Source organism: Orcinus orca, chromosome 9, assembly GCF_937001465.1.
Source record: "Orcinus orca chromosome 9, mOrcOrc1.1, whole genome shotgun sequence".
In the NCBI taxonomy this organism is placed as follows: Eukaryota; Metazoa; Chordata; class Mammalia; order Artiodactyla; family Delphinidae; genus Orcinus; species Orcinus orca.
Window position 1 is genome coordinate 1,251,225 of NC_064567.1, and position 209,525 is coordinate 1,460,749.

Consider the following 209,525-nt stretch of genomic DNA (forward strand, 5'->3'; position numbering starts at 1 on the left):
CGCTAAGTGCTGGGGCCGGCTGGGCACGGCCACCCGCTGTCCTGATGGAGCCGCTGGCTGGTGGGATCACCCAGAGAAACAGGGCGACTCACGGCCAGGTCAGGCGGGGCCCACCTGTCACGGTGTTAGTCGCACAGACCTGTTGTTGGGCCGCAGCTGCCCCCGGGGACCCCACCCGCTGGAGCCTGTGCGCCGTCACGCACCGGAAGGGCAGGAAAGCCACCCTGGCTGGACTGGTGGGGCTGGATAGCGCAGGGCAGCAGGCTCATTACCACGTGGGCAAAGGGTTCTGGTCCGGCCCGGAGGCTCAGAATCTGAACATCTGTACAGACATTAACTTAACATTCGCCCTGCCTAGCAAAAGCTAACTGCGCAGGAAAACCCATCCATGTGACAGATAATGAGCGAGCACCCACTGTGCGCTAGGCTTTACTTTAGGAGCTTGGTAATGGAACTCACGTTCTAGGGGGTGGGGAGAAAAAACATCAATGAGTGAAATCCATGCTGGATCAGACAGAGTTAGTGCCATGGAGAGAGGTGTAAGTCAGGGAGCAGACAAGTCACCACTTTTAACACGGTGGGAAGGGAAAGTGACACTGGGCAAAGGGGCACCAGAAGGAAGCGAGGGGGCAGGTCAGCTGAGCGTCTGTGGGTAGAGCCTTCCCAGGGGAGGAGTGTGTGCAAAGGCCCCGAGGCCGGGGAGGAAATCAAGGCAGCCAGTGGAGCCCATTAGGAGGAGGGCGGGCGCTGGGTGCCGAATCCTCAGAGCTCCCGCTCTTCCTGAGCTGGAGACCCTGGCAAGTTCTGCCAGAGGAGTGGCAGGGGCTGACGTGGGGCCAGGGACTTCCTTTGGCTCTGAGTTAAGAAGAGACCAAAGGTTAGTGAGGTCGGGGGTGGGAGACACTTGGAGGCCACCCCGCAGGTCCAGGCAACCCCGAGGTGATGGCTTGGGACGTGCAGGTGGCCGAGAAAGTGGCCAGGAGTTGTCAGCCTTGGCCGTGTCCTCAGGAGGGCTGGCAGGGGTGCAGCGTGGGGTGCAGAGGTGGATGGGGGGTGCAGGGCAGTTCCTGCTGCAGCCACAAGCCCGTGGGCCGCACTCAGCTCCTGGAAGACGAGTCCCAGGGGCAGAGGCGCCTGGGTGCCTGCGGCTGCAGGTAAACCCGGCCCTGCGCACCCTGCAGGGGGCCGAGACACTTCAGCTGGGGGCAAGGCTCTGCCCCAGCGGCAGAGGGTCAGGACTTCCCAGCAGAGGGATCGGTTCCCAGGGCTGGAATGCTGTGTGGCTCCGCCTGGCAAGTTCTTTGCCTCTGACCGGAGGTTTGGAGGTTACCTAATTGTTTTCCAATAATTACCTGGGAAGGGTTGCCTGGGACGCTTTCAAGACACAGACTTATGAGCCCAGCGCCATAGGGAAAGGGTCATCTTCAGGCAGCTTTGGGGAACATGGACGTGGCGTGGCCTCCTCATCTCAAGGAGGGTCATCAGGACATCTACTCCAGGCCATGTGGCCACGGTGGAGCCTGAATGAGGCGGCCCCAACTTCCCACGAGCAGGCCCACCTTCCACGCTTCTCCGGTTTTCAGACGGCGTGGTAGCCTCTGCCTCTTAGAAATACACGTGTAGTGGGGGGACGGTCGACCCCCTGGTTATGTCCACGGCCCAGTCCCTAGAACCACGAGTTGACTTTACTTGAAAGGAGGTCTCTGCAGATGTAACTCAGCTGAGGGCCTGGAGGTGAGGTCATTGTGGGTTATGGGGGCGGATGCCAGTAGACAAACGTCCTCATAGGAGAAACACAGAGGGAGGTGGGACGCCGACAGAGGCGGTGGCGTGTCCAGGACGGCAGGGCTGGGAGCACGGGGCCGGGAGGGGCAGGGCGCGGGTGCCGCCCCACCCCAGGGCCTCTGACGCTCGATTTCAGACTTACGGCCTCCAGAGCCGCGAGAGCCACAGGCAGCTAACGATGTCACACAACGTGAGTGCCTTTAGCCAGGCCCTCCCCCGGCTCCGGCTCTCACAGGTCCCTCTGGTTCCTGGTTCCTCGGCCAGACGGCACTGGCCAGCACCTCGTGCTGCATCGGAGCCGAAGCTGCTGTAGGACGTCCCCAGCTGGCGCGCCGTCCTGATGCCGCCATCCTGAGCCAGGCCCGGCCCCTGCACTGAGCGCCGTGCTTGGACCGCCCGCCCGACCTCGCATGCCCTCCGCAAGCGAAGTCCTCCCTGTGGCTCTGGCCTCTGGGGGAGGCTCGGCAGGCCCAGGAGGCCAGGGTGGGCGCCGGTCCCTGAACTGCAGCGCAGGGGAAGGTGAGCAGATCCTCAGCTCACCAAGTTTCCAAGGCGAAGAAGGCACCTCGGGAACGACACAGCGAGTCATCAGCCTACACACCCAAGCCGACGGCCGGGCAGCAGGCGATGGAGGAGGGGCCCAGCCGCAGAGGCGCGTGACAGGCACCAGGCACAACTACCCTTCACAGCGAGAGTTGGGGAGGGGAGAGGAGAGCACTGAAGGGTGACTTTTCTGCCCGTCTCCGCAGAGGAAAAAGGAATGACGTGGCCTACGGGCAACAACGTTACGATCATTCTAAAAATTATGTTAGTTTATTTTTTGGCTGCCTCAGGTCTTAGTCGCGGTGCGCGGGATCCTCGTTGTGGTGTGCGCGCCGTCTCTCTAGTTGCGGCGCACAGGCTCAGTAGTTGTGGCGCACAGGCTTAGTTGCTGCGTGGCGTGTGGGATCTTAGTTTTCCCCACCAGGGATCGAACCGGTGTCCCCTGCATTGCAAGACGGATTCTTAACCCCTGGACCGCCGGGGGAAGTCCCGACGATGTTATTATTAAGGCACGAATGTCAAAATGTGACATTTGCAACCTGTGACATCAAACCACCTAAGTTAAAATAAGGTTCTAGTGGGTTTATAATATGTTGATATCAAAAGCTTGTTCACAACTCTCATCAAACGGGTATAACATCCCTGTGAAGCCAAAGTACAGGTTCCACCACTCTCCGAAAACAGAGCATCTGAGGAAACCCTTCCTGAGCCGAAAAGGCATGCGGCCAAGAAGCAGTTACCTGAGGACCCGTCCTGCTCGTGGACGCACAAAGTCAATCGAGATGAAGCACAGGTGCTCACCGATACGGCTCACAGCTGTAGCAGCTTGATGCTGAGATGCTGAGTGTGGTTCCGGGAAGGAGCTTGGCGGGCCACTCTCACTGCTGTGGTGGGCGCTGCCTCTGTAACGCTTGCTGCAAAACACGCTGAGCTGAATGAGATTTTCCCTTTTCACCTTTTTTTTTTTTTTTTTGGTAAAAGTGCCAATCCTCTTCAGATTTCTTTTGGCTAGCAAAACCAGGTACTGAAGTGAGTCCTTCTTAATGGGGGAGACCTGCATCTAGATTATCCCCATTTCACAGATGTGTAAGCTGAGGCACGAAGTACTCAGGCTAAGAACTCACAGTTTCCTGGAAGCAGAGACCTCTGGGTGGTCCGAGATGCTCTGAGGCCACAGGAGCCCCCGTTGGACCTTGCCTCCCTCCTCTCAGCTCTCGCCCAACTTCCCACCTGGACCTGCTGGTCACCCGGCCTCTGGTTGTCCACTCCGGCCACCACTGTGGTGTCACAAAGAAGCCTTTGGAAGCCAAGGTCGGGCTCAGTGACACCCTTTGTTTGGGGAGTGGGGGTGATGCCCCTAAAACAAATCCCAGGGGAGATCTGCTGACCTGTGTGGCGCAGACGTGGCTGTTACTTGGGGCACAGATTACTAAGCTATTATATGTAACACTTTCAGACCGGAAAGCAGACGAGTTTGCAAGAGGCAACTGTAGGAATTCAGCTAAATATTAGTGTGGCTATAGCTCATTTAGGCTAGCTCAAATAAAATTTCTATTTTATTTGCATTAATATGCACCTCTAGCTGTTTACCTTTCTTAAATATCAAATTACTTTCTTTCTTAAATATTAAATTACTTCCACCTCTGCACTCCGCTCTTCAGGAAGCTTGCCCCTGGCAGAGCCCGGCCTGGGCTCCAAGCCCACGAGCATCACAGGTCTGTGCGGGTCACACTGTGATCAGCACGACTGTCTGCCTCTGACTGACAAGACCGCAGGCCTGGTCCGCCCGGGGCCACCTCACTGGGCCCCCGCGGTACCCAGGGCCGAGCCACGCAGATGCACACCTGCCCCCGCCCCCAAGAGCCACGGAAACAACACATCGCCAGTATCAGAATGGCCCCAGGGCGGCGTGAGCACCGCGGTGTGATACCACTGCCCTAATCAGCTTTCCTGGGACACCAGGCAGAAGTCTATTCACAGACACAGCCTGTGAGAAATGTCTGCAGCCTCTCCCATGGTGTGAGCACAAAACTACCAGCGCCAAGCAGAGCAGAACAGAACCAGGAACGGCAAACGAGACGATGGAGAAAGGAGAACCTTCCTGAAGTATAATTTCCTCAGTAATGAGACCTGGCAAGGTGAGGGTCACTCCTGGAGGACCTGGCTCTCACCAGAGCACGTGCGGGAAGGGCTGTTACAGGTCAACCTTCTCGAAGCCTTGCTCAGCGCATTTCAGACGGCAGGCGTTACTGCCTAGTATACCTCCTCTGAAGCATAGGTGGCTGTACCCTGTATGAACTGATGACATTTAAACAAGCCTGATAAAACTAATGTTCAGAAGTTGTGGTTTCACTAGGGCAGAATAGAACTAATTACAATGATTTGGGGTACGACTCCAACATGGACTTGGGAAAAAATTTAATGCAAATATTTAGCCACTGGAACATACAAATAAATATGCTCAGAATAGCTGAGGAAAAGAACCCAAATAAGAGTAACTGCCCAGTTCTCTTCAGTCCCAGATATTCCGCTTCCAAAATACTGATGATAAAATATACACAGCAACTAATAAGTAAAGAAGCTACAGAACATTCAACACAAAACGACCTAAAATAAAAATAAAACCAAGGACAAACCCTAATTATTTTATTTCTGTATATCAAGACTACAAACAGCATTTAAACACTTAATTTATTCTTCAAATTAAGAAATTATACATTTTGCTTCGATAACGGTCACGGTCTTGAAAGTGTCATTCAGTTCTCCCACATTTAGAAGTATATTGCTAATTCTGGCCAGTTCAACACGACAGCTCAGAGCTCCAGTGGCAGCGAAACACCAGCCGTGGGAGAGAAGTCGCGCACGGTCCAGAGTCCTCCGCGGCCCCAGCATCTGTGTCCACAGGTGATGCTCTGAAATGCTCTCCGCTTTTGGAGACTTGTGGAGACTGAAACCACCCAGGTCCTGATAAAGTGCCGAATCCCGAGAGGATCACCCAGGCCCCAGGCGCCTGGGCCGCCTGCCCCTCCTACACAGCAGCACCGATGGGGGGGCAGAGGGTGCGGGAGCGCGGCATCCCCGCACATCCAGGAGGACCGGCCCGCGGAGCCCGGGCCGCAGTGCAAAGGCGCAGGACCACTTTGGTTCAAGTGACTTGAGACGGCGCTGCAGGGTCTCCTCTCCCCGAGCCCTCATGGGTCACACACGCTGCAGGGACTGGACCGGGACCCCCTCCCCTGAAAGCTCTCCAGGCACAAGGTGGAGACAGAAATGGAAACGGAAGGAAGTTCCCGCCTCACACACACCCCCACACAGTAACGTCCGAACCATCAAGATGCAGGTCAGCGGCAGGCCGGAAACAAGCATGCTAGTCCCGTTTTGGGGAAATGGCTTAAAAAACACAAATAAAATATTACCATTGTTATCTACTTTCCAAACCTAACCACTCTGGGAAAAGGCAGCAGGGGGGGAAAAAAAAAAGCCTTTAGTTTTACCAATTAGGCCTGTAAACAATTCAACCACACAAGAAGCAGTGGCCCCCAGAGCGAGCCTCTCCGCCCTCAGGCCTGTCTCTCTGCAGACCCAGAGCTAGGCCGAGCCACAAGCAGCGGCTCTGCCAGGAGCCCGGGCCACGCTCGGTTCCACCAGCAAAGCCAAAGCTTCATCTTTGGTTAATTTCACTGAGTTGCCACCAGTCTTAAAACTGTGCTCTTCTTGGCAAAATTACTAAGTTAGCCACGTGGCACATAACATTTGTTATTTTAAGTTATTTGAAAAGCAACGCCCATCTAAATACGAGAGCACAACTTAATAAATCATTTAAAAATGCAGGAAGAGGGGTGGCGGGGGAGGGACCCAGGAGAGCCAGGGGTCCAGCCTGGGCGCCCTGCTGGCCGGAGGTGCCGCGCAGAGGCCCTGGCCTTCGCCGTCAAGGGTGGGCCGCGGCCGCGCCGGTTCAGCTCAGCTCAGCTCGAAGCCCGCGGCGCACTCGATGGCGTAGAGCAGCTTGCTCCGCAGCAGTGCCTCGTCCTGGAACTCGGGGAGCTTCAGCAGGTTCATGCAGGTGCTGGCCGTGGGCAGCCGCTCCAGGTCGGAGCCCCCGTTGTGAATGCAGAACGCGGGGTACAGCTCCTGGAAGACAGCGGGTGTGCAGGAGAAGGTTAACAAGCATGGCCTGAAACGAGCTTTCCAGACTCGTACACAAAAGCTGCCGCCCCTAGTCACCTTTCCCCAAAAGGACACTCGCTCTTGCACTGCGCTCAAGACTCAGCTCTAAATTTCTACCAAATCCTGTACCCTGGGCTCCACGCATAAAAAGGGATAAAGAATAGCATTAATTCGTGGGAGACATAGCCTTGTCAGTGAGCAGGGTCTCTATAAAGCTTTTATTTTTTCAGTCTTTTAAAAATGTGTTTAAAATTCAGAAAGGTACAAGGGTGAAGAGCTGAAGATATAAACCTCTGCTTATACCAAACCACAGGAAGGGCAAAGCCCGTCTTCTCCAAATGAACCACACTGTGTGGATCAGGCTCAGGGGCCACGTGGATGCAGCAACAGTGAACGTAAAACAATTTCAATCCAGGAGAGAAAAAGGCAATCTCTAAATATCGAAAGCAAAATGAAACAAATAAACCTATTTATTGGTGGCTTAATCACACAGAGAGGAATATTTCCAGTGTTTTAGAATTGCAAAGAAATCTTACAACGGTTTTGTCACAGCAAATTATTGGTATTGTTCTAAAACCACTGTAGTATGATGTATAACTGTTATGTAAGTATTTTTTATGGCTATTAATTTTTAATTAATTAATTTTTGGGGCTGTGTTGGGTCTTTGTTGCTGTGCGTGGGCTTTCTCTAGTTGCGGTGAGCAGGGGCTACTCTTCGTTGCGGTGCGCGGGCTTCTCATTGCGGTGGCTTCTCTTGTTGTGGAGCACGGGCTCTAGGTGCGTGGGCTTCAGCAGTTGTGGCATGCGGCTCCAGTAGCTGTGGCTCGCGGGCTCTAGAGCGCAGGCTCAGTAGTTGTGGCGCACGGGCTTAGCTGCTCCGTGGCATGTGGGATCTCCCCGGACCAGGGCTCAAACCCGTGTCCCCTGCACTGGCAGGCAGATTCTTAACCACTGTGCCACCGGGAAGCCCCACTGTTATGTAAGTATTAGAGACAACTATAACTTAGAGCAGGGCCCTAGAACTTATCAGAGGAAGCAAATGAACTAACAGGAGCCACGGTTTTCATAGGCAGAGAGACCCCAATATAAAAATCAAAGGGGTAGAAACCTTATACGCCTGAATTTCAATTTGAAATAGCAGTTTGAACTTGTGATGAATTTTTCTCTTGGGGACAAAAGAACTCCCATTTCCTAGCTCTGTCCACTGAAAAGGCCTGGACACAATGACCACCTGTGACAATGAACAGATCAAGTGCCTGGGTTTTGGTCTCTACCAACCTATTCTCGAAGAAAGGAAACAGAGCTTCTTGGGAAAACATCCGATTCCAGACGTGGGCCAGGAAATGTACGTGACAAGTGTTACTATCTTCTCATACCAGAAAGCAAGAAAGCGACGCAAAGCAACCTGGGACCCTGGAGCCCACCTGGAGGCCCTCGCCCGCCCACGGATGGGGCACTATCAAAGAGCGACTGCAATGGACTGAAACACATCAAATGTGAAAAGTTCATAATGATAAGAAAGGAACCAAAATGTACTTCAGAAGATGCCAGTTATCCCCCTCAATGTTCTGATAACTTGTAAATGAGGAATAATCAAGAGTTCCTTGATTATTGTATCCTGGCTGTACAAACAGTCCTCAGGGTAACCAAAGAGCTGATGAGAAAATATAAAGTTTTTCGTAATAGAGAAATCGGCTAAGAAAGGAAGAAACGATACAACTGGAAGATGGCTGCTTTCAAGCACAGCAAAGAATGGATCTAGGCGGCGACTGCAGCTCTGTGACCGCTCAGCCCCTCAGACGCCCAGATGCGGAAAGCCAGGACGCTGGAAACAGACAGAGCCGTGCTGCAGAGACGACTCAAGACCACGAGGTCTGATGCTGGAGCCAGAGGACGTGAGCATCACGACAGCGTCTGTGCAGCCTTACTGCCAAAGGGAACATTCACATCTAGAATCCGGTGAAACCTCTAGCGACCAGTTTACAAGACACGCTAAGAAGCAACCCAGCTCCCCCACTGACTGGACCACAGGCAGAGTTGAGGAGGGCGGGGCCTGCAGGCCAGAAAAGGCTAGAGAGACGCCCGGGCAGACGCAGCGTCTGGACTGCAGCTTGTCCGCAGCACCAGCACGGATGGCGTCGGGCATCCGCTGTCATTTGTTAGACATAATAATGACGTTCTGGCTATTTTTTTCAGCTATAGTGCAAAAATGCCCCCAGCCGCCCAGTTCCCACCCCATGAGCAGCAATGTTGTGGGTGTCTTGAGGACCTTCCACAGAGACAAGAGTGTTTTCTCCCTCGTCCACCTAACAAGCATAAGGCGCTAGCACATTATAGACGCCGTCTGCCCCTCGACGGTTTTCCATCTGATAATGCGTCTCTGTGGCCTTCCCACACCAAGCTGGTCTCCCCAGCTTCTCTGTAGCTGCACGGGGCCCAGTGGAAAAGTTTCCACTTTTTCCAAACAATGATGCAATAAGTAACCATGTCCTCAAGTCATTTTACATTGGGCAAAAGTATCTGCAGGCTGAACTCCTAGACACTGTTCCAGACTGAACACGCCAGGTTCTTTGATGGTTACAGATAACCAGTGACTCTCTCTGTGATACATGAACATCATTAGATACAAGATGTGATGTATACATTCCCTTCCAGCAGGAGCACAATGCAGTGGGGACTGTCTTTACCCAGACAGCCTCAGTCTGCTAGCTCTTGGGCCTGTGTGCTCTCGCCTTTCCACTGCTGCAGGGTTTCAGAAGCCTGGCTAGTTAAACTTCTCTGCCAAATGTACACAGAAAACGGTGACAGAAGAGCAAAACGGCAGCCCAGCTGGTGCCTGGGGAGGAGTGAGAACCAGGACGGTGGGCCTGGTCGGCGCCCGTTACACTAGCACGCTCCCTCCTTAGAGCTGTGACAGGAGCGCAAACGCTTCAAATGCCACTGCAGAGGCGAGTCTACTCAGTGGTCTCTGCGGACACTGGCTCCAAATCCTCCTCTTGTGGGTGTAACCTGGTAACTCTGTGGGGACAGCCTGGCAGGAAGCAGCAGGAACTCACACACATTCACATCCTTCACCACGGCCTCTACTTCTAGGAGCGGATCCTAATAATCAGAGATGCAGACGATTTAGGTACAAGGATGCTGACGGCACTATTAGGAAGGAACAGTTGTAAACAACTAATAAAAAAAATAGTACGTAAATTGTGGTAGACTCACATGATGGGACATTATGAAGTTTATTAAAAATATTTCAAAGACTATTTAATATGTGGAAAAATGATCCTGATGTAATGTTGAGTGAAAAAAGCAGCCTGTAAAACTGAACATGATACAGCTTAAGTTATATTTTAAAATCATATCTATCTGCATAAACACATGCCCATATATATAGATAGATAGATAGATAGATAGATACAAACACACATTCACGTACAAACACGATAATGGTTAGAATGGGAGTAATTATAGGTATTTTGTTTCTTCTTTATAAACCACAACTTCCAATTTTCTATAATGAAAACATTAATTTTGTTACAAGGAAAAAAAAGCATAGCATAAAAAATAATTACCTACTAACCACTGTAGAGGAAAAGAAAGAACAAAACAGGAGTGCAGCTCCTGCCCTGACTGGGACCCCGAGCACGTGGCACATCAGCCCACGACAGGTGCCCAAACGGCCGAAACTGCATTTCAGCTGGATCTTGTTTCATCTACATGTTGAATTTAGCACATAGTTTATGACGTGGGCAAAACCGAGCAGCAAGGGCACAGTCACGAATTGCTGACTCCAGAGACTTACATGCTTCTTATCATCAGTCTTCACGTGGTTCTCTACTGGCAAACAAAAACTTCATTTAAACAATCCCTGTGGGGGCTTCCCTGGTGGCGCAGTGGTTAAGAATCCATCTGCCAATGCAGGGGACACGGGTTCGAGCCCTGGTCTGGGAAGATCCCACATGCCGCAGAGCAACTAAGCCCGTGAGCCACAACTACGGAGCCTGCGTGCCACAAATACTGAAGCCCACGTGCCACATCTACTGAAGCCCGCACGCCTAGAGCCCGTGCTCTGCAACAAGAGAAGCCACCGCAATGAGAAGCCCGCGCACCGCAACGAAGAGTAGCCCCCACTCGCCGCAACTAGAGAAAGCCCGTGCGCAGCAACGAAGATCCAATGCAGGCGGAAAAAACCAAAGAAACAAAAACTGTGGCATGTTAATATGTGCTAAAACCCACTGTCTTTACCCCTAATTATAGTTTATGTGCCACTTTATTTTTAAAATAAATTTATTAATTTAATTAATTTATTTTTGGTTGCGTTGGGTCTTCGTTGCTGCACGCGGGCTTTCTCTAGTTGCCATGAGCGGGGGCTACTCTTCGTTGCGGTGCGTGGGCTTCTCATTGCGGTCGGTGGCTTCTCTTGTTGCAGAGTGTGGGCTCTAGGTGCGCGGGCTTCAGTAGTTGTGGCACGTGGGCTCAGGAGTTGTGGCTTGCAGGCTCTAGAGCACAGGCTCAGTAGTTGTGGTGCACAGGCTTAGTTGCTCCGCGGCACGTGGGATCTTCCCGGACCAGGCCTTGAACCCAGGTCCCCTTCATTGGCAGGTGGATTCTTAACCACTGCACCACCAGGGAAGCCCCTGTGTGCCACTTTAAATGTCTCATAAAAAAGTTAGAAACGGAACCAAAAGAGAAACAGAAATAACATTTATTACATTGATTATTTAGCATTCTGAGTACATTGAGGGCAACAATTTTCTCAAATGCTTGAATATACTAAAATAAAAACATCACACTTTTGAAACAGAAAAGGGTCTCTGAAGGCAGGGTCAATAAGTACTGGGTAAATGGATAAATGATTGGTAAATGGAAAGTGTGAAATATATTTTGCAGTTAAATGACACATTTTACTGTTTCTATCATAATGCTAGTTGAATTTCCTATTTGGTGTCTCAAAGTTTAAAAAAATATGAAGTTCTTTGTTGAAATCTGAGTCAAGGGTACCATTCTGTGCATAACTGAACAGAGCACAACGGGAATTTGCGTTAATTCAGAGTGAGAGAAATCATCAATTTATTATGTGGCCTGATGGCAACTTAACAATTTTCTACAGCACTTTAATGATTTTTTTTGTCTGTAACAATCACATTCCTTAAACATATTAAACTTGAATTAGCTTTAGCAGATGTTACTCTTCTCCAGTAACCTGGCAATAAGGAGTTTCTTTCAAATCTGAATCCTGTCAGCCCTTTCAGCGCACATGAGCTGACTGAAAAGCATAAATATTATGGTGATTTCTCCAAATCTGGAGTCTAATGACAACCACAAAAGCATTTGAAAACTCTTAAATAAATTTCGCATTTAAAATGTTTTAGATCATTGAAAAAAATGTGGAACAGGAAGACTGTCTCATGGCTTCCAAAATATTATTTTTCATGGTATAATGGTAACTCAGTTGATTATATGGGATCATCAACAGAGAACCAGAGAATTTTCACTATGATTCTACTTGGGATTTTGAAAGTTAATATAAGTCCCTCAACTTTTCCTGTCCTCCAAACCTGTAATACGTCTACTGGCTCTTCCACTGGCTGCCAGAATGTCTAGAACCTTCCAGCAAAACTCCTAATTTTTACTGAAGCAAAAACCACGGGCTTTAACTAATTAACCAGGAGCTGGCAGAAATCTCTAGGTCTTCCACTCAATTTTTTGATGGAGTAGGTCCCTCCAAACTTCCCTTCTTGAAACTAGATGCTTAGTTTTCTTACTTCTAGGTTTGGTGTGGTTTTGAAACTGGAAGAAACTGTAAGCTTTGTCTCTCATAATAAATTTTACTGACAAAATTACCTAATCATATTAGAATCTTATTATATAAGAATTTAATTCATATGACTGTTCAGATGGACAATACTAACTGTTCCGGCGGGAAACCTTCCATATTAGCGCCATTTATTCGCGCCACTGCACTTTCCATCTGCCTTCTTCCTGCTCTTTAGATCCTACATGGCCAGGTTTCCAGACTTCACTACAAGCCCAAGAGGAACCAAAAAGCGGAGACATGTTTCTTTCACGTTGTTGCCCAATTTTCATAGAGCCATAGAGGCCAACTTTCATATCTGGTTCTGCAGGCCAGGGCTTAAACCCACGAAGCAGATCCATCTATTTCTTTGGGAGAAGGGGGGATTATACACCAAGCTAGCAGCTTCACTAAATCTTCCTGAATCACTTTGTTTAGGTGTGTCACTTGTACACAGTTTTTTTCTGACTCAGTCTGAGTGTTCTTCTTCTAATAAATGAGTTTATTCTGTGCACGTTCCCTGTCGCGGCAGTTCAGCTTGCTCTCAGTTCTGTTTTCTGTTCTATGACTGTCCACGTTAACTTTGTTTTCTATTATCTGGTAAATAGAGTTGGTTTGGTTGTCTTGTTCTGCATGCTTATTTCTCCGTCTGAGAGTTTGGAAGACAGAGAAGGGATTTTAGTTCTGCTACATCAGTGAATAATATTATTCAGTAATTGTTTATATTCATTGCCCCTGAAATAGTCAGTGACTCACCTCCTACGAAAAACAGAATCACTGCACTTATGCCACACCCCTTTCCCCATTTCTCTACTTTACTGCTCTAGTTCTGATGGCACTTTTGGGGATGCTGTATTAAGCTACTGATGTCAATTTATAAAACACCTTAACTGAGGTGTAATTTACATACTGTAATATTTGCCCACTTAAATGTACAATTTAAATCCAACTTCAGAGCTTCCCTGGTGGTGCAGTGGTTAAGAATCCTCCTGCCAATGCAGGGGACACGGATTCGAGCCCTGGTCTGGGAAGATCCCACATGCCGCGGAGCAACTAAGCCCGTACACCACAACTACTGAGCCTGCGCTCCACAGCCCGTGAGCCACAGCTACTGAAGCCCGCGAGCCACAACTACTGAAGCCTGCACACCTAGAGCCCATGCTCCGCAACAAGAGAAGCCACCGCAGTGAGAAGCCCGCGCACCGCCAACGAAGAGTAGCCCCCGCTCGCCGCAACTAGAGAAAGCCCGCGCACAGCAACAGAGACCCAATGCAGCCAAAAATAAATTTATATATTAAAAAAATGAATCCAACTTCAGAATGTTGCCATTTTCCCCCAAAGTTCCCCATTTCCACCCCTTTAAAGCCATTTCATGTAAAAGGAATCACACAGTCTGTAGTCTATTGTCTGAGTCCTTTCACTCAGCACAATGTTTTCAATGCTCACACACGTGGTAGTCCGTATCAGCAATCCATTCTTTTTAATTTCTGAATCTATCCCGTTGCCCAGAGAGACTACATTCTGTTTATCCATGACCAGTTTATGGACATTTGGACTGTTTCAGTTTTTGGTCATTATCAGTAATACTGCTCTGAGCGATCCCGTGAGAACTGTGTGAACACACGTGAGTCCACTCGTTCCCAGGAGTGGAACTGCTCCACTGTACTGAGGGACATTCTCGGATAACGTGCCAGGACCCGCTGAAAATGTTCAACAAAGACTGGAGGAAACCGGCCAGTAAACAGTGTGCAGCCTCGGACTGGACTGCAGACCAGGGAAGTCGAGTCCACGGAGGACGGCGGGACGGCTGGGCCGCTGCAGGTGCTCTGGACACCGAGGGGCAGGTAGAAACAGGAGGGCTGAGCCCCCTCCTTGAGTGGACTCAGGGGGTCTGGGCGAGGCCGGAGAATGTTTTCACTCCAACAAGGTCTCAGGTGGTGCTGAAGCTGCTGGTCTCAGGACCACACTCTGAAGCAGAGGCTCAGAGAAGCTCAGTACGTCACTGGGCAGTCCTTACTTTTGATTACTTAACTGTGTCTGTGTAAGAGAGCACTGAGGTGGTAGGAAAAATGTGTAAGAAACATGTCTTCAACTTTCACTCCCAAATGATTCAGAAAGAAATATATGTATATCATAGAGAGAATGATAAAACAAATGTGGCAAAATGTTAACGATGGGTCAAAGTGGGTTAATAAGTTCTTTGTTCAATTCTTGCAACTTTTCTATACATTTTAAATAATTTCAAAGTAAGAAGTTGAAGAAAAGAACAACCAATACATAACTCAGTGTCCAATGCAAGGTTATTGGAAAGGGAATGCCAATCCATTAGGTTTCACAAGCAGACGCATATACAATGCTACCTAACTTGATACTATTTTATGTTATATATACCACTGTGTGCCTCTTTGAACTATTAAATATAGCTTTATTTCTTTTACTATTAATAAGAAAAACATAAATTGTCCCATGACCAATTTTATTTTATCTTTTTTTTTTTAAAGGTTTTTTTGATGCGGACCATTTTTTAAAGTCTTTATTGAATTTGTTACAACATTGCTTGTTTTACGCTTTGGTTTTTTGGCCGCGAGGCATGTGGGATCTTAGCTCCCCAACCAGGGATCAAGCAAGCAGGGGCTACTCTTCGCTGCGGTGCGCGGGCTTCTCACTGCGGTGGCTTCTCTTGTTGCAGAGCGTGGGCTCTAGGCTCACGGGCTTGGCTGCTATGCGGCATGTGGGATCTTCCTGGACCAGGGCTCGAACCTGTGTCCCTTGCATTGGCAGGCAGATTCTAAAACCACTGCACCACCAGGGAAGCCCTATTTTATCTTTTTTATAAATTTATTATTTTTGGCTGCGTTGGGTCTTTGTTGCTGCGCGTGGCCTTTCTTTAGTTGTGGCGAGCAGGGGCTACTCTTCACCGCGGTGCGTGGGCTTCTCATTGTGGTGGCTTCTCTTGTTGCTGAGCACGGGCTCTAGGCACACAGGCTCAGTAGCTGTGGCTCGCGGGCTCTAGAGCGCAGGCTCAGTAATTGTGGCGCACGGGCTTAGTTGCTCCGCGGCATGTGGGATCTTCCCGGACCAGGGCTCAAACCCATATCCCCTGCACTGGCAGGCAGATTCTTAACCACTGCGCCACCAGGGAAGCCCCCCATGACCAATTTTAATTGCTAAAAATATTAAGCCAGTTTATAGGAGATCAACATGAATTACCAGAAACGACACAGTAAGGCCAGGTAACATGAAATAAGTAACAGTGAGCAACTAGGAAAAAATATACTACTGCTCACGCCATCATTCTTCCCAAACACCCGCCGTCAACATTCGTAGCCTGTGTTTTCTTCAGTTCGGAAGTGAAACCAGCCTGAGCCGCACGGACGCGTGATACTAATCACATCACAGTGCGCCCGCCCGGCTGCAGCAGCTCTTCGCTTTTAACCCCCAACACACTGACAACCCTCACAGCAATAGGTCGACGCTGTGAACGCAGGGGAAAAAAACCCAAATAAAACCAGCACCAGGATACACAGATAATAACCAATCCTTCAGTGATGGAGCTGAAATACTCAGTTAATGAGGCTAAAAACATAGTACCGAAATAATAAACCGGGTGTTTTGACACACTGTCAACGCTATTCTCTGAAAACAATGTGTGCGCACTACTTCGTTCAGCCCCACCTGCTACCCCGCTGGCTTTCTTAGTTACAAGCTGGTGTTTAAAGTCCCGGCGAGCTTGCGTACCTTAAACCCCAGGAGAGGGGGGCGGGAACAGCTTGTCACGAACTTGAGCAGTTTGCGCTTTTCCTCATCCGTGAAGCCTTCCACGACTCTCCAGAAGACTCTGATCACGGGGTGATCAGCAGAATAACCGCCTATGACAAAAGGAACAGACGTCTGTATTAAAAACGAGGTAAGTGCAGAAGCAAGATTCTCCTAAAGGCACCAGAGGAACAAACTTTTAAGAGTGATTCCTTTTCGCCGTGCCTGTCCAGTGATGAACAGTCTTTTCTTCTTTCAGCTCACGGCTGAAAGCCAACTCTAGAGAAACACCTTTATTCTGTCCTGGTAGATGACGGGCAAGTACACAGCAGGGAGAGAAGCTTCAGAAGGTAGAGTACCAAAGGCCAGAATGAGGAACAAACACCCTGCAGCTACAAGATGAACCCTAGCAGCAAAAGATGCTGCAAAGGGGTCTGAGTTTTAAGAACTCTGCTAGGGGTCAACAATCAGCCTCTGTTGAGTAGCAAACCCTAAATAACAAAGGATTTACATGATGGTCACACATCTAGAAATAGCGGAAACACTGGGATTTTTATTTTTAATAGAGCTAGTTACTTTGCCAACACATCTTAGTATCTAAATTTGTTTTATCACCCATCCTTCCGACAACAAGGTAGAGACCGTGGTTACCAACCCACCCCAGCACTCAATTAGACCACTGTTCTGAAGTGGGATATCTGCTACCTACAGCTTTTAATCTAGTTAAGTGCTTCCTAAAACGGAAATAATTGCTATATGTTGTTCCCTCATTGTTAATATACTACAGAAATACCATCAATAAAATATCTTAAGTGCATTAATTGGCACCGAAATGAACATGGTAATATTTTAAAGCTATTTACTAGAATAGGAATAGCTAGGATCATTAAAGGCATACGCTTTCAGTGAAGACAGGATAACACAAAGAGGCCAAGACCACTTCCTTGGCAAGGAAAGCCTGGATTGATTTCATTCTTTTCAACAGAAGACTTGACAGTGAGGACAGTGTGACCTTAGGTATTACCTGCCTTTACAGAAATATTAGAGTTCAAATTTAGAGCAATACAAATTAATTACAGAAAGGGGAGACACAGGCACACATTTATATACATATAAATATACACACATGGATATACGTAATTTACTTTAGTAAATTTAGAGTTCTGAAACCATCACCACAATCCAGTTTTAAAACATATCCATTCCTCAAAAGACCCCCATGTCCACCCCATAGACAACCATGATCTGGTCTGTCTCTCAGTGTGCGCTTAAAGATGTTTCACTGAACGAAATTACACTCACGATACTGTGCAACTTTCACTACGATCCACTTCCAAAACCTTTTCAAAATTTACCTTGGAGGAAAGGTTGGGAAACAGCACTCCACAGAACAGAGGAGTCTGGATAGGTTTCTTTTTAAAATTGTCGTAAAACATGTAACATAAAATTCACCATTTAAACCATTTTCAGGTGTTTAATCCAAGGGTGTTAATTACATTCACATTGTTGTGCAACCATCGCTGCCGTTTCCAACCCAAACGTTTTCATCACCCCAAGCAGACACTCCTACAACCACTAAGCAGTAACTTCCTGTGCCCCTCCCCAGCCCCTGGTAACCTCTCATCTGCTTGCAGTGACTAGGAACTTGCCACCTCCAGGTGCCTCACAGAAGTGGAATCATACAGTATCTGTCTTTTGTGTCTGGCTTATCTCACTTAGCATCTTTCCAGGATTCATCCACGTTGCAGCGTGCATTTGAACGTCATTCCTTTTTAAGACTTCATAATATTCCCATTGTATGTCTACAACACATTCGTTTATCCATCACCTGTAGGTGGACACTGGGGTTGTTTCCACCTTTTGGCTCCTGTGAACAATGTTGCATGAACACAGGTGTTTCAGTCCTTGCCTCCAATCCCTCTGGATATAGACCTAGGCGTAGAATTGCTGGATTATTATTTTTTTTAATATTTATTTATTTGTTTGGCTGCGTCGGGTTTTAGTTGCAGCACGTGGGATCTTCACTGCGACACGTGGGATCTTTTAGTGTGGTGCACGGGCTCTGGAGTGTGCGGGCTTAGTAGCTGCGCCACGCAGACTCTCTAGCTGTGGTGTGAGGCATGTGGGATCTTAGTTCCCCGACCACGGATTGAACCCACGTCTCCTGCATCGGAAGGCGGATTCTTTTTTTTTTTTTTTTTTTTCCAGTACGCGGGCCTCTCGCTGTTGTGGCCTCTCCCGTCGCAGAGCACAGGCTCCGGACGCGCAGGCTCAGCGGCCATGGCTCACGGGCCCAGCCGCTCCGCAGCATGTGGGATCTTCCCGGACCGGGGCACGGACCCGTGTCCCCTGCATCGGCAGGTGGACTCTCAACCACTGCGCCACCAGGGAAGCCCGGAAGGCGGATGCTTAACCACGGGATCACCAGGGAAGTCCTGAATTGCTGGATTACATAGTAATTCTATGTTGAGCTTTTTGGGGAACCACCAAACCATTTTCCATGTTGGCTACTTTACATTCCCACAAGCAGTGAATGAGGTTCCAATTTCTCCACATCCCTGCCAACACTTGTTATTTTCTGTGTGTGTGTGTGTGTGTGTGTGTGTGTGTGTGTGTGTGTGTGTAAGGAGAGCCATCCTAAGAGATGTGAATACATCTCCCTCTGGGCTGGTTTCCATCTCCGTAGTGGTTAGTGACGCTGAGCCTCTTTCTGAGCGTACTGGCTATGTGTAATATCTTCTTTGGCGAAATGTCTATTCAAGCACTCTGCCCGTCGTTGAACCGGCTTGTCTTCTTGTTGAGTTCTAAGGGTTCTTTACACATTCTGGATACCAGACCCTCATCAGACATATGCTTTGCAAATACCTTCTCCCATTCTGAAGGCTGTCTTCTCACTTTCTTAATAACGTTCTTGGATGCACAAAGCCTGTAATTTTGATCAGGTCCAATTTATTTACTTTTTTCTGTGCTCCTGCTTTCGGTGTCGTATCTAAGAACCCGCTGCCGAATCCAAGGCCATGAAGATTTATCCCGGTTCTCCTAAGAGTTTATGGTTTTAGGTATTACATTAAAGTTCTTGATCCATTTTGAGTTAATTTTTGCATATGGTGTGTGTGGGGGGTACAGCCTCATTCTTTTGCAAAAATCCAGTTGTTCCACAATTAACTTTTTATATAACTGTAAACTTTTCCAAAGAGGTTCTACCATTTTAACACTGCCACCAGGCAAGAGGGTTCAAATTTCTTCACATACTAACACTTAGCATTGTCTTCTTTGAGAACAGTCATTCTAGTGGGTATGTAGTGGTATCTCATCAGAATTTAATTTGCATTTCCCTAATAATTAATGGTGTTAAAACAACTGTTCATGTGCTTATTTGCTTACCAGACATTCTTATATAACTTCTTAAATGAAACACTTTATTTTCTGCCCATGTTCTAAAATTCAGTTGTTTATATTATTGAGTTGCAAAACTTCTTTATATACTGTGGACATAAGCCATTATTAGATATATTACTTGGAAATATTTTCTCTTAACCTCTGGCTTGTTTTTTCACTTTTTTAATGGTATCTTTTGAAGCGCAACATCTTTAATTTTGAGAAAGTCCAAATTTCTATCAATTTCTTTTTTCTGGATCATGCTTTTGCTGTACAGCTAAACACTCTGCCTAGTCCAGAAGTCACGAAGGTTTTCTCCTATATGTTCTTTTAGAAGTTTTACAGTTTCGGCTTCTACCTACAGGTCTCTGATCCTGTTGAATTCATTTCTGCGTATGGTGTGAGGTCAGGGTCTAAATTCATTCTTTTCCTCGTACCACTGAACTGTCAAAGATCATTAGCTGTAAACCTAAGGATTTGTTTCTGGCTCCCAACTACGTTCCACTGACCGATATGTCTATCCCTGTGCCAGTCCCACAACGTCTTAGCTACTGTGGTTTACAGTAAGCTTCGAATCAGGGTGATGATCCTTCAGCTTTGTTTCTATGTTTCGGCTGCTTTAGGTCCTTCACATTTCCATATAAATTTTAAAACCAGTCTGCTGATGTTTACCAAAAACCCTGAAAATACCAGAATAACAGACTATGGTTAAGGAAAACAAACCGAAATAATAGTGGTTGTTTTAAGGATGATTTTTTTTTCCTTTCCACTGCTCCCAAGTATATAAAATAAAGTTTATGGGACTTCCCTGGTGGTCCAGTGCTTAAGACTCCACATTCCCACTGCACGGGGCACGGGTTTGATCCCTGGTTGGGGAACTAAGATCCTGCATGACACGCGGCACAGCCAAAAGAAAAAAAAAAAACAAAAAAACCTCACAAACGCCCAAAGAGTACACCAGTCCAACTCGGAACAACCTAGTTATGCTTTTGTTACTTCGTTAATGACTAATGTTGTCGAGCATCTTTCTGCGTGCTTACTGGCCATTTATATGTCTTCTTTTTGGTTTTTCATTTTCTTGAAGAGTAAAAACTTTTAAGTTTAATTTAATCAAAAGTAAATATTTTGATGAGGTTCAGTTTTTAGGTTTTTCTGTTTTTTGGTCTAGCACTATTTTTCAAAGCAGACTGGAGGCAACCCAGTGGCCATAAGAAGAGGCTTAATAAGGTAAGTTGTGAAGAGAAAAAAGCAGGCTGCAGAATAGTATATACAAACAAGGAAAATAAGAATGAAATTTGTATTTATATGTAAATATGTAAAGACACCAAGAACAGTGGTTACTCCTGGTGGGGACGGGCAGGGGAGGAATGGGATGGTGAGAAATGAGACAGGAAGAGGAGTTCACTGTAACCCCATACAGCCTGGGTTTTAAATCATGAATGAATTACCCATGTAAAAAAGGATGTTAGAAATTACTTTGGAAATATGACCACCTGTAACATTTTCAGGGATGGATAACTAGTGGTGATAACATACCTGAATAGTTTGTAAAGGATTTTAAGTCCTCCAGACTTATGGGAACTTGTGCACCAGAAATTAATACCTGAAAAAAAAAAGTTCAGGTTATAAAACTGGAGGCGGATTTTAAGAAGGCCTTTCACATCAGGAAACACCCATGTCCCCAGGTGCAGGAAGTGGACCTGGATCTCCTGCTGGTCGAACATCCGCAGCCACTCCAGGCTCACCACGTTGGCCAGGCCCTGCCGGAACGCCAGGCAGTGCTGGCGGATCTGCCTGTTCAGCCGATAGTCGGCCACCAGGTGGATGTACGCAATCCGGTTGGCACTGCTCACCGGGATATCTTTTCCACCGAATTTTAGTTCAACCACCTGTGAATATGAAAATAAGAGTCAAAAACTTCTCAAAGTATAGGGTAAAACAAGAGTAAGAACAACTGTTTCAAGGGAACTTGACTGTGTTGCTCTGTACACGACAATCTTAGTGAGAACCAGCACATGTGGCCTCACAGATGGAAGAGTCCTCTGATGGGACCCTCCAAAGCTTGGCATCCTATTCTGTCTTTAAGATCGTTAACCACCTCGGCTTTCTCCAAAGAACCAAGGAATGATGCTACAATGTAATCATGGCAATTCCATTAGAAAAATAATAATGAGAAATCACACAGGGCAATAAAAAAATTAATTAAACAAAAAAGAAATCACAAAGTGCAAATATATGAACCGAATGATCAGCACGAGTCAGAAGGGATTCATTTTGGAGAAAACGCAGCTTAAGGAATTAAGGTTGTAGTAAAATGAGTATTCTTACTTGCACATATAGGTAGCATATATTTCTCTGTTTCCATATTACTACCATAAAGTACTTTGAATATGATATTAAGGGTAGTGGTAATCACTAGAAATCACTCCATTTCTCATGTATCTGCAAGCATTAGAAAGAACTTCTTTATCACTGTGTAATGACACTCAGAAAATCGCAGGGTCAGGAACCCCTGGGAAGCATCCCTGGAGCGTTGGGGGGAATGAGCCGCAGCGGAGGTGGGGAGCCCAGACTCGGGTGCCCCGCACCTCACTTCACTGTGTGCCACAGAGAAGTCACCCGGCCCTGAACTCCGTGACACGGTGACACTTGCTTTGTCCATCCTGGAATTGTGACTATGTAAACTCACATAAGCAAAGCTGACTAGACAAAACTCCACAGACAGCTACAAATATGTAAGCCTAATTTACCAGAGTAGACTTCGGAATCCTCGTTTACTAGTGCTTAAACAAAAGAAATGCATTCTCAATGCGTGTGGATGAGGTAATGTATGCCAAGTATAAAGAAATATAAATACATCCGAAATAGTGAACAAAGACATTCCAGAGTGGAGGAGCTATTCAGTAAGGGACTGCTGCCAGTGGAAACTGGGTAACATTCAAAACAGGCTCAATACGCCCAGTAAGTAGAGGGCAAACTTGGGGGGTAAAGGCAGAGGAATGCTTAGATTATGGACCATGGGAAAATGACTGATACCCTCCCCCCGCCGTGATTTCCTTCACAGCCTTTAGGCTCTTGGTAGTTATTATATTCCAAGTGCAACAAGGACACCCCCCTCCCTCGGGGTGATGCCATTTTACCCCAATTGTTTTATCACTTTACAGAAAGGGCTGTTTTAAGAGCTGGTGATGGCTTTACTTAAATTATCCTCTGTCTGATGGTTACACAACCATCTAGTGCTATCAAAGCTGTGCAGCTGTATCAGATGACGCTTCACTGCTCACTAATCCGCGTTCTCAGGGCTGGAAACGCCAGGTCCCCAGGTCCGAGGAGGGGCTCTGGGGCGAGGCCGCGCTGTCTCTTGTGCAGCTCTCCCGACAGGCCTCCTGTCACCCGAGCCACAGGAGCGGCGGTTCTGTTTCCACACCTAAGACACCACCCCGCTTCCTTTAAGTGGATTAAAAGCAGATAATAAATGATGATGTACTGTGTGCTCTGGAAGAAAAAGGACCCGTGAAGGTATCGTTTAAAGAGCTTCCAAAGCCCCCGTTACCTAAGTAATCAGACAGCACTGACATTTCTAGTAACTTTAAAGTGGTTACGCTGGTAATTTAAGCTCCTCTCTCAGGCTACACCTAAAAAGCTATGTATGTTTAAATCACGACAAATCTGTCCTCAGAGTTCCGTTTTGAGGGGCATATTTAAATCTTTAAACATGGAATCTTTAAAGCAAGAGCTCTCCTCTCTGCCGCCCTGGACGTCTACACCTTACGGCCCTTGGGAGTGCACAGGCACCGCACCCTCTGCCCCCGCCCCCCGCAGCCGTCACTCACGCACAGGGGCTCATTTCATCCTCACGGCAGCTTATCCCCTTCTGAAGATGAGCACGGGGTCTGTAACTCGCCCAAGGTCACACAGCAAAGCAGCATAACCAGGGCTTTAGCCAGGCTCGCATGATTCAAGTTCAGTGCTCGTCTACAGAGCAGACGATTATTTATGGATCCATCGTAAACCCTGAGCATTTCCTCAAGGGAGACACATGCATAAGTTAGTAATCTAAAATCTCAGGTTCACTTCTGAGTAGGCTAACAAGCAGCCACACTGATTACACTAAAGAAAAAACTGGAGAGCAACACGTTATTTTAAGAGGGAAGATTCATTAACATAACCTGCCAGCATAATGAAGCATTTGCATATTACATATCTTTAGATCGTGATGTTTTATAAACCTAAACCTCTATATGAGAACTAGGTTTTTACATATATTTCTACAGAAATCCATACGATCCCTCCCCAAATTAGGTACTTTACCAGTGACTTTAATTTTTCCAATTAGACTCTTTAGTATAATTATTCTTACGCATTATCATCTATAATCTCTCTACTCAGTGGGAATTTCTATGAATAATTGGAACATCCTGACTTCACAATTCTGCTTTTAACAGATTCCAGTATTATCAGTGGCGCTTTAATGGAACGCTTACATATGCGACATCTCACCATTACCGTCTATTTCAGAAGGAAAATGGGAAATACCCCCATCAGCAAAGGCCTCGGCGACGGCCCCAAAGCTTTTATTTCGTTTCTTCTAAGTCGTGCCACTAGGTGGAGCGAGGCAACAGCAGCATCGCTGTCTGCTTGTTGATATTTCCTTCGGACAATAATAAATCCCATCTCTAAAAAAACATCTCAGTTTTGCAGTGCTGAAATTTCAGCTCTATGAGATGGAAGAAGAGGTCAAAACAAAACAAGCAAATGAAATCTGGTTCTCAGTCCCTCAACCTTTTATCTCACAGCATCGATGCCAGTTCTCAAAGATGCCTAGGCGACCAAGCAGGAGGAACGAGGAGGTCTCAGGAAGCACTATTTCCTTTATTCCTGTTCAGGATTTAGTCACCTATTTCTGAAACAGGGAACTTTTTTTTTTTTATCGTACGCGGGCCTCTCACCGTTGTGGCCTCTCCCGTTGCAGAGCACAGACTCTGGATGCGCAGGCTCAGCGGCCATGGCGCACGGGCCCAGCCGCTCCGCGGCCTGTGGGATCTTCCCGGACCGGGGCACGAACCCGTGTCCCCTGCATCGGCAGGCGGACTCTCAACCACCGCGCCACCAGGGAAGCCCTTGTGTACGCTTTTTGCTTCAGTTTTGGAAGACATCACGATGGAGAATAAACCACAGAACAGTTTTGTAGTCAAGGGGGGAAGCCAATGAAAAGACACTAAGTCTTAGTTTTCCTGAGGGACTCCCGGTACTACAGCACAGCGCTGTGCACTATGTGTAGCACCACAGTGAAGCGGCACTTCACACCCGCTAGGAGGGCTATTATTTAAAAAGAGAGAAAAGGAAGCGGAAAACAACAAGTGCAGACAAGTATGTGGAAAAATCGGAACCCTTGTGCACTGCTGGCAGGAATGTAACATCATGTGAAAACAGTACAGAGGGTCCTCAAAAAGTTAAACCCAGAACTGCCATGTGACCCAACAATTCCACTTTTAGGTATACACCCAAAACAACTGAAAACAGGGACCCCAAAAGATATTTATACAGCAACAGCCATGGCATCGTTATTCACGATAGCTGAAACAACTGTAATGTCTATCAACAGATGGATAAACAAACGTGACACACCTAACAATAGCATGTTCATCAGTCTGGAAAAGAAGAAACTCTGGAATGTCCTGCCTGCCCCACCCCTTGTCCGACTCAAATAAAATCTACTTAGTCCAAGACACTGACCCACAGAACGTAATTTTACAAATGAAAATTACGGTCAAACTGCTCTCGTTAAAAGCTTTTTCACTGCCTAACCAAACTGTGGTTCCTCTGAATCCTGGAACCACCTGACCCAGAGAATACCCAGGACCCGCCCTGACTCACAGAACCAGAACCTCAGCTTCCGCTGACAGGAGGCGCAAGTGTCTTCTTATTAGTTTTCCTACCAGCTCCGAAACGCACCTGTTAGGCTCTCTTACCCCGAAACACCCCCAAATCAGCTAAATGAAACACCGGCTCTCTTCCTGAGCGTACGTTTAGCCTTCCTAAAGCCCAAGGCCCTAAAAGGTTCTCCATGGACGACAGGATAAAGCCCAGACTTCTTGGCTCTGTCTACCTACTCTCCTCCAAGCCTGTGAAACTTCAGCCACTTCCAAATCCATCTGTTTACCTACGTGGTGATCCCTCATCACCCACCCAGAGCCTCTTCCGGGCAGCCCTCCCTGATCTACTCGGATGGGAGCACTCCTTTTGAGCTACTACTAACTACAGATCTCACAACGCAGATCATATCTGCCTCCAGTTAGAATGAGTGTGCGCTTACAGTTAAAGGCAATCTCCTCCGCACAGCCCACTGGCCGGCGCACAGAGCGCCACCAACCCCTCCTGAACGATGAAGGAGGGAAGAACAGGCATGGAGGCAAGCAGGCGACACCACAGGAAACACTCGAAGCCGCGTCGATCCAGACGGGGTCAGCGCTGCGCCACAGGGCTCAGTCACCCGTGGGGTCAGTGCGTGGTCCACGCGGCCTGGACTGGACACTACGGACCTGCTGGACACACAGATACTTCTAAGCTGGCAAAGCCGACAACCTTGGAAAGCCTGGACTAGAAACCAAGGAGTAACAGAAGCTTAGAGAAGCAAGTACAAAGTTTAAAGATAACAATACTTTCATAGTTAAAGTCCAACTACCAGATTCAGAAAAGATTACCAATCTACGTAAGAACAGCAGAAAAGATGCATCTCTCCTGCGAAAGAGACAACTTCTATGAAAACCAAATGTAAGTCAGAAAAGCACGGTTGGTTACTCTTTTTTTTAAGAGTTGGAATGTTTTTAATCTGACTGAAAATATAAATATACATGTAGTAAGACAATATTAAAGTTTCAAATAGACATCAGGTCACGACTACTCTTAAACATTTGATTTTTATTCTATCGTTTCTCCTAGTATGTTAGTGTATCTCATTAACATATTACATGACCATCACAATCCATCCTCATTAGAATGTTAAATGAAACTGTAACATAATATAGTTATATTTGATGTACACAGTTCACTTAAACTCTTACCAAATAAAGCGTTCATATTAAATGGCAGAACGGAGAAAAGACTTCCGAAAATGGGAATACTGGTGATGGAGTATAACTAATAGGAAAAGAGAAATTAATTGATACGGAGAAATATAAAGTGAAAATGCTACATGGAACTATTTTAAACAGGGAGAAAAAATTACGTTTTATCCTTCAGTTAGTCAAAATTGCTCTACAATCTTAAATCTTAACCTTTAGGGTCACTCAATATCTTCCTTATTTTATCCAGAATTAACTGGATATTATTATTATTGCACAAGGCAGCAAGAGGCACTTAAAAGTAACCGGAAACACGAAGACCCAATCAGCATTATAGTAACAGTTGGTTACTTCAAAAATCCAATGAGATATTAACAAATATGACTTCCAAAGTGCTCAAGCAATTCGATTCGCCTGTGTGCATCTTTTAAAGGTCTGCAGACTGTGGGATCACGTGCGCGCGTGTTCAAGTAGACAGAATTGTACGATGACCCCCACGCCCACCTCCAGCACCAGCTTCAGCAAGCTCCACCTTGCGGCCATCTAGGCCACCTGTGCCTTCACCTACTGGCCCGGTTCTCACGACATCCGAAGCAAATCCTGGGTGTTAAATCGTTCAGTACGTATGGTGTACATGAGTGTTCATAGCAGTATTACTCCTAAGAGCCAAAAAGTGGAAATACCCCGAACACTTATCAGCTGGTGAAGGATATGTGCTACATCCACATATACATCATCACATACATCAATCGGCCAGAAAAGAGAGTGAAGTACACCTGCAGCACCCAGTGAACGAAGCTAGGCACCAGAGGCCACACACCCTAAGGTTCCAGGTGTGAAAAACACCCAGAAGAGACAAGTGCACAGCGACAGGAAGTGGGCCAGTGCTCGCCTAGACTGAGGACGGGCAGGACGTGCTACTGGGCACACGGTGTCTCCGTGGTGATAACAGTGTCCTAAACGTGGATGCTGGAGCTGGTCGTACTAACCCACCTTGTACGGGCTACAGGGTGGAATTCATGGTACACGGATCGTATCTCAATAAAGCAGCTATTCAAAACCTTAGCTTGACTCTCTAGTATGTTATTTACTTTTCTCAAGGATAAAAACAACAGAAGCACGCAGGTGGACAGTGAAGGCCTGCGGCCCGCGTTAGGAGCTGCCGAGGGCCACTCAGCTGGATGAGGACACAGGAGCACTGCCCGCCCCCGAGGCTCCAGAAGTGAGGCGAGAGGCGAGTGACCGTCACAGGAGGACGGCTGCTGTGCCTGGCAGCCTGGCACCACGAGGGGTGGCGAGGGCCGCGCTCACCACCACAACTCCCCCAGCTCTGCTTTCAGCCCCGGGACTCTTCCAAGGAAGATGCGCACAAGCTCATACCGCGGAACGCAAACGTCTGCACACCAGAGCCCCGACTCACCTGTGCCTCTCCGAGGTCGTTGTTCACCACAGTGAAGTTCAACCCCAGCTCCTCCACGTCACCTTCGTAGCTCTTGAGAAACAGCAAATTCTTATACACTTCGGGGTCTAAGGACGCCAGGTGGTGGATGTCCACGTCCGCGCTGGTTCCAAGCAGCTTGGACAGGAAAAAGCCAGCGAAGGGCAATTCCACCAGCATATTTTCATAGAGAGCCTTCAAATGAGAGCAAAGACCACTGATTAGCATTTCATAAGAACTCTTTTTTCATACTTCCTAAAAATGAGAAAACGTATGTCCAATTTGATATTTAACAGAATCCTAAGAGAGCAGACGATTCTCCTCCATGAGGAGGACGGTGGAAGCTAGTATTTGGTGAGCGTTTACCACGTGCCAGGCCACAGTTTAAGCATTCAATGCATACATTCACTACGTAGAAACTTCTAGAACAGACTACCGAAGAATTTGGGGGCTGAAACGCCAATGGGAGTTTTTAAGAGCCACAGCCTTCATGCTGCAAGAGCCTGCCAGGTGCTTTCTGTGAAGTGTTCTGCAGGTGCATCAGTCTCCTAGGGCTGCTGTAACAAAGCACCACAGACCGGGTGGCTTCAAACAACAGAAACTCATCGTCTCCCCGTCTGAAGGCCTGAAATCGAGGTGGCAGCAGGGCCACGCTCTCTGGGCGGGCGCTAGGGGAGGGTCCTTCCTGCCTCTTCCAGCTCCAGCGTTGCCGGCACCTTGCTGGGCCCTGGCCTGTTGCTGTGCCCCTCCAGCCTCTGCCTCTGGACGTGCTGGTCTCCCCTTGTGTGTGTGTCCCTCTCCTTTCTCTTATGAAGATGCCAGTCACTGGATTCTGGGACCCACTCTACCCAATATGACCTCACCTGAGCTTGCCTATATATGCAAAGACCCATCTTTCCGAATGTCGCATCACAGGTACAGGGTATTAGGAGTTGAGCACATCTTTGGGGGGGGTCACAATTCCACCCACAACGGCAGGCCAGACCACGTCGGTGGCCACCCCTCCACTCTGCCCTTTAGCACAAAAGGAGCACAATGTGTGCCAAGGTTGGGTTTCAGGTAATTTCCAATGTCAAGAAATCTTCTTCTTCTTTAGATTTTTTTTTCACCATCAAATGGGGGAAAAAAAAAAAGCATTCTTAGCTTGGTGACCATACAAACATAGGTGGCAAGCTACAGGCCCACAGGCTGTAGTTTGCCAACACATATTGTAAAATGAAGAGATCGGGCCTTAGAACTCGGGAGATCGTCCAGTATTGAGTTAGCAGGCAGCAAAACTGGTGTCAAAACCCAGATCCCCTGATGCCCAGATCAGTGTTTTCCCTGTAAGTTACTGTCTACCTTTACGTCTAAGGATGGCAATGTGTAATGATTTTGGCAACTATTTATATTAAGGTATAATTTACATAAAGTGAAATGTACAACACGCCAGTACTTGCTCACAGCTGTGTAACGACCGTTCAGATCACAACAGAGAACATTTACACCCCCTCCCCCAACCTAGCGCCCCCTCAGTCCTCAGTCAACACCCTCCCTCCCTCAAGCTAACCCTCACTCTACTGTCACCACAGATAGGTTTTGCCAGTTCTGGAGCTTCATAATTGGGGCTATACAGTATGTGTCCTTTCATATCTGTCTTCTCACAACATACTGTTTTTGAGATTCACCTATGTTACCGTTGTTAACAGCTCTACCTAGTCACATGACGATGGACAGGTGAGTGGTCTCCAGTCTCGGCTAGGATCATAGAGCTGCTATATCAGTCACTGGCCTGCCTTTCTGTGGGTCTGTGCTCTGACTTCTCTTTATTATATACCTGAGCAGGCTGGGTGACAGTGGAAGTACTGGAGCACAAGGAAGGTTTAACTATATTAGACACTGACATGCTGTCTTCCAAAACACAATTTCTTTTCGCCATGACCAGCAATGCAGGAAGGTTCTAACTGGTCTACATTCTCACCAACTATCAGTACTGTCACTCTTAAGGTTTGGTTATTCCGGTTGGTGCAACGGGGTAATCTAATCTCATTGTGGTTTTAAAGTACATTTCCCTGATGACCAGTGTGGATTACACTAAGTGTTAGTATCACTATATTAATCTCCAGAGATTCTCCAGCAAAGGAGGGTAGGAAATACAATCATATAAAGTTTTCCAACATAATGTCCGGGTTCTCCTGGCACGATAAGTACCCCTGTGGCCCGAGGCTGTAAAATGCGACAAGGCATCAGGAACGCGCTGTAGTTCTCAGAAGCGTTCTTATTCTATTGTAGCAGATGACTTAGAAGCCCCAACAAGTCTTTCTTGTCAACAATGTTCTAATGAAAATAGTTACCGCTTATCGAATGCTTGCTACGTAACAGGCGTTCTGCTAAGCAGGCAGCATCAGTGACCGCATTTCCATTTGGCCCCTGGAAAATCCGACTGACTGTAAGGAAGTGATTCTTACGTGCAAGTCAAGGGGAAATCCGGATTTCCCCCACAAAGGCCTTTTTTGTTACCATACATCTGATCTGCAGAGACACGGATCCTCTGAGAAGCTCCCATGACTGTAGTCAGCCCCGCTCTCAGGGGAGAAGGGGTGTCAGTCCCTCGCTTGGTAAATGCAGAGCTGGAAGCGTCGCCTTGAGCACGGGGGATCAGGGACCTTTCTCTGTTTGCAGGGCCGTCTGTGACCCCAGAAGGACAGACAGGGTGTGAGGGTTGGACTAACTCTGCCTTAGCGACCCCTACCATCAGCTATGCCGTGTGACACACTCAGATCTTCTTTAAACCACTGTGTGAGGATTCAGTGCTATGATGCTACGCATGCAACTAAAATAAAGCAAAATTTAATCTAAGGGGTGATCTCTCAGCCATGAAATTAACTTCAGAAGTCACTCTTCCAAGAGGCCACCCACCTGGCCACACCCACACACGCTAAAGGCTAAGCACAGGGTTTAGTGAGACAGACCTGTGTGACGTAACTAATGCCAGAGTGAGCTGGCACTGCCCCTCCCACCTTCCCCACATTAAAGATGGCAGCCTTGTGCCACTGTGCACCGTGGGAGGGACCCTTCCATGGTCACAGCTTCCAGCACTACTGCACTACTGAACCCTCTATCTCAGGGGTCCCCAACCCCCGGGCTGCAGACTGGTACCGGTCCGGGGCCTGTTAGGAACCGGGCCGCGCAGCAGGAGGTGAGTGGCGCGTGGGCGAGCGAGCGAAGCTGCACCTGCCGCTCCCCACATCGCTCACATTATTGCCTGAACCATACCCTCCTCCCCGCCGCCCCGTGGAAAAACTGTCTTCCACGAAACTGGTCCCTAGCGCCAAAAAGGTTGGGGACCGCTGTTCTGTCTCATACTTGGGTGGCAGTCTATAATCACTGACCCTTACGCACTCATATGCATGCTTCCCCCTTTCCCCCTAAACGTCCAGAGAAAGCTCAGATACCCCCCGAGACCCACATTTTAAACTCTCACCCACTAATATGACTGCAGGAAGCTAGAAAACAGCTATGAAACATCCTCCCAGAAGTAAACACCCAGAGTGCACTGGCTTCGGTTCAGAAGCTACTGGCCGGCACCATGAGCCACACTCCCGAGGGACGTCACCGCGTCACCACGTCTCAGGAGGCCAGGCTCCCCATCTTCCCCCAGTGGAGACCACAGATGCTCTGTGCCAGGGAAACTGGACTGTTATGTCCCTGTGCTCTTATTTGATTTGAAGACTAATGATGACCCAATTAATTTTGAAAAGATGGCATAAAGGGACTTCTTAATTAGAGAATGAGTAATAAAATGGCAACTGGCACTTAAGTCATCTACTGATAATGTAAAGACTGAGCTGTTTGGAGAAGCCACGGTTTGCTTCAAGTTAAGAATGGCTAATACTATTAACCTGAAGCACTTATAAACCCCATTACTTCTAAATGAATGATGCCTTCAAAGCCAAGGAGAGCATTCTGCAGAAGACGACGTGATTGATCCCAGGTGTTGAAGAAAAGCCTCATTTGTACAGTGGACTGTAAACTCAAGGTGTAAATCATCCGATGTTCAATATATAAGGTCATTGTTTGCCATTTCTGCATTAGTAACAATAAACCTGTGAAGTTTGTTAAATCTATCAGAGCTACCTGAATTTTAAACAGAAATTCCACTGTGACTCATAAAATGTAAATGCATAGGTATAATTTTTTACACGAGGCAGGTTTAAACCTTTAGAGCATTTAATATACAAGCACTAATAAATGATAGCACTAAAAACTATGATTGCATCAGCTAAATGGGTTATAAATTAAATTTCCATAATGTATGCAACTGAGATACAAATGTAAGCATAAATCAAGGTATTTTCTAAACACAGGTTAATTATACAACTTCAAAACTGCCAATTTCTTATGCAAAATAATCCACTTAGCGTTTTTCATACTGGCCTTAATTCTCAGTCAGCTGCACCACACTTGTTCCTAGAAGCATATCAATAACTACTTGTCATGAAAAAATAGCAATAGGTATATTGAAAAAAACCCTATAACGCATTTTTCAACTGTCTTTTATGAGTGTTTATAGCTAGAAATTGTGCCAAAATGATTTGAAATAAAAAGGATTAATTACGGTAGAAGCCTTTTAATATAAGTAAGTGCAGTCGCAATGCAATTAATGCAAATCATGGCCCTACCGGGAGAGTCAATGGGAGCCGCATCTCAGGCCGTTTGTTTGTGGCCAAATAACTCCAGTAATTTACTACATTAAGAATCAATAAAAAAAAATAATGCTTTTCAAATGCATCTCTATCAATCTTCAGGTAGTTCTAAAGTGAACATTTATAACTTAATCTAAAAACTATATCAGAGATGTCTTGTTTTAAAGCCACTCTAATTGAGCAAGGAGATAATTTTAATTATTTCAGATCATGCTAGCTTTGGAGTTTGAAAAATAAAAGGTATGTAAAATAAGAATGTAAGCTGATAGCAGTATGCTATTTAATTTAGTAGCTAGGCTTCAGAATTAATAACTGAGAGTTGAAAAACATGGTCTCTGGGGCTACTATTGATTTTTATGATAAGCTCCTGCAGGGCAGGAAACACATCTGATCTTCAGTGCAAGTCTATGTACAACATACAGTGCCTAGTCATTTAGCAGATTTATTAAATGCCAACTGTGTGCTAGGGACCGCTGATCTGTAGGATGGAATTCTGCATCCATGAATTTGTTTGCAAAAAACCATTTATTCTCTTTTGAGACATTTCAGGTTATGCAAAACTATGTGTATGGGGCTTCATTTCAAACCCTTCCACACCGCTTACTCCTGTACCCCTCTGTCCACACCGCTGCCTGACCCTCAGCGACACGGCACACGTTGTGTGTCGGGTCTCACCTGCGCCATTGCCACCCAGGGGGACGAGGTGTCCCACCAGCCCTGGAAGCGAAGGAGAGGTTTTTACTTGTTCATGGCAACTGATAACCCTCACGGAGGGTTCGACAGCTTTATTTTCAAAAACAGCTCTTTCACTCCTGAAATCCTGTGAGGATGCTAGACGGGTAGGGGATGAGAGTTCACGCCTCAATCCTGTTTTCCTCACTGGGTATCCAGAAACCCACCCACGGTGTGACAGCGACTCTGTCCAGCGACTGCCGCCCCCCAGGCCCCTCCCCCCAGCTCAGGCTCCACAGAGGCTGCTCTGCTCCTCCCACTGGGCCCACCAGAAGGTCTCCAGACGATAAAGCACTCACGTCTCCACAGCCAAAGTGACAAAACCCACACTCCCATTTCTACCCACAAGAAGTAAATATTGGGACTTCCCTGGCGGTCCAGTGGTTAAGACTCTGCGCTTCCACTGCAGGAGGCACGGGTTCGACCCCTGATCAGGGAACTAGAGTCCAGTATGCCGCACGGCGCGGCCAAAAGAAAAAAAGAAGTAAATATCTGGGAGTTCTAGAGCAGCTGTTATATTCCTGCTCCTGGAAAGACACTCGTTAAGGTACCCCATACAACCAAGAACTTTTCTCCGTAATTAAAAGAAAACATTTTGCAGGTTTAAAAATTCTACTTTCACCACCAGGATAATAAAATATTAGACTTTTGAACTGTGAGGATCCTGGTGTCCCTCAAAGGTAGGAGGCGTCACTGCCAGGTACTGAGGACCCTTGCTAACTAACGAGGGTGATGATATCTGTGACATGCCCCACCCACGAACCCACCTCACACTGACCTCCCCCTCCCCTAATCCCTCTGACATTAAGGCTCTACCAAACTACCATATTACAGCACTACTTTTTAGTAACAGCTTTGCTGAGATACAATCCACGTACCGGACGATTCACCCATTTCAAGCGAACAATCCAGTGGTTCAGATATTCAGAGTTGAGCAACCACCACCGCGATTGGTTTTTGAACATTTCACACCCCCAGCCCCGGGCAGTCAAAGGTCTGCTTTCCATCTCTCAGAGTCCCTAGGCGTCCCGAGCGGGGACGCGCCCGTCTGGGCACCAGGCTGTGCACTGCCGCCCAGGAGCCCTGCCAGCTCAGCCTTGCTCCAAAGTACCGACCCTCCCCTCCCCTCCCTCCCTCCCTCCCTCCCCACCGCCAGGGCAGCAGCTCTGCCTCCTTGCCCTTGAAGCCACGGCTCACGTCTCCCTCCGGCAGCCACCCCTTAGAAGACTGGGGGTTGCTGCCTGCCGGCCCCCCTTCCCAGCCCCTCCCCAGCTGTGGGACAGGCTGCAGCCCAGCCCCCCAAGTGGAAAGCGCCCCCCACCCAGGGCAAAAGCACGCAGGCACCTGCCTGGCCAGCGACCCTGGTGGCCCGGCTGCCACCCATCCCCGCGAGACGCCCTTCAACCCCCGCGACTTTCCGGGCGCGGCGGGCAGGCCCCCGGGCCCCTGCGGGTTGCAGTTTGGGCTGTGCAGTATCGTGCTGCTATAAACACTCCAGCTCGTGTGTTTTGCCGAGTATACGCACTATTTCTGTAGGGATACAGGCTCCAGGACACCATAAGGTAGGTACTTCTGGAAGACACGGCTTCCATTTTCTCGACCCGTGTGCAGAGGCTCTGGCCTCCACCACTCCAGGAAAGCTGCTTGTCCACACTGCTGGCAGAAATGGTCACCTCTCGGTCCTTATCTACCTGACCTACGGGTAGCACCTGACCCGACGTGTCATTCTCTCTCCCTTGAAACAGTCTTCATTTGGCTTCCAGATAAACCCTTCCAAAAGAACACTTTCCTGGTTTTCTCCTGACCTTTCTGGCTGCTTCTTCTGAACTTGTGTTGCTAAATTCTCCTTCACTCCCTGAACTCTAAGTCTCGGAAAGGCCTTTTCTGTAGCCACACCCACTCCTGGGTGACATCACCCAGTCCTTGGGTTCCTGCTGCCACTTGGGCTACTTCTTTTTATTTATTTACTTATTTATTTTTGGCTGTGTTGGGTCTGTTGCTTCGCGCGGGCTTTCTCTAGTTGCGGTGCGCGGGCTTCTCATTGCGGTGACTTCTCTTGTTGCGGAGCACGGGCTCTAGGCACACGGGCTTCAGTAGTTGTGGCGTGTGGGCTCAGTAGTTGTGGCACACGGGCTTAGCTGCTCCGCGGCAGGTGGGATCTTCCTGAACCAAGGCTCGAACCCGTGTCCCCTGCATTGGCAGGTGGATTCTTATCCACCGCGCCACCAGGGATGCCCTGGGCTACTAACAGCAGAGGCCAGGAGGCCTGTTAAACTTAACTCTTATGCTATCGCTCCTCTGCTCAGATCCCTGCTGCTGGAACCAGGACTCCCAGCCTGGTCTGTCTCACTCACGGAGGAGAACACCAACCTACTGCTATCTCCCAAACAAAGTTATCCCAATTTTAGAAACAAGAGCAGCAATATACATCTTCACTTGGCTACCTTTTCATAAAGGAAATTTACTCATTTTAAGTGTTTAGAAGGATTTAAATGGGCCGAATTTATTTTTAGATAATTATTGCCCTTATTGCACAAATAAAGGCAGGGAAAGACATGCAATACACTTTACGCAGCACCAGCAGGAGTCTGTGTTCCTAATTTTCCTGGTGAGAATCTAACATGGCTTAGAAAAAGGAAAATGGCCCCAGTGTTAATAGTGACCCATGTTAAACTAGTGTTTGGGAGTGCTTAAAAAAATATGAGAAGGGATATCTCAATAGTAAGCAAGATCTACTTTACGTGGGAGCAGAAAGAATTTTGGTGAGTATCTCAGAATGGCTAAAACTACAATAATATTTTTGGTACTGGAATCAACTGAATTCTGGAATACACCTGCCATTTTTACTGTAAACTATTTTAATTTCATGTTTAATTTTTTTTTTTTTGCGGTACGCGGGCCTCTCACTGCTGTGGCCTCTCCCGTTGCGGAGCACAGGCTCCGGACACGCATGCTCAGCGGCCATGGCTCATGGGCCCAGCCGCTCCGCGGCATGTGGGATCCTCCCGGACCGGGGCACGAACCCGCGTCCCCTGCATCGGCAGGCAGACCCTCAACCACTGCGCCACCGGGGAAGCCCTCATGTTTAATTTTGAAGAAATAAACTTACATAGAAAACTATGACCTTAACTAGCAAAAAGAAGAATCATCTCCAGATTTGGGAGTGCTTTGTTTTTAATGGAAAAGAATACAAATTGTGATTAGAATGCTGTAAAAGCAGGTACAATTCTCAGAAGGGATAAGGTTCAAACAAAATAATCATTTGTAAATTATAAGTTGTTCATATTTATAAATTATGATCTTTGATTTTTCTGTTTCCAAAAAAAGCTGAAGGTCAACAAGAGCAAACTCGTGATGAATCGTCCCCTGTGGTTAACAGGGAGATTCAGAGAAAGCTTGCTTCTGAAATTTGCTGACATCAAAGGAAAAAAAGTCTTAACATTGTTTGGAAGGCCTGTGCTAAGCACAGAATGCCCAACTATTTACTGAACGTTATGTTTAAGAAGACCTAAGGGGAAGATATATTAACTTTAGGCTCAGAGCACTCAGTCTGATGACAATCGGATGCTGACCCTTAATGAGTCTGAGAGTTCAAAACAAGATATTACAAAAGAGAAGCTTTGCCATTTAAGGACCAAAGTAACTTAGATGACTACTACTCACCTCAATCAACAGTTTTAAAGCCTCTGCAAATCTGTGAGCATTTTATAAAAGGACTCTAACGAATAGAAAAATAAATTCTCCCAGCTCTCAAAAATCTCAGGATAAACTGTTAACTGCCAATATTATACTCTATGATACAGTAAGTGCTGAATTCTACTCAATACAAAATTATAAACTATGCTGAAGTTTCACCATCTGCTAATTAAAAATTTGAAATATATGATCAAGATATTATCAAATAATTTGATTTACAGGCATTCTGTTTCAATTAAATCAATATTCTGAAGCAAGAAAAAAAGAGCTAGTTCCAAATAGAATTCAAATACGATGAAAGATTTCCTTCAATAAATATTCTGAACTTAATCGGCTTAAATGGACGTAGGTGCTTCTGTTAAAAAAAAAAAAGTTCAAGATGACATTACCACATCCTTGAGCTGTTTATTTATTCCCTGTCTAGAGCCTGATTTACAGGCGATAAAATGCAATCACAACCCACACCAAAGCAGGAATCATCTGCTAATGGAACTTTTAATGGAGAAGTGACCAGTGACATGAGGTAATTCTTCCTATGTAGGAGTGCTCCTGAAGACCTCTCTGCACTTCATCACAGTAAACAATCACTAACATATGCATTAAAGAAAATTTAAATACATTATGACCCAATAAATATCATAATCAATCAATATACAATTTTCTTCTCTTAAAGATTTAATGTTCAGATACCACACTATTAGTGCTATACTATTACACTCACTTAGATCTGGACAATTTTTAACATGTTGGTACAAAGTTTAACCATTTGTGATCAGATATGTTTTAGAAACTACTGCTCCCTTAGGAATTTCCATGCAGAAAATTATATGAGTAAAATCCTTAAAGTGAGGAACTAAATTAAGTACGATCCTCAAATAACTATAGTTTTGTTACTGGTTTTGTCTAAACTTCATTATTTTAAAGAGCTCTGAGATAGAATTTATACAAACTTCATTTTTAGGAGAAAGGTTTAGATGCCAAATTTTTCTCCCTGGAATCTGGTTTAAAGAGGTAACATATTCCAGGGCTTCCCTGGTGGTGCAGTGGTTATTCATCCACCTGCCAACGCAGGGGACACGGGTTCGAGCTCTGGTCTGGGAAGATCCCACATGTCGCGAAGCAACTAAGCCCGTGCACCACAACTACTGAGCCTGTGCTCTAGAGCCCACGAGCCACAACTACTGAAGCCCGCATGCCTAGAGCCCGTGCTCTGCAACAAGAGAAGCCACCACGATGAGAAGCCCGAGCACCGCAACGAAGAGTAGCCCCTGCTAGCCGCAACTAGAGAAAGCCCGTGCGCAGCGACAGAGACCCAACGCAGCCAAAAATAAATAAATAAAATAAAAAAAGAAAATATTCCAGAGTACAGCAGTAAGAGCGATCTGTTATCCCCTCTGAATCTACAGCACTTTCCAAGACTGTGTCGTCAGGACAATTCTCAATGCGAGCAGCACGTCACTGACCAGCGACGCACAGAGCTACCAGTGAGCCAGAAAGCTTCCGCGAGCCAGGATCATCTCGTCCTTATCTTGCCTCTACATGAATCAAGATTGGACAATTCATACACTCAGGAAGGAAAAATAATATAGAACGGTAATAAGATTTAATTTATGCAAATAAAATTACTCTGCTGTCTGTCACTGCACTGTGTAAGAACCACTGAATTTAGGGAGTATTTCAGGTTAGGCTATCAAAATAAAGGCTCATCTTCACAGAAAGAACGACAGCTCATCCTTTCAAAGATTTTCGTGCAATGGGTTATGAAACTGACATCCTTGGGAAGAAGCTGAGACTGAGTCGAAAGGGACCACTGACAGGGAGGGATACTATCTCCCTGAGAACTGACACCAAGGACAGCACACAGCTCCAGGTGGGAGAGACACATTATGCCTTAAAATGAATTAAGGCGAGAAAATGATCTGTTTGAAATTTATGCTAAGGAATCTAACATCAGGTCAATGTCTGAAATTTGTCACTGAAATAAGGGGAGCCTGAAGAAAACATACTGTTAAAATGGTGAGGTCAGGCTGAAGCCCATTACTAAAGTTGAAGAACGCTTAAAGTCTGTATTATTAAAATAGCGACATTTGGAATCTGAACAAATAAATAATAACTGGGCCTATAATGATGCATCTCAAAGAGATACAAATAAAGGAGCATGATTTTTTTTTTTTTAAGGAGCATGATTTTTATATCCAGGACATACCGATTCTCACTACCCCGCTGCTTTGTTAGGCCTGGGGTTCCATTACCATTTGTCATTAACACACACACACACGCACAACACAAAACTTACTACAGAGCTACAGTAATCAAAAGTGTCACACTAGCATAAGGCTAGACATAGAGATCAATGAAATAGAATCAAGAGTTCAGAAATAAACCCTTACATTTGTGGTCAGCTGACTCTCAACAAGAGTGCCAAGACAGTCTTTTCAACAAATGGTGCTGGGACAGCTGGACATCCATACGAAAAAGAATATAGAGGAAACTCTTAACTCACACCATCTACAGAAATAAACTCGAAGCAGCCGCATAGCACAGGGAGATCAGCTCAGTGCTCTGTGACCACCTAGAGGGGTGGGACAGGGAGGGTGGGAGGGAGGGAGATGCAAGAGGGAAGAGATATGGGGACATATGTATAACAGATTCACTTTGTTATAAAGCAGAAACTAACACACCATTGTAAAGCAATTATACTCCAATAAAGATGTTAAAAAAAAAAAAGAATCAAAGACAAATATAAGAGCTAAAACTACAAAACTCTTAGAAGAACATTCAGGTATATATATATATATATTTTTTTTTTTTGGGGGGGGGGGTACGCAGGCCTCTCACTGTTGTGGCCTCTCCCGCTGCGGAGCACAGGCTCCGGACGCGCAGGCTCAGCAGCCATGGCTCACGGGCCCAGCCGCTCCGCGGCATGTGGGATCCTCCAGGACCAGGGCATGAACCCATATCCCCTGCATCGGCAGGTGGACTCTCAACCACTGCGCCACCAGGGAAGCCCTCAGGTATATATTTTTGTGACCCTGGATTAGGCAATGGTTTCTTAGATAAGGCAACAAAAGAAAAACAAAATTAAAAACTTTTGTGCTTCTAAGGAGAACATCAAGAAAATGAAAGACAACCCAAAGAAAAGGAGATAATATTTGCAGACCACGTACCTAATAAGGGACTTGAAACTAGAATATATAAAGGACTTAATAAAAGGCAAACAACTCAGTTTAGGAAATGGGCCTGAATAGACATTTCTCCACAGAAGACAAGAAGCACACGAAAAGATGTTCAACATCATTAATCATCAGGGAAATGCAAATCAAAACCATAATGACACACCACTTCACACCCACCGGGACGGGTGTTACAAAAAAAAGACAGACAATAGTAAGTGTTGGCAAGGATGTGGAGAAAATGGAACTCGCATACATTGCTGGTGGGATTGTAAAAGGGTGCGGACATTTTGATATAGTCACCATATGACCCAACACTTCCACTCCTAGGTATGTATTTCTCTTGGCAAGAGAAATGAAAATATACTGTCCATGAGTGTCCACAGCAGCATTACTCATAAGAGCCAATAGCAGAAACAACCCAACGATCCATCAAATGGCGAACTGATAAACTACAGCACGTATTCACAGGAGACAAAGAAGGAACGAAGTGCTGATATACGCTACAGTATGGAGGAGCCCTGAAAACATTACGCTGAGGCAAAGAAATCAGTCACAGAAGGCCACATATTGTGTGAGTCCATTTATATGAAATGTCCAGAACACGCAGATCACAGAGACAGGAAGTAGGTTAGTGGTGGCCCAGGGCTGATAGGACTGGAGCAGAATGGGGAACAACTGCTAATGAACATGGGGTTTCCTTTTTTAGGATCTGTTCTGAAATTACAGTGGAGATGGCTGCACAACTCAGTGAACGTACTAAAGCCCACTGAACTGTACTCTTTCAAAGGCTGGATTTTACGGAATGTGAATTGTACTTCAAAAAAACTGTTACTTCAAAATAAGTCACAAGAGCGTCACCTACTCTGCAGGCATCAATTTTTAATTAAGGTGCTTCTCAAATGGGCAACTCCATACACTAAGCTTCAAGGGAAGGTCTGTTTAACATAATACGTACCACAGAGAACAGAACTACAAATAAAGGAATTTAATTGTAAAGTTGAAAATGATTATAGTTCTGATTAGTTTTTATAGAAAATGATTACGTAGCAACATTAGTCTCTTACTTACTTATTCAAAGACGGTAAAGCTGCTGAGTAATCACCCCTGGACACTGAGCTCTGAGCGTGGCTTGCACTCAGCCTGCTGCTGGCTCAGTGTCACCGCCCTGAGCAGAGCTGCGCCCCTCGTAGCCCCACCTTCCTGACCTCCCAGCTGCCTTCAGCACATTGCTCACTCCTCCTCCTTGGTACACTTTCTTCCCTACTGAGACTCCACCTCCTTGGGCCCTCCTCCCCATGTGCTCACTCTGCACAGTCTCTCCAGACACCACAGTGCAGCCCTGCGCCAGCCGGGCGCTCACCAGTGGCTGCCCCCTCTCACCTCGTCTAGCAGAGATGGCCCCTGGCCCTCCACCAGCCCCAGGGCTGCTCAACGCCGCAGCCCCGAGCCACAGCGGCTGCTGACACCCAAGCTGATGAGAACGACGACATCACAAGGAGATTCCCTGCACCAGCCCCAGGGCAGCCAGACAACATCTGCGCCATCGCAGCAAGTTCCTGCAGAGGGTGCAGCTCTGGGTCACACCTGCTCATCAGTTCTTCGCTGTGCCTCTCCCAGGATTCCAGACCACCCCCCTGCCTGGTTCTTTACCCATGGACACTTCACCGCAGACTGCTACCCTATCTTTGAACACCGACCAAACCATCCACCCATTCTTCTCTGGAACTTGTGCTTCCTCTAGAGATCCTCTCTCTCCTTCCCTCGGGAGCCAAGCCGGCTGAAAAGGCCACCGACACTCTTTCCACCTGTAACCCTTCCATTTCCTTTACCTCACCCCAAAGCAAACTCATGTCTATCATGCCACCCCACTAAAAACATCACCACCGACTACCCCCCTCATGTCCACCAGCTGAGGGATGGTTACATAAATGTGGTTACATCCTACAACAGAATATTAACTGGCAATAGAAGGAGTGAAGTACTGACACATGGCACAATGTGAGTGATCCCTGGAAACATGCTAAGTGACAGAAGCCAACCACAAAAGGCCACATGTCATGATTCAATTTACAGGAAATGTGCAGAATAAGGCACAAATAAGAGACAAACGGTACCTTAACAGATTAATTAATAGTAGAATAAGCAACAAAAAGTAGATTAGTGTTTGCCTAGGTCTTGGGGGTGGGAAGGGAGGGGTAACTGTTAATGGATACAGGTGATGAAAAGGTTCTAAATTTGTAGTGACAGTCGTACAAATCTGTGAATACACCGAAACCGCTGAACTGTACCTTTTAAACGGGTGAATTGCACGGTTTGAGAATTCTATCTCAATAAAACGTTACAAGAAAAAAACACCCAGAAAACAAACACTTGCTGATAAATCCAGTGGTCACGTTTCAGTCCTCAGCTGACCTGACCTCACAGCATGATGCTAGGTAATCAGGGCGCCGTCACTCAGGACCGGATTGCTGTCCTCGTCTCTAAAAGCATTCTCTGCATGGGTTCCACAGGGTCTCCCTAAAAACGTACAAAGTCTGTCACCTCAGCCATTTGCTGAACACAGTGATTCTGCACGACCCACGGGATGAAGAGCCAACTTGTCATCATGGGACACACCGGCCCTTTATGGTTTGGTTGCTGGCTGGCCCCCCGGCAGGGCTGGCAAACCTGTCCTGGAAAGGGCCCAGCAGCACATACTTCAGCACTGCTCAGCTCTGCCCCCGGGGAAAGCAGCCACAGACAATATGGAAATGATATTCCAGTGAAGCCTTTTTTTAAAAAAAGAGAAAACAAACAAACCATAAAATAGGCGGGTAGACTTGCTCAGGGGCTGTAGTTTGCTGCCCTTAGTTTCAGACTGTCACCTCTGGTCACTCCTTTGACTTTCAGAAGCCGTACTGATTACAGTCCTTGTGTTATAATCCAGCCCGTCTCTAAAAATGTGTTGGATAGTAAATATTAAATATCAGGCGTTCCTATTCTACTATTTCAAACAGTGGAAATAAAAATGCATTCCTAGACGATCCAAAAACCCTAACAAATTTCCCCAAAATACCATGAAAAATGTTTACCTATCTGTATAACAACACACCCAGGTTCCTGGGCAACATAAAGCATGAACTTCATTTATTATCAATCTCAGTCGTTAGTGGCCACGGTGCGTGCACTGTGCACGATACTTTCCAGAACCAGGGAGAAGTTACATCTTCTTTCTATACTGCAAGAAACATCCCAGTATGAAGAGAAACGGGAACTAACTTGAGGAAGGGATCTTCTGAACTGGGCCCGGTGCCTGGCAGAAGTGGGTGCTGGGAGCCAGGAAGTGGGCAGAAGACATCTCCTCACTCTGACGAGGCGGGCTGGCCAGGAGGCCCGAGGCTGGACCGCAGCACCCACACGATCCTCCCACCTCCACCCACTAGACACTGCAATGGGCTGCTGACTCAGACGGTGGACTTGGGGTAAAACTTTTTGTCTGTCATGACCGTGAGTACTTGGTAGTTAGTTTGAGTACCGGGGAATCCCTGCACACGTCCCCAAACACACCATGCTCTGTAAGTTACGACTGGTGGAACGAATTCATTCATTCATTCATTCAAAAACCAAGAATCATTCATTTTCAATTTCCTATGGGAATAACCAGATGATTTTCCACCTCACTTGCAACAGCTGGGCATAAGTTTCAATTACTGATTTTAGTGGGATACTTGCCAGCCACATCCTGTTAGGATTAGTAATTATCAACACTATTTAAGTGCAAAGAAGCAAACAAAATAACCTTATATGTAAACGTTTCCATAACTTAAAATGCTAGTAATCAATTAAAAAGAAAAAAAAGAAGAATCCCTTTCTTGGGGGACTGGGCCCGAGCTGTGGGGAAGAGCCCCTCCCAACGTAACTGGAGCCCCACCTCCTACGCCCCGCCTATGGCAGCCCACAAGCTATGCCACGGTCTGAACGTCTGCATTTCCCCCAAACCCCACACACTGTGATGGCGTCAGGAGGTGGGGCCCCTGGTGCTTAGGGCACGAGGGTGGAGCCCTCGTGAATGGAATTAGAGCCCTTGCAAAGAAGCCCCACAGAGCTCCCTCGCCCCCTTCTGCCATGTGAAGACCCAGGGAGCAGGCACCAGCTCTGAACCAGGAAAGGCGCCTCCACCAGATAAAACCACGTGGTGCCCTGATCTCAGACGCCAGGCTCCAGAACTGCGAGAGGTCAGTTTCTGTTGTCTGTAAGCCACCCAGTCTGTGGGATCTTGTTACAGCAGCCTGAACAGACTAAGGCCAGCACTGCTCTAGTTCAACAGTAAGTGGGACTGGCCTCAGTGGGTACCTTCGTCCTGCTCTGACTCTCATGGGAAGGTGTGCTTTGAAAGTTTCACCATTAACTAGGAAGTTTCCACTACGTTATATAACTAAGTTTTCCTTTCATTTACAATGAAGGGTAAGGTGTGTTTGTATAGATGGTGTATACCATCAGATGTAACATTCTGGTTACTACAGCATTACCGTAATATCCTTAAGTGGCCAATTTTCAAGAATCTGCATACAACATATATAACACAAACTACACTGAATAACTATGGCCTTCCACCTCACAGCACTTTGAAAATTTTATAGAACCTTAAAAGAATCACTTTTAACACTGATTATCAACAAGAGCAACTGTGAAAAGACAAAATATTTACAGTACTCATACCTGTGCTAGCAGATAAACAGAATTTTATATCATGCTTCCCATGTTTTCTACACTATATCAATAATTTTTAAATGTACGTAACTGTGTATGAAATGTATAATGCTATAAAGCAGTTATTATGTAAGAAAACACGATTCAGGGGTTCATCAAAATTACTCAAGCAATTCTGAATAAAGACCTTCAATGAAACAGGCGGTAGCCACACAGAAGCACCGCATTTCCTCACCCCGTGGTCTGAGACCCGTTTTGACATAAAGTTTACTTTACCTTTCCAAGCATCCTGCCCAGGAAGTAGTAATGTCTGGCAAAGGACTCCCCCACAAGCATCTGGGCAGCTGGGTTGGGGTACAGCAGCCCTTCGTTAGTGGTCTTAAAGAAGCCCTGGTTGGGGTTAAACCCCGACTTCAGTAGTTCATTTAGAAACTCTCTGAAAATACCACCACCGTCAATGCCAGCTTCGTCCAGGCCATGTGCATTGAGTAAGTGCACACGGATCCGCTTTTTCAAATCAGGCTCTGTTAAAAGAGGGGGGATGGGGCAAGGAGAAAATATTTTTTTAAAAAGCAATAAAATAAGCTGGTATTACAGGAAGTTAGGTAAGGGGAGCAAGAATATTAAAAATATTTTAATGCAAGACTTAAAAAAAAAATCAACATTAAAAAGAGACAATGAGACAGACTGACCAGTATTTCCCTCAGAGCCCACAGTGGGAAGAAGACGTTCCTTTGCACTGATACTGACAGACCAAGAATGGAGTGAGGCGGGGGAGGTGTGTTTGGCAGAAAGTACAGTTATCCCACATATGCTAAAGGATGTAACAAACTCAAATACCAGGAAGAGGGGAACGGAATTGAGGACCTAAGGATAATACTGGAACAGAAAACTATTACCAAGAAAGGCAAAAAGATAAACGAACACAGCAGATGTCAACGAAGGTAACATTACAAAGACCCTTGGAAAGAGGCGCAGGACACGAGTCAGAACACCAGAATCTGCATCAGTTACAACGATGTTCGGCTGAAAAATGGGGGACATTTTTGGTTACACAATGTGCCACAATATGCAATTTTTAAGTTGCTGAAGTCTGCCTGGCATGTGAGGGGCATTTCCACACAGGTCCTCATAAGGACAGCACTGAATAGTAGGGATACCAGGCCCCGGACTCACTTGAAATGAATGCAATAGCCTCTGACACAGGCTTCAGGGCACAGGCCCCAAATACGGGCCAGTAGACGTGCTTCTACCACAAGTCAAAACCAGGGGCTCCCTGGCTTAATCAGGGAACAGGTCTGACAAAGTAACTGACACGTCCTTCACCGTTTCCCACCAATGTCCTTCAGGTGCTTTGCACATCAAGAGCCGCAGGTGGAGGGCAACTGAACCCAGGTCGCAGGGCTGCACCCGGGTCCGCGCTGTAGCTGTCTTTCCAGCAGTGTGCAGTCGCCCACACGTATCTGACCCAAAGCATCTCAGGGGACAGGTGAGCTCTAGAAAACACTCCGGAAAGGGGTTTAGCAGAATGTCGGTTCAGCTGAACCCCAGCACTGTGATGTGCGAGTGTCAGTACTGAGGTCACAGGATCTGGGGTGTGAATATTCTATACTACCCTTCAAACAGGGCCGACAGTTTAACGTGTGGACTGAGGCCCACGGCGCCTGCACAGGAGAGGGCCGCCCACCCATTCTGCCACAGGGACAAAAGCTGTGCCTGGCGAGCTCTCCTCTAGGGCAGTGCAGTGCCCACACCTCCCTCAGGAGTAAACAAACCCGACCAGAGGCGGCGGCAGCGCTCGTGCTTGTGAGGGAATAACCACCGCTGACGTCTACCCCGAGCTGGCAGAACTCACGCCAGGAATTTCACATTCATTAATCACTTCCAACCCTTTAACAACCTCTGGGTTAAGAATAATCCCCATTCTCGTGTGAGAAATCCAAGGACAGGGAAGGCTGAATGATTTACCCAAGGACATACAGCTAATATTGTAAAGGGTAGTACTGTAATTTTAAAACATGTCTATTACCTACAAAGCATAGGTTCTTTTCTACTAAAACACATTCTTTTATTTTTAAAATTTAACTACACTTAAATGAAGAACATGCTTTTCACTGATGATTAAATTCCACAATGTTATTTGCATCTATTTTGAGCAATACAATTACCAAGCATGTTCACCCTCAAGGCCTAGGTAAAATGCAGGAAGAATTCTAAGCAGACAACCGTGGATGCAACACAAAAACACAGTTGGTTCTCTGTGGCCTTTACATATATCTTCTCAACACTCAGTTTTCAGGATAAACTACAAGCATTTATTTGTCATGTACAGTATTTCTCAGACTGAATGTCAACAGTGAGCAGCGGCAGGTTTCTGAAAAATTCAAAGTGTAAACATTCTGTAAGCGGTGGTGCTCCGCCAAGGCCCGCCCGCTAGCCCTCATCCAAACCACTAACCCTCTCACCCAAACCACTAACCCTCATCCAAACCACTAACCCTCTCATCCAAACCACTAACCCTCATCCAAACCGCTAACCCTCATCCAAACCGCTAACCCTCTCATCCAAACCACTAACCCTCTCATCCAAACCACTAACCCTCATCCAAACCACTAACCCTCTCATCCAAACCACTAACCCTCTCATCCAAACCACTAACCCTCTCACCCAAACCACTAACCCTCATCCAAACCACTAACCCTCTCATCCAAACCACTAACCCTCATCCAAACCACTAACCCTCTCACCCAAACCACTAACCCTCATCCAAACCACTAACCCTCTCATCCAAACCACTAACCCTCATCCAAACCACTAACCCTCTCATCCAAACCACTAACCCCCTCATCCAAACCACTAACCCTCTCACCCAAACCGCTAACCCTCTCACCCAAACCGCTAACCCTCATCCAAACCGCTAACCCTCTCACCCAAACCGCTAACCCTCACCCAAACCGCTAACCCTCTCACCCAAACCGCTAACCCTCTCACCCAAACCACTAACCCTCATCCAAACCGCTAACCCTCATCCAAACCACTAACCCTCTCATCCAAACCACTAACCCTCTCACCCAAACCACTAACCCTCTCACCCAAACCGCTAATCCTCTCATCCAAACCGCTAACCCTCATCCAAACCGCTGACCCTCTCACCCAAACCGCTAACCCTCTCATTCAAACCGCAGCACTAATCTTCTGTGTGTGTGTGGGGGAAGCGGGGGGCGGGTCTTTGTATCTCAGAGGCTCCACAGCCACTCACAGACGTCACTTCCTCAATTGTGGCCAGAACTGAGACTCTGTGGTTCCCTGAAGCTCATTTCTGTAAACAGCAATATACAATAGCACCATATTTTTAGAAGCAAATCTAGTCTTCTAGGTATCTGGCCACTACTTGATTCAAAAGACAGATTAAAAGTATCTACTTACACAGTAAGGTTGGGGTGGGGGGACCTAAGTCGTATATTACAGTTGACCCTTGAAGAATTCAGAGCTTAGGGGCCCACACACAGTTGAAAATCACACAGTTGTAACTTGTGACTCCCCCAAAACTTAACTACTAATAGCCCACCGTTGACCAGAAGCCTTACCGACAACATAAACCGTCGATTAACACATATTTTGTATGGTATACATATTATATGCTCTACTCTTACAATAAAGTGAGCTAGGAAAAGGAAAATGTTATTAAGAAAATCATAAGGAAGAGAAAATACATTCACAGTACTGTACTGTATTTATTGACGTGTCAAGTTTACATCATCTGCTTTCAAGATGAATCGCCTGGCTGTCAGAACCTACACCAACACTGTCTTACACGATACAGAACACTGTAGATGTTATATGCATTACCAACACTAGACATCGAAAATGAAAAGATAACGTGAAAACGAAATTCCTATTTGTTTACAGGTATAACGATTCGTGCCCTGGTAACAAAGCGTCAAGAATATGACTGTTTACGGTCGCCTCGCCTATACACTAAGGAATGAATGCTTACAGCATGTTTATGGCATACACCATTAGTCATACCCATAATACAGTATTGGTAGCATTGTTACATGTTTCTAAAAATCACTTACCTGTGATGACAGGCCGATAAGCAGTTTCCCCAATTACAAGAGAGAGGGAGGCATACTGTACGGTAACGTTACTTTGAAAGCAATGTTTTGAGAGTAAGAAAGCTATCACATCGTTAATTTTACAGTTAGCATCGCTCGCTGTGCACTTATGTAAGCATGGGCTGTCCACTTCAGTACAAGTCCTGCACACGATGAACTGTCATCTGTCTACACAATGAACACCTGGGCCACGATGATGATGACACAGAAATGTCTCACACGGTTCTTAGACTTTCCCAGGAAGACACTCACACACACAAGAGCTAAGCTGCTCACTGCGAAGTGGGAGTGGATCAGCACAAAGGCCTTCGTCCTCGTGCTGATTAGGCCGAGGAGGAGGCGTTGGGGTGGGGGGAGGTGGAAGGGGAGGCAGGAGGGGCAGGCACGTTTGCTGTGACTTTACGGGAACAGATCGTAATTTCTGCCTGACTTTTTTGCTCTTTTATTTCTCTAGAACTGTTTCTCTACGGAACCACTCCTTCTTCCACTGTTTGCTTTAGTTCCAGTGCCCACATCACAGAAGGGTCCAAGGCGTAAAAGTCAGGAGCGACGTCGAGCAATCAGAACCCTCCCGCCAGGTGGCCTGCTTGCCGCCAGGTGCTCTTCTTCTGCATCCTGTCCTCGTCACTGGCTGTGGTTCAGAGGCTCTCATCTCCACCCATTCGTCTTCTGTCAGCTCCTCTCACCTGGTGCCTACTAGCTCTTGCCTTTTTTCTCCAAGATCCATATTTTGAAAGCCTTCACCCCACCTTTTTTTTTTTTTTTACCATATTTACAATCTCTTTCACGATTTCCTTGATTGGCTCCGATGTAAATCCTGTGAAGTGATGCACAGCATCTGGACACTTTTCCCCAGCAGGACTGTACTGTTTCTGGCGTGGTGGCTTTCACGGCTCTTTCTATAACAGCTATGGCATCATCAATGGTAGGAGACTCTCACGATGTTCTCTCTGCTGGGTTCTCTGACACCACGTTGACAAGCCTTTCCACGGAGCACCATGTGTAATGAGCCTGAAAGGTCCCTATGGCCCCCTGATCTAGAGGCTGAATTAGAGATGTGTTTTGTGAGCCAGCAGACCACTTCTACGCCTTTGGTGTTGAACTCATGGGTTTCTGGGTGGCTACGTGCATTGCCAATATCAAAAGAGCTGTAAAGGCCACCCCTTGCCAACAAGGTGCTTCCTGAGGTCAAGGACAAGGCACCGATGGAACCAATCCAGAAAAAGGGCTCTCACTGCCCAGGCCTTCTTGTTGTCCAACCAAAGACCGACAGCTGGTGTTTACCTTTCCCCTAGAGGCTGGGGTGAGCAGCTCTCTAGATGAGGGCAGTCCTGCCCATACACCCAGCTGCACTCCTGCCCCTCCTGCTTAAATACTGGTGCTCACTTCTCCTCCTCACTAAAAAATGTCCTCTGTGGCAGATTTTCCCCAGAATGGGGCACTTTCACCTGCATTAAAAACCTGTTCAGGCAGATGTCCCTTCTCCTCAACGATTTTCTTAACAGCATCTGGGAGCTCATCTGCTGCCTGTTGGTGTTTCTGCTGTTATCTTGACAATTTTAAAGCCACACTTCTTCCTAAAATTATCAAAACATCCTTTGCTGGCATTAAATTCTTCAGCTTTTGATCCTTCACCTTCCTTTTGCTTTAAGTTGTCATATAAGATACGAAGTAGCAGTATAACACACTATTTTGAACAAACTGGAAATAAATTTTAGGGCTCTCTTGACAATTTTTAGGCTCTCCTGAAAACTCTTGACAATTTTTTTTTTTTTTTTTTTTTTTTTTTGCGGTACGCGGGCCTCTCACTGTTGTGGCCTCTCCCGTTGCGGAGCACAGGCTCCGGACACACCGGCGCAGCGGCCATGGCTCACGGGCCCAGCCGCCCCACGGCATGTGGGATCCTCCCGGACCGGGGCACGAAGCTGCGTCCCCTGCATCGGCAGGCGGACTCTCAACCACTGCGCCACCAGGGAAGCCCCTTGACAATTTTTAAAGTAACATGGTTATTAGATGGTTTATTCTTTTTTTACGACCAGTAAGAGAAAGTAAATTTGAAAGTATGTAAGGGAAATGCAAACCTTTAACAAAACATATGGATACATTTTCTGACTTTGAAAATTTTTTAGAAAAAGTAAATTAACTGAAAACATATCTGGCTTTTGTATAAATAAAATATGTAAACTTAAAATATTATGTTATGAAAATAATACATCACAGTTTCTTACTAATTTTCAATGACATCAATGTCATTGGAAATTAAACATTTAGAGAATAAAACATGTATAGAAGAAAAAAAAGTCATATAGAAAGACTACTTTTCCTCAAATCATATTGGAGTCTATAGATATGCCTTTCTTACAGCAATCCTGCACGCATTTTCAATATGAAATAAAAAGGTACGTCACAAAAAGTACAAGGTTTTCGTGCTGCTGGTGTAGCTGCTGCCACAGCTTCACAAATTTCCTTTTCTTATTTTTTATTTTTTACACCAGTCCTCACGGTGGATTCATTTGTCTTGAAGTGGCAGTAACCAGAGCTGCAGGTACACACCAAACAGCCCAACATTTTCTCGTAACGTCACGCCTTTTCTCTGCTTCTTGGGAGCACGTCCAGCATCACTTGCAGCACTTTGTGTTGGTCCCCCGTGTTCGCTAAGGTTCACAGGGTTGCACTAGACACAAGGGAAAATACACAAGAACCACGAGCCACCACTTTTTACTGGGTTCGCGGTTTCCTGGAGGGGACGTGTGCTCAGGCGGAGGTGATGAGGGTCACGCTTGTCTCAAGGGGGTCCACACCACACTGAACTCAGCGCAGGAGCAACAAGAGGCGGCTAAGAGATCGTTGAAGCAGGACAGCGTGCGCTACAGGCACCTGCATGTTTGCTTACATTTCTCCTAACTGTGAAGGGCGCCACACACCGTCTGCAAGTGTTTCTGTAAGTTTTGATAAACTTTAACTTCTTATAATAGATCTGTGTATGCTTCTGACAGTAAATGATAAAACAGACTAGTATCTATCAATACGTATATTTTATGCACTCATGACATACCTTTTTCTTAATTTTTTCAGTATTTCTAGGTTACGCAGTTTATCTGCAAGTTTTTTCTAATTGTTATAACTCTCCAAAAAGTTTGGCAATATATTTCTTGAAAAAAATCTGCATAAGTGGACCCACACAGTTCAAACCTGCATTGTTCAAGGGTCAACTGTACTTTGATTTTACCCTATTATCACTTCTTCTTCAGAAAAACAACATAATAAACCCTGCCCATTAAGCAAGACAGAATCCAACGAACCAACACACAAGAGCACAAGTGAGGCTCTCAGGAACGGAGTCCAGAACAGCTCAGAGCCGACAGCTCTAGCAAATCTCATCCCAGACAATGGATGGCACCAAGAGCTCACCGAGACGTTAACCCTCACAACACTCCTGAGAGCAAATACGGTCCCTTCTCCATAGTCACCACAAGGAGAGATGAACAAGCCACGCTCTCCCCCAGGTAAAGTGCTGCCGGGTGGAGGCACGGTGGAGAGCGCGTGCGTGGCATCACCGCACCAGGACCCGTGCCACTCTGCTTGCTTAGCTCCCTACTGCAAAAAGAAGTCACTCAACTTCTCTGAGCTCCACCAGGTCAGTTCACTTGCCAGATGGGGCAAAACCCACACTTTAGAAAACTGTTCTGAGATGATACGAGATATAAGAGCCCATAAAGAATGGACCTGCTTTAATGACTAGATGATGTATGGAATAATCCTATTAATTGATTATATGTAAATGATCAGTCAACGAAGCACTTCAAACCAATTTTCCATAAGTAAATTAAATATTCTGAGATGATATTTAATTTTATAATTTGCATAGCAAAATACCAAACGATTTTGACATATGGTTTAAAAATTCTTATTAAGAAGGCCTGACTGAGAGAACACTTGTAAAGATTTAAGGCATTATAACATAAATATTGTAAGATTTTTCCAAAATCTTTAAACTCAATGAGATTATCAGCCTGCACAACTAGAGAGCTGGAGTGTGATGAACTTTTAAATCACTTTTAAGCTTAAGGGTTCATTAGAAAATTTGGGGCTTGTTATCACTGAGCAGTAATGTCTTAATCTCCATGAAATAAAGTTAACTGAAAATCGCTGCTAAGCACATGTTCTCATTTTGGCTGAAGAGCTCGCGGACATACACTAGTCTGCAGGAAGCAGGACCTGCAGGAAGCCCAAGCCCACCAGGTGCAGAACCGGGTCGGCTGTGAACGTCCACGCCCTTCGCAGTGACCCAGCCTGGGAGACACGGCTCCCAAGACCTGGCTCACGCCCTGCATCTGAGGAAGCCCTCCAGCATCAAGCACATCTCAGCTCTTCTCTGAAGATGCCAGCCGTCTGCCAACTTATGACTCCGTCAGAGCTCTTGTCTTTCTTGTTTTCAATCACAAATTCAACGAACATCTACTGAGCACTAGCTAGCTGGGTGGGAGGAACAAGGATTCAGGATCCCATCTTAGACCATGAGGGCCTCAGTCAAGTGGGAGACACAGACACAGAAACTGCTAACACAGTAACACATAACACAATACAACAGCTACTATAATTGATTATGAAGGACTGTAGATCCCAAAGGAGGGAGAACTTTTTTTTCCCCAAAAATATGTTAGACTAGGTGTCAGAATACCCGATATCTGCCCCACTCATACAAAAAGTTTTGAAAGCACGACATCCTAGGCAACAGTAACCTGGGATAGAGGAGAGCTCACAGCCTGTGTCAGACTTGAGTTAAAACTCTGTCTCAGTCTGTGATACTTGACCTCAGAGGGCAATGGCACAGATTAAACGACCAAACTAAGCTGGGTTAAAGACAAAAATTCTGCACACAAAACCTGGAACAGAGTAAGGGAACAAGTGACGTTAGCGTTCCTCCACTGTTCCACAATATGAAAGAAAAGTATTCAAAATGAGAGGTTTTGCTTTCCTAGAAGAAAATGAAATTACTCCCCTGGAAGAAAAGGCAACCGTTATTCTGTATCTGACAACCTGCCAGCACCTCCCAAAGACGTGAGCTGGAGCCTGCCAGGCTTTCGTTTTTAATACCTGCATTGATATAACACCGATTTAATGTAATATCACGGATACCATATTGTAAAGTTAAAATTATTAATATACATATTAATAACACTAAAACTTTTAACACTGGGTGTCAAAGATTAACATAAGACAAAATGTGTCACTGACCTCTAAATGCTGTCCCAATTATTGTTACAATATAATTCTCTTTTATCTAATAGCAGTGTCATTGACGCACACTTAACCTTTGATAAAGAAATTTGGATTGCAATGGCGTTTATATTAGTGTATTTAACTTGGCTTACAATTTATGATGTTTACATAAATAGACTGTTATATACGACATTTTTAGAATCATAGCTTTTTTGTCAACTAAATTTTAGAGACAGACATTTGGGGGAAAGAAGAGCTCTTTCCTTAAAAACAAATCAATATTTGAAAGGCTTCTGGAGCAATAATTATTTGTTAATCTTAGAATTATTATTTGATAATATACGTCCCCCAAATTTGACCTACTACATTTGTTTTGAACAGTCATTACAGAACAAGATAATCAACACTAATTGTCTAATGATCACCTTTTTCTCTAATCCCCCAGCCTCCCACTGCCACAGGTGCACATACAGAGAGAATTATATATACCATTTTCTGGGGAAAGTTTGTCATAAGCATCTTCATAAATATAATTTCTTCTTATTGTGACATTAATTCCATCCAGAAATGGACCGTCTCCTTGAACTTCTTGCTTATCTGCATAAATCAACCTTTGAAAGATCTAACAGAGGGGAAATCATAAGGTTACTTGAAAACAACAGATTTTTCGTTATGAACATAAGCAACCAAAAGGAAAAACCGCAAAATAAACCTTCACTTTACCTTCTGTATCTCCATAAACTCTGAAACAAATTTTAAAGGCCAAGGTATCAGATACTGATTTTATGCCTTATCAGTGAACGTGCACTATTTATATATTTGTAATATTGTTCCTTTTCCCCATTTTACAACAAATTTTAAAAATCCCATGCTATGTCATATTTTCAATATTTCCTTTTGGAAACCTTTTATAAAACTCCAGATGGTGGCGTGAAGAAGAGTAGCTTTGGAAAGCTGTACATTAATATTAGTAGGAATATCTCTATGGTGATAAAATTCAAGTAATTTTTTTTATGCTAAAAATCCAGTAGAGGGCACTCAGGAATTATGCAACACCATGTGTATACGTGAGTGTGTATGTGTTTTAATGAAGAAATATCAATAGCTTTAAATGTTCATCCTGTGAAAAGAGTGGGCAGACCTAAAAAACACCCTCTTGAAGCCAGAAGTGTAGTAGTTTTTAGAAATTGCTAAATAAGTTGGTGAATACAAACAAAACACTTTTTCAAGACGTATTTGATTGGATTATGCTTTTATAAATCATGGTCAACTATTAACAATCTAATAAGAAAAACATAAATTATTTAATGAGATAGGCACTAGGCAACTTTATGGAGATTTTTTCCATTGGTGTTACTTTTTTTTTTTTTGGCGGTACGCGGGCCTCTCACCGTTGTGGCCTCTCCTGTTGCGGAGCACAGGCTCCAGATGCACAGGCTCAGCGGCCATGGCTCACGGGCCCAGCCGCTCCGCGGCATGTGGGATCTTCCCAGACTGGGGCACGAACCCGCATCCCCTGCCTGCATCGGCAGGTGGACTCTCAACCACTGCGCCACCAAGGAAGCCTGGTGTTACTTTTTAACTCTGAGATGATATAAATAACCACAAAACACATGGAAAGAAACCAAATTCCATACCTTTACTCGCTCCTCAAACGGAACCACAAAGGGCAACTCTGTTAGGATGGCGAGCTGTCTTTCCTCAGACACAGACAGTGGCGGGGACTCCAGACCTACTGCAACACAGTTTAAAACCTTCGTTACTGTGTGTACCTTCCTTTCCAGACTCACAAGGCTACACTCTGTATGGTTCAATTTAAAGACATTCTGGAAAAAGCTGAACTATATACAGGGACAAAAAACCCAACCTGTGGTTGCCAGGGGCCAGGGTAAGGAGCTGGCTACCAAGGCATGAGGTGTTTTCTGGAACCATGAAACTCCTCTACCTGGCCGATCATGGTCAAAAATCACAGACCAGCAGACTAAGGAGCGAACTTCACAGTATGTGAACTACACCTCAGTAAACTCGAGTTAGAAGAGCGACGAGGCCCCAGGGAGCTCACCGTCCAGGGTGGACCGCAGGGGGCCGATCCTCCCCATTCGCCTGAACCTCCAAGCACTTCTGGACGCCGGGACGTAGAGCTGGGTGACCTGTGGGGACCAGACACCCTGCTTAGTCAGCCCTTCCCTGTGTCCCAGCACACACGCCTACCCTGCCTCATTCGAGCTGCACCGGTGTTTCACATTTATTTAGTTGCGTCCCTCTCTCCCACCTCCTGTCCTTTTCAGGAGACCTCTTCATAACCTCTCTCCTATGCTGGTGCTCTAGTTAACGATGTATAATATCTGGACATAGTAAATCATCATAATATGACTGCTTTATGAAGAAAACCACATCACCCTTAAAAAATTAATTTCTCACTATTACCAAATATTCACTCTCATAATTTTTTTAAAAATTGTCTGAATGAGCATCCAAGTAAGGCTGGTAAAGTGTGTACTGTCTCTGAATCCTTTTCATCTGTCAGGTCCCTTCAGCCCTCATTTCTGCCCTTGTGACTTTGATGAGGAAGCAGAAGCATTTGTCCCGTAATCTTCCCCATTGTGTGGATTTTGCTAATTGCAGCATCATGGTGTCAACATGTACTTCTAGCCCCTCCATTTCCTATAAATTTGTCGTTACATCTGGAAGTTTCACCAGGCTTGGTCTCCGGGAGAAACACTTCGGAGGTGGACGGTGTTCTCTCCTCGAGAGGCACGCGTGCTCAGCACCGCTGGTCGCAGGTCAGCGATGAGAGCAGGAACTGGTGGGAAAATAGCAGCCAACTGTCAACAGGCACCAGACACACTGCTTGGCTCAGCTGACAGTCTCCCTGGAGCACAGCAGCAGCACAGACCCTCGTCTCCCAGGCCTCCGGCCCACGTCTCCACTGTACTTCAGCGGGGGGCCAACACCACCGAACTTCATCAGAGCAGGCCGGCTATACACCATCTTCATGTGCTGTCAGCTGGAACACTTCCACGTCGAGAAGGCTCTCACAGCATCGACTCCATGGTTAGCCCACGAACGGTTCACAAAGGAAAGGCGGGCTAAAGGTGTGATGACTTCCTTCTTCCTACCAGTATTTAAAACGAGGGTGGTTCCTCTGCATCCCACAAAGATGGCTAATGAAGTTCTTCTTTTTAGCATCCTTATGAACTCACAGATTCAAACACACTTGACGGTTAGTCCTCTGCACCTACGCTGCTGGCGCTCACCTCCACCTCTGGCTGCTAAAGCCCTTTGAGGCGGCCCCCGGCCCTCACACAATCTCCCGTGGCCCCCGGTGAAAGAACACGCCACCGTCTCGCGCACTTCCTCCCTGGACCTGCCACGAACCACTGTGCCGAGGACCCTTTCTTTTCGGTGGGAAATGTTCAGAAACCCCAACATGGGCCCCAGAGGCTTGCACTGCTACAGGACCTGCCACAGCATCTCAGCCTGGCCAGTGGAGAGAGCTCAAGCCACATGCTTAACTCAAAGAGACAATACTCCATGCGGACAAAGCGATGCTTCTAAAACAGCCCTGTTTTCTTTAACATCTCTGTGATCTTGTTTGCTCCGTACCCACCACCCTGTGCCCCCAGCCTCAAGTTTCTGAGATGAATCCAGTCATGCGTTTCTCTGACAAACAACAATGAAAACACCTCGTGTCCTTTGCTAATGTTATCTTAATTTATTTTGAAATAGATTATACTATTTAATCTACTTTAGATCTAGATCTTAGTAATAGTCACATTTCTCTCTGTCCCTTTAGAAAACCAGAAATAAGTTCCACCTCTTAAGTACTAAATATATACTGAAAATAACAATAAAAGCAAAAATTTTTTTCAACCCCCCAAAACCCCATTATGCTTCAATATACTTTGTGGTTAAGAGCAAATTAGGATTAACAACAAATGCAGGATGCATGTGGGAGCCAACGATATTGCTTTACGTTCTACTAGGTGACCTCAGAGTTAGTAACACAAAAGTTTACTGTTAATGTTTAGTTACATAATAAGTTAAACAACTTTAAAGGATTTATTCTTCTCCCCCAAAAGATAAAAGCTGAAAAAATACGTTTAATGAAAAATATTTAGAAGATTTAAAAATGACACCTTATCTGCTTTAATATCTTCTTGCTCTGACAGCCAGTGATTGGGAGGACAAAACTTTCTCCTCGCGTCTCTGGACTTCAACATTTTCACTAGGTTGGTGATAACCTGAGAGGGAGAACAGGAACACGTCACACGCAGGCTCGGGAACTACGGCAACACTTCCGGTCAGGAGTGAGAGGCCACGGCACCGCTTCACCTCCGTGCCCGAGGACGCGGGCTTCCGTGGTGAAGAGCTGGCTAGACTGCCACCAGGTCTGTCTGCAGAAAAGCACCTCGTTCTGTGATTACAGGAGTTAGCTTTAGGTACAAAGCGGTTAATATCTACCGGCAAAGAGAAAAATTATTAACACAAATGTGTGCAAGGGCTGATTTCTTAAAAACTGCAAGGGAGGCAGTAATTAAGTTTTAAAACACAAAGGGGGAAACCTATTAGCCCATTTGAGCTATAATAAAAGACATCTCCAAGTACAGCAATTTCCCTAAGGTAAAACACATTTCTTATTTTTCTGAAAAACACTCTATTCAAGGCTGCTGGCAGTGGGAGAGGGGTGGGGGGTGAGAAGCAGTGTCCTAGACACACTTGTCAACCTTCCAAAAAGAAAGATCATTTCAGTATTTCCCTTACGCAAGCCTCTGGAATTAGGTCTGCGTCCCAGTGCAATTCCACGCAAGCTCAGCGTAACGTCCTTCAGAAAGCCTCCCCGCACGCTCTGGCTACCACCCCCCCCCCCCCCGCATTATCATAGCCTAGTCCTTCCCCGCATTATCATAGCCTAGTCCTTCACTGCTGTTTTCCCTCTCGGGCTGTGCGGTAAGCCCCCCATGAACAGAACCCAAGTACCTACCTAGAAACCTACTAGGTACCTGATGATGGACAATTGTATAATAAATTCTGTGATGTACAATTAAAGAGATCTTAATGGTACTGTCTATTTAAAAAAGACATGAAGTTATACATTAAATAGAAATGTGTTTTGTAATAAACAAAGATAAACCAACACAAAGTTGTAAAACCAAAGTTTTAAACCTTTACAACCAGGAGTTGATCAGACAACTACTATGAAGTTAATGACTATGATGGTATTTTCTGAAAAAGTCAGCCAGGCTTTCTGTACACATTGCCTCTAATTCAGTAAAATATAATTTGAATAAAGAACTAGGAAATGTCATTGTGTGTCCAACGAAAGTGGGGAAGAAAAGGTCCTTGGTTGATATCTCAGGCCACTATGACACCAACACTGGCTGGATGATCTGCCCAGTGACAGAGAAAAAGTAATGCTTGAGCGGTTTGGCCATCCAGACAAAACCACATTAGCAAAAACCTCCCAAGATCTAGAACACAGCTTGTACACTGGTGGATATATCTTGCCAATTTAGCTGTGATGTCTACCTTATGGTATTTTAAAGCCTATTGTAATACTATGGTACTGTCCTTTTCGAATCAGCAGAAACTAGCATAGGTAAGCAATCAGTTGCTCAGGGGTCAGCTTACACACATGCAATGTTTTACGATGACTGATTTTAAGTGCAGCTGTGGTAGACTGAGAAAGGCCTAGTCTTTGGTTCTATCTGGTTAACTGCTGGTCATAAACAGAGTAAGGCCATTGACCTACGGCACCAACTCTGGGAAGTCTCTCGGTACTGCTCTTCAGAAGAAAAGACGAGATCCCAGTAAGTTCATTCCATGTGCTCTCTGGGTCTGAGACAAATTCAGTCGGGTCCACACAGCTCGCACCAACAGATGCTCTTTCAACAGTGGAGGGTGAAGTACAGTCTTGTGGCAGGACGCACATTATGTCTTATCTCTCCTTTTACCTAACCAATTACGTCGGTATTTTGAGTAAATTTGGATTTAACAGACATTGTGCTGAAATTTACCCACAACACACCACAACTGTTGACAAAAGACGTGCTTTCTGACAAACACTTATGTGTGTTTAATTGCACCCATTAACTTATGGCTCTCACACATCCCCCAGACTCTTGACACCATCCCCACTGCACACGCTCAAGTTCACAGCTGCCTAACCCCCAGGAGCAGGCTGTCATCCACCTCCCGGTATTCACCACGATCCGATCTATGCTGATGAGGACATTTCTTTTCTATAGGTCACAAACATTATCAAACTATCTAAGAGGTAATTAATGCCATAATTTACATTCCTCTTTTAAATTACTGTGAAATGAAACATTATAAAGTTTCAATATATGCAGTCTCTAGAACTGCCAGAGAAAATACAGGACACCTAGACAAAGCTGAATTCCAGATAAACGTCAAATGAATTTTTTAGTATAAATATGACCCAAATATTGCTTTATTCAAAGTATATGTCTCAAATATTGTTTTTAAAAAGCATAAATGTATCCAAAATATTTCACAGGACATACTTGTATCTAAAATGCATTTGCTGTTTATCTGAAATCCAAATCTAACTGGGTGACACATATTTTTACGTGTTAATTCTGGCAATATGAGCCCTGGACCGATTCCCCAAATAGTTTAGAAATGTCAGATCCCCTAAGAGCATTCTTCTCCTTTAAACTAGTTTTCTTCTAAGTTTTAGAGAAAAACACAAATTTTTAGTAACCATGAAAATTTTAACTGGATCCATTCTGTGATTTCAGAACACCTTTAAACACATTCCCTTCCTCTGCATTCATTTTCAGTATCACAAACTGCTAGAAATATTTAGTACTGAAAAAGCAAAGTTTACATAGGTAACCGTTAAAAAACCACGTAAACTGAAGAGTGTCACAGGTAAAGAAAATTGAAGTAACGATTTTATACTGGATCAATACAGACGCCCAGTGTTGAGATCAAAAGACAGTTTCTCTTTCAGGTAATTTTATCAAATCTCCTCGCACAGACATGCCTACTACAGAAGACAGGACCAGCACCGAGAGACCGGCAGGATTAACTTCAGTCCTGGGGTGCAAGTCTGCAAACTGAGATCAGAGGTTACTAAGATCTGCCCAAAGGGAATTCACCACACAGTCAGGCCTGTGGGTCAACACAGCTGCATTTCAGAACCTCCTGCTGACAAACACCCCAACGGGCACCACCAACAGCAACTGAACTTAGTTCACCTGAGGTGAGCCCGTCAATAATTGTTAACTGATCCCTAGGAGGTCGTGAAACACAGTGAGACTTGAGAACCAGTGTGTTAAGAAACATGAAATAAAACAGCAAACAAGCAGACACTGGGATAACTACATGTCCCTCACTCAGTACACAGTTTTGGCAGACTTTAACAGTTATAAACCATATTAGTGTTATACTTTACGTGATACGTTTAACTCTTGTCTCCCATGTCATCTTCTTCCGCGCTGGATCTAAACTTTAATACTCAAAAACTAACAAAATTACTGAAGCAAATACTCAGAAATGCACAAAACTGGTATGCGTGTTTGATTATTTGTCACTGAAATAAAAAACAGGTGATATCAGGGAATTCCCTGGTAGTCCAGGGACTGGGACTCTGCACTTTCACTGCTGAGGGCCAGGGTTCAATCCCTGGTCGGGGAACTAAGATCCCACAAGCCCCGCAGACAAAAGAAAAACAACAAAAAACAGAACAGGTGACACCTACAAGCAGGTTTCCCTTAACCCCAATGTTAAAAGGACCAAGCAGATGACTGATTAGAAGCACACAGATGACTCATAAAAATGCCACCTGACAACGGTCCAAGTTAAAGACTTTAAATGGTCAACTGTGATATTTCTGAATGGAGACCACTGATACTTAGCTTTATTACTGCAACAAAAAAATACATAGAGTCCAAATTTTGAAAGGCAACTGTAATAATCTTTTTGTCTTAAATTTGGTTATGTAAGTTTGAACATCTTAGGTAATTATTTTAAAACTTCAAAACAAAGCATAGGACACAGCACATAATTTATGGGTACCTAAGTGTGGTAAATGTGTGATGTGATAAATATACAATAAAGAATTTTTTCGATTTTGATTTCATAATGAAGAATATGTAAAAATGAAATACAGGGCTTCCCTGGTTAAGAATCCTACTGCCAATGCAAAGGACACGGGTTCGAGCCCTGGTCCGGGAAGATCCCATATGCCACGGAGCGACTAAGCCCGCGCACCACAACTACTGAAGCCCGCAGGCCTAGAGCCCGTGCTCCGCAACAAGAGAAGCCACCGCAAATGAGAAGCCTGCACACCACAACGAAGAGTGGCCCCACTCACTGCAACTAGAGAAAGCCCACGCACAGCAACAAAGACCCAACGCAGCCAAAAATAGATAAATAAATGTTTTTAAAAAATGAAATACAGGCTTCCCTGGTGGCACAGTGTTGAGAGTCTGCCTGCCGATGCAGGGGACACGGGTTCGTGCCCCGGTTCGGGAAGATTCCACATGCCGTGGAGCGGCTGGGCCCGTGAGCCATGGCCGCTGAGCCTGCGCGTCCGGAGCCTGTGCTCCGCAACGGGAGAGGCCGCAGCAGTGAGAGGCCCGCGTACTGGGGAAAAAAAAAAGAAATACAAGAAAAACCAGTAAAGTACCAGCTCTTAAGATTATCATCTCATAAAAGGCCAGAATGACGATTTTCCTAGTGTAATCCAAAGTTTAGAATGACTTTAGCAGTTCTTTTTTCCATCCTGCGTACTCTTAGCTTTGTTCTAGCTCAACATCATCAGTTGAAAGTTTCTCTTTTTCATTATATAGTGATACTCAAAGAACAGGGACTCTGTCCGACTTCATTTATGATTCCCCAGCACAGGGTGCAGCCAATGTTCTCAGATAAACACAGTGGGTGTTTAAATACTGACAGTAACGACACCCTAGCCTATAAAAGTCATTAAGTGTAAGGATTCCTGCTGTCAACATGACTATTTGTTAAAGTTGGTGTATTTTAAAAGTCAAAGTATTCTGCAGCATGTTTAAAACACTACAAAATTATTTCTTGAAGTCAAACACAGAGAAGGACACGGGGCAGCTCTGCCACCTCCAAGGGAGCCTGGGTTCGCCTCAATGGCCAACATCGACGGTTAACAGCGGCACGTTTCCGTTCCAACGAGGCATTGCTGTGGCTTTCACGGTTTACTCTTTTAAAGAGTCTTTTCAAAACTGAAAAATGCAAACCAACCACCAGGAAAGCGAAACTCCCTCGTACTGCAGCCCTGTCTGTCTGTCTGTCTGTCTGTCTGTCCGGCGCACGCAGGCAAGGCAGGTGCGAGGCCTCCCTCCCGGTCCCTCCTCTCAGGCGGCTCCCGTTCAGCTTGGCAGCTGCACACAGAAGGCAAATCCAACAGGAGCTCCCATCGCCTCCCAGGGCTAAAGCGATTATAGCTGTAAATTACACTTCAAGAGGAGTTTATAAATTTGATAAATGCATAAACTGTTTTAGCAGTGTCAATGCAGGGCTTGGAAACTGACCTCAATTCTTACAGTGACAAGAAAGATGACTCCATCCACTTAAAAGTCTGTGTTCTGTGACCAGCCCCCAGGGCCTCTCTCAGGAATCAGTCTGAGAGGGGCCATCAGGAGGCTGAAAAATGAAAGTGGTTTTGGTGGTTGAAGGAGTCGGCTCTCATCATGTGCAGCTCTGTCAGAATCAACAGAAGGCAGGAAGTCACGGGCAAAATGCTACTACTTTCTTTGGTTGATTCTACCTTGAATCCTTCAGCTAAATCTGACACTGAAATATACATAAAATGCTAAACGTTTATTTTCGTACTTTTCAGAGGGACAGTGGAGAGGAGCAGCTGAGTTCACATGCTGCCTCCATCATCTACCAGCTATGTGACCTCACCCGCAAAATGGGGATAATCACAGCATCCTCCTCACAGGATTACTGCCTTACACGAACTAATGTACGTAAAGCCCTTAGAATATTGTCTGAAACACAGCAACCACTGAGGGTTAAATTCTTATTATTTCATATTAAGGATAATTTTTTCTTAAAAGAAAAACTAATAGCAGCTGAATCCTTTCAAAGACTTGCCTTGATTTTGTTTTGTTTCGTTTTCTGGGCTCAGCTCAATAGCAGGCGGTACCAAAAGAAAAAACCTTTTTCAAAGAACAGGAATCTCATTCAGAAACTTGTCTTCAAACAAGTCTGTTCTAAACTCAGAAGATCTTTGTAACAACTCAATTTCAAACCTAAAACAATCCTGTTCCAAAAAAGGTGAATTTTTACCCTAATTCTTAAAAAAAAAAAAAACCAACCACAAAAACCCCATAATCCTTAATAAAGTAGTAATGAGTCATAAGAAAAAATTCACTACAAAATTTTCATTTAATGGTTAAGCAAAATAAAATAGGACCAGGGAAAAAACACCTTATACAGCTTTATTATTATTATTATTTTTTTCCGGTATGCAGGCCTCTCACTGTTGTGGCCTCTCCCCTTGCGGAGCACAGGCTCTGGACGCACAGGCTCAGCGGCCATGGCGCATGGGCCTAGCCACTCCACGGCATCTGGGATCTTCCCGGACCGGGGCACGAACCCATGTCCCCTGCATCGGCAGGCGGACCCTCAACCACTGCGCCACCAGGGAAGCCCTATACAGCATTATTAAATTCAGACATTTCTGGGTCCTAAAGATAAGCCTGTCATGAAAATTATGAAATTCTGTATAGGTGCTATAAAATAATGAAATTATCTGATACTGTACACAAAACCTGATAACATACATAATGGAAAGTTTTACTAACAAAGATCCCAGAGTTTAATTAAATACTTAAAAGAAAAACATACATGCTACCATTAATACCCATATCCAGGAAAAGCTTACATAAGAATTACAAGTTTTAAATGGGCAATATAGCTTATTTTTAACTTAGAAAAGATGCAGAAGTGTCAGTCTTTAAGCAAGGATATATTAAAGGGCTCAACAAGTGACCCTAAAAGTTTACTTAGAAATACAGAGATAGGTAATTAAAATAAATTGTGCAAACATATATTACATCAATCTGCACAAATTATAAATTCAGGGATGCATTAGCACTGTGTTCAGTGCAATCAAAACATTATCAGTTACTCTCACTGCTACTAATGCTCGTGCTCATAAGTGAAATGTGTTGTAAAATCGGGCAGAATGGGCTGGACAGAGCCTATCGTGTGCTCCTAGGATGAATAAGCAGTCCGTAATTAGCCCATCAGGTTAAGTGCAAGCATTAATGGGCCCTTCCTAAAGTCTAGCTTGACATCTTTCTCCAAACATGGCCAAGAAGAAAGTTCCATTAGCAATATTAATACAAGCTTAGTTGATCATTTTCATTCAATTAACTTCTTTCAATTAAATAGATAGCTTGACAAAAGCAGTGATAAAAGACCTAAAGGGACAGCTGATGACTCGAACTGAACATTAGCGTGCGAGAGGTCGCTAGTATTAAACGGACTGTAAATCTAGCATTCAATTTGGAAAATGCATTTCTTCTGCTCTCACTCCTTTAATGAGCGATTTTAGCTGACTAGATGTGTTTGCTGCAGAAATTTCATGGGAAGTCAAGCACCCTTTTTCTTTTCTTTTTTTCTGCCCCAGTAGTTCTATTCTCAGTGGTGGTGGTTTCCTGCCAACATTCCAGCCACAGTAACTCATAACTTCTCTTTCTGCATGGTTAAAAATGAAGATATTTTAAAATAATTTATATTCAACTTGCATTAAGTTAATGATCTTTTCTACCTTTGTTACTCAATTTCTTAAAAGATTAAATACATAAAATCTGTAAGAGATTTTTTAGTGAAAAATAAAACTGAAAACATTAAAAAAATTTTAACTATACATCACCTTGTCATTGGAAGTACCTGGGGCGATTTAGAAAAGATACGTGTAACAATGTAAAAACAAGGCTTTAGAAGGAGGCAAATGGAAAATGAAAATGACTTTTCTTAAAAGTTTTTCAAACTAACAATTATGCCTGAAACAAACCTGTATTTCTATTCTTCTAAAATGAGTCAGTACAAAAAGATCTGCACATTATTTCACCTCAGTAAACAAAACTCTTCATGTACTCGTTACCTTAAATAACTGGATCCACCGTTTCTGCTCCATCTGTATACACTGCTGCATTTCAGAATTAGTAGTAACGCCAATACTCTGAAAGGCTATAATATATTCTTCTCGAACTTCTGGTTTTGTTTCTGGATAAGCCAACTTGATGATCCCTAAGCATGCATCTCGAAGGCACCGAGACAGCATTATCAGCTCTTCTAAAGTGAAAGGCATCATTGATGATTGTCTCTGACCTACAACTGGAAAACATAAACCAAGTTCCTATCACATTTGGGTTTTTTTTTCATTTCTTAACACACTGAAAGACTTAAAAGGCTTAAAACTTTTCTATCACCTATGAAAATGGACAGGCCATGAGGCCAGCAACAAACCAATTCCTCAAAATTCTTACCTTCTATGGGATCACCGAAGAATTCATTATCATGTATGGAAATCAGTGAATGACTAAACAAGGAGCTGAAAAGGTAAAAGAGTGGGATGATTCTACTAGAATCTTCAAAAGACATAGGAGAACCCCTTGATATCACCTGAAGCAATGGTACCATAGACCTAGAATTGGGGAAAAAGGAGGAAAAAAAACACAATGATTTAGTTTGGGAACAAATTAAGACATGACATCAGACAAATATAATCAGGGAAAATAACGTTTACATTAGCAACTAAACTACTTCCAGGGGAGGCAAAGTCATTCTAACAATACAGGTTAACAAATAACATAAATTAAAGAATAGGACACCAAGCCACCACTCTTTATTAATGTTCCTGCTACTATCTTCAACTGGATAAGCTTAGTAATTTGAGAGCGAACCAGTGGTCCCAAGGTTCACCGGAAGAACAGAGAGTAAGTAACGCCACTCTTAAAGACACACACTTTACTTTTATGCTGAAAACCACCCCCTTTCCCCTCTACGAAGGCAGATGGGTCTGGTCTCATGAAAAATTTATCCAGCCACTTACATTTAGGAACATTCAAAACAGTTAAATGTTGAGCCCAAATTAGAACCTTCAGGCTGTCTCCCCTTTAGATCCTGGGCCTTGTTTCCACCTACCAGCCCCGTAACTGTTACGAGGAGTCCCGAGACCGCCTGGCGCAGCTCTGAAGCGAGCTGGTCTCTTTCCCCTCCCGAGAGCTGCCAGCTATCACGTTTACTTCTCCCTCCTGGTTAAATGCGTTTCCTTCTCTCGCTGAACACTCAGCTCCCAGAGGCTCCCCGTGAGCTCCTCCCCAGCGATAAAGCCCCGCGGCCTCTCCAGTATGTCCGGGTGGTCCTGGGTTCACAGACCTTGTGGGCAAGATCGATCTCTCATCTTCCTCCATCTGCACCTGCACCTCGAACATCAATTTTCCCCAAACCAGTTATCTAGGAGGTGACATGTGATGAGGAGTCACGGCCGCAAATTCCCCAGGGGCCGGCCCACCACTGCCCCAAGTCACATGGGCGAGCAGAGCAGGAGGTGAGGCCTGCCTGAGGCGCTGTCCTCACTGGGGGTTTTGGTCAGCTCGGATGAGCCACCTGGAGCTCTAGGGTGTCCACGGGGCACAGTTCAGGGGACAGCATGCCACCACCGGGGCTGGAGCGCAGGGCCCGGCTGTGCAGCCTGGGTGCAGCTCCCGCCAAGGAGCAGCACACTCGAGCCAGTGTCCCACGCGGCCCCAGCGCTCAGCACAGAGCACCACTCTGAGAGAAAGCCATCCATGCAAAGTAAAAGTGCAGTGAGGGCAGACACAGAGGGACAAGCACGCCGTCTTCCCTCCTCGCCAACTTGGGGACCACAGAAAAAGGCTGTGTGCCTGGGGCATCGCACAGCAGTGGCCAAGTCCCAAGAGGACAGAAGCCCCCATCTCCCCCAGGTCGCCCCCACCAAGCCTAGCCCTGTGCCATCCACACAGCAGAACAAAAGGGTAAGGTCATCTGTTTTGCTGATATTGGTAAAACTAATAGTTTGTATCTTTTAGTTCCCTTGTCACTAACAGCAGAAGTACAAAAACAGTGGATAATACTGACAAACACACACTATTTAGGGGGACATGGCACAGGTGGAGTTAAGCAGCTGCAATGTGGAGAAAGTATTTCCTGGATCTAAGGGGACAGTAAAGCCGCTTTCAGCTGCGACCCGTCAATAGTCCTCGGGTCTAAATTCAGCATCGGCGTCAGTTATGCACGTATATGTCAGGACGCATAAAACTCTTACACTGCTTCCCTAAGAAAAGATTAGGGCAGGGCTTCCCTAGTGGCGCAGTGGTTGAGAGTCCGCCTGCCGATGCAGGGGACGCGGGTTCGTGCCCCGGTCTGGGAGGATCCCACATGCCGCGGAGCGGCTGGGCCCGTGAGCCATGGCCGCTGAGCCTGCGCGTCCGGAGCCTGTGCTCCGCCAACGGGAGAGGCCACAACAGAGAGGGGCCCGCGTACCGCAAAAAAAAAAAAAAGATTAGGGCACTTATGCAACATTAGTTTATTTGTTCTCTTTAACCCCCTGTGAGGTAAGCAGAAGGAAGCAACCACGTTCACGCCAATGGCAGGAAGCGCGACCGGCAAGAAGGGTCAGCTGTGGCCTGGGGCCTCACCCAGCTGGGACTGGAATGAAACATGTCTCCTGATTCTGCTGACTGCTCCTGCCATCAACACTGACTCAGATACTCCTCTCAACACAGGTCAAAGACTTCTGTGCAAATAAAAAGTCCGCAATTTACTGTAATGAAAGGAAAGGCACTGATTCGTGATGCGGAGAGTTGGCTGGCTTAGGGGCACCGACGAGACCTCAGACAAACGCTCACCTCTGTACACACCCTCAGAACAGGGGTTTCCACAGGGGGCCGGGCAACTGCCCCCTCCCCCTGAAGTGAAAGAGCTTCTCGTCATCTCTAGAAGCTTCTAGTGAATGCATTCTTGCCTTGAAAAGCTTTAAGAGGGCTACTGTAAGTACTACTAACCACTGGAGCCAATGTGAAAAGGAATGGGCAGGATATTCTCAAAACAGGCCCTAGTGAGTTAAAGACAATAACCGAACCACACCAGCCTCACCACACAGGCCCGTGGCAGGGCAAAACACCCTCAGGTTAGGTTTTGGTAAAGGGAGGCCTATCAGAAAACAGAAACCAGCCGCCCAGACGCTCCTTCAGCTTCACCTGCATCCCCATCACCGAGGGGCCCGTGAGGCCACAGCTCCGGGCTTCTAACCCAGGCCCCGAAGCCAAGCCCCAGGGCTGGGGCCGAGAAGTCTACACTTCGACACACTCCTCTCAAGAGCCTTACGCTCCCTGAAGCTCAGGAGCCCCAGCTGCGTAAGTCCCGCTAGGAAACCACTGATATTTTCAAGTTACGCTTCACGCCATTTTCAGGAAAATCAGGCATTTCATCTTAATTTTATTCCAATAATAAATATGATGAGATACACATTAGGAATGTGTTAATACACTGTAAGCTTCTTGAGGGACCTTATTTTAATAAATTAAATTACAAAGAAATTCATTCTCAAATGAGCTTTTAAGAAATAATGAGTTTTTAAAAATTTGTATACCTTTACTAACTTATAATATTAGTAATTTAATATAATCAATACTATCTCATTTTTTTTTCACACGCCATGACTCCATCTCCTCACCAGGAGGCAAATGCCATAGACAAACAGGCAATCATCAGGCAGAGCCCGGGCGGGACCGCTGCTGCTAAGCTGAGACACTTGGAGATCAAGGATAATTTCCCGTTCCAGTGATCCCCAATCTTTCTTTGCCCTAAACAAAGCCGTCATTCATGAATGCCAAGGCGGGCATAGTCATAAGTGTTTGAAACACACACACACACACACACACACACACACACACACACACACACACACACACACACACACACACACACACACACACACACACACACACACACACACACACACACACACACACACACACACACACACACACACACACACACACACACACACACACACACACACACACACACCCCTACCTAGAAACCTTACATCTTAATTTGAAAATCACAGGATATAAAGATACTTTCTAGACCTTCAGTTATCTCTCTCTCCTCTCTACTGCTGCCGCTCACTGTTGAGACGAGAGACATGGCTCCACCCTTCTGCGTTGCCTCAGCTCCCGTGCTGTCATTCAAGACTCCTTTCAGTCACGTAAGATGCATTAAAATTACATGAAAAAAACATGAAAGTAACTCAAAGTTACGCTATGAGTACCCTGCCCTTCCTCTAGCAGTGGGAAGAGGACTGGACCTGGGCTCCTTTGGCACAGGGCTGGCTGGGACCCACCCGAAGGTGCTGCAACGGGACCATATCGTCCTCCACACACCACAGTGACAAGCCTGAGACCCAAAGAGCACCACACGTGTACTGTGTCACAGACCAAGGGAGATTGCAGGTGGATGCACAGTGAAATGCTGGACACCCCAAACTCACCCACCAGTAAGGCTTTCTGTTTCTTGTCTCAAAAGAATATAAAATTTGTTTGAAAGAGGAAAGGAGAACTTCCCTGCTGGCGCAGTGGTTAAGAATCTGCCTGCCGATGCAGGGGACACGGGTTCGAGCCCTGGTCTGGGAAGATCCCACATGCTGCGGAGCCCCCATGCGCCACAACTACTGAGCCCGTGTGCCTAGAGTCCATGCTCTGCAACAAGAGAAGCCACAGCGATGAGAAGCCTGCTCACCGCAACGAAGGGTAGCTCCCGCTCGCCACAACTAGAGAAAGCCCACACACAGCAACGAAGACCCAACGCAGCCAAAAATAAATAAGTAAATAATATTTTTATATGTGTGTGTGTGTGTGTGTGTGTGTGTGTGTGTGTGTATATATATATATATATATACACACATACATATATTAAAAAAACGGAAACCCTCTTCTTTCCAAAGGCTGGCCCTAAAACAAAGAAGTGCTTTCCTTCCCAGGACAGGCTGGTTCACGGCTGCAGGCAATACGGTGCTGGCTGTGATCTCCACCGCGTGCAAGGGCACTTTAGAAGCTGAGTCTCCAGTGAACTGAGTCACACACTTCTTTTCACACTACAGTACAGAAGGACTGGCTCAGACCCCAGACAGGAGAAATTCATCATGGTAATGGCCTCCGTCCATTTACCGTGAAGGATTTTTGAATATTAAATTCTCTACATATTATGCATTCAATAAATATGTATATTAAAGATTTTAGCTTTCAAGTTACACGATTCACATAAAAAATCGAATTATTTCAACAAAAAGGTTTAGAAACCAATTTCTACAATACTTTATATGTTTTAATGTTTGTGTTGGTGGTAAATTTGCTTCAAATCTATATTTTCACTATCAAAAGCAGGGAAAAGACATATGAAGCAAAGAAATTTCAAGTTTCTGATTTTCAAAACATGACTAGTTTTGTTTTCGTTTTTTTTTGGCTGTGCCACGCAGCACGCGGGATCGTAGTTCCCAACCAGGGATTGAACCCACACCACCCGCAGAGGAGTCTTAACCACTGGCCATCAGGGAAGTCCCGACTAGTATTTTTAAAACAACTTTACCCTCAGATAAAGCCATACTCTTAATAATATACACAGATAAACAACTGTAAATTTAGGCATTAATTTTTTCACTTTGTGAAACTGAGACCATCTAGAATTTTTCTTCTAATATGAAATAAGCTAAGTATAAGCAGTACTTAAAAATACCTTCTTACAGTGCTTTTTATTAGATCGCCACTTTCCATGTCCTTAAGCTCAATTTCTAAGTCTGTATAACACATACCCTGTGATCATCCGTGTTGTCATAGAAGATATGAGAAACCAAAGGTGTCTCAGAAACCTGGCATTGAAGGCTAAACTGTAGAGAAGCCTAAAAAGGAACAGGGGAAATAAGAAAGAGTTAGCAAATATTCATTCAATATACTTCTTCAAAAAGAAGAAAGCTATAAACTGAAGATAATGTACAATTTAGAAAATATCTGTATTAACACCCCAAATCACTTCCTTCCTACAGCAGGCTGCTTAAGGAGTACAAATGAGAACTAGTCCGTGCACCCCAACTGTGAGAGCCACTGTCTACTGTTACGGAGCTAAGCTGGCCCTGAGCTGTGCCTATGAGACCAACCCCAGAGAGAACCGGATGGGCCGTTTTCAAGCACAAGCTGAGTTTGCTGCCCCTCTGAGTACGTATCACAACACATTACTACACCACAATATTATGTATTATTACTACCAAGACACATTAAAATTTTAGAAATATTTTAATAATTTAAAAATATTTTAATATTTAACTGATTTTAACATCCCCCCTTTAAAACAAACACATAAAAATGTGTTTTTTAATGTTAACTAACATCTCAAAACTAATTTAAATCTAAAAATATATTTTAAAGGCTTTAAAGACCCCTCCTGTATAATATCAAATTGATTAAAAAGGCTAAGGAACTTTGTGGGTAACCAAGTTTAACTTTAAACTAGCTTTACTTGGTATACTGCATTTTTGTAATAGGATATAATTTTTAGTCACAAAGTTATAATCAGGAGAAAAAAGCTGCGTAGAACATTTTTCCACTCTTTTTAAAGAGGGCGCTATCTAGTATAATTTTAGAAGGGCAGGAGTCAAAAATCAAATTTCAAACTTATGAGACTACATCACAGTAGAAAAGGTTTAGGATGGTAGGAAAATACGGTTTTAAGAAAGGGATGTGATCTTACTTTAGAACCATCTCAGAAGAACAAGAAGGTAGAAGGGCAAAGACAAAGCTGGTTAGCGAGCAGGACTAAAGAGCACAGAAGCTTTCACTGTGGTATTAGAGAATGCACAAGCAACGATCCTGGAATGCAAACCTGAAGATGAAAGTGTTCTGAGCACAGAATCCCGTGTTTTTAATACCCATATATCATCTAGTCCTATCTACTTTTTATGGGATGTCTGACCCCCAAAGTTGTCACGTAGCAGCCCCCAGGCTCCTGAGGAGCTAGAAGAGAGCACCTCTGTCTCCTCAACAGCGCGACCACCAGCCCTGGGGTCTCCTGAGACCACCCCCAGGTCCTTTCCTGAGAAATGGCCATTAATAGTAACTGGACGATCTGACTAAATAAAAGCACTATGCAGTGTGTATCCACGATTCTCTATGGAGTTAATTACCACAGTTACTGTAAACTGTACTGAGTATAATACAAAATATTTTAATAGACTAAATTTTGCAAAAAGTGTATTAATTTAAATGCCCATAGTGGAAGAGAAAGGAATAGGGTTTAGATAAATAAGTCACTCTTCAATATAAAAGTCTCGAATTTAATTGCTTATTTTCCTGCATTCCATCAAAAACACCAGATACGTTCTTCAGCATTAGCAATTTCTAGGTCTACAACAGTGATTACGGAGTACTGGTTTTTAAAAATCCAATCCAATTTCAGTGTGGTGCATTTTGAGATGTTCAAATGGCATTAAAAGCATAATCATTTAAAAAACAGTGGAAGCATAAAAGAATATGTGAAATTTACCTAGAATCATGAATCTTAGGCTAGAAAGAATCTATTAGATCATTTAGCCCAACCACTCTTCAAGTGTCATGTAGACCAAAAGCAGCCTGTTTTTATGAGAAAACGAGGGGATTGTGCTACATCAATCCTAAGGTCTTTTCCAGCTTAAAAATATGATGATTCTACAAAAGTGAGTTATGTTTGTCACAAGTACATACTTAATAAATGGTAACAACACTATACTAATTCATTAGGTTGAGAAATTAAAACAAAAATTATTGGAATACCAAAGAATGGTAAGAACACAATAAATCATAGGAGATCAATTAAATAAACCATGGAAAACAGAATAAAAACAAAGCTATAAAAAACATGAACATTCAACATGAAGGAATTCTAGAAGGTAGTATCTGCTTGCCTTCTTTCTCTTTAATTAAGAAATTAAGGTCTTTTAAAAGAGTGTACTATCTAGTATAATTTTACTGACACGATTTCTTAAATTTGTGTTGAATATAAATACTAACACTTGGCACCTCAGAGGTCTGAGGAACAACGTACTGTAAGTAGGTGTTTCCTTTGCTCTTTTTTCTTTAACAACAACAACACAGGGAAAAGATCTTTAGCAACATTTCATCCCATCTTCCCAAAAATAATCAGTTAATACCTTGGAATAAACCATCCAGACACGGTGGACAGATGTAAACAAAAATGGGTTCTCCCAATACATTCTCTTACAAGACAGTTTTTCACCTATTTGTGAAATAGGTGAAATTACAATTTCACCTAAATGAAATTACAATTTCACCTAAATGTGAAATTACAATTTCACAATTGTAACTAACATCTTTCCACATGAATACATATACATATTTCTGAAACATTATTTTAATGGCTACACATTTCATAAGTTATATTTCAAGTTAATTTTTTTCAAGTTAATTTTGAAACAACTACAGTTCCTAAATTAATCACTCAATAGGCAATAATAAAACAAATTATTAAACCTTTTTTATAAATTAATAAAGGTTATTTGGGACTTTACTGCTAAAAGGTAAGGAAGTGAAGTACTCTTTACATATACTGGGATATATTAAAAATTACCCATTAAGCTTTATTTAGCTGAGACAACCCTATGAGTTAATTAGTAAAGGACTATTCAAGTTATTAAAGAGAACACAGTGGAAGACTCCCGCTCACACACAGGCAGTAAAGGTCATGACAGCAAGGCATTCTCAGAGACTTCCTCTGTATGTAAAGGTGTCACACGTAAGAGAAGTATGACAAGTCACCCACCCAAAGACCATTCTGCTCTTGCCGCACACAGTGCAAATGTGATACTTTGTGTTTTCCTGCTGAAAGTATCACTTTTTTGGCAAAAGCAATATTAAAATACACATATAAATTTCACCTGTGAATAACGCAAGACTAAAAGTAAGCTCCAAATTGCCTTACTGATAATAAAAATTTTAAGGCGTATTTCAGCTTGAAGCAACCTAAAGCATATCTTCTTCACAAACTAGGAATTAAGAGCAGAAGACAAGCTTCAGACATACAGCTGTGTTAAACTAACATCCCAGTGCTGAAACCATGACCAGGGTAAACAGACAGTTCCCTTTCCCCTGATAATTAGTTTTCTTTAATTTTAAGATGAACCGATTCAAAAAACGTACCTTCCCTCATATTAGTTTAAACTAAAATGGGAGGAAGCAGCATTCGCCACCTTAGATGCCTCCTTGATAACCTTCCCTTTTACTTCTTTCAAGAAAACTTTAAAAAACTTTTAAACAGCCTGTGTGTATATAATGCTTTTTCCAAGTTCACTCGTATTTCCTGCGGACTGTCATCCTCAAATGTTTAGAAAATTCTTAGAAGTTTCAAAACTCACTACAAATTATATTCCTAAATTTGACTAAAGCAGGCCTGCTTTATTAATTTGATGCCTCTAACAATAACTACTGCCAATTCATTTATAATCTATATGATTTCAAGATAGGCAATAATAAAGTCATTGTGTTGAAATGTCAAAAAGCTCACAAATTTTATCTGACTTTCCTAAGAATGCAAATTATAGCAATAGCTGCTTAAATCTATTGTTTATACCGAAAATATCACTGATAATAAAAGCAAGCATGAAACCATAGGCAAAAATAATCATAATAGTTTCTCTGTAGGTACATTCTCAGTATTTTTCCTAAAATACTATAGAAATTCGTTTACAAAAACATGAACAGTATGTAGTACTCCTGGAATACCCATGCAACACAAATTTGCATTTTTCTCCGCTGAAGTCATTTGCACAATCCTTCCATCTCAAATGATTAAAGAGATGAACTTACAAAGAGGTGAGGGGGCACTCATTCTCACGTTTACTTGATAGTGCTCAGAAAGCAGAGGAGGAAGCGGCTATGCGCTCCCAGGGCACACACCTGTCCAAGTCACGATGGCGGATAGCACAAGACGCCATAAGCTGGCTCACCCTACCGACTTCTGGTAGAAAAATCAAGCACCTGATGCAACAGACCTGGCTCCGACGGCTTTGCCACGTGAGGTATGAACAAGAGAGCTAGAGGAGGACTGTGACACCAACCCTTCCGGTCCTTAAAGCACTACCTTTAAAATGCCATTTCAAAGTCTCTAGATGTTGATGGAACAGGAGAGCCAAGCCCCAAAGAATAGCTCATCCACCCACCTGAAGTGTAAACCCAAACTCCTTAAAATCAGCTTTTAAGGGGGTACCTACCGTAAAATGAAAATTTCACTAGAAGCTGTAATTACAGGCGAAATCTCAGGATATAAACTCAGGAGGGTTTCTGAAAGATGATCACCTGTGCATGACTCTAAGAGACAATTCAGCCAAGAAAAGACAAGGAGGAGGGCAGAGGCACTCTGGACAGACACCAGCACAGGCAAAAGGAGAGAGGCATGAAATACCTTGGAGGCATAAAAAATAGCAAGAAAACGGAAGTAATGAAGCGTGGCTGGGGCAAAAAGCCCTAATTTTATGGCTGGAAACGGAGTCAGAGGGGTAACCAAACACTGGATTAGGAGAGGGCGCTGCACAGCACCAGGCAAGGAGATGCGAGTGCTGTCCTGAGCCAAAGGGATTCAAGCAAGAGGGTGAAATAACGTGGGTTACATTTCTGACAATTCAGTCTGGCAACACAACACAAAGTACGCAGCACTCACATACCATGGTGACAATGCATACAGGGGACTATGGAGAGAGCCTAAACTCGCAGGCAGCGCTGTCCACCAGAACTTTCTGTGATGGTGGAACTGGTCCACACTGTGCTACCCAACGTGGCAGCCACGGGCCACACATGCCTACTGGGCACTTGAAATGTGGCTGGTGTGACTGAGGAACTGGGTTTGTACCTTTATGTAATTCTAGTTAATTTAAAGTGACACTGCAGGCCCAGCGTGACCCCCAGCGTTAGGGGAAAGATGCTGAGTTCAATTCCAGGCAGCAGGAAAGGAGCGTGAGGACGGCCCCTGCTAATCAGTGGCTGCATGGGAGTCTGGAGCTCCGGGAAGCAGGTGAAGCCGCCTGTGTGGACGAGATCACCCAGAGAATCCTCTGAGCAGAAAGGAACTGAGGAACTGAACAGGAAGAGAAGTCTAAGGGTTAGGAAACACTGTAACAGAGACAAAGAAGAAGCCACAGAAAGCACTGAGAAGGAGAAGCCTGTGACGACAAGGAAATTCTCGAGAATCCCGTGGCTTAGGCAAAAGGGCTTCAAGCAGAGGGACGAGGACGAGGGGCAGACGGGCGCAGGGGCCCCGGCAGCAGCGGAGGCCCCGGGGACCGGGCGGCAGCGCGCAGCGAGTGAGGCCCTCGTCCAGCGTGGGCAACACTTCCTAACAGCACGGATCCGCCCAACACAACACCAGAGCCCTGCCCGCTAAGCCTGATTCCGAGTCAGCCAGGGGTAAAGCTGAGCGCCTGCCCACGGGCTGTCCTCAAGGGTCTACTTAAATATCCCACTTTCTAGGCTTAGTTCTCTAGATACTGGGACAGTGCCTGCCTTTTTCTCCCCTCCCACAATACAACCAGTTAATATTTATTCATATTTAAAATTAGTGAATATGAATTTTTAATCCAAACATTTATTCAGATTTCCAAGTTCAATGGTAAGATTTACAAATTTTCTTTCATAAAAGGAGATGGCAGTCCATTGCTTAATTTTTAAAAATTAAAATAATTCACATAATCCAAAGCTCAAACCATATTAAAAAGTACATGGTTCAAAGTCCACCCTCTCCTCCTCCCTCAACCTCCCCAGCAGAACCAGACGTGTGAGTAATCGCTTCTATGAATTTCTTGTGAACGCTTCCAAGTTTCTTTATGCAAATACACATTCTTACTTTTTCCACCTTTCAGACACAAGAGATAGTTATTCACTGCTCTATATCTTCCTTTTTTTAACTTAAACCTGTATCTTAGAAATCTTGCCATATCAATGTAGGAAGGGCCTCCAAATTCCTTTATACATCCTGACAATCAATGTTAAACAGAAATTAAAACCTCAAATCCCAACCCTGAAAATAAGAGGGACTAATATGAGCCTGGGAAGAGTTGAGAGTGAGTTATCAGCCTAGGAATTTACTAATCATCTTTTAAACACCTTAAAAAAAGTTGCAAGTAGTTAAAATCTACAACAGTTAAAGTAAGCCTATTTGCTCTTTTATGAGCTATGAAAAACATTCTAAATACTCAAAACCTAATATATTTAGGCCATAAATAAAATTCCTGGAGTACTTTCTTAGAGGAAATAGGTGCTGTACTCATAAAATCAAGGCTACATATAAAGCTCCTTTACCATTAAACACCTTTTGGAAGCGGTTCACCGGTAAACCCCAGGCCAGGGCAGCGACGCATCAAACCCAGTCATTACCACCCAGAGCAATGGACTTTGTGCTCCAATAAAAGCAAGGGGCCTAGTTCAGCTGCAAGATCCTCAGATCTCACATCCTGCTCTGACGCAATTAGCCCCCAGAGAGCTAATCGCCTAACCCCGGGCTTGCAGTTTCCCGGCATCTTGCTGCGTCCGACGCTAATAAACACCAGCGAGCGAGGACAGCACCTCATTAGTCGGCTGCCTTAGTGTTTACAAGGCAGCTGCAGGTGATGCGCTCCCTGCATACAGCTCGTTTCAAAGAACGCTTTCCTAGCAAAAGAAACAGCTCTTTTCATGTTACGGGATAGCATTTTACAAACAGAGGGGACTCTGCCCGGTCACACAGGACTCAGGCACCCACGCGCATCACAGAGGGCGGCCCCTCAGTTCCTAGTGGAACCACTACACTCGGTCTCACTGCGCTCCTCTGAGCATTGTTCTGTTAAATTCTAGGAAACTGCTCAACTATCACTCAAAATAGAGGGAAAAAATACCAATAGTTTAAGGTTACTGTCACATTCATCAGCCACATTTAAATTCCTATGTTTCTTGTCCCTCTCAAAAGTTCATTTCAAAGTTTTGAACAACAAAAATTTTTCAGGTACCAAAGTAAACTGTCAAGGGCACCCTGACCAAAAGAGTGCTATGAAAAAGCCTACAGAGACAAGTAATACGTTGGTTCTATCATCCAGGCACGAGTCCGACTTTTTAAAGGGGTGGCCAGGACTAAGCTCCCCTCACCCCAGACAGCACACAAGAGGATCTTCCTGGATTGGTTAACATGTCAAAGGCCAGGGAAAGGACTTAAACAGTATTAGCTGGTTTAGAAAAGAAAAACAAACAAACGTTCATTTTCCATGACACTGGCTGGAGGGAGCGCATGGCCAGCAGAGGGAGGAGAGCCCGCCGGGGACCGAGGCACCCACGCCCAGGAGACTTGCCTGGCCTTGGGTACCATGACTCGGTGCTGCACCATGAGTGTATGGCAGATGGCCGCCATCAGCGTGAAGGCCTCCTCGCTGGCTGAGTCCCTCCAGACCAGGTTTAACAGGGTGTTGGTCTGCTGTTTCGTATCCAACTTTTTCAGACATTCCTCGGTTATGTACGGTACTGACAGTCTACCATCCTCCTAAAACACACCAGATGGGTTAGTCTGAGTTAACCATGTTCTATTAGAACTCAGCTCAACACTACAAAGATAATGTAAAATCTTATTTTCCTTCAACTGAAAACATAAGAAAGGCGTTACCTAAAAATTATCCACATCACAACGAACATATCAATATCTCTACCAAGTCCCCCGTGAAAGTAAGCTGAAATCCTCTGGAGACCCGAAGTCATTACCCATGGTAGGTGCCAATTTTGCCCAGCATGACAACACAGAACTGTGAACACTCAGTCTGTGCTTTAATGTGACAGTATGTTTAGTCCTTACAATTTAAGAAAAATTTAATTCATATTTTTCAGATTGCATTATACTAAGCACACGTGTGAAAATGTATTACCATCTGATAAAACTTTCATTTTAAATTATCTGAGATACCACAGTTTAAGCAAAATCGTCAGAATATTAAAGAACTTAAAAAGCATCAAAGGAAATACATAGACCTGTTATTTTACAGCTTAGCGTCCCTAGAATATCTGACTCACCGACTAAAAGCTGAGCTAATACTCGATGCAGTTTACCTATTTGGGATATTAACCAAAGATACATACTTTTTTCATATACGTACATATATATGAGTATATAAAAATGACTATATATACAACACTGGGTGTTACTGACTGTACTGTTTGGAAACCTGGATGAATATAATTTATGTAACTTATAACAATCTACCAAATAAAACACTGTATTAGAGGTGTATCATATATATATATATATATATATATATATACATCTCTCTCTTCACTTAAGATACAAATCGCATTTTGTACAGGCACACCTGGGAGATACTGCAGGTTTGGTTCCAGACCGCAATAAAGCAAACGTGGAAATAAAGTAATTCACATGAATTTCCTGGTTTCCCAGTGCATATGAAAGTTATGTTTACACTGTCGTAGCCTATTAAATACATAATGCAATAGCATTACGTCTTTTAAAAAACCAATGTACACACCTTAATTTAAAAATGCCTTATTGCTAAGAAATGCTCACCATCACCTGCCAACAAACAACCGCCAAAAACCTTCGATGTGTAAGAAGTGGATCATCTGAGAAGCGCAATAAAATGAGGTGTGTCCGTACAAACACAATTTAAATTCACAGATTCTCTGTCTTCTGAAAACAGAAGTTTTACCTACATCTCACCTACAGGATCCCACTTTTTTTGACCATACAATAAAATTCACACTTTTCGGTGTGCAGTTCTGAGTTTTGACAGATGCAAGAGTTCCAGCACCCACCAAAACTCTGTTTTGTCTCTTTGTAATCAACCCTGTCCTGGCCTAAGCCCTGGCAACCACTCATCTGTTGCCCCCTGTCCTCCTGATATGGCTTTTTCGTCTCTGCTAAGGGAGCCCTGTGCCCTTTCACTCAACCCCCCCAGCTCCCACCCCACACAGCACGAGTCACTCTCAAGTGTACGGCTCCTGGGACTAGACTCTAACCAAAGAGAAATTTCCTAACCAAAAAAAAATATATCTAAAACCCAGTACAGCCACACCTCAAGCCATTTCCATCGTGTAATTAAGAGAAAAAGACGTCAGTGGCAGACAAATTGTGCGTGTAAGTCACATAAAGCTTTTTATTCCTTGAAAATGCACAGTAAACAACGCTCGGTGAGAAGTGGGAGATAATATGGGACACTGTTCGTAAAATGAATTTAAAAACCAATCATAGTATTTATCATCTATAAAATTCGCGAAAATTGACAAAGATGTTGTGTGCTGTTCACAAGCCAGGGTAAGAAGAAACTTAACCTTATTTTTTCTTCTAGGGGCTGAGGAGGAGGAGGAAAGGGACTGACTGTTAATGGACTTGGGGTTTCTCTGTGGAGTGATGAAGATGCTCTAAAATTAGACAGTGGGGATGGCTGCACCGTTATGTTACTACACTGAAAAGTCACTGAATTGTGTATTACTCTAAAAGGGTGAATTTTGGAACTTCCCTGGCATCCCAGTGGTTAGGACTCTGCACTTCCACTGCAGGGGGCACGGGTTCAATTCCCGGTTGGGGAACTAAGATGCCACATGCCATGCAGCCAAAAAAAAAAAACAACAATATTTTTTAAAATAAATAGATAAAAATAAAAATATATTTAAAAAATAAAAGGGTGAATTTTATGGTGAAGTGTATCTCAATAAAGTTATTTTTTAAAAATTCTTTACAAAAAGAAAAAGTAGAACAGTGCGTGACACACAGTAGGTGCGCTTCCTGAGAACTACAGCAGCTTAACCCTTTAACCCAATCATTTCACTCCTAGGAACTATGTCCTAGTAATGATCGAACTAATATACAGGATGACCTATTTCACATTAAAAAACCAAACACAAAACCATGTGTCTCCACATAACCTTGTACAGACGTAAGGAACAGGTATGGAAGAGCTCGTGTCCAATCACGAGGACGGCTCTCTCTGGGGAAGGGCACGATGGCAGTGTAGGTGAGGGGCCCTTATCTCTACAGCTGAAGGCTTTACAATAAGAATGTCTTGATGTATTACTTATATAACTAGAAATAAGGACGGACACAAGCTTTTGACTTCCGACGTCACATGAAGCTGGGCTCGGACGCACAGGACCCGGGAGCTTACTGGAGCACTTGTCTGCGTGTCTGTCTCTCCACTCTCATCTTCAGAGTCACTGGCTGAATCCTGACAGCTTGTGTTGGCAGGTGAAACCGGCAACCGAGAAAGGAGGGTCTGGAGGACGCTCAAATACACTAGCAGTCCCTCCTCAGACAGGGTCCCTTTGTAAAACAATCAGTTACAACCATTAATTAAAAGGGATCAAAAAGAAACTGGAAAACTCAGGTTCACATTTTTCCTGTACTCAGGGAGGCATTTCTGACCAGGACTTATATAGATGTGTGCATTAAAATACACTAGAGGAAGACACCAAAATTCTACAATAGGCACACGAGCAGTTTAGCATGAATGGGGAAAACATCCCCGCACTCCCAGGAGTTCTCCCGTTCAACTCAAAAATTCTTCTTAATCTGTGTGGCCTTATAATATGCATTTAAAGCAGACTTTTTCATTGTGCCTGGAAACCTTCCCCAGGGACACTGCCCAGGCCACAGTCCTTCAGCAAATACACCTTTCCAGAAATCCCCACCCCAGAGGCCACCTCGACAACGGGACACCCGCCACCACACCCCCTGCTCTTACGCGCTAATACCACCTCCATGTGAGTTCGCGCAAGACACATCTTGCATTTCATACCCAAATAATTTTCACCAACAGTTAAAACAACGTAGAAGAGCCACGGCGCTCCACCACTGGTCTTGGAGCGTGGACCCTCTATGGACAACAGTGCATTCAGGAAGGGCTCATAGGGGAAGACGGTCTGCACGTCGGCCAAGGCAGGAATGACAAAGTGGAAGACCTGCTCCGTGAAGGGGGCTGCCAGGACCTCCTTCGTGAAGGCTGTGAAAACTTGTTGCCTTAAAAAGAAAAATGGAAGCTTTTAATAAAACCAAAACACACTGTTCACAAAATCATTGATTCAAATCACCGGTCACAAAATACCTTCCTAATAATGTTAAGCTTTCAGTATCAACTAGATTACCCTGAACTTCATGTTGTGTCTTTCCTATAAAAAAAACTCGGCCGTGTTTTTGCTAACTTTTGATAGCTACTAGAAAGCAAGAAAATAACCAGGTCATCAGAATTATAAATTTATCTTAGGGTGCAGGACAGACAGAAAAAGTACATTTTTCTTTAAACTGAGTCACACTAATAAAGCAAAAATTTGACTTTCAAGTCTATATTTAACAGGGCATCCTATGTCAAAGTTATTGTTGGATACAGACGATCTTGTGAAATTACAAAATCAATAAATTGATTCCATTCTCACCTTGCACCTTCTGGACAGGAGTTGTAAGTAAAGTGCAATGGTTTTAAAACATTCTCTAGCAATATTTTTGCTATAGGAACTCGAGATAAATCAGAATATTCAATACTTGATGGAAGTTTGCTGTTAATTAACAAATAGAGAGATCTATAATACCCTAAAAGAAAAGAAAAACATATTTATAATTTGTATCAATTCATACCTTTTCTTATAAGGAGGGGAAAAAAAACTTGTCAATTTTTAAATGCTTTTTACAAATCTCCACAGGTACAACTTCAAGCTAATTTTTCTTCAAGTTTTCATTAAGAAAACCTTTAGGTACCCATGTAGCTTGAAGTGATGCATAAAGTCCACGTACCCACTACCCAGCACCAACAATTATCAACTACAGCCAGTCATCTATGCCTCCACTCATTTGGAAGCAAATCCAAGATATAATTATCTCAGTATATCATCAAAGGACTTTATTTTTCTTAAAACTACCATCGTCACAGCTAAAATAAATTAGTAATAATTCTTCAATACCACAAATACCTATCAGTGTTCAAGTCTCCAATTGACTCATATTATAAATTTTATTTAACTAGTTTGCCTGCATCAGGATCCAAGTAAATCCCATACATTGTGATTTTTTAAATGTCTCTTAAGCATCCTTCACGTAATTAAGTCGTTCTGTGGTTTTTTGAACAATATCACGTTGAACCCAGGACTTTAACCCCGGGGTAGACTTGCACCCGTCGCAGCTGTTCTCCTTGCTGATACTCGTGATCATCATCGTACTGCTGATGGGCTGCAGTCAGGTGAGCATCTCTGCTTCCTGATGGGACAAGATGGCCCAGTCTCACCTTCCCATCTCCCAATCAGGACCAGGGACTCTTAAATCCCTTTTAAAGGAAAGGATGCCTCTGGTGACCACAATGTGGGCACCGAGGGATTCACATGTTTTAAAGACGACCTCTATGAAGCAGAAACACCTGGCATGGCCTTTCAAAGCTGCTGATGGGCTTTCTAGGGGTACGGTGAACATAACTCTGCCGCCACTAACAACTCAGGTCACGCAGTCCTATAGAAGCGTGTGCCCCCTTCGTGCACGGCAGTAAGAGCATCTTCGGGCGTAGTCTGCAGGCATCCCGTTACTGTAAGCTCACGCTAACACGCTCTCCACCTGCTTGGTTTGCTCCCTCCAGTTCTGCACCCGACGTTCGGTCGCTGAACGGAGAGTCTCCGCACGGGTCCCCAGACCTGCTCTGCCACCACCCCAGCTCTAACCTCACACACACTGATCACCAGCGACGCGCAGCAAGAAAGCCTGAAAGCTCTTCCGCTATAAAACTGAAAAGACGTAAATACATCAAGAAAAAATTTTAAAGTAGCGTATTATTAATATATTCACACAAATATGTGTAGATTGACAGCATGAACAGAGCATTAAGTAGTTTAGTTGCAATTGTTAAAAAGCTTCATGTTAAGTCAACATACAGTGCACAATAACATGAACTAGTAAATGAACACGATGCTAAAACATTACAGACTAGTAATGTCAGGAAGTAATTTATCAAAAAAGATGAAACATGGCTATACCACAGACACTGGAAGCAGCACCTTCTGTGTAAGATTCTGAAGCATCTCCTAGTTCAAGACACATTTTAAAATAACGCATATTTCTTAGTTATCATCTTTACACTTTTGAAAGCAAGAAGGGTAAAAATTCTCACTGAATGCTTAGTCTTTTTTTTTTTTTTTAAAGATGTTGGGGGTAGGACTTTAGTAATTTATTTTATTTATTTTTTCTGTGTTGGGTCTTCGTTTCTGTGCGAGGGCTTTCTCAAGTTGTGGCAAGCGGGGGCCACTCTTCATCGTGGTGTGTGGGTCTCTCACTATCGTGGCCTCTCTTGTTGCGGAGCACAGGCTCCAGACGCGCAGGCTCAGTAGTTGTGGCTCACGGGCCCAGCTGCTCCACAGCATGTGGGATCTTCCCAGACCAAGGCTCGAACCCGTGTCCCCTGCATCGGCAGGTGGACTCTCAACCACTGTGCCACCAGGGAAGCCCATTAATTTGCTTTTTAGAAGATCAAATGCCACAAATTTCAATTTACTTTTAATTAACTCAGTAGTTTCCCTAATTTTTCAATGAACTAAGTAGGGTTTCTTTATTTTTTAAACCTAAACCAAACAGTAAGGTTGGATGTATAAGAATTTAATTTCTAGTTTTAATCCTGAGAATTAAATTAGCTAGATTTAACCAGTCAACAGATTAGTCCATTTCAAAAAAAACAAAAGCAAAATTATTTATGTTTTTATCAGTCACTGTTGCTTTCTAGAACACCCTATAGCTCCTTTTACGACTCATAACATACCCATTCTAACGTTAATGCTCCGGAAGTCCAGGAGCCCTGCAGCATCTGATTTTTCCACCTGTGAGAACACCGGGAGTCAGATTTTTGTTGTTGTCCTTGCTGGCCACGCCACGCGGCTTGTGGGACCTCAGTTCCCCAACCACGGACTGAATCAGGGCCCACGACAGTGAAAGCACAGAGTCCTAACCACTAGGCCACCAGGGAATTCCCTGGGAATCAACTTTTTTACTTTATGTTACTTAATTATCATAGAAGTTTTAAAAATCATATGCACTTCATGGTCTTTCTGCCGGCAACACTGACATGTTCTCAGAGGAATTTCAGATCTAGGTTATTATACCTGACAGAATGCAGTCACTTTAAGACGTGTGTCACCGAGTTAGTAAGAAAATTCAAATAAACTGAGCACCTTCCTCTCCTCTACTGAACTACTGTGATTCCTGGGACAGGCTCTTCCCGGGTCGGTGTGGCACTGTGTTTGCGGCGTGACTGTGCCCACCACCCGGGCCGCGGCACTCAGCCAGGGCAGCCAGGCCTGCACTGCGGGCCCAGAGCACCTGGAACAACTTCCGACAGCAGACACTAACTTACTTCATTTTCAAGCAACAGGAAAAGTGCGCTAAAGATACAAGGCACATTTCCAAATTCTGAGGGTGGGTAGGGACGAGGACAGATGTTAGGATCTGTGATTCACACAACGCTTCCCGCCCCCAGAGGTGCCCTGGCTGGTGCCGACTGCTCACGACCACGCCACCCCCAGTTCTTGTACCGCTGACTTACCATTCTGAATCATGTAGTGCAAAATTTGTTCAATCACGGACGCCACGTAGCCAGCATCTTGTAAAACAGGCAGATAGGTGTTCTCAGAGGAAAACACCTCGAGCATTCTCATCGGAAGTGCAACGTTCAAACTGTCATCATTACAGTTCTGCAGTAACCTGTAAAAACGGAAAAAAGTATTCACATACTTACTAGATGGCAAGTGGCACCGCAAGTTGCGTCAAATTCTTCTCTTCGCTACGGTAAGTGTTCGAGCCGTTCTGTTCTAGCACTACGATATCCCTGAGAACAGACGCGACTCCACGACAGACGGGAAATAGCCAAGCATCGTGTCACTGGCACCTGTTTCGAGTCCTTATTATGTGCCAAACAGAATGATGGCGCCTGGTTTAGAGAGGAAAAATGCATCATCAGAGAGGGAGAGACAGACAAGGAAAATCAAAGATCACCAGTGCCGTGTGGGAAGGGTATGATCCACTGACCTAAGCTACATCTGCTACAACTCAGATAAGCATCTTTCCACAAGTGTCTGCAAGACGTTCCATGCCCACAATGTCCCCCAAGAAGAACACTTAGTATATTTCTGATCCTAAGTCATCTAGCATTTTGACTAAAGACTCCCTTCTTACTATGAGAATTACAGGCAGAAAGGAAGGCTTAGCTGTCACAAAACTAAGTCTTACTTAAAAACAGAGAATGTCTTTTTTTTTTTACATCTTTATTGGAGTATAATTGCTTTACAATGATGTGTTAGTTTCTGCTGTACAACAAAGAGCTATATGTAAACATATAACCCCCCTCCCTCTTTTCTTAGAATCAGCTTTACAGAGACACAATTTACACATGATAACCTGCACTCATTTAAAGTATGCAACGCAATGAGCTCCGACATTACCCCACAGTGAGGACACAACACATCCATCCACCGCTTCCTCTCGGCCCTCTCTAGTAACTTCCTCCCTCCAACTCCCCCACCCCAACCCATTTCTTCTGTCACATAGACTAGTCTGCATTTTCTACTATTCTATACACGAGGAACCGTACGGTATGTACACATCAATGTCTAGATTCCTCACTCGGCATCCTTCTGAGATTCATCCAACATGTTAAAAACACGGTCCTTTTACTGCTAGTAGCATTCCACAGCATGGGAAGACCATGTTTTGGTTATGCATTCATACGCTGATGGACACGAGTCGTTTCCAGACTTTTCTCGTTATAAATAAAGCTGTATGAACGTTCAAGGATAGCGTGTGTGGACCTGTCTCATTTCTCTTGGGTAAATTCCTAGGTGAGGAACCACTGGGTCACATGGTAGCCGGACAGTATTTAACTTGACAAGAAACCGTCCAGTGTGAAGGGCAGTATGTGAGAGTCCCAGCTGCTCCGTACCGGTAACGCTTGGTATTTACCTGTTTCAAGGTTTAGCCAAGCTAATGGCTGCATTACTGAACTTTACTGTGACCTGAATTTGCATCTGTGATTATTTACGATGTTGAGTACCTTTTCAAGTGCTTATTGTTCATTGTGTGTCTGCTTTTCAAAAGTGCTCCACCTTTTAAGTGGGCCCTTTGTTTCTTGAAAACCCAAGAACACTGTCTGTGCCCACCCAGGCCGCACCCGCCTGGCCCTCATTCCACCGAGCTCCAGCAACCCCTTCCCCGGCGCCCATTTCCCCTCCCACCTGGATCCTGGATAAGCGCACTCTCAGGTTTCCCACCTTAGTCTCCAGACCCCACTGCCTCACCCACTCCGGGCCCACGTCCCTGCCCCTGTGCAGAGCTCTTCACCATTCACAATTCCTCTTAAGCCCGAGCCAACCGGCCCTTCCCCACCGCTGCTCTCATCAAGGTGACCAACGGTGCTACGGCGGGGAAAACCGCCAGACTGTGAAATGGGCAGAAAAGACTGGTGGCCAGCCCAGCTCGCTCACTGTGTTACCCTCCATCCTCGCCTTCCACCAGGCTCGTCTACAACTCCGTGGAGACAGAAGCTAACTTGTAGAAAACTGACAGGAATGCAAATGTTTCCCATACAGAGCGACACAAATTATTCCTGTTCCTGGCAATGCAAAAGGCTTCTGCCAGAGAATATAAATTCCCTAAGGCAAATCCTTATTTGAATCAGTTGTAACATCTCGGTTCCCTCCTTAATTAACCAGTTAAATAAAATTACTGACACGTGTTCACAGGGAATCCTGATTTTACTTTTCCTGGAAAACAATACTGAGCATTACCAACTCAATGATCAACTCTCTGACTCCGTTTATGCTGGTGGCCACTTCCTGACCGCCCCCCTCCCCCCTCCCCCGTGCTTGCCCTACTTGGATGCCAGGGCCCTGGACTCTCCTCCTCCATCACCAGCTCCCCCTCTTCCCCACAGCATCCTGATGTCAGGGGACCCCAGGGACCAGTCTCTGGTTCTCTTTCTACACAATTCATTTAATCTCATGCGTGTTTATGTTCCTTAGTGTTTAAAACGACTTCATCCTTCTAAATGCTCAAACCAAAAGCTGGTACGCATCCTTGGCTTTATTTTCTGAAACCCCACATCCAGTCTGTAAATTCTGTGCACTCTAGTTTCCAACCAACTTCATGACACTCCCACTGCGATCACCATGGCCCAAGACACCATCATTTCTGGAATGGACCACTGCTGTCTCTTACGGATTCCCGTCTCTGCAGCACACTACTGAGAACGTTCTAGAAAAACATAAATTGGAGATGCAGGGTGGCAGGGGCTATTCCAGATGAAAAGATTCAAGAGACATCCAAGGTTATGTGTGGTCAATTAGAGTTTATTTTTTAAAAAGAAGAAAGAAAGAAAAACAGCTATTCAATGTAATTTGAAAACAACAGAAATTTGAAAATGGACGTAGTCTTAGACCAACCTGAGCCACCTCTAAGTACAAGGGCTGCTATTACTGGGATTGTCAAACTAGACTGGTTGCCCTAGTGACAGTTAATATTACTCTCAATCATTTTTAAAGGTGTACTAGTGAAACTCTTGTTTGCAGGAGTGTCCTTTGGGGAGATGGCCACTGAAGTATTTTGGGAGTGGGAAGTCACTATGTTACTTTGAAATGACTCAGCAAAATGTTAACAGTGGTCAACAATGTTAAAAACAGTCGACTCTGGATGGCAGGCAGATGACCACTTACTGTGCCACTTTTCTACTCTTTTATGTTTGAAAATTTCATAATAAAAACATTATAAGAGTCAGGGAAGAAAGAAAATTCCAGTCATGTCACCCTTGGCTCAGAACTCTCCTTTGGCTTCTCTCCTCTCTCAGCATGAACGCCCAAGTCCTAAAGAAAGTACCTTCCAGGGCTTCCCTGGTGGTGCAGTGGTTAAGAATCCGCCTGCCAATGCAGGGAACACAGGTTCGAGCCCTGGTCCGGGAAGATCCCACATGCCACGGAGCAACTAAGCCTGTGCGTCACAACTGCTGAGCCTGCGCTCTAGAGCCCGCGAGCCACAACTGAAGCCCGCGCGCCTAGAGCCTGTGCTCCACAATGAGAGAAGCCACCGCAATGAGAAGCCCACACACCACAACAAAGAGTACGCCCCCACCCCCGCTCGCCGCAACTAGAGAAAGCCCGCGTGCACAGCAAAGAAGATCCAATGCAGCCAAAAATAAATAAATAAAAAAAAGCAAGTCCCTTCCAGATCCTGGGATGTGCCCGGAGGGTCCTCCCTCTGCCTCCCCACCAGAGCCTGGGGAGACTCTGGTCCCTGCACAGCTGTCCATCCTCCCCGCTCAGGGCCACCCTTCCCCCCAGACTCTCCAAAGTCAAACTACACCCCCAAATTTCAATCCCCCTTTCCTCCTTTTATCCTCCTCATTATTTACCGTTTATTTCTGTCACATAAAGATGTTCCTATGTTACTTATTCTTGCTTATTCTCAGTCTCCCAGAAGACAGTCTCCAGGAGAGCAGGTCCCTTCTCTGCCTGTCACAGTCACATGCAGTGCTGAGAACTGGGCCAAGCACTTAGGAGGAAGCCCATAAACTTTTTTAATCAACGAAGTTATCAACTGATTAGCCAATCCCAATTCTGTTCCTAATGGATGCTCACATAAAAAATGTAAGTAATGTCAGTATTCATTACTTTTAAAAAAAATTATCTTTATTTTCAAAATAAATTTACTGAAGTTGATAAGCAGCTGTTTACAAACAGTGTTAGCACTAAATAAAAATGACAGAAAGTGTGTACTCTGAGAGCTGTACTAGATGCCAACAATGACCTCTGCACCGTTAGAGCCCTGAGCCCTCAATGGTGCTTCCAGGGCCCAAGGAAAGGCAAAAAGATGGCTCTGAAGGATGGAGGTGACCAGGAGACCATTTGCTTTTAAGCAGAGGTGTACCCATCAGTCCAACCACCCAGCAGAGCACTGAAATACTGGGCCTGGAAGGACCAGTCTCATCCAATATTCCTCACTTTAGAATGAAGCTGAAAACGAGATCCAGTAACTTGCGTCATGCCCTAAGCTAGCAGGACACAGAGGCAGCACTAGAACCCAGCCTCCTGACCTCTACTTCATTACTGTACTGACCCGAGTTCCACTCATCCTCAACTCAGGTGCCATCGACTTCCGTGTTATCTGTTCATTCACGTATTTTATACACAATGAGGTACATCATCTCTTTCACATAAAACTACTTTTCTAGCTCTGAAAAAGTTATCTTAAATTCCCATGGAGACCAAAAGCGTGGAAGAAAGCACACGTCCCCTCCTCTGGCAACCTGCCCAAGCACCTGAAGTTCAATGCCCTGCACACAGCAGGGAAGACCATTCACTGGTTTATTAACTTCACACACGTGAAATAAAGTTTCTAACAGATTTCTATTCTAATTTTACTTTGTTAAAACTTCATTCCTCCTCTAAAGGAACCAGCTTCCTTAGAGAAAACAGCCCCAACCCGGGGCTTTCAGGGGAGGTGTTAAATAGGGCCCAACACGGTGTGGTCCCAGAAAGCAAAGACGCTTCAAAACACTAATGGGGCTCTGATAAGGGCTCCCTCTACCCAGCATTTAAAGATACACGAGGCCTGACTGAGACTAAAGAGAAAAGGAGGCAGGGTCTTCTTCAGAAATAAAGCCAACTAACAAACACTGAAGAAACAACAGAATTAGAAAAATCAGCATTTTATAAACCATGGATATAACAACTGATTCAGGCGTAGATCATCAAACGCAAAAACAAACCACTGGGTGAAAGGTGGTACTCTAATGACACGGAAGAAATGTACCTGCACAATATAGAGAGGAGTTTTTACTTTCACTCAGCCTCACTGAGAATGGGCTGTGTCTCATGTGAGGCACTAGGGCTCTCACAGTTATCTGCTATGAAGCATTCTTGTTGAACACGCTTAAACTGAATCAAGTACAGCCCGATGTCAGTGGTTCTCATGGGGGCAACACTCGGCAGTGTCTGGAGACCCGTGTGATCAAGTGGGTGCAGGGCAAGGATCCTGCTAAACCCCTACAACACGCAGGACCACGTGCACAACACAGAATGGTTCAGCCCCAAACAGGAAGACGGTGTGGTTGAAAAACTCTCCTCTAGAACTGACAGCCAATTTAAAGGAAAGAGAGGAGACAAAGGAATAAGTGAAACAAATGGAGCCTAGGATCATCAAAACAGAGAAGCTATTTTTGAGATAACTGGGGAAATGTGAATATGGAGTGTGTATACCACATGATATTAAGAGAATTACTATTCATTTTCTTAGATGTGAACACAGCATTACGGTTATCAGAGAGTGTGCTTTCTTAGGAGAAGCACAGTGAATCGGGTGAAGCGTCATGATGTCTGCAACTTACTTTTACATGCTTTAGAAAAACAACACACTGTACGTGTGGAGAGAGAGAGAAAGCAAATGTGGCAAAATGGTAACTTTTGAATCTAGGTGAAGGATATATGGTATTCTTTCAACTTTACTGGTGTTAGAAATTTTCCAAAACAAAAAGCTGGGGAAAACAAGGAGAAATTACATTTGGATTTATCATCTATTAAAATTACTTGCTAAATGAATACCTTCGAAAGGACATTAAGTGTCCACAAACTACAACCCGTGCGCGGAACCAGCCACAGGCTGTGTGGCTCTCAGGTGAAGGGTGCTCCTGACGCCTTTAAAAGCTTGTAAGAAAAAACACAGTATGCGTAAGAGAGGCCACACTTCATGCCATCTGGGTGTTTACAGAAAACGTTTGCTGACTCCCACTCCAGCGAATCAATGCGTACAATGTGTTTTTCAAAGTAAAAGTTTTTCCAAGAAATAAAAGGGGTTTGAAAAAAAATAAGATTTCTTGGGATTGGCGATCTTCCAGACTCTCTCTCTTCATAAAGGTTCTTCTCTACCTTTAGTCCAGCTCAGGATTCTGGAAGTCAGTTAACAAGGCCTAGCTCTGATAGCAATCCTAAATAAACCTTACTACATGCAACTTCCAGAAAATTAGCTGAAATTATATTAAAGGCTCAGAATCATTTGAAAGTTTGCTACTGTGCAGATACTAGCAATTTTGAGAAAAACAGTGAAGATGTTAATTTGTTTTCTCATTCAGGTACTACTGCTCACATCACCTAAATGTGCTTTGTAAACTGAATCCAGCAAAGTCATGGAAGTGACTTATTTCAAGTCCACACATAAATCACAAGAGCCTGATGAAAGGCCTGCTCTAAAGAGCCTGTCCCCGAGGGTAGCGACCCTAGGAGAGTGGGAGCCTGCCTCCTCACAGCAGGAGTCCTTTCAGGTGGCCCATCCACTCGCTAGCAACCAGGACCCCTGATACCCCACAAGATAATTCCAGAGCCTACCTGAAAGAAAACATCATCTGGAAGGTATTTATACCTACATTTTAGTTTCTACAGGGAGAAGAATCACAGGAGTGAAAACTGTAATACATAGAACATTCCAGTCTCAAGAAGGAAAAAAAGGGAAAACCACTGTCACAGACACTGAAGACCAAAGGGTATATTCCTCTAGACAAAGTGACCACCACGTTGCACAAGTTGCTGACAACGATGGGTTTACCTGCAACAGAGGCTCATCAACCTCTTTATTTGAAATAAGCACGTAAGTCTCTCAGATCCATCCAACTGCTGGACAAACAAAGAGCTATATTTAATTAGGTTCTGATACATCCATATCTGAAAGAAACAGCAAAACATACAATTATAACTCTCAGTCCATAAAAAGCTAATTATTTACTAATTACAAACATACCAAAATTTCCTTAATTGGTAAATACTTAATCAAAATAATCGAAACATGCTAAGAAGTAAATCTTCTAAGGCAGGTTTTAGGTAGTAGCACACACGTCCTGAACCTTCCACCTTAAGAAAGCACATTGGCACGGAGTTAAATTACTACATTTATCACTAAAGGTACTTAAAACTCATGTAAGTGTGAAGCAGAAAGTTCATTTGCAAAACTCAGCAAACCACAATAAAAACATATGAGAATCACAATCTCAATCATAAGTTACGAAGGATAACAGTTCCTTCTTTTTACCTTTCTCTTCTGAGTTTCCAGCACCTTTCCTGTGGATACTCTCCTTCCCTAACTCCATGAAATTTCGGTAGAAAAGGCAATCATTCAGTCCCACTATTCCCGATAAAAGGCCAGGTGTGTAGCATGTGAGGCGAGAGATGTGTCACTTAACTAGACAGGAGGAATCCTATCACAATGCTTATACAAACCATCGCAGTGCGCACCTGAAGTATCTTACAATTTTATTTGTCAATTATACGTCCACACGGCTGGAGGGAAAAAAGGTCAGAGACGCGTCTGATGACCAGAACCCCCGCCGTCCCGGACACAGTGATGGGCCATCGCGGTGGGCAAATGCTGAGTTAGATTTCTGTCGAGCTCCCATCCAGGAGGCCTCTCTAGTGTGGATACAGCTACCGGAAGTGATTTTGAAAGCACAATACCAAACAGGCATCTCTTGTACTTCCTCTACGATATTTTTGTTGCTATTTGTTCATTTCATGAGACCCATTTAGAAGCGTTAAAATTAAGACAGCTTCTTAAATGTGCCACAGAACCTTTTCTTTACCTGTCATTTTTACAGTTTCTCCTCTGAGAGTAACACCTATTTGATATAAAATGTTATCAAACAATTAAAGTACTAACACATGTGTTTTGCATGATAAATTCGAGTGTGTCCTAACTCGGGTGGAAATAACTCTGAGACCCAATCCGAATGTTGATTTACCTACACACAATCTTTCTTCTTGAGGTATTTGGAGCTACTTGTTCATATTTTCTCAGGAACCAGTATCATACAAATGTTTTCTGCACTATGTGACACGCAGTTCATTCTAGAATTTGTACTGAATACCCATTAACAAATAAAACTAGGATGTACAGTAACTGAACATTATAAAAATCTGAAGGCCAACTGTAGGAAGTACAAGAATAAGGCTGTAAATACATTAATCGAGTAATTACGTTTCAACGACATAAAAAAAAAACCTCAAAGCACTTTATTTGAACACTTTCTGGACTGGTATTTTTTTTTTAATTGAGGTATAGTTGATGTACAACATTATATGCTTCAGGTGTACAACACAGTGATTCACAATTTTTAAAGGTTACCCTCCCTTTATAGTTATTATAAAATATTGGCTATATTCTCTGTGCTGTACAATATATCCTTGTAGTGGACTGGATTTTGATATTGCTTTTTACATTCTTGACAAATGCACCAATATCATCCCAAAAGTTCTAAGTACATTAAACATCTGCTTTGCCTAACTTTTTGTTGTTATTTACTAAATTCAGATAAGTACAGTTTCAAAAACTTTCCATCTTATCCATCCTTTCTCAGGAAGTTAACTGAGGCTATATATCAATAAAACAAGGGAGTAAACCAAGAAAGCAAAAAGATATGGAATCAGGAAAGAGGAACTGAAACGGAAGCAAAGCAAAGCGGAGGTTTTCCCAGGAACATGGCAGGCGTGGAGAGCAACCACTCCAAACTGTGCAGCAAGTTCCCGGGACGCAGAAGGAACAGCTCAGCGGGGAAAGAGCACCAGTGACCTGACCCTCTAGTCACGGAAAACTGTACTGAGAATTATTTTACTGTCAGGAGGTGGAAGAAGACTTCATCATAAAGAGACTCAAAGATAATTAAACAGAAATGACACAACAATTCACTCTAGAGTAGCTCAAGAAAACTGTACACAAAAGAAAATACAATCACGGTACACTATTTTAGCGACCATATTTACAGTCATTATAATAAAACATAAATCAAGGGGGTGGGTGAGGAAGGGAGAGCCATATACGCACACTTTTGCACAGAGCACCTTAGAAAAACTATCAAAAGTGGCATCACGCCTGCTCTTAAAGTAGGAATTAGGGTCCTTGAAGATGGGCAGGAGACTTTCCCTCCACATATGACTGATTTATTGTTCTTGCATTTTTCTGTGCAAACTAAATAAACAATCCAGTTTGCTTTTCTCATATAAACCACGTTTGAGGACCTGGTTAATTCTAATCCTACACAGGGCCTGTAGGACTGGGCGGCTGCACCACATCCAGAAAGCATGCAGGAACCACGGACCAGACCTCAGAGTGGGGCAGAAGCAGTTCTCCAAAGGGAAGGGTGCTCTGGAGAGACAGAGGACTGACGGCCCTTCTGACCCCCACGTGGCTGTGCTCCACGTCTGACCTTCAATCTGCAAGGTCAGAGTACATGAGGAAGGAACAGACTGCTCCAGAAAGAGAGCCAGATGACCTGCTGCTGTACGTTTCTCATTCTTCTCCTCACAGGCTTCAGAGAGAAAGCCTAGAAAGAGCGTGCCTTTAGGGGACACGGGCTCGAGCCCTGGTCCGGGAAGACCCCACATGCTGCGGAGCAACTAAGCCCGTGCGCCACGACTACTGAGCCCGCGCTCTAGAGCCCGCAAGCCACAACTCCTGAGCCCAAGTGCCACAACTACTGAAGCCCGTGCGCCTAGAGCCCGTGCTCCGCAACAAGAGAAGCCACCGCAATGAGAAGCCCGTGCACCACAACGAAGAGTAGCCCCCGCTCGCCGCAACTAGAGAAAGCCTGTGCCCAGCAACGAAGACCCAATGTAGCCAAAATAAATAAAATTAATTAATTAATTAATTAATTTCAAAAAGAGCCTGCATTTAAGGAAAGCCATCTTTACTGCGTCTAAAGATTTATGGAAAGTTCTTCCCATGGTCCAGCCCAGCTCAATACAGGAAGCAACGATGGGTGTTAAAGCCAAACACCAGATAAGCGATAAAGTATTCCTATGTCTTCTGTACTTACAGTCCACACAAGGATCCTTCTAGTACGTACGGTTGGAGCATGGAAGACTTACTTTTCACTGTATACCCATGTTTTAATTAGAAATTTTTAATCCAGGTAAATAAGGATGTCTAAGAATAAATACATATTTAACCTACTGAATCTCAGTACTTCCTGGGAAAGTGGACACAGTAACAAGTTCCACTTTATAAAGATGATTCATCCACGTATCTCCTCCGTTAACACACACCGGTCCTCATCACTGATAACATCAAAACCTATAACATTTTTTGAGTTACACAATTATATTTTAAATGTTTCAAGAGAGAGACCCTAGAGTTCCGAGATTTACATTTCAGTATTTACAGGTAACAAACAGGCTATGACGCTGAGGATGCACGTGCAGGGATGCAGGCACAGGGTGGAGGGTTCTGTGCAAAACAAGGTGCTGCCCGTGCGGACTGGGCAATGGCGGCAGCACAACAGAGTAGCCTACTGTTTCTTATATGTGAAATTTGCCTTAATAAAAACGTGAAAAAGCCTACTGAAAATGTGTATCGATTTTTAAGAGGTAAAACATTATCACCAAGACGACCTATCACCGCTGGCTGAGGAAGTCGCAAGGGTGAGACGCGCTGGAGGGGTTTCTGATCCCATTAAACCAAAAGCTGGAAAACACATTAACAAGGGTTAGTGAAAATGTAGCCAACACTCACCAAGCGTTTTGAGTCTTCATTCTGTTTGTAAAAAAACAGAAGCTGCCTCACCAAAAGGGTGAGGGTGGGGCCGCTGGCGATGGAAAAAGCGCCACCAGACTGGGACAAGCCGGCCCGGCGATCAAATGCACTCCTCTGGATGGAATACTGAAAACAAAACAAGACATAAAGACTGGATCACATGATCGTATGGTCTAAATGGTCACTCAGTGTTTAAACTGGAGTAGTGGAAATGGACAATTAAGATTCCGTTACTGAGAAGTTATCATTGGTAAACGGTTAATGAAACCCGAAAAGCCTGGAATGTAGTGACAGAGCCATGAACGCCCTATGCAGGAGTCTTCCATCACCTCCTTCTACTGTGATCTTTAGCCGTGGTTTGGCCTATGTTTGCATTTAATAATTTAAAAATCACCAAAAAACTCATCTGTCTATAAATCTTTATATAAACTTATACAATTAACTATTGGGGAAAATACTATTATCCACATTAACTTTCATTAAACAAGTACACACAAAAACACATACAAAATGAATTCCACTTCTAAGAATCCAAGGCCATATTTAAAATAAGCTCTCAGGGCTTCCCTGGTGGCGCAGTGGTTAAGAATCCGCCTGCCAACACAGGGGAGAAGGGTTCGAACCCTGGTCCGGGAAGATCCCACATGCCGCGGTGCAACTAAGCCCATGGGCCACAACTACTGAGCCTGCGCTCTAGAGCCTGCAAGCCACAATCAGTGAGCCCATGTGCCACAACTACTGAAGCCTGTGCGCCTAGAGCCTGTGCTCCGCAACAAGAGAAGCCAACGCAACGAGAAGCCCTCGCACCGCAACAAAGAGTAGCCCCCGCTCGCGGCAACTAGAGAAAGCCCACGCACAGCAATGGAAGACCCAACGCAGCCAATCAATCAATCAATCTATATTAAAAAATAAAAATAAATAAAATAAAATAAGCTCTCTCATACCTTTCTAATTCCTTCTCAGTTTAAAAACAAACTTACTTGCTGTTTTCTGTCTCTATAGCCTCGAATAAATGACTGGATAATTATTGCATTTTTCAATCTTCGTCTTTCTTCCTGAATAATGCAGGGAGGAGGGAACAATGGGTCAGGATCAGTGAAAATGACAAAGACTAGTTCAGACTCAAAAAAAAAAACAGCTACGTAATTCACGTACCACAAAATTCACTCTTTTAAGTGTACCATTCACCAATTTTTAATATACTCAAAGTTGTGCAATCATCACCACTGTCTAATTTTGGAACATTTTCATCACCCGTCCCCAATAAAACCCCTGTACCCAGGGGTTTTACCCAGTCATCCCTCATTCTCTGTCCTCCCACCCCGAACCCCAACGCTGGCAATCACTAACCAATTTTCTGTCTATATGGAACTGCCTATTCTGGGCATGATGTGCAGTGGAGCCCTAATATGTGGCCTTTTGTGTCTGACTTTTTTTCACTTGGCATGGTATTTTCAAGGTTCATCCACGCTGTACCATGTATCAGTACGTCACTCCTTTTATGGCTGTTCCACTATACGGATGTCTCATTTTGTTTATCCACTTATTAACGGATGGACATTTGAGCTCTTTCCACTTTGGGCTATTATGAATAATGCTGCTGTGGACATTCATGTACCAGCTTTTGCAGGAACATAGGTTTTCATTTCTCATGGGTGTATATCTAGGCATGGAATTAACATTTGAGGAACTGCTGGACTGTTTTCCAAAACAGCTACATTATTTTATAATTCTACCAGCATAGAAAGACTTCTTTTTTTAAAAGTTTTTGTTTTAAGTATTTAAAAAAAATACAGACAACAGAAGCATCTATTTTAAAGGTCACTTTGTTTCCAAGCAGAAAACTCCAATTTTTATCAACTCGACTCTGTCTTTAAAACTTTCAGGATAGGGAGGGTGGGAGGGAGACGCAAGAGGGAGGAGATATGGGGATATATGTATATGTATGGCTGATTCACTTTGTTATAAAGCAGAAACTAACACAACATTGTAGAGAAATTATACTCCAATAATGATGTTAAAAAAAAAAAAAACTTTCAGTGACCCAGCAAAAATATATATTCTTCATCATCGTTATAACCACTGCAGCTAACAGTGTTTGAGAGCCTACTATGTGCCAGCCCTAAGAGAGACACTTCACATGCATTCATACAATAACCTTACAGGTGAGCATTACTCCTGTTTTAAAGACACAGAAACCGAGACTTCCATAAAGATTAAGTGATGCCAAAAGATATGAGTCAGACAGCAAACTCAGGTGTGACACGAAAATCTGTACTGTCTTATTACATGACAATGTTTCACATCTTCTATGAATGCCACCTACCAGGCTTGAAAGGCACATACACATTCACGCAATCTTGGGATTAGAGAACATACCATCAGGTCACAAAAGTGTACTTTCTGAGCTTCAAATGGTTACAACAAGGGAATCCTTGAGCTTAAACCTAGTTTGGGAATCTATTCATAACTATGATGACTCTAACAGCACTTAATTAAACACTCATATAACATCCCATGCATTTTCAAAACACTTATTTTTACTCATTCAGCTGTCTGCTGGGGAAGTCTCAGGAGCACTCCCGCTCTCTGGCAGGTGCGCTGAGGACAGATGAGTGAGTCCTCACGAGGCCTGGAGGCCAGCTTCACATTAGCTCATCCCTGTGGCAGGTGCGCTGAGGACAGGTGAGTGAGTCCTCACGAGGCCTGGAGGCCAGCTTCACATTAGCTCATCCCTGTTTTAAAGGGGATTCATCCCTCCCCAACTGCCTGCCGGAAGCAAATGTAACGCTCTCCAAAAAGAAGAGGCCATATTCTAAGCCTGAAGATATCGCTTCAGTTTGGAACATACAATGTCCGGTATTCAACCAAAATAACCAGGCAAAGACAAGAATTTAAAATCAAGAGGACAAACAATAAAAATGAACCCACAGGAGTTCCAAACACTGGAGAGGAAACATTATCTTTAAATATCTACAGTTACGTGCAAGAAATGAAAAGACGAGAGAACTGGGAAATAAAAGAATCAAAGAAAATTCTAGAACGCAAATAAAAACTGAAATTCAGAACTCAATGGATGTACTTAACAATCAGACATCACTAAAAGAGATAATTTGTAAATCAGAAGTTAGAACAAAAGAAAACAGCCAAACCAAAGCATAGGTATTCAAAAGAATAAATATACCGAAAAGAGTACAGGAGACACACGGGACATAATGCAAAGGTCGAACACCTCTGTCATGTGAGTCCAAGAGGAGGAGGAGAGCGAGGATGGAGCAGAGGCACAACTGGGAGAGCTGGCTGATTGAGAATTTTCCAGAAAAGATAAAATACACCAACCAATACACACTTCTCCTGTTTGAGCAGTGGTTTTCAAGTGAGGGCAACTCCCGCCGAGGGAACGTTCGGTAATCTCTGGAGACACCGTGGCTGTCCCAGCAGGGGCAGGGAGTGTTCCGGCATCTAGGAGAGGCCAGGGACGCTGCTAAGCACCCTGCAGTGTGCAGGACAGTCCCCACGACAAGGAATGACCTGGCCAGAATGTCAGAAATGCGAAGGTTAAGAAACCCTGCCTGAGCGTCTGTGCGTCTGCTGTTCCCTTGACCAAGAATGCCCTTCTTCCAGCTTTCCACAGCTTTTCTTTTCCATCCTTCGGAAATCCGCTGGGCTCTCACCAGCTCAGGGACGCCTTCCCTCACACCCTACATCCAAAGCCGACCTTCCAAGTCCCCACCTCCGGATCCTGGGGAACACCTGTGCTCCACCGCCCAGCAGCAGACACACCGTTTCATGCCCTGTCTATATACCCAGCCAGCAGAAAAGTACCTGGAACATAGCAAGCTCTCAATTTATATTTGTTAAAGGAATGGATGAATTATTAAAAAACAAAACAAAAAATGACCTAGAAAAGCAGGCCATAGGACACCACAATTGCTGATTAATCAACAAAGTAAAGCCATTTTAAGAAATTACCTCCGAAAGATAAAATGTAAAATAAAGACTAAAATGCCAAATGTCACTATAGCTCCTTTCATTCATTCAGCTTCTTCACAAATAGTTAAGATAACTTGCCTTGACAGGCAGTTTTCTCCTTTTGCTTGACAAAACATGAACACTATACACGAAGACTTTCTACACCTTCTGGAAGCCGTATCGTAAGCAAGTAAGTGAACTGAAAGCCTATTTTCTCCCTCTACTCTGGAAACTGCTCTTTTAGTCCATCTTTCCTACATTGGTTCCAGAATAGATGACCTACCATAAAATCCAACAAATCCAGAAATGTTTCTGAAATTTAACATGCATATAAATACTTAAGTCATGTCACATATAACATACATGTATCTAATATATAAAACAGGAAAACCAAGACTTATATAGATGCCATGGAAAACGTTTATCTACAGGGACTATTACAAAGCTGTTCTTACCTCCCTCTTTCTTCTTTCTTCCTGAGTACGATGTAAAAGAGAAGCCTTTTCTTCCTAAACACAAAAAAGAGAGAAAAGATAAAGGTTATAATTTCAAACTCTAAAATACTCTCATACAAAAATTATAGAATGTTGTGACCCAAAGGATTCTAGAGATCATCCAATCAAACCATCTGACTTAGTAAGAAATCTGAGGCACAACAGGCTAAACGGTTCCCTCACCCCCACCCCCGGGGCACAGATCTAATTGTGGTATTTCAGTTGTTTTCTAAGAATAAAATCTGATTTCCTTACACACACGTTAGTTCAGGTAAAACCGGGGAGATCTGAGTAAGGATCAGTGCATTGTATCAAGGTCAATATCCTGCTTGTGAGCACATACTACAGCTTTGCAAAATACAACCCCCAGGGGAAATTAGGCAATGCAAACAACAGACCTTTCTGGATCATTTCTAACAGCTGCATGTGAGTCTACAATTATCTCAATAAAAATTTCAGTGAAAAAAATCAATCTTTTATTGTTATCAAAATTTTAAAAATTCTTTTCATCGTAAGTAAAACTATATTTCGAATAAAATTACTTGATATGGAGAAGGAAGTGAAATAACAAATGGGAAAGTTAAACATTTCAAATAAAATAAAAATACTTACAGACCACCCTCCTCCTGCCCCAGAACCATTCCAGTCTATACTGTATGGGCATTTTATTTTTGTAAATTTAATCCAAAATAAAATTAAAGGCCCAAGACATCAACATATAAATAATTAGAAAAATTAATAAACCTAAATTTCTTAACACAAACATACAACTCATCAGAATAGAGTCAGAAAGTAATGAAGCCAATTTAAAATAATACTTTGATATGTGAAGGGAATACATAACGTGTAGAGCGAAAAGTTTCTGACAAAATTTTCAGCCAAAGAAATAAATCCTCCAGATATTTTCCATTACAGAGAATTTCATTTCTTGAACTCAAATAAAAAGTCTATCTATCACATGTCAAAGGTCAGAAAAGTATTTTGTTTTTAACTGATTAATTAAAAGGATGAGGAGCAATGGAAAAATCTAAAGTAAAGAGTGCTCAGAGGGCTTCCCTGGTGGTGCAGTGGTTGAGAGTCCGCCTGCCGATGCAGGGGACACGGGTTCGTGCCCCGGTCCGGGAGGATCCCACATGCCGCGGAGCGGCTGGGCCCGTGAGCCATGGCCGCTGAGCCTGCGCATCCGGAGCCTGTGCTCCACAATGGGAGAGGCCACAGCAGTGAAAGGCCCACGTAACGCAAAAAAAAAAAAAAAAAAAAAAAAGTGCTCAGAATTATGGAAAGCTTCTAGATAAAAATACAGCCATATTTCTGGTCATTATCTTTATTTATGAATAGGAGGTAAATATATGTCTGTAATTTCTCTTCCTTCTATTCTATTTAATCAGATTTAATATATGCTCATTACTTGGTTATAGTTAAAGAGCTAAGATTTCTTAAAATGATACATGCTGTTACAACTATGAGAAAATATACTTAATGTCTGAAATTAAACCCACATTTTACTTTTAAAACAGTGGTACATGCCAGCAAAGCAGTCCCCAAAGTGACTTCACACATAAGCTTGGCTGTCACTAATGTGAAAGCCCTGGGGTCTGAGGGCCTGGCCTGTCTGACCACCAGGTCCCTATCATTGGCTTCAATGTCTGCCACATGTAGGGAGCTAAGAAATATTTACAAAATGAACGAATGAACATCTCCTTTAAGTACAGCAAAGTAGTCTAAAAGGAGTAACCATAACAGCTGAAAAGCACTTCTGAATACCTGCAACACAGCACAGAGGATGAAGTATTTTAAAAATCAAAATAGGTACCAATTATCAAGAAGCATAACTGGATTCTCAGTGAATACTTTAAATTTGAAGCATACGCTATGAGATGGCTATGAACGCACCAGAGGCAATGCTGAATGTGTTGAGGATGAATATCCTTACCCTTTGATGACCTATAGATTAAAATCCTTGGACAGAGGACACCATATAAATGGAAGGTCACTTCTCTTACCTGTGCTCGGGGGCTGTAAAGTTTCCTACTTAAAACAGCTCATTTCAAAAATTATAAAATAAGCACAGCGAGCAAATCCGAAGTCCTGGACACACATACAGAAACCTTATATGTGACTTCAACTGTAGTTTAAAATGATGTGAACGTCTTTCAAAGAGCACTCACGCTCCCTAAGATATATCGGAAAGGACGCTGGTGGGGAGCAGAGGCCACAGAAAAAAACTGGGGTCACCCAAATGTGCCACGAGTTCAGAGGCACAGGGAGCAGCAGGGGGTGAGCGACAAAGGGCCCCGAGTGCCCAGGAAAGGCGCAGTGAGCAATCGCAAAGGCCTGGGACCCAGAGGTGGCCACAAAAAGCCCGTTCAGCACAGAAGGAAAAGTGTGACAGAGCACTTAATCGCTGTCTATTAATTATGTACACTATCATATGCAGCACCTGAGCTAGCAACCAAATTCCACATCAGAACCGGAGCTTCTTCCTATATTCCCCAACTCAGAGACCGTCTCTGTGCAAAAGACATTCAAACGAGGCACAGGACAGGAATTTATTCTCAACAGATATTGGCTAACTCTTGCGTCATGCTAGGCACTGGCTATTTTAAAAGTAATAAAAGTGTTTGTTCCCAAAGAGCACACAGTCTGGTGGGAGCAGAAGAAGCCAATGAATTGAGCACCCACCATGGGCCGGACACGATTCTAGACACTAGCAATAAAGCAGAGTCAGCAGGAGCGGCCCAGCCCCTGGGAGTGCACACCTCAATACAGGTGGGCACCGGGGACGAGGCAGCGCAGAGAAGGACAGGCACTCCGCCTCCGCGACTCAGAGAACTCTCGGAAGAAAAGGTGAATTGGAAAGAAATCTTGGAAGGCTATGTTCAGAAGGATGACAAGATGGAAAGCATCCCAGCAGAGGCACGAGAGGAGGCGCTGGGCAGGAAGCAGGGCTGGAGGGAGAGGCTGGGCTGACCTCGAGGCCAGCATCGAGAGGGAACAGGAGACCCCCATCTCTGGTTAGGTGAGCCATATACCAAGACAGCATGGGATGGAAGGGAGAGAACGACGAAGTTAAAGTTCACTGACCTTGAGACATCTCTGGGACCGACAAGTCAGTCAACAGGTAATAAAGAACAGGGAAGAAGTATGGATTGAAAATTCAGAGTTCAAATCACCCATGACTTAAGCTTAAACTCCTTCGGTGGCTTCCCACCCTCTACCTGCACAGGGGGCTGCTACGCCTTTAAAACAAACAAAAACTGCAATATCTACTACTCATTTCCTAAAAGACCACTGGACACTAGACGGAACCATCTCTTCTCAATGCTCAATTATTTACATGAACCAAAGTTATGTAAAACCTACCACGCTGGTCTCATTTTCCTACTTCATGGTAGCCTATCTGAGACCGTAATTGGAGAACGACCAGTGTGTTCTAAGGGGTCAAGTTCAAATACAGCCTTGGCGCAGGAATATTCCGGTCAAACACCTCCTCCTCTTTCTCTTGCGCCACCAGCACGGCATGCCCCCCAACTACCCTCCAAGTCTTAAACGCCCCACCCCTCCCCAGCCTGGCCTTCCCTCCTGGCACTGACACACACCTGGCAAGCTCCAGTTCGCCTTAGGTGAGACTCAGCTTAAATGTCTCCTCTTCCATGAAGAGAAGATGACCTCAACTCCTACGCCTCCACACAATGAACGGGTGAGTTCACATTCACAGATGGGAACCCAGCACACGGGGCTCAACACGCAGAAAACGACTGTATCTGCACTAGTCAGAATCCTGGAGGCCACACGGGCACCATCCTCAAAGATGTGGCCACCAAATGCCATGGAAGGTCACTCTTCAGCAGGTTACGCCACACAGGACCAGTCGGGCTGTGGTTACTCTGAAGAAGAGCAGAAAATACGAAAACAAAACAAACCCCATCCCTTAAAACAGCAGTAATGAATGATCAAAGTATGTCAGGCCCAGCAGTCAGGTGGGAAAAATAAAGGCATAGGCCTGATCCTAACTCGCAATTCTGAGTGCCTACACATGGCTCGAACCAGTAAATAACTATTAACTTCTCAAAGTGAAATTTCACCAGGCTGCTAAAAGAGTAAAACAACAAACCCACCACAGTGCACAATGGGAGTCAGCATCCAGGAACTCACCCTAGCCGTGTGGACCAGGGCTAGAGAAGCAGTCCATCCCTGGCGCCCACGCCTGCCTCATCAGAACAAGCACTCCAGGGCTTCCCTGGTGGCGCAGCGGTTAAGAATCCGCCTGCCAATGCAGGGGACACGGGTTCAAGCCCTGGTCTAGGAAGATCCCACATGCCGCGGAGCAACTAAGCGCGTGCACCACAACTACTGAGCCTGCGCTCTAGAGCCCAGGTGCCACAACTACTGAAGCCCGCGCTCCTAGAGTCCGTGCTCCGCAACAAGAGAAGCCACTGCAATGAGAAGCCCGCACACCGCAATGAAGAGGAGACCCCTCTCGCCGTAACTAGAGAAAGCCCGCAAGCAGCAGCAAAGACCCAACGCAGCCAAAAGAAAATAAAAATAAATAATAAAAAAGAACAAGCACTCCAGGGAAGCCACAGACTCGATGTCCTAGCTCGATTTTTCTATTGGGTGTTGAAATAAATACTACTATGGGACTTCCCTGGTGGCGCAGTGGTTAAAAATCCTCCTGCCAATGCAGGGGACACGGGTTCAAGCCCTGGTCCGGGAAGATCCCACATGGTGCGGAGCAACTAAGCCCGTGAACCACGGCTACTGAGCCTGCGCTCTAGAGCCCATGGGCCACAACTACTGAGCCTGCATGCCAAAACTACTGAAGCCCTCGCACCTAGAGCTCCACAATGAGAAGCCCACACACAGCGCAACAAAGAGTAGCCCCCCCTCAAGGCAACTAGAGAAAGCCCGTGCGCAGCAAGGAAGACCCAACGCAGCCATAAATAAACAAACAAATAAATAAAACTGCCGTCTCTCAAACCACTAAAAAAAAATAGTTGTTAAAAAAAGTTTAAAAAAAATTACCATGTTTTTAAATGTTTTCTCACGTACCACCGGAATCATCCCACTCTGGGACAAACACTGACCTACACTAATAAGGCTAAAGCAGGAGCAGACAGGTCACTGTCAGAGGGTCTCTGGGGAGACATAAATAAACAAGGAGATTCAGCCGCTGATAAAGCCGGCATTTCAAATTTGCAGAGAAAAATGTATTATTCAATAAACAGTGTCACAACAACTGAGTAGCCTAAATAAATGACATTGTATCCCTAAGTCTTCACATCAGAATAGATTCCTGATGGACCTGAGATTTATACACAGATACAGCACTATAAAAATACGTGAGGGCTTCCCTGGTGGCGCAGTGGTTGGGAGTCCGCCTGACGATGCGGGGGACGCGGGTTCGTGTCCCGGTCCGGGGGGATCCCACGTGCCGTGGAGCGGCTGGGCCTGTGGGCCATGGCCGCTGGGCCTGCGCGTCCGGAGCCTGTGCTCCGCGGCGGGAGAGGCCACGACAGTGAGAGACCCGCGTACCGCAAAAAAAAAAAAAAAAAAAAAAAAAACGTGAAAATAATGTGGGGATTGTTTTTAAAATCTCAGTGTGGAGGAAGACTTTCTTTAAGAAAGAAATATCACACTACACATTAAGTCTATTAACTTATTTAAGAATGATAAACTTCCTGCATGCCTCAACTAGAGAGCCCACGAGTCACAACTACTGAAGCCCACACACCTAGAGCCCACGCTCCGCAACAAGAGAAGCCACTGCAATGAGGACCCCACGCACCGCAATGAAGAGTAGCTCCTGCTCGCCCGCAACCAGAGGAAGCCCGCACACAGCAACGAAGACCCAACACAGTCAAAAATAAGTTAATAAATAAATAAATTTATTTTTAAAATAAAAGATCAACAATCAAATAGAAAAATTAGCAAAAGCTATAAACAGTATATAGGGAAATAAACAAAAATATATTTTAAACATAAGAACTTCATCTTTACTCATTTTTAGGAAAAAATGCAATAAAAACACAATGACAGGCTTTTTAACCCATCTAACTGGCAAACTTTAAACCTCAGATAACACTGAGATGAAGATGGACAGCAGCCACTTTCTTACACTGATATGATCTCCTTAGAGGGCAATTTGGAAATATCTATAAAAATAGCCTTTGACCTAGCACTTCTAGAAATTTAACCTACAAATATTATTGGCACATATACAAGTATATGCACCACAGTGCTGTTTAAATTAGCAAAAAAGCTGAAAACAACCTAAATGGCCATTAAAATACATGACAGCTAAATAACTTAACAGAACCCTCATTACATGGAGTATTGTACATAGCTTTTTTTTTTTTTTAATTTATTTATTTTTGGCTGCACTGGGTCTTTGTTGCTGCACGCGGGCTTTCTCTAGTTGCAGCGAGTGGGAGCTACTCTTGGTTGCAGTGCATGGGCTTCTTACTGCGGTGGCTTCTCTTGTTGTGGAGCACGGGCTCTAGGCGCAAGGGCTTCAGTAGTTGTGGCACATGGGCTCAGTAGTTGTGGCACATGGGTTTCAGTAGTTGCGGCACGTGGGCTCTAGAGCGCAGGCTCAGTAGTTGTGGTGCACGGGCGTAGTTGCTCCGCACTATGTGGGATCTTCCTGGACCAGGGCTCGAACCCGTACCCCTGCGTTGGCAGGCAGGTTCTTAACCACTACTCCACCAGGGAAGCCCATACACAGCTTTTTGAAAAATGCAGTAGCTCTATTTGTACTGATCTGGAACTATGCCCAGACGTAGTGCTGGAGGGAGAAGCACAGCAGTCTACTGAACGCGCTCTAGCATGTGTTCAAACAAGAGAAGAGTGCACATCTCAGTGATTCCATGCGCAGAAAACAGCTCTGAGAGGACAGGGAAGCACCTGGGAACACACACTCATTACAAGGATTAGGGACTGGGGGAGTGAGCAGTGGGGTGAAAGGCAGGGAGATGTTCATTTTATTTGAATCTTTATTTTCTACTGCTTGAATTATTATCCAAGTACGTGTAATACTCTCTCACTTTTTTAGAATAAGATACCAACGAAGCTACTCCAGAATGTAAGTTTTTAAAAACAGCTCAACAAAGCCAAGAATAAGTCATTAATTAAGTGGCTGGGAGGAAGAGAACAATAGGGTACCAGTAAAACGCACATTTAGATTTTCATTCTTAACAAATTTTTGGTTTCAATTTATTATAATTGAAAATAGCTTTTACCTTTTAGAGTCTACTGGCCTAGACAAGTTAGGGTTTCCCAGCCCAGTTATATACCAGTTTCATAAAGTACACTGAATCAACTGTTTTTGGAATGACTAAACCTATTGTTCCTATAGCAAACCTGTTGCTTTCAATGCTAATCTCTCACCTCCACAGCTGTGACACTAACCCTATTCATCAATATGTAAACAACAGTAAATTACAGCAAACTTCTCTATTTGATCTTTGAGCCTTCGGCACATTATCTTATCTACTCTGAAAATTAAATATGGCCAAACTTCACAAATACCATTAACAAAGATGTTTTTTAAAGGGAGGAAAATGCTTTCTTCATGCAAATGAATTTAGTGGGAACAAAATGAAGTTTTTTAAAAGGTAAGCCACGTGTAGTTTACATTTCATTAACCATCAGAATCAAAAAATTTATGGTCAGAAATTTGAGTATAGGTCAAAGTAAATGTACAGAACATGACAATTTCCATAAAATCAAATGCTCAAATTGACTGCTAACCACTTATAAAAATAAGTTTAGCATGTTTATTAATACCTTGATTTTTTAAAAACTGTGAGATTTCCTTTGTTTCCAAAATATTTGGATTATTTTCCACTAGCAATTTACTCCATTTACCAATGTAAACAGAACAATCAGTTTCACATCTGTTTCAAGTTAGTATATTTTCCCACTCTCATGCACTAACACAATACTAATAGTTTTACACAATTTGAAGAATATTCAAGTAAAATACTTTGAGTTAATTAAAATGTTAAAAGTTACCAAACGTTTTATTTGTAAATAATGCACAACCTATGATCTGTGGATTTTTCCTTCTTTTATAGACCTGTAAGAAAGAACCTTTGTTCTTTGAGAAGATAAACAAAATTGATAAAGCATTAGCCAGACTCATCAAGAAAAAAAAGGGAGAAGACTCAAATCAACAGAAATGAAAAAGGAGAAGTAACAACTGACACTGCAGAAATACAAACGATCATGAGAGATTACTACAAGCAACTCTATGCCAATAAAATGGACAACCTGGAAGAAATGGACAACTTCTTAGAAATGCAGAACCTGCCAAGACTGAATCAGGAAGAAATAGAAAATATGAACAGACCAATCACAAGCACTGAAATTCAAACTGTGATTAAAAATCTTCCAACAAACAAAAGCCCAGGACCAGATGGCTTCACAGGCGAATTCTACCAAAGATTTAGAGAAGAGCTAACACCTATCCTTCTCAAACTCTTCCAAAATATAGCAGAGGGAGGAACACTCCCAAACTCATTCTACGAGGCCACCATCACCCTGATACCAAAACCAGACAAGGATGTCACAAAGAAAGAAAACTACAGGCCAATATCACTGATGAACATAGATGCAAAAATCCTCAACAAAATACTAGCAAACAGAATCCAACAGCACATTAAAAGGATCATACACCATGATCAAGTGGGGTTTATTCCAGGAATGCAAGGATTCTTCAATATACACAAATCAATCAATGTGATATACCATATTAACAAATTGAAGGAGAAAAACCATATGATCATCTCAATAGATGCAGAGAAAGCTTTCGACAAAATTCAACACCCATTTATGATAAAACCCTCCAGAAAGTAGGCATAGAGGGAACTTTCCTCAAAATAATAAAGGCCATATATGACAAACCCACAGCCAACACCGTCCTCAATGGTGAAAAACTGAAAGCATTTCCACTAAGATCAGGAACAAGACAAGGTTGCCCACTCTCACCACTCTTATTCAACACAGTTTTGGAAGTTTTAGCCACAGCAATCAGATAAGAAAAGGAAATAAAAGGAATCTAAATTGGAAAAGAAGATGTCGCTGTTTGCAGATGACATGATACGATACATAGAGAATCCCAAAGATGCTACCAGAAAACTACTAGAGCTAATCAATGAATTTGGTAAAGTAGCAGGATACAAAATTAATGCACAGAAATCTCTGGCATCCCTATAACACTAATGATGAAAAATCTGAAAGTGAAATCAAGAAAACACTCCCATTTACCATTGCAACAAAAAGAATAAAATATCTAGGAATAAACCTACCTAAGGAGACAAAGGACCTGTATGCAGAAAATTATAAGACACTGATGAAAGAAATTAAAGGTGATACAAATAGATGGAGAGATATACCATGTTCTTGAATTGGAAGAATCAACATTGTGAAAATGACTCTACTACCCAAAGCAATCTACAGATTCAATGCAATCCCTATTAAACTACCACTGGCATTTTTCACAGAACTAGAACAAAAAATTTCACAATTTGTATGGAAACACAAAAGACCCCGAATAGCCAAAGCAATCTTGAGAACAAAAAATGGAGCTGGAGGAATCAGGCTCCCTGACTTCAGACTATACTACAAAGCTACAGTAATCAAGACAGTATGTTACTGGCACAAAAACAGAAAGATAGATCAATGGAACAGGATAGAAAGCCCAGAGATAAACCCACACACATATGGTCACCTTATCTTTGATAAAGGAGGCAGGAATGTACAGTGGAGAAAGGACAGCCTCTTCAATAAATGGTGCTGGGAAAACTGGACAGGTACATGTAAAAGTATGAGATTAGATCACTCCCTAACACCATACACAAAAATAAGCTCAAAATGGATTAAAGACCTAAATGTAAGGCCAGAAACTATCAAACTCTTAGAGGAAAACATAGGCAGAACACTCTATGACATAAATCACAGCAAGATTCTTTTCAACCCACCTCCTAGAGAAATGGAAATAAAAATAAACAAATGGGACCTAATGAAACTTAAAAGCTTTTGCACAGCAAAGGAAACCATAAACAAGACCAAAAGACAACCCTCAGAATGGGAGAAAATATTTGCAAATGAAGCAACTGACAAAGGATTAACCTCCAAAATTTATAAGCAGCTCATGCAGCTCAATAACAAAAAAACAAACAACCCAATCCAAAAATGGGCAGAAGACCTAAATAGACATTTCTCCAAAGAAGATATACAGACTGCCAACAAACATATGAAAGAATGCTCAACATCATTAATCATTAGAGAAATGCAAATCAAAACTACAATGATATCATCTCACACCAGTCAGAATGGCCATCATCAAAAAATCTAGAAACAATAAATGCTGGAGGGGGTGTGGAGAAAAGGGAGCACTCTTGCACTGCTGGTGGGAATATGAATTGGTACAGCCACTATGGAGAACCGTATGGAGGTTCCTTAAAAAACTACAAATAGAACTACCATATGACCCAGCAATCCCACTACTGGGCATATACCCTGAGAAAACTGTAATTCAAAAAGAGTCATGTACCAAAATGTTCATTGCAGCTCTATTTACAATAGCCAGGAGATGGAAACAACCTAAGTGTCCATCATCGGATGAATGGATAAAGAAGATGTGGCACATATATACAATGGACTATTACTCTGCCATAAAAAAAACGAAATTGAGCTATCTGTAATGAGGTGGATAGACCTAGAGTCTGTCATACAGAGTGAAGTCAGAAAGAGAAAGACAGATACCGTATGCTAACACATATATATGGAATTTAAGAAAAAAAAAATGTCATGAAGAACCTAGGGGTAAGACAGGAATAGAGACACAGACCTACTAGAGAATGGACTTGAGGATATGGGGAGGGGGAAGGGTAAGCTGTGACAAAGCGAGAGAGTGGCATGGACATATATACACTACCAAACGTAAGGTAGATAGCTAGTGGGAAGCAGCCGCATAGCACAGGGAGATCAGCTTGGTGCTTTGTGACCACCTGGCGGGGTGGGATAGGGAGGGTGGGAGGGAGGGAGACGCAAGAGGGAGGAGATATGGGAACATATGTATATGTAAAACTGATTCACTTTGTTATAAAGCAGAAACTAACACACCATTGTAAAGCAATTATACTCCAATAAAGATGTTTAAAAAAAAGAAAGAAACTTTAAGAAAATATAACAGCAACCAACTTCACATACATGCAAATATTTAAAAGTGCATCAAAATACAGTACTAAGTTACTAAAAATCATATTTATAAAACAATGTACAATATGATTCCCAATTCAAACACTATATAGAAAAAAGACGAGAACAAAATTTATACACATATTAACATGTTTAAAGAGCATAAAATGTGAAAAGAGCTCATTTAAAAACCAAAGGACTTCCCTGGTGGCGCAGTGGTTAAGAATCCGCCTGCCAATGCAGGGGACACGGGCTCGAGCCCTGGTCTGGGAAGATCCCACATGCTGCGGAGCAACTAAGCCCGTGCGCCACAACTACTGAGCCTGCGCTCTAGAGCCCGTGAGCCACAACTACTGAGCCCGCGTGCTGCAACTACTGAAGCCCACGTGCCTAGAGCCCGAGCTCTGCAACAAGAGAAGCCACCGCAAGGAGAAGCCCGCGCACCACCATGAAGAGCAGCTCCTGCTCAACACAACTAGAGCAAGCCCATGCGCAGCAATGAAGACCCAATACAGCCAATAAATAAATTTATTTATTAAAATAATAATAAAGTACCAAAATAAAATGCAATCGTTTATATCTCATTACAATAAATTCCAAAAAACCTTTTCTTTTTTTTTTTAAAGACCTTCTTTTCCTACACCAAAACTGTGTATTAACTATGGCACTGTTTTACTAGCAAAACCCTGGAAACAACCTGCACATATACATCTATCAATAGGAAAGTGGTTCTATGATACAAACCATTCAGTGGAATATTATGCATCCATGAAGAGAAACTACATCTAAAGGTGCTGGTGTGGATCGTCACTAAGACACAGTGCTGAGGAGAACAGTAGCTCTCACTATTATTTAAAAAGCTAGGGGCACATGTTTATTTATATTTAATCTAGTTTTGAAAAGATTGAGGAACTGGTAAGAATGAGGACGTCTGGAGTCTCAGTGAGAGGAAGACTTCATTATATGCCCTTTAGAAGAGTCTCAGTTTTTATAACTTTTTCAATTAAAAAAAAGGTAACTTTTTTTAAAGGCCACTGACTGGAGATTAGAAATGGAAACGTTATTAGACCAAGGAAGATTAGTGATAATCTAACTTTCTCATTATCAAGAATTATGACTTTCCCATTACAAGATGTGGAAACGAGAAGCCCAGAAGAGATGAATAAGTTGCAGACAATTGGTTAGGAAGATAAGCATTTTTTCAAGCCCACATTTTACTTTTTACATTTCACCTTTCACAGTAAAGATGTGCTATGAACTGTGCTGCTTGCCAACACACTGGAGTTTACTAATGTTCCTAAAAAAGTTAAAGAGAGCACTAAAGCTGCATATCATAAGAAAAATTAATTCAAAAAGACATAGGATTGTTAAAGCCATCCTTTCAGTGCCTGCAGGACATGGTCCTCAACTTGCCAAGCAGTTAAGGGAGAGCTTAAGCAAAGCGAGAAGCAACACAAGACGTGCAGGCTACACAACATCCAACATCCAGACCAGGGTTCACACACTCCACTAAATGATCTGGAATCTCTGAGCCCTGATTTCTTCCTCTACGGGATGCCACACCTCCGCCTCACAGAGAAGGAGTCAAGAAGAGGTGAGAGCATACAACAAGCAGGAGGACAAACCTTGAGGGGTGCAGTGCAGGTAACTAACAAATAAGGAGAGAAAACAGAAACACCCTGGAGAGAAAGTGCCCTCGGAGGCTCCCTGCAACTGCACAGATGCTAAGGCAGCACTTAACTGCTAAGACCAGGGAATGGAAATTGATATAATTTTTTCTAGAGAACAAAACATATCAGAAGCCTATGTGCACACTGACCAAGCTATTCAGCTTCTTTCTGCAATGTTTCCTAAAAAATAATTATAATCATTGGCTATAAAGATGTTGTTCACAACAAAATAGAAACAACCTAAATGTCCAAAAGTAAAGGATGAACATGTATACTTCATCATACAAGCTCATACAAAGAACATGCATGGTAATTTTAAGAAGAAAACGAAATTTTAATTTTAGAAAATAGACTGAACGATTGGATCCTCAGCTTTGGAATAACCTAAAGTTTATATAAATGTCTTATGGTCAGTACACAGGATACAGTCACAGCTATAGCAAATAAAACCTCAAAACCAGTACAAAAGGTCTGAGGTCCTCCGACAAGCCCTGCTTTTCTAATGAGCTCTGCTCTGCTCACGGCCTCTCAGTCAGTACTAGTGTCTGCGCACACTGCCACGCCTGCTGGCTGGCCACGCACTGGTCCCAGCAGCACCTCTCCCTTGCGTGCCCCTCTTCCTGTTTCTGTAAACGCTGGCATCCCTCGGAGTTTTGTCCTGAGCCCACATGTCTTCTCAGCAGAACATTTTCCAGAGCATCTCACAACTTCAACTGTTACCTACTGATGGACCCACGGACTCCCAGTCTCTACCTGAAGCTCCGGACTAGCACCCCACCTGCCTACTGAGCAAACCCAAGCATTTTACATTGAACACATCCCTAGGAACTCAGCATCGTGTCGGATTATGGGGTCACTGTCCACTCCTGTCACCCCAGACTGACACCTGACGTGATGCTTGCCCCCAGAGCTCATCAATTCTGGCTCCTCGACAGCCCTCAACCCCTCCACTCAGTTCGTGCTGCCTGCTTCAGGCCCTCACTACTCCTCTGCACAACTACAGCTGCCTGTCTCTCGCCTGGTGTCCAGCCCCTGCACTGCCCCACAATCGTCCCTCTAAAACCTGAGTTTGCTCAGGGTCACTTCACTGCTTCAAAAGCCGTCAGTGGCTCCCAAGGTGCCCCTTTATGACCTGGCCCCTGACTGCCCGTCTCCCCAGCCTTCTCTTGGCCCACCCCCACTCCAGCCAGCTGCAGTCTGTAGGTGACTGCCACCTCTCCAGGGTGGACACCTCTGTCCGTGCGGATCCTCCTAACTGGTGGCAACAGCGTTCCACCTGTAAGCAGTGCTAAGAAGCGCAGCCCAGCACACAAGAGCTGAGGGCGCTGACATTATGCTGCCCGCCCGGGGCCCTGGAAAAGGAGGGAAACAGGCTTCCTCCCTCCGTTCCGGCACAAGGCGCCCCGAGCAGCTCTCAGATGGCCAGAAATTTACTTCGATGCTCTCCTACTTCACTCCCTCTCTCCAATGGCCTGATGCATCTACCTCCTGCCCTATGGCTGTTAAAGCGACAAGCCAAACACTTTCATTCCCATATTACTTACTCCCCTGTATATTCCCCCCTTTTCTCCAAGGGTGGTTGGATTAAAAAGGTAAATGATCTAAGTGAATTCAAATGGCTGCAAATAAATGGCAGCCTCTCATGATTCTGAGGCTTTTTTGAGGAAGATGCTTAACTCAAATAAACTGCCTAACAGATAACATTTCAGGTAAGACCGTGCAGGAACGCAAGAGCTTAACAGCTCACAGGAAAGGCCAGCTCGCAGTCAGGCAGCCTCGCCTGGGAGAAGGGAATTTTAAGTCAGTTCTCTATTTCACCAGTTTTCTAAGCTGTTCCTAGTTTACCAACTTCTTTCCTTGCTACATTTCCAAACTGGTGGAGTTTGATTCCTCTCACCTTGAGTGTGGACTGGATTGACAAATAAAATAGGACAAAAGTGACAACGTATGACTTTCAGGACTCCCTCGTAACAGGCGTCACTGGCTCCGGGGAAGCCAGCTGCCAGGTCAGGAGGACACTCAAGCAGCCCTAAGGTGATGTCCGAGTGGCAGGAGCTGACACCTCCCACCAGGACCCATCACTGGCCTCCAGGCACAGGCATGAGCCTGTCCCACAGTGGCTCCCCCAGCACCGGGCAAGGCTTCCGAAGCCTGAGCCTCCAGAGACCCCAGGCCAGAACCACCCTGCACGCTGCTGTCGGATGCCTGCCCCACAGAGCGGAGTGAGAGGACAAAACTGTGCTGCTTAAGCCACTAGATGCACAGAGAACTAGACTTCTGTTCATCGGAAATTAGGACACTGGTAAAGCAGAGATCATGACCGTTCAGATTAACATAATTCAAATGCAGACTGCTGATTTGCAATCTACTTATTTCCACTAACAATGACACAGTTTAATACATAGAATGAGTAGACATCAATAAATGATAAATAGTAACAAATATAGATCATGACCACTTTAAACAGCTGTATAGTACCCCACCGCACTGCTATACCATTTAACAAATTTCCTATTGTTAGACATTTAGATTGTTTTGAATTTTTCAATACTACAAGTAATGCCACAAACATCATCTTTTCTATCTCATGCATCTATCCCATGCACCTGTCAAATTAGTTTCTTAGAATAAATTTCTAAAGGTAGACTTACTGGATTTAGAGGGGTCATACCTGTTGATGACTCCTGATGCGTGCTGTTAAACCATCCCCCAGGTAGGTTGTGCTGATATACGCTGCCACCCACACCCCCCAGCAGGCGTCTCCACCTTTAACTTGGTCACCACTGAAGGTGATGGGCTCCGGAGACACTCGGCCAGAAGGAAGCTGCTGCCCCTGCCTTCACGCTCACAAGCGCCATAGGCAACAGAAGGCGTGAAGAGGCCGCGGCCGGAGAACAAGGACACAGCGGAATGAAATAAGGGTCATGGTCAAAGAATAAAATGCTTAACTTCCAAACTCCTAGATGCCCGCATTCTTGAAAGTTATAAGAAAAAAGGGGAAGAGACAGAGGAAAACTCTTCACTGCTTTTGCAATAACCTCTTTTGAGGGCTCTTCTACAGTCCTATGAGGTGACCTGTTTATTACCTTAGCTAAGAGACCTAGTTGACAACTAACTCTGTAACTCAAGAAAATCAGCACACGCTGGAGTGTGCAAAGCCAGACAGGACTAGGGAAGGCAAGCCAGGTAGGTGCCTGAGCACAAAATTTAAGGAGGCACTCACCTCAGGGCCATGAACCCGAGTGCCACCTTAAGCAACCTGCACCTATGCATCTCGAGTCAGAGCCTCCTTAAATTTTGTGCCCTACGTGCCTTGCTTGCCTCACCCTAGACCCTGATTAGAAGTCCAAAGAGAATTAGACAAAGTCTCAGCCCTTCCATTCTGCTTGGTTTCCCTAGGAACCAGATCAAGAATTCCTGACCTTATATGCTACAGAGAACTACAGTGTTCTGGTCCCGTATGTGAAGAGTATGGAAAATCATATTCAAGAGAACAGATGTGGGGCTGCTAGATAAAACAGGAAGGTAATGATACCAGTTCTGACAGTAAATCTTAAAATCTGATTTTGGAAAATGTTTCTACTTTACTTCATGTCAGACGTGTAAAAAACAGTTTATGTTCCACTGCAACATACGCAGAGTCGTATGACAACATGTATATGACTTCATGTCAGACGTGTAAAAAACAGTTTATGTTCCACTGCAACATACGCAGAGTCGTATGACAACATGTATACCAACTGCCAGCTCTTCAAAACGGAACAGCATGGACTTTTCTTCAGGTTAAGATATTTTAGGTAAGACCTCCAATTACACAATAGAGGGCAGTTACATAAAACTAACCAGTCAGAGTGCTTACAATCCTAAGAGTATTCTAGACTTACCGAAAGGGGAAATTAAAATTACGGTAGCTGGTTTCGGTAGGCTCTACAGTGAAACTCATTCTGCGAGGCCAGCAGTACCCTAATACAAAACCCAGAAAAAGACACCACGAGAAATAAAAGCTACTCTCTCCGGAACACAGATGCAAAAATCCCTAAACAAAATACTACCAAATTGAATGCAACAACGTATAAAAATAATTATACATCATAACCACGTGGGATTTATGCTAGGTATGCAGGGCTGGTTCAGCATTCAAAAAACACTTGATGTAATCCATCACATCAACAGACTAAGGAAAAGTATATGATCACACAGTAAAAAGCATTTGACAACATCCAACACCCAGGTAATTCCCTGGCAGTCTAGTGGTTAGGGCTCCGTGCTTCCACCGCAGGGAGCACAGGTTCGATCCCTGGTTGGGGAACTAAGATCCCACATGCCACACCGTGTGGCCAAAAAAGAAAATAAAAATTTAAAAATTAAAAGTAAATTAGAGAAACCCAACACCCATTCACGACAAAAATTCTCAACACACTAGAAATAGATAGGAACTTCCTCAACTTGATAACGAACCACCACAAAATACCTACAGCTAACATCATACTTAAGGGTGAGAAACTAGAAACTTTCCCACTAAGATCAGGAACAAAGCAAGGATTTCTTCTCTTACCACCCCTTTTTGACATCATTAGCTCTAGCTAATGCAATAAAGCAAGAAAAGGAAACAAAAGCTATACAGATTGGGAAGAAAGAGATAAAACTGTCTTTGGTCACAGATGACATGATCGTCTCTGTAGAAAATCCCAAAGAATTAACGAAAAACTCCTGGAACTAATAAGTGATTATAGCAACACTGCAGGATACAAGATTAACATACAAAAGTCAATTGCTGTTCCATATTCCATCAATGAACAACTGGAATTTGAAATTTAAAAAATAATAATAATAATAAATAAATAACATTTCCACTATGGAAACAATATGAAGATTCCTCAAAAAATTAAAAATAGAACTACCTTATGGTCTAGCAATCCCACTTCTTGGTAGCTATACAACAGAAATGAAAACAGGTATTGAAAAGATATCTGCACCACTATATTCACTGCAGCATTATTCAAAATAATAAAGATACGAAGACCTAAGTGGTCATCAAACAGACGAACAGATAAAGATGTGGTGCATTCACACAACAGAATATTATTCAGCCAAGAGAAAGAAGGAAATTCTACCACGTGTAGAAATACGGATGGACCTCGAGAGCCTTCAGCGAAGTGCCATAAGCCACAGAAAGACAAATGCTGTAGGTGTCACTTATACATGGAATATTAAAAAAAACGAAAACAAGTCAAAGTCAAAAAAGAGAGTAAAAAAGTAGCTGCCAGGGGCTGGGCGGACAGGGGTGAGGGAAGTAGGGAGGTATCGGTAAAAGGTAAATACAAAACAAAACTGCCTTCCTGTAAACCAACAATGAACACTTGGAACTGGAAATTAAATACACAGTATTGTTTATATTAGCACCCCCCAAAAAAGAAATACTTCGGTCTATATAAGGCAAATTACAATAGTCTGATGAATAAAATCAAAGAACTGCACAAATGGAGAGACATTCCATGTTGAATAGGAAGACTCAATACTGTCAAGATCAATTCTTCCTAACTTGTCTGATCTACAGATTCAACACATTCCCAATCAAAATCCCAATAAGTTTGTACAACACAGAGAACATACCCAATATTTTAATAACAACTATGAGTATGACCTTTAAAAACTGTGAATTACTATTGTACACCTGTAACTTATGTAATATTGTACCATCAACTATATTTCAATAAAAACAAATGCAACAAATACACCTAAAATACAGTGGCTTAAAAAAATATATATAGACACACACATATATATATATAAAAGTTATCTTGTGAATATCAACAAACTGCCTCTAACGTTGATATGGAAAGGCAAAAGATCCAAAAAAGCCAACACAATGCTGAAGAAAAATGTGAACAAAGTCGGAAGACTGACACTAGCTGACTTTGAGACTTACCATAAAGCCCCGGAAATCAAGACAGTATGGCGCTGGCAAAAACAAAGCAAAACAAAACAATCCAGAACAGACAAATAGATGAACGGACCAGAATAGCAAGAAACAGACATACAAAAATACAGCCAACTGATCTTTTGACAAAGGAGCAAAGGCAATTCAATGAAGAAAGGACAGCTTTTCAACAAATATGTTGGAACAACTGGATATCCACAGGCCAAAACACAAAGAAAAAATAAATCTAGACACAGACCTTAACACCTTTCACAAAAATTAACCCAAAATGGATCACAGACCTAAATGTAAAATACAAAACTATACTACTACTAGAAGTTAACACAGCAGAAAAACCAGGTGACACTGTGTTTGGCAATGACTCTTTAGATACGACATAAGAAGCACAATTCATGAAAGAAAAAAACTGGTAAAACTGGACTTCATTAGAATTAAAAACTTCTGCTCTGCAAAAGACTAAGACAATGAAAAGACAAGCTCAAAACTGGGAGAAGATATATGCAAAAGGCCTCTCTGAAAAGAGTTTATATCTGCAAAATATATACAAATACATTGAAAATGTGTATAAGGAACTGCTAAGACTCAACAGTAAGAAAACAAACAACCCAGTTAAAAAATGGGATAAAGACCTGAACAGACATCTTAACAAAGATACGCAGATGGTAAATAAGCACATGTGAAAAGATGCTCCACATCACATGTCAACAGGGAAATGCAACTTAAAACAATGAGATACCACTACATACCTATTGGAATGGCCAAAATTTAAACAATGACAACACCAAATGCTGGCGAGGATGTGGAGCAACAGGAACTCTCATTGCTGGTGGGAACACAAAACAGTGCAGCCACTTTGGAAGACAGTTTGGCAGTTAATTACAAAACTAAACATAACCTTACCATATGATCGCGCTCCTTGGTATTTACAAAAAGGAGCTGAAAACTATGTCCACACACAAAGCCTGCACGTGGATGTTTATGGCAGCTCTATTCATAATTGCTAAAACTTGCAAGCAACCAAGATGTCCTTCAGCAGGTGAAGGGACAAATAAACTGTGGTACATCCAGACAATGGAACAGTATTCAGCAATTTAGAGTGTGTGGGGGGGAGAGCCATCAGGCCAGGAAAGACCTGGAACAACCTTAAAAGCATATTCCTAAGTTAAAGAAGCCAGTCTCAAAAGATCAAAACTCACAGAATGTACAACACCTGGATTGAACCCTGATATAAACTGACTTAATAATAAGGTATCAATATTGGTCTATCAATTGTAACAAACGTACCACATTATGGCAAGATGGATATAATAGAGAAAACAATGTGCTAGGAAGATGGAGTGAGAACTCTCTGTACTTTCCCATCAGTTTTTTCTGTTAAGACTAAAACTGCTCTACAAAAATAGTCTGTTAATAAAAAATAGGATAAAAAAACAAGCGAGCAAGCTGTGAAAAGGCACGGAGGAACCTTAAATGTATGCTGCTAAGTGAGAGAAGCCAATCTGAAGAGGCCACACACCGCACGATTCCAACTACATGACATTCTAGACAGGCAAAACTATGGAGACAGTAAAAAGATCGGTGGCGGCCAGAGACTGGGGGCAGGAGGGCGGCAGTGTGTGAGGGAGAAGATGAATGGGTAAAGCACAGTGGATTTTTAGGGCAACAAACTATTCTCTATGATGCTGTAATGGCAGATACATGTCATTATACATTTGTCAAAACCCACTTAAAGCACAACACAAAGAATGAATCTTAATGTATTGCTATTGGTTCATCAATGTAACAAATGAACCACGTTAAGGCAAGATGCTAATAACAGTGGATTTCTATACTTGTAATCAAATTACCATTAAGATATTCTTCTATGCACTACCAAGAATAGAAAAAAATACTGCCAATAAACTATCATGCCACCATGTATCCTGACTTCAGAAATATTAAAAAGTGGAAACCTATGTGACTTAGTATATACCTACCCAATCCAGTATATACCTACTCAATGTATACCCTTCCACCCACCTGGAATACCCTTGCTTCCCAGCTCACTAATTCCACGCATCCTTCAAGACTAAGCCCCAACCAACTCTATTCTTTCCTGAATCAGCCCAAGGAAAACCCAGAATGTGGTAATTGCTCTCTCTATTGTTATTTAATGCTTAACTGTGTAAGTCTTATCTCCCCAACAAGATTACAATGAGGGCATGAACTTTTCCTTACAATGTTTCAGATCCTTCAAAGAATCTTTACAAATAAACATTTTAAATATTCATTTAATTTTGGGGGGGGGAAAGATGAATTTATCCAAAAAGTAGCAACTATTCAGTTTCCACTAAACTTAAGAAGGGAAAATTTCAAACAATAATTTAAGACATGGGGGAAAGATCATTTTAAGTTTTTGTTTTTTAAATGAGGCAAAGGACTTATGTTGCAGCCAAAGAGAATTAAGGAAAATAAGCATATGTGGGTGCGCAACATCATTAGTTGTTAGGAAACAAAATTAAAACTACAATGAAACTACATACCTCCCGGAACTGCCAAATTAAAATGACTGACAAAGCTAAGTGTTGGCAAGGAAGTGGAGCCACTGAAACGCTGAGAACGAGGCAGAGTGCACTGGAGCTAAACCCACGTGCAATGTGTGAGCAGCACGTGAGAGCACGTGTCCACCCAGAGGCACATACAACAAACACGGATCAACTGGGCTATGTACGTTCAGACGATGCAACCAGAATAAGACGATGGATCCCACCTCTCAGACCAAATGCTGAGCCACAGAGGCCAGTCCAAAAAGGGTGGCCTCTACGCACAAGAAGTTCAACAGGCAGAACTGATCTGTGGTAATAAAGGTCGGAATAGTAGTTACCTTTGGGTAGGAGGGCTTAGAATGGAAGGGTGCAGATGGGGGCCTCTGGAATGCTGGGCATGTTATTTGATGGGAGTGGTGGGCTGTAAAAATCCTTCCAGCCGAACCTACAGTTAATTCCCTGCCCAGATTCCGGTACCAGGCCAATGCACCCACCCCCCAGCCACTGCAGAGTGACTGCGGTGGGCTCCTTACTGCCACCCTCTCTGGAGAATTACACTCCCACCCACCCCAGGGGCAGCCTGCAGACAACGACTAAATGACACGGGGATACAAAATGCCAGCCCCCCCACCTCAAGACGGGACAACTCTGTGATGCCAGCCACGCTCCAGAGTTGTCGGTGGGATCCGGCTAAAGATAAACTCCAACAAGAAAACCCCTTGTCCCCTGCCCTCTCCTCTTCCCTCCTCAATTTCACCTGCACAAGGATTTCCTCCTCAGGCTTCTAAGGGACATGGCCTAAGACACAGACACTTAATGTCTGTGACCCTGACTGTATGTTAAGTCTAAACCTCAATGAAAAGGGGGGTAAAAAGGGGAAAAAAATTGTTTTGCACAGCTGAAGAGCAAGACGTGCAATCTCCCCTTGAGATTCTGATCAACAGATAACAATTTTCCTTAAAGAAGAGATGTGTTACTTGGTGAGAAAACAGGATCAACACCCTAGCAGGACCTGCCAGGGCACTCCTGTCTGTAACAGAAGTCACAAAGTCCTACGTAAGTGAGGTGACATGGATTCTAAGGTGGTGACCTACCCCCAGCTTGCTCTGTGGCTGTGCTATCACTCAACAGCTCTTTATCCCACCTGTAAACTAGATCTGGCCCAGAGGTTCTTCCAATGGCATAAGTCCTTTGATCTCACTTGGAATTTTCATGAATACCCAAGCCACTGAATGTGACCCACGCCAGCCCTGCACGACACCTACACAGCACCTAGTCTAGCACCTAGTTCTGCAGCCTCCAACCAATCACCATCATGCAAAACCCAAAGCTTGTAAGTTATCAGCACACTTCCTGCCCCAATCCCTGCTGGGTTCCCCTCCTCTACCCTCAGAAACCATCGTGCACATACCCCCATAGTACAATTTAAAGCGGATATTCGTACGTGGACTCGAGCATCTGCTCAGTCATGTGCCAACCCCGTTGTTAAGTGTAACATACAGAATACACTAATACAGAAGAATAGACGAACCACTGAAAGAACACTTTAGAAAATTATTTAGTAAACAATCTGCTAATTATACTCACTTGAACTTTTCCAACACTCTAAGCAAGGGCGACCACACTTTATTTTTAGTCTGATAAAACTAAAACAGGCAGGGAAGGGATCCAGTGGAGAAGTGGTAAAAAGCAAGCAAATAAATGAAGCAACACTGACGCTGAACTACTTGTCAGCAATTCCACCGAATCAGTATATGCCTGTCATCAGAGAGGATAGCACAGTAACTAGTTTGTACGCCCTTATTCTACACTGTTATCCTAAGAATAATCATACGACCAGTTGTAACAGAAAAAAAGTGCTAGAGTCTCTCCAGAAGTGTTTCCAAAAGGCTGGTAAAGGACGACTTTCATGGCCTTGGATTCAAACACGTGGCCTATGATGAGGAGTTCCGCCTCAACTTCAGAGACTGTTGTCATGAACAAATACATTCTACTTACTTTCTACAACAGACAAGACCCCCACGTAGTACTCTAAAAGCAATCACCATCAGTCAAGTGTGATAAAGTATCTAAAGTTCATTTCTGAAAGAAACACTGTGTCCTTTGCCCCGAGTTTTTCACTACCTAAGTATAAAAGGCCGTCCACCCTCAGCATCCTTGCAGCTTCCGGGCGATTCCGGTCCACAAAGCCCTTTTTCCCCATCAGCTTTCCTTCCAGACCCGCTTTGAGCCGTAGGAGCAGGTGACCCCGCAGCCCGCCCCCTCGCGCGTCCCTCCGCCGGGATGGACCCCACCCGGACCCGAGCCGGCCCCCAGCCCGCCGTCCCGCCCGGAGTCCGCGGCTGGCCCCGCCCAGTCCCGCGGCACTGCCGCACGCAGGCCGCTCTTACCTTCCGGCTCGCGCCTCCCAGGGACACCTTGGGCCTGGTTTTGAAATCCCCTTCAAAACTAAACATCTTTACAGCCTATCCCATCTGGGAGGGCCCGACACTGAGAGCGCGGGCGGGCCCCGGGGGAGGGTCCCCGGCGGGGACAGCGACCGAGGGAGGTCCCGGCGGGAGGGGAGCGGCGAGGACGAGGCCGCGCCAGGAAGTGACCCCGAGCCCGCGCCCGCCGGCGCTCTGCCGCCCGGACTGCCCTGTGGGGGGAGGGGCGGCGACACTGGGGGCAGCCCTCGGCCACCTCCCCCCTCATCCACGCCTCCCCGCCGCTCCGGCCGAGCCCGAGCGCCAGCAGGGCCGCTGACCCCGCACTTGCACCCGGAGCAGCTGCCGGGAGGAAAAATGGCCGCCGCCGCCGCCGCCGCTGCCGTGCACCGCCCCGCCGGCGTGCGCGCGCCCGACACCGACGCCGCGGCGCTGCTCCCGGCGCCCCGCCCGCGTGCGCGCGCCCGCATCGACGGCGCGTCGGAGCGTGGGAAGAAGCGGCGGTGCCAGGCTCTGCGGCGGGAGGGGTGAGGGGCGGGGCCGGGGCGCGTAGGTGGGGCGCAGGTGCCCGGGGAGGGGGGGCCGCAGGTGCCGCGGGGGCGCTGGTGCCCGGGGAGGGGGCGCACGGAGGGGCAGGCGCGCGTGCGCGTCCCGAGTGGTGTGGATGAATCCCGTCTCCACAGTGCGCCGAGGGCGGCTGCAGGGGTCGGTGGGCGCCTGCGCGCCGGTGCGACTAGGATGTTGTTTGTGCACTTTTCTGGGAAGCGGGCTCCACGCTTTCGATGATACCAAACTTGACTGATCTGAGGGGAAAAATATCAGCTTTATTACTTAATGCCCGTAGAGAGTGCATCATTTAACGTTGTGACCCAGTTATGTGTGAACTTCATACACACATATTTCAATATATACACGTATATATCATACACACATAGATACAAATGTATATCACATACATGCACATGTATAAAAGTATACCATGTATGCATACATACAGTTAACATAACTGTCACATGCACACCAATATATACACAAATATATAGCATATACACACATATATACATACATCTATATCACATATACACAGAGAAATATATATCGCGTACACATATATGTAGATATCATATGCACACATATATTTCATATACACACGACTGAAATCAAAATCTTAAAAACTGTTTTTCATTACTGTGTGGGATGCACTATTTTTTTTACTCTGTTGTCTTTTATTTTAATACCAGCCGCAAACCAGTAAGTACATTTCACAACCCACTAATGGGTTTCAATCTCAGTTTGAAAAATCCTGCATGTACACACACACACACACACACACACACACACACACATACACACACATACTATATATATATTCTCATATATATATATATGAGAATTAGATCACAGTTGTCAGGATCAAACACCTTTGAAAGCCAGTGATTAGTGCAGTTTTCCAGTTAACACATAAGCTACTGTGATATACCAAGAAATCCTTGATTCATCAAAAATACACAAATTTTATCAATTTTTAAATTTTACAGATTTTACAAATCATCACTTTTTTAAACCTGTCAGATGAGCAAAGATTTAAAATATTGGTAATATCCAGTATGTGCACTCAGTAAGTGACTCTACTCTGAGGTCTCAGATTTTGCCCCAAATAAACTCTTCCAAGGTCCAGGCCAGGAGTGAGGAGCAGGAAAGCCCATTTAACTAGTTCTCCAATATCAGCTTTGTTGGTAATTAAGGTGTGCTGCCTCCATCTGCTGGGTATATTTCGACTTTTCTAAATTGGCTAAGGACGTATCCATCTATGTGTCTTGGTTTCCTGTCATTGCTGTAACGCATCACCACAATCCTAGTGGCTTAAACAACGCAAATTTACTGTCTTACAGCTCTGCAGGTCAGAAGTCTCACTGGGCTAAAATGAAGGTGTCTGCAGGGCTATGTCCCTCCCGGGCCGCCATTTATTACCTCGCCATTCCCCTGTTGTTTGGCACTTCGGTTAACACCATTCTGTTGGGGTTACAGATTCTGCTGCAATCGCATTCTCACACACAGGAATGAGTTCTTTCTGCAGGAGAGACACCCTAAGGCATCGTGGCTGAGTTGCAGGGCAGCAGGCTTACATTTGATGGGTCTGTTCCTTGACGTTCCCAGAGGATACACCCCCTCTCCTTTGAGATCATCCTGGGGCTGCTGGTGAGCCATGTAACTATTGCCTCCGGAGACGCTGGAGTGGATCCCAAGAGAATATTCATTAAATTAACACCAAGGCCGCTGTACACCCAAGGCTGGGAATTCACTCCTTCCTTTTACTGTCCCTTTTACTGACACACTGTCCGGTACAATTCACTAGAACTCATGCAATGTGATTAAGTGATCCCATTTAGATTCTCCAATAATAAAACACCAAGAAAATTCCAATGAATAAAACTATAAAGAAATATACAGAAAATTTTCACACAAAAAGGGGGGATAGTAGTTACTGATGGGAGAAGACCTTGGAGGGAAGATTCAAAGTTACTGGCAGCATTGTTTCTCACTCAACCTGCATGGTCTTCCCAAGGGTGTTTGCTTTGTATTATTCTTTAAAATGTTGATATATGTTTAATATACTTTCTATGTGTATAATAATTTTAATGATCAATTTCTTTCAGAAAAGAAGCTTTATTGTCTTAGTTCAGGCTGCTTTGACAGAATGTCACAGACTGGGTGGCTTATAGACAACAGAAATCTATTTCCCAGTCAGGAGGCTGGGAGTTCCAGATCAAGGCCTGGCAGATTTGGTGTCAGGTGAGACCTCACTTCCTGGTTCATAGCTAGTGTCTTCCCTCTGTGTCCTCACTTGGGGGATGGGATGAGGGAGCTCTTGGGGTCTCTTTTATAAGGACCCTCATCCCATTCATGAGGGCTCCACCTCATGACCTCATCACCTCCCAAAAGCCCCACCTCCCAACACCATCACATTGGGGGTTAGGATTCAGCATATGAATCTGGGCGGAGGAGACACAGTCCATAACATTCATTAATAAAATGGCAACAGTAAAACGCCCTTAATCTGAACATACACTCCTCTTCCATTATCATATTCCAGGGGACGTTAGAGGACAAACATTAAATCGCTTTGCAAGATTAACGTCCAAAAGAATCAGGACGTGCAAAAACTGACAGAAATGAAGGGAGAAGTTAACAATTTGACAGTAATAGTTGTAGACTTCAAATACCCATTTTGAATACTGGCTAGAACAGCTAGACAGAAGGTCAACAAGGAAAGAAGATTTAAAGACCACTCTCAGCGACTGACCTCACAGACTCTGGGGCATGCCCATCCCCCGCATCGGAGCACCCACTCCTCCCAGGGGCACATGGAGTCCATGCCGGGTCCTGCAACAGAAAGACAGAAATCGTACCAAGTGGTTCGCCAACCACAATGGAATGAAGTCAGAAACCCATGAAAGCGAAAAATTGGGAAACTTAACCAATGTGGAAATTAACTTCTTAATAGCCCCTGGGTCAAAGCAGAAATCAAAAGGGAAACCAGAAAGTCCTGTGAGGTGAGCGCAAATCAGGATAACAGACCAGAGCCCACAGCAGGAGTTCGATGGCATTTAAGAGGCGGGTAGAGGAGCCTTGAGGTTCACAAAGATGGACGTCCAGAGTCCACGCCGGGAGCCCTCAGTTCCTATCAGGAGTGTAATCTCACGCCATCCGGAGCGATGGGGTGTTTTACCTGGGCAAACTCTCCCTTTCAGAAAGTGGTACCCGGGACACTTCCGCCTTCCATCTTGCAAACTTTGCAAATCTGCTAGGGCAGGCCCAGTAAACAGGCTGGCTGGAGTACCCTTCTCTCCCGGCCCACAGACCCAAGACCCCGTATCTCTCCCCTACTGAGCCCTGTGTCTCTGGGGCTGGATGCCCACTGAGGTCAGCTCTGCCCGTGACATCGGCCGCAGGGTGGCTCAGGAGCTGTTTCGAGCCGTGACGGCCCTTGGCCGGTGGCCGCTCGCTTAGGGAAGGCGCTTGCTCCCCTACGTTGGGTGCAGCTGAGACTCCCGAGCTGAAGCTTCTGCGGGAGCTGCCAGGAGCCCTTCCCTCTGTCTGTCCTCCTCCACGCAACATAGTCCACGCCTTGCGCTGGAGTCGAGGCCACACGGCAGCAGCTGCTGGACGGCCCTCCTCCCCAGAACCCTGGCTGGGGGGCTAAGACGCCCTGCCGGGCCAGGCCTCCTCGGAGGGTCTCACCTGCTGCAGGCCCCAGCACGGTCTGGGACACGTGGCCTTCACATGGGGGCAAACCGACCATCGGCGGCAGTCACCAGGTCAGGCCAACGCTTCGCCCGGCCCCCGACAAGCGCTGTCTTCCCCTGCAGCAGCAAAGAGCCGGCTGCGCAGCTGCGACACGCAGCTGCCCTGCATGCAGGCTGTGAGCGACGCAGCCCCACTGGGCCCAGGCTCAGCGCGCTGCTCCGGAGCCCAGGGGCACGTGCCGAGGCCCCGCCAGCGCCCCACCCTGGGGAGGACCCTGTGCCCAAGGCCTGTGTTGTGCTCCCAGGCCTCAGAGGTGCATTTATAACCTAATGTAGAAACCAGGACCTCATGGAGAGAGGAGTCCTTGCTGAGCGTGGACCTGGAGGCGCAGGGGTGCAGGACCAGCCGAGGCGGACGGGACACACGGGGGCTGGAGGCAGGTGCGGTGGAGAGGGAAGCTCCAGAAAGCTGATTCCACACGTGCAGGCTTGCATTCATCAGTGGTTACCTTTTCTTCTTTTTGTCATAAAGCTCTTTACAATGAAGGACTAATTTTTTCTTTTTTACTAAAAACTGGACTATGTCCAATACAAAATGGCCTGCGTCCTCATCATTTCCAGGTACGCTATAGAGATGCTCTGTTATTCTTCAGTAAAACCATATTCATACTGTCCACGGCAGGTTAAGCAATAGTCACAGGTATCCATGCTTGCTCTCAACACTCAAAGGAAAGTGAAGTTTAAGATGTGTTCTCATAGAAGACAAATGCCATATGATATCACTTATATGTGGAATCTAAAATACGACACATGGGCTTCCCTGGTGGCGCAGTGGTTGAGAGTCCACCTGCCGATGCTGGGGACACGGGTTCATGCCCCGGTCCGGGAGGATCCCACATGCTGCAGAGCGGCTGGGCCCATGAGCCATGGCCGCTGAGCCTGCGCATCCGGAGCCTGTGCTCCGCAACGGGAGAGGCCACAACAGTGAGAGGCCCACGTACCACAAAAAAAAAAAAAAAAAGATGTGTTCTCATAGAAGACAAATGCCATATGATATCACTTATATGTGGAATCTAAAATACGACACATGGGCTTCCCTGATGGCGCAGTGGTTGAGAGTCCACCTGCCGATGCTGGGGACACGGGTTCATGCCCCGGTCCGGGAGGATCCCACATGCCGCGGAGCGGCTGGGCCCGTGAGCCATGGCCGCTGAGCCTGTGCACCCGGAGCCTGTGCTCCACAACAGGAAAGGCCACAACAGTGAGAGGCCCGCGTACCGCAAAAAAAATAAAATAAAAAATAAAATACGACACAAATGAACATACCTACAATACAGAAACAGGCTCACAGGCATAGAGAGCAGACTTGTGGTTGCCAAGGGCAGGGTGGAGGGAAGGATTGGGAGTTTGGGATGAGCAGATGCAAACTGTCATACACAGAATGGATAAACAACAAGGTCCTACTGTAGAGCACAGGGAACTCTATTCAATATCCTGTGATAAACCATATGGAAAAGGATATGAAAAAGGACGTACATATACATGTGTATGTATGTATAACAATCCCTTTGCTGTACAGCAGAAATGAACACAACATTGTAAATCAACTATACTTCAATAAAATGTAAAAAAACAAAAGTGTGTTCTCGTGGTCAAGCACTGCTCAGAGACAGGTTTGGGTCCCAGCCCTGCCCTATCTAACTGTGTGACTTTGGGTCAATCAGTGACCTTCACCAAATTCATCCGCCAGGTGGGCCAAATGCTCCCCGGCCTGAAGGCACAGGCCTGGTCCACGTGGCTCTCGAGGCCTTTGCTTTGGTGACACAAACACGTTGAATAAGCTGAGACATTTCAGATGACTATTATTCCCACGAAATGTCTGTAGCATTTTGCTAAGTTCATAGGCCAAAAAAACTTTTTTTAACAGCAAACAATATCGCAACCCCGAGTATTAATATGCTGTTAACATTCTACTGATACTATTTTTATGCATTATCCTCATCATCATTTTAATCATTTTAAAAGGTTAGACAATTAAAAGTGTGCTTGGCAGCCAGTCCATTGCGGGAAGCAGGAGGCCAAATTGCAAGAGCTCCAGAAGGCCTTGCAGAGACGTGAGCCGCCAGGATGGCCAAGGAGAGCTCCTCTTCCCGAAGCTCGGCTCAAGCGTTAAATCTCCAAGCGAGCTATGCTTTGGAAAGATGTAATTACACTTCTGTTCAAAGTCACCTAAAATAATGAAGTGCTGGAGTATAGCAACGCCGTGGTGGAAAATGAGAGCTACTCTTTACTGAGCATTCACTTTCTATCAGGTATTACACTCTGTGCTACCCAGGCTTTTACTCCCTTACTTCTCACGGCAGCCCCGTGATGCAAATGTCAGTCCCCACGCTGGACCGATGCAGAGAGTGGACACAGGAAGAGGGTTAGCAATTTGACAGCTGGTCAGCGCACAGCTAGCATTCAAATTCAGAGCTCCTGTGTCACTCCAAAGCCTGGCGTTTCCCCTAAAGCACATCACTTTATAATCTACAGTCAGCCTGGGTTTAATTTCTAGCAACATAAATGAGACTTCGCCTCAAAGATCTCCATAAAACTTTTTTTTTTTTGTTTACTCGGGGAAAAAAAAAAAGTGCAGTAAAACAAGCCAGTGTTGTAAAGACAATATTGTAAAGAGCATTCCGCCTAAGTGCCTCCCGACAGTAAAATTGCAGGGCCGTGTGTGCTGCCAAAGAACGAAGACATTTTATTTAAAATTACACTGGCGCAGGACCATCAAAGCGTCCTTAACATTTTCATTAAATTGAGATACAGGTATACTTAGGGTAGTAAATCTCTTCTGATACAAAGAACTCATCTGAGAGCCAAGGTTCTAAGGCATGATGAGCCTGAAAGAAAATCCAGAAACACTGACACCTTGTTCAGAGCTCTCCACGTGCCGCCCGGCCACACGATCGGCCGCAATGTGAACAAGATCTAAGCGGGTGAGGCCTCCAGCTATGCCCTCACCGAGGTCTGCGACAACACGCAGTGAGTGTCTTCAGGAGATGGACAGTCAGGCTAGATCCCAAGAGGAGGGGGCGTGCCCCACCACAGGAGGGTCACAGGGGAAGCACCAGGGCAAGTCAGGAGGTCTGGGGCGGAGGGGGGGGCGCCAGGCCTGTGGTTTCTGCAGGAAGAAATGGGTGGGGCAGTGGCGACAGGTGCAGGACTGGCTGGTGTGAATAGCTTCAGCTGCTTCTGGGGCAGAGGGGCCGCCCCTCATTGTTGGGACCTGGTCCTGAGTGATTAGGGCAGGTGGAGAGTGGCCTGGGGTGTGAGAACCTGATAGAAGAGGTGATGACAGGGCTGTGGGCCCTACATTGGCTGGTTTGCACTTGTGAAGTGCACTCACAAGTGGACAAAGGTTTACTCTCTCTAGGAACTGGCTACCTGGGGCAGGCAGTCCGTCCAGGGTCATGGGGGCCCCAGATGTCAGAGCATCAGGTTACAGAGGACTGAATCCTCGCACTGGCAAGCTGGACCAGGTGCTGTCTTGGAAGTAGAGCCTTCAGTGAGGCTGCCCCCATCTCTTTCTGTTTCCACAACTTATTGTTTTAATTGAAGTATAGTTGATTTACAATGTTATGTTATTTACTGCTGTACAGCAAAGTGATTCAGTTATACATATATACACATTCTTTTTTTAATATTCTTTTCCATTACGGTTTATCATAGGATAGTGAATATAGCTCCCTGTGCTATAGAGTAGGACCTTGTTGTTTATCCATCCTATATATAAAAGCTTACATCTGCTAATCCCAAACTCCCAATCCTTCCCTGCCCCAACCCATATCTTGACTGCAAGCTCCCGGGAGAACCTGAGGGAGACCCACCCAGCTAGGCCCCTCCCGAGCTTCTAACCCACAGACGCTGAGACACTGAATGCTTATTGCTTTAAGCCACTAGGTGTTGGGCAACTCGTTAGTTGGCGATACTTTACTAACACAAATTTGTGTCTGTGAGGTGTTAAGAAGGCCGGGATTCTGGGTCTGACGTGAGGAGAAGCACTCAAGCTGGATGTTGGCAGTGCCACTTATAGTCCTTAGACCCTGATATACAAGTCTCCAGAGGTAGTGCCAGCACCAATTTCTAGTCATTTCCAGAGACTTCCAGATGGATGCGCTGGGGTTGGAACACTGCATATCCATGCTCTGCTCTGTTCTAAAGATGTCCACCCGGCTTGAAACAGGCAGTGACTGAGAAGGGGGCTGAGTGCCCACAGAGCCCTCCTTAACTGGAGGGTCTGAACGAGACACGATCATGTCTCCAAGCCTGTACTGTGACATGCTTCACCACAGGGCCACGTTGACACTCAGGGGCCAAAGCCTATTCTTTTAGGAATGAAATTTCATAATTCAACAGCTTCTAAAATGCCTGCTCTTCTCAACTCACCTCCAATCCCACTGGTCATAAGTGACTCTGATCAACAAACAGTAATGGGTCAGTTAAAGCTCATCTGTCACACCTGCAAAGCCACCCAAGATTTCCACACCAGCTGGAGTGGGCACGTGGACATAATGTGTCTCAGAGTGGGTTGGATTAATTTTAACTTTTTAAAGTTATTTGAAAATGTTCAAACTTACAGGAAAGTTGCAAGCGGAGCACAAAGAAGTCCTCTTTGCCATTCACCCCGATGCACTCATTGTCTATCCTTCTCTGTGATTACCTTCCGAGCCATTTGAGAATAAGTTGCAGAGTTCTTCTCTCCCTGGTTCAGAATCCAGTTGAAGAACAGGCATTACACTTAGCTGTTGTGAATCTTCAATCTCATTTTATCAGAAAAAGTTACTTTTAAAAGACTAATAAGGACGCTGGCACGCAGGGGAGTCTGTGTCCGTGTGTCCTGTCTGGTTTTGCTGCCTGTCTTACCTTCCATCCCTTCCCTGTCTGCCTTTGCTCACATAATTGAAACATGGCCACATGTGCCATATTTTGAGCCCAGTTTTTTCCCCTAACATATTGTCCAGGCCCAGAATAACAAAACTATACCGCCATGGCTCGAGAGCTGGTGTCCTCTGGTTTGCAGCATGAGTAGGAGAAGCTCTGCTCAAGTGAATAACCCTCCCTATCGGGCTGCTGGAGAAGGGCACCCTGCTCCCTTCCCATCACATGGAGGGTTCACAGGAACACATGCGGAGAAGCATGAAGGAAAACACCTTCCTCACAGACCTCCACTGGGGCTTTGCATTTCAGGGAGAAGATGTCCTGGAACCTCTTTCAAACCTGGCAACTCCGTGTTCTTGGGACCCCGCACAGCAGGTGTCGGGACTGCAGGTGGTTTTGTACCTGCTGGTGGTTCCATCGGGGACGTCCTCCCACCCACTCCCTCCCTGCTGAGGTCGGGCCTCTCCGTGGGGCCCACTTCCAGGCTGTCCCTGTCCCCCGCCCCAGCCCCCTCCAGGCCTGTCCTGGGCACATGCTGACCTCTGCCTCGGAGTCGACAGGCCTCCATCTCTTTCAGGCTCACGGACCCTTCCTCACCTCTGCACGTCCCAAAAAATGCAGGCCATGCTCTCCACTGTCTGGTTAGCTAATTCAGCCAGGATCCTACCCAATGGAGCCAACACGTTCTCAACTAGTAGATGAGTATCCTTCAGAGGACGGGATTCTCTCAGCTGTTCCCCCGGCCCGCTGTTAGACTCTAAATTAAAAGCAAGACTGTTCTGAGCAACAAACCATTGAATGTTATACTCAGTGTATTTCTACTGTGAGGGAGCTACTGTCTATCAATGTTACAAACAAGTTAATGCAAAGGTGGCAGGCTGTTGTCTAAAAATGGCTACAGAGGAGACTTCCGGGAAGATGGCGGAAGAGTAAGACGCGGAGATCACCTTCCTCCCCACAGATACACCAGAAATACATCTACGCGTGGAACAACTCCTACGGAGCACCTACTGAACGCTGGCAGAAGACCTCAGACCTCCCAAAAGGCAAGGAACCCCCCACGTACCTGGTTAGGGCAAAAGAAAAAACTAAACAGAGACAAAAGGATAGGGACGGGTCCTGCACCAGCGGGAGAGAGCTGTGAAGGAGGAAAAGTGTCCACACACTAGGAAGCCCCTTCGCGGGTGGAGACTTCGGGAGGCGGAGTGGGGGAGCTTGGGAGCCGCGGAGGAGAGCGCAGCAACAGGGGTGCGGAGGGCAAAGCGGACAGATTCCAGCGCAGAGGATCGGGCCGACCGGAACTCACCAGCCGAGAGGCTTTTCTGCTCGCCCGCCGGGGCGGGCGGGACTGGGAGCTGAGGCTCCGGCTTTTGTCGGAGCGCCGGGAGAGGACTGAGGTTGGCGGCGTGAACACAGCCTGCAGGGCGTTAGTGCACCGCGGCTAGCCGGGAGAGAGTCCGGGGAAAAGTCTGGACCTGCCGAAGAGGCAAACTTTTACGTCCCTCTTTGTTTCCTGGTGCACGAGGAGAGGGGATTAAGAACGCTGCTTGAGAGAGCTCCAGGGACGGGCGCGAGCCGCGGCTAAAAGTGCGGAGCCCAGAGACAGACATGAGACGCTAAGGCCGCTGCTGCCGCCGCCAGGAGGCCTGTGTGCGAACACAGGTCACTAGCCACACGCCCTTCCGGGGAGCCTGTGCAGCCCGCCACTGCCAGGGTCCCGGGATCCAGGGACAACTCGCCCGGGAGATCGCACGGCGCGCCTCAGGCTGCTGCAACGTCACGCCGGCCTCTGCCGCTGCAGGCCCGCCCCACACTCCGTGACCCTCCCTACCCCCCGGCCTGAGTGAGCCAGAGCCTCCGAATCAGCGGCTCCTTTAACCCCGTCCTGTCTGAGCAAAGAACAGACGCCCTCCGGCGACCTACACGCACAGGCGGGGCCAAATCCAAAGCTGAGCCCCTGGGAGCTGTGAGAACAAAGAAGAGAAAGGGAAATCTCTCCCAGCAGCCTCAGAAGCAGCAGATTAAAGCTCCACAATCAACTTGATATACCCTGCATCTGTGGAATACCTGAATAGTCAACGAATCATCCCAAATTAAGGAGCCCTGTGGATGAAAGGCTCTTGGTGCTGCAGCCAGGAGTCAGTGCTGTGCCTCTGAGGTGGGAGAGCCAACTTCAGGACACTGGTCCACAAGAGGCCTCCCAGCTGCACATAATATCAAACAGCAAAAATCTCCGAGAGATCTCCATCTCAACGCCAGCACCCAGCTTCACTCAACGACCAGCAAGCTACAGTGCTGGACATCCTATGCCAAACAACTAGCAAGACAGGAACACAACCCCACCCATTAGCAGAGAGGCTGCCCAAAATCATAATAAGTCTACAGACACCCCAAAACACACCACCAGACGTGGACCTGCCCACCAGAAAGACAAGATCCAGCCTCATCCACCAGAACACAGGCACTAGTACCCTCCACCAGGAAGCCGACACAACCCACTGAACCAACCTTAGCCACTGGGGACAGACACAAAAAACAACAGGAACTACGAACCTTCAGCCTGCAAAAAAGGAGACCACAAACACAGTAAGATAAGCAAAATGAAAAGACAGAAAAACACACAGCAGATGAAGGAGCAAGATAAAAACCCACCAGACCTAACAAATGAAGAGGAAATAGGCAGTCTACCGGAAAAAGAATTCAGAATAATGATAGTAAGGTTGATCCGAAATCTTGGAGATAGAATGGACAATAGAATGGACAAAATGCAAGAATCAGTTAACAAGGACCTAGAAGAACTAAAGATGAAACAAGCAACGATGAACAACACAATAAATGAAATTAAAAGTACTCTAGATGGGATCAATAGCAGAATAACTGAGGCAGAAGAACGGATAAGTGACCTGGAAGATAAAATAGTGGAAATAACTACTGCAGAGCAGAATAAAGAAAAAAGAATGAAAAGAACTGAGGACAGTCTCAGAGACCTCTGGGACACCATTAAACGCACCAACATTCGAATTATAGGGGTTCCAGAAGAAGAAGAGAAAAAGAAAGGGACTGAGAAAATATTTGAAGAGATTATAGTTGAAAACTTCCCTAATATGGGAAAGGAAATAGTTAATCAAGTCCAGGAAGCACAGAGAGTCCCATACAGGATAAATCCAAGGAGAAATACGCCAAGACACATATTAATCAAACTGTCAAAAATTAAATACAAAGAAAACATATTAAAAGCAGCAAGAGAAAAACAACAAATAACACACAAGGGAATCCCCATAAGGTTAACAGCTGATCTTTCAGCAGAAACTCTGCAAGCCAGAAGGGAGTGGCAGGACATATTGAAAGTGTTGAAGGAGAAAAACCTGCAACCAAGATTACTCTACCCAGCAAGGATCTCATTCAGATTTGATGGAGAAATTAAAACCTTTACAGACAAGCAAAAGCTGAGAGAGTTCAGCACCACCAAACCAGCTCTACAACAACTGCTAAAGGAACTTCTCTAGGCAAGAAACACAAAAGAAGGAAAAGACCTACAATAACAAACCCCAAACAATTAAGAAAATGGGAATGGGAACACACATATCGATAATTACCTTAAATGTAAATGGACTAAATGCTCCCACCAAAAGACACAGATTGGCTGAATGGATACAAAAACAAGACCCATATATTTGCTGTCTACAAGAGACCCACTTCAGACCTAGAGACACATACAGACTGAAAGTAAGGGGATGGAAAAAGGTATTTCATGCAAATGGAAACCAAAAGAAAGCTGGAGTAGCAATTCTCATATAAGTTATATATATATATATATATATATATATATGTAGTTTGCTTGAGTGCAGTGTTTTTTGTTTTCTGTACTGAATTCATTAGCATGGGTCGGTATAAAATTTAGCATAGGTCAATATGTAATTTGTAAACTAATAAGGTCTTAAAAGTGAGGAATTAAGTCTTTTAAATTTAATTATTTATTGTAAAGAGCAGAATAGCATACATAAACAGGTGCCTAAGGAAAACTTGTATTCTAATATGGAACTCTCATGAACACCTTTTTTTTTTTTTCTTCTAACGGTATGATAGTAGGCCATTTGATTATTTTTATGGCTTTAACTTTACAACAATGAAATATTCGTAAATTTTAAAAAGTATTTTTCTTTATTTGATGCGGGTGGGATACTGGAGAAATGAAAGGTCAAACATCTATTGAGGAATCCATACTTGTCTATATATTGTGTACTTTTATTTCAAGAACTGATTTAAAATTCCTAAAAGGATGCTATAATAAGTTATTATGCCATTTTACAGACTGAATTAAGTGAATTTCAGGGAGGTATGAAACTTGCCTAAGGCTATCCAGCTACCAAGCGGTAGAAGTGAGAATTAAATCCAGGTATACCTATAAAAAAAAAAAAAAAAAAGAAGGCGAGGGCAGCACCAGGGTATGGGGTTGTTAGTTTTATAGGGGTGAGTAATTTCATATGCTGATGAGTGGGAGGAGTATTCCAGCTATTTTGGGGAAGGGGTGGGGATTTCTAGGAATTGAGCCACCGCCCACTTTTTGACCTTTATGGTCATCCTTGGAACTGTCGTGGCACCTGTGGGTGTGTCGCTTAGCTTGCTGATGTGTTACAATGAGTGTATACTGAGGCTCAAGGTCTAGTGGAAGTAGACTCGTCCGCCATCTTGGACCTATTTTGTTCTAATCAGTTTATGTTGTGTCCTCGGGCTATGTAATTCTTTTAAAGGTTGTGCCCTGCCCCCTTTCCTCCTGTTTCATATTGAATATATAATATTTACCAGAGTATGTTTTAATAATTAATACATGATATATTGTATAATTAATTTATATATCATATATATAATGATATCTATAGGTATTTGTTCCAATAAGTCATTAAAAATAAATGAATATTCAAAAATAAAAAATAAAAAAAAAATAAAAATGGCCACAGAAAAATCTCCAGTCCCTCTTCCAGAATCTTCCACACACCCTCCAATCAAGAAGTGCTAGAGTCCAATGAATGAGCTAAGCTTAATTTTTATTTATTCATGATTTTTTATTGTGGTAAAAGACCCATAAGATTTACCATTTTAGCCATTTTAAAGTGTACAGCTCAGCAGCTTTAAGTACATTTACGTTGTTGGGCAACCTTCCCTACCATCCATCTCTAGAACTTTTTCATCTTAACAAACTGAAACTCTGTCCCCATTCAACTCCCCCAGCCCTGGGAACTAACTCCCCCTCCCCTCCCCCAGCCCTGGGAACCTACTTCCTGTCTGTATGAAGTTGATCACTCTAGGTCCTCGTGTAAGTGGAATCATATAGTATTTGTCCTTCTGTATCTGGCTTATTTCCCTGAGCATAATGTCCTCAAGGTTCATCCCAGCTATAGCAGGTGTCAGAATTTCCTCCCTTTTTAGGGCTGAATCATATTCCCTTGTAAGGATGGACCTCATTTAGTTTTTCCATTCATCCATTGGGGGACACTTGGGTTGTTTCCTTGTTCCTGGATACTGTGAACAACGCTCTGATCATTGGTGTACAAGCATGTTTGAGTCCCTATTTTCAGCTCCTTTGGGCACACAGCTAGGAGCTGACTAAAACTAAACTGTGAAGACAAACTTCTCTGTTATGGCAAAATCATAGCAACACAAAGAAAACATGAAATCTTGTACGCGTGAGAAAACAAAGGCTGACGTGACTGCTTTTCCACCCAAGACAGTTTCTCAGAGAATAATTGCAAGACTGTGGCTCAGGGACTTCCCTGGTGGTGCAGTGGTTAAGAATCCGCCTGACAATGCAGGGCACGCAGGTTCAAACCCTGGTCCGGGAAGATTCCCACATGCCGCGGAGCAACTAAGCCTGTGCATCACAACTACTGAGCCTGCGCTCTAGAGCCCGCGAGCCACAACTACTGAGCCCACGTGCCATAACTACTGAAGCCCGTGCATCTAGAGCTTGTGCTCCGCAACAAGAGAAGCCACCGCAACGAGAAGCCCGTGCACTGCAAAGAAGAGTAGCCCCCGCTCGCCGCAACTAAAGCCTGCGTGCAACAATGAAGACCCAATGCAGCCAAAAAAAAAGAAAAAGAAAAGAAAAAAGAGAAAATGACTGGCTCAGTGGAGAAAAGCAACGCAAGGCCTCAGATGCACAGATGTTTTCGTCTTCAAACTGGAGCTGTGACTGATTCACAGTTTATTTAAGAGCATGAGTCCTGGGACTTTGTAATAAGAAAAATATATGGAATTGATGTGCAATAGAGATTTAAACTTGAAATTTTCAAATGACAAGCTAATCATATCCTGGAATCTGGGTTTTACAGTCACTTCTACACAAAAACCAGAGTATAATAATAAATGAATGCAGAGCCATGACTATCCCACTAGAAAGCAAGCTCCCTTAACCCACCTGTGGCTCATCTTTCAAATTAAATTTGGTAAGTAGGTTTATGATTGTATTTTTCCTGAGGAAATGTGGTTACTTTAAAATATTTTATGTTTTTTTTTTGAGGAGCAAAGACTGACATACAGATATTAAATAGATCAATATTAAATAGAATAAAGATTGATAGCCATGGATCTTGTCCAACCCTCTCATTTCACAGATTGGAAAATCTGAACTCAGAGAAGTCAAGAAAATTACCCAAATGGGTGCAAATTCCAGTTCTCATTCTTTACATTAATATCACGATGCCTTTGTTTATTATCCTAAAATTATCTCCATCATGTTTCAAAGCGAACCTTTTTCCTTGCATTTCAGGACTGGGAGGACATTTAGCAAAGCACACCAAGAACTGGCTGAGCAGGCTGCCTGCCCAGGGCCCCGGGAGCGTACTGCCCTGGCCAGAGGTCTGCTTCTCTTCAGACAATGCCAGGAAGTCCTCTCTGTCAAGGGCATCTGTCCTGTACCCCGATTTCCTAGATCCCTAGTCTTAGCCGCTGATCTGGAAATAAGTGGCAATGAATTACTGTTTTATCTGCCCAGGTGACATCATGGAAATTTTTAATGCTTCTTATTGGAGGAAGTTTTAATAAACATATGCAAAAGTAGAAAGACAAATATCAGAAATCCTTATGTGCCAGTTACTCAGTTTCAACAGTTATCACCTCATCGCTGACCTTGCTTCCACTGCAGGCCATCTGCTTCCCCTCCCCCACATCCTCCTCCCAGGCCTTTATTTTGAAGCTAACCCCAAACACTGTATCGTTTCATCCGTAAACATTTCAGGATGCATCACTAAAAGGCAAGGACTGATTTTTTTCGTAAACCATAGCCGCAGTCCTATTATCACACCCAAAGAAATGAAGAATAATTACTTAATTCTCAGGGATGAAATGTACAGAGTAGGGAATACAGTCAATAACGATATAACGTTTTTGTATGGTGACGCATCATAACTAGACTTATCACGGGGATCATTTTGAAATGTATGGAAATACTGAATCACTATGTTGTATACCAGGAAGTAACATAGTGTTGTAGATCAATTATACTTCAAAAATAAACAAACAAAGTCATAGAAAATGATATCAGATTTGTGGTTACAGAGATGGGGTGGGGGAGGGGAAATTGGATGAAGGCCTTCCAAAGGTACACACTTCCAGTTACAAAATAAACAAGTACCAGGGATGTAATGCACAACACGATAAATATAATTAACACTGCTGTATTAAAAAAAAAAAAAAGGCAAAGGAACTGAATGCTCATTTCTCCAAAGAAGACATACAAATGGCCTACACCAAGTTCTCTGGTGGTCCAGTGGTAAAGAATCTGCCTTCCAAATGCAGGGGATGCGGGTTCAATCCCTGGTCAGGGAACTAAGATCCCACGTGCTGCAGGGCAACTAAGCCCGAGCACCGCAACTACTGAGCCCATGCGCCTCAACTGTAGAGCCTGTGTGCCTCAAACGTGCTCTGGATCCCGCGCGCCACAACTAAAGAGAAGCCCGCGCGCCGCAAGTAAGATCCCACATGCCGCAACTAAGATCCAACGTAGCCAAAGTAAATTTTTTTTAAAAAATGGCCTACAGATGTATGAAAAGGTGTTCAACATCACTTAATCACCAGGGAAATTCAAATCAAAACCACCATGAGATATTATCTCATACCTGTTAGACCCGCTATTATCAAAACAAACCAAAAAAAAGATAAGTGCTGCTGAGGATGTAGAGAAAAGGGAACCCTTGTGCACTGTTGGTAGGAATGTAAATTGGTGCAGCTGCTATGGAAAGCAGTATGGAGGTGTCTCAAAAACTTAAAAATAGAACCACCAAATGATCCAGCAATTCCACTTCTAGGAATTTACCCAAAGGAAATGAATTCAGGATCTCCAAGAGCTATCTGCACTCCCAAGTTCATTGAGGGCATTATTCACATTCATTTTTCAGTGAATGAATAGATAAATATATAGTTGTATATGTCATATGTATGTATTTATATACATACGTATATGTGATGGGATGTTTTTCAGCCTTTAAAAATAAGGCAATACTGTCATTTGTGACATCATGGATGAACCTGTTACAGGAAGGGGGACCCCTTCCAGGGCCCGAGAGTGGGCTCTTGTCTAACACTTGGAAATGAATTGTCCTAGGAGACACATGTGCTGACAAAGCAGGAGACTTTGTTGGGAAAGCAGCGGGTAAAGGAACCCAGGAGGACTGCTCTGCCACGTGGCTCACAGTCTCGGGTTTTATGGTGATGGGATTACTTTCTAGGGTGTCTCTGGCCAATCACTCTGACTTAGGGTCCTTCCTGGTGGCGTGCACATCTCTCAGCCAAGATGGATTCCGGCGAGGAGGATTCTGGGAGGTTGGTAGGACATATGGACTGGAGTCTCCTCTCTCCTTTTGACGTTTCCCGAATTCTTCCGGTCGGTCGTGGCTTGTTAGTTCCGCGTTCCTTACTAGGACCTCCTGTTGAAAGATAACTCATGCATAAGTGGTTACTGTGGTGCCTAGCCAGGGTGGGTGGTTTCAGTCAGTGTTTCCCCTAACAAACCTGGGGGACATTATGCATTAAATATGTAAAGCTTTTCGCATTTCTTTTAACTTAGGTCTCTACCCTCCCCCGCCTCAACCGCCAATCCCAGGGGTCGCCACTTCAGTTCGTTTAGTTTTCAATTCTGGTTCTGTGTAAGGAGCATATGCAGAGAGCTCCCGATTCAGTCTTCAACACGCTGACATCGTGACGACATGACATTACAGATGAGGATTTCAGCTCTCCAATACCCTTTGCCCTCCTCCATCTTCCCCAGACAGATACAGCACAACTTTATATTACAGCTATGCTTAGTGTTTTCATCATTATGATAAATATTTGTCTCTGCTGACCCAAAGTTCCATGCTAGCGCTGTCCCAGAGAACTTCCTGCGTTGATGGAAATGTTCTATATCCGAGCTGTCTAATACCAGACATAGGTGGCGATCAGCTTTTGTGACTGATGCAGATGAGGAACTGAATTTTGTTTCATTCTAATTAATTAAAATTTAAATAGCCACTCTCGTCTCACAGCTATCATTTGGACAGCGCAATAAATCTATACTATGATTATATATATTTCCTTTCTTAGGTCACTTTTTTTCCTAGAGTTAATAACTGTCTATGGTTTTATACATTCCTTTTTCTTTGAAATGTGTCCTCACCTCCAATGGCCCTATAAAATATGTCCCATTGTTCCCAAGGAGCTATTGATATAGCCACGCCCATAAGCCACAAGTCTCCGGGGGCTTCACAGCCATTTCTCCGGAAAGACTGTGATCTCCTCTGGCCTGGCTCACCCCTCATTGGGTGGGAAGCATCTGCCAATGGCTTGCTAAGGAAGAATACAAGAGAAATAGCTTTTGTGAGGTCGTCAATGTCTGTGAATGTCTTTTTTGACACTCACGCGTGACTAATATAATAGTTTGGTTGGATGTGGGACACTGATTCCATGACGGTTTTGACGATTTGAGGAGCCTCTGACCTCAATTCCTTGTGCACAACTCTGTGGTTTGTGTTTTTTTTTTTTAAGATTTTTTTTTTTAATGTGGACCATTTTTAAAGTCTTTATTGAATTTGTTACAATATTGCTTCTGTTTTATGTTCTGGTTTTTTGGCCCCAAGGCATGTGGGATCTTAGCTCCCCGCCCAAGGATCAAACCCACACCCCCTGCATTGGAAGGTGAAGTCTTAACCACTGGACTGCCAGGGAAGTCCCAACTTTGTGGGTTTTTTCTCTCTGGAATCGTTTAGGACCTTCACCCTTAATATTCTGAAATTCATACCAGGTGGGGGCATTGAAAGGGCCCCTTTCAGTCTCAAAACTTGTCTGAATCTTTCAGTTCTGCGAAACGTCCTTAATTATTTCTTTGATTATTCACTCCTTGCCTTTGTATTTCTGAGATAGAGTCTGCGACTGGGCTCCCAGGTGCCCCTCTGGTCTTACTAGTCTCTCTCTGAGCACCTCTCTGTGTCTGCAGACTCTCTGGGCGAATTCTTTCAACTTTTCTCTTATCTGCGTGTTCATTATTCTCTTTCCTGTTCGCTGACTTTTATTTATAGTTTTCCCGTGCTTTTTCTTTCTTTCTTTCTTTTAATGGATTTTTAAAAAATATATTTATTTATTTATTTATCTTGTCTGCACCAGGTCTTAGTTGCGGCGCGTGGCATCTTCACTGCAGCATGTTTAGTTGCAGCAGGTGGGCTTCTTAGTTGCAGCATGCGTGCAGGATCTAGTTCCCTGGCCAGGGATCGAACCTGGGCCCCCTGCATTGGGAGCATGGAGTCTTTCTTACCCACTGGACCACAAGGGAAATCCCTTTCCTGTACCTTAAAGCTGTAGTACTTTATCTCGTTACTATGAAGAGCTTGTCATTTCTTTGGTAATTTTCTTCCACTCCTTCCATTGTCTCTGTTTCTTCTTGAGGTCCTTTTAGCATTTCACTTGTTTTTACCTCCTTCTATCATATTAGAAGCATCCCATAATGTTCTTGGTTGTCCATTCAACTGAATAAGCCACTAAAAAACCTTTTGGCAGTTCAGTGAGTGAAGGGAAGATGGTTTATCAAAGGTGGGCTCGTCCCTAGAAAACTGCTTCCATATTTGGCGGCATTTGTGTTCTTTAATCAGAAACCCCCAGAGGTGAAGATCTGTACCTCTTTTTCTGTATAGTTCAGTGTCTCCAGAGTGGGACGCTCTGGGCTCCCGCCCCAAGGGTACAACGCCGGATGCTCCTTTCTGGAGCAGCAGGGAGCGGGCAAGGCTGGTAGGTTGGTCCTAACTGCCTGGGTCCTAACTGGCTGGTCCTAACTGCACCTTACTTCTTCCTCCCATGCACCTGGTTGCCAATCTGGAGTCTCCCTGGTTCAATTTCTCCAAATAATAAAACTCTGAGCCCCTGGATGAATGGGAGTAGTTGCCTAACTCTGGGGGCTGGGAAGTGGCGGCTGACCAGTCCTTATACAGACCCAGAGTCTCTGGGGCAACTCCTTGCCCTCCCTCCCCTTTTACCCTGGGGTTGGCCAACGGCAAGGTCGATGGCATTCTGAGCTGAAGAGCTTATTGGCCCTGAATCCTTTTAGACTCTACTGCTAGGGAGGAAGGGATCCTTTCAAAGAAAGAAGTGAAACCAGAGCCCACTGCTTTCAAGAGATCCTCAGAACGAAGTGAGAGAGTGGCATGGACATATATACACTACCAAGTGTAAAATAGATAGCTAGTGGGAAGCAGCCGCATAGCACAGGGAGATCAGTTCGGTGCTTTGTGACCACCTAGAGGGGTGGGATAGGGAGGGTGGGAGGGAGACGCAAGAGGGAGGGGATATGGGGATATAAGTATATGTATAGCTGATTCACCTTATTATACAGCAGAAACTAACACACCATTGTAAAGCAATTATACTCCAATAAAGATGTTAAAAAAAGAGAGAGAGAGATCCTCAGAAATCCTGATTAGTGGGTGTGTGGTGGAGGGATGAAGAGCTGGCCAGCAAACGTAGCCAAGTGGGTGGCATCAACCGGGAAACTTCTTCAGAGCCGAGGAAACTGTCAACACAGTGAAAAGGTGGCAACCTACGGCATGGGAGAAAGTATGTGCAGACCGCACAGCTGATGAGGGGTTACTCTCCAAAATATACAAGGAGCCCATACAACTCAACAGCAACAAGTAAATAACCAGATTAAAAAACAGACACAGGACCTGAGTAGACATTTTTCTAAAGAAGGCATAGAAATAGCCAACAGGTACATGAAAAGATGGTCAACATCACTAATCATCAGGGAAATGCAAATCAAAACCACAGTGAGGGGCTTCCCGGGTGGCGCAGTGGCTAAGAATCCGCCTGCCAACACAGGGGATGCGGGTTCGAGCCCTGGTCCAGGAAGATCTCACGTGCCGTGGGGAAGCTAAGCCCGTGCGCCACAACTACTGAGCCTGCGCTCTAGAGCCCGCGAGCCACAACTACTGAAGCCCGCGCGCCTAGAGCCCGTGCTCTGCAACAAGAGAAACCACCGCAGAGAGAAGCCCGCGCACTGCAACGAAGAGTAGCCCCCGCTCGCTGCAACTAGAGAAAGCCTGTGCGCAGCAACGAAGATCCAATGCAGCCAAAAATAAATAAATAAAAACCACAACGAGATTATCACCTCACACCTCTCAGAATGGCTATTACCAAAAAAGCAAAAGCTTATGAATGTTTGCAAGGATGTGAAGAAAAGGGAACCCTTGTACACTGTTGGTAGAAATGTAAGTTGGTGCAGCCGCTATGGAAAACAGTATGGAGGTGCCTCGAAAAATTAGAAATGGAACCGCCTTATGATCCAGCAATCCCACTTCTGGGTATTTATCCAAAGGATTTAAAATCAGAATTTCAAAGAGATATCTGTACCTTCATGTTCACTGCAGCATCATTCACAATAGCCAAGACACGGGAACAGCCTAAATGTCCTTCTGTGGATGAACCGATCGAGAAGACGTGGTGCATATACACAATAGAACATCATCTAGCCTCAAAAAGGAAGGAAATCCTGTTGTTAGCAACAATATGGACAGAGCTGGAGGACATTATGCTCAAAAACAAATCTAGTCAGAAGGACAAATACTGCATGATCTCACTTAGATGTGGAATCTGAAACAGTCCAACTCAGAGAAGCAGAGAGCAGCACAGTGGTCGCCAGGGACTGGGGGCAAGGGGGAGATAGAGAGATGTTTGTCGGGTCCACAGTTTCAGTTACGCAGGAAGGATAAGTTCTGGAGACCCAATGCACAGCGATGTGCCTCTGGTTAACCATACGCTACTGTATACTTGAAATTCTCTAAGAGGATAGATCTTAAATGCTGTCACACTATAGTTACACAAAAGGGTGACTATGTGCGGTGATGGGTATGTCGATCTTTTCACAACGTATACATATGTCAAAACATCTGTGAGGCCCTCGTTCTGGATCTCCAGCTCAGCCTGCTGCTTGCATCTGGGGAAATACTTGCAGGCTCCCTGAAATTCAATCAACCCATGTCTATTGCTAGCCTGCCACAGCTAAGGCGCTAAGATAACCACTGGACGACAGGAGCACAAGTACGTAAACGATAAGAAGATGTGCAGTTTTACATAGCTAATACCTCTCTAAAGATTTCAAAAGAATCAATGATTTCTAAGGAAGAGGAAAACATCCAAATCCCTGTTGCTGACAAGGCCTGCGTCTTCCTGAGCTAAAGTCACTGACCCTAAAAAGAAATTCATTTTCAGAAATTATTTTTAAAAGCCGTGAGCTTTTCCAGGAGTCTCAAAGCATAAATCACGTCTTTCACAAAAGCCCATAAAATATACTCAGCCTGTGCGATGAAATGAAACCAAGACAAACCTAATGTTTACAGTTACTAGTTCTGTGCCCGGGCCGAGACACAAGGCTACCGCCGGGGTTCTCTGCTTCTGGACAAGCAATTCATAAACCAAAATAACAACCTTTTGCAGCTTTTTGCTCTAGAAATTGCCATCCCTGACACGTTGCGACACATCCCTGCTCTAAGCAAGTTTCGCCTCGTTTCTTTTTCACACGCTGCTAGGAATTTGTTCAGACCTACCTTAGAGCAATTTGAAGAGTATTTTGTCACTGAAGCAGCACATATTGGAGATGTTTTCATATTATCTTGACCAGGAGCAGCACAGCCTGGTATGGGCGCCTCTCTCTCGTCCAGAACGAGCCACTCGTTACAGCCAATAAATCAGGTGCATGGTGACATCGCCCTGTACAATAGCCATACATCTGTTGTACCTGACAGGGCTCTAAGCCCGAGTTTGTGAAACCCTGGAACCTTCCCAAGGAAATCAGAGTATTAAAACACAAGGTGGAAAACATTCTCAAGATGAAAATACATTTTTAACTCTCTTTGACTTAAAAGCAAGTATGAACATCAGATTATGTGGTTGAGTGAGGATGAATACATTGTAAGGGTGTTTTGAAATGAAAAGAAAAAGTATGGAATGTCAAAATCCAAAAGCAGAGAAGGTCCCACCTATGTGGCCAAAACGGCTCAATTATTTTGAATACTTGATCGGTTATTAATGCATTAGGTAGTCTCAGACCGGCTTGTCTGTTGCTTCACACAGTCTTAGGGTAATTAATAAATGAATAAACCACAAGAGCCAGTTGGGGCCTGCTGAGAACGTCGATGCTGCGTCGAGAGGCTGAACAAACCCAAGCAAGAGGGCCACGTGCCGCAGGGCCCAGCTGGGGTCTCTGGTCCCTGAGCATCAAGGTCATCACATCCCAGGGATTCTGGGCAGATCTTCTTTTTTTGTTGTTGAAAGAAAAACAATCATTCATTTATTCAATGTATGTTTTTGTGTGTCCAGTATATAGCTGAGAGTGTTCCAAAACTGTAAATACAGCAAAGAGAAAACCAGTTAAAAATCACTGCAAGCCTTCCCTGGTGGCGCAGTGGTTGAGAGTCCACCTGCCGATGCAGGGCACACGGGTTCGTGCCCCGGTCTGGGAAGATCCCACATGCCGCGGAGCGGCTGGGCCCGTGAGCCATGGCCGCTGAGCCTGCGCGTCCGGAGCCTGTGCTCCGCAAGGGGAGAGGCCACAACAGTGAGAGGCCCGCGTACCGCAAAAAAAAAAAAAAAAAAAAAATCACTGCGATCATGAGCTTATACTGTGGTGAAGAGAATACAAAGGATAAACAAGACATATAATGAAAATGCACAGCATGTTAAACACTCAAAAGTGCTAAAAATTAAGAGGAGGTGGAGGGTCAGAGACTATCAGAGAAAGCCTTAGAGGATGGGGCCTTTTGAGTAAGAGTCTGAAAGACGTGAGGCGCCAGGCAGATAGATGGGTATAAGAGGAACAACTGAAAATCTGTATGTCTGTCGATTTCTAGGAAAAGCACAGAGGCCAGGCAGCTGTAACAGAAGGAGCAAGCGGGGAGAGTGAGAGGAGGTGCAGTCTGATGTCATGGAGGTGGGACGTCCAGACCGTATGGAGCTCTGTAGGCCCACATAAAAGCGTGGGCTTTGGCCTTGAGTGAAACTGGGCATGTCTGAGCAGAGGAGTGGCACGATCTGACTTATGGTTTAACAGAACCACTCTAGCTATTGGGTGGAGGCTAGCCTGAAAAGAGACAAAGTAGAGATGGGAGGAGACCACTTAGGAGGCTTCCACGGTCATTCACTAAAGGGATGAAAATGGCAGCAGGGTGGAAGCAGGAGGGATGGTAAGAAGTGCTATGGTCCAGGGTATCTAGATGGTATGGATGTGAAAGAAAGACTTTCAAGGACAATTCCAAGTTTTTGGCTTGAGCAACAGGAAGGAAGTACAAATTACTGTGATGGGAAACACTTTGAAAGGATCAGGTTTGGGGAAACATGAGTTCAAATTTGGACCTGAAGTTTAGACTGCCTATTATTAGATTTTTAAATTAATTTATTGGAGCAAAATGAATCATCTGTACATATACATATATCCCCTCTTTTTTGGATTTCCTTCCCATTTACGTCACCACAGGGTATTAAGTAGAGGTCCCTATTCTATACAGTATGTTCTCATTAGTTATCTATTTTACACATACTATCAATACTGTATATGTGCCAATCCTAATCTCCCAATTCCTCCCAGTCCCCGTTTCCCCTCCGAATGCATACATTTGTTCTCTATGGCTGTGTCTCTATTTCTGCTTTGCAAATAAAATCATCTATACCATTCTTCTAGATTCCACATATATGCGTTAATATGTGATATTTGTTTTTCTGTTTCTGACTTACTTCACCCTGTATGCCAGTACATCCACGTCCATCCATGTCTCTGCAAATGACACAATTTTGTTCCTTTTTATGGCTGAGTAATATTCCATCGTATATATGTACGATATCTTTATCCATTCCTCTGTTGATGGACACTTAGGTTGCTTCCATGTCTGGCTATTGTAAATAGAGCTGCAATGAACATTGTGGTGCATGTGTTTCTTTGAATTATGGTTTTCTCAGGGTATATGCCCAATAGTGGTATTGCTGGGTCATATGGTAGTTCTTTTTTTTTTTTAACATCTTTATTGCAGTATAATTGCTTTACAATGGTGTGTTAGTTTCTGCTTTATAACAAAGTGAATCAGTTATACATATACATATATCCCCATATCCCCTCCCTCTTGAGTCTCCCTCCCTAACACCCTCCCTATCCCACCCTCTAGGTGGTCACAAAATACCGAGCTGATCTCCCTGTGCTATGCAGCTGCTTCCCACTAGCTGTCTATTTTACATTTGGTAGCGTATATATGTCCATGCCACTCTCTCACTTCATCCCAGCTTACCCTTTCCCCTCCCCATGTCCTCAAGTCCATTCTCTACGTCTGCATCTTTATTACTGTCCTGCCCCTAGGTTCTTCAGAACCATTTTTTTCTTTTAGATTCCATATATATGTGTTAGCATACGGTATTTATTTTTCTCTTTCTGACTTACTTCACTCTGTATGACAGCCTCTAGGTCCATCCACCTCACTATAAATAACTCAGTTTCATTTCTTTTTCTGTCTGAGTAATATTCCATTGCATATATGTGCCACATCTTCTTTATCCATTCATCTGTTGATGGACATTTAGGTTGGTTCCATGTCCTGGCTATTGTAAATAGTGCTGCAATGAACATTGTGGTACATGACTTTTTTTTTTTTGGCGGTACGCGGGCCTCTCACTGTTGTGGCCTCTCCCGTCGCGGAGCACAGGCTCCGGACGCGCAGGCCCAGTGGCCATGGCTCATGGGCCCAGCCGCTCCACGGCATGCGGGATCTTCCCAGACCGGGGCACGAACCCGTGTCCCCTGCATCGGCAGGCGGACTCTCAACCACTGTGCCACCAGGGAAGCCCCGTGACTCTTTTTGAATTATGGTTTTCTCAGGGTATATGCCCAGTAGTGGGATTGCTGGGTCGCATGGTAGTTCTATTTTTAGTTTTTTAAGGAACCTCCATACTGTTCTCCATGGTGGCTGTATCAATTTACATTCCCACCAACAGTGCAGGAGGGTTCCCTTTTCTCCACACCCTCTCCAGCATTTATTGTTTCTAGATTTTTTGATGATGGCCATTCTGACTGGTGTGAGGTGATAACCTCATTGTAGTTTTGATTTGCATTTCTCTAATGATTAGTGATGTTGAGCATCCTTTCATGTGTTTGTTGGCAGTCTGTATATCTTCTTTGGAGAAATGTCTATTCAGGTCTTCTGCCCATTTTTGGATTGGGTTGTTTGTTGTTGTGATATTGAGCTGCATGAGCTGCTTGTATGTTTGGAGATGAATCCTTTGTCGGTTGCTTCGTTTGCAAATACTCTCTCCCGTTCTGAGAGTTGTCGTTTCGTCTTGTTTATGGCTTCCTTTGCTGTGGGCACGTCTTCTTGACTCTATTAAACTTCACTCCTATGGAGCAAGGAAGGCTTGCGTCTCCAGTTGTAGGAGGTGACCATCTGGGTGTGTGTTAGCTGCCTGTGGCAGCGGCAGCAGAAGACCACAAATTCAGTGGCTTAGAACAGCAGGGTGTTCTGATTGCTTCCGAGACTTAGCGAAGCCTCTGTCTTCTCCTCTCTTCTGGCTTCTAGAGGCAGTTGCTCTTTCTGGCCATCCCATCACTCCCACCTTTGCTTACCCATCACGTCTTCGTCTCTGGCTGACCCTCCTGCCTCCCTCTTACAAGGACCCGCCCAGATAATCCAGGACAATGCCCCACGTCAATATCCTTAATGTGATAACATCTGCAAAAGTTCCCTTTGCCTGGCAAGGTGATGTGCTCACAGGTTCCAGGGATTAAAACATGGACATCTTTGGGGGTCATGACTCCACCAGCCACAGGTGTTATTACTTATTTAAAATATTTGGAAGACGGTCATATTGTAGAAGGAGAAGTTTTTTGAGAGGATCCAGGGGGCAGAATTCAGTATCATCCGAGCAGAGGAGCTACCTGGTGACGCCTGAGCACAGGTGAGGGCAGCCTCTCACCCCAGCGGGGAGCCACTGAGGGACCCCGGCCACAAGTCCCTGTGGGTGCATCCCAGCAGTGTGTGCCCACAGAACTGGAAGGGTCACTCGGTTCACTGAGCAGAGCGTTTTTTGAGCACCTACTGTGTGCTACACTGAGGGACAGCCTGTCCTGAAGAAGCTCACTGTCTCCCTCAAGGACGCACAAAGCATCAAGCATGGCCAGCCTGAGAGGTGGGGTGGGGAAGGACGGCACTGGGGACGGGGGGCAAGGACAAGGGGAGACTGGCTCTCCCCCCGCGCCCTGCTCATCACGGCCCTGGAGCCCCACCCACCCCTCTGCCGTCTGTCCACGGTTGCTCTGAGCTCCAGGCCCGGCTGCCCACTCGCCCGCCCCACAGGCGTCGGAACTCAACACGTGTGCTTCAGGCTCCCTGTCCGGGACTCCCTCGTGAATCGTCGTCGCAGCGCAGCCCTCCGCTCTCCTTGCTGCCGTGGCGCACCCGTCCCGTCGGCGTCGCCGCCCCCCTCCACTCACCGCCCTCGGCCGCACCCTGCCCCAGCCCCGCGGCCTCTCACAGGCTCTTCTCACCTTTGCAGGCAAGCCGCCAATGCGTGCCCACATCACAGTGCTTTCCAAAACCAGATGTGGCAGAGCACGGGTCACCAGAGCTTGCGGGCGGTACCTCCGGTTCCCCATCGCGGTCCAAAGCCCGTGGCCGCCTGGGCGGGGCACCCCGCACTCCTCGTCTCCTGGACCCACCCCTCCCCTCCGTGTGGGTTCCCCCAAGAGAGGGCCAGTGCCGGGGCCCATGGACGCTATTCCCAGCCGCTCTGATTCTGCTCCCACCAGAGGACGAAGGCTCACCGGCCCCCGGTGCCCGGTGGGCTATAGTGGCAGCCCTAGGGGTCCGTCCCTCTGCCCCGCGCTCCCCCTCTGACAGACGAGCCTTGACCAGTGGGAAGCCCATCTCCCCTCCTCTCCCGACAGCCTCCCCTGGGCCCAGGTCAAAACTGATGAGTCAAAAAGCCTGCCACCTGGAACAGTCAGAAAAGACGCCAAGCACCATGAAGCAACTTCTATTCTACAACAGCTTTTCGCCAAGCTGGCACGAGGAGACCAGCCTCTGCCCTCGCAGGCCTCCAGACGGCTGGACGGTGTTGAGAGCCCACCACCTGTGCCTCTGCTTCCAGTCAATACCGGTCCAGGCCACGGAGCCGTGTTTCATGATCAGCTCCTAAACTGTCTGGAACGCAGTGATCTGACGACCCTTTATCAGTGTGATTTGGGGCACCCCACGTGGAATAAGTCCTTAATTAACGGGGACGGGCGTGACCGCCAAGGCAGCGCGAATCAGTTTGTGCGCTACCTGCAGGATCACAGAGCACAGTTACAATTAATGGCTTTAATTTTAAACGCGAGGGCCTCTGTATCAGAGCGCTGAGGACGTCCGTTTCGGCATTCTTATGGCGCTTTAACTGTAATTGATGTACCTGGGAAAGTTGTCAGCAGTGCCCGTTTCCACACAGGTGGTAGGCCCCCCTTAACACTCCCCAGCCTCGCTGGGGATCGCTGGTGATAGGCAACACAGTTTTGATGAAATCCAAATTTATTAGGGTTATTAAAAGTCGTTAATTGTGTGGCACCATCTAGATTTCATTTGCTTCATCCTTAATGAAAACTGACAGCTTTATACTTTCAGGTGTAAAAAGTGGGATTTCGTTTTAAGTGCTTCCTGTCCTACTCCTATGTCTGTGGCCTCCCCTATCTTTCCCTCATTCCTATCCCCGACCTTTGCTCCCCGCTTCCCCCTCGCTCCCCAATATTGATTTGTAGCCCTTTCCCTCTCAAACAAATGGGTAATTTGTCTTCCCCTGCGCTCCTTTTCACGGGCCCTTGGAAACTCCCCCTCCAAACAAGGACAATGGTTTCAGTCCAGAAGGGGGCTCCGAGGGCGTGAATCCAATTACCCAGCCAGGGGAGAAGCAGAGCTGAGAATTAAAAGCCCTCATTCTGAAAAGAGCATCCTTTCCATCTAACAGTCCCCCTCCTGCTCGTGTAACAGATCTGGGTGTTAAACGGCTTAGCTGGCGTCCATGGAAGGAACTGCAGCCGTCTGTGGGGTCACGTCTTGCACTGGAGGCCGGGCGCGCCATCTGTCCCCCGCTCCTGGAGCGGGTCTGGCAAACAAGGGTGTAAATATTGTCAGGGGAGCCCTGATTGCGAGAGCCATCACCCGGACAAGTGACTCACGCTGGGCCACACAAATGTGCAGGCCGTGGCTCTGTGCTAATGTCTCCTGGTTTTTCTCCAAAACCAGCAGGGCTGATCTGGTGGAGGATCTTGAAATCCGTGCTGTGACCTCTGTCACAGGCAGACGCTGCCTCTCACGAGCTAGGGGCACCCCTGGGTCATTCAGGAGGTCACACAGTGTGGACACTCCCTACTGTGATTAGACTGCGATTCAGGGAGGGGGGAGCTGAACAAGAAAAACATAAACCCCAGCAGAGTTCTGTCTGTACACGTTCACTTTCTTATCCTGGAACTGGAAAGCCACCCACTAAAAGTGCAAATTTAGTCAACACAATTTACTGTTTATTATTTCCTCTGTATGTAGGTGTGAAGGTAGATAGAGTCGAGAGAGACAGCCAAAGAATACTTTCAAAGAAAACAAAACTTGCCCAATTGTCTACGTAGAAAAAGGAGAAATGAATTCAAGAAATTATTGCATCCTTCAGACAGAAGGGGCCGTGACTACGGAAAGAGAATTTGCATCTGAGTCTTCAGGGGCCTCTGCTGTACTGACAGTCCAGGGCCGAGGGGAGCATCTCGCGCTCCCCTCCCTCTGTCCCCGTCAACACAAATCCACCCGGAGGCCTAGGATGCCCTCAGTTAGAGGGACGGGCCTGGAATCCAGGCAGTATCTCTCCAAGGTCTTAGTTAAGAGACAAAACTCCTCGGGGACGGGGTCACCTCAGATCAAACAGGACACTGAGGCTTCTCAGCCGCGGCGCCGGTGACGCTTTGGAGCAATGATCATTCTCCGCTGCGGGGAGGTCGCCCTGTATGCTGCTGGCTGCCGGCCAGCATCCCTGGTCTGGGGACGGATGGGGCGTAGGTGTGGCTGCAGGGTGTCTGGGACCGAGGTACCCGCCGACAGCCGGCACAGGGTGTCCGCACCCCTCTCCTTCTTTCCACCACTTTCCGGAGCATGAGCTCGGGGAAGCTGGGCTAGCGGGGAGGGGAGCGCAGGACCGATCAGGCTGGCCCGGGCCGCGCACCGCACACTCGGCCATCGCCTCCCTCCCCTCTGCAGTGGCTTCTGAGACTCAGCTCTTCCATGGGCTCACGCCCCTTGGCCAGTGTGCCTGGGGTTTTATATTTTCTATTTGGTTAGGAAACTGCAGCTTAGGAGGCCAGTTCACCCAGAGGATAGCAGGGCTATGGCAGACGGGGGGCAGCTGCGTCCCCCGCTCTCTCAGCCGGGCTGCTGGCTTCCCTCCCAGGCGTTGGGTCAGAAGGGGATGCAACAGGGCTGGCCTCACAGGCTCCAGAAGGAGACCTGGCAGCAGGGTGACTGCAGCCTGGCCTTTCGCGTCTGTGATGTGGCTGTTCCCCAGGCCCGTGGGCAGGTGGGCACCAAGCCCCGGGCCCTGCTTGCCTCCTGCAGCCCCACTCACACGCCCGGACTCAGGCTCCTCCCAACCCTCCCTTTATAGGGTTTGAAGCTGGAGAAGCAACAGTAACTTCCCCCAAAGGCCCGCGCGGTGCCAGGTACCAAACTGGGGACCCAAAGAGAACCAGCTCAGAGGACGCAGACAGGAGAGCTGACCCCCGGCCGTGGACGCCCTCGTTCTGAAGCGTCCAGATCTGCTCCGGCCAGGCCCTACCTACGCCTTATCACCAGGTGTTCTCCCGGTGAGGTGGAAACACAATTGCATCCGTTAACACCGCAGCAAGGATATCGTAGCCAGCCCGGCAGATTAAAGACCAGGCTCCTGAGAATTAGCGGGAGTTGAAATGTTTCTTTTTTCTGTCTAATCAGAGTAATGATGATGAGCCTCCCAGACACCAAGGGCAGAATCAAACTGAAAACCTTCCAGAATGTTCTGGGACTTTCTTCAGGCTTACATCATACTGGACCACAGAAGAGCACATCTGGGAAGGGGAAAGCCCAGGAGAGTATTTAACCCCACAAAAGTTAGGGTCCAAACACCCTCCCAATAGTCCCCAACACCAGCCAACATCCAACACCTGGGGGTGACAGAGAGAACGAGCCCTACTTTCCCCTTTGTCACCAGACCCGGGAACTAATCACTCACAGTCGGTGAAACAGGCCAGCAGGACGCAGAGGATTAACAAGCCGTGTCCTTGCGAAGTTACAGGCCTCTGATCAGTTATGAGAATCCAGAGTACAGCTCAATTCTCTAGTCAGTTCAATTCCATAACTTTAGAAAGTATTTTACATACTTAGCAAGTCCTTTCTTCCAGTAATTTAAGGTTCCCCTGGGAATCTGAGAAAGAAGGAAAAAGCTAAAGCAAACTTGTAAGTACTATTTCTCTAGTTATTCTTAAATGTGCATATGTCTAAGCTTACAGCAGCTTAAAAGACGCAAGAAAATTGGAATATAAATTTAAAGGAACTTCTGGTTCCAAAATTTACTATAGGCAGATGGTAGGCTAAATCCAGGCCACAAATGTGTTCCCTTTGATCTGTACAGTGTTATCAAGCTTCCTTTCACTTGAACAGTTAGAGGCCATTGCAGGGTTATTAATTAGCCTAATTTTGATACTGTTGTGTCTCAGGGAACAGGTTGGCCAGAGGAGGGCGAGCGAGATGGGGGAAGGGCTGGCTGGTGGAGCAGACAGAACACAAAAAATATTGATGGATTAAGTTTTCCGTCTTATACGGGCTCAGTTCACGGTGCCCCAAAACAATTACATCACAGATCACTGATCACAGATCACCATAACAAATATAGTAATAATGGAGAGTTTCAAATATTGTGAGAATTACCAAAATACGACAGAGACACAAAGTGAGAAAGTGCTGCAGGAAAAATGGTGCTGACAGACTTGCTGGCTGCGGGGTTGCCACAGACCTTCAATTTGTACAAAAGGCAGCATCTGTGAAGCACAAACAAGCAAAGTGCGATGAAACGAGGTGTGCCTACACGTGTAGCTGTGGGTAGATGCAAGTATGTGGTTGTGTATATATATGCTTTTAGCTGAAACGTTTGAAAGCAAATTGCAAACGTGACTTTTCACTCCTAAATCCTTCATCTCCTAAAGTAAGCTACATAACCACAATTTGATTATCATACCAAAGACAGTAGACAATTCCATCGTATCGTGTAATGTTCCAGTTTCCCCAGTGGTCCCCTAACATCTTTTGAAGCTGGATTGTAGACGTTCTGCTCCACTCAAGGTTCACACACAGTATTTGGTTGTTACTCGGTTGGTCCCTTTTACACGAGAACGGCCCCCTCGGGGGTTTTCATGCCTCAGTCGCTGGGAGAGGCCAGGCTGGGGCTCCCCAGGTCTGTATCGACCCACTCATTTCCTCTGGATGTGATGTGTGTCCTTCCCAGCATCTCAGGGAAGAACATTACGTAGGTGGTGTCTACACTGAGGAGTGTTTTGTGCAATGCGTTTTTGCGGGACGTGCGCTCTCCCGCCCCCATGCGGCTCAGCCAGGCCCAGTCCCTCACCCACGGCCTGCCTGGACCCTCACGTCAGATGAATGCTTGCTTCCCAGAGCAGGGAAGTCAGCAGTCAAGACGCCCACGGTCCGGCCTGGGAAGGGACACAGAAGCAGCCTGAGGGTTCATCTCATCATGTCTGGGGCCCGGTCAAGTCCACGGCACCCCGCCGACCCCTCTGGGGACCGAGGGGCCCACAACGCTAGCGTCAGGACAACCTCAGGCCTGATGGCCCTGTGGTTTGGGGTTCCCAGAAAAGCCATGAATTCTGCCAGAACGCCCAGAAACGTCAGAAAAGTAACAACACTGCCTAATTTATATATACAACACTACATTTCCTAAACATTTTTTCACATACTATCTAATTTTCAAAGCTACACTGAGAGGTAAGCGACACGCATCTCGTTTTACTGATGCAAGTGGCCTCCCAGAAACAGAAAGACAGCGACAGGCACGAGGCAACGAGAACTGAGGTGTGCGGACATCGGGCACGTTGGTGCAGCAATGTCCTGTGACCACCAAGCAGACAAGAGAAAGAGCTTTCTAGACCTCAGCCAGACGGTGCCCATGGTCACTCAGAGGAGCACGGCTTCCACTCTCAAGAGAGCCGTGAACAAGCACCCAAAGAAGACAGCCCTCAGAGGGCCCAGGACTGCCCGTGGGGCCCCAGGCCATCAGGGGAACGACTTTGGCGGGGTCTCCAGGAGGATGGTTAATTCTCAAGTAGCCCTGAAAGGTGGCAGATCCACACCTGAGTTACCTGTTGCAGCTTCCTGGGTTAGAGAGAAGGGTGGAGGCCAGAGGGAGGAATGGAGGGCTGAAAACAGAGCAGCCAGACGCATGCTGTCCCTCTGCAACTTCACCGAGTCTGCACAGACATCCAGGTCTAGGTTTAGCAAGAAAAGTCAAAGGCACTCTTCCCAAAGCTTTCCAGATTACAAAAATGTTAACATTTACAAGCCATTTGGGGTCAGGCTGAACGCATTTATTTAAAGCCATAACGCTTTTGCTCAAGGAGACTGTAGGATTTGTGAATGTGAAACCAAAACACTGGAAAACCAGGTTAAAAAAAACAGCAGGGGCTTCCCTGGTGGCACAGTGGTTGAGAGTCCGCCTGCCGATGCAGGGGACGCGGGTTCATGCCCCAGTCCCAGTCCGGGAAGATCCCACGTGCCGCGGAGCGGCTGGGCCCGTGAGCCGTGGCCGCTGAGCCTGCGCGTCCGGAGCCTGTGCCCCGCAACGGGAGAGGCCGCAACAGTGAGAGGCCCGCGTACCGCAAAAAACAAACAAACAAAAACAAAAAACAGAAAAACCAGCAGAAATCAGTCACGACTTACTCTGTGCTCTACCTCATAAATGAAAAAAAAGGGGAGAGAAAAGAGAATACTTTCCCAGTGGTTTAGCTACACGTTTTGTGGTAAATAGGGCACCTATTAAACTAATTCTAGGTGATAGGAAAGTGATTAGGTTTGCAAAAAATCATCAGCTGAAATGTGCTCCCTGTTCTAGCCGGCGCGGTGGCCCAGTTTGCATCCGTTCCCACCTGATGTCTGGGCAAGGCTGGAAGCACTTCGTCAAAGTTGGTTTGCAGGCACGCCTGTGATTCTCAATTAGGTAGGAATTTCAGGAGGAACAAAAATTACGGGAGGAATGTAGCTTCATCAGTCAATTTCCTGCAGAAACAGTGGCAATTTGAAGAGTTTAGAACTCTGAAGGTCAACATTAAAAACCAAGTAATGTATCACCACTGATTCAGAGATTAACATTGTGCCCATTAATCAATTACTCAATGTGACCAATTGACAGTTAATTGACATTTCAGTTCCAATATCTGGCAAAGCTTTTTGATTTCCATAGTGAATAATATGAAATCTCTAAATTGAAAGGTTACAAGGATTTCTTCCATGATCAAAAGGAATATAAAAAAGAATTCATAAAAAAAATCATCCAAAAAAGTTTAATATAGGAAACATAGGCCATCGTTTACCGGTGATGTCACTGAACAACTGGGCTTAGGCATTAGGGAAAGGAGGACTTTTTTCTTATTGGCGATTTAGGAATGTTTGCCCTAAGCGTTTTTTTTGTTTTGTTCTGTTTTTTGCGGTACGCGGGCTCTCACTGTTGTGGCCTCTCCCGATGCGAAGCACAGGCTCCGGACGTGCAGGCTCAGCGGCCATGGCTCACAGGCCCAGCCGCTCCGCGGCATGTGGGATCTTCCCGGACCGGGGCACGAACCCGTGCCCCCTGCATCGGCAGGCAGACTCTCAACCACTGCGCCACCAGGGAAGCCCGCCCTAAGTGTTTTATTCTCTTGCATTTGCAAAAACCTCTTTGCCATGAGCCCTGAAGCTACGGTCTCTCCGTAGCTGTCAAAACCCTCAACAGCGGTCCACAACAAGGGATTTCCTATGGGGCTCGCTGTGTCCGTTCAGATCGCCCCTCTGAATAGCTCTCATGCTGTTCATTGCAGTCAGGGCCGGATCCAAGGTCAGGAGGACCACACACCAGCTGTCCAGCCGAGGTCACACGGTGCCCTGCGGGTCACGGCGAGGGGGCAGAGCCGGGAGGTCTGCTCTGGACGCCAGGAGCCCACAGTCACCGTGATCCTCAGCAGACAGGCGGGGGCGTCCCGAAGGTCACGTGAGGCACAGAAGGGCAGGGTCTTACTTGAGGTCTGGAACAGACCTCGCTCTCGTCCCCGGCTCCTAGACTCCCTTCCGGTCACTGGCCACTCCTGTTCCCGAGCCTGCTTGGCAGTGACTGACTGACCTCTCGGGCTGCTGACCTTGGGCTGTTCCCGGAGCATCTCAGTCCTGTATTTCCCACTGCAGCCCAGACCCATTTCCACACTTTATCAGCAAGAAGAAGACTCCCTGAGGGGAAACCTTCCCAGGGGATGGAAGGAAAGGAGCAGCTGCCGTCTTGGAAGCGCCGGCCAGGCATTCAGCCTCCCAGAACCTGACGTGCGATTAGGCAAAGACAAGGTGACTCCATTGCAGGGAAAAGTGAAGATCTTGATAAAAACAGCTGGAAAATAATGTGGCAAGAGACCATCTTATGTGTGTGCTACAGCTAACAGAGACTCTCCCATTCTCACAGCGTTTGTCTGACACCCCAAGTGAAGCTGCAGTCGTCAGGGTCCAACAGGCCGTCCCCCACCTCCCACCCCTCCAGCCCCGCACTCTGCTTTTTCAAGGCTCACTCCTTTCTTTTGATTCGGTCAGAAAAGCAAGCCAAGTTCCTAGACTGAAGGCTCAGAGAAGGAGAGAAGACGCAGGGAGTTTGCAGAACACACCCGCGGTCGGTGGCGCAGCTTGGGCATAAGGACGCGCACCGGGTGTTCTCTGGGGTCTCTTTCTCTTTCTCTCAATCCCTGCTTGACCCACAGGCGGCCTTCAGGCCGCTCAGCTTCTGGTGAAGTCAGGGGGTGGGGGCTCGAGCTCCCTTACAGTCAGGACTGGAAGCTGAGGCGGAGGAGAGGGTGTGAGATGCTGGGGAAGGACAGAGGCCCCAGCAGACGTCACGACCAAGGACTCAAGAGGTCAGTTATTGCCAGGCAAGTTCGGCAGCAAGGGTGACCAAGACGGGAGGGATGGAGGCCGCGAGAGTCAAGTTCACGGCTGAGAGGAGGCTGCAGCTTCGCCAGGGCGGCCCCTGTCTGACACTCAGCCTTATCCAAGCTGCTAGGGTGACCAGTGTTCACCAGCCCAACTCACCCTGATGAGATCCTGCGTTAGCCAGGAAGGCGGCCAGCTGCGAGCAAGAATCCACTCCGACAGTGGCTCCCGTGCCTGGGGACTCTGTCTCACATTGTAAGAAGCCCTGAGGCAGGCGACCCACGCAGGTGCGGCAGTCAAACTGCTGCCAGTGACCCAGGCTCTCTGTGTCTCTGCTGTATCCTGCGAAGCATGAGAACTTCCAGACGCAGACTTATCACCCAGTGGTGTCAAGGTGCAGTTTGCCTGTCCAGAGGGCATCTGCCCTCCTGCCGGGCAGGAAGAAGGGAAGGGAAGAGAACGAAAGGCACGGTACCGAGAAGGAAGGAAGGAAGGAGTACTTCCTGTGTCCGGCTAGCGGAACTTTCCCAGAAATCAAGCCCTTACATCTCCTTGCATCTTATTGGTCAGGACTGTGTCACATGGTCACCTGAACTTTTCCATGGGTCTCCTCCATACTTCTATTCACATCCCATTGGTCAGAACTATGTCACGTGGTCACATAAACTTTCCCAGGAGGCTCCTCCACACTTCTCCTTACATCTCGTAGGTTCGAACTGCGTTACATGGTCACTTTTACTTTCCCAGAAATCACACCCATACATCTCCTTGCATCTCATTGGTTAGAACTCTGTCACATGGTCATGGAAACTTTCCCAGGAGTCTCCTCCATACTTCTATTCACAACCCATTGGTCAGAACTATGTCACGTGGTCACATAAACTTTCCCAGGAGGCGCCTGCCTACTTCCCCTCATATCCCATTGGCCAGAACTGTGTCACGTGGTCACATAAACTTTCCCAGGAGGCTCCTGCCTACTTCTATTCACATCCCATTGGTCAGAACTATGTCACGTGGTCACATAAACTTTCCCAGAAATCACACCCATACATCTCCTTACATCTCATTGGTCAGAACTATGTCACGTGGTCACATAAACTTTCCCAGAAATCACACCCATACATCTCCTTACATCTCATTGGTCAGAACTATGTCACGTGGTCACATAAACTTTCCCAGGAGGCTCCTGCCTACTTCTCCTCACATCCCATTGGCCAGAACTGTGTCACATGGTCACATAAACTTTCCCAGGAGGCGCCTGCCTACTTCTCCTCACATCCCATTGGCCAGAACTGTGTCACGTGGCCACCACGGCTTCAAGAGAGGTTTTGGAGCGCTAGTGTTTCAGTTGGGCACATTTCCCCCCCGCCCTCCAAACTTGGCGTTCCTTTTGTAAGGAAGGACCTGGGCCTTAAGTGTAAGTATCTGACTGGTGTTAAGGAGTCTGGTAAAATCTTGGGTGGAAGGTGGGAGGACAGTTAAGTAGAGGAGAGGCATGGACACACAGCAAGCAGTGTGTCACCACAGGTCTTCCGCTCAGGGCATGAAAGATCTCAGTCATGCCCACCACGGACTGTGACCTGGAAATTATGTCTCCACGGGGACGCTTAGCTTCTAGACCAAATTGTTCTTTAAGCAAATTAGAGATGGAAGCCAATTGCATCATTTCTCTTAATTAGCAAACCAATCTCTTTCAGAAGCTGAGAGTCCAAAAGTGAAATCTGTCATTCCCAGCACTCTTTCAGCTCGCCCTCCAAGCAAAGAGGGAAAGGTATGGGTGTAATGTACCCTCCCAGCCCACCAGTGAAGGCGGAGAGCAGAGGAGAGCATTAGCATTTAAGTGGCCTGTTAATGTCTGGAAACCTAAACAGTCACAGAACAGCAATAAAGGAGCTCTTCAAATGTTGCTGGAGAATGTCCATAAAGAGGATATAATGAAAAGGACTGCCCAAATGTGCAAGGATAATATAGTTAATGTATTACTTCTTTTATTATTTTATCATCTTTCATTAATCGCTGGCAGCATGCCTGCAGGAGTTGGTTCCATGGAAAAGGGCTTTTAGTTAAATGCCTTAAATGAAACGACCACTTAGAACCTGCGAACAAGGTTGAACCAAGGTTCACTTGACTTCAGTAAATCTTGTCTGAAGGGTACAGGGAGGGAGGAAGGGGGTTCATTCTGGGCGGCCGAGCAGCGCGGGCGCTTAGACACCCCAGAGCTGCTCAGAACTGACTCTCAAATTTGGAAGCACAAAGGTGTGATTTTTTTTCTTTTTAAAGGCCTTCTCTACCATCTGCCGCCACTAATCCACTGTGTGACCCTGAGGAAGTGACTTGCAGTCTCTGAACCTCAATTTCCTCACTCAGTAAAGACTTCCCCTGACACCAAGCTCATTGCCTAGCCATTTCAGGGTCACAAGGTCATTATTAATTGATAGGGAGGGTGGTGAGTTTGGGAAGGGAAGCGGCGTATAACCCTAAACCAAAAGATGGCCCTAGAACGCGGATGCCAGCTGCTCAGGACTGCTCGGGGGCCCCAACGCTCGCCGATGCGCCCCTCCTTAAAGCCCCAGCTGCCCTTCATGGTGTCGTGTATTCTGTCGTCTGTCGGTAGACAGCAGCGCGCCAAGGAATGCGGCAACCTCTCGGTGCCAAGACGCTCCGGCACGTGGGCGTTTGGGAACACAGCAGCCGCCTTTTCCTGACAGTCTGGGAGAAAAGTACTAAAATGCTGCCAACCCCTAATTTCAGCAACTTAGCACGCCCGTCTTTTTGCATGTCCCAGATACAATTCCACCTCGTTTGAAGCAAACATTTTTGAAGCACGTCCTGCGTGCCTCGCGCCGAGAGGGGAAACGGACAAGCCGGCTGCTGCGGAGACGCGGGCCCCGAGGAGGTGCAGGGAGAGGAAGCAGCTGAGGAAGCTCCTGGAACGGGCTTCTGCGGGCCTGGCCTCTGGCTCGGCGGACCTTTGCCACTCGAGCGTCACATTCACACCCCCAAACCACCAAGTCCCAAACCGAAGGGATCAACTTTCCCCCAAACTAACGCTCCTCCAGACATTCAGGTTTCTTTCAATGGCTCTGTCGCTTTCTCATTCCCCAGCCCTTTGTGTGTCCCCTAACCTCTGGCCTCAGTTCAGTCCCCTAACTCCATCCAGGCACAAAGCTACCGGACTCTAAGCTAGTACAGACACAGCTGAGTTTTGATGCCAGTAGCTGTCTAACCGTTGGTGGAATTTAACTGGAGTGATTTGACTCCTTCCTGGGTTACACTCTGTCCTAGTTACCACTTGCATCCCCTCACCCTAATTCAAGGCCTTGGTTAGTTACCCATCTAAAGTAGACCCCACCCTCCGCCGTCGCTATTTACCTTATCCTCGCATTTTATTCCATGAATAAGAAATTTGCTACCTGAAGTTCTCTTGTGCATCTATCAACTTGTACGTTACATGTCTTTCCCAAGTAGAATATACATTTCGTGACAGCAGAGACCTTGTCTGTTCTATCCCTCGCTGTATTTCCAGGGCCAAGCACAGGGCCTGGCGGATAGCAGGAGTTCTAGAAATACTTACTGAGTTACTGAACTCGTCTCCTTTCCTTTAATATTCCTCCCCAATCTGCGCTCATCACCACTGCCAAGACTCAGACTTCCCAAGGCAGAGCCTTCCCCTTGTCACCTGCTGCTCCGAAACATGCAGTGTCTTCCCATCACCAGGGCAGTGGGTTCCAGCTCAGCCTGCTTCACGATCCGCTCGGCCCGCCTCACGATCCGCTCGGCCCCGTCCAAGCTGGCCTTCCACCGAAGCTTCTCGCACACACGGCTAAACCCTCCAGGAGGTACGCGCACCTCACCCAGTCCCACCAACTGGAGCTAGTTAAAAGGGTGATAGAGTGTCAGTTCTGCCAGATGAAAAGAGCCACGGAGACGGACGGTGGGGATGACTGCACAGCAATGTGAATGGACTTAATGCCACTGAGCTGTGCCCTTAGCAATGGTTACGGTGGTAAATTTTACGCCGTGTGTATCTGAAAAATAAAGCAAGGTAGGATTTGGTATAATGATAATGAAGTTGTAGGGGTGTTTGAGTTAACCATGGAGAGACAGCCCCGTCCTGGCAGGGACGAAACCAGGGAGGAGAAACACCCGGGCCACCAGAAATCCTGTTTCTGCTCCCTTCCCTGGGTTGGCTTCCTCTCTTCTCTCTGCCATTCAGTTCCTGTGACAGCACCAAGACAGTCCAGGCTCAAGGCTCAACCCATGAGGACTGACAGCCGCTGAGTCCCAAAATCCCCAACCCCCAGAGCAGAGAATCTGCATGGCCCAGGTTGGGTCAGGGCCTCACCCCCCTTAAGTCAGCAGTGATGCACAGATGTGGCTCTGGGGTCCTCCTCTGGGACCTTGTGTTTAGAGAGATGGTAGTTCTCAGTGAATGGAAATGATCAGAAAAAGGGAAAACACCCCAGAAGGGCTTAGGACTCACCTTAGTTTGGACTCAGGGAAGGTTTCCTGGAGGAAGCAGAATTTAAGCTAAAATCTGAAAAATGAACAGGCATGATTTGAGCAGAAACAGAACAGAGAGAAGAGTTCTGTGCTGGGGCTGGTGTGTGCAGAAGCCTTGAGATGGTGTATCAGTGGGTTTGACTGCCAGGGAGAGAAAGTCCAGAATAATGGTGGCCTCCACCTCTTGGTTCAAGAGGATGCTTGAGCTCCAGCCATCACGTCTATATTCCAGGAAGGAGGAAGAGGTGAAGGGCCCATCCCTTCCATTAAGTGTCCATTCCGGACACCACTTCTGCTTACAAAGCACTGGCCAGAACCTAGTCACACAACCACCTAGAGGCAGGGGAGGTTAGAAAGACCATCTTTATTCTGGGTGGATATATACCCAGCTAAGAGTCAGGGATTCTATTGCCAGAGAAGAAGGAGAAACAGATACTGGGAGAAGTCTAGCAACCTCTGCCGCAGACGGGCAAAAGCAGTGCTCTTTCCAGGAACCGGGAAAGCGCAGCGTGGGCGGGGGGGAAAGCCTTTGATTGAATATGCAAGGTTGGCCACAACTTTCTTTTAGTTACTGTTTATCTATCACTGTCCACGGGCCCAGCCTATTTTTTAGAAAACTTTTTATTTAGCATTAATTATAGATTCACAGGAAGTTGCAAAGAAATGCACAGGAAGGTCCTGTGCACCCTTCACCAGCACCCCGGCACGCCACATGAGCATCTTCCATCACTGCAGTGCACTGTCAAGACCAGAGGCAAAAACTCGTGTGTGTGTGTGTGTGTGTGTGTGTGCATGTCTGTGTGATTTATCACACGTGTAGCTTCACGTAATCACCACAATCAAGCTATTTAACTGAGTCATCACCACAAGACCCCTTTACGCCGTACCCGCCCTCTCTCCCTCATTCCTAACCCCCGGGGACCACTAATCTGATAATTATGTTATCTAACTTATGCGGTATGTTTCCTTACAGGCAGCATAATTTCCTGAAGGTTCATCCGAGTTGTTGCATGCATCAGAGCTGGTTCGGATTGGTGGCTGAATCCTGTTGGATGGAATGGCTATACCCCATCTGTTTAGCCATTCGCCTCCTGAAGGCCATGTGGGTAGTTTCCAGTTTGGGGCTATTAGAAAGAAAGCTGCTATGAATACGTGCATACATGTTTCTATGTGAAAATAAGTTTTTATTTCTCTGGAGTATATGCGTAATTGCTGGCTTGCAGGAGAAGTCCATTTTTAATTTTTAAAGGAATGGCCAAACTATGTTCCACAGTGGCTGGACCACTGTGCATCCCCACCAGTAACATATGAATGATCTAGTCTTTCTGCATCCCTGGCAGCATTTGGTGTTATCACAATTTTTTACTTTGATAGGTGTATAGTGATGTCTCATTGCAGTTTCCATTTCCACGTCTCTGATGACCAACTCTTCACGTGCTTGTTCACTGCCTCTACATCAAACATGAGATCGTTTGACAATGTATACACGTCACCGTGAGACCTGCATGTCCCCTCCCCCCACCGGTAACCACCCTCCGCCTCCAGGAGACTGGAGGTTTCTGCTCTGGAGAGATTGAATGAAAGAGGCTTCTTACACAAGGACACCACGTGTAGGCGGAAGGGAGAGAGTGGGCGAGCTCTCAGGGAGCTCCCACGTTGGCTGCCAGGCGGGAGGTGGTAGTGTCTACTTTCACTGGTATCTAGGGATTCCCTAACCAACAGGCCAGTTTGCCACCTGACCACCCCAGAGCAAGTACACAGTTGAAACGCCCTGCCTATGTGCACAAGCAGTGGTCTATGCTCGGTAACAGCGCCCCCCCTAAAACCTAGTGGCTTAAAACAATAACAATCCTTTGTTTTGCTCACAAATCCACAATCCGGCAGAACTCAGTGTGGACAGTTCATTTCTCCTTCACACAACGGACTGGAGCTGGAGGGTCGGCTTCCAGAATGGCTCAGTCCCACGGCTGTCAGCTGGGGGCCCAGTCCAGGCTGCTGTTCCTCTCCACGTGGGCCGCCCCCCGCCGAGGGACTGCTTGGGCTTCCGCACAGCATGGTGGCCGAGCTCCATGAGCAAAAATTCCAAGAAGCTGGGGCAGAAGCCACAAGCCTGTTTATGATCTGGCCTTAGAATTCTCAGGATGTAACTCAGTGGGAGGAGTAGAAGGAATTTACGGCTATATTTAATCTACCACATGCTCAGAGCTCTGAATAATCTTTTAGTGCCTTATTCTCAAATGTGAGCTGATAGCCAAATATCAGAAGACATTTGGGGAAAGCCTCCAGTATGAAGACAAAGATAAAGAAAAATGAAAGAAACTATAAGAAGCAAAGGTAATACAAAGAGCAGAAGAAAAACTAAAAAAACAAACCTCCTGTAATTAATATCTTTCGAGAAATAAGAGAAGATATTGGATTCATGAAGCAATAGAATAGAATGTTATTTCAAAGGGGGAACGACTTACAAGTAAGAAAGTGCTCTTTGATATTGAGAGTATAAGGAATAATAAAAAATTTAGAAAGTTTGGTAAAGGAATTTGAAGAAATCTCTCAGAAAAAAGAATAAAAAGACAAAGAGATGGAGTAGCATAAAAAAATAAAGAAATTGGAGGATCAACCCCAAAAAGTCAAACATTAGACTAACAGGAATTCCAGAAAAGGAGAGGAGATAAAACAAAAAAGAGGGAATTACCAAAAAATTAATACCAGTACATTTCCCGGAACTGAAGGACATGAATCTCTAGATTGTCTTGATTAGCATACAGTACATTATCTTTTTTTTTCCAGATTAGATTCACATACATAATTTTTAAATTTTTTTATTTTATACTGGAGTAGAGTTCATTAACAGTGTTGTGTTAGTCTCCATTGTACAACAAAGTGATTCAGTTATACGTATACATGTATCTATTCTCTTTCAAATTCTTTTCCCATTTAGGTTTTTACAGAATATTGAGCAGAGTTCCCTGTGCTATACAGTAGCACATTATCTTTCCTTTCTTTTTTTTTTTTTTTTTGTAGTTTATTTATTTTGGGCTGAATTGGGTCTTCATTGCTGCATGCGGGCTTTTTTTCTCTAGTTCGTTACGGGGGCTTCTCATTGTAGTGGCTTCTCTTGTTGCGGAGCACAGGCTCTAGGCGCACAGGCTTCAGTAGCTGTGGCACGCGGGCTGCCGTAGTTGTGGCTCGCGGGCTCTGGAGCGCAGGCTCAGTAGTTGTGGCACATGGGCCTAGTTGCTCCGCAGCATGTGGGATCTTCCCACACCAGGGCTCGAACCCATGTCCCCTGCATTGGCAGAAGGATTCTTAACCACTGCGCCACCAGGGAAGTCCAATACGGTAGCATGCTATCTTTTAAAGAAAACTTTTAACTGAAGTGTATGTGAGCTATCCATCCGTGTTGTTATCTACAGCAATGGTTTGATTTTCATTGCCGTCTAGTTTTTCACTGAATGAATATATCACCAATTATTTGTCCATCCTGTTGCTGGTGGACTTGGGTTATTTCCAGTTAGGGGTTATTACAAACGTTGCTGCCATGAACATTCCTGTTTGCCTCTTTAGGTTGACTGAGTTTGCATTTTGGGTGCACACGGGTAAGTAGAATTAGTGACCACAGGCTGTATGATCCGCTTTAGTAGAGACTGTTAAACAGTTTTCAAAGTGGTTGAACCAACTTCTATTCCTGTCAGCAACACAGGAGAGTTCCAGCTGTCTCTCTACCACCCTGTCAGCAGCTGGCGTTGCCTGTCTTTTTCACCCATTCCCATTCAGGTCAGCATAATAAGCTGTAAGAAAACCTACAGTAAGGGACATCAGAATGCCAGAACATGTTCACATTGTGCTCTGGAAAGAAGGTGAGCAACATAGTGGCATAAGCAAGGTCAGAAGAGCAGACAAATCATGCAGGACTGGCCACGCGACAGGTGTTAGACTTGATTCCACGCGCACGGCAGCTACCGAAGACATTTTTTGAAGGTCCGAAATGCCATTTTGGCTTCAATGTGGAAAATGGGTTCGAGAAGGCCAAAATAAATGCAGAGAGAGCAGCAAAGCTATCGCAAAAGCTGAGGTGGGAACAGATGAAGCTTCAGACGAGGAAGAGAGGGCTAAAGAGAAGGCGATCCAGGAGCTATTTAGGTGGGAGACCCCAGGCATCCTGGTGGAGGATCCGCTGTGTAGGCTGAGGATGGGAAGGACCACAGGGACTCCCGTGTGCCCGGCTCACCCACCCGGGACTGACGCTGCAGACGTGGCGTGAGGAGGAGAGTCTAGTCTTGGGCAAGTTGAATTTGAGTTGCCTGAGAGGCATCCAAGTGGAGACCTCAAACTGGCAGCTGAATATTTCTGTCTGGAGCTCTAAGCAGAGGTGGGGAGTTCAGATGCAGCCCTGGGAGTTGGAACCAGGAAATGAGATCAGTCGCACGGGAGGCCAGTCTAGCATGAGAAGAGACGTGGGCCTGAACCCTGAGCAAACGCAAAGTTTAATAGACCCGCAAGAGCTGGCAGGATGCTGTGGGGTTGAGGTGACGACCGGTGAAGGCGTGGACCAGGGAGGCTTGGACCAGGAGCTGCTCAGGTGGAAGGCTCTGCGTCTTGGTGACGGGTGGGACGTGCAGACAGAGGGCGGCCTTTGGGACAATGGATTTGCACGGGCCTGGGAGTTGGAGCCGGAACAGTCGGAGAGGAAGGAGGAGGCCAGTGTCGTTTTCTTTGAGAAAAAAATTCAAGATCTGAGGTTTTTCATTTTGCTAGATGACTTCCTTCTCTCTAAGCTGCTCCCACCGACCACATTCTGTCCTAGGCCCTCCCCCTGCCCCCTGGGGGACACAGGTGAAGATGAAATGCTTGCTCCAGACTGAATATTGTTTATGGACTTCCCAAGGTCAAGTTTATTGGGTATGTGAACCATATGGACCCAGAAGTGGATTTCCTTTTCTCTTTTATTTATTTATTTAGTTTTGCTGTGTTGGGTCTTCGTTTCTGTGCGAGGGCTTTCTCTAGTTGTGACAAGCAGGGGCCACTCTTCATCGCGGTGCGCAGGCCTCTCACTGTTGTGGCCTCTCCCGTTGCAGAGCACAGGCTCCAGATGCACAGGCTCCCTGGACCAGGGCTCGAACCCGTGTCCCCTGCATCAGCAGGCGGATTCTCAACCACTGCGCCACCAGGGAAGCCCTTCCTTTTCTCTTTCACAGACAAACGTCCCCGAGTTTCTCGGCTGCTGTCTGAGGAGGCAGAGGGATTCCGCCCTGAGAGGCGTGAGGAACAGCTCAAGGGGCACCTCCAGGGAGAAGAGGACCTGAGACACACAGAGGGAAGTGTCCTGACAGCCTCTGGGGCTGGGGCAGGGGACACAGAATGCCCAAGTGGCCCAGTGAGATGACCCTTCACAGCGGTCCCTTCGGAGAGGTGAACTGATCCCGGAATAAATGTCCAAATAACCCCACGACTCCTTTGCCCACAGTGAGCGATGCCAGCAGCCAGCAGCGTCCTTCACATAAGTCCCCAGAGCAGGTTCCCTGGCTGTCGCCCACCAGAGACAGCCAGCAGAAGGACCGGGACTTGAAAGGAAGAGACTGGAGACCAGAAGCAGCCCAGACCCCAAGCTCAAGGTGAAGCACTTGCAGTTACCTAGGCCTGTTACCTCCTGACCCAGAAACCTGAGCTGTGACATTTCTGAAGGGTCCCAATGGTGAAACTGAAACTGGGGCAGGCGCATTTGTTTGCGCGGTGTTGATTGCCAACGGTTAATCACCAAGGGTGAGTGGAAGAAATCATTCCTGCTCATTTGCAAATGGAAATCAGATGAGGACTGTGCTTAAATGCATCAGCGTTTCCACTTCCAAATGCAAGGATTTCAGAAAGACAGCCGACCTTGGGATGCCCGGCAGGCACATGCCCGCCTCGGAGCGTCCTGTGCCTTTGCCAGACATTCTCGGGCCCTGCCGTGCCGGCTGGGCCCAAGGCAGACCTACTTAGTTTGGAAAGTAGGAAACATCTCAGATGCTGCGAATTCGTATGCGCACAAACAGCCACATCTCCAGTTTTTATTCCTCTGCAGAGACTTGAAGACACTGTCACCTCGCTGAAGGAGCCCCAGCAAATTATGCTGAAATCCTTCCAAGGGTTGAAACGATATGTTTATAAACCCTCCTTGCTGAACGGTTGGCCCCAAGAAATCTTACCATAATAAAGGCGTATGCGCTGGGGGGACGGGGGTTCTTTCCCCGTCGTGTAATGAATTTCCCTCCACGGGGGTGGGTTCATTACCGCGATTTATGGCCGTCTTAATGTACACAAGCTTCTTAAACAACTTAGAGTCGATTGTTCTAGAACTAGATCTGGGTCCCCGGGAGCTCCTGGAGCTGAGCCATGGTTCAGGGAGTTATTGGTGTCCCCGGGCAGGTAAACAACCTTGGATCAAAGGCGCTAGGTTGCGTGCAAACAGCATCGATTGGAACGGGAAGCACCTTAATAACAGAGAGCGGGCGCCACCTAATAATCCTTCTGAGCCCTGGGGCAGCCCGTGGGGGCCCAGCCACGCGTTGCCGGTAGTGCCGAGGAAGGACAGACGAGTGCCCAGGAGGGGTAAGTGCTCATGCCGGCTTCCCTGCATCCAATCGCGCACCTTCACAGAATTTGCCCAGGAGGCCTGCACAGAGAAGTGAGACGAGGCCTGGAGTCCGACCAATGCCAGCATCGGAGAGAACTGACCTGGATTATTTGGCGCACAAAGATCCCCCTTTTATTCAGAAGCAACTTTTGTGGGTTTGTTTCTAATACTTTTACCTCAATTACCTTAAGAATGGCTTTAACGCACCGTCCCCAATTTCAACCTCAACCAGCGCCTGCTAGCACGCTCGAGACGTGGGTAGTTGTACTCAGAGGGCGGGGAGGGAAACCCTGGAGGGAGAGCGACCAGTGACGGGGCGTGGAGGAGGGCGGGCTCCTCTGTTTTATATAAAACCACTGGGCGTCAGTGGGGAGCTTCAGCTGGATTGGGAGAGCGCAGAGAAAGAAAGAAAGGCGGTTCCAGGAGGAGTGAGCGGGCCATGGGGGTGCTCTGCAGAGGGACGGTAGCGTTCTGAAAGTTACTGCTTGGAAGGCAGGGACCCCCCAGGAGTGCTGTCTTGGGCCAGGGGGAGGCAGGGGTAGTGACGGTGCCCAGGTGGGAACCGCGAAAGAAGGCAGTGACCACGGGGTTCCCGAGGGTGGAAGGGCCTTCCTTTCCAACCACCAGAGGACCTCCTGGCGAACGGTCAGTTAGTCCATCAACAGCCTTGATGTCCCGGCAGCAAATGGGCCTTGGCTCACTGCGGTGGACCGGGATTTGTTTGACTGAGAGGGGTTGGGTTTTCAAGACTGTGTGGGACATAGGTAACAAAAATTTAAATTTTTGAGCATATTTGACAAAATTCTATAACTTCTTGCTGTTTTTTTCTGTGACTGTTTCATGCAGTCGAACCTGGTGCCCTGGGGAGAGACCACTGGGTAACGGGAGATGCTGGAGCGTCTGTTACAGAGCACACCTGGCGAAATTCTCGCGGCAGCCCGGGATGCTCGCGATCATCACCCTCTCATGACGAAGAAGCCGACAAGCAAGTGGTTTATAACTTGCCTGAGGAAATGCAAACGGTTTTATATATATGGAAAGATCTCCTTCCTCACTGATGATAAAAACATCAATGCAAACGAGGACTCAACTGGACCACGATTTCCCACCCAGCTGACCGGCAAAGATGCAGTGGGGGGGTGGGAGTGGGAAGCTGGGTGCGAGGGTGAACTGACACAGTCCCGGGGTGGGCAATTTAGCGTCATCTCTCCAAATTTCAAATGAACATACCCTCTGACCCAAGAATTCCTCTGTAATCGTCCTTGTAAACATGTGCAAGACGCCTTCATGGGGAGGTTCGTCACCGCCCTGTTTTAGTGGCATCTCGGGTCAAGGGCTCCCCATCTTTGCTCGGCATGAGATATGCGCTCGATAAATATTTAAGTTATGTGACCTAATCATTGACTGTATGGGACAGGTGGGGACAGGTAAAAGCAGGGTGTGGGGCTGCTGACCACAAGACGTGGTCCTGAGCACGCCCTGCCCTTGACCTACAAAGACAGCAGGCTGCGTGGTTCCCAAGGCAGCCAGCGGGCCCTGCCCAAGGGCACCCACAGGGCTCGGGGAACAGCCGTCAGGGGCAATCGGTGCGCCTTGAAACCACAGCAAACTTTCTTCTGCAACCCATGGCCACCATTAAGTCACTCACTTACTCAACAGCCATCTATTCAACACTAAATGCCAATTATTCAGGGGTCTTGGCTACAGGAGCTTTAACTTAAGCAAAAAAGGAATTTATTGGGAATACATCAGATAGTTCATGGGGTGAACAGAAGGCGAAAACCGCAGGAAGCAAAAGAGACGGGCCCCGGAATCACAGCCGAGGTCGGGAGCGGGGACGGGCTGGCCGGAGCTCCCATGGCCATCGCGACACCGTCCTGTGAACGCGCCTGACCTGTCCCTTCAGCACTGTGCCACCACCTCAAGGCTCAACAAGTGTGTGGGAACATGACATACTGGCCCAGGCACAGGGGCTGGGGAGACAGGGGACTGGATCCCACCGGCTCCCCCGGGGGAGGGGGAGCCCCCCCCATGACTCAGCATGGGGGACCCCTGCCAGCCGCGTGGACTTGGGTGGTGGCAGCAAACCACAGCAGCGTGGACTGCAATCACTCAGGCCACTGCCACGGGCTTTGTTTGTTCAGTCAATCAATACACATTCTTGAGCATTGCAACAGAAAAGAGTGGATACATGTACCCACTCTAAAAAAGAGGGGATCCCTGTATATGTATAAGTTTGCTGTACAGCAGAAACTAACACGACATTGTGAATCAACTAACCTCCAATAAAAATTAATTTAAAATAAAGGAAACACAAACCCCCTGGTTGTCTTGGCTGCCCACCCACACCCCTTCCTGGAGAATCTGCCCCGGCCCCGGCCTCTGTCCTTTCCTTTGCAATTTCCTCTCTTCTAAATTCCTTCCACAGCTGATAACACCAAGGACCAACAGCTAACCCAGGGAGAAGCAACCCACACTGACCGAAAGTCAGTCAATTTCTCCTCTCTTTCTAGAGAATTTTAACTAAGAGACCAGGGGTCAGCAGCAGCGGTGGGTACTTGAACGGAAGGTCAAGAGAGCCGGACGGGTCAACGCTGAGGTGGCCAAAGGCATGTGTGCCTGCATGTGTGCACGTGTGCGTGTGTCCCCACGTGACGGGGACAAGCCTTGTCTTGGACAGCCCAATTCTGCAATTCATTTGGCCCAGCTGTCCTGCTTCCGCCTTGGGCATCCACGGGGTGGCCTGGGTCTCCTTCCAGCAAAGCCCATCTAATCCAGCTAGGTTGAGGGGTGTCTGTTCCATGTAACCAGACAACCCCTTATTAAGGCAAATGCATTGGGAGTCCTGGGCTGGGCCGACACCTCCCGTGGATCAGAATGGCGTGGTACCCCCGGACAGGTGGAAGATCACGGAAGAGCCCCAGTGAGCTCAGGGCCTACCTTGAACAGATGGGGACACTGGGGCCCAAGGTGGGTAAAGGACAGGCCACAGACACGGGAGCAGAGCTGAGCCCGGGAGGCGCTTTTCTAGCTTCCCGGGTTCTTTCTGCTCCATCATACCTCTGCTTACACGGGACTGTCCCCCAAAGCTCACAGTGAGAGGTAGAAGAGTCCACCCCCGATCGGCTTCTCCTGTACCTCCACTGAAGGGCCACCCGAGGTGTGTTCCACAGAGGAGGAGATTCCGAGTCCTGGGTCGGCCCCTTTCCACATGGGAGCAGAAACCCCTGCTGCTCCGGCGGCAATACAACCCGTGTGAACATCAGCTGACGGTATTAATCAACCAAATGCGGTGATAAAAAAGGTGTGCCCGACCCGCTGGCAGTTTCAGCACTGCTGGTTTACTGCCCCTGCCCCCAGCCCGCGGACGGAGCCCATCTCCAGGTGAGGCGTTTTCTGTCGCTGCCCTCTTCCCATCCTGGGCTGACCTGAGCGTGGGCCTGAGGCCGGCGTGAATTTGGCTCACCCGGTTTTAGTGATATCACCACGTATCTGAGAAGTAAGAGAGAGCAGGACGCCGGCTTCCTGCTTTGAGGAGCTTCCAATTTCATAACATCATGTGTTTTATCAGTTGAATTACATCCCCCCCAATTCACACGTTGGAGTCCCACCCCTGTACCTGAGAAGGCAGCCTCACTCGAAAATAGGGTCTTTGGGACTTCCCTGGTGGTCCCAAAACTTTGCCTTCCAATGCAGGGGGTGTGGGTTCAATCCCTGGCTGGGGAGCTAAGACCCCACATGTCTCAGGGCCAGAAAAAAAAACCCAGAAACATAAAACAGAAGCAATATTGTAACAAAATTCAATAAAGACTTTTAAAAAGGTCCACATCAAAAAAAAAAAAAAAAAGAAAATAGGGTCTTTGCAGATACGATCAAGTTAAGATGTAGTCATTATGGTGCACCCCCATAAAAGGGGGAAATCTGGACACAGAGATAGGTGCACACGGGAACCCCCCCGTGAAGATGGGGGTGATGCTCCTAGGGGCCCAGGGACGCCGAAGATGGCAGAAGCCAGCGGAGCTGGGGCGAGGCCTGGGACCGGTTCTCCCTCGCGGCCTCAGCAGGAACCCACCCTGCCAACACCTTGGTCTCGGGCCTCCAGCCTCCAGAGTGGTGGTACAGTAAATTTCCATTACCTAAGCCACCGTTTGTGGTGCTTTGTTCCAGCAGCCCTGGGACACTAATAACACAGGGTGTGTAGTAAGTTACCACCTACAGGGAGGGACCCCGTGACCCCATGAGTCATACAGTGAATGTAGGATCCACGTAACAAGTCACACTGCTAATTTTTTACCCGACCAGTCAATTTAATTAAAGGGGGAAGAGAAACCAATTTAGCTGAACAGCTGGTTTCACTGATTTTATTTTCTGTCTTTCCCCAGCAGTCTGCCTGAATTTATTCTGGTCTTTCCACGGAGGAGCATTCCAGCCCCTTGACCCTAGGCTGGGGTGCGGCGGTCTCCCCCACTGTACTGGAGGCTGTGGCCTCCGCACCTGGCCTTTACGCCCGGGATGCCTGAGAAAGCATCCGTCTGACCCAGCTGGGGACGCTGCTGAGGCCAGAGACGCACGCACGTGACTCCATTATGACAGGAGGCTGCTCGAGCCGCCCCCGACTTAAGGGCTTGTTTGGGGCCAGGAAACTGTCTCCCATGAGAAAATATATTCTTCTATAATTTCCCTAAAATATTAAAAGTGGAGTTCTGCTCTGAGAGCCCAATCTGCTCTGATTCCCACCCCGTGAAGAGGAGAGGCCGGAAGGGCTTTGGAAGTGAAATCAGCCTTTCTAATCCAAAGGCGGTCTTGGAAGGTGGGTTTCTGCTGTATCCAGGCGGGTGCCTCTCTAGAGCACCCAGCCTTGGAGACCAGCATACTTCCGCCCTCCACGGGGTCACGGCAGGGCTAAGCAACAGTGTGGCCAGACATCTGGGGGAAAGGGAAAGCAATGATCACTCAGAAACCTGGGTAACAATGACATGGCCAGTTGGGGGAAGGGCAATGAGTCTCAAACTGAAACTCCAAGGCCGATTGTCTCATCTACACAGGGCTGTGAATTGAGATTTCACAGACCCTCCAAGAGGTCTGTGGGCCATTTGCAGCAACATGGATGGACCTAGAGATTGTCATACTGAGTGAAGTAACTCAGACAGAGAAGGACAAATATCGTATAATACTGCTTACGTGTGGGACCTGAGAAAATGGTACAAATGAACTTATCTGCAAAACAGAAATAGAGGCACAGATGTAGAAAACAAACTTATGGTCACCAGTGGGGAAAGGGGAGGAGGGATAAACTGGGAGATTGGGATTGACATATACACACTACCGTATATAAAATAGATAACTACAAGGACCTGCCGTATAGCACAGGGAACTGTACTCAGTACTCTGTAATGACCTACATGGGAAAAGAATCTAAAAAAGAGTGGATATGTGTATATGTATAACTGATTCACTTTGCTGTACAGCAGAAACTAGCACAACATGGTAAATCAACTCCAATAAAAAGAAAAAAGGTCTGTGGATAAAATTCAGGAGTCCCTGTATTAGGATGGGAAATAATATCTTTATTTTCACTAACCTCCAGCTAACATTTAGCATGCCATTTAATTTTTTTTTTGGCCACATTGGGTCTTCATTTCTGCGAGTGGCCTTTCTCTAGTTGCGGCAAGCAGGGACTACTCTTCGTTGTGGTGTGCGGGCTTCTCATTGCAGTGGCTTCTCTTGTTTTGGAGCACGGGCTCTAGGGCACACGGGCTTCAGTAGTTGCAGCATGTGGGCTCAATAGTTGTGGCATGTGGGCTCAGTAGTGGTGGCTCGCGGGCTCTAGAGTGCAGGCTCAGTAGTTGCGGCGCACGGGCTCAGTTGCTCCTCGGCATGTGGCATCTTCCCGGATCAGGGTTTAAACCCATGTCCCCTGCATTGTCAGGCAGACTCTTAAGCACTGCGCCACCAGGGAAGCCGCTTGCCCTTTAATCATGAACGTGGCAACGAACCACCATTAACTGAGCTCACCCTGTGTCTCTGTCACCAGCACAACGCAGACACTTCTTACATCACATGATTGCAGACCTCTCAGTATGCAGCACACCTTTGCAGAGATCTCACAATGTTGTTTACACACATCATTCCTTCAGAAGCGCCAGCACTCACGGGCCTTATCGTTCAATGCACTGACTAAGAGGTGTGCATGTTACTCTCACACATTTGTTCAAATGTTTTGATAAGTATGTTTCAATGCAATTGCTCTCTTTTTTAAGCCCCTGTATTTTGCATTATTCCCTGAAAAACTTTCTTCTGAGAAGCAAGTCCCTGGACTTGCTTCCGCGTCAAGCCAAATCGACCGCGTCACAAAAGATCAGAGTCCCAGACCTCTAAGAGGGGACGGAGCCAGGTTCCAACCCGGTAAACAGTCGAAGGATTAAAGCAAAGGGAGACGATGCAGGGCACTGGGTCTCAGGAGGTGGAGGTGCTACCCCTGAAGCCACCGCGTTCCTAAAGCAGAGGGACAGAAGGGGGACAGGTTCCTGGGCTCCAGAGGCAGTGGGGGCCACGCAGGAGACCCCCAGCTACCAAGGCCCCCTGGGTCTCCAAGAGGGAAAACGTCCTGGCCCCTCCCTTCCCCCACTTTCCGGAATTCCACCTGTGCCTCCACCGCTGAATCCCTCCAGAAGCCAACGGGTTAAGGAGCCTGGAGTCCTGCCGGAGCTGGGCCCAGCACCGCCCTCTACACCCCTCAGAACAGCGTGAAGAGCATCATCACTGTCCGGAAGGCCCTGGCACTGGGGGCTGCCGTGGCCCCAGCAGGAGAAGCCCTGAGCCGCAGCCGTACCCAGCAGGCACCAAACCACAGCGCTTCTGTTCATGCATCTGGGACGCCCGCTGACGAGCCCTTTCTGACCTTCTCCCCTTGGCCTGTCACCTCGTGCCATAGACACTTTGTTGAGGGAGAAGAAATGAACTGATGACGGGCTCTTAGTGATTTGCTCATCCCCGGGCCGCCTGATCTGGAGCGGTGGTACCTACGTGAATTGAAACACTCGCTAACTTATTAGTGTTTGGCACCAGGCGTGCAGCTGGGATTAACGCCTCGGGGCTCCCGCTGCTCCCTCCAATGTTATCTATTTTACAGGCGAGCTCTTTGCCTTCGGAATCACTGTAAGAATCCCACTTGTACATCCATTACATTTCCATTAGCGCTGAGATCTCTCTCTTCATAGAGCATTACCAGGCTGCAGATACACAAAATGTCAATATTCCCTCTCACTTCATTATGCTAATCCCTGCACGCCCCGGCCGGGCTCCTAGAGGCTGGGCTCCTACAGGATGTTTACGCTGATGCAGCTTTACAGGCAGCTGGGCTTCCCAGGCAGCGCGCTTCTCCCCTCCATGCATGCTCAGCCCCAGGGCTGACGGCTGGAGTGGAGATGCACGCGTCTGCCTAAGTGACCTTCTGGTGGTCCGGGCACGTTAGATCCATCACAGAGATGCCACAGTCGTGCTGCTCTCGTCGCTTGTGTATCAGTCACTTCTCCACACTGCAGTCAGAAAATCCTTATGTAAGTGGGGAAAGAGGAAAGAATGAAGATGTTCGATCACATTGTTCTTTGCCTGGTTCTCCGTTGCTGACCTGACCATCCCGTGGCTGGAGCCGATTCTATCTGAAAGACGAAATACCTGCGTTTAGTCTCTCTTCCTGTCTTCTGCAAACCAGGTGGCTCAGACTGCCCCTATGAAGGGATGCTCGTGGGAAACCCTGTGAGGAGGGGCTGGAGGGGGCGGGGGGGCCAGGAGGCGGCTTCAGGGGAGGCTCAGGCCATGGGCGTCCAGCAGCCGGTGCCCCCGGACAGCCGTGCGCCTGAGCGTCTGCCGCAGGCCGCATGGGGGCCCCAGGCGTCCCTCCTCCAGACTTTATGCACAGAGCTCCTTCCCAAAGGCCCGAGCTCCGTCCCTCCTAAATCCTCCGGCCTCTCTCACGTCATCTGTCCCACACAGCGCGTCCCTTCCTGCACCACAACTGTCCCGTCCAGCACCTGTGACAAGCTCTCTCGTAGGTCTTTGCTTCACGCATATTATATTTGCTTCTTCAACACACTTACGTGTTAAAATTCCTTACAGTTGGTGTCAGGGGTTGAATTGTGCCTCCAAAGACAGGCTGAAGTCCTAACCCCCAGAACCTCAGAGTTTGGCCTTATTTGGAAGTAGGGTTGTTGCCGACGGAACAGGTGAAGATGAGGTCAAAAGCTGGAGCAGGGCGAACCCTAATCCGATAGGACGGGTGTCCCTCCGGGGAGAGGAGACACAGACACCCTGCGAGATGCCGGCTGGGACCGTGGGGCAGACGTGGACGATGCCGCTGTGAGCCGAGGACGGCCGGATCGCCGCTCCCACCCAGCGGGAAGAGGCAGGAGGGCTCCTCCCCAGTGCCTCCAGGGAGGCCGGCCGCCAGCGCTGGGACCTCGGACTCTGGACTCAGGAGCTGGGAGGGAACAGATGCTGTCGATTTAGGCCACCCCGTGTGCGGTGCTTTGTTCCCGCGGCCCCAGGAGCCGACCCGTGGTTGTGTGGCTGTTGTCTGTCTAACACCCTGAGCCTTAGTATCTCAAGGGTGATGCGTCCTCGCCAACTCCACCTTTACTATATGCCAACGAGGGCCCCCGTTCACGCTTTTCCATCTCCTACTTGGAATGACCTTTAGAGTTCTTGTCACATTCTTTTTTTAAAAAAAATTTTTATTTATTTATTTATTATTTTTGGCTGTGTTGCACCTTCGTTTCTGTGCGAGGGCTTTCTCTAGTTGTGGTGAGCGGGGGCCACTCTTCATCGCGGTGCGCGGGCCTCTCACTGTCGCGGCCTCTCTCGTTGCGGAGCACAGGCTCCGGACGCGCAGGCTCAGCGGCCATGGCTCACGGGTCCAGTTGCTCCGCGGCACGTGGGATCTTCCCGGACCAGGGCTCGAACCTGTGTCCCCTGCACTGGCAGGCGGACTCCCAACCACTGCACCCCCAGGGAGGCCCCGTGTCACATTCTTTACGACACAAAACGTGACACGTGGCACGTTCTTTTTAACCTCTTCAGTGGTGGCAGAACTTCACTCTGGGAAGAGGAAACAGACTTTCAGAAGCTTGGTGGATGACTAAGTGGGGCTGTGGCTCTGTGTCGGGTCAGGAATGCAGTGGGGCTAGGAGGCCACAGGCGCTAACTCCAGGGGCCCCAGGCTCCCCAGGGTCTGTGCGAAGACTGGAATCAATGTCATGGCCACAGAGGGGTGGTCTGAGGGCCGATGCTCCTGCAGGTGTCGCTGGAGTTTGTCTCTGGCGTCTGTTAGAACGTTCTGCAGCCATCAACTGTAGACCCCTTTTGTTTTGTTTCTTGAGATCCTGCAGAGCTCTGGGCGCACAAGAAGGAACCAGTACAGTTGTCTGATTGGCTGGCTGCAGTTTTCTGAGGCTGAGGCTCGAACCGCAGGGAGATGAAATTGTTAACTTAGGTACTTGCCAGAGAGGTTCGCGCATTTATGCATTGCACTGGTCTCCCATTGCTGCTCTAACGAGACACCACAGACTTAGTGGCTGAAAACAACACAGGTTTATCCCGGCTCTGTAGGTGAAAAGGCCCCCAGGGGCCTCACTGGGCTCGGATAAGTTGCAGGGAGAGTGGATTCCTCGCCTCTTCCAGCTCTAGAGGCTGCCCTCGTTGCTGGCCCCGGGGCCGTCCTGCCTTCCAGGCCGGCGGGGCAGCTGACCCCTGACCTTCTCCCCGGTCGTGTCCCTGTGATCCTCTTCGTCACCCTCGTCCACTCTCAAGGAAGCTGTGATTGCACTGGGCCACCCAGGTCACCCAGGGTGCTCCCTTCTCCTAGGGCAGCTCCATAGCGACCTTTATCCCATCTGCATCCTTCATTACCTTTCACCAAGTAACTTCACATGGTCTCAGGCTCTAGGCATTAGGCCATGGCTTCTTTGAGAGGGTCACCGTTCTGCCTACCACATTCATTCCTTCAAATGAAAACAGTTTTTCTTTTATTCAGCCGACACTTATTAAACCCTTACCACGTGCCAGCCATCGTCTGGATCCTGAAGGCTATAGCAGAGAACTTAACGGGTATAATCTTTGCTCTCACGAGCACACGTCCTGATAAGCATACAAGGAACAAGGTAAGTAAAAAAGCTGAAGTACGTCACGTAGGGCTGGGGGCTCAGAGGAAACAAAGTAGTAAAGGAAGCTAGGAAGTGCTGAGAGGTGAGGGCAGACTGTGATTTTAAATACGACACTTAAGGGGGTGATATTTGAATACAGGGTCGGAGCCAGGGGAGGCTTATGGAGAATGGGGCAAAGTGGGCTCCAGTCAGGGGGAACAGCAGGGGAGCAGACCCCAAAACAGGGCATGCCTGGCTACTCTGGAACAGGCCAGTGTGGGTGGCAGGTGTGCAAGGGGGGCTGAGTAAAGAAGGTGAGGTGAGACAGGTGATGGAAGAGAAGAGGGGCAGGTTGCCTGGGGCCTTTGGGCCAAGGCGGGACCTTGGCCCTTACTCACTGCAAGGCTTGAGCAGGGAGCTGACACTCCTGGGACCAGTACGGCTGCCCCGTGGACTTGGCAGATCAGGGAGATCTGCAGGAGGCCTGCTCTACTCCAGGTAAGGGATGATGGTGGCTCACGAGGAGGAGGTAACTGTGCTGGGGGGGCAACACCCCACTGGATTCTGGAGGCCACTGGAGGATGGAGCTGGGACTCGATAGGAGAGAAGGAGGGGGTCCAGACTGACCCCAACGTTTCAGCATGAGGGACAGGAAGGATGGGGTTCTCATTTCCTGGGATGGACAACACTGCTCGGTCCTCTGATGTGCTAAGTTTGAAATGCCCATGGGATGCCCAAGTGGAGATGTCAGTGGCAGGTGGACACGTGAGTCTGAAATTCAAGAGAGAGAACTAGACTGGAGAGAGAAATGTGGGTGTTATGAGTATGTAGATGATATTTAAAGCCTTGAGACTGAATGAAGTCCCCCGGGAGAGACTTGACGTAGGGAAGAAAAGAGATTCGAGGGCTGGACCTGGCACTTTCCAATATTCAGAGCTCGGAGAGATGAGGAAGAATCGGAAAAGAAGACAAAAGCAGCAGCAAGTGAAGGACAGAAAACACCTAGAAAGGGTGTCATGGATCCCAAACAGAGACGGTGCCGTAAGGAAGATGCAGGAATCACCTGTGTCCACTGGCGCAGAGATCCAGGAAGATGGGCTGGACTCACCAGTATGGAGCTCCCTACCCTCCACGATGAGACAGATTCCAGGGAAGCTTGAGGGGAGTAGGCCCAGTATAGTATGGGATGCCCCAAGTGGCCAAAACAACCTTGAAGAAGAAGAGCAAAGTTGGAGTACTCACGCTTGCCGATTTAAAAACATTCTACAAAGCTACGGTGATCAAGACAGTGAGGTACAGGCAAAGGATGAACATATAGACCGACGGGAAAGAGCTGAAGGTCCAGAAGTGAACCCTCACACCTATGGTCAACTGGTTGTCAACAAGGATGACAAGACAATTCAATGGGGGAATAACTGCCTTTTCAACAGTTGGTCCTAGGATAACTGGATATCCACATGCAAAAGGATGGATTTGGACCCCTTACACCATATAAAAAATAGTTAACTCATAATGGGTCATAGACCTAAATTTAAGAGCTGAAACTGTAAAATTCCTAGAAGAAAACATAGTAGCAAATCTTCATGACCCGGGTTAGGTAAAGCCCTCTTAGCTATGACACTAAAAGCACAAGTAGCAAAAGAAAAATAAAGAAATTGGACTTTATCAAAACTAAACACTTTCATGCTTCCAAGGACACCATCCAGAAAGTGAAACGACGACCCACCAAGTGGGAGAAAATATCTGCACATCATACATCGGTATCAGGAATATGTAAAGAACTCTCACGATTCGATAATAAAAAGACAAACCACCCATTAAAAACGAGCAAAGGCTCTGAACATTTCTTCAGTGAAGATATTCAAGTGACCAATAAGCACACGAAAAGACGTTCAACAATCACTAGCCGTTAGGAAGATGAAATCAAAACCAAGATGAGAGGGGCTTCCCTGGTGGCGCAGTGGTTGAGAGTCCGCCTGCCAATGCAGGGGACACGGGTTCGAGCCCTGGTCTAGGAAGATCCCACGTGCCGCGGAGCAACAAGGCTTCTGAGCCACAACTACTGAGCCTATGCGTCTGGAGCCTGTGAGACACCCACGCACCATGATGAAGAGTGGCCCCCGCTCGCCACGACTAGAGAAAGCCCTCGCACAGAAACGAAGACCCAACACAGCAAAAATAAATAAATTAATTAATTAATAAAATTTAAAAAAAAAATGAGAGACCGTGTCACAACCACTAGGGTGGCTATAATAAAACGACAGGTAATAGAAGTGTTATACGGATGTGGAGGGACCCTCGCACATTTATTATACTCACCAGCAGGGGTGCTAAAACACAATACCATTGACCGGGTGGTTTAAACAACAGAATTTCTTTCTCACAGTGCTGGAGGATGGGAAGTCCAAGATCAAGGTGCCAGCAGATTTGGTTCCTGGTGAGGGAGAGTGGGGGGGGGGGGGGCGGCGGGGGGAAGCTCTGTCTCTTCATCCTCCTAGAAAGGCACTAGTTCCATCATGAGGGCCTGTATTAGTCAGGGTTCTTCAGAGGAACAGAGCCAATAGGGTGTGTGTGTGTGTGTACGTGTGTCCCAAGAAGAACTGATGTTTAAGTCCGAGTCCGAGTCTGGAAAAGACCAATTTCCTGGCTCATCCCATCAGGCAGCAGAGTTCCTCTTACTCAGCCTTTCCTTCCATCCAGGCCTCCTGATGACTGGATGAGGCCCGCCCCCGGGGGAGCCACCTGCCTTACTTGGTCTACAGATTCAAATGTTCATCTCATCCAGAAACGCCCTCACAGACACGTCCAGAGTCGCGTCCAAACAAATGTCTGGGCGCCTGCGGCTCGGCCTAATTAATACGTAAATTAGCCAACACATTCCTGAAAATATGTCGTGTTACCACATGACTCGGCAATTCCACTCCTAAGCATGTACCGAGGGGAAATGAAAACATACATCCACACAGAAACTTGCACACGAATTGTCAAAGCAATGTTTTTCGTAATAGCCAAAAGATGGAAACAGCTGATGGATAAATAAATGAAATGTGGTCTAGCCACACGATGAAATAGTATTTGGCAGTTCAAAGACAGGAAGTACTGACACACGCTACAGCACGGACGATCCTTGAAAACATTATGCTGAGTGAAAGGAGCCAGTCCCCAAAGATCGCACAGTAGATGATTCCATTTATGTGAAGCGTCCAGAAGAGGCAGATCCCTCCAGACAGAAAGTAGATCAGCGGCTGCCAGAGGCTGCGAGGAGGGGGCAGTTGGGCGTGAGGAGGGTGATGCAGGCAGTTAGGTCCACGACCGTCCATTTAAGGAGAGACCAGTCAGCATGTTCGCCTGCTCAGCTGCAAACGTGCAGACACAAAGCAGAACACGTTCGTGTAATCAGCTTGGAGATGGGCAGGGCAAGTGTCACGGGGGGGAGGGCGGGAAACAGGTGCAAATGTGTTTCGGATGTTGAAAATGTACTGTGCAAACCTGGGAATTTGGACAAAACAAGACCACAGCTGGAACTACCGGAAGAATCCTTCCCCATCAGAGTTCATTCACTACCTTCTTCTGACTGGCTTTCCTGCTTCACCAAGTCACACAGATGGAAGCATTTGGCTGTGTTCTCCCCGAGACAAAAATACCCACTGAGAAAGAGATGCCCAGAATGTCTCAGGCCATCTTAGATGCCCGAGAAATTGGCTCTATTTCTCCTTGTTATGGGTACCAGGCTTTGTAAGCAAACGAGACCATTCTTAAAATACCGATGTATATTTTTAAATAGCAAAATTAAATTATAAATTAAAATCTGGGGAAGATATTTGCAACATACGTGACCACTGAAGGGTAAGGCCTTCGATACGTAATAGCTTTTGTAAGTCAATAAGAAAAAGCTGAGCAGCTCATGGGGGAAACGGCAAAAGATGTTACCCAAGAATGTGGGTTTTTCCACAATTTTAAAAAAAGAATGGAAAAGCGGGGGAGCGAACCAGTGATACATGATACAACGTGGTTGAATCTCAAAATAATCGTGCCGAGTGAGAGAAGCCAGGCCAGAAAAGGGGCCGGAGCCACACCCTGTAGTGTCTCTATAATCCATATTCTATATGGCCCACCATCTATAGTGACAGAAAGCAGAGGGGTGATTGCTTGGGAATGGGAGTGAGGGTAGCAGGGGACCAGGCTTGCAGAGGTGCACAGGAAAGGCGGGGGTAACCTATATATTCATATTTCATTGATTCATATTTCATATTCATAATTCATTGACTGCGGTTCTGGTTCCACCGCGCATGTATACCTAACACAAGGGGCCAACAATGTGTACATTTTTAAAAGTTCAACATCTTTGGTAACTAGAGAAAAAAGAAAATCGTGAGATGCTACCTTTAGCTGCCCCAGAAGAAGGCAGAAGCCACTGACCGTTGATGCTCTGAGAAGCCCCGGTGCTGGGTCAGGAATCCCAGGTTCAGAGGGTGGCCCCTCGCTCTGAACCCAGCCGCCACTGGCCAAGCTGCCCCATGCTGTACCCTCTGCTCCAGGAAGCCTGACCGGCAGGCGCTGCAGGCCGCCTCTCACCACCTTCCCCAACGGTTTCTGTCTCCATCTGAGGAGGCAGCGGGAACAACGTGGATGGACGGTGGGACTTCCCTTCATGGCAAAGACGGTCCCTAAAGAGCGTTCTCCCCGCAAGCAGGAATAGCCACTATCTACAGCTGCGTTGATACTGAGACAAGGTCCCAGCTTGGCCGAGTGATCCTTCAAGGACCAGCTCTCAGCCCAGAACAGAAGACCTGGCTCTGCAGCGGGCGGGGATGGGGGGGCGGGGCCCCAGCGGATGGGGCGGGGCGGGGCCGGGGAGCAGCCCACCAGCCTTGCCGGGCAGGTGCCCCTGAGCACAGCGCCGGCGGGGAGCAGGGAGAAGCCGGACCCACGGCAAGGGCAGGGATGACCTGCCAACACGGCCGTCGACCAGCATAATGGAGAAATGACGAAAGGAACGCTGGCAATCCCGCTGTAACCGTGATAAATACGCTGTGGCCCTTCTGATAAATGTTCACGGCACCGCAGAGCGGATGAAACTGTACCAAGTAATGATCCTCGTTCGTTCTTAGACCTCTCTGCTGAAATTGCCAATTAAGATAGTGCTCTAAGAGGGATGTGGATTCCCACTGGCTCCGAGATGGCTTGAAACTAGCCTGTCAGACCAGGTGCCGGGCAGCTCCCGGGTGGCTCGGCCGAGCAGCAGCTACTGACCCGCTTCTGACCCCGGGTAACAAGACGTGGGGAAGTCGCTCACTGTTCTCGAGGCAGCCTCGGTGCTGCATGCACCCGCCGGGCCCCACCACTGTCCCCGCCAACTCGCCACTTCCTCTCCAGAGAGGGCCCCTCTCCGCGCCCCCCTCGGACGCATCCCACAGCCCCGGCGCCTGGCGCATCATTACCCAGCTGGCCTCCGGGGCTGGGGTGAGGGTTAAATGAAGAAGCACCGAGCAGCCACAGGCACGCAGGAGGTGCCGCAGAGGCAGGACTACGTGAGCACAAAGACGCTTCCTTTGGGGCACGGCTGGAGACGCCCCGAGAAGCCCGAGGCCACGCCGTGGTCCAGCCTTCATCAGCTTCCGTCTCCCCCACCTCTGATCCGAGACGTGGCCGGGATGGATCCCCGAGCCTCGGGGGCCGTGTTGCTTCCCTCCCAGACCCCCACCACCCGTACTGAACCACCACCTAAGCCCACGCAAGCTGGAGCCACCCAGGTCCCAGGAGGCCAGCTCCGTGACGAAGCCTGAACAACCTCACCGTCAGCACAAGCCTAGGCTCTGGGGTCCCTGCGCGTTCAGAGAGCAGAGAACGCGTCTCACTTTTGGAAGCTGACGTGGTGGTCGTCTAGGGCTGCCAGAGCAAACCAGCAGAGAGGGTGTGGCGGAGACAACATCGTGTATTGTCTCCCAGTCTGGAGGCCAGAGTCTGGATCCGGCCAGGCTCCCCTGGACGGCGCTACGGAGGGGCTGCTCTGGGTGCCTCTCCCGGGGTTCCTTGACTTGGGGCCACAACTCCAATCCTCCCTCGACGTCCTCCCTGAGCTCACGGCAGGGTCCACATGTCCCCTTTCTATACGGACACCAGTGCTATGGGATTAGGACCCGCCCTGACGACCTCATCTTCACGTGGTCATCAGTAAAGTCCCACGTCGCTAAATAAGGTCACACTCTGAGGCACTAGAGGTTAGGACTCCAACATATGCATTTGGGGGGGGCACCAGTCAACCCCTAAAATGGGGGAAGACAGGCTTGAGCCAGTAAAAGGTGTGAATGCAGATTTTTGTTAAAAGAAATGCAATATTATATCATCCAGATAAATACAGCAGGGGTGAACAAGCTGCGGTATTCGTGCAAAAGGTCCACCAGAGCCACAGTGTTGTGCAGAGATGTCCCGTGCATGCCCCAAACGCCCCACGCGGACCTGCTGAGTGCACTCGGAGAAGACAGACAGATTTACCTCGCTCTTATTCTGACGGGTTTGCTCACAGAATGGAAGCAATCGATTAGATATACAGCTTCAGGAAAGCTCAGTATTAAACTGTCATTTTGTCAATAAAACGTCATTTCATCAATATAATGTCGGCGCGCCTGAATGTTTCTGCATAATTAATTCTGCTGATGCATTAAGGAATGTTATACACAATATTAATCAAAAGGTAGTGTCAATAGAGGGTAATATATAAACCCAGATATCAAGATTACAAACTTCTCCGAGAGCCTATTCCCACCGAGACACTTCTCATCTAGAAATACTTGGATTTTTTTTTCATAAAACTGCTACTTAAAAAATTAGTCAAGGAAAAACAATTAGAGTAATATACAGAAACCTCTCGGGAAATTAATTTTTTACAAAACATTTTTTAATAAATTGCGTTTAATGTTCAGAAAGTCCTCTAAAGATGGAAATGGCCCTGGACACCCCTGACGTGTGCACGGATTTACGGGGCCCCTGGAATATCACTGCTGTCCTCACTGACACACCAACACCGGGACAGTTCCTCTCTGGCTATTTCAAAATATATAAAGGTTTGTCACCTTGGGAGAGAAGGGTTCTCCCAGCGCAAACACATGGTCAAGGCCAAGGCAGAATGCTGGGCTCTGGACGTCTCAGCAGAGCCCAGAAAAAGGCCCCCCCTGCTCCCGGCTGCTTCAGAACAACCACGGCCCAGCTCCTGCCCAGTGGCAGGTGGCAGGAAGCTGTGGGGACAGCCCGATGCTCCACACGACTGGCCCCGGCGTACCCTCCTCGGCTGTGCTCCCGGTTCTTGACTCCAGAGCCTTCCACGAGCCTTCCTTCACCCCACCCCCCTGCCCAGCTCTCCCTCTCTGTGGCCACAGCTCTGCAAGACCCACTTCTCTCTGCCAGGGCACTGCACCCCACAGACGCACAGAGGAAACTGGATTGCCTTGGGCGAGAGAGGCCCCGGAAGAGCAGAGAGGGGCGCTCAGAACCCTGGAGGGGCCTGTTCTTGGTTAACGTATCGTGAGCCTGTTTCACTGAAGATTTGGTCCTGGTCAGGCCTTGAGTCCAGTGTGACACCATTGAGAGGACATTTGAAACCCCACCCCGGTCACTGCGATCTGGAACGGGCTTTGCCGCCCCAAGCCTAGCACCCACCTGGACCCCTGTGGGCCCCGAGGGCCATGGCCTCACCTGTAACCCACATCACTGGTACTCAGCCTGCTTGACGGAGTTCTGCCTTGGATTCCAGATACAGGCCCATCCCGACCTGGGATCAGACCCAGAGACACTCATCACAGTGTAATAAGAGACATCCTGGGTTTGAACCCCAGCTTTGCCACTTCAAATGCTGCTATGGGCAAGTTCCTTTGTTCAGTTTGCAATTCTGAAATATAGGGATGATCATGATAATAGCTCCTTATGTTGTGAGCAACCCAGGAGATGAGCTGTCATCACGTTACCGCTTCAAATAGAGCTCGGCACAGAGCGAGGCGTCACTAGATGTCGGCCGTCCTCGGGGCAGGGCTCAGACACCCAGTCTCCCTGCCCAGGAGACAGAAGACCGGTGCTCACAAGCTTGAGTCAGATACGAGTGCATTCTCGTCCTGGCTTGGCCCTCGCCAGCTCTGTGGCCTGCGCACTTCACTCGGAGGAAAGGCCGTGGCCTGCCCTGTGTCCTGTGACTTTCTGAGCCTGGGAAAGGCCTGAGCTTGGAAAGGGTGAGAAGCAGTGACCAGCAGGCAGGCTTTCTGAAGGTCCAAGGCTGGCCCCAGGGTCTAGCTCACTGGTGGCACAAGCCACTCACTCACTAGAAAAGACCCAGAGGGACTGATCAGAAGGGGGACCTGGGATTACCTCCCGTCACCTCCAGAGCGGCCAGGGCCAAGGATGGTGAGGCCAGGGATCCCAAGAGCCAGACTCCCCGAACCTCTCTCCAGGGCATCTGTACCTCCAGAGCCGCCCACTGACCCACCACCTGGAGGCTCTGGAGGGAACCACAAATCAGGCCAGACGCACAGGCAAGACCGTCAGGCTAACTCCGACCGCGAATCAACTTGCCAGCTGCCTCACCGCTCTGAGCCTCAGTCTGTTGACCTGTCAAATGGGCAGCAATAGAATCTACGTCACAGCAACACGAGGCTCCACGAGCGGATGCACTTAGTCCACAGGCCGCTGGAGTGTCATCACCATCTGCTCCGCTTCCGGTGTTCAGCCTTAGTTTTCAGGCGTTTTCTCAGTCAGCTCAGGCTGTTGTAACTAAACAGCACAGATGAGGTGCGGCTTAAACAACAGACGTCTCTTCTCTCACAGCTCTGGAGGCTGCAGGTCGAGATCAAAACATTGGCCAAGGGAATTCCCTGGCAGTCCAGTGGTTAGGGTTCTGTACTTTCACTGCCAAGGGCCTGGGTTCGATCCCTGGTCAGGGAACTAGGATCCCACGTGCCAAAGGGTGCAGCCAAAAAAAAAAAAAAAAATTAAAAAACCGAACAAAACAAGACATTGGCCGATCCCGGCTGTCCCCGGTGAGGGCTCTGTCCCTGGGTCCCCACTGGTGGGGAGCGGGCTCTGACCTCCTCCTGGGAGGACACCAGTGCCTTCATGAGGCCCCCCGTGACCCCACCTAAACCCCGTCAGCTGCCCAAGGCCCACCCCCATAGACCATCGCGTCGCGGGGGTGGGGGCTGGCAGTCAGGGCCTCACAAAATGAATTCTGGGGACACGAACATTCAGTCCACAACAGGCACACAGTCCCACACGACTGCCACCACCACCATTGTCACGATGAGTCAATATCAAATATCCCACAGGACGACCGAGGACCAACGCGTATTAGGCACCTACCGTATGCCAGATGTGCCATGCGTGTACTTTCATCGTGTTCCCAACACCCTTATTAGGATCGGCAGATGTTATTATCCCATTTCACAGATAAGATAAGGAAACAGAGGCTGAGGAGGCCTAAGCAGCTCACCCCGGGTCACGGGTCACGTAACAAAGCACAGTGACCAGAACGGCCTGGCTCCAAAGCCCAGCTTCTTCCAGTAACCTGGCCGCGCCCCACGCACCAGCTCCCAAATGCACCCGGTACCTGCAAAATACAGCTCTATGCGTTCTGAGACGTTCTGAACTGCTTCTTACATGTCACTGGCTCGTGAGGTCCTGTTCTGAGGTGTTTTAACACGGATTTGGTATTTTTATCTCTATTTTGCAATGGATTCCTAAAATTTAAAAAGCCGTATATTTTATGGAAATTTTTATAATTCTAAAAGTAATTTTGTATTGACAGTAGTAAAATAAGGATATTGTTGTGAACTATTTTATATTTGTTTTTCTGTAATATTTTCAGAGACTGCGTTTAACTGCATTTTAGCAGAAAGGTCGCTGATGCATTAATAAAGGGTCGACGGTGCTCTAACTGCAGAGGCCCAAATGGCCTTTTAAAACATCTTTAGCTGGCAAGACAGTTATTATTAGCCTGTGTATCATCTAAAGGCCCGTGTTTGAATCAAATAGTTCTTATTAATTTAATTGTTTAACCAAATTTGCAATGATTACAATCCCTTTCAAAAGAAAAATTGTATTACCAATATATTTCCCATCAAGTATTCCTAGGAGCTTACAATTATCTACAGCTATATTCATGCTCTGAATGAGGTCCTACATGTTGAATATTTTATCTTCTTCCTCTGTTATTCTTTATCATCTAAAAATGCTTTTTAATAGATTGGGAAAACCAAACCCTCTTCACCTCTTAAGTTATAGGGTATCCGTTCAAAGGAAGGTCATTTTGATATATTTAAGGCATGCAATGACTCCTATGCATAATTTTTTGTCCGTGTAGGAGCCAGGCAAGCATCTTCCCCTGTGGTAACATACGTGGGAAAGATTCACTAACCAAAAATAAGTGTGGCTCGGTAATCATTTAGAACGATGTGGTGAAGACTGAAAGGTTAGGGTGATGGTGATGTTGATACTATTAATAAAGTGTACCCTAAATTGCACTTTAACTAAATCAATAAATCCCAGCCCAGAATCCCCAGGTCTCCAGGCATCGAAGGAGGTAGTCACGGGGAGGATGGTGGGTGATATCAATGGAGAAGAATCTTCACAGAAGTCCTGCATTTTCTCTCCACGAGGCTGCCTTAACGGAAGTCGTGAGAATCTGCGGTTGGAACTGGAATTACCCCAGCTCGGCACTTCATGTGTGTTCTCTCTCTCAGGTGGACTAGAAGTTCAATATGTACTGAACTGATTTTTTAAAAAGCAGCACACTATTTTAACATATAGCTTGGTGTGCAAGCATAAGGTTTATAGAGAAAAATGAGAGAGGTCTTTCATGTTGCAAAGTTTTTCTTAAACAGACTAAATAAATCAGAGAAAGGTTATATGCAGATGAATCTATTAAAGTAGATTTATAATGAACACCAAAATGCTTGGATTACAAATTCTCATTACTAGATATTTGGTCGGGGAATCAGAGGGAAAGAAGGGATACACTCAAAAAGACCAAATTCAATGGACAGCTAACAGTACCTTTTAGGAGTCCCTGTTCTAAAATATCACCACTCACCATCTGGAAAATGCTGGCCTACCTTAAGACAGAATAAGAACGTTACGCGATCCAGTTTTATTCTAGAAGAACAGATGCTCGTTATTTCAGAACTAATATGATTTTCACCCGCAATCTTCCAGGACACGAACTACCCTCTCCCTTCCCCGCTGCCTTAGAAATAAAGGGCAACACACAGACTGAAATCTGCCTGTCCCTCCCCCATCAAAACACCAAAACTGAGGTGAGCGTTCCTGTGACCAAAGGGAAATCGTGGTCTTAACAATTTCCTGTGCAAGTGACCCGTGAAGGGGAGAAGGCCACAATGCCTGGCACCTCGGCCCCCGCTTCCAGCTCCTTCTGCTACAACCAGGAAAGCCAAAGAGGACACGTATCCATAAAGCGCCACAGGGTTGTTGAATGACTCAGTGGGATTTCACAGAGTACTCAACTTCTGAATCCTAGAAGCTAAAAACAAAACCCCCAAAGCAGTCCCTCAGCCTCCTTCCAGGAGGCTGTTTTCGCTCTCAAGAACCCTCGGTGCCAAGGTTTTCGAGGCCTGGCGGCTTTAGGTGAAATGCAAGGTCGTGCTGGGTTGATTTAGTGCATTATTAGTTGTTTATACAGTACTGAGGCAGCACAGGACGTATGAAAAATGACTTTCCGATCTCAGGGAGTAAATCAGGGCCGCACGCGATTTCACTTAATACTTAACTTTAGCCGGTAAACCATTATACCTGTTATTATTCAGGGCAAACACAGTCCCTTCCATTTGCTTATTGAGGAAACAATTTATCTGAGGACATTTAATTGCAATAGTCAAGCCTGCCTTGGGGGTTAATCCCAGTTTATCGATGCAATTAAAGCAGTGTGTGCGTTGTCTCATATGTATTATCTAGAGGGAGAGTGTTGACACAACCTGGGTGTTGAGACAGGCCTGCTCCGGAGTATCTGCGCTGTTTGTGTGAGGTGTAGGTGCGGGCTGCTGTCGGGCGGACGGGGATCATCACTGTTTGTGCTCCGTGTAATCTGAGTTTGCATAATCTAATTGGGGAAAGGCTTCTAATTGGATTTTACTTGGAGCAATACGTGTTCAAATTGTTACATAGATCCAGCACTGTTTGGTTTCTTGTCAATGATTCACGGTATTTTAATGCCCCCCAGACAAACACTAAAGCTCGCCTCACGTGTCACCTCGCATCCAGCAGCATTCCACAATTACCTTGGCCTGAATCCCCCCCCATACCCCCCAACCCCCGCTCCTTCCCAGCTGCTGGGCGCCTGTCCACCACTCAGATTTTACTAGCTCTTGCCGGAGTCCATTCCCGGGTCTTGCCCCTCTCGAGGGGCAACAACCTCTCCACAGCTTGTAGGGACCTGCCTCCTGGGAAGCTGCACCGATGGGGCGGGGGGCGGGGGCGGGGGGAGACGGGACAGGAAGCCACCTGCTGGCCCCCGCAGCCACCCCTCCCCTCCCCGAGGTCACTAAGAGATGTGGCCAGAGAAGGCAATTCCAAAGATCTTAAAGATGTCTTTCTTTCCCCTATTGGTTATGATTTTCATTTTGTTGGTCATATTTTTGTGGTTTTGATTTTGGCTTTTAAATTTATTTATTTATTTTGTGGTACACGGGCCTCTCACTGCTGTGGCCTCTCCCGTTGCAGAGCACAGGCTCCGGACGTGCAGGCTCAGCAGCCATGGCTCACAGGCCCAGCCGCTCCGCGGCATGTGGGATCTTCCCGGACTGGGGCACGAACCCGTGTCCCCTGCATCGGCAGGCGGACTCTCAACCACTGCGCCACCAGGGAAGCCCTGGCTTTTAAATTTTTATCTTTGTCTTTCTGTTTAATATTTACCTACCAGTATTGGGAACCACTTCCTTATTTAATTTTGCTACATTTTAAAAATAACTTTATTTATTTTTAAATTTTTGGCTGCATTGGATCTTCGTTGCTGTGCACAGGCTTTCTCTAGTTGCGGTGAGCGGGGGCTACTCTTGGTTGCAGTGCGCAGGCTTCTCATTGCGGTGGCTTCTCTTGTTGCAGAGCGCGGGCTCTAGGCATGCGGGCTTCAGTAGTTGTGGCTCGTGGGCTCTAGAGCGCAGGCTCAGTAGTTGTGGCGCACGGGCTTAGTTGCTCCGCGGCATGTGGGATCTTCCCATACCAGGGCTCAAACCCGTGTCCCCTGCATTGGCAGGTGGGTTCTTAACCGCTGCGCCACCAGGGAAGCCCAATTTTGCTGCATTTAATATGTGAAATGGAGAACAGCCTGAAGTTTCTCCAGCTGCAGTCTCTCCCCTTCCTGCCTAACTTCTTCCCAGCACCGAGGCATAGCTTTGTAACCTGCTCATTTGCCTTGGGTGGCCCTGGCACCCGGCTGCTTGTCTCAGCAAGTTGCCACTGGTCTGCATCATTGGTCCTCTCTGTGCTCCGGGCCTGGCGGGGTGTTCCAGTGGGCTGGTGGTTGAAGTCCACCTCTCGACTGGCTGACAGAGCAATGGTGCTTGGCTTTTCATCAGAAATACGACGCTTTATCCTGCTGAGTGGTCAAATTTTCCCTGTGCACAATGGCAAATTCTCCGCTACAAGGCACTAGGACAGGAGGCAGACATCTGTTGCACAGACATTCCTACCAAGAGCTGTTACAGGAACAAGGGTAAGCACGGAGAATCTGTGCTTTGGGCCACACAGGTCTAGATTCAAATCCTGGCTCTGCCACTTGCTGGATGCATAATTTGGGGGCAAAGGAACAGAAGTACCCAGGCTCCATCTCCTCCCTGCAAAATGGGCATAACACCACATATGGCAGCTCTGCTAGACTGTCCAGCAATTTAAATTACCCCTTCTCCACTGGACTTCCGCCATACTAAAAGACCACAAGCGTTAAAAAAAAATTCCCTTCTGTTTGATGATTTTATGATGCCCACCCATCCTCTGTGAGGATGGATGGCAAAATACATTTTTCATGGATCATGAAATTGAGATCCAAGGAAATTAGCAAATTGCCAAGGAAATAGTTAATAAAATGAGAAACGAGAGCAGAACTAGTCATGCTTCTGTCGGGTGATGCAGAGAAAAAATAAGATTCCGACAAGGTTTGCTATGCAGCCTGAGGTCTTTCCTTTGGAATGACCCTAGGAAAGACATTCTGTGATACATCCCATCGTACAGGCTGTAGGGTTGCCTCCACCAAGTGCTGGCTCCCCCGAGCGCCCCCACTGTGCATGATTTGACGGTGTTTCAGGTTTTGTTTTTGGCCGCACCGTGCAGCACGTGGGATCTTAGTTCCCCTGCCAGGGATCGAACCCGAGCCCCCTGCATTGGAAGTGCAGAGCCTTAACCACTGGACCACCAGGGAAGTTCCTCGATGGTGTTTCTAATTGTTTCATCTCTGCACGCTTTTTCCTCCCCTAAGAAGCAATTAAGTTCCATGAGCACAGAAAGGTATTTTAAGTTACTGCTTTATCCTTCAGTATCAAGGTGGTTGTGCAAAGTGGCTTAGTAAGTACTTGCTGACTTGGATCGTGTTAAGTAGCCAGTGTGGACTCCTCCCCCTGGCTGCAGCAGGGAATATGTCCGGGGAGGGGGCAGGTATTCCAGAGTACAGTTTCAGTGAGTCCTCACGTACTTGTGTGGCAGAAAACTCACTTTGGGAGGTTACCTGTGCTCCCCGGGCCCCTGGCTGGCCTAACTCTGGCCACGCTCTGACCACGTTCAGACTAAGCAGCGGAGATGAAAATCAAGTCCATCCACTTTGCCCCAGGTGTGGCCGTGACCCCAGGGTGGATGAGGGGGCCAGGCAGATGTCTGCAGAGCTTGCCATCTACTGCTGTCTTACGTATGGCCGAGGACTGCTTTTCCCTCTGACTTGTCAGTAGACAGTCCCAGCTAATAACCAGAAAGACAAGGTGAGCCCACTTGCTTTGACCCAACAGAAGGATTCAGGGTGAATAGAAGGAGACGGCCCGCCCTTTACACCCCCTGGGAAAGGCTGATCTGCTGCTGTGGCGGAGATCTTCCAGCCTCATCCAGATCGCAGGGTCCCCCCCCCACACACATCTCAGCCAGAGCTGCGGAAGGAATGGGCCACCAGCTTCAACCGACCTAAAGTCCTCCTCTCTCCTCAAGAAATGCATTGCAGTAAAGCCCACACCGTGCCCGCTACTGTCTTTCCCTGGGAGCAGGTGTCACGCAGAGGGGTGACTTATGGAAGGAGCATGGCTGCGGGGATCAGAAGACAGGCCCCAGTGCCGCCACACGACCCTGGGCAAGACCCTAACTTCTCTAATCTGGCTTCCCATGGCCCCTAAGGCCCAGACACACGATGTTAAAATTCCCCCCCAAACCCCTCCCCTGCATTCAGTGAGCAGACCTAAAGGTCGGGACCCCTCTGTGCTTGGAGGAGAGGGGCTTGAGGTTTCTGTGGAAGGGGGTCCTCAACAGAGCCTGCGGCAGGAGGCTGCCCTGAGGGGCTGGGACAGTGTCATGGGCCCTCAGTGCACGCGGCATGTGGAATCTTAGCTGCCTAACCAGGGGTCAAGTCTGGGCCCCCAGCAGTGGAAGCACAGAGTCGCAACTGCTGGACTGCCAGGGAAGCCCCTCATGTTGCCACTTTTAGGACACAGCCCTTGAGGAGAAACCTGGGGGATCTCTTTACTCTGGGGAAGAATCCCGGGGTGCCTAGGGGAGAACTTCCCAGTCTAGGAAGCTGTGGGGAGGGAAGGATCCGCAAAATAGGTTTGTAACTTCCTTCCCCTTGGAGGGCAGGGAGAAGAGGGGCTGAGGAGTTCCCGAGACTCTGGCTGGAGTCTTGGGAGCCCCTCCCAAGGAGCCTGGAAGGAACTGCCCTGCCCGCCCTCTGAGCCTTAAGACTGGGGAAGCCTTCTAGGAGCGGCCTGGTGAGCGGGAGGTGGCAGGTGGATCTCCGGAGGGCCACAGGCAGGGGTGAGGGCAGGGGAGTGGCAGGGGACAGTGGTGCACACTGGGGTGCAGCCGCAGGGAGCTAACCATCGTCCCTTGGACCCCGGTTCTTACTGCCATCCAGGTCCCACCTTGCAGGGACACCATGGGGGCCAAGCCACTGACCCTCGGGGCAAACGCGTGCCCAAAGGAGCCGGGACTGGGGGAGGGGAGGAGCCCCCTCCTTCACCAGCGCCGGAAAGGGTGTGGGCTCTGCCCCCCAGCCCCTCTTCCCCGGTTGGGCGGGTGGGGGGTCCCCCACGTGTTACAGGCATTTGGGACATGGGTCCGGGGAGAGCTGGGGGGCTCGGGGGGCCCGCACAGGCCAGCGGGTCCCAAATCACCGCACAGGGGGAGGGGCGCCGGCACAAATCTTCCCGGGAGGAATTAGTTAATTCGTCAGTTAATTCAGGAAAGGTGGATCCCTCCTCGGCCAAGCTGAACTTTCGGGTTGTCGGATGGTGGTGTGCCCGCCTTCAGCGAGGGCCGTTTGCTTCCCTGAAGAGGCCGAGACGGACTGGACAGAGAGAAGGGGCCAAGCCAGTTCTGAAAATGATTTTAAAGGCTTTCGAGGCTGCAAGGAGGGAGGCGGCAGTGGAACAGGAGACCGGAGGGATCGCCCCCAGAGCCAGCGGGGCTTCGCTGGGCGCCGCGGCCCCATGGGGGGCAAGGAGGGGCGCGGGGCTCCTCTGAAGGGTCCTCACCGCGGGGCCACCCGGCTGGGAGCAGATTTAGAATCCAGAGAATCTAGGTAAAGGCCCCGGGCTGCGGAGGTGTCTGCGGGAGCCCAGACTCGACCCCGAGCGGTGCCCACCTACCCGGGGAGCTGCCAGGCGGCCAAGCAGCCCACTCCGGCCAGATGTTCAAGACAGATGAGGGACGAGTAGTTAAAACCCACATTATATAGTTCTGTCTGGTATAAAATTGCATGTGCTGACCCGTATCTTCTAACTGGAAACGGACTCGAGTCACTTAAAATATTGCAACGTCGATAGGACTAATTAATTGGAAATAAGAAACGAAAGAATACAATTAAACGAGAAGAGAATCATTTTCTAATTTAATAGAGGGACATTTATAAAGATCACAAGCTAAAAGGCATCGAAGGATTCTATCGACATTCTATTAAATCAGCCGCCACGCCCCGGGCGGGAGGAGGACCGAGGAGCGCGGCACCCGGGCTGGCTTCGGCGCGGCTGATTGGTGCCGCCGGGAGCCCCACGTTTGCGTCGGACCCGCCGGCCCTCCCCGCGGAATTCACTCCCCTCTGCCCGCGGCTCAGACCCAACCGCTCCCGCTCCGACAGCCCCAGGCCGGGAGAAGCCTGCCTCTCCGCCCGGGAGGCCCGGGTTCGCAGACAGATTACAACAAAATTACTAATTGGAAAATGAAATTGTCAAAAAAGCATCTCCCCACCCCCGCATATACAATATCCTTAAATATTAAGATATTTTATTAGACCCACTTCCTAACAATAATTTATTGCAATAAAACGGACACCGCAGGTCCCCCTAAATTGTCTTTTCATAATGAATAAATTTAAGCAGGCTAATTAATATATAAACTAGCCCGATTTGTCAAGTTGATTTGTATTTTAGTTAATTGTGAAAGTAATTACCACATGGTCAAATTAACAGCTTTCTGGAAATGACCGAGCCTGAGGTTTTATTTCCTTCCTGGGTGAAGAAAATTCATTTTTCCAAGCTCTTGATGTGATGAATAAAAGTCATAAATCTGGGTGATTGGTGCAGGCAGAGTCTAAATGGCTTCATATTTCATTTTAGGTTTAATAGAAATATTCATGCTCTGTTTTAATGAAATTAAATTGAGGGGGGATGGGGCTGGGAGGTGGCAGTGGCCGGGGGCTTAAAGGGACAGCGCACGTTTTTCTTCCCCCACCTGCGGGCCCGGGGCGCTGAGGTCACCTCCAGTGGGCAGCCCATCTGCCACACCTTTCTGTGGGAGCCCAAGGCCTGGAGGTCCTCCTTTGCAGCTCACCTGGGGCGCAGGTGGAGGCAGCAACTCGAGAGCCCCGACCCAGGTGCACTCCCTGGCAGCTGGTGCCCTCTCCCGTGCGCTTGCTGAGGTCACTAAGCAAGGCCAGGGTCAGCCCTGGGTGCAGGTGCAATCCCGCCCAAAGAAAGCCTTTCGGCCTGTTTATGCTCAGGCCCGTGCTGACCCGGCGGAATCCGGGGTCCACTCTCTTCTCCCTTCTGTCCCCTGGTAGGAGGGCTGTGTGGCAGCGACCCCTCACTCATGCCCTCTAGCCCTCTACTCTGTGCCGCCTGCGACATTCCCTTCCCCTCCAAGGTGATCCTGCCGGAACCTGGACCACCAGCGCCCAGAAGAGTGAACCTAATGCACCGGGCTGCAGAGGCCTCTCCTCGGCCCTCAGAGGAAAAGGAAGGGAGTCTTCAGAGCCAGCAACTTTGCTACGCTCATTGGCGGTAGGGTGTTCCAAGTTTGGGGGAAGCCCGCGCTGACAGCCGCTCGGGGCGCCTGGGGTGGGGTGGGGTGGGTGTGAGGTCCGTCGGGGTGTCCCTCCGCCTCAGGACAGTCCTGGATCTGCAGCCCCTTAATGGAGCTGATCTGTGACTTGTTGATTTCCCCTGAGCAAATAAGGCTTTGATGCAGTCCCAGCAAGAGTGGTTAGCTGATGAATTGACAAAAACTAATCAGCTTTATTGGCAAACAGGTTAAGGGCACGGGCGTGTCAGTAATCCTCAGCCTGACCCCTCCTCCATTAACCGAGGCAGGCTGATTAGAGTGAGGAGACCCTCTCGCGTTTTGCACAGAAATTGCTTTCATAAACTCACCATTATTAGCAGTCGATGCGAGCAGCTAATTTAGAGAAGACATCCCAGGCACGTCACATCTATCTTCCGGGTTTATGTATCATTATCTCATTTACAGAATGTCGCAGTATAATATGTGTTTTTGGCAACAGGCTTGGCAGCGCCCGGGCTGCGCCGCTCTTTTTAGCAGCACAGCGGAGACCTCCTCGCCTCCTTCCCCACCACCGGGCCCGGAAATGCCCCCATGAGGGCCGGAGCCGGAGGGCGCTTCCCGGGCGGGCAGCGAGAACTGGGGTCCTCCCCACACCCACGTGCGCCCCTCCCAACGCGCCCCTCCAGACGCGTGCACCCCGCGCACGCCGCCCCAGCTGCGCCCGGCTCGCTGGCCCGCGGGGCCCTGGCGCGCGGCCCGACCGAAGAATTTGCTCCAGCCTGGGAGCCGCGGGGTGCGAGTTCGCCGTTGTGCCCGGCATCCCTTCCTCGGGGCTCGGGCGGCGGCGCAGGTGGCCCGGGGCGGCCGCTCCCCTGCGCCTGGGGGGCGCGGTCCCGGCATCCCTCTCAGGCCTCGGCCGGCTGGGTCGCAGAGGCCCCGGGCCTGTGCGACAGCCGCCGGCCCGGAAGGCCCCTCTCCGCCCTCCCGGGCTCCCGGGGCGGCGGGTCTGACCTTTCCCTCCCCCGGCGGCGGCGGCGGCGGCGGCGGCGGCGGCGGCGGCACCGCGGCCCAGATGCGCCTGGCAGACCGGAGTGGGCCACCTGTTCCTCCGGCTAATTATTTTAATGTAGGGGGCCTAGCGTCACCGGGTGCGCGCCTCCTGCAGCGACAGACGGCGGCGGGGCCGAGGACCCAATCCAGCCTTTCAATGGAATTTCCCAGATGGGCCGAGGGGAGGCCAGGCGGGTCACCAGGGGCCCTTTAACGAGTTCATTAGCCAAATTATCTTGCCCGCAGCACAGGGCCCGGGAGACTGGGGGAAGGGAGCTAGCGCGGAGCGGTTCCGCGGGCCTCTCTCCCCCCTGGTCTCGGCGGAGATGAGGGGGCGAGATGCTGAGTGCAGGGAAGGGGAGAAAAGCCCCAGCCCAGCGGGCATCGGCGAAAGGGAGGCGGACCCTCCTCTGTTGTTTAGCAGCAGACACACCACCTCCCTGCCACTGTTAGGTTCCACAGGTGGGAGCCCGGCCGGGTCAAAGGCCAAGTGGGAAAAAGTGTTATTAGATGCATCCAATGAAGAGACTATAATGTAATAAGGAACGTGACTGACCGGGCTATGGTGTGAGGCCCGACTGCAGGACTTGAGGCCAGAGCCTGGCCTCTTTGCTGTGGGTTCTGGAGCAAAGTGCCTTGATTTCTCAGAGCCTTAGTTTGCCCGTCTATAAGGCATGGGGGCATGGGTGTGATTTCCACAGTTACCATGACTAGGAGGGGACTCTTAGAAGGTGCACTGAAACAATACCGTGAGCACTTGGACGTCCCGGCAGGAGCGCGGCTCGAAAATCGGCCTCGCCACCCCCTGCCCCACCGCACTTCCAGCTCTTCCCAGGGCCCCAGGTTCCTCGTGGGTGAAACAGCCCCTGTTCACATGGTGCGGCAGGGCAGGGAGTCGCCTTCTGCCCGGCTGACCACATCCCACCCAAGCCCACTTAGGAAACCTGGGTGTAGGTGTGATGGGGAGAGAGGCTGCCCTGGGAAAGGCGGAGGAAGCCCAGGGATGGCGTTTCTGGCAAACCAGCCGCCTCCTGTTTGCAAATACAAACACCCCCCCCCCAAATCCACCCCAAGTCTGAGATCCGTCCTGGGGCCTTGAGTGTGCACCTGCGGGCAGGGGCTGGGGCCAGGCTGAAATAGATGAACTTGACCCAGACACCATTTGCCCATCTTGAGGCATATCCCCCAGCTCTGGGAAGTCATGTCAGGTGGAGATCCAGTCTCTCTCTCTCTCTCTCTCTGTTTCTCTGTCTCTCTCTGTCTCTGTCTCTCCCCCCCCCCCCCCGCAGCCTCAGCTGCTGCCACCTCAGCAACTACTAAATACACCAATTAGCAACAACTTCCTGCCGTTATCCACCATGGATTTGGACATTAGCGCGCTACTACCCAGCCATAATTTCGAGTCAGAGCGCACTAAAAAGTTCACACACTGAAGCATTAAAACGCCCCCAAGCAACGTCTTCCGTGTATTTGTGCTTCTCCCCTGTGCTGTCATCCTCACCCCCACCCCCACCCCGCCTGCGGGTCAGCAGCCACCGTTCAGGCTGGAGTGGAGCCAGCCCGCGTAGGTCTGACCTCCTAGCGGCCAGAGCTCCTGGCTCGGACTCTGCAACCCTCTCCTCCTGCCGTGGAGGGGGTGTCGAGGGTGGGGAGGTGTGGCCAAGCACCTGGGGCCACAGGGCTGCCCGAACACCTTAGAAGGTGGGTCCTCGATGACCAGACACATTCCCCTGGGAGATGGGAAAGCCGGGCTCTCCCAAAGCAGATAAACATCGTTCTCAGTCTTAAATTATCGAGGCGCAAGACTCACTCACAGAGAACTGTAGGTCCCCGTCAGCGATGGTTTGGAGAGGGGTCCTGTGGGCCTCTGCATTCTGAAAAAGCTGGCTTCGCAGGTGCACGCACTACATACCTTGTTTCCGATAACAGCTTGAAGTACAGGCCACTGTGTGAACCTGCAATTAAATTACATTTAATTTAAATCCTCTGACAAAAATACAGTCTTCTGGGGAAGTCTCTGTTGAGGGCTGTTTTCCCCCAATGTGATTAAAGGGACCCCAATGAACTTCCCCCCACCCCACGTTCCCGAATTCTTGGGGAGAAATTTGTTTCCCTTTGTAACCCAGGAAGTTCGAATTTGTGCCGCAGAAAGGCTGGAAACGCCCTCCTTCCCTGGGTCAGAAGGAAACCTGCAGGGGAATGGGGACCGTCTCCTCCCGGGGGCCAAACGCTGAGCGGGGCACCGCCAGGCCTGTCCCTAGCCTTTGGTGTCCCGGGAAGCTGGGAAGCGGCCCAAGGTCCGAGGGTAACGCAGATATTTCTGTATTTGGAGGAAATTTCCAGAAATAGAAGGCCCGTAGCTTGCCGGATTGTTGGAATGTTACGAATTTAAATCCCGCAGCCTTCCCCGACCTCTTAGCAAGCCCTCGGCAATGAGCCCCTGATCTGAGGCTGGGTCAGGTGGAGAGGGCCAGACCCGCGACCCCGGGACGCCCGGAGGTGGGCCCGGTTCCGGTCCAGGCCCCGGGCGACACGAAGCCGGGTGCGCAGGGCGAGGCCGGGCAGCGGGGCCGCGGGATAAAGCGGCAGCCCGTCCTGCGGGTCCCACCTCGGGGTGGAGTGCGTCCGTGGGCTCCCACGTTTTCCAGGCTCTTTAAAAGGCCGAGCGCCCCCGGGTCAGGGAGGAGGTCAGCAGATCAAAGGGCGGCGCTAACTACGAGGTTCCTTTGGCCCTCGGGGCTCTGCTGCTGGGGGGCGGGGGACACCTGCGCGGACCCGCCCCTCCCCCGCGCTCGCCTTCCGGTGACCCCAGCCCCCTCCCCCCGCGCCCGCGTCCCCAGGCCCGGCGCGGTCCCCGAGTGTCTCTCCCGCGGTTTCCTTCCTCGCTCTCCCGCCTCGCTACAGAGCTACTTCCCCAGCCGCAGACCCGAGGGTCCCTACACCAGCATCTTCGCAGAGTAATTCGAGTGTCCCGGTTCGAATCCCATCGCCACCGCGAGTTTGGGTCCTGCCCTCAGGCACGTTACCTAGCATACCACGCCTGTTTCCTGAAGGAAACCCCGAGAGGTTAAATTGAAGTTTAGCTGAGTTCATCCGGGGGTGGGGGGAAGGCATGGTTTCAGCAGGACGGGCTAAATCACCCGCACCGGCCCTGGTCTCAGTTCTGGAAACCTCAAGCTCTGGGAGGGTGGGGTGTACAAAGTGGTCACCAGGGAAAGTCCTCTTCCAACCTGTGTTCCAGGGCCAGCGGTCCAGAGTCGCCTTCATGCTGGGTGCTCCGTTGTGCCTGCCCCACTTCATGAGAAAGGAAGCAATCCGTAAACGATGAAGAAAGATGCTGCCTCCCATCATCTGAATATGTGACTATATAGGGTTTATCCCAACTCCGTATACATAATTCCAGACATGGATGAAAACAGCTCTTTCTTTTGCAAATGTTTGTAAAAACCACCAGTTCTCCTTTCTAAGGAGTGGGAGAAAGGGTAGTGCAGGCAGTGTTCAGTATCTAAAGGAAGGCCCTATGGAAAGAGAAAGGGATGCATTGGCGGGAGGGAAGGGACCGGATGGGAGCCAGCTACATGAAAGGGGCACCAGGCCCTCAATGCTGCTTTGCTTGGGAGCCGGAGAGTTCTCCCCGGTGTCCTGGGACTGGATGCTGTCCCCGGGCACCTGGAGACTGAGGCTGGGAGCAGCCCTCAGACCAGACCTTTGATCTCTCGCTGCGGCCCTTCCCAAGACCAAGCCCTGCTCCTGTCTGCCCAAAACCTGCTTCAAAGCCAGCTGGGCTGGATCAATACAGATGCTGGAGACAGGAAGAGCCCTGGTGTGCTCAGCTTCACACACCATAAACCACACAAAGACCCCAAGCTTCCGAGACCTCTTCCCCTCTCTCTCCCTCTCTCTTCCCGTACAACTTCACAGACACCTCCAATATGTCTTCCCTAATTCTTAACATAAACAGGGTATCTGATCATTTTGAAGTCATTCAGCACTGCAGGGTCCATTTTGTCTAACCCCGACTTTTCGAGACAAAGAAAGAGATCCATGAAGATAAAGAAGCTGCTGCCTCTGCAGCCACACTGCACTTAGAGGCGGCCAGGACCTGGGCCAGGGCGGGCGGGCTGAGTCCACTTCGGATCCGGCACCTGGGCCCTCAGGTGCTGTGGACTGGGGGGTAATCAGATGAACCTGCCTGAGCTGGGGCCCACCTGTGGACGACGTCCATTCTGTGTGTACAGGAAGTGTTATTCTCAGCTGGCCCAGGCAGAGTAGAAGCATGGGGGAGGGGGAGATTCTGAGGAGTTGGGGAGCATACTTGCTGTAGAACAAAAACATGGTAAAGTGAGTTGCTCTGGGAGTTATTAAAAAAATAATTTTGTTGAGGAAGATGGGGTGACTTATGAAGTCTAGACTGCACACCCCCACCACCAACTAAACTAGCCCCAGCAGGGGTTATTTCAGGTAGGAGAGACAGGCGTCAGGCTCTCCAAGATCCACCTTGGGAAATTTACTTTGCACTCCTTCCCCTGCCCCAACCTCCTACATCATTGCCTTCAGAACCAGCAGACGGAGGAGGGGGAGGGGATGAGACACGGGAGAGGCAGCCGGCCTCCGAGCTCACCCCCATCAGAGGAGGGGGCCACGTTTGCTTGCTCTCTCGGAGAGGTAGAGTGGCAACAAAGACACTGTTACCCTTTCTCGAAGGGTGAAGGTCTCCTGTCCCAGAACAGGTGGCTAAGCTCAGGTATCTTTGTAAAACCCTCCTTCTGCAGAGGGAACAGACAGGATGGGGAACAGGGCTGGGGATACCGGGAACACTGAGGGCAGCAGGTGGGAACGGTGAGGCTCCTGCAGTCAGACCTGACCTCATTCCAAACTCTGAGGCTTAACAGTTTGCGGGCATGAGAGTCTCAACCTCTTTGAATCTGCACTCTGTGAAATAGAGATTTCATCTGGTATCATAGGGAGGATTAAGGAAGATAATTCTAGAAAGCTCATGGCACATAGTAGGTGTTCAAGAGATGTGAGTGTACCCCTCTCTCCACTCAGAGACAGAAGGACTGCATTTTTACCACCACAAAGACATAAGAAAGACAAGAGATATGAGAGACAAGACAAACACCATGTAAGTGCTGTTATTTCTGTTTACAAGTTAATATTGGATTTTGCAAAGCTATATAACATTTATTCCATTTGCTGTCACTTCTCCACTGCTATCCTCCTAATCTTCCAAGTAGTCCTGTGAGTCTCGGAACTACACTGTTACAATGAAAAAGAAACACTGCTTACCCACAGAATCACTGCAATCCACTCTCACCTGGGTAAAAAAAGCCTTTTGAAGGGAAATGACTTGTTCCCTGTATTTACCTTTAAACATCCCTCTTGTGGCAACCTGACCTGCTAATTTTAAAGTTTACCTGGCCCTGTTGTTTTTTTTTTTCCCTTGGTCCTCTGCCCCTCCCACAGCCCCCTTCCTGTCCTTTATTCACCTCTCACCTGCACGGGAAGCCAGGCTTCCAGAACCCGAGCTCCTTCTCGAATTCTCACATCTGTCTGGGGAAGATAACTAGGTCTAACGGAGGTATTGACAAAGACCGGTGTTGGTGGCCTCTGGGCTCCTTGACCTGCGCGTCCATTCTTTCTGCTTCAAAAAGCCTTTGGAAGTGCTTTTACTGTAAATATTTGAAATGTGAGTATGGGGCGGAGGTGAAGTCTGGATTCTCATCCCACTCCCTTGCTCAGACAAGGGAAGCCCTTTCCTCCAATTTTCCAGGAGCTGCAGGCAGCAGAGAGCCTGCA

At 46.8% G+C, this 209,525-nt stretch overlaps 1 protein-coding gene across 7 annotated transcripts; it reads right to left on the minus strand.

Annotated features, from left to right (window-relative positions):
- Positions 1–4,957: 4,957 nt before the first annotated feature.
- UBE3C (ubiquitin protein ligase E3C) lies at positions 4,958–126,483 on the minus strand. Of its 7 annotated transcripts, XM_049715048.1 has the most exons (24): positions 126,056–126,482; positions 107,350–107,462; positions 102,286–102,339; positions 98,839–98,913; positions 97,838–97,984; positions 93,887–94,002; positions 86,850–87,007; positions 83,716–83,869; positions 83,082–83,302; positions 82,452–82,606; positions 79,638–79,825; positions 72,096–72,182; positions 66,748–66,905; positions 66,363–66,595; positions 58,381–58,485; positions 56,304–56,391; positions 55,879–55,976; positions 54,731–54,863; positions 45,177–45,424; positions 27,905–28,117; positions 21,121–21,309; positions 20,957–21,023; positions 16,025–16,155; positions 4,958–6,459 (listed from the first exon to the last, which is right to left on the minus strand). In XM_049715048.1, exons 2-24 carry the CDS (start codon positions 107,386–107,388, stop codon positions 6,289–6,291), a joined length of 3,228 nt encoding a protein of 1,075 aa, XP_049571005.1. In that variant the 5' UTR covers positions 107,389–107,462; positions 126,056–126,482; the 3' UTR covers positions 4,958–6,288. The 7 variants fall into 7 exon arrangements, with proteins under 7 accessions (XP_049571005.1, XP_033264112.1, XP_033264114.1 ...); XM_033408221.2 differs by lacking the exon at positions 107,350–107,462 and having other exon boundaries at positions 21,166–21,309; positions 126,056–126,483; XM_033408223.2 differs by lacking the exon at positions 107,350–107,462 and having other exon boundaries at positions 93,887–93,954; positions 97,889–97,984.
- Positions 126,484–209,525: the final 83,042 nt, after the last annotated feature.

Coding starts and splice junctions, on each gene's coding strand:
- UBE3C (XM_004281233.4), bottom strand. CDS start 126,121: ATGTTTAGTTTTGAAGGGGATTTCAAAACCAGGCCCAAGGTGTCCCTG. Junction 87,008..93,886: donor TTGATGAGCCTCTGTTGCAG/GTAAACCCATCG, acceptor CCGTTTTTACAG/GTTACTGCAGAACTGTAATG. Junction 21,024..21,120: donor TCGACCAGCAGGAGATCCAG/GTCCACTTCCTG, acceptor TTTTTTTTTCAG/GTATTAATTTCTGGTGCACA.